We start from the raw sequence: 259747 nt of genomic DNA, 5'->3' as shown, positions 1-259747 counted from the left end.
CCATCAGCTGGTATGATGCATGATTTTGTACCTGAGGTGGTCATGGACTAAGTTAATACTCTTGTGTTTTCTTCACTGAGCTAGTAAAACTCCCCCTAAGGAGACAAAGCCTCTGCTTCCCTAGTGACCCTCAAGAACTGAGTGTCATATGTAACTCACCTCATTCATTGCTGGCTTATAGTCAGCAAAATTTTGATCAGTATTTCAACAGGCCCACATCCACACAGAAGCTGTGACGGAGCACAAGATTCAGTTTTTAGGACACTGGCCAACATAACAGAATCCACAGCAGACAGGTACCTCCAAGATCTCACAAAATTGGTCTTGTCTCCCTTTCACATCCTGTATCTCCTGATACTGAGCAGTCAGAAGAGTAAGTCCTTGAAATAAGACCAAACCCAGGCTTTTTCCTTTAAATATGATTCAAAAAATAAAACATAAAAAAACCAAAGCAAATCCTTCTCAAAATAGCCAAGATGTGAGCAACTGTTAAGTTACTGTATACAAGGGAAAAGGAGAGAAGGAGTAGACGGGCTGTAATTCTTTCCTTCCAACTGTATTTTGAAGGAAATCAGAGGTGTTGCTTCTGTACCACTCAAAAAGCCCAGTCAACACGGCATACAGAGAATGTCCATCCAGCTGGATTTTTTTTAATGGCTCAGAAAGGGACGTACAGCCTGCAAGTCCTAAGAGGAGCTTTTGTATTATGAGTGGGCCCACAACCATGTGACTTTCAGTCAGCAGAAATTAAGGAATGAGTGGGACATTAAGCACAGCACATTAGCCATCTCCCAGACTAGGAGCAGCTGAGCAAGGAGTCCGAGAAACTAAACTGACAATTTTATGGTGCTGCTCTTTACAAAATACTCGTTTGGAGACATGAGATGCAAATGAACAACCTGTCTTCACCACATCCAAGAGATGATGATGGTGCATACCAAAGGTCTTTGAGAAATTCCCTATATTCGTCCTATGCATCTATATAACACTCTGCTCACTTCTTGAACTTTCCAACAGCAAAACACCACTTTAAGACAAGATGCACATTGCTTTTATTAATTACACCATAAATAATAGTTTCTGCAACATCATATATTTCAGTTTCTGAATCTATACCCGAAGAAAGTTCCGAAGTTTGGGGAATACTTTCAGTGCATTCTGTGTAGTCGCTTCTATAACTTCTTCAACTGGAATTCCTTTAATTTTGGCAATATATTCTGCAGCGATGTAAATATTTTTTGGTTCGTTTCTCACCTGAAAACAAACAAACCCAGACCAAATTACAGATCCCTACAGATCACACGTGTTTCAGATTCACTACTTCCTGACAAAACTTCAGTCACATTGTGGCATGTGTGCCAGAGAAATTACATGTATCTATTCTTCTTGGATTATTTTCCCCTTTGCCCATTCCTGGAATTTCTTCTCCTTCCCCTGCCTCAGGAACACTGACTTGTTCACCTCAAAATTTTCACTTGGCAACCTCTTTCGTCCCTTGTACCCATGCTTAGACTACTTCACTCTCCTGTGCCAGTAACTCACCTCCATAAGGTGTGGGTTTAGATATGCATACATAGAAGTGCCTCCCCTCTATCATTTACCTGTTTTTCAGGCCCCAGAGCAGGAGAGTCAGTTTCCAAGCACACACTTTCCAGAGGTAACAGTTTCACAAGCTTCTGCTTCTTGAAGAAAATAAGACAGCTATTAAATGCTTTATGCACTTAGACCTGTGGGAAAAAATGGATGAAGAGAGGATATCCTCTGCATTTAAAAGCAATGTCAAAAGACTGGTGCCACTGTCTGCATTTTATCAACAATTTCAGAATGGAAGCAAGAATACCAGGAGCTGCTCAAGAAGTCCCTTCAAAATAGGATTATCCTGTTTTCTAAACATCTGAAGTACTATTATCTAAACACTGCATCCATTGTTATTTATTAAATCATGTAGGTATATTGCACAAAATACCCGATATTTAGAGTTGCCAATGCAATTTTAATTTGCTGTTTTTCTGTATATATATTTGTGTACCTTTTTCCCATCTCTGCTTTTACCCCTCAACCCCAGTTTGCTTTCCTTTCTCCAAGTTCCTAACCTCATCCCCATCTATATCCATCCCTTACACCCTCTCCACTTGAATCGTGCCTTTTCCTTTCTTACGTTTCCTGAGCTTATCACAGAAAGCAATGATGGTGCAAGATGGAAACAGACTGCTACCCCAAAATAAAAAGTTAGCATAGCTTGCGGCAGCCCAGAGTAGAAATTAAAAGAGCAGTCTCACCAAATCAAGGGCTGAACCTGAGCAATGCCGTCTTTAAGCAATTTAGCTGCTGCTTTGCTGGGCGCACCTTGTGATAATCACAATTTTTCAAAGGTCTGTAACTTAGCGAATTGTGAGCAGATTTCCTTTTGAACAGAAAGTGTCATACCACAGAGATAGAAACTAGTCCTTTTCCATGTGTCAAGTCCCTAACTCCAAAACAGTACAGTGACAGAACCTTCCAAAGAAGAGTTCACCAAAAACCACATTAAAATGACAAAAAAATGCCTATTTTCTTAACCCTTTTTTCTCAGGAATAGCTGAACTGTTTTAGCCAAAATTTCCCCCCAAGTCTAGCTAAAGGCAAAAGCCTCAGGTAGAAATTTAGCCAAAGTAAAAATGTGCAATGCTGTAAGCAACTGAAACTTCTATTGAGAAGTGTCAGCTGACAGCAATCATATGCGAGTACTGCTAGTCCCAGTTCAAGCTGTACAGGCTTAAAAAACAAGCATATTTTTGAGCTGCACAGTGAAAACAGTCATGTTTGCTGTCAAGATAAGCTGTCAGCTATCACCTGCAATCCCCAAGCACCAAGAAGGAGCAAACCCCTTTAAACTTTACCTGTTCGCTCCTTATAATGGAAGGAGGAATGGAGAAGAAGTATCCAGCTTTCACCCCTTCCATCGCTACAGATGGCTTCCCATCAAATGCATGGAGCAACACCTTTGTAGCACCTCAGAGAAAAGCAGCAAACCAAATAGTTAGCGGTGTTTACTGTAGGTCTGCAATGTCAGCTTCCAATGGGACCTCGGTCCCGTAAAGAATGAATACAGAATCTCTGCACTATTTCTCCCAAGTTTCACGTACACAGAATGATGTGAGGACATGGCACAACTGAAGAAATTCTGTTGACAAAAGCCATGATGGAGAAAATGCATTAAAAACATACCTTGTTCCTTTAAGAGATTAATGGTTGGTCTTCCAGCTGAGCGGGAATGAACATTTCTGCACAGCAAGGAGAGACCCGGCATTAGGAAATTCAGTAAAATACTTATTTTTTTGTAAACACAAACAAACTAACAGCAGCTTGGGAAGAAAATAATTAATCTGTATTACACCTTTTATCAGGAAAAAAATCTAGAGATGTAGCTAAAATGATTCATATATACAATGAAGATATAGGAACAACATAGCAAAGACAGGACACAGAAGACCACTGTATTCAAGTGCAAACATAGGGAAAATTGTTTAATTAAATCTCAAACAGGAGGCTGACAGGACACTAATGCCAGTTTAATCCATGTAAGAAAAGTTCTATGGGCTCTTAGTAACTCTAAATGCTGGGAAATATTTCCACATGTTACTGAGATCTGGCAAATTCTCCTACTAGTATAAACAAAACCTACAAAGGCAAATCCAGTCTTCTTGCTAACTCAATCTGCTTGATCAAAACCTGTCTTTGTCCTTCCTTCTGTTCATCCGTGCTGGCAAATCTGGGAGTGAAATCTAGTCCAACCTACAGTACAAGAAGAAAAGTGAAAAAAGTTTTACAGACCTAACACTTGACTAAACCACAATACCACATATAAAGGCAAAAAATGCTTCAAAACTGCAAGGCATTTCAAAATATATATACTAGACTGCAATTAAAATGAGCTCAACTGTAGCTTAACTCAGAAAGGAAACCATTCTCAACCATAAGCTTTCCAACTATGAAAGCATTTGTGAGCAGATAGTTATTAACAAGTGTATTTAACATTTTAATATCTAACTGGCTTTCTGGGGTTTTATATTCTATTGAATATTATTTCAGATTAAATCTCAAATCTGGATCTCCAATACAAGTAAAATTTCTGACCTGAACCTGTAGCTTTAGTCCTATCTCTAGCAAAAATTACCCATTAATTCTATACTTTTTTGATTTAAACATGTTCAGGCAAAATTTAAAGTTTGTCAAAGCAGCCCCATTCACAGTTACACCATCCAAAGTCTCTGATATACAGTACAAGTACAACATGGCAACTTTAGCTACAAAGCTCTGGCAATAACTGCTTTTTCTGCAGCCAGTGCAGAACCAGCCATAAGTCCCTCCAGTACCAACACACAAAAGAGGCAGACTCTACCCTAAAGCTTTCAAGCCTCAATTAGTTTATAAACAAATTTAAGACAGGAGACAGCACATGTATACAGACAGATGAGGGATCACAAGAAAAAAAGACTGTACAAGTTGGTGAGGTGTACTGAAATCGTAGCTTAGCCTAACTTCATCAGGGAAGAAGGCAGGAAGAATCTGAATGAGGATAACAATGTGACTCAACACTTCACTGTATCAGAGAATAGGTCAAAGGACATTTGCATATAAGACGATATAGCATAATTATGCAATTCTTCCTACTAAATCCACCAGCATAAATGCCATTTATTTCCTAATAATGACAATGAAGGAAAAGAGGGAATCAGGCAAATCTATGAAGAAAAGCACATTAAGAGAATCACAAATCAGACTTAGCACTTCAGTTCAGACTGATAGCAATACTTATTGCATACACAAAACTAAGTATTCACCAAGTTTCTGTAATTCTGGTGACAGATGCTGCCAAAGCCATAGACATTTAAACAAGTTATGGTATTCTACTTACTTCTCCAATCCCCACCAATTTATCTTTGTAGAGTTCTATAAGCGGCAATGCAGCATCCAGATCCTGCAAGAACAAATTAAAGATGCAACCCTTGCTGCCCTTACAAGATGAAAGGGGTATGAACTCAGCATTCTGATTAAATTGGAGTTTCCTTCATTGTTCTTAAATTCTGTACCTTAAAACTTGCTATTACTGTGAGTTGTGCGGTCAGACAGATTTTAGAAACCTGCAGGATTTCCCTTCTTTACTTAATGGCCCTTCATTTCAAGTTATCTTTCCACAGGAGCAGAAGAGATAATTAAAACGAGGCCCATAAAAAGCCTGGTAACATTAAATGGCTGCAGACAGCTCTCCAAGTTTTTCAGGCTAAGGGCACGAGCGGTTGCCTTCCACTTCACATGCTAACAAAGGGACATCTGCAAACACACACATGTGCTGTTCGCTGTAAGCAAAGCGCTCGCTTGGGATTTTTAAAACTCTTTCACTGCAGTAATATGGCCAGATGACTCTAGTGAACAATTCTGCTTTAGGACTAACATGGACAAATGGATGTGCTAAGAGACCCTGGGATTTGGTCCACTGGGTCTTCTGCATTACAGAAGCGCAGAAAAATCACTGGGCAGATCCGAAGTTAAATCAGGCAGATCAGAGCATCCCGTTGTCTGCCCTGAGCAGTCCCAGCAGTATTTTATAGCTGCGCTAATCTAACTTGCCTGCGTCTTACCTTCAAAGTAACGCTGCGCTGCTCCTCTGGCGAAACCTCTTGAACCGGGTGAACTCCCAGGCACGGCAAAACAAACCCTGGGAATCTAGACACGGAACAGACATCAGTAGTGTGAGAGACCACAGAGAAGGCGAGTTTAAAGTCAAAAAGAATGGCCGGCCTGACCAAGAAAGGGGGCAGCGCGTCCCCCGTCAGCTCCCACGCCGCCAGTCGCTGCCGCCAAGGCGCGGACCCCGCGACCGTGAGGTGGGCGCCGGGCCCCCCCGCCGGCCTCGCACCTCTCCGACAGCGCCACGACGCTCCGGAACTCCGCCGCCTGCTCCGACACCACCACCAGCGCCAACACCGCCGCCTGCAGCAGACAGAAACCCCCGCCCCGCTGAGGCGAGGCCGGGCCAGGCGGTGGGGCCGGGGAAGAGTGGGGAGAGGGTCGCTACCGGCCGACTGACCTGCTCCGCCGCCCGCACCACGGCCGCCACGTCCTGCAAGAGACACGCACCGCCTTAGTGCTGGGGCCGCGCTGGGGCCGCGCCGCCGCCCTCACCACCGCCGCCGCTGCCGCCGCCACCCCCGCCCGCCCCTCCGCGCCTCACCGTCTGGAAACAGGGCGCGGCGAGGTGGCAGTGGCAGTCCACCAACCCCGCCATCGCCGCCATTACCGTGCCCAGGACTGAGGGGAAAGGGAGGGGAGGCCCTGGGTTCCGCTTCCGGGCCGGCATTTTGCCTGCGTCCGAGGCGGGAAATGGCGGCTGGCCCGGCGCCGCCGTTGTTGCCGCCGCTGCCGCCGCCGGGGGAGGTGGGCGTGGAGCCGCCGCTCAGCCCGGCCGCCGCCGCCGCCCGGCGGGACCCGCGGGTGCGGTGCTGCTCGCGGCGCAGCCTGGGCGAGGTGATGGGGCTCTGCGCGCCCTTCGTGCGGGCCCTGGCCCAGGGGCAGCCGGGCGGACCCGCCGCCGCGGGAGACGCGCTCTGGGTGAGGCTGAGGGGGGAGCGGGGCGCAGGGAGGCCCGGCGCTACTCGGTCTCGCCTCTGACCTCTTGTACCCGCTCCTGCCAGGGGCCCGGCATAAAGCTGAGACACCCCATGGTGTCAGCCCTTAGCTTAGCGGGTTTATGTAGCTGTTTCTCCCGAGGTGGCCAACCCGGGCAGGGCGGCGAGGCAGGAGGGGCCTTCCCGGCTGCCGATATTGCGTGCCTGTGCCTGAAGGATGGCTTCTCAAGCTCTCCCGTGTCTTGCAGAACTTCGAAACAGCGGTGCGGGAGAACGTTACCATTAATGGGCAGCCCTGGGAGGAGACTTCGGATGACTCCGAGCTGCAGAGTGGTATGCGTTGGTTTCCATTACTTTCCTGCTGGGTGGTTTTGTTTTGGTTTCTGCATGTGATATTTTTAATCGGGCAGTTTTTCCCCCAGCTGTCTGTGGCGGTAAGGATGCTTACAGAGCAGGTAAGGTCAAACTCCAGCTCAGAGTGCCCGTGTAAAGATCTGGAGTGCTGCGCTGTGGGAGCATGATTCTTGCAGAGCAGTGTTCATAAACGAAAAGAAGGGTAACCAAGACGTGTAGGGACCTGTATCCAAGAGAAAAGGGAAGGTGAAAGTGGTTTATCTGAAGGACCATTGCTTGTTTGACACTTCTGACAAGATTCTCATAGATCTTGAGGCACAAGTTCCAGCTGTCACTAGTATGGTGCCTACCTACTTTAAAGTATCTGCTCTTGACTACTAGAGAAAAGTAGCTTAGAGACTCCTAAAGTATTTCATATTAAGATGGGAAAAACAAAGGTTTAACTAAGTCTAATGGCAGCTGTCTTGCTGGAAAGTCTACACCAAGCTTTTAGAAATTCGATATTTCAAAGCAAGATTTTTCATTCAGGAGGTTAGGAAGGAGCGTGTTCTATTTCATCAGCTTCTCTTATCAGAATAAAGGGAGTATGCAACATTTAATGGAATAGGGTAAGGTGATCTATTTTTAAAGCTAGAACACTGCAAGAGGATCCAAGTCCGGAGGCTTCCCGCCCTCTTTGGGCAGTCAGTTTCTGTGTTTGACTGCCCTGATGGTGAAAATTTTCTTTCCTGTGGCTTGTTGGAATTTCCTTTACTGTAACGTATCTGTTGCCTCTCATCCTTTTGCTGCGCACCTCTGAGAAGAGCCTGCCTCTGTCCTCTGTAGAACCACCCTTTAGGTAGCTGAGGGTAGCAGTTAAATTACCCCCTAGCCTTCTCTTCTCCAGGCTGAACAAACCCAGCTCCCTCAGCTGCTTCTCATACATCGTGTACTCTGGATGCCAACCCTCTTCCACTGGAATTGCTCCAGTACTCACTGACAGTGTCCCAGAACATCCAAGCTAGGATGTTATGATCTAGGTAGGTGAGAATCCTGTCTGGATCATTGAGCTCAGAGGGTAGTGTTTAATGGTTCATACTTTTAGCTCAGGGCTGATTACAAGCAGAGTTCCTCAGGTGTCTGTTCTGGGACCCATTCTGTTTAATGTCTTTATCCGTGACCATGGAGGAGGAGATGGAAGGTGCCTTCACCCAATTTGCAACTGATGTCAACCACGGTGGCATGCAGTGAATATGCTCAAGGGCAGGCCCATTCAGGGGAACGTAAGCAGGCTGGAGAAATCCATCTGTGGGAATCTCATTAAATTCAGCAAGGACAAAAAGCAAAGCCCTAAATCTGGGAAGGGGTGACCCCCTACAGGGGTACAGGATGAAAAGGACCTGAGGGTCCTGGCGGGCTAACCCTGAGCCAGCCTAGTATATTGTGTTAACAGGAGTGTACTCAGTAGATCCAAGGAAGTGATTATTTGCCTTTGCACTTACTAGAGCACATCTGGAGTAGTGCACTCATCTTTGGGCTCCCCAGTATAGGAAAATTGTTGATAAACTGGAGTGAGTTCATCAGAGGCTGCCAAGATGGCCAGGGGACTGGAGAACTTGCCCTGTGAGTTGAGACTGAAGGAACTGGGCTTGTTTAGCCCAGAGAAGACAAGCCAGCCTTCCAATACCTATGAGGAGGTTACTGAAAATATGGAGCCAGGGTATTTATTGAGGTGCACAGAGGCAAGGGTCATAAATTAAAGGGGGAGGTTCTGTCTTGATGTAAGGAAGTAGTAATTCACTATTAGGATAACTGAGCATTGGAAAAGGCTGCCCAGAGAGCTTGTGTAGTCTCCAGCACTGGAGGCTTCCAGGAACCAACTGGATGAAAGTCCTGAGCAACCGGGTTTGAACTGGGTGTTGACCCTGCTGTGAGCAGGAGGCTTGAGTCAGGAGAGACCTCCTGAGGGCCCTTCCAGCCTGAGTGGTTTTGTGCTAGGGACATTGGCCAAGATCTCTTCTAATCAAGACACCCTAGTAGTATGTCTGTTGCTACTACTTAAGCTACAAATTAAGTAAATGTTTATAATTATTGCTATATAGTTATATATCTGTGTAATATATACAATATTTTTATAAGTATTGACTTTTGAGTAATAGTAGTGGAGATTCTTGGTAGTCTGGTGTCCAAAAAAAATTCCAGTGCAATTAATTTGCTTGCCTGTGTTAGCATTAGATGTTCTTTGCCTGTAACTTGATGCATTTTACAGTTGCACGAAGCTGAAAATACAGATATGTTGAACTGGCTATGGAGAAAGAGCTCCTTTAACTGTGTTTTGGTCAGGAGGCTTCTGCAGTTGTAGTTCTAGAATAATAAAACTCCAACTCCTTTGACTACAAAGCCAAAAACACACTGGTCTCACGATGCAAAATGATGAACTGATTCAGGCTCACTTAACTAATTCCAGTTTGTTCAAAAATTCATAAGAGGATTTTCTTAACAGGAAGACTTTGTCCAGTTGGATGTTATTTTCAGTAAGTTAGCCTTTGTCTGTACAAGTCTAACTTTATGCCAGCTGAGATACTGTCATCTTCCTACAGCTGGCATAAAGCAGGTGTAAGGACTGTATTGTGCCTTTTAATTTGACATACATGTACTCATTTGCCTATCTCTGATCCAGTGTGAATCACCAAGTGATCAGGCATTTTGTGCCTTCGGTGTTTATGTTGACCAGTGGCTCAAGTCTTTCTATACTTAAATGATTTCATGGAGATCCTAAAACAAACAAACAGACAAACCCATAAACTCTTAAAACCTTGATTTTGCCTTTCTGAGGCTTACAATCACCTGATTCTGCACAGATCGACCAAGAGAGGGTGCTCAAAATCCATTCTTTACCACTAGATTGAAAACATTGCATGGCTTGCAAGTTGAGCTCAAGGCGTTAGTGGGGACAGTGAATTTAAATGCTAAGGAGTTTGCAAAATTAAATTAAAAAAAAAAAAAGCAAAGCTGTTGTCAATGTTTCAAATCTCCACCGGGGAGAAAAATTGTAGGAGTGTGCAGTTGTCAATGTTTCAAATCTCCACCGGGGAGCAAAATTGTAGGAGTGTGCAGATGGAATAATATAGAAATATGCACTACCTTTCAGTTACACACAGTTAGGATATAAGATTGGTTAATTCTGTTCTCTCCTATAACTCTCAGTTTTTATAGTTTGTAATGATGGTGTGTGATGTCAGGACAGTGCAGGCATTTACTAAATTTTTAAACCAGTTTTAAAATACTATCTTAAGCTTTTGAAATTGTTAAGTTTAATTGCATTCTTGAAGAAGCTGAGTACCTGTAGTAGGGTAGCAGTAGTCAAAACACTTCTGTCAGGAGCTGAAAATATGTTCTAGGTATTTAGTCTAATGTTATGATTGGAAAAGCAAGCTATGAAAGTTAGCTCCTACCAGATACAGTCTCTTGGGCCTCGGATGTTGAAAGCAGACGTGTTTTGTTGTTTTGCAAACTCCATATGACTAGTAATTACAGATGCAGGAACCGTGTTTCATTAAGGTGGCATTGTATATTGTCAAAAATTCATAGATGAATTTTAAAATTAAACTGCCTATCTGTGCTCTGTATGATATAAAATCAGTTAGGCTTCAAATTACTGTTTGGACAGTTGGTGTTTGTTTAATGCTTGTAAATCACACAGATAAACCATTTTTCTTGCTGCACCTTGCATTGCTTTTCTTTAGTTGAAAAAAATTATCTCAAAAGATAACCATTTCTTTGTGAGATTTTCTTTATAGATTCGGAGTGCATAGAGAAAAATACATTTTTGGTTTTTCCCCAGATAGTTCTCTGCCTCCCCTGTTCTCACTGGCTCCCTTACTTCAAAAGTCACTGGTCCACATCAAGTTGTGCTCCAATTTCTGTATTACCTTACAAAGAGATGCAAGACAGATATCTTTATCTTCATTGATAATCATGCATGATTTCTTATTTCAGATCTAAAGCTGAAAGCTTTTTCCTTATAACTTTGTCTCAAAAAAAAAACTGTACGAGAATTCCTACAATAACTTTGTGTGTTTGTAATTTTTAGGTTCCAGCATCAAAATTCTTGAAGATCAATTTGATGAACTAATAGTAGAGACAACAACAAAGCGTAAGCAGTGGCCTAAAAAGATACTGATGCATGCTATCCAAACCATGAAAGCAGAGCAAGAGATGTTGGTGAGTAACCTAAGATTTTCGGAAAACCTTTGTATGTAGTAGCTGCTGACCACGTGTAACTTGAAGAAATAAATCATCAAATGTTGACCTTTAAGCTCCTTCCCATAGGTGCTTTTGATTCTTTGTCATATAATGAAATTGTTTCTTTGTATTAATTTGTTCTTCAGTAAAATGAGGGTTACTACAAAGTGGTGTGACTATGAGTGAATTGGGCCTGTGGCACAGTTCAGCAAGTTACTTAAGCGGATTGCTTCAGCATGATGACTCACGATTTACAAGCCAGTATACACCTATTTATCTTGTCAAATCCGGGTTTCTGAAATCCTTGGCTGACGGCTGATTGAAGTACATAAATGTTATGATACATACAGATATTATCATGTGCAGTATATGACTTTTAAAAAGATGTCTGTGTTTTCCTAAGTACTTTTGTTGAGCTAATGACTACATTGAGTAAGTACTTTCAGTAAAGAAAGGGGAAAAAAAAAAAGTAATGTGGATTAATGAATAGGTGCAGTAATTTCTCTGGTTTTTTGATACTGAGTGTAAAGTAATTACTGGCATTAAACAACTGAGTCATGTCCTTGGTTGCTAAGTTTTCTGCAGTTACATTAGGCCTGCCTTTTGCTTACCTGCTGATTAATTAGGAGTCAATTTCCTATGGGGAGAAAGGAAAAAAAGGACAAGAGGCAATGGGCACAAATGGAAATGCAGGAAATTCCATTTAACCATTTAAAAATAAAAAAGGACTGTGAGGATAGTCAAACACTGGCACAGGTTGCCCAGCGAGACTGTGGAGCCTCCATCCTTGGAGATACTAAAAGCCTGACTGGATGAGGCCCTGAGCAATCTGCTCTAGTTGGCCCTGCTTTCAGTAGGGGGTTGGACTAAACTGTCTTTAGAGGCCCTTTCCAACCTCAGCTATTCTGTGATTCTACACTAAAGAAGACAGGGATTATTTTTAGAAAGTTGTTAAGAGCCTGCGTTACATTTCTGAGGACTAAAATTGGCAAAAGTAAGTAACTCTCTAGGTTAGCCAGGCATAGATGATACACAGTAAGTAAAAGTGCATAGGTACATATTTGTTTTAAATCTGAGATGTTTTCTAACATATATTGCCTTTTGTGATCTCTCTGTTTTGTCAATATATCAAGTATGTAAAACAAACAAAAATAAACCGAAATAAAATATGCTATTGCATAACACCAAGAATTAACAAGACCTTTTAATCTTTCTGCAAAAGGAGAAGTATGTTCTACCTGAATCCCAAAGTGGATAAGTTATTTGAATGCCTCTCACGCTACCTTTTTTCTGTTGCTGACCTCTTCAAATTTTACACCGCCACAACTAGATGATTATTTTAATTAAAAGTGTCTGCAAAATATAGAAAGGTTTTACTTTATCTCTGTAAATGAAGTGGCTTTTTTTTCCCTCTCAGCTACTTCTGCGAAGGTACTAGTGGTTTCTCTGCTTTTGGTTGAGGAATTTTTATGTTCTTTTTTGATCCTAGTTACTCCTGTGATGCGTGTTTTCTGAGGCTTAAAGAGCAGCTATGAAGACGCGGAATTAACTGCAGTTTATCTGGAGGGAACCACTCATTTAGTGTGGTGATCTCCTTATAATTGCCAAAGCAAGAGATCATCCTGTAGGTTTTCAGTCAATTCGTTCTGTTATGTTTGAGGATAATGCAAGCAATGTTTGTTCTTCTGCTTGGAGCTCTTACTGTAAACTTGCTAAGATGATGTGCGAACTGTGAAAAATTTGCTCTGGTAAAACTACAGGGAGGAATAATTAACTTTCCTCCTGCTTGTTTTTGGTTGAAGAAGTTTGAGGGACAGCTCCTGAAGTGGAGAAAAATACTAACATGCAGATGGTATGACTTAGGTTCCCATGCCTTTGCTTTGTTTCCTTCTTCCCCAGTAGTTACTTCTAATTCCACCATTAATATAACTAGATATTAGTTGTATTCATTATTTATTATTAGTTAACTTCATGTCACAATTAACTGATGTCAAGTCACAAGACTCACAGTAGGACCAAAGAGCCAGAGAGCCTGGTCTGTGAAGGAGAGTGTTCTTATTCATGCATAAGTAATGGCAGGGCTAGAATGTAGTCATTTAAATAGTTTTCTTTTTCTTAGCTTTTTGTCTTAATGTACCCTTTGTTCGAGTTTGCTCCTCTGTGAAAGCGTACTGTTTTCGTGAATGGCTCCTTAGAAGCCAGAGCAGCTCTTTTTCCTCAGTTGTGCAGCAGGTGGCAATGCTTCTTCCAAAATGCCTGGATTTCAGTTTACTTCTCATGTTTTAATAATTAGAATTCTGCAAACTAAAGCAGATTTTGGAGATGTGTTTGCAGTGAACTTCACTGTGCTAACCAGAACACTATTTCCAGTAACTGAGTATCTATAAACTGTACTTCTAATACATTCTTTATCTAAATAATTGCACCACCATCTCCTTGTATTAGCCTTTCTCCATTGTTCTGACTGCTATGTGTATATTAGATATCTATTAAACCAAGAGGATATTTCAGAATTTTTCTTTTTTTGAATATACAGAAGCTCTACCAGCCTTTTGTAACGCCAGAAGACATAAGATCACAGCCTTCTCAAGGTAAAGATTTCGCGGGGAAGGCAACTGTACTGAGGAAACGCTGCCTACCTTACTGGCTAGCTGTAAATGTTTAAGAAGCTTTCTTTAAACTTGTTTAAAATTATTGACTTTTAAAATAATTAACTAAAATAGCTAGAAGTTTGTCATAACTGAATGTATTGCTGCATCAGTTTGTTGTACCTATTTCTCTTCTAAGTGTTGTCTGCTGCTAGGCACTGTACTTAAAGGCAAAAGCTGGTGGCTGTGTGGGTATTGGGTAGAAATTGTCACAGAGCTACCCTCAATAGGTTTTCTTACTTCTTTCCTTCACCACTGGTGGAGGCCAGATGGGGAACTAGATGGATCGCTGACATTATACTTTGACTGTTCTTGTGTTCCTTTTACATGAATACTAGAAATGCTTCAGTCTCTCTTCCTAATCAGTCAGTTTCTTCAGGGAATTGAAAGCAGTTATGTAGTACTCAGTGATGGCAGTGTTGACTTTCCTAACTTGCAAAGTAAGTTTTAGGCATCAAAGTTTATCCTGCCTGTGTCATTTGTAAGGGTTGATGAAGAAACAAAACTGCAAACAAAGTCCTAAGTTTGCTGCATGCTTTTGAAAGATTCCTTATACAGACTCCTTGGAACAAGGTGGTGTATTTTGCAATTGGTGATTAGGATGTACTTTTTTGAGACTGTTCTTAAGGTATTGAAAGTTTTGTCTTGCCTGTTCTTAAGTATTAAAAAATGTCAGCATTTGCCAGTGCTGTTCTCAGTTGAAAAGCGTGGTTACAGAACCCTCACTATGGATTACTGCACATGATGTAAAGCTGGTGTAACAAGCAGTGGTGTTAAAGTTTGAGAAGCTGAGCGTAATCTTCCAGTTCTCCCCCTGTTGATCTGACTTCACTCTAGGCATCATTTCCTCTTTGTGAACAGGAGACATTGCTTCCAGAAATGCCAGCCTGTGCAGCAAAGCAGCTAACAGGAGCAGTAAAAAGTGTCTCTTTGTATCTGGGTTTCTTTCGGTTTCTAGTGTCCAGATCTATGCATTTCTGATGTGAATTAACTACTTCTTCTAAGTTAGTGACAGCTTGCACTATGGTATTGCCTTTTCAGGTTTGGTAACGGCAAAGTCCTAGCCAAGATAGCATAGAGTTTGTGCTGAATTTTAATATTATGTAGTCTTTGGGAAGTTTATGTATCCCAGTTTAGCAAGTACAGTGGCCAGAAACCAAAAATGTTTAGATTACTCAATACCTTTCGTTTCCTTTTTTCATTTCCCTATGTTTTGGAAAGCCTTGAACGCTGAGGAATATAATGCTGTCCATGTCAAGCTGAACTCCTGCAGGCAAATTTCATTTAACTGTGTGTCAGTCTTCCTGTGTAACTGGAATAATCCAAGTAATTATTTTTACTTAATTCCTTCCTTGCCATTTCATAGGGTCACCAGTCTTCTAATCCCAATACTCTACTGTAAGAATGCTTCATTATGGACATACCCTTCTTTTAGAGAATGTCCATTCATAGGCCTCTCTGGTATGTTTAAAGAGGCTGCTGTTGAACTGGTTTTCCTTCCAAACTCTGAATGATGGTGCATTTTAGCATCCGTGTTCGTACATGGATTATGCGTTCCTAAACCGTGTCTGATCAGCACATTGGGCATGCAGACAAGACAATTGAACAAAACACTGTCTCTTGCTGCTTACTACATTTTCAGCAAGGGATCACTGTCACTCTGCGCTAGAATGCAGTGATTGAGTTAAATTATCTTCAGTAGCACTAATGAGATTGACTTCAAAGCAGAATGCTGTGTTTAACCTTGAAAGGGTTTAGGGGTGTGTGCACCATCTAACATTGTATTCTACTGCAGGCACTGGTGAAACCCTGGTGAAACAGAAAAATAATAGTAGTGGAGGTGAGGCTGCTTAGTTCCCAGGAGCACACTTGCTTATCTGCTGATTTTAAGTTTTTGTTGATGGCATGGCATTGCAGACAGAATAATGGCGGAGAATGTGCAAAACAGTTTTATAATAACTTAAAGAGTTTAACTCTTGAGTGAAGAATTATTATTGCTTGGAAATCAATCGTCAAAAACGTATGTTGTGTTGATGATCTTATATTGCTACTGCAATCAAATATATGCCATTTTCCCCCAGTATTCTGCACCTGCTGCCTGCTTCAGTGTTCCTGAAAGCTTCTTTTTCTTTCTTTTCTTATTAACCCAGCAGAATTAATGCAGTTCTTGTTGTTTACGCTTGGTTCTTTTTTATTCATGGTGTTAATGCTTGGTAAGTTAAGCCAGGAGAAAAATGTAGCCTTTATTGTAAAAGTTGACTTGTTGGAGCTGTAAGATTATTTTTTTCTTCTCCTTAAAACGGGTTTCCTTCATCTCATTTTCTCCACAGTTGTGTTTAGTCCCCTTCTTTTGTGCATTTTTATCAAATGTAATATGAGCTTGAAAGGTTCGAAAACAATTTTTTTTTTTCTTTATAACTGTTCTTTTATGTCAAATACTGCCTTTGTGTGTCATGTTTTGTATAAGCTGTAGGTTTTCTAGTGAAGAACTTTGTGGCTTGCTATAGTTGAGACTGCTAGGCACCACTACATTTTGAGTGATAAAGGAGTAATAATAGTAAGATAAAACATACAAGCTGTCATTCTTAATGTTGTAATGAAAGGGATATGTTGTAGGTTTAAGTTTTATACAGGGACTTCACTGCTTTTCTGTCCTATTTCTAAGAAGTCGATAGCCACTATTGGGGGGAGGGATTTACATTTCAGAAGTTTATTTGGGCTTTATGTTTTTCTATAGATGCTTACATCGCAGATCTGAAGCAGGTGACAGAAATGGCATCCAAAGAGATCAGTGGAGCAATGAAGGTGAGATCTCTGTGTGCTCCAAGAGGATATTTTTTTATTTTCTTGATCTGATAATATGTCATGAAACAGGAGTTCTAACTCATCTTGGTTATAGTTTTGTACAAAAAAGCCTGCGTGTGTACTTTTGAAGCAAGTACATCTTTAGGTGTGGACTGCTGAAGTTGCATCTGTAAAGCATTCCCCCTCACATGGTAGTAAGGAAGATTACCCTGTGGCTATAGGAAATGTTTTTTACAGAGATTTTAGAACCTGCAGCATCTGAAAAATAAAACATCTTTTGAAGACCCGTACAGCTTCATATAGCATGTGACATTTATTACTTCAGTACCAACTTAGACATGAGCTGTGGTGTTCCTGTGATACTTATTCAGCTTAGAGATGTAATAAAGGAACATTTAAACTTGGCATACTCTTTGCATGGCTTCTAACTGCAGACCCTTGTCACTGTTCGGCTGGTAGTTCTGAGTTCTCAACCTTCACCTACCATCCATAAGGATCATCTCTGCGGACACTGAAGCTTTTGTGCCTGTCAGAATCTAATTAACATATTTCATTCATTGTAACCATTACTTTTCCCATGTAACTTGAGATACTTGGGTTTGTTTTTGCAGTCTCTCCCAGCGCTAATAGAAAGAGCAGAAGGCTTTTCCCAAGCGTTAACTTGGCAACCAACCTTGGAACTCTGCAAGCTGCGGCAAGAAGTCTTTGCTGGTTGTAAGGCGAAGGAGGAAAACAGTGTCCAAAATTTCATATCGCCAGGAGAAGTCACACCAACAGATGCTGATACCAGTAAAAATCCTTATATTTTGCTAAAAAGAAAAAAAGCTGTGGATTCACCAGAAAGAAGACGCTACCCGCTTCGACGGAGGAAGATTACTCTCAGCGCATGAATTTCTCATTTAGTATTTTCAGATTGGAATCTCACTTGTACTCTTGTTCAGTGTGCTCAGTCTTTTTTCTTAAAACTTTGTCTCCCCTTAATTCAGTGCTGTACATGGGAGCTTCCGTAATTATTTAGTCTTTGATCCTTTTAAATATTTCTATTTTTACTGTCACACTGATGTTGTATGAAAGCCTACGCATACCAGTAGCATCTGATATCCGGCAAGTACATTTGCCAATTAACTCTCATTTTTTGCTCTTTTTTACAGCATTTAGCTTGAGTCCTCATGCTTCTCAGAGTTTGTGCACGTGCTTTATGTATGTGGGCAGTCTTTTAGTAAACCACTAAGTGCTCATTTACATTAAGTATGTCTCTAAAGAGGTTGGAGAATGTCTACTTCTCCCCTAATGCACCTTCATTTATTACAAGGTTGGGTGACTATTTTTTTAATAAATAAGTTAAAAAGAAATTCACACTGGAGCATATTGAAAACACCAGATTTGATATGATGTTACAGTTTTTAGAAAATCCACACACAAATGTGACATTGGTCCCTGCTATTCCACCTTTCCTGAATTTAGGTCAGCTGGGCTTATTTATAGTCACATTTGTTTAAACTTGGATTTTTAGTCATTGTATGTGTTTACTTACAGCGTGCTCTTCTGAACAAGGATTTGACCAGCCACATCTTACCATCTGGTATTTCGTTTCATGTAATCCAATTATGCAGTCTGGGGGTTTCCTGGACAATATTTCTACACATTACAGGATCTTGACTTGGGTCATGTATGCATTTGTGATGTTTGACTAAACTTTAAAGATCAGTATAGGCTACCAGTAAATGGTATTAAGTTGAGCTAGCTTACTTGGTTTTTTTTCTTTACACGTTAGTACCTTGACAATTGCACAGTATAGTACTAAATTGAGCATTGTGCCTTAACCATTCATAACTTTTTCTGGTTTACGATTGCATGTGCTTGCAGTAAATACTCATGTCTAGTATGTAACGTGTTCCTCACACAGTAAATGGAGGGGTTTTTTAGAAGCTTTATTAATGAAATGTACTGTGGTAAGAAGATAGGTCCAGCTTCATGTCTGAGAGACTGAAAATTTTCAAGAAAACGTGACAGATTTTAGCATCATTTATTTTGTAAAGGTGAGCATCTGTACTGAGACTTTGTATATTTAATCATATGTAAATACTTGTTTCCCATCGCTCTTGTATATACAAACGTGTGTTTTTATACAAAGTAAATTAAATCAATTAAGGAAGATCAAAGTTCTAGATAATGTTGTCAGTTCTAATCCTAGAATAGATGGTGACTGAACGGTGAGTGTACTTCAGAAGACATCTGTGCTAAATTTCGGCTTGAGTAACTGAAGTAGTTCCATTTACTGCCTTTGAACTCCCAACTGTTATTAATCTCAGGGCTACAAAGCATCTAATGTAAGAGCGGACAGGATGTGAGAGGGACTGGAGCTGCGAAGCTGTGGAACGTGTGACTGGGATGGTTTTTCACACAGCGACTTGCTATTCTAGCTGCTTTGAGTGCACGTGCTCCGTGCTGCATTGAAAATCACCATGGTTTTCTTCACCAAGATCCACAGATACTCTTTAAGCTGAGTGTTCCTAGAGTAAGATGAGCCCTGCAAGATTTTGCATGGCTACCATTATAGTATTTGAACGTTTTCTGTGTTAAGAGGAAGATTGCTGCTATTCTCTGCGAATAATGATAGGCAAGTACAGAAAATAGCTATCAATAGGCACATCTCTTTGAAGAGGTCCCATCAAAAATGGCCTAGGTAGGACAAATGCCTTAAGAAATAAGGAGGGAGAGCACTGTGGATTAAGACTTAATGAGTGAATTAATGAATTCACCCTACAGTCCATGTTAGTGTTAAGAGATTGCAGGACAGTTGGTCTGCACAGGATTTGAAGGAAGTGGGAATGGATGCCCTGTGCTAGGGCAGTCAGGCCTTGTTCCTTGGCCCTTGTTTCAACCGCAGCTGGGTGGAAAAAGAAAACAAATGCATCTGGAAATGCTGGCCGAATACATAGTGTAAAGAAGGATAAAGAAAACAATCAAGGGTCCAAGTGCAGCGTATAAACTATGAATTTACAAATCTCTGATGGCTACTTTTGGCCAAGCGGCAATGGAAGATGTCGGAGGACGTCCCTTTAACTGCAAGTTCTGTGATGAGCTAAACTCAACACTTGAATGTTCAACTGTTTTTCAAATGATTATTGAAAATTTCTGCAGCAAGTGATAACCTGCAACTAGCTGTGCCTGGGATCTGTTCTTCCCACTTGTAGAAAGATATAAATACTTAGGTTTTTCCCCACTCCAGTAGCCTTTTGTCCTTCAGCGAAGTTTTCATAGAAATCAGCAGTGTTGTGCAAGACAAGTGTCTAATCAGGCTTCTACTGAAATGTCACAACATCCAAACTTCTTATTTTTAACTCGGGGTGAATTGGTATTGCATCAAGAAATGTCTGGTAGTTTTTCTTTATATAGCCTTTGAATTTTGTAAGACAGCTCAATGATGGTGGATGCTTGGGAACATTTGCAAACCGAGTTTAAATTTCTTGGCTTTTTGGGGTGAGATGGAACATCTCACCATTTGTTAGCATGTACTGTCAGTGATGTGCTTAGCGTTTATGAGGGTGGGCCATGCCTACCCAAGAAAAACTTGCAAATTGGAGCAGTATCCACGTGCATTTTTGCTGTGTGTAGTTTCTGAACAAAAGGGATTACAAACAGCGTGCAGGGAAGCTCCTCTTCCAGAAATCTTCACGTGGACACGGACGTGTGTTTGGAAGATTGGGCGCGCTGGTGCTCTGAAACCCAGTTCTGATACATGCCGTTCTTCAGAAGAGCCACGCTGCGCTAAGCTGCGTTCGGTGACTCTAGTCTGCATGTGTGTAGGCTGCTTCAGTGCAGACAAAAATCACTGATAAACTGCCATTATAAAATGTAAACTTAGCTGACTAGACTGCTTTCTGGGCTTGTTTTCTCTCCTGCATAGAAATGCTCTGCCTTTACTGCTGCGTTACCTGGAATTATTGTGTAGGCATTTCTACAGATGTACCAGAGATAGCTTTAATACTAAGCAGAAACTTGTTCCCACAAGCAAATTTTGACTTTTCATTTCCTTTGCCACTTTGAACAAGAGCAGACTGTATTTAGGCTCAAGGGGACCATCCTGTGACTTGTCCCATACTTGTGGGATCCTGGAAACCTTACCCTACAGCTGCCGGGAGTTATTCAAGGAAGTAGATATTTATTCGTCACTAATAAATTCTTGGTAAGCTGCTCAGGACTTGATGCTGTTAGGTAGCCTGCTTGTGCAGTTGCCATTAAGGGCAGCACTGCTCCTGGAACAGCACGAGAGCTTCATCTGGGGTCAGTTCAAAGTCCCTCTGTGGAAGGGGGCTTTTGTTTCCCACAGATTACTCCGAAGGGCTGTTGAGGTATTTTGTCCGCATGGTTCATAGATTTTATTGCAAGAGAATATACCTGTTCCCTGAGCTTATGAAAATACCGGCTTCTAGTCCTGTTTATTTCAACTGTACTTAAGCTACAAAGGCAGAAGGGAGCCCCGTGCTCTCTTTTTAAACAACTGTCACAACTAAGTCTCTGCTCGTGCCCATATTTCTATTCCTTGTCTTTAACTGCATGTGTAGTTAATGCAAGATTGGACTGTTTCAAAAGAGCAGTTGAGAGCAACTCACCCTCTAATGGCTCACTGCCTGGCGGCTACAGCTGCCTTCCAGGAGATGTTGCTTTGGATCCCCTCAGCTGGAGAACGGCACCGCACCCCCTTGGGGAGCATCCTGGTGTCGGCAGGTTGGATGATGGAGGAAGGGAGAAGCAAGACTGCTTTTAAAGAAACCGGGGCCTGGGAACATCCTGTAAGACGCTTGGGAGACCCAGCGCAGTCTGGGGATGCAGGTGAGGTCAGGGCACTTTGGTGAGGGTGCCCATCCGAGTTGTGGGTCCCCGTGGCCGTTAGGGTGGGGAAGGCTCACAGGTACTCAGTCCTCCGGGGTCGGAGGAGCTGAGAAAGTGCGAAAACAAAGGTGTGGGTAGCCTGGAAGATGGAGACACAAGCTGCTTTGAGGTGGAACAGCTGGGGAGAAGTGCTTCCCACCGGGGAAGTCCTGCTCAGGTTTTTCAGTAAGGCGGATGGTCCCGGAGCCTACCAGGAAACCTGTGGCAGAGCGCAGACTTCGGTTTGACACTTGGACTCCCGGGCAGCACGTCTCTCTCTCCTTCAGCGTGAACTATTAGCCAGATCTTCCTAAAAGGATAGTCTATATTTACTCAGTTTGCAAACTTTGTCACTTCATCTTCATCTAAGCTGGATGAGTCAAACTTCTGGGGAAACCAGAAAAATAGGGAAGTCCTTGATTTATTAAGATACCTGGGGCTTTATGACTGGCTGCCCTGCAGTTTGGGGGCACTTAACCCTCCTCGCACGGCCGTGCGTCTGCCCCTGTGAGTTGAGCGCAGCCAGGAGTGCCCATCAGTTACCATATACAGATGCATCTACGGTAGAGCAAGGATGTTGTTGAAGTACCTGTCGGTGCAAACACCTTCCCTTCCTTCAGAGGGGAGGGCCAAGGTAACAGTTTCAGTTAAATGTAAGGAAAGTGTTTGGCGGGTAAAAGAAACATTGTTCAGTCTGTGAAGATACTCTCGCCAGAACAGTCGAGCAGAGAGATTTTTGACGGCAGCAACTGTGTTCTCAGCAGTCCTTGTACGGCCTCGCCTTTACTTTTTGTAAACGCCACGGCCCGTGGCGTTTCCTTATTATTTAAAGGAACAGGGCGAGTAGCGAAAGTGAAAATCGCGTTATCCCAGCCCCGATGCCGCGTCCTCACGCCTGTGAACCCGGGCCGAGCCGGCTGTCACTTCGCTGGAGCTCACGCCGCTTTTGAAAGCCGATGTCGCAGAAGCGCGGCGGGCAGGAGCGGCCGGGGGTGAGCCGGCCGCGGGCGCCGGGCGGGCCGCGGGCTTCGGGCGGGCTTCGGGCGGGGGGCGCCGCGACAGGGCTGGGCCGGCTCCCGGGGGCAGGCTGGCCTCCCCGTCCTGCCGCCGGGAGGAAATCTGGGGAGAAGAGAAACCGCGGGGCGGTTATTTCTGCAGGCGAAAGCACGACTCGGGCCGCCCGGAGGGTCGCCGGGCCCAGCCGGCCCCCGGGGCTGGGGCTCTCCGGGGGATTTTCAGGCGGCTCCTGCCCGGCAGCGCCGCGCCCCGGGGCTGCGGGCTTTCCCCCGGCTCCCGGCGGCTGAGCAGACCCCGCGGTCCCGGGGGACGGGCACCCTGCCCGGCGCGGGGGGCTCAGAGCCGGGGCGGCCGGCCCGGGGGGAAGCAGTGCGGGCCGGGGGGGTCCGGGCGGTCCCGGGGCTCCAGGTTCCCCGGGCGCGGCGCGGCTGCCGCCGGGTGCCGGCGGGCGCCATGTGACGGCCATGCGGGCGGCGGAGCGGGCCGGGGCGGAGCGGGCCGGCCCGGCGGGGCTCCCGCGGCGGGGCAGCAGCTCCGCCCCAGCGCCGGGGGCTGCCAGGTGCCGGGGCGGCCCGGGGCGGTGCGTCCCCTGCCCTGCCCCGCCCCGGCCCGCCCTGCCCTGCCCTGCCCTGCCCTCCCCTCCCCTCCCCTCCGCTCCCACCCCCCGCGGGCCGGGGGAGCCCAGCGGCGCCGAGCGCGGCGCCCCGGGGCGGCTCCGCAGCCGGCGGGATGTCGTGCGCCGTCCCGGCGGCGGCGGGGGGCAGCGCGCTGCCTCGGAGCGTGGCGGCCGAGGGCAGCCAGCAGGTAAGGGGCAGGGCGGAGGGGCTCGGCGCTGCGGGCGGGCGGGCACATGGGGCTGAGTCACGCCGGGCAGCGCCGCGTCGGGGGTGCCCGCTGCCCCCGGGCGTCGGTCCTTCCCTGCCCGGCAGGCGGCTGTGGTGCCGGCCCTTCCAGGTAGGAGAGCGGGCGAGCCGCCGGCGGGGCGCGGAAAGCTCCCTGCCGCCGCCGCACGGGGCGGGCAGCGGCCTTTCCCCCGCCGCGGGCAGCCGCAGGGCGCCGTGAGAAGCGCCGGGCCGGGCGCGCCGCCGGCCCGCAGCAGGGAGGGCGGCGGGGCTGCTCCGCCGGCAGCGGCAGCGGCAGCGGCTGCGGCTGCGGGCGCGGCAGGAACCCGGCGGGAGCTCTTCCCCGCCGCTCGCACCTCCGTCTCCTCGTTCGCGCTGGGGCAAGGCAAGCGTAAACGCTGCCCGTCGGGCCGAGCGGGAGCGCAGGTCCCCGCCGCGGGTGACGGGGCCGCCCCCATCAGCGGTACAGCGAGTGCCCGCGGGGCTCTGCGGCATCCCCCGGGCATCGCTGCCGGCTTCCCCCCCTCCGCCTCGGGCCCTACCTGTGCAGGGGGATGCGCTGCCCTTTGCAGGCACCGTGTGGTCCGTGGGAGGCCAGGGTTAGGCGCTGTGAAATGGGGAATATGTGCTCATGCTCAGCAACCCTTATACGCCTGACTTCGGGAGTCTCTGTGCGCACCTTAAAAACCAGCGAGATGTTTCTGGCCTATGTCTTCCAGAGTCATGAAGAAGATGACAGGAAGGTAAGGAGGAGAGAAAAAAATCGAGTTGCTGCACAGAGGAGCCGGAAGAAGCAAACCCAGAAAGCAGATAAACTTCACGAGGTGAATGGGTACTTGATGTTTTGCAGGCATGGCTTGGGTACCGAGCACGGGACTTTACAATAAATGGGACTTCTTAGGCAGGCGTGGGCCTGTCTTCACGCTACTCCAGCTGAGAGAGCTGTGGGTGTGAGGCAGAGACATGCATGCTGCGGGGTGCCTGGTCGGGAACTCCCGGACACTGATGCTCACGTCGGACGGTGCAGCTCTGCCATCGGTGATGCTGCCAGGGAGAGAGAGACGTGGTCCTGCCTTCGCCTCACCCTCCCTCTTTTGCTATTCCCATGACCACCCAGTGAAGTGGATCACAGGGCTCCTCTGGGCTGAAACAAACCCATTTTCTTCTGGATTAGCGTTAAGCTTGTTATGTTCGCAAGGCAGTGGATGAATGCTTGCTGCCTTACGAGGGAGAAGGCGATGGAGGAGGAGGGCGGCACCATGCTGCTTAGTGGCAGTGCTGGCTTAAGTTAATTCTAGAACTGTGGTGTGGGACAGAAATACCCAGTTGAAAAGGCTTCTTAGGAACTTCAAAACCTCCAAGCGTGAGAGCTCAGTTCAGTTAGCTGTTATACTTGTATGCTCTGATAAATAATAGTGGGTGTTTCCAAAAAACCATGAAAGTAACTGATTCTTCCAGAAACTCTTAATACTTCTCAATATCACAATGTGGTGTAGTTTTCTCGTGTCCCCAGCACAAACACTGGAGGACAGGAATCCCCTTTCTCTGGTTTTGGATGTTACCTCACACAACAGTGCTTTTGTTGTAGCCAGGGCTCTCGGGGGTAAGTGTTAGTTCTGCTGCTGCGATTGTGGCTGAGTCAGTTGTTCAGGTCTGGAGGTTCAGCACGGGCTCTTCTCTTTCTCGGTGTGGAAGGATCTGCCAACAGTCAGCAGAGGCCAAGAGGGACAGTGTGGGGAGTTTTGCGTTTGGTTTTTCCCAGATCTCTTCTGAGTCAGCACCTGAGAAAGCCAGGTGCAGGGTACTTCTGGAAAGGGGTAACCCTTGGCTTTTGTGGAATCATTTCTGGGCCCTGTGCTGTCCTGCGGCCTCTCTGATGTTCCTCCTGGACTTGCGGATCTTCCTTGTGCTGGGAATCTTCATTCTCAGGCACGCAGGTTTTCCCAGGTGCAGGCAGATCTGGTTGAATAGGCATTCATTCTTAGCAAGAACAATTTGATAGTCTCGTCACTGAAAAGGGGACAGAGCAATGGGAGAGTAAGACTTACTCCAAAACCCAACCCCATGGGGTTTGGGCCAAGAAGAGGTGACCAGAGCCGGAGTCAGGGATGGACAACTTGACCGGAGTTTGGCTACAATAATGTGTTAGGAGGACTGTGCCTGTTTTACTCTGTGAGTTAGAGGTGGTGGGTGGTGGAAGGGTGTGAAGGAGGGCAAGAGGATCCAAACTTCTGCAGTGAAGGGCAGTAGAGGCAATGCCAGGCTGCCCAGAGGAGCATTGCATGAGAGGCTCTCCCTGCTGCCTGGTAAACAGGCCTTTTAAGGCATGTGTAGGCTTTGAAGTTTGCTCTGAAGCTTTCCCAGGGAGGTGAGATTGAGTGGGTGAGTGTTGAGCCCTAGGCCAGCAGCGGGGTGCAGACACCTGCAGGTTTTCCGTGGGCTGGCTCTGAACCTCTAGCTCTCTTCTTTTTGGGATGAGAAGGCTTGACAGCAGGGACACTTGAAACATGCAGTTATCAAAAAATGTGACATGCAAGTCTCACTTCCATCACCGATGTATGCTGCAGAGCATCTCAAAACTCCCCTGCAGTTAATAGCAGCTTATTCATTGCCAGTGAAACCTTAACTCAAAAGCATCCTGGGCCAGGGATAACCAAGGCAGTGGTCAGTTCTTCTGGTGACAAAGTGTGGCTGGGAACAAGCTGGCATGACGCTCCCCTCCTCCTGCTCCTGAGTTCCTGAGCATCTGAGCAGGGCGCTACAAGCCCCGGCTGGGCTGGAGGAGAGCGGCTGGCACCCAGCACGTTGTGCTAGGTGTGCGTCTCAGCCAGCACCTGGGTAAATGCCCTTTCCTTGCATTGGCCTGGGGCAGGGGCTGCCCTTTCTTCACTGGCAATGCCAGGCACTGGGTTTTCTGGGCACCTACCTGCACTCAGTGCTTTCATTTTCTCTGCTCTGACAGTGCAGAGCTGCTCTGCTCAGCCCTTCCCAGCAGAGGCAGTCCAGGGCTGGAAGAAGCCACCACAGGGACGCAGCCACCCACGCCTGCAGCCCTGGGCTGCTGGGGACCCCGAAGGCCAGCGGCACCTCCTGGTCTTCAGGGACACAAGAGGAATCACAGCGTGGTCAGGGCACAGGTTGTAAAGCACTTGCCCTGTTCCAGCACCCAGGCTGTGTCTGTCTTTCCTTAGCATTTTGCACATTGTAATAAGAAACCATGCAGTTTTTCTAGGGTTACATGAATATACTCAAGGTGGAAGCACTGAAAGGAATGTTTTGACTACAAGTAGGCTTTTTTTTTTTCTCCTTCCAGGAATATGAGTCTCTTGAGCAAGAAAATACCTCCCTGAAAAGAGAAATCGGAAAGCTAACAGATGAAATGAAACACTTGAGTCAAGTGTTGAAGGATCATGAAAAGATCTGTCCACTATTGCACTGCACCATGAACTTTGTGACCGTACCAAGGCCCGATGCACTCGCCAGCTGCCTGCCAAGATGAGAGCTCTCCTCGATCGCCTTTAAATGTGATGTGTGAAAGTGCCAGTAATGGGAGATTTGAAGAACTGCCTACTTATGGTGCAGGTCTTCCATCGAAGAGGGCTGGACTTGACCACGCAGCTCTTCTCCACGTTGAAGTGTTACAGGCTTCTGAATCTCAGGAAAACACCAGTAGGGAAAAAAGACAACTCAAACTGCAACTTCTTATTTGCTAGAATCTTCGAGCCGCAGTTTTGCATTCAGAAATGTCAAAGTGCGGTGCAGCCCACCATCGTGCCATGGAGTGTAGACAGGGAAAAGTACCGACCTTGGGCTGGGATGCCTTTCTCCCACACGTCCGCTGCCAGTAACCCTTTGTCACTTGTCATCCATGTATATCATGTTCTGGCTGCTGGTGTTTTTATTTTTTTTCTAAACAGATTTGGTTAATAAAAGCGATGCCTCATCTTTATGATGTTCTCCACCTTCTTCAATAATCAATATCTTTATAACACCTCTACGCTTTCCTTACTGGTCAAATCCAAAGTCTAATGCTAATCTTCCTGTCAGTTGTTTTATTATTTGCTTATCACCTCTTCATTGGTTCCTCTTTTGAAGTGTGTGTAACAAATGAGTTTTCCCAGTCTTTATTTCTTTAATATCCCCAGTCATCAGCCCTGCCAACAGTAGTTCTTGAAGTGTTTTATATGCTAAAATATGGCTTGGCCAATTTCTAATGATGATAGTCTGCTCTGTGTGAAAGAAAAAGGAAAACAGAGTTTGCTGGTTCTACAGAGTGTTTTAAAAAGCAGATCTTAAAATTTACTGTTTTAATGCACCCACTGGAAATCAACAAATATCTTTATCCTTCACCTTGCATATTGCTTCTGGTAAATGATGTCTGTGGACAGAAGAAATTGAGTTTAGCTAAGCATTGTATGTCCACGCTGAAGATGTTTGATAACTGCTTGCAAGAAAAACATTGTTTTCTTTGACTTTTTTTTTTTTTTTTTTTACAAAAAGGAAGAATTATGACAATGTTAGTGAGAAATATACAGAAAAATGTGTTTACTTTCTCTGAAGATTCTTAGTAGTGTCAAGCTCTAGAAATGTGAATGCTGTAGCCTGGGATCCAGCAAAGAGTGTTTTTCTCGCAGTATTTCCCAGTCAAAGAGCACCTTTGGATAATAAAAAGCTCCACCCCTTTGCCAACTCTCTCGCTTCAGCATTTGGATTTTTCCGAGTTCAACTCATGGGATTAGTTTCTCCCCTCGCCAGGGTCGTAGTATTTATCAGCAGAATATGATCTGAAATGTCTGAAAGATGTTTTCTCTTTTTTAGCTTCTTTAGTAGAATGATGCATTGCTGATCACTGCCAAGATAGAATTGGGGAAACCGTATGGTCGACTCTGCTTTCTAAAGGACCCTCTCATGCCATTGTCTTAGGCTAGAAACTCAAGACAACAGGTGTGAGCTGTTGGGTTCTTTAAAATTTTCCATTAGGTTGTCCCCAAGAGAATTTTCAGCACTTGCCGAAGCTGTCTACAGCCTAAATGCAGTCTTCAAAGTTTCTTATGGTCGTGTAAGAACTGAGTCATCCCGCAAAGAAACTCTGCTGCAGTCCCTGCTAAGGAAAATGAAAGTTTCAGGACACTTCAAAATATGCATTTTGGATAATGTCCTCAATACAATTCTGTGTGTCACCCTTAAGAAAGGAAGCTATCTTAAGCATCTTCATCCACCCACCCGCGTTCCTTCAGGCCCTGAATGCCACTGTGTAATTTGGGGAGAGTAGAGGTGTAATGGAAAAGGAGGAGCATAGTGGAAATGAACAACATTCACTCTGGGAAAATTCGTTATAGCTTAGGATGGAGGGAGAGTGAGAGAGGATATCTCACATCTCTTAACTAGGTATGTGCAACTGAGCTGAGGCTGGGAATGGAAAGTAGCTAGTTGAGGTCAGGGCTGCTGCAAAAGCATGGTCTCCTATAGAGCCCTGCGGAGAAAGATCAACCACCTTGTCCAAGACAGTCCATCCCAGCAGAATCCTTCTAAAGATTTTTGTCCTACAGATGCTTGCTTCTAGAAGTAGAGATCTAGTTCCCTGTGTAAAATCCTCCTCCTTACACATTTATTCTTCTAAACATCTGTCTAGAAACTGGCTCCGGCTTGTCATTTGGTAGTCCAAGTTCTATTGTACACTCTTCATCAGTAAGCACTATTCTTGTTCTGCGATGCAAGCTTCAGTCCACTGTTTCTGCATTGGAGTTTATTGGTTTATTAACTGTGTAATGTCTATGCAGAGTGTACAGGGGAAGGCAGCAGAATTCACAGCAACGTTGTGTGCTGGCAACAGCAACCGAAGTCGAAGGTTATGCTGCTATTCCTTGGAAGGGCTGGGAGCCCTGCAGGGGCTCACTGCCACCAGTTCCTTCCCACAACCACGAGGTGTAGCTCCAGCCTGTGCATCGTGTCCATTTGTAACAGCGGGCTTTGAACCCTCCGGGGCCTGGGCTGCTCCTTCCTCCCTCAGCTATTGCATCACTTTTTTTCCCAGCACTATTTCCAAAGGGCCTTATGCATCATTCTTCTGTTTAATAGATTAACCGAGGCATCTCTCACAAACAGTATATTGTGTGACTAATGTTCAAAGGCAGCTGGGAACCCCAAGCAAAAGAAGTGAGCAAAATCAGTGTCCCAAGCCAAATAAACCCAACGTTCTGATGTATTTATAGAATTAATGGCATAGCTGAATCGTGGGTCAAAAGGGACGATGAACTGTTAAAGCACAGGCCTATGTATCCCTAAGCAAATGATACGCGTACAGGCTGATTACACTCTTTGCAGGAGCTGCTCATAAGGATACTGATTTACAGAGAGTTTCAAAACCGAAAGTATGTTCTGGAGCCTGGGATAATTGTTACATGAATAGGGAACCAGAAAGGAGAACAGAAAGGAAAAGGCCCATTTGTTAAGGAAGCAACAGAAAGTTATTTTTCAAATCCAAACCTCTCCCTTTGCAGCAGGGTATTAGATGATCACAAAAAATGTTTCATACCTATATATGGCTAAAATACCGCTTGACGTATTCTAGCTTCAGAAAGCTTCCAGTTACTTTGACTTGTTCCCTACAAATGTGGTCTGTATTACCTTCACGTGATTTTCAGAGGCAGGTATATAGGGAAGATCTTTTCTATGTTCAGATGGTGGTTCACGTGAGGAGTACTGTGAATTGCAGTCTTGTTTGTGGATGCGTAATGTAGATGAGGGTTGCCAAGAAAGCTGGATTTTGCCTCTTAGGTTCACAATGAAAGTTACAGTTTGTCTAGATTTGGTTAGCATGGATTTCCTTTTTGTATTTTCTGTGACTCTAATGAAGAAGCAAAATGCTCAGTGCAAACTTAACCACAGATAAAAGTATTCATTCTGGGAGCAGACTGGGTCCAATTCGGCTATTTGTTTATTCATTTCTTTCAGTTGTTGTTGGGTCAGATTTAAATTGATCGTATTTTGACAAGATAATTTTAGCCCCCAAAGGTAAAAAAATCAACAGAAAGACAAAGTCAAGCTTCCCAAAACTGCTAGTGTGAGTATAACAGAGATCAACTATTATACCTCAAGTGAGCTGATTAGAAAGCCTTGCTCCTTCCCACTGGTGTTTTACATTCATGTCTGTGAATATTTAGAAGCATCTTCATGTACTCATCCAGAGTCTTGCTAAAAATACACCTTTTAAAAAACATATTTAAACCAGACTATTCTACAGACTTTCTGTTCTTTTCCCTGGTACCTTTTACTGTCGTCTACTGCTCCTTCTGTAATACCTGCTGATCTCATCTGCATTTGGTATTTGCAGTAGCCTTTGTATTCTCTCACCATTTTATTTCAAATGCCACTTTTTTTCCTTCTTCCTGTTTCCTTCTGTTCCTGTGTAGCTTGGTGACAACATTGCTTCATTGGTATTAATTAATTAATTAATGGTATTAGTGGAACAAGGCTAATCTATAGGAGCATATAGAAATCGAACTTCACTGGTACACCCTGTATATGATTAAAGGCTTTTATGTGTGGCTAGTTTTGTCAGTTGAATATTAAGGAAGGTCTGTGCCGTCTTTTAAAATGTACTTAAAACTGACATAACCTTTACTCTAGCCTATAAAACCCATACTGTTTCCTGTCCATAGATGAATGCTTTGCTGCATGGCATTTGAGGTTTTCATCTGTGAATCAGTCTAGAATTTCTGCCTCAGTGAAAGTGATAGATAAAACAACCATTTAAAAAAAAAACCCTTTTCTCTCCTTCCCATCAGTGCAGTGATATAATTCCTGTCACAGGAAGGAGGCATGTCTGATAAGCAGGAGAAGTGGTGGGTTTATTTACTGTTACAAAGACTACTGTTATTCTCTTTATAGGATAGTAGGAGTTTTCTGTTTGTAAACCCTGCGTTACTGTCAAGTGGTCACTGGAGAAACAGCGTACATGTACATACAGCATGTGGTGTGGGCACACATCCATAAGGGAGCGAAAGAATTTGGATTAATTCTTTGCAGAAACGTGGGTTTTACACTGATTTCACTGGAAGTAGAAACAGTCCTACAGCTGCCTCAGAGGACATGTGGCACTATGCTTACTAACTCGGGTAACAGTTAACTCAAGAATAACTTGAAGTGGGTAATTCTTAATAAGGAAACCATAGTAGCAATCATCCCTGGGATTGCATGCTCCCTTTCTGGTACTTATTCATGTTTTTTCCTAGATAGTTCCTATGGAAAAAATCCATAAGAATAGAGTAGGAATTTTTTCTCCCAACGTAGAATTTTTAAACCATGACATCAAATGTAAGGGCTTGACTATTCTGGAAATAGCTGGCATAGCTTTTGCAAATAATCTGTTCTCTACTAGTTATGTGTTTGGTCTGCTCTAAGGGAATCATTATAGTTCTCTTTAGAAGTGGATAAGCTAAACCACAAAGGGCTGTCTTGGTATAGAATGAAAACATTCATCTGAGGAGTTAGTACCGAATGACTATTGTGCTTCAATTTCACAGCTTATCTCATCCTGAAGCAGCTTCTTCATGTAGCCAAATAGAAAATATCTCTAATAGGTCTGTTTGTTTTAAATCTGCATTAGAAGAGGTTCTTATTGTACGTGTTTAGTGAGTTCTACAGACTGCCAGAATAGCTTGCTGCACTCATCCGGGTACTGTCCAATTAAGTCTACCACAGACCATCCCCCTCAGAACTCAGTTCTGGATAGATGTCTGCAATTATCTGAGGAACTTTCTCCTTTAACTCATAATGAACTTGTTATCATGTTTTCAGTATTCTAAATTATTAAAATGTCAAAACTCTTGAGATTCTAAGCAAAGGTTATAAGTAATCTCCCTTGGGATAAGCAAACTATTAAGGTTTTTCTTCCCATTGTAAAGTAAATTTTGAGAATACTAATTTGTTATCTGTATTAGGTAAAATAATTGAGGATAAGGAATAAGCAACAAGACTCTGCTTAAATATTTGATGCAATGCTATACAAGATACAGTTACTTCAGCTGGAGATGATGTGAAATAGTACAAGAATTGTAAAATAACCAGAGAACTAACTGAAGGGAAATGGCAATAGTTTGTTTTCAAAAGGGAGGTATCAGGCTAAAGAATGGTTTATAAGTGGAGGTTCTCAAGGACTGATTGCAGACCACTCTTTTTTAGTATCCTCTTTAGGTAAAGACTTTGGATACAAAGGAACCATTAGTACAGAAGAAGATTGAAATATCATGCAAAAGAAACTGCATGACCTTGCAGAAGAGAGTAGAAATGCCATGATAATTAATCATAGACTCATAGAACAGCCCAGGTTGGAAGGGACCTCAAAAGATCATCTGGCCCAACCTTTTGTGGGAAAGGGAACCTAGATGAGATTATCTAGCACCCTGTCATGATGCAAAGTATACAGTCACAAACTTGAAGAACTATTAACAAGAATTTCTGTCACAAGGTGGAGACTCATCAATTGGAAATGGCAATGGAATGAACAAGCAAAGGCATATTAGTTAGCAACTGATGCTGAGGCACCAACGCAGTGGGGCAAAAAGGAAGTTAGATAGGAACTCAGATGCGAAGTAATGGGGTTATTTCTTTATTTGTGTATTTGTGTTCTTAAAGAGAGAAATATCAATGTAATTATGCAAGGGCCTGGCAAAACCTCATCTGGAGTTCTGCATACATTTCTGCTCAACCACGATAAAGAAAGATGAACCAGAACTAGTACAGGTACATGGAAGGACTACTAGGAAGATTAAGGGAATGAGGAATCTATTTCTTTGAACTTTGTTTTAGACAAATAAAGTCTGAGAAGTGGTAGGATCACTGTCTATGTAATTACAGCGGAGTAAAGACCACGTAAGGGGAAGAGCTATTGTAGGATAAGAAGTAATGTTAGTAGAAGAATAAATAGGTATAATTTGTACATATTTTTGAGATACATGTGTGAAGAAGTTTCTACCTGTCAGAAGAAAGATGTTCAGGAATAGCCTTCCAACAGAAATGGTGTATGTGAGCAATTTTGTAGGTAGGCATGTATGCATGCAACCTGCTTAGTTTTAGGATGAAGCTTGATTAGTTGATGTGAGACCAATTGAGTATACTGGTGATCCAAAATATTTCCTCCTGTCCCATGTGCTTATTCTCTTTGGAGAAGGCTTGCAATTGATCTTTAAAAGCAATAAGATCTTAAAACAAACAAAACAACACAAATAAAGGCAACCCCCTGAGGTCCCTGAATCTCACATCATTATCCGGAAGCTCATTTTGACAGGAGAGCTAACACAGGTGTAAGGTTTTGTCAGAGGCAGAGTCTCTCATTAAATTGAAATCTTTTATAACATCCAGGGAAGGAAAGAGCAGAAAAGAAAGGGACTTTTTTTTTTCTGAATGCCTACCATTGAACCATGGTATGTTCCCAGAAAAATCAGAAAACTGTTCACAGAGAAACAGAAACAAAATCTACCAGGAATTTGGGGGATTTCCCAAACTGTTTAGTTTTTTATTTTAAAAGCTGAGTTACTCCAACTTTGCAAATATACATTTTACAGAGGATTGCAGGCAATTTTTTGTTTCTCTTACATCCAGTTCATTGATTAAATATATAAACAGGATGTCTTTAAGAGCAGAAGGTTTTAAAACAGGATTTGATACTAAGCAAGAGACCTGCTAGTTCCCTTTTAGCTATTTGAGTTTCATCTTTGCTTATCAGAGCTGTTTTAGGGTACAGTAATTTCCAAGTGCACTATTGGGTTGCGAGGTAAATAATCTCTAGAGATGAATATTTTTTCTTTCTTTTTTACTGTAAATGACAATAGTACATAGGCTAGAAATTTCCCTTGTAAATTCTGGTCATCCCATTTGTTTGCTAAGTCCTAGTATGGACTCAGGACCTACTCTGTCGCTGCAGCGAGAGGTTGCGCACACTTGTTCATGCCTTTCTAGGGGTAGGTGATCCATCAGCTGTGTTTAAAGACTTGATTAATGGCCAAGAGCCATCAAATTTGGAAGAGACTTTTTGATCATACAGGTGAGGAAATTAATGACAACAACATATGTATTGTTTATAGAAGAAGATAAGTCCCTTTTTCCAGGTGAATAAAATGCTGAGGGAGCCTGCCTCGGTTTGAACCTTTGTCCTGCAGGTAGTTCCACACTTCTCCTGTCTGCAGTTTCAGATAACTCAGGGAGCCTTGATCAGTCAGTGGGGTCAGCCCACGCAGAGCAGCTTGCAGCAGGGACAGGATCTAATTGTGGATACAATTCAAGCAGAAGAGTATAAATGGGGATATGGGTGATTGAGAGCTGTAATATAAAGTTACATGACTACTCAGGCTTTTTATGAGCAATTCTAAATGACACTCACATGTGAACACATCTGTATTTTTACCATCATGTTAAGAAACTATGCGATCAAAACATTTTCCCCATAAATTATTAGATTATCAGCTTTTTATATCAATTTGGTTGATATTTTACAAAATTCAAAATATTCTACTTAATTCATATGAAAACCAATTCCTACAGTTTTCACTAATTGGTTTTCCATCATTATTTGTTTCCATTTATGTCCTTTACATTTCCAACTACAAATTCAGGAAACAACGTACGATTGTAGATAATTACTTTGAATTCAAGTTATAGCTTTTATAACGGCAGGGAAAAATTAAATTATTTTACTTTTTAAATACCAGCTATATCTATTCAAAAGAAAAAATGGATGATGTGTTTCCAATTTCACTTTTATCACAATATGTGACATCAGATGCATATGGAGAGACTCTTAGCTGTCATCTTCTTGGTTTGCTCTCACAAACTTGAAGAATATACTATTACAATTGATAACACAAGGATATTAAACTGTTGCATGATTTCTTAATAAAAATCCCATTACACAGTCTGCATACTTTTTATATACCTAAACAGTAGTGTTTCAAGAGCAGTAATTCAGTTACTGACTGCATAGTAAAAATACCAGTGAGTGGGAAAGCAATAATCTATCCCAAGTAAATATGCAGTCTTTACTTCTTTGCTTAGAAACATTCCAGTTTCCCTAATAATAATAATATTATAATAATGACTTTTTTTTCATTATGCTATACATTTTCAAAATCTTGTTTAATGAAGAAATGCTCTTCATTCAAGTCTGTCATGCTTTGCAAGGTACATTGCTGTTGGTCATTTATCAGGTAAAATGTATCTCTTTCCAGCACCATCTGCCCATTTTACCTACTAAGAATATAAGTTCTTCAAGGCAGAAGATTTGTTGCAATGAATAGCCAATTCAGGGAAATGTTCCAGTACTTTCCTGGTCTTTCCATGCACTGATACAGTTGAACAAAACACTTCTATTACTCATGCTTTGTCATTCAATAATGATGACTGTGGGAACATCAGGCTATATCATGTGGCCTGAAATGGTCGGTTCTGTGTTTCATGGGCTGAGGCTTCCTAATAATTCACAGAATCACAGAATCATATAGGTTGGAAAAGACCTTTAAGATCATCGAGTCCAAACGTAAACCTAACACTACCAAGACCACCACTATACCATGTCCATAAGCACCTCATCCAAACGTTTTTGAAATACTTCCAGGGATGCCGACTCCACCACTTCCCTGGGCAGCCTGTTCCAATGCCTGATAACCCTTTCAGTGAAGTAAAATTTCCTAATATCCAGTCTAAACCTCCCCTGGCACAACTTGAGGCCATTTCCTCTTGTCCTATCGCTTGTTACCTGGGAGAAGAGACCGACCCCCACCTCTCTACAACCTCCTTTCAGGTAGTTGTAGAGGGAGATAAGGTCTCCCCTGAGCCTCCTTTTCTCCAGGCTAAACAACCCCAGTTCCCTCAGCCGCTCCTCATCAGACTTGTGCTCTAGACCCTTCACCAGCTTCGTTGCCCTTCTCTGGACACGCTCCAGCACCTCAATGTCTCTCTTGTAGTGAGGGCCCAAAACTGAACACAGTATTCGAGGTGCGGCCTCACCAGTGCTGAGTACAGGAGGACAATCACTTCTCTACTCCTGCTGGCCACGCTATTTTTGATACAAGCGAGGATGCCATTGGCCTTCTTGGCCACCTGGGCACACTGCTGGCTCATATTCAGGCGGCTGTCAACCAACACCCCCAGGTCCTTTTCCGCCAGGCAGCTTTCCAGCCACTCTTCCCCAAGCCTGTAGCGTTGCATGGGGTTGTTGTGACCCAAGTGCAGGACCCGGCACTTGGCCTTGTTGAACCTCATACAATTGGCCTCGGCCCATCGATCCAGCCTGTCCAGATCCCTCTGTAGAGCCTTCCTACCCTCAAGCAGATCAACACTCCTGCACAACTTGGTGTCGTGTGCAAACTTACTGAGGGTGCACTCGATCCCCTCGTCCAGATCATTGATAAAGATATGAAACAGAACTGGCCCCAACACAGAGCCCTGGGGAACACCACTTGTGACTGGCTGCCAGCTGGATTTAACTCCATTCACCACCACTCTTTGGGCCCGGCCATCCAGACGGTTCTTTACCCAGCAAAGAGTACACCCGTCCAAGCCATGAGCAGCCAGTTTCTCCAGGAGAATGCTGTGGGAAATGGTGTCAAAGGCTTTACTAAAGTCTAGGAAGACAACATCCACAGCCTTTCCCTCATCCACTAAGCGGGTCACCTTGTCATAGAAGGAGATCAGGTTGGTCAAGCAACACCTGCCTTTCCTAAACCCATGCTGGCTGGGCTTGATCCCTTGGTTATCCTAAATTCAGTGATGCTTTCCAAAGCCACTTATCTTTTTATCAGCCATATGCCCTGCCCTGTGACAGCTGATCCCCTGTACACTTTGATTTTAGTTTTTCTTACTGTCCCCTCACAATACATGGTATCTGTTCATACTTGGCTCAGGTTGGGATATTTAAACTGTAATAATTCAGGGTGATTTTGTTTTCTCTTTACGGAAAGATTTTAACTACAACAGAATTATGTCAGTGTTACACACATGTGTAGTGCATATTTCCTCAGTTTAACTCTGCTCTTACTTGGAGCCCCTTCACCACTGAGTTCAGCGAGACCGTCATCAGCCACATGGCACCCAAAAGGCAGACCATGGAACGTGGCATCTCATGTACAGTGACTACTACATGTTTAAAAAATGTGTCCAGTCCTGCAGCACATTCAAGAAACTCGGCGCATCCAGATGGTGGTCCATACAGGCAGAATCTACTGCTCCGTTAAAGGAGCAGAGGTCGAAAGGTTATGCCTTAATGTGAGAAATGAAAAACATAATTTTCTGCTTCAGGGTTCCTTTTTGTAGTTTAGCAGCTAGATTCCTGCATTGTATCTGTTCTCTCTAAAATGGTTTTATAACAGGTTCTCTTAGCCAGCACAATGTTAAATGGTCCCCAGACACCGTTTTAACTCACTTGTCATGTTTTCTACACTATACCTCACTTTGTAATTACTGCTTCCCCTTGCCAATAATTCATGCCCTCCAGAAGGCCTGGTTTAAGACTGAGTAATAAAATACCGAGAGATTAATATTCAGTTGATGACAGATCATTTAATGCAACTCTTACCAAAACTCTCCAGCATCTAGGAAATTGGCAGAATACTGCTGATGGCTGCTTTCTGATGTCATTCAACTAGCAACCAAGGGTTAGTTCTCTGAGGTTATTCTCCAGAGTTTAATGGAGCAGATTTCTTTTTAATTTTCAGTCCTCTCAGGGAATTGTACGAGCTGAGTTTAATTCATGTATATTTGGCATGAAAGTGGATCTTCTTAGATTGCAAACCAAGACTTGCATTACTGTTTCAGCACTGTAGTTAGTAAATTTAAGTTTTTCATTTAATTGTGTGCTGATACTCGCAGTGAGAGCACAAGAGCTTCGCATGCATGGATCCATATTCAGGTTCTGAAGTCGAACGTTGCAGTCTAGATTTTCTCAAAATCTTATGGGAAATTGTAAACAGCTGCATATGTTGCCAAGCACTTGGATGATTTGCCTTACTGATTTCAAAATTGTAGTCCCAACAACTTTTAACTAATACAATAAATCATCACACCTGTTTCTTTTCCTATACCCCCCCTTTATGCCATCATGGCAATACAAAGGAGTTTTAAAATGGGTGTAGATGACATTTATCTAATTTACAAGCTGATTTCAGTAGGGGTGTTCATGTGGGTACATTCCAGCTGAGTAAGAACATTGATAAATTGGCTCTGGTAAATTTAGCAGCCACAGTTTTTACTGCATGGATATCATTCTGCTCCTCTCCCATTAATTACCAGAACTGACAGAAGGGGACATACCCCTGCATAACCTACTTCAGTTCTCACTCAAATGCCTTGGTTGCTTTGAAAGGCCACTGATGCTTTAAGGTAGGATGTTGCAGTATGCTTATTTGTGTTTTATTACTGATGGAGTCAAAGAGTGAGAAGTTTTGGTTTTAAACTTGTGAGAAGTGCTGGTGTGAAACCTGTTCCTCCCTACCCCCCAAGTCAGTGGGATTTGTCATCAGGGACTGCCTTTCTGCTAGGGTTTCAACCAAGGTGTTCAGTTCCTACTTGGTATGGGCAAAGAGCAAGGGAAAGGGCAGAGACTTCAGATATCCTGAGGAAGAAATGAGCTTTGGTTGCCTCTGAAATCCACCTAGGCTAGAATTTCATGCCATATTAGCACTGTTTGAGTATGTTTTCAGGGTGTATGGATGTAATGCGTAAAAGCACTAGTAGCAATTCTTTGTTTGAGAGAGTAGGTGCACAAACAGTATTCTGCGTGGCAACACCATCTAAAGCAGGTCTTACCTGCTTACACCCACCCTTCTCCCATATTGCTGCCCTCCCTGTGGTGCCAGCACAATGCTTATGGGCTCCATAATAAACCTGGTCAGTGAACTGTAGCTGGTTGAAAAGTGATCTTGTGTGAAAAAAGAGCCTTTTCTTTGACTGTCAGTTGCCTGATCCTGTTCACAGAATGGCTTGACAAACAGCAGGAATGGCCCAGCTGAAAGAGCAGAGCTTGCTATGACAGAGAGACAGGAGTAAAGGCAGACAAATGCCTTGAATTGTTAGGTCATGCTTGCTCCTGAACACTTGTGTCATGAACCCCTTCACCCTCATATGGCATCCAAAGTTTGTATACATAAACAGGACAGATCATCTGCCATTTGATAGCTGCATACATATCTCAGCTGGCTTATTAACATGCTTTAGTAATAGCTGAACTCTTGGACATTAATAGGCGGTTGCGATACTATCACTCATTTCCTGAATGGACCACTTTCATGCAGATGAAGAAGACAAGCTGGTTACTTAGAACTATGTTCTTAATGGTCATCATTTCTCTGGAACTTTATTGATTCAGATGTAATAACTTGAAAAGATTCCTCTCCTTCTCCACTTTCCTTTGGGAATAAACAACGTAGAGAAAACATTGGAAGAATTCATGACTGATTTTGAGGTTTTTCTGTGATGAGAATGCTGACTTTTTGATTTTGTATATGGAGGTATTCTTTCTGGTAGTATCTTCTTAGGTATTTTGTGAACCTTTAGTGTCACACTTGTCTTTAAAGAAATTCATGCCTTCAAGAGAAGGACTTAGAGGTGAAAATTATTTACCACTTATCTTGGTACTTGCTAAAGCAGTACTGGTTGATACCCAGTAAGAGATTACTCTTCATAATTGTTTTTAGCATTTCAAAACCCTAAACTAGCCTTTGCAGCAAAGTGAGCACGACATTGCCCGATGCATTTGAATCCGATGAATCAGGCAGGATAGGCAGTCCATCCATACATCAATTGACTCTGCAGAAAGGTTCGCCATCACCAATAAAATGGGATAAGGTCATTTGGAAGTGAGTGCTTCTTGTAGTTTCCTCCTACTGTTTCTATTACAGAAGGAGTTGAAAAATGTACAGTAGTGGAAAAATGTCTTACACAGCATTTGATGTACAGAACAGTGGTTCCCAAGCAATGAGGCAGGACTCCCAGGCAAGACGTGAGTCTATGACATGCAGGAATATGCTCCACAGGACTCCCCTGGGAGCTGAAAAACATTAACAATTTTCTCAGGTGAGGTTTAGCTCTCAAAAAGGCCACTCAGAATACTAAGCATTCTTACTGAATCATGTGTACTTTTCCACCACATACCACATATTTCAGTTCTTTCTGATTTTTCCAGTGATAATCATGGAAAAAATTAAACTAATTGGCTAGTATCAATTCCTTTAAGACTTGCCCTTCATAGTATTGGTTAAAGGTTTGGAACAATCACATGAAAAGTGATGCCCAGGGAATCTTTCCCAAGTTTATACCAAACTCCCTGCCTTGGGGGACAAGGCTTTGGGTTGTCAGCCCCTGAATGCGTTTTACTCTTGCTGAGTAGGCATGATCAGTACAGTCCAGGATTTATGTACCTCTCTAAGAGGACTCCAAGCATTGACTGAAGGAGCAGTGAATGAAGTGTTGGCTACAGACTGGACAAGTAGCTGTAGAAGTAAAACACGAAGAGCCTTAAGATAAAGGTGTTTCAAAGAGAAATTGCACCTAATATAAAATATGTTCTGCTTCCAGTTGCGAGAGAATGATTTGGGGTAACGTTTTTCCAAAAGTGCTTAACTATTGTGTTAGCCAGTTTACATGCCTGCTTTTAAAAAGCAGTTACACATTCCTTCGCTCAGCATTTCAAAGACAATGCGGCTTAAGTTGTGGAGGCCATTCCTGTCAAGATGAGCTTGGAGGTGTTTGTTACCACCTTCTTGCCAGAAGTTACCAGTTCTATAGCAGAATCAGCAGAGCAGATTATTCTTGTCTACTAATGATCAAACTCTTCCTTGAAGTCCCTCCCAATCTTTGTACTGAAGTAGCTACAGAGAGCTTACCTGATTTGTTATACATACTCTCTTCTGGGTTACTTACTTTTTAAAGCACCATAACTGCTTGCTCTCTGAGTGCATGTATAAACCCGAGAGCATCTTTGTGCGGCATGACACAGTGTGCAATAAATGATATAACTCCGTATGGGAAGCAACACAAATGAATTGGCAGGACAGGACAGTTAGCCTTGCTGGGCAGCAGAGCTAATTGTTCAGATTCTTGTTATTCAGGGCTACACTGGAACGGTGCTGACAGGGAAACTGCACGGCTCTGCAGCGTTTTCACCCTTACGTGACTTCAGCAAGATGGATGTGCTGCAATCCTCTTGTGTTATAGAAGTCAGTGCTTGCTAAAATGGCCATCCTATTTTGGGGATTCGAGTAGCGCTTCTGTGGGTGCTCTGAGGACACACGTTAAAGGTGTTGGCTCAGGGTTCTTTGATAGTTGCAACTCTGTGGTCCACTGCTTTTGTTCAGCGTTTGCACATAGCAATAGCTGTGCGGCTACGATTTGAAATACTCAGTATCGCACAAATGGCTATGGTATCTTATCTGTGCAGTGGAACAGGCTCAATGGACACAGACTTTTTCTCTGCCTGTCACTGCTGCCATCTCTATGTTCTGCTCTCAAAGGCAGCTTGCTGGGCTATACCTGAAAGCCATCAGAAAATCCCAATGACCGTATTTCATTAGTCATGAAATACGGTCTATAAATTGCCTTCAGGGACTCTCCATCCAGATAGCTAGCAGGGTCAGAATTTTCATTTACAGGATCTGGGCTTGCTGAAATAAGGGGAAGTCCCTGTACATACCATAACGCTGTGCGGGTTCGACATGCCTGGAAGTTACACGCCGAGACGTGCAACTCGTGTACGCTCTCTGCGTCCACGCCGACACCAACCTACTCGCAAGAGACTTAACCGGGCAGGATTTGGATACAAGCCTCAAGCCCGGCCTCGGGAAAGCGCAGCCAAACGCTGCCCCGGCTCACCGGGATGGCGTATGCCGGGGCGGAGAAGCCAGCGAGCAGGCAGCACCGCCTCTCAAACACACTCTCCCCTCAGGCGCTTCCCCGGCCGGCCGGGACCCGGCTGGCCCCCCCTCCCCCCCGCCTCGCACGCGCTTCCAACGGCCGCGGAAGAGGCAGCCCTTTCCCCTCAGCTGCCGGCGGCCGTGAGGGGCCGGGCGGGGAGCGCCCCGCCGGAGAGGTGCCGTGAGCCCCGCGCGTCTTCCAGGGGGAAAGGGTGTGAGCTCGCTGAAGGGTGGTGAGGGAAACGCCGCCTCGCAGCTGCGGGGAGGCGTACGTGGAGCATGTAAAGCCACAGATGAACCCCATCTATCTACATGGAGGGCAGCAGCGTGCTCGCTCACAGAAAGCGTGCCTCGGCGGCGAGGGAGAGAGCGCTTCCAGCCTCGCTGCAGCCTCGCCGGTATGGCCGGGCCGGGCCGCTCGGCAGCCCTGGGCGCCCTCCCCGCTCCCCCCCTGTGCCGCCGGCGGAGGGGGCCCTCGGGAGGAGCCGCACGGCCGAGGTAGCCGGGGCCACAGTGTCCCCTAGCGGCGAGGCGCCCGCCCGGGCCCGGTGGCCAGCAGAAAGTGAAAGCCTTTCAATTAAAGTCTAGAGTTTCGGGATTGCGACGAAGAACCCAGTCCTTAGCCGGGCGCCTCTTTCTGGTGAAGCACAGGAGGAGAGCACACGCAAAGCCCCGGTCCTGCACGCCGGCCCGCCTGGACCTGTCAGCGGAGGGTCCCCCTGAAAGCGAGGGGACTCGGCACGTTGCTCAGCTGCTGGAAGGCAATCTGTTGCAGGATTTGGGCCAAAGTAACTAAGTTTTTATTGTTAGATAAAAATAGAAGGCGCATAAACCACTTCCCAGCCTACCCGGTTCGGTTTATGATTTTGGGGAACGTGTTGAGCTTTAATGATCTGCTTCTGACAATGCTGCCCAGCCTGCCAAAAGCAGCCAAAACCAGCACTGTTACAAGAGAATAATCATCATTCCGATAGAAATTCCAGCAGCCTTGGTGTGACTAGTCTGAGTATCTGCTTAATGTTGGCTTACCATTAAAGAGCTAAACTTCATACGGCTTCCTATATGCAACGCTGTTTCAAATTAACTAAAATACGAGAATCACTCAAGATGATGCAAGATAGACTAACAGTTTAATGCAAGAAATATGTAAAGGTCTTGCACAAGCCATGCATAATAACTGCATCTTTTTGGCACCGGTACCTAGTACTTGTCATTTGCTGACACAGTGCTGAGTTAATCTAAGAAGCAAAACACGTAATGTTTCAAAGAATTGTGCTTGTTTTTTGGAGGATGGGAGAGGAAACGGAAAGGCTAGTTAACACTTGGATATTAAGTGTTAATGCACTGTCTTATCTTCAGTCAGTGGGGGAGAAGGAATTGAGCTGCTGTGAGTAAAGTGCATTTGAAAGCTTGTTTCACTTCCGCTTGGTGTTGCCTGCCATTCAGCCAGCAAGTATCTGGTTACTGCCTTTGAACTGTTCACAGGAGCTGATCTGGCGACGGTTTGATTGAGAAACACATACTGGAAATACCACATTTCATAGAAGGAGACAGTGAATAGAAACCCTGCATTTGGGCTTTATCTTATTTCTCGCTATCCATACTAGAAATGAAATACCCCACAGCTTTGTGATTCAGCGTTGTGCTACTCATAGCACGCTCACAGTTCACGTTGAAGCAGTGGAAGTGCTATGGATATACGTGAGTTAAAAGGTCTCTGTATTGGCTAGGCATTTCTGGGTTTAAGCGATCAAATTACATGCAAGAACCAAGCCGCTCATTTGAACGCTAGTAAAAGACAAGATTGCAAGAACTGAATTTTGCCTTTTGTTGTATCTGTTGGAATCAGCCATCAGTTTCATTCATGCTGAAGTCTGTGTTACTAGGGGCAGAAACCTTCATCGTTCATATTTACGAAAAGAACCGATTCCAGATTATGTTCTTCCCCTCTAATTGTCCACGGTCCCTAATATTTCCTTTCATTATCTTCATTCACGTGGATGGTGAGTATCTTCCTTAGAGAAGTCAAGAGGGATGCAAGAAACTGTCTTCTTCCACAAGCTGCATATGCTGATCTATGATTTATCAGAAGTGAGGGTATTTCAAGGAAATGCTCTCTCAGAATCATCTTCTGGGAATGTTAACTTCTGAGGGGGCCCTGAAATAATTTTTCTCTCTGTTTATATTTTTCTCTTACATTTTGTCTGCAGATTATGTTGCTGTTTATCTCTGTTCCTATTTAAAAAGCAGATTAATATATTTTCCTCTTCCCTAAATAGTCTCGTAGCTTTTTGGCACATTTTCCCATCTTTACCAACTCAAGATTGTAGGATATAAACCCCAGAGCCAAAATTCAGTTTCTTGTATCATTCCATCCAATAAGTATTGCTGGCATGTCCCTGCAAGGGATGTTTGCAATCATTTGCCCTGTTTTTTTACTCCGATAAAATAATGTTCTGTTCTATTAAGTAAATGGAGATTCATGACAGTAGAGCCAAAGAGAATCCTCTTACCTCTCTTTATGAAGAAATGTCTGCCTCTGAGCTTTTTACGGAAAATGAATCCAGATTTTCTGAACTGACTTTTCACTTTCAATCTATTATTTTGGCTCTCTAGCTGTCTGTGTAACCATTTAAAAACTTACAGGCAGGAGAAAGTTTCTGATATATATTAGCAAGAAAATTACACCTACCTCTAGGAGATGAACTAAAACATGGACTCTCCAGATTAAAGTCCAGATTGGTCAGAATTTTTTTGAAAGGCTGAAAGGCATAACTTTGCCTTGGTTTGTTTCTTGGCAGAGTGACGCAAGATGAGGTAATAAGAAGCTTGCTATCTGTTCCAAGGCGTAAGAAGCTGACCTCAAGCTCAGTGTGCTGCTTGCTCCTTGCAAAGCCTTACATTACAGGGGTTTGTTTGCCCATGTCCGGTGGGAACAGTTATGTAGTGGTCAGAGTTTACTGAAAATTAAAACTGGTATTGTGGAAAAATAGCAATAGGTGGGGGTTTTTTAGTGCCAAGAGTTTGGAACAGACTCTTTTGCTCATGCCTTTTTTTATTAAGGGATTTTATTTTTTCTATTTAAAAACAAAACAGTTTTCACTCTTAGTAATTAAAAGGTCCACTTAATGAGAATACATGGAATACTATAGATGTCCCAGCAAGTTTCATGGGCTGGGCTTCCCATCCATTTAAAATAAGAAAACTACTTTATGATCAAACCTCCCTGGGCCCCACTCATAAATCAGGAATTGAAACAACTCTTTGTACCCTGCCTGTCTTTTTCTAGGCAGGATTTTAGCACTTCAAAGAATTGTGTATTACTTTGTATTTGTCTGCTGTTTGGTGGCATAAGAAAGCCACAAATTCATGTGTGGTTTCTAAGCAGTGTTTATTATGATGCATACTGAGACAAGTTTAACAATGATTTAAATCATGGTGTAAGTCTCTCATTGTATGTAAATTCTTCCTAAAAGAGCAGTATGTGATAAAATGTAGTAACTTGAGCTAATTCGGCACTCGGCAAGCATGCAAAACAAGTGTAATGGAGATGCTGAAGAGGAAGAAGTGTGGGAAGATAACCTATACATTTGGGGAGAACTGTTTAACTCTCCTGTTAGTTACTCGTGTCATCACAGGCTGGGCATTAGGTGCTGTTGGAATAATTGCCATTAACGATGCACTCAGCCTCTCTGCAGAAGCTATGGAGCGCATGCTGAGTGCAGCAGCACTAGGAAGCATGGCTGAGTTTGAAGGAGCTGGTAACATGCTAGGTTGAGCTGGGAGTCTTGGGAGCTGCAGGGAAGAGAATCTGTTGATAGATGTGCTGGTGGTTTGTGTTTTGAGGAGGGAGGTGGAGGCCCAGAGTAGCAGGGGAAGAGAGGCTAGGATGAGGCTAGAACTGAAAAAGAGCCAGAGAGGGAAAACTGTAGTTTTCTAACTTCTCTTGCCCTTTACTGTAATACATCCAAGTTCTGTTCATCCAGAAAGACAGAATGCAAGCGAAATGCTTTACTTCCCTCTTGGCCTTCAGCTTTCTCTGCCAGAACAGTTTTTCTGACACTCTTGGGATGACAGAGTATTTGTTTTTCAGTTTAAAACTATAGCTTACCTGCTGAGGAGGGTAGATGCATATAATTGAGAGCTCAGAGGGAAAAACTTATAACCCACTGTCACAATGCTTGTTACTGAGGCTGCTACTGCCATCTATATTGTTGCTTTCTGCCATAAGGCAGATAATACTATATTCAATTTACAAGCCAGTACATGTTAAATTTGTGCAGGTCAATCTGTCCAGCACCTGTCTGTGAACAGTTGATATTAAGTAAGTTGATTCTCATCTTGCATACTCTGAAGAATAACTGCTGAAGTCAATGATTTGCTTCTCTTGGACACCGGGATTATAGTTTGTACCACTATTTAGTCATTCTTAAATTTGACCCATAAAGTTTTTGGAGATGCATATGCCTACCCTGCTTCTGAATTGAGCTCACTGCACTCTTACTGAGTAAAAGTCTGGAAGAGACAAAAAGAGACCTCCCTCTGAAATTTAATCCAGATCACACGTGTGGTATGGTACAGAACAAGAACCACAGAGTCCTCTGCCAGTCCTAGATCTTATAAAATCTAAATGCACCAATAATCACTGAGGTTATTTTTAAATGTTTAACATGACTCTCAAAGGCACATACACATTTAGCATCTGTATCTTTTTAAAGTGCTATTTATTCTCATATATCACAGCTCTGGCAGTAATTTTGTGCTAACTGCTCAGAACAGGCTGAACTTTGGGGGATTATACATTTAAGTATGAGATTTACTGTGTTGTGGGGTTTGTTTTGTTTTGGGTTTTTTTCAAATTTACACATATTGAATAGTCAACTAACCTGACATCATTGAGAGCTCAGGATGTTTGGTGGCTGTCCATTTCACTCCACAAGTGTGGATTTATTACCATGAGTCAGAGAAGTAGAATTACCTTTTCATGAAGTTGGAGTGATCTGTCTTTCCATATAAGATGCTACTATGGTAATGTTAGTCGTGTTACTAGGGTGACCTAAAAACATTAACTGAGTGTTTTACACAGAATTCATTTTAAAGGAAACTGGGCATTACCTTCTGTTCCCTTACTAATGCATACTTAGAAATACTCTTTAGTGCTTGAATTTTAGTTCAAGAACTAAAGCACCTTTAATGATGCTTAAATCCCCAAAAGGATTTAAGCATCATTAAGGTCACTATAATTCCAGATCTGTGCTGCCTAACCCTAAACTTCTGTTCAGCTGGGCGTGCACAAACATCAGGATTCATCATCTGCATCTTCATTCTGTGTGGTTGCACAGACCCATAGCTCTAGCAATGTGCTCTGAGTGGGAATTTGCCTGCCTGTCCGACCATCAGGATCTAATGTGGCATTCATTTGGAGTGCACATGTATTTGGGAGCTATGTGTGTATGTAGAAGGCTCGCTTAAGGAATTCACACTCAAATGGTATTTCCACGATGACTATGCAGATGGCACATGGCAGAGGCAGGGCTGTGGACACTGAAATCTCTCTTTAAAACCACAGGTTTCTTTATCAACACTAGCAGGTTTTTTTTTTGGTAGGAGGTCTTGTCCAGTCCTTGCAACATTCATATCCTTCTTTCACTTGCATGCACAGGAGTAGTACACTAATGTTTTCCTACTTAAGGAGCAGTCTGAAATGCCAGACATAACTGGATAGCCTCTCAGCAGCTAGGACACTAGCAGCAGAACTAGAGGCTTGGCAAAGAGAATAGGATCCTATAGTGTATTCAGTGTCTGGGAACATCGAGTGAAGGGGTCAGTTATGAAAGAATCTAATTTTTTCTACTTTTGCTTCTGACAGACCAGCTTTTAGAGGGAATCCAGTTTCTAGGATATAATAATTGCATTGTTGTTTCTGAGCTAGTAGTGTCCAGAATGAGCTTCTCTGTGCTTTAGAAAATTGCCGCTAAACAACTGTTCCAACAATCGTGAATGCTGGTAGGGCACTGTGCAAGCAACTTGGATCATGAGACAATTAAATGCATCTTAAAGTGCCTGGGGAGAAAAAAAAAAAAAGAAATACTCTGAATGTCTTTAAATGATGGCACTATATTTTTGGGAAGAGATAGAAAATGGCCCTCTGACCGTGTTCTATGTCCTTCTTCTCTGATGCACTTAGTTGCTGTCCATGGAAAGAATTGTCGTTACTCTGGAATTTAAATGTGTCATATGTGCCATAGTCATTAGGCTGGAGTTTCTAGGGGAGAGAAAGATGAGAAACCAAACAAGAGGTTGATTCACATCTATCCCCCTGCCTATCCCCTTACCATGTCCTTTACAATCATGCTAATCTCTTATATGCTTTTTTCATTGCGCAGGTGCTTCTGCTGCTCAGGCGTGGCCTTGGGTATACTGATGCCTTAGGCAAATGTAGGATTGTACCTACTCTCTCCCGTGTCCCTCTGTGTCAGAAACCACTTGTCCCTTGAGTCAGTTCTTCCTCCAAGTGCGCTTTGTGAGGCTTGGTACTCATCTGTCTGAAATGAACACCTTTGGTTCCCAGAGGCACCCAAGGAATGGGTGCCTGCAGCTCATAGAGCCTGGGATTCAGTGACACAGTAAAAGGAATCTGCTGTTCCTACTTCAGGGTGGAAGGGTGACGGGCTGATTGACTGCACGTGAAGGTCTCCTATATGGAGGTACTTGAAGTTAACAGCTGACACTGCTCAGTAGTAGTTTTCTGTCTTGTTTTAGAGATGGTGCTAGAAGTAGTCATCATCTTAACTTGTGCTAGCTGCTTTTGCTGCTGTGGTCACAGTGTCCAGGAGGACTGAGAAGCTAGAACTGCTTCTCTGGAAAGAAGATACAGTTCTTTGCTTAGTTTATTGTAATCTTTTTCTCATCTGCGGTTTCTGCCACAGTGACCTATTCTGGCCTAAGCAAGATTATGATATCCCCTCTCAAACGTTTTTAAGGAATTCTTGCCTGTGCTGAAGAGGACTTGGACACATCTTGCAAAAAAAGACATTAGCTCTCACACTGATTGAAATCATTGCCAGTCAAAGCATTCATTTTCTCAAAGGCATCCATGACACCTTTTGTAATGTAGACATTTATTTACAATATAATTGTCAATTATGTGATGCCTTTGTGCTCGCACAGACTTCTAGGTTTATTGTAGTCCCTCGCAAATCTTTTGGAACCCTACGTTGTGTGGATACCTGTTCATCTGAGTTTGTAACTGCGGTTTTCTTCAGTAAATAGCTCCTAAATGAGACTATCTGTGAACTTATGTGCACAGGAGTAAGAATCCTGCCTGTTTGCTGTGCATTGTGTAGACATTTTCTTAAAAGATTCTTTTCACATTATATACAGAACGTGCAAGTTACTGCACATGCAGAGAAGGACAAATGTGATATCTTATTTGGAAATACTTAGTCACACAATTAGAAGGTATTTCATCATTCATGTGTAAGATAGCAGAGTTGAACTTCTGCTTGCACTCTCAACAATGGCATTTCCTGCCTTTGAATACATATTTGTGCAATTTAATATTTGTTTTAGCTTCCTGTAGAATAGTTTCCCTTCTCTTTAAGGGAACTATTATGCTGTGTGCTATAAACCAGCTTTGGAACATTCTGTTCATTTGAGTAACGACTTCTAGAAAGATGGGAAGGGTCAGTGCACAGAGGGGCAGGAGGGTCAAAAACATTTTGAAGAAGTTCAGATAAAAGTAGCAACAGATACATGTAAAACAGAGTGCTTCTCACTGCTTTTCACTAGATGCAGAGGGGCATGGTATTATTTGAAAGGCAGGTAATTTTTTTAATTAATCTCTCCTTTCTCTTGCTATTAATTCTAAGGATTTTTTTATTCGAACCTAATATTGGTAACCCTTCAGAATTAGCACTGATAACTGGTTTCTCTAGTCACCCTTTCCTCTGTCCATGGATGGTTTTGCTGTCAGCCAGGGAATGTGGTATGGCCAAACCCAGACGTTCAAAAATCCTGTTTAAAAAAGACCCCCCATGCACAAACAAACCAACCAGAGCGTTTGTTTCTAAACATGAAATGTTTACAGTCTAATGCATTAAATTTAATTTATTTTCTCTTGGTTTGTGAACTTCTTTGTATACACAAGTATTTTCTAAGGCTTTACTTATGGTCATGAGGAACAAGGTTCTCGCCCCATCACATGTATTTCAGATCTGGGGCTTCGAGAATGCACGGTAAAACCACAGGGATTAGCTACAAATGTGGGATTTACAAGCCCTGTGTGATTCAGTTTTGATGGTTATCGTAGATTAAAACAAGAGGGGAAGTTCTCACCATGCCGGTGTCAGAGGCCTATGCTTACCCAAGCCAGGCGAGAAAGGATCCCTGTTGTAACTGCACTCCATTCAGTGGAGGTGCTATTGTATACTCGCTTTTCCCCAACTTATTTCTTTTGTTCTGACTCAACTCTTAACCAAGGAATTGTCAATGGGTTGAGAATTTTGACTGCAGTAGCTGTTTGGATAAAGGCATCCAAGGCACACATGCTTTTCTGTCACAGAAAAATGTGTCTTCTGGGTGTCCAGGAAAACTCTGACTGAGTTATTCTAGTTCTACACGTGGGTAATTCCGTATATAAAATAAATCCTTTGGAGTCAGGTAGATTTGCCAAATGCTGTCTTTTCTGCTTACATTCCAAAATAGCCTGTAGCTCTACTGTAACCCAGGTAACTTAAACTGTATTTGTTTTCTTCAGAGGATTTTTTTTCTTTTAATGTATTTTTGACTCATGGATTGTTTACACTCATGGTGTCACTATTGCTGTCAAAGGCAAAAAATGTAAAAAAACCAAAACAAACCAACCCCCCCAAAACCTAACCAAAACCAAAAAACACCCCCTGTCCCCAACCCCCCCAAACCAACTAAATATATTCCTGGGTTTGAGTGGAGTGCCATTTATTACAGTTGTTTTGGATTAATTTACTTGACTGTAAGTGGTAATCACAGAATCACAGAATCGTATAGGTTGGAAAAGACCTTTGAGATCATAGAGTCCAACCGTAAACCTAACACTACCAAGACCACCACTATACCATGTCCATAAGCACCTCATCCAAACGTTTTTGAAATATTTCCAGGGATGGCAACTCCACCACTTCCCTGGACAGCCTGTTCCAATGCTTGATAACCCTTTCAGTGAAGTAAAATTTCCTAATATCCAGTCTAAACCTCCCCTGGTGCAACTTGAGGCCATTTCCTCTTGTCCTATCACTTGTTACCTGGGAGAAGAGACCGACCCCCACCTCTCTACAACCTCCTTTCAGGTAGTTGTAGAGAGCAAGAAGGTCTCCCCTGAGCCTCCTTTTCTCCAGGCTAAACAACCCCAGTTCCCTCAGCCGCTCCTCATCAGACTTGTGCTCTAGACCCTTCACCAGCTTCGTTGCCCTTCTTTGGACATGCAATCACATGGCAATAAAATTTACCTTTCTGTTCAGTAGCTTTCTAGTGACTCGGCACAGTTTTTTGAACAAGTCTTGTGAAGATCCAAAAAGACACAGTCCTCAAAAGTAAGATATTTTATTTTTCTTAGGATGAAAGAATGGCATTGCTATAGCTTTTTATTTGAGATAAACTCTCAAAATAAGGCTATTGTTAGATTATTTTTAATACTGTACTACTTTATAATTGAGAAAAAAATTGTGACACTTTTCTTTTGATGTCACAATGCTTAGAAAGGAAGGTATCAGTTGTTATTCCTGTCTTCCAGATAGAGAAATTGAGGCATTGGGTGGTTTGTGTGTTTAAGTCACACAGCATTGCAGGGATTAAAATCTGACAATTAGATGTGTACCCATGTTATGACTCCTTAATGCCACACAAAAGCTTGGAGTGGCTGACAGACTCTAAAAGTTCCAAATGTGATTGAGGATGATGAAGACCCTGTTGTAGGGGACATGCAGGAGGTGGCACTTAGGGCAGAATAAGCCTGTCAGAGGCAAGCTGAGGGAATAGAGTAGCTAAAGGAATTGAAATAAATGAGAAATCATTCTTTAGATATATTAGTAGTAATTAGCCTGTTAGAGAGTCTAGTGCCAACTGATGATCAGGGTAGAAAGGGAACACTTGGAGAGCTGAGAAGCTGAAGAAATAGAGGTCATTCCCCAGCTAGAACTCTCTTCAGGATGGGGCAAAGGGAAGGAAACCCGCAGAGGGTCTGTCTGAAACTGAAGTGACTATGGATGGAGTTTTAGAGAAAAATCAGCACTAACCAATTGAGTTTTCACCCAAAGCTCAAAGAAAACAAAAAGAGAAAATTGTTGAAATACTAAAAATAATGTGCAACTCTCTCACTGTCACTCCAACTTAATCTTCCTTGGTATCTGAGGACTGGAGTTTGGTGAATGTGTCGCCAACCTTTACGAAAGGTTCCAGGAGGATCCAGGGAACTAAACTTCTCTGTCAGATTACAGACCTAAATGGGAATTAAAATAAAGGCACTATGAATCAGTAGGTACCTAGATAAATGCAGTCTACTTGAAGAGAGTCAGCATGGCTTTTGTAAAATGAAATTCAGGCTTACAGATACATCTGGAGTTCTTTGAAAGGGTCAACAGACATGTGGATCGGAGAGATTCAGTAGATGTAGCTTATGGACACTTCTAAAAAGATTTCCGTATCACCAAAGATTTTTTGAAGAAACTGAATAGCTATGAATAGAGAATATGCATATGCATGCATAAAGCACATGCATACAATCAAAAGCATATGCATACAATCAGATGCAATCAAATCTACCTTGATTAAAAGGTAGAAAAGAGAGTAGGAGTAAATGATGAACTCTTAGTCGGGGCAGGTCATCCAGTGGAGTTCCACAGGAACCTGTGCTGGGACCTGCACAGCTCAACATTTTCAGAAATGATCTGGTAAGAGGGTGAGTAGTGTAGCAAGAAAATTGATGATGGTAAAAAATTACTTAGGATAGTAAGGAGAAGGGCAGTTTAAGAAGATTTGCAGGAAGACTTTATATTTACAGTTTGGAAATTAAAATGGCAGATAAAATTCAATGCAAGTAAACACAAGGTAACGCATATAGGGAAAATCAATCCTGGCATCATATATGAAATGTTGGGTTTGAGTTTACCATTACTACTCAGGAGGGAGATTTTGGGGTTATGATAGATCATTGCATTGCATCAGACTTAATGCTTGGCAGTCATCAAAAATGCAAACCAAATTATGGAATTATTAGGAAAGGGACAGTGAACATTAAGATCCCACTGTATTAACCCATGGCTTGACCACACCTTGAAAACTGTGTGTAGTTATGGTGCCTTTATCTTACACCACTGGAAAAAACAGTTTTCCCAGAAAAAGTGGGTAATGGGATGTAAAATGGCTACCAAAAAAAAAGTGACTGGATAGGCTGGGACTCTTTATCTTGAAAAAGAAACAACACAAAGTATAAAATCATGTGGCATGGAGAAGACGGATAGGTGTTCACTCTTTCAATTCAGGACTGAAGGGCTGTCAAGTAGAGTTATGGGGAACAAAGTCAAAAGAAAAGGAACTGTTTTCTTCTTCTAAGTCATGATAGCCCTATGGAACCTGCCACCAAAAGTTACTGCAGATGCTGGTAGCATGGATGAGAAACTGGTCAAATACTTGAGAGAAAGATCTATGGAAGGCTACTACCTAAAGGAATCATGTCAAGCTTGTGTGACTCACAAGCTGAAAATAGAGTGTGGGAAAGCACCCAAAGGAAACGTACTTGCCCTGTTCTCATTCTTCCTTGGACAGCTGCTTTTGATCACTGCTGTAGAAAGCAAACTGGGCTGGGTGAACCTTTGGTCTGAACTGGTGGAGCCATTTAGTTGGGAATGCAGGCAGCTACTCAACAGCAGCTACGTGACATATGCTAACCTGAGGAGCTGAACGATACCCGAGCTGGCTTTAAATGAGCTACCTCAGATGCCAGTAGCAGCCTGTCCTCTGGCTGCACGGACAGTTTCTCCTCTCGGTGGCATCAATTAGCCTGTGCTGAGTTTCTTGCTGTCATCACTGGGATGTTCCCAGTACTAAGCTAGCTTATAGAAAAGTATTGCCATACTACACTACTATTTGCTGTGTGGGCATACCCACTGTCTAAGTGGGCATGGTGGTGCACCAATTATTTTGGCGGAGTCTACAAATATGAAGTTGCTGAATTCTCCAAAGCAGAAAAAAAGGATTCCAGCTTCAGCTCTCAGTTTGTTTCCATTTTCTATCTATTCATTTCACAGGTCTAATAACTTTTCTGAGTCTCAGCTCTAGTACACTTAGCTTGGGCTCTGAAAATAATTGGATTTTTTTTGTTGGTCCTTGCATCGCTGTCAGTAATAGTAAAGGTATGCAGCCAGAACTAATGCTGTATCAAGAATAGACTCCAGTGTATTCTCTTTTAACTGTGGTGGCTTTGAAGACCTAATAGCACTGAAAATTAGTAAATAACTATATTTATCACTAAAGTCAGCAGTTGTGACTCAGAGTGTCCGCTAAGGAAATGAACTTTGAGTAACAGGATTTTTTTTAAATATTGTCACTCTTTATCTTAACTACACTTTAAAAAGGAATGATGTCAATTATAGAAATGAAAATATTATATTTGTGTCATTACAAACTAATGCAGAATGTTACTAAGTACTTATGTAAATTAATATTATCGCACACTTTAATCATGTGATTCTCGGGGTCTCCAGCTGGGGGCACTGGGCAAACACAGAAACATGGCAATGGCCAGCATGAATGAGGCTTGTACCTAATCCAGTATTCTGCTGAAGGGAAAAAAAACCCTAAACAACCAAGAAAAATGGATGTGAGATGCAGTTGTCATTCTGGATTTAGGAATTTTTTAAGATGAAGTAGATTTCGTTTTCAAAACTGTTTTGCTACTAACAAACAATTGTACTGTTTAATTTTCATTACCCATAAATCATCCAGTTTCTTTTGCAAAACTAAGAGTCAGTGACTTTAAAACCATCTCCTTAACTTCAAATTCTAATGGGCCCAGGTAGAAAAGTTATTGTAAATTTAAATTTGTTACCATTCAGTTTCATTAAACGTTTCCAGCCTAGCATAAATCATTGGTTCTACCTACCTTCAATATTGCTATTTATTCATTTACATCAAGGGAAGAGCTAGAAAAAAGCAGAAGATGCTCCTTATTCATGTATAGTGTAAAGCCCAGCATGCTTTAAGGTCTGCATGGGCCTGTACAGCCACAGATTTAGCACCTAAAACAAGACCTAAGAAGAAGAAATGACATATTTTGTTCAAGGAATATCAATTATGCTATTAGGAATATGTCACAGAGACCAATGGGGTGGTTTTGTGGTTTCAGCTCATATCACTTTTAAAGAAAATATAAAATACTAGTTCAGGAATTCATAGCCCTAATTTTGTTGATAAGGTTTTCTAAAACAGGCCAGGCAGATGATTTATAAATTTACCAAATTAAAAGTGAATCTGGTATTCAAAAGTATAATTTGATAGCAGCTATAGGAGAATGCATGAAAGGGTGAATATACATATTGGGACTGCACATCTGTAAATGGATGTACCAATAAGGAAAGTAAGCATTCAGTGTTGCCAGGCTCATAGTAGCCTAGATCTTTCTTCCAGCTGATATTTTTAACTAGATTTTGCAATAGCGCAATGGATTTCCTGGTCCCTGGAGCTCCTGGCCTTCTATCTGACCTCTGTATTACAAGTTATGACTGCTTGCAAAGGATTGAAGCCAAAAGTTTTTGTCCACATCACCGGCTGTCAAAACACAGGGACTTCTGTCTGGGTGTAGATACTTAATTTTGGAAAGGCAGGATAGAACATTTTGTTCATCTTTCCTCATGCTTCTCCACACACACACCCGCACACACACACATGCACACACACCAACACAGACACACAGAGAAACAAACCAAAGCCCCAGTCATGCTATACTTCTTTAGTATCTTCCATGTAACCATAGAAAGCAATCTATAAATATTAAAGCTTCACAGCAGCAAAAGCATTAAACCCATTAGGTAATCAGAAAGCTGAAATAACTATCAGCTGGTCGGTTGCAAGGTTAGGAAAGGTTCAGGAGTTCTAATTTCCAGTCCTTTAATCTAAGCCCTAGGCCACAAATAAGAAATTAGCCTGGAATTCATGATCAGCCTTGAAATAACAAAACTTTGTTTATACCTTGACAAGCAGTGAACAGTACCAATTTCACTTTATAAGACGCTTATTGTTGCAAACCTATAAAATGTGCTTGCTTTTTAATATCTCAGTGCTGTTTTAAGAGAATGAAGTTGCTCCTGGACCTTGAAACTTAGAATGAATTAAATGACACATGAATAAATATATATTAATTCTTTTTTATTAAAGTATCAAAACAAACTTGAATAGAAAACAAACCGCTTTTAATGCATTTTAAAGGTTCTCCTGAATAAAGTATACTTTTAGAAAACTCATGCAACATACTGCTCCTGTCTAGCTGTTTAAACATTTTTTTCCTGGGCATAGTCAAATGAACTTGAGTACCATCACTTCTAGAGTAGCGTGCAGGAGCACGCATGCACACACACACATACAAGCAGTAGAAAGCAGCTATAACCGCACATATAAAGAAATAAAAATAGATTATCTTCTGACAATAGTAGTGGTACCATATTAACGTTTGGCATGCTAAGTAAATAACATCAAGCAACAAAAGCATGACGCCTGCGTCACCAGTGATACGGTTAAAAGCAACCATACAAATTCCCTAAGGGAGACACATGAATTCTGTCATTATATTCTAGTCTCTGTGGTAACACTTTATAACAGTATAGGAGGCAAACAGTTTTGTCTGCTGGTATTTGATGCGCAAAAGGCAAAGCCAAGGTGTACGATACTGGGATGATGCCTCGGTTTTGTATTTCCACATTACAGAAGTCAAATACCAACGAACATAGTTTGACAAGTTTATTGTAACACACTTCATGTATATCCATTCTCTGATAAACAGCTGGCCCAATTCCCCATGGAACTTGCCTTCTAAGCCAGGGAAGTTGGAGCAGAGGCTCCAAACTCTGCCTACAGGGCATGAATAAAACTCTCATTGAAGTCAATGGAAGCTCCTTCCAACATACAGAAAGACAATGGATTCTCAGGACAGAATCAGACCTTGTATGCCATCTTTGTAATACATTCACTTTTCAGATACATGAAGTACATATCTTTAAAACATGATATAGGACATTACAATATATCCAGATCTTAGGAAAATGTACTAAGAAGTTCTGTTGCAGAATATAACGATCATATAAGGATCAGGTATGATATCTGATAGACTCATCTGGGACTTGTAGGGTAAGAAGCTTATGGCTGAGGTATCTTTAATTTTAGGCTTTAGAACAAAAACACAATTTTGACACTGCATAACTGGTGTAAAATATTATGTACTATAAGCTTCTTTCTTATGGTCTGCTTCACTTAAATTGTGACATTGAGCAGCTAGACACCACTGATGGAGGTAAAGAATTTTGGAAGGTATAATCTCTGTACCCAGTTGTTCAAGATACTCAGTGCCTCATCTGTGGAAAAGATGAAGGATAAGTGTTTGCAATAGTGGTGTCTCAAATACAACTGGTGAAGTTTAGGAATATATAATATTAAACACCAAGAGAAAAAAAGTAAAAAAACAGCGCAACACTTGTGTTTTCAGTTTTATCTTGCTCGCAGTATTTATTAACTTTACTCATTACGATATTAGTGATAAATAAGGATAATATTTTCTTTTACAAAAAATTGTAAGGATATATTTTATAGGATTAAACAATCTGAGAATTTCACAGAAACATCAGAATTTAAACACTCATAGCTCCAACTGTTTTGTCCAGCAGCTCTTCTACCAGTTCAAAAACATCTACGGTTAGTATGTAATAAAAAATAAAAACAATTATTCACTACATCAAAACTCTTGTCTCCTTTAGATTCCAAGTAACACTTTTGATTGACTGTAGTTGCCACCCAAATGTAAAATAAAAGTAGCTGCAATCATAATTTTTCCCTCTGAATCACCTGGCAAAAGGAAGTAATCCTAACCAGGATGGAAAAAGCTCTGTCAAGCTCTTATGCTTATAAGAGCTGTCTGCATAAGCAGACCCACTGAAGTCCATGGAACCTCTTCTGTGAGTGAGGGTTAATAGCATGAATTAAGGCTTTTAGGATTAGATCCTAGATGAAATTTTTTTTGTTTTTAAACTTTTCATGATTCATGAGCCTGGGGGTCGGTCCTGTAGTTCTTTTCTCAGGCAAAACCTGTATCAATATCCCTCCATAGTTAGTTTCCTCTTTCCAGTGGGTCCAATTCACCGAGTCACCAAGTGGTGGTACAAGCTGCTCTTCAGCAATTCAAGGAAAAATTGTAGTCCCCAAAGGATGGTAGGTGGGGTTCCAGCTCATAAAATACAAACTTAGCTACATGGACATTTTGCAAGAAACATTTCTTTGTCACACCTACTAGGCTTTTCAAATTCAGTCTCTGAGATGAGTCATTGAAAAAACCCACACAAGTGTTGTGAAAAAAATGACAAAGCTTAGATGGAACTAAAGGCTTTTTGTGTGTTTGTGTATGTGTGTTAGGTTAGAATGCAACATTACGTATCAGTACATTCTGCCAGAAACCATCCTCCTGGAAGCTTCAAAACTTTAAAAATACTCTCAGTCTGCTTTCCCTACCAGCAACAAGGAAAAGTAGTGTCCATCCAGCACAGCTGTCTGTACCATGTGCATCATCGGAAGTCATAGTGTTCTAGCACAAACGTCGTGAGTGCAGATACTGTATACTAGCAGAGAGCTAAAACTTCTGAAGCTGTTGTCTGTAGCTCCTAGGAACAGCAAGTATGACAGGTGCAAAACCTATATTTGAGGCAGAAGACTCTTCAATTTGAGACCAGATCTTCCAAGGGGAAGAATCGCTATCAAGCCAAAATGATTCTTTCCACTTAAGAAAGCAATCTGCCCTTCCTAAAGGCTCTTGACTAATAGAATCCTACACATTATGTCAGATCCTCCATGGATTCTGGTAGTTGTTAAAAACACTATAAATATTTCCATCTTTGCCATATCATTTAACCTTGTAATGTGCCTTCTTTGATCTGTTGAATAAAAAGATTCCTTTCATCTTCAGGTGTCCTTCCGTTTTGTGCCCGAACTATACAAGTGGGCCTGTGAAGATTTAGCATGTATATCAAATGCTGCTTCTCATTCTTTAGCTCTTCGATCTGGGCTTTTAATTCTGCATTGATAGTTTCCAGCTTTTCTGATTCCTAGTCACAAAGAACAGACACAACTATTAGACTGAGTAGTTCAAATAGTTAATTGCAATGTTTATCTAATAGTTGCAGTCTTTTATTGGTGGGAAAGCATATGGCTAGCAGAGAAAGAAATCACATGTTTTTAGTGTCCTGTAATGACGAAACTATACATCCCCCAGTCAATAACAGTCTAAAAACCAGATTGACAGTTACCTTCTTTGGCCTTTAGAGAAGTGTCACGGAAGTTGAAAAGCCAAATTCAGACTTGTATTCACTTACAATGACAGGTATCCAAAGCATTATTGCTATCTTCTGCAAAATTATTCTGAACTTTTTGGGTCAAAAATTGACCCAAAATTATCTACGCTTCTTATTACCTCCCTGGAACATCATGTCACGTATCTGTAAACCCATGTCAAGCTAACAAAGTAAGGACATAGCTTTTTTCTTTCCCCCACCCCTGGATATAAGAACAAAGACAGGCCTGATGCTGCTGTAATATAGTTTTATATCATGGCAGAGCAGGTGAAGACGCTACTGGGGTCTTAGGACAGAGACTTCAGGGCTATGCTACTATGCCACTCATTTCATAAAGAAGTCAGAGATTACTTGTTGGTGCTTGTAGGCTCTTGGTCTCCACAATGGATATTATATGAAAGGAGATTTTACTTCTTTTTGGGTTCAATGTACACATTCATATTATCCCCATAGACAAGATTGGTCACTGAAACAGTAATCTCTTTTCACTCCTACCGTGCTTTCACTTTTTTCCAGTTTTAACCAGGTTTGATTTAATATATAGCATGTTCATTTTTTTTATAACTAATGTTTTGATGGGTTTACAGAGTTTTGGGTGACATCTTTCTGTATTTCGTACTATGACAGTGCCCCTGTGCTGTCTGTTCAGATCCTGGCAGGATGACAGATTACGAACAATTCAAGCCAGTCACTTACTTTCTGCAAACATTCTGTTTTTTCCTTCTTTTTGTTTCGACACTTTGCAGCAGCAATTTTGTTCCTTTCCCTTCTTCGCTTTTTTCTTTCATCCTCTTCAGGAGAAAACTTTCCCATAAAAACAGATACACACAATCTGTAAGATGTCATAAATACTCGACCTGTATTTTGATAACTTCTGCATTTTTAAAAGCAACATGGATAGCGTCAGTGCTCACATCATGAGTTACATAAGGATGCAATTCTGACCTTGCTTGCCATACAGTAAAAAGGTAGTAACTCCATTAGAATTGTCAATAAAAACCTGACTGGAGTTTGGATGGATGTAATCCATGTGATGGCTCATTTAAATCAATGGTACTCAAAAAACTTGCCAAGCATCTCCCCAGGCTGACTCCCACACTTCTCTCTCTTCTCCACTTCCCAAGGAGGAAAAGGAGCAAGGGGCACAGGAAGCAGAGCAGAAGATGTGGCATGAATGAGGCATTGAGAGTGCAGCAAACTAAAGGCAGCGCCGAAAAGGGGATATTAACACACTCCTTCAAGCTTTGTTTTGTTTCCTGTGGAGGTGTAGCTACCAAGGTGTAGCTACTTCCCTAGCTTAAGCTATTTCTCCACTTTACAAGAGAAATGTTTTTCACCAAGACTATTATCTTATAGTAAAAACCTAGTGTGGACATAGCACGGCTGTGTCTACCTCAGTGTAGCCCACGTGGGTCCTACTGCACTGTCTTCACTGAAGTAAAGCTGCAGTGATTTATTCCAAGTTCAGCCACAAGTAGGCAGGGAAACCAGATTAGCGCTTCCTCTAATCTCTCTAAAACATAGTCTTTAGTCCATAATCAAAAACAAAATACCCAACTATAGGCCTCAATGGAAATGAGAAATACCAGAGGGTTTCCCAGAAGCACTTAACAGAAAGCCAAACAGCAGGCTTAAAAGGATAAAGTATGGTGGAGAGGGTTGTCTGATATAATTACTGGCCTTGTGGTGAAATTTTGTTAGAGAATTAATCATTCACACTGAAATGCTGTTTAAAAAGTCATACCTCTGTTTTCATGATTGATGTTTCAATTGGCCTTTCAGAAACTGTCACCGTGTCCAATGTAGAAGACATCCTGTGGGACTGACGCTTATTCTGAATGGCAAACCTCAGTTCCTCTTTCACCAGTGGGGTTAAATTTGTGAAATCATCAAACCCCAGTGACCCTGCAGGGGACAAAGTGGGAACAATTGCGGAGGCGCTGACTTCTAATGCAGAAACCTGGCCTGAGTGTTGGACCATCATTTTGCTGAAAGGTAAAAAAAGATAATAGTCTTTCAACAACTTTAGAAAGGCAAATAATATCTCCTAGAGGTATATTTTATAATGTGAAATAATACCGTATTTCTTGCATTGCTTCAGTCCCCATTCCCCATCTACCCCAATCTCTCATAGAGCCAAGCAGTTAAGAATTTGGTCACTGGTAAAAACTTCTACTTTAGGTTAACATCAAGTTGGTATTTAAAAATAATAATAGTATTAGCGCATCACACAATATCTAGATCTTTCTGAAACGTAATATGGAAAAAAAATTGTGTATATGTATGTATACTTTGAAGTTTTAAACTGGTAATGTGTGGCAAATGAGAACCGAGTGAATAGGAAGAGAAGTTGAACGAGGAACAAAAAAATCAGAAAGTGAAAAATATTATTATTATTTAAAGCACAGAAGGAGTTTAAGAGTATCTCCATCCTCAGAGCTATACCACCACAAAATTCCAGCTTCAAATGGACAGAGCGTACCTTGATCTCAACTACATTTAGGCAAAGCTCAAAGAGTTCTACTAGGAGCTGAAGTCTGCTAACCAAGACAGAATCTGTCACCAAATTATCATGCTCAATTTTACACAGAGTTGTAGATCTGGCTATAAACTCCTGAAAAACAGTTCACAATAAGAGCCAGCACAAAGGTAAAAGTCTATACACACTCTGGGGCTTCAAAGCACAGGCTGAGTTGGAGGGATTGAGTCATGAAAAACGTGAAGCCGTTTGTTTCATTCCTTTGCTCTTGTAAAATCTGAAACTGTCCTCATGTGCCCTCAACAAGAGGTTTGAAATTCTTAAATATTTATGGTCTGATGTCCTGCTGATATAAAACAGTGTGACTGAAGACACTTCAGGGGAATTATGCAAATGGACACCCATAGAGGAACCTCATTTCTAGTAGTTTTCCTAAGAAAATGAACCTACCCAACAGTGCTCTCTACTTTCCTCTTTTTAGTCATTCTTATTAATTTTTAGCCAGTTTTGGAGGCAGAGAGGCCCCCTACGTGCTTTGTGAAAATTGGTGACCCCACTGAGGGAGAAAGAGGCAAAACTCAGCAGTCAGCCATCCTAACATGGTGGGCAACCTAGCTAGCCGATGCCCACAGCTCTGCACGACACAAACCATCCCTCGCTCAGAAGAGGTGAGATGAGAGGTCTGGAAGAAAGCTGAGCATTTTTGTGGGTGGCCCAAGGGACAAAAGGTGCAAATCCATAGGAAAACAGATTGTATTACTTCCCTTATTCATAAAGAGACTTGTGTTAAATTGGATTTACCATGTTGGTTTTCCAGCTTTCTTTGGTATGTAGGTTTTGGGGTTTTTTTAACAGCTGTACGGGTAACTACAGTATGTGTTATCTACTCTTGATTAGAACTGTAATAATTATAGCAAAGTCAATTGTAATTAACTTAGTGCAGGTAAGCAAATAGTTGCCTCGGGTTAGCAGTGTGGGTAAGTTAAATTTCCACATGATCAACCCAGAATTGCATAGTTCCCCATACGCTACTTCTGTAACCCAGCAAGAAATGTTTGGGGTCACATGCCTTGACAAGAAGATAGATTTTGCTCAGAGATATCTAAAAATACACTGTAAGTCCACACTGGTGTAAATGAGAGTAAATCTGGTTCATTGCTAAGTGAGGTAAATATAAAAATGTGAGGACAGCAAATTGCCAGTTGGTAGAAAATGCCATGTCCAGCTGCAGAGACTTCCTCACTTCTTCCTTACCCAGCCACCACAGAAGAGCTGAAGATTTCTGAGAGTCTGGGGGTGAAATCAAAAGGACTTTTTCTGTTGACCTCAATGGGGCCAGGATTTCACCCATAGTTATTAAAGATGAGGAAATTATTTGGAACAATTTGTTATTCAGAAAGACCTTGGGAAATTTATGTAATTCTCTTCAGAAAGCCCCTGCTCATGAGTCACATTTTTTAAAGTACTGATACGGTTTAATCCTATAATCTCAGAAAGCTAGCAGTTACTCTTTTCCAACAAGTCAGAAACAGCTCTATAATTTCCAGCTAAAGTCCTCTCAGCATTATTTATCACTTATCAACATTCAACTCATTTAAACAGGCTAATTCCAGATGACACCGAACCCCTCATTGCTAGCAGAAATTTTAGCTATTTTCACTGAAAGTCTCCTTGGATCCCAGTGATGGCTTCATTCAACAAAGTTAATTCTGTATAATTCAATCAAACCAGGAGTCTTAAATTAACAGTAAAACCGTTTCTCCAGCCTACAAAATAATTAATTGGGCTAATCATTTTCCAGCACTGGTGGTTTATTCAATTATTGTTCAGTTTAGGTGCACTTTTAATTAAGGTCAGCAACAGCACCAGAGGAAACCAAGAATGTTCATGTTTTAGTAACGTGTCTGAGAAATTGTGTTAATTGTGGATTTTTACTACTTAGTGCTAAGTGTGCCACAAGCACCAACAAAACCCTACTATAATGTCCTCAGGTACTCTCCTCCATCTGTCATTAGTGTAAAAAAAAAAAAAAAAGGAATGGGAGGGTGCCCACAGGGAGGGGAAGCACAGAGGGAGAAGTGTCCTTGACTATAGAAACTTGCTGCTCTCCTGCCTGAACAGCTCACTGACCTTCCAGACATCCTGAAAGGCATCTCTATTTATTCAGACTTTAGGGAAGGGAGGGCCTACCAGGGGGCTGAGGCTTGTGTAAGGATTTCTGCCGTGAGCCGAGTCCCATTTTGCAGAGTTGTTAGCTTTCCTGGGGCTCTTTCTTGGGGCAGGGCTTCTGGACAGTGCCTAGGACGGTAGGGTTCCAGTCTACCACTGAGATCATTAGGAGCCACAGTGAAACAAATAACAAAAATAATCAGCCTTATGTCAAATGTACTCAGTAAGCTGAATAGATTCCCTTTGCATAGCAACAAGGTAGATGTTTTCCAATTTCTGAGGAACAAATCTGTTTTTAGGAATGTTTTTACAGGAATGTTTTACAAAATCTAATGAAAATTAGATTTTGCCACTGAAAAAAATGCAACAGGTTGCCCTTCCTTTTTCCCCAGTTTTTGTACAAATCGTACCTCTGTCTCTAAGCCATCAAGTGCACTATCTCATTTTCTCTGGGTTTGTAAAGGCCAGGGAAACAGTAGGAATAAGAATATTAAGTGTGATTACATCTGTGCCTTTCTGATACCATCTCTGTTTACTTTGTTGGACCATGCACATGGATCTCAGCTCCAGGCTGGTTTGAGTTCTTCTGAAGTTACTGACATTGAAGGTGCTGAACATTTCACAGAGCTGCACTGGAAAGGCACAGCTTGTTCCCAGTGTGGCTTAATGCTTCGTTACTTTATCCTTAGTTTTGGAATTCTCCAGGGAGAACAGCTTTTCTATTAATGGTACCCTCCTGATTCAGGTAGTTTCAAACAACTTTATTCATTTGTTCTCCCCCTACTTTTTGTTTGCTCTTTTGCTGATGATTCTTTCCATCTACAGTGAACTTTTACATCTCATCTGACAATATTTTAATTTCAGGACATACTTCCTGAGTGTGCATTTCTATTATTTAAGGCTATTCCTGTTTAATATTAATATTAAAAAGGCCTACTTTCAGTCTTTTCTTTTTTGCTTAGCTGCAGATGGCCGACTGTGCCTCTTGGTTTTATTTCTTCATATGAATTCCTTTTCCTCTGGTGCTGATGCAATAAACCCCGATAACCATTGAGGTTAATCTTAAACAGCATTAAGAGCAATTACAGTTCACAACCTCTGTGCACGCTGGTTGACCTGAAGCTTTCTGACATCCCACATCGTTCCCGAACCATTTTCTGCTGCCTTCCAGCTACTCCAATGCTGTTACTAGGAGGAAAATTGATTTCCAACAGGAAACTCGTTCTCTGAACCAAGTTTGCTGTTGTGTCACGGCTGACTTGATTAGGCAACAGTTTAGCAACCGATCTTCTTCATGTCAAGACACGGGGACAGAGAGAAAAGTGGATGTCCCCGGCTCACACCGAGAGTTCCCACTCGTTTCGTGTATATGTAATAGAGACACATATACACGGCGCTGGGGGGTTGCTGACGGCCTGGCCAGTCTCGCTACAGCTCCTCAGCCCCTGCCCCTGCGGAACCTCCGGGGTGGCGGTGCCGCCGCCGGCTGCCCCCGCCGCCCGGCCGCGCTCCGGCATCCCCCGGTCCCGGGGCCGGCGCCGTCCCTCCGCCGAGCCGCCACCGCGCGGTGCCGAGCGGCGCTGCCGGCCCGGGGAAAGCCGGGGCTCGGCGGGCTCCCTCCCGGCGCTCACATCTGGCGGCAGCCAGGGTTCCCCCAGATGTGAGGGGGTTCCCTGGGCAGGGGGTTCCCCCAGATGTGAGCGCCGGGAGGGAGCCACCGCCCGCGGGCGGGCGTGGGGCTCCGGCGGGGGCTCGGCGGGGCCGGGGGCTTTGCCGGGGCTCACGGGAGGCGGCGGCACCGCCGCACCCGACTTCGCTCCGGCGGCGAAACTTTTCCTCGCCGCCGAACCCCCCCTACCCGGCGCGCATCTCTCCGTGGCGGGACAACCTCCCACGGAGCTCAGAGCCCCCGGACCCGCCGGCACGGAGAGTCCCGGCGTCTCTCCTCCCGCTTCCACCTACCTTCCTCCCGCTGCTGCTGCTGCTGCTGCTGTTTTCCCGGCCGGAGGGACAGGGCTCCGCAGCCACCCCGCAGCGTTGCCGTTCCCTCTCCTCCGGGAGAGCAGCTCTCGCCGCTCCCCGCTCCTCTGCCTCTCGCCTCGGTTGCATCACCCCCCTTATATAGCCGAGCGGGCTGCGCTGGTATTTACTCTGGCGGCGAGTCCCGGGCTGATGTCATGCTATTAATAGCCTCCCCGAAAGAGAGGGAGGAGGGAAACGGAGCCCGTGGCGGTGATGCAAGGCTTCCCCGCCGGCACGGCTCGGCACGGCGCGGCACGGCGCGATCCGCGCCGTGCCGCGCCGTGCCGAGCCCTGCCGGCCGGCATCGCAGCTCCCCCACGCAGGAGCATCCATCGGCACCCGGACAGACCCCGTCCTCTCCCTTTTCCCTTCCCCCAACCCTCTTTTTAAAAAAAAAAAAAATTAAGGCTCCGAGGGGTTTCATTCTCCGGGCCGTTTTGCTGCTGAGAATAAATCAAAGTCCCTCTCACGATAAAAAAATGTAAGTGGAGATGGTGTAGTTTTCGAAAGGACTGAAAAATATAATCGTATTCTACAGGAAAGAATTGCTTGACGACTCCCCCCCCCGCCCGCCTTCTCACCCCCACCCCGCCCCCCATGCTGCTTTAGATGACAGCTAAAAGTTCATTTTTCATGAAGAGGAAGGCTTCAGTTTTTACTCTGAGGAGGAAAGACCCGTTTAATGAAATGATAGAAAGCTAAAAATAATGCTTTTTTGGTTTTTGATTTGTTTTTTAAAAAAACCCCTTTTCTTAAAACACAATAGCACATGATTTCCCTTATGATTTCAGGGAAAATCAAGGAGTCCCTATAGGAGAGAGGGAAATATGGTGGTGGCTGTGGTGAAGGGGTTTTTGTTTAGTTCTTTTTTTGTTTCTGTAGCTTCCTGGTTTGCTTCGAACAGCCCCCAAAGTGCTAGAAAATAAGATGTGTCAACAAAGCATTTACCCAGGAGAGACGCAGAATGCTTACAGAGATACACAGTGTTATCCAGTTTGATAATATTCCGTATATAATACATACAAACTTGTCATTAAGACGGTCTTCAAGTCTCTGTACTAAGCATGGAAAGATTTCAAGCTTGCAGATGTTCTAACTAAACCAATATACTCATTCGTACAGAAAATGTATACCTTCATATATAAAATGTATGCCCTGATCAAGCGCTCCAACTGGTTAATTAATTTCATAATGTTCAATGTGGCTGTATTTTGATAATAGGTAATATGTCTCAAGTGGTATATTCTGGGATGTATTAATTGCTTGGAGCATTTTATCAAGGATATCGATTTCTAATACTAGTTTGAAAGTCCCTCTGTGTGTCCCCTCTGTGTGCGTGTGGCTGCCTGGGTGTATATGTATATACATAAATGCCCACATTGGCCACACAGGCAGGAGTAGTAAGCTTTATAAACGTCCCAGTGCTAGCATGCTCAACTTTGCAAACTTGACGCTCCTATTCTACATTTAATTGTCTGCTTTTGGAAAGAAAAACCCAATAATCTGGTGGGGAAGGGAAGGAGTCTGGCGTAGCGCTGTTGGCTTTCCTCCTCTGGAAGGTGCAGTTGCTCCCTGTTCTCCTCAAACAATGAAGTGCACTTTGCAGAGGGCAGGAGGGAGCTCCTCTGACCTACCTGGCAGCTCTCCGTTTACAGCTCGTGCAAGCTGCAGGCTTTTCTTGCTGTAGGCTCACACACTCACCTATAGATAAATCATTCTCAGCTCTTTCAAAACATGTTTATTGCCTTATCTTTATTAATCTAGGTAAATCAATGTCAAGTATAATGCCAGGCAAAAACTTTGCTCTTCAGAAGGGTCTAGAGCAAGCTTTACATTTCAGCTCGGTGCAGCCTGTGAAGTTCTTTTTACTTCAGAGGCATAATTTTATAATTCATGCCGTGTTCAAGAACAGCTGGCATCGTTTTTCTCAAGCCTAGAAGAAAAAAAAAATCCCTCTCAAGCAGAGGCCAAATGTGGAAAATTTCTTCCCAGAAGATAATTGGTTGGAAAGTTCTGAGCATGAAGTTATTGTGGAAACGTGTTAGCAACATCAGTTTTAGTGGCCACGACCAGGTGCCTGCTGTAATTCTGACAGAGATTTAGCAACTGTCCGTTCTTATTTAGCTAGCTGTACCAGAAGTGGGAATTTATTTAGAGAATTTTCAGCTAAGCAGAGCAATGTCACAGAATAATGAAGGGGGAAAAAAGCAGCTCCCTCATTCCCTGTGGCTAGAAGTACCTTGGAAATCCAAGTGTTGTTATCCTGTTGTTTAAGGGCCACTGACATCTACTCAACAATCACAACACTTCACCAAGTAGGCAGATGATTATTTTGTTTTGAAATCGTGCTATCTTATACAAAACTAAAGCCAAGAGATTTCTTTGCTGCACAATACTGCTTCACCACTGCTGGTACCATTATTGCCCATGAGCTACAGCTGGTACAAAAAACTGACCACAAACCAGTTGTGTTCATTCTTGAACTACTCCTGAAGTGAGCTAGCTCCTCCCTGCAAAGCAAACAGAGAGACCGTTCCTGCGCGCCTTTAAGATTAGGCCACTGAAACATGTCCTGGCTTGAAATTCTTCAGTGAAAAAAGAAAATGAAACTACAGTGAAAAATAAACCCAGTTCCACTGTGTCACATAGGTTTTGTCCTGCTCCCCCTTAAAACCAAAGCTAACTTGATCGCAGTAAAGACGTAGGATCACACTCCAGTTAAAAAAAAAATAATAAAAATTAAGACTATCAGGAAGTTAAAGTAAAACCCAGTACAGCCACCAGATACTCTGATGTTCTTTGCCAGTTTCATTTTCTATCTCGTATCTTTCATTTGCCTCTGAACATTTGCCGGTCCTTTTCCATTTCATTTCTCTCTTTTGTCACAAACTTCAGGGGACAGTCCCCCTGAAACAGCAGTCATTTCACAGAGGTGACATTCATATTCCTTATTTCTGCTTTCCCTTAAGCCAGGTACAGCAGCTCATCACCAAAAGATGGACACGTATTGGGTCTTTCTCTCTCTGCAGAGACATTAGGCTGAATAGCACCCCACAGTGTGGTCCTTGCAGCTCTCCATAAGTCTCTGGTGTAAAGAATTCTTTCCTTTACCTTTTCCTGACCAAATCCTGCCTCCACATCCCTTGACACTGCTTCATACGCTGTGAGTATTTGATTAAAACTAAAATATGGCTGCCTCTTGCTAAACAGAGCTATAGACATCATTATACAGAGCAACAGACTCACATCCTTACAGCAAAAGCTTTCTGCTGTCTCCTGTCTTAATATTTATGCAACCGTAGGATGTCAGTCAGAGTAATACAATTAAAATCCCCGTGTCCCATCCTGATCCTATGTTGGTTTATGGTCATGCAGTTCCATTAAACCTATTTGGTCTGGTGAAAATGTAATGAGATGTAAATAAATAAAATGTGTAGTGATATCTTGAGTAAAACCTGTCTCTCTGTGTGCTTTGCAGTTTTAATAGTATTAAGTTTTGAAATTACTATAATCCTGATGGGTCCAATTTTTCCCTGCATGGCACACATATGAGAAAGAGGTTTCCAGAACTCAGAGTTATCATGTTTTAAAATCAGCACAGAATCAGGTTTTTTTTCTACTCTGCCCAAAAAAGTATTCTTTATTTCTGTGACAGGAATTAACCTTCACCATGATTTTTGCTATGCAATACATTCAGGTCTGAATCTATGTGATAAGACTCCCGTTCCCCAAAACATGCACTAGTTTTGAGATTATTTTCCTGTCTGACTGGACCAACACCAGAGTTGAAACTTGGGACTATTTTTTCCAAGGTTTAGATTGCTACTGCTTGAACTATGGGAGTAATCTGCAGTAGAAGTAGCATCAGCCGTCCCCAGCCAGCCCAGCGCTTTTCAGCTGCCATCTGGGGACCCCTCGGGCAGCTGTGGGCTGCTTCCAAGAGTTTCTCCAAAAAGTGACTAAAAAAACCCCCAAGCCTACAGTAGTGAGGACCAAATTCACTCTGGGAGGTTTGCATCTCTACGGGGGTAAGAAGTCCAAAAATTGAAGGCAGTTAAAAACCACGGAGTTAGAGGACAGCCTCTCACAGAGGCTGTATGGCAAACCCTGCTACTGTCTTACATTTAATACCACTCAAGTGGATGAGTATATGTCTTGTGGAAGGAAATAAGTGCACTATATTAACTTCTTTTATTCTTTAACACTGAAGACAGAATTCATTTGCTCCTTGCTTTTCTCTCCTCAGCTTACCTTTCTTTCCTTACTGCCTGTTTCCATCACTATGCCTCTAAATCCATTTATTCTCCATTTATTATCTCCTTTTGGACATCCCATTTCCTACTCTCTTTTGCTTTGTTTCAGTAATAGCCACCTTTCCCATTTCCTTAAAACAGCAGCTTCTCCTTTTCTTTTGCTACTTCCCTGTTTTTCCTCCTCTCACTTCTCTCTTTTCCCTCCCTGTATCCCTGGATTCCGTCACCCCCTTTCTGTTCCCTTTTTCCAGCGATTTTTCTCCCATTGGTCCTTCTGCTCCTGCCCCCGCAGCTTCCCAAGCTTAAATGAGTCATTTTAATTTTCTCTTTCACTTTCTGTCATTTTACTTTTTGTTTCTCTGCTAATAAGATGGAGGCACTGATAACAAAATTACCGGTGGGTGCAACAAGATGTACGTTTCAGGACCAGATCCTGGTGCCCAAAATTACCACGAACTGTAATGGAACTTTCCTAAATTAAATGTTCCACAAGTCTGTCAGTCATTATTATATGCAGTGCTTTGGGAGTGCAGAGTCGGGGGGGGGGGGCAAGTTATACAAACATCCCTTCTCTCTAGCTGAGAGAGAGCCCTGACGCTGGCCCAGTCAAGTGTATCTTTAGTTCCTTCTTGTTGAAGCCTTTCAAGGTTTTTTTTTTATCAGATGGACTTTGTGCACCAGCATAGGAGCTGGCTAAGCACAATAGCCTATAATTACAATTTCTGATCTCTTTGGATACATCCAGATAGTAACCAACAAGGAAAAGAGCTCCCACCTATGAAAGAATCACATCTTAAACAAGACTGAATAAAGCAAACTCACTGGTTCCCCTGAACAAGCAAAACGATAGGCCAGATATATTAACTGCTCTTCAAGCAAGTGTAAATTATGTCTCCTTTATGGTGCCTTTATAGTCCCATCCATTTAATGACAAGAAAAGCTCCATCTTCACAGATCCTCCCCTTCATCTCTCTCTCCCCATCCTTTCCACCTTGTAAAAGCATGCCAGATTTTGTCTGAGAGCAGTTAAGAGATTCATACCGAATTTCATCAATGGCTTTATGTGTAAAAAAACAGATCACCGATTAAAGTAAGTATTAAGACCTGGTCCAACTGTTACTGAAGTGAATGGAAAGATTCCCATTGACTTCAGTGAGTGATAAATTTAGCCCCCAGGGACTACGAAATATCAGCATTTAGTCACACTGGTTCTCAGCATACAAAACTCTCCTCTTGAAATGACTTGAAAGAAATGCTTAGAAATTATTCACTGATGGTGTACATTTCCCTCAGGTGGACTAATGTAATTATGGTTTGTATTCTCCTAGTCCTCCAGGTAAACATGGAGGGTGAGAGGAAGCGAGTGAGAGAATATGTCTATTTTTACTGTGCTAAGTTACACATATTTTGGATACGTTATGGAATCATCATGCTGCTACACACACACACACAAACACATATCCCCTATAAAAACTACCTGTTCCCATAGATTGTCCTTGGAACTGTGCATATATAAAGAATACTCTGGGACTTAATATCATTAATGATACTTTAAACAGCTCTTCTCATCTGCCTGGTAAATATGTAAATTACAATTTGCCATAATAATTACAAATGCACATTTCTAATTATTAAACATTGATTTCTACATAAATACCATTTCAAATAAAAACAATGTATGACACAGATTTGCAAGCCACAGAAGATTCAAAACCAAGGCTGCCATTGCAGCTTTCACTCTGCTTGTCATTTGTCCTCTCACCTACTTCACATGTGCCTTGCCATGAAAGGGACGCATTAATGATCTTAACTTTCAGCCTCTTATCTTTCCTAGTTTATTTATTTGGCTTTAACTGTACAGTAACTTGCCCAGATAATAAGAACAAAGTGTAAGTAAAATGAAACCAATAGAGCTGCACGCAGTTTTAAAATTAAACTACCTTCATTGCAATCACAGAAGCATTCCCTGGGCCCAAATCCTGACTGCTCTGTGGGCACGGGAGGCTGCCAATGAGGCCACCTCAGCAACGGAAGATGCAGGGTGTCACTGCACCCACCCAGGGTTCCCAAGTGTCCAGTGGGGAATGCCACCCACTGTGGGGTAGGGTCCATCTTCTGTCCAGTGACTCTTTGAAGCAAAATGGTTACAGAGAGAGAAAAGCAGACTGCAGGATGCCCCTTGTCCAGGGCATGTCCTCACCACAAGGCTGTAAAGTCAGGCACCACCTGGTTTACTGTCTGACCAGCTCGTAACTTCATGATAACATAGCTTGAGCGGGAGACATCTAGAGTAAGATTCCCCAAACAGCACAGCTGATCAGTTTGTGGTTAAATCATTTCTCCTCAGAAAGAGGGGACATGAGTTTCAGCCCTCTCAGCCAGACGGGAGAACCCAGCTCAGGTCTTCCCCTCCAGACCTGGTGCTCTCGCTGATGCGGTTTTATTAAAAGACCAGCTCAATCCCTAGTCTAAGTTTAGAAGGGAAGTTTGGGGCCATGAACGCCCCAATCACAGTGATGCTTAACTCTGCATTGCAGGTTAGATGCTAAGTGGGAGAGATGTGGATATTCATTTTCACCATGCCTTCTGTGGAACTGTGGAACTTTAGTCCTTCTACACTGGAAATAATTATTAATGAGGCAGATGAGGACAGTGCTGCTCACTGGGCTGGGAGCCGGGAAATGAGAGGGCTCCTTATTCACCGTCTCTGTGATTTCGGATAACCTGATGGTCTTCCTTTGGTTCTGTTTCCCAGTCTGTTGAAACGGGTAACAGTATTTTACATTCTAGGGTGAAGTAGCTGAGATTCCCAAATGAAAATCACGGATAAGGCTGGTGTATTTTATTTTTATGTCTGATTTTAATTAGCACTCCAATGAGCCATCAGACCTGGGCCTTTTGTTGCTGGATGCTCTCTAGATGCATTATTATCTATTCTTACTATTCAATGTGTGTGTCGCAGTAGTATTAGCAGCCCCAGTAAGGATTCTGGGTGTGTTTTTCTTATATGCAAGAGTTTTCTGTTGAGCTCTGAAAAGGATGACAACCTTTCAACTGTCAAATAGAAGCCCAGATTCAGCACAGCAATTAAATACATGGCTGAATAGGTCCTGTCCAAAAGCCTTGCCTAACTTAAGACTCGCTGTTAATGAAGATCTAAAATAGCCTCTATAAATATTATAACTTATTCATATGGAATTATATTTCTTCTAACACATTGGGATGAGAGCACCTGACAAGGTCTAATATTGCGGTCTTTTGTCAAGGTCCTTATTTTGGCAGTTTCCTTATATGTATAGGCTGTTCAATTAATTCATTACAGACTTTTGAAGTACAGTAATTATTGTATTTTTCTAAAACAACAAAGGTTTAGAATTTGAGTAGATGCTGAATTATTAAAATAAACAAAAACCTAAGAACTTGCAAGAGACCTAGAGCACAAAAGCAAAGTTTGACATAGAGAACAAAAGCAGAGTGTTTTGTCCACCTCTTACACTAAAGTCTGCATTAATAGTGGATGTTAGGGGAGTATCTAGTTAGTAGAAAACAAGTTACACTGTATCTTATAACCATCTCTAAGGTAAATTGTCTTTTTATTATTCTTTTTCACTCTAATTCTAATGTTTGCAATTTATCAAATCATTTAAGCCTACTTTTTCAGAAAGTTATTTAGAAGTAAACATTTCCTGCACTGAACTAGGAATGCACAGGATTATTATCTGGCTGTTCACACACACCGTCCCACATGCCCGTGCATTTGAGGCCACAGGCTTTGCTGGCTGAAGCTTTCTTGGAAGCCTTCTGCTCTGAAGTGAGCCTCCCTGCAGCAGCAGGAATAGCTAATGTCTGTCGTGTATAAGCAATGATGACTGGTAAGAAAAGCATTTTCTGGGAGTTTAACCATCAGTTGGAAGAGTTTTCATCCCCGTATCTGTGCTCAGCTTGTCACTTACTGAGAGGAAGAGCCTTTCCCATCAGGCATTTTTACTGTTATACTTCGTGAAAATGTAAAATATAAAGAAGAAAAAAGGATCAGCTCTGCTTTACTAGTAAAAATTAAACTCCAAATGCAGGAAATAAGAAATAGTAGTAAAAGTAGAAATAGGACTGGACCCAAGGCCCTGGGGAGTGCAGGGACCAGAACTGGGAGGTAGGAGAGCTGTTGTATATAAAGAGATTTCGCAAGCTAAAGAAAAAGAGGAGAGAAGCAAGAAACCTCACCAGGGCAGCTGCAGGACAAAAAGACTTTTTGGCTGGTTGGTTCTGATCAGTTTTGTATGAATTGCTATTTGTTATTAATGGGTTATTTTGTCCCATGTTCTACAGTACCATCTCCGGCTCTTTGCAGCACACGAGCAAATGTAAGAGTAAGGCAGACTTAGAAATATGATAGAGTTATTAAACTACTCCAAAGAAACAAGATGGAATGGATGATTTTTTAAGTTAGGTATCCTTCTAAACTAGCAAGTCTATACCTTGTAACTTCCCTATATTTTTTTGGCACTGCTTCCTTGATTTTATTCAAATCATAATTTGTACAAGCATATGTAAGATCTTGCTTATGCTACGGCTTCCATGACCAGGAAAATCAGAGAAAATCCTGCTGCCCAGAGGGGATCAGCGAGGTGAAGCAAAATATTGGTTAGTGCATAAGAGGGCACTTTGGTGGTTGTTTCTAGAGACAGAAAGCTGCCCTGTGAAAGCAATCTCTAACAGGTACAGATGGAGCTAGTTAAAGTAGGCACTTTCTTATTGTCAGGACTTATCAGGACATTTAGGAACCAATGTGGGAGTTTCTCCTCAGATACCACTCCTGTAAAGTTCAGTGCAAGGTCAGCCCCAATTAATTTTGAAGGACTGTACCCATAATGAGAGAGGACTGCTTCTCCAGAATTGCTGATTATCATTTCAAGAGTCTGCTTGCTTTTGCAGATAAATATTGAAGGATTTTTAGTGGTACTTCACACATGAACATGCACACTACTTTAAAACTGTAAAGACCTAGTTAACCGAAGACACTATTCTCCCCATATATACAGAAAAGAGACTGTGATATGCAATCAGCCATCAGTCAGCATGAGAGCGAAAGTAAAGACATAAAAATAAAATACTCCTGTAAAGGGCTGTTAGGAGTATTCAGCAGATTTCACCGTGACTTCACGGTGTTCTGTACAGGAATTCAATACTGTATTGCTCCACATTAAGGGAGGGATTTAGCATTTTTAAGGGCTCAGTTTCCCATAAAGTGTAGTTCAAATCTATTTAAATTTATCATTTTTTCCCATAAATGAAAGCTGACCAAAGTAAAACGTGCTTTACCATCCCGTTTTAAAGAGACAGATGCCTGTCATGTTCTGCAGGGGAAGGTAGTTTCCTTGCTAATGCAGAAGTATTTCTTGCCCTTGCATAAGCCAAGATGTTCCACATTGTATCAGAAAAATTGTGAAATGTTTAGTTAAGTCTACTTCTAAATGACAGCCGTGTTGGGGCACAGGTAGGCATCAGGCAGCCCCCTGCCCAGCCTGGCACTCCATTTTGAATTTATAGCCATGCCCAGCACTTCAGAAGGAGTTTTGCTCAAGTTGGGATTGCAGGATCGGTCCTACGACTTGTTTGGAAACCATAAATTAGGCTCAGTGTTATGCTTCCTGGCTTTAGTGAGGCTGTATCTGTCAGTAGCACTTATACACTACTCCACTTTAAGCAGTGAGACAAAACAGCAGCTCCGTGGCTGGTGCAGAAACTACAGGTATGACAGAGTACCCAAAACAAGCCAGGAACTCCCCACAGATAAAAATTGGCATGAGTGCTTTCATTTCATCACCCAAGGATTTGCCTTGGGATGGTTTAGCTTGATATTTTTTGTTGATGATTTGTTTTGTGTTCAAAGCATCTGTATGAAGCAGAGAGACTATGTAACCTAGCAGGCAACATTTAAGTCTAGGTTACATATTCTATGTAACCTATTCTAGGTTACATATTCTAGCAGGCAACATAAGCAGGTCTTTTCTTCCAGGTGATTTGCGCTTTGTGCAAAAGTGGGTGTTTAGCCTCCAAAGTTTTCTCAACAATTTCCTTACTGGTCTGTACAATCTCTTGAACTCAGGCTGTAAATCAGCCATGTGTTAGGCTGAGAGTGTTTGCAGTGAAAAAAGACTCTCACAGCAAGTGCGATGTGCACACAGTTTTCTTTGCAGAGCGTGGGGGTTAAACATGTACTCAAGTTGTTGGGGTTTGGTTTACAATTACTACAGGTCACTATAATTTTTATAAAAAATAAAAATAGATAATATACTCTAATATAATGTAATATAATATAATATAAAATTCATTTTTCCATGAATGTTCTGTACCCTTAAAATATCCATGCAGATGTCTAAGCATTTGTAGGTTTCATCACCAACTTGAATGTATGTTTAAACACTACCCTCTTCCCTTTTTAAAATGCCCTTTGTACATATTTTTACAAGAGGTGTTGTAAAAGCAGCATCCCTGGCCGCAGCCCGGCTCCTCAGGAGGTCACCAGCGCCCTCATGCAGCTTCTCCCCCATCGTGGGTGTTCCTACCACAGGGTATTGGTAGGACAGAGCCATGGGCTTCCTCTCTAAACTCGTTCCTGCAAACTGTGTAACAGGGGAACTTCAGCATCCTTTGGCTTCCTGACATAATCTATTCATTGAATCTTACTTATTTGTGAGTGTGCCTGCCCCAAATGGACTGCTTACAAAACCTGGGGGGGCTATAATCACCCTTCTTCTATTACCCTAGTTCAAGACCGGTCCTCGTCTCTCATGGCACCCGCTGCATGTCTCCCAGAGCTCAACAGAAGGGCTATTGGGTGAAATTTAGCAGCCACAGGAGATGAAATGAAATGAGCTAACAGTCATCAACTATTATCATCATGGTGACTGTTAGCACCATGATCACCTACCAACATAGTCATCACCTATTTTCCAAATCCCCTCTTTGGTTGATACAAGAATCTTTGCCCTCAACTCTTGATCTCAGTTCATTTTGGTCCCAATTCTCCTTTCGTTTCCTCGTGTGATTTCACGGACTCCAGTTCAGCTGCACTTCATTTGCACTAATGAAAAGAGAGTTGAGCTTTGAGTCCAAGTTCTCAACGACCTTTGGCCTAACATCCATTTACACTTATGGGATAAGACACCTAAATATCTTGCAAGGTAGCAGGGGTAAGCATTCTGTCTTGGCTATCCTTCCTTCTACTATGGCATGGATTATTTTAGACTTTACATGTCTACCTTATTCTCACTGCAGTCTGCAAGGTCACATTTCCATCAATGTAAGCATTAAACCAGCGGTAGGGTTAGAGCAGGCCCTAATTATATTACAGTTTAATAGGGAAACAGATTATGTCAAGTGGGAGGTCAGCAACATATTTTTGGACCACATCTCAAAGTTCACACAGTACGCATCCCTTCCTTTTACAGGAATATTTATAGTTTGTTTGTTTTAAACTGGAAATATCCTTTCTGTGAGCTTCTCCTGAGGGCTGTTCAGGCCAAAGACGGCGTGCAGAACCTCAACCACAGCCATCAGCCACAGGAGATCTGGATCCTCCTCCTTTTCAAACTGTGATGGATTAGGATGGCAACTTTAAAGTGGACAAGCTGTAGTAACCTAAAGCAAGCAAATCCCAAGCTCCTTTAGAGAAAACCCTTGCCCGGGGCTATAAACACCCTGGCACCCAGATCCCATATGTGCTGCAGTCAGCAACCTTCGTGTTCCTGTGCACCTCAAAGTTTCACTTCTGCATGAGTGCTCAAATACATCTGCTACCCAGCTAGGGGCCTTCCTCAGGACCATGTCCAGTGGGTTCCTGATACTAAATCTTCCCCTAGATCCTCCAAGGTATGTGTGTTCTGATCATGCCTATCCTATGCAGTGGGAGTGAGCGCCTGCACAGGGTAGTCATGCCTTTCTTTCAAAGACCAGGTGCCTTTTAGGGCACTTGCTTCAAAGAAGTGAGAATGGGGCTCCATTCCTGCTCTAAAAAAATGCTTGTGTAAAATCTTTGAGCAGCCCTGGGAGCAATGACCAGAAACAGAGTCTCCTCCCGAGCCAGCTGTCCTCTCTCTATTTTCTGCGTGGCCTCAGCAAGGAGCATGGAGGGTGTTCCTCTCCCCATCTATAGCCTGATAGCTCAGGCAACCTCCCAGATCAAGAGAAATAGGAGATAGATTAAACCTCGTTAGACAGTCAGTGGAACTGAACCCGGCTCTTACATATCCCTACTGAATGCTTAAAGGAAGCAGCAATACCTCACCCTTCCACCAGCGTTTGCAAGAAAGGAGTGATGCCTTGCTAAACTAAAAATAAGAGAACAAAGCACAGGCAGACATCTCAGGTTTGCGGCTCTCAAGAGGACAGAGGTGCTTCCCTACAGCCTGGGGGACAAGCGGTCCCCCATCTCCCGCTGAGGAGGCTGAGCTTCTCCCTGCACACCGTGGTGGCTGATTTGGGAGCCACTTCAAGGGGCTGAAGTCTTCCAGCTGAGGATCAAGACATGTAAGAGAGAGGACCTAGAAGTCAGGTATTGCTGTGACTAGATTTTGGGTGGCTGAGGTTTTATGGGAACTCCGTTGGCTCCTGAGCCTCTTCAGTAAGTTTACATTACACAGTAAGGACAGCAATTATTAACAAGGCGTGAGAAACCACTTTGTTTTCTCCTGTGATGATCCAAGTGCACCACCACCAGGGACAACTCTCTTTTAGAAAGCTGTGGGAAAATGTTTAGACAGGAGAAAGTCTCAACGCCTCCATAACCATCTAATTTGAATTGTAATGTGACAGAACTATTGTGTGAACATTTTTATGAGTGATTTAGCAGAGTTCAGTACACCTTGTAAACAAAAAGCATATTTCCATCCCAAATTAAAATACTGTTTAGTTTTGAATTTTTCTGGAAACATCAAACTTGTGTTGATAGAAAAATTAAATGAACACATTAAAAAAAAAGTTCATCTCTTCTCTGAAACATGCCACCTTACTCTAAAATAACCATATTCAGCCCAGCTGATACTCAAGATGTTAAAGTAAGGATTTCTCTTTCCTACTAGAAAATACAGCCAGTCGGGCAGGTAATCATAGCACTGGGGTGTTTCCTTGTCTTAAGTTTGATATAAACTTGTTTTGTAAGATACTTCGCCTATCAAATGACAGCAAGTCCCTTAACGTAGACACCACTGCAATTTTATTATGTGAATGAGCAGTTACTAGTTTGCTGGGTTTTTTTACTCTAAACAAGTGAAAGAATTTGGAAATCCTAACCTTGAAACACTTTCGTGCATGCTTAATTTTAATCGTGCACGTAATGACAGTGAGTTCAGGTGTTAGCAGGACTGGGCTTTAATATTGCACAAAGTCTAATGTCTAGTTTTTCAGTGTTAAAATTAATAGCTTGTTAAATTCAGTTTTCTAAGAGAAGTCTTTATATGAAACAAATGATAAAAATGAATCTGTATCTAAAAATATTTTAACTGATATGTATTATGATATACAATTTTTCTAAATATATATATTACAATATATAATATTCCTAAAAAGTATTAAGAGTCATATGGGGGACCTGACACACAGCCTCATGGAAAAAACCCTTAGAGAGAGGGCTACTGAGGAAGGAAAAATTTGGAAAACTCTGTTTTCTGGCAGCATCTCCCCTGGTGCAGGAGCTTCCCCTCACTTAGCAGAACAAAGTCTCAGCTTCAGTATTTGTTGACTTTGGTGAGTTTCCTGCAGAGCAAATCTCTCCATGGAGGCATTTAACCTCCCCACGCTGCCCTGTGGGGAAAACCCAGGAACCCTCCCCGACGAGCTCTTCTCTTTCCAGCCCACAGATGCAAAAAGGCCGGGTCGCCCCATGCTGAAGCTGCCTGTCTGTCTTCACGCTAACTCAGCCCTTCTCAGCCCATAAGAACGTGCTGGGGAGCCATCGCCATCCCAAACAGCAATATTTGCCGTTCATCCGAGGGTCTCCCCAAGTATTTCCTAATAGAGCTCATGTTCCTGGCAGGTCTGCTCACCTTTACTGTAGTGGTGGTCTGACATTAACATCCACGCTCCCAAATCCCTTGGCAGCCATGGAGGAGGTTGGTTGTGGTCTCCTGGCTGTCCTGCGGTGGGACATGGCAGCAGCCCGTTGCTGCTCCATCCAGACCGAGGAAAGACAACGCCACTGGGGTCTCATCCAGATAAGGAATGGGATGAAATTATTTTCATTGCTGTTGGCATGGGTATGCACTCCCAATTCTGTTTTCTGCTGCTAATTCATAGTAACATGTTATCGGCTATCACCAAGATAGCTATTTTTATTATAGAAACATTGTGCCTTGTTACAAGATATACATACTCTGAAAACTCAAAAAACTAATATCAGCTAATTTTTCTCTAATTCAAAAAATAAGCTAAATCTTGATGGAACTGTTTTCTTTTATTCACTTTTTAAAATCATAATGATTTTCTATACTGAATAATTGTCTGTGAACATTTTGTTTTGGGAGCTCAGCTTGAAAAACAAGCTAACAACAACAAAACCCAACCAACCAGTAAGGGCAAGCAGTACTTGCAAGATTTTATCAGTTACTTCCAGCAAACGCCCCTCAGTGCCTATTTCACTCTGCTATTTTAAGTTAATTCGCAAAGCTTCGGCAAGGAACAAAGGTTAAATACTTGGAATTTGCACAGGTTATATGTCACTGCAGAATGCTAAATAAATATTACAAATGAATGGTAGTTCCTCCAAGAAGGAAAAAGAGGGGGCATGGGGTGCAGCTGCCCTGAAAATCATTATAAGAAGAAAATTCCTCTGGAGCCAAGTGGGAAAGCAGGAGGTGCAAATGCGGAGCATTGCAGAGGCGCTGCTTTCAAGACCGCTTCATTAAGGGACTCCAGGTAGGTATAGAGCTGAGCAGAACTGTTCTACAAACATCTCCTGTTATGTATTACTGTAAGGAATAACACAACATACACCTGTAGTACAGGAACCTGCTCTGGTACTACCGGAGTACATCTTAGCAATGTGAGCTGAGGGTTGAGCTTTGGTAGTCAGGGATATTGGTAATTAAAAGCAGCGAAAATAAATGTAAACGCAGTGGCACAGCATGCTACAGAGGTGGATATTTGCAGTTGTAAAACTACAGTCCTGGATGAGCTTATAGCAAATCAGATTAAATTTAACACTGCTAAATTGTGCTCTGGGAATCTATTTCTGTGGATGGGGCTTGGATTGTTCTGTTTACATTTGCTTTGGGTTCTGCTGGGTGATTTTATCAACATGTGTTAAATTCATTCATGCTGATCATTGTAGTAGCAGTTGCCATCCAAGGCCATCTCTGCACAGCAGGTACATTACATCTGTAATGTAATCTGTAACATACATCTGTAAGTAAGAGGTGGGCAAACTGAAGGAAACAGAACTAGAGTTTGCCCACGGTTGTGCAGCACGAAAACCGTAGCAAAGAAAACAGAAAACCTCTAAGTCTTGCCTCGCCTGGCAAAATGGGGAGTGTTGTCAACGCAAGGTACTGTTGCAAACCTTTCCTCCTCCAGCCCTCCTCGGCCACGAACAACTTTTTTACCACTTCTGGTCCTCATCCAGCTCTGAGAGTCAGTGATGATAATTCCAGCATGCAAAATGCCTGGCCTCAGCAGCTTTTCTTGTGAATTGAAAAAACGGGGTGTAAAGTAGAATTTTTTTCTGACTCCTTTGAATATGCCTCCCGGAAAGCATCCTTTCTACTAACAGTTCTGCTATCAGCATGTATTTTCTGCATTTCACTCTTTTTCCCACTCGTATTATTGTGGTATTTTACAGGAAAGTTGTTAGCTAGTTATTTTCAGTTCTAGTACTCTAGGAAATTGTAGCTAGTTTGTGTTGGTATTTCAAAATTAGACTTCTACCTTCACGGGCTAATCCTGGGAGAAACTAAGTGTCCTCAACTCTTATGAAACCAGTGGTGTTCTGGGTGCTCAGCACATTACTGAAATAAGGCCTCATTGGAAGGATAACCAGATGAAGTTGACAAACTTCTAAATAGAAAGTGTCCCAGTTTCATTCAAAAGCTACCTGTAAACTAAAAAAGTTAGAAAAAAATGAACCTGTTTCTCAAACTACTTACAAAAATCCTGAGAAGTCAGTCATTTCTAAAAATTGCATGGAACACTTGAAACAAGTAATCACCGCTAAGATTTTATTTTATTTTTATAGTTTTTTCTTATGGCTTATACATCTGATAGTTACTTTTTCTGCTATTTATTCAGAATGTATTCATTGTAATTCTTCTCTGTACCATTATCACTAGCCTGCAGATAGTTATTTTTATTACAGAGAAAAGATATCTCATCGTGGTAAGAGCACTGAATTTTGTCTTATCCTTATCAGTTTTCTTCTTTCGTGTTATTCACATATACACGGTTCAAATATCTGCGAGATGACCTCATTTTTTTTTGTTGTTGTTTCATTTTGATCTTGTTTTCCTGGCTGAAAGGATGTGTGTCACTTGCGTTTTGAAATGAACTCTGGTAAATACAGCCGCTTCTTGAGAAGATCACTGCTCTCATTCGAGCACGACTTTGCCATAAATATGCAAGTGGGAAGAAAACTATGAAGACTTCTTGTGCGAACTACCCACAGGCTCGGTCTTCTCCCCGTTAGGGCACAGTGCTGCTTCTGGATCCTTCTTCGCAGAGCACACAACCTACCTCACGGCTGTACATGACACTGAGTGCCAAAGAAGGATAATTGTATTATAAGACTTTTTAATTCCCCAACTTACTTCAGCTGTTATCAGCAGCTGGTTACTTCAGCTAGCTGATATGCCTCCGTGTCTTGTAAACATTCGCTCTAGTATTGTGCATTACTCATAGTTGGAAAATCACTTTGACTCCTGTAACATAATTATGTTAATGTCAAATGAGTCACAGGGAAACAGAAAACTTGTATCAGAGCTGCACCTTAGTGCCAGTTTCTGAATGCTCCTGTTAGCACGGTAGAAGTAGGTTAGGGGATTTAGGGGGAAAAACAACTTTCATTTAATGAGTGATGTGAAATTATGATAATGACTCATACGGAAGCTTGCGTGACAATCAAATTCAGGTTCACCGAAACATAAAATTGGTAAGAGAATAGCCTGCCTGATTATTTATAAGAGCGAGAATGAAAAATACTGAATTTTTAAAGAATGACTTTCCCAGGAAAACTTCACAGATATCTTTTGCACATAAACAGCTTTTGACATTCATTATTTAGTTCCAACAGCAGTAAGTGATTTATTTAAATTGACATCTTAATTAGATTACGTTTCAGAGTCAATCATCTCCGATGTTTTGTTAATTCTACCTCTTTCTTGGTTTAGTTAATTCAAGTGATCATTTAGGAAAAAAAAAACCTTTTAGCTCACTTTTGGATCATAATGCAAAAAGCCAGAAGCCCTTCAACAAGCTAAAAGTTCCTGTAACATATCTTGTCCTCCCTTAAAGCAGCCGAAGGGACAGTAAGAGCAGAACTCGTTCCAGAGTTAAAAGATGTGGGGACATACATCTGTGACACACTGGCTATCTCAGGGCTAAGCTGTGGCATTTTTTTTCTGTAATATACAGAGGTGAGTTACTCTGGTATTTGCCTACCAGGATTTTACATGCTCAAACATATATCAATATTCCCACATGCCAGCCTGATGAATAAGATATACCATCTGAATGTAAACGGAGGCTTTTTTTTTTTCGGATGGCTGAAACATTATTCTCAGAACACAAAGAGTTTTAGTATTCTGACAGATCCCACTGTGCTATTCAATAAAAAGGCTCAAAACTAAACAAAAGGTGAACGCTGAAATGAAAACCATAACCAGGTAGCTTAAAAGTCAGGAAAAAAAATCACTCAGGGCACTGTACCAAAAATATTTGTTGATAAAGAACTGTATTTACATTAATGTCCTATTTGAGAAACTGAGGAGACAAGACTTACGTTTCTCTGGGAGCGCCATCTCTCTGAGCATTTCCCCTTCCTCTGCTGACTTCTCAGCTCCTGCCTTTTCTGAGTTTCTCCCCACTTATCCTAGAAACTCAGTTAATAAATTAAATCTCACATGCCCCATAAGAAACCAACTGTTGTTACTAATTTGAGTGGGAATATAAGGTCATGCCATAGGTGACTAAGAACACCCTACATTTCCCTACGAGCCATGATCTAAATATGATGCCACAGCATCATCTCGACCTTATACTGAGTGAGGGGCTTTATTTCAGAGCACATCCCCAATCCAGAGATAACCTACTATGGACAACACCCGCAGCTTGAAGCCCTCAGCTCTCAGCCAAGTTGAGATTGTTTGCGTTTGATTCCGTCAAACACGTTCCTGTTTAACGTATCGGTGGAAAGCCTTTATTGTAGGATTTGGTGCTTCTGTGTTTCAGTTAGAAATACATAGGAAAGACATTAAAGATGTCTTCCTTTGTAAACCACCGTCGTTTTATTGATGATGTGTATTTGTGGTGGCAGAGAGACGCTGCCCGTGCGACGCTGCAGCTGTGGGGCTGGACCCGGCATCCCTCTTCTCCCTGTACCTGACTCCGGCAGCAGAGCCAGGCCTCGGGGCACTGCTCTGCAGCAGCAATATTTTATTACTCCTGCAGGCTAAGCCGTGATTAAAGAAACCGCTGAACACAAACCCCGAGTAACGTCAGGCGAGGCCGATGGCGGCCTCGGCCACGGAACTGCCCGGCAGAGCCGGCGGAGGAAGACCCCAGACAACCCCTACGCCAGCCCTACCGCTTCGGGTCTGACCCCCAGCCCGGGAACCTGGGGACCCCCCGGAGGGGGCACATTCACCGCCAGGCCGGCTTCCCTCGGGGGGCGACACCCGGGCCGGGCCTCACTGAAGGACGGCACCTGCCGCCCGCCCGCGCCCCGCTCCCCTCGGGGCCGGCTCCGCTGCCGCCGCCCGGGCCCGGCCCCTCGCGAGCGCTCCGGGCAGGGGCTGGGCAGGGGCCGGGCCCCGCGGCCCCCCGCCGGAGCGGCGGCGACACCCGGGGCTGGAGCAGGGCAGCGCCCCGCGGCTCCGCGGCCCCCCCACCAGCTGCGCCCGTCCGTCAGGGCCGCCCGGGGGCGGGGCCGGGGGACGCTGCCCCTTTAAGGCAGCGAAGCCCCGCGCGCATTCCAGCGGCCTCCCCCCCCACCGTCCGGCGCGTCATCGTTCCGGGAAGCGGATGGCGTCATCCCGTCCTCCCGCGGCGGTTGCCGGCGGAGGGGCGGGGACTTGAAACAAAGGAATAAAAATAGAAGGTGAGGGTGGGAGCACGGTGGCCCGCGGGCGTGGCCGCGGTGACGGCCTCGCTGGGCTCCGGCCCGAGCACCGCTCCCTGCTCCGCGCGCCGGCAGTGCGCGTGCGCAGTCCCTCGGGTTATTTATAGGCGCTCCCGGCGTTGGGGGGGGGGGAGGGGTGGGGGGAGTGACGTAATGTGGGGGCGGCCGCTGCCGCGTCGTGCGTCGTCGGTGTGGTGCGTGCCATGTTACGTTACGTCATGTCACGTGCGTGGCGGTGTTTACAGCGGCCGCCGGCGGTTGCCTGGCGACCGGGCCGGGCTCGTTGAGGCGGCGGGCGGGGCCCGGGCCGGGGCTCCCGCCGTGGCGGAGGGGGCTTCGCCCTCCCCGGCCGGGGCGCTCCTCATCCCCCGGCCGCAGGGCTCGGGCCGGGCCGGTGGGCAGAGGTGAGGAGCCCGCGGCCCTGGGAGGAGCCCGCGCGGGCCGGCCGGGTGGGAGAGGGGCCGTTCCCCGCCCTGGTGGAGGGGCGGGCGGGCAGGGAACCCGGGCCCGGTACAGCCCTGCCTGCCCCGCGGGGCGGGGAGCCGCTGCCGGCGTGCTGATTTCTGCGGGTAGTCATGCCTCTGAGTCACGGGGGTCAACAGCTCCGGCTGAATTTATAGCTCTTGAAAAAGAGAGAGGCTTCTTTGTGCCATGCCATGGGTTTTCCTTTATTTGGCATCAGCAAGGGAGCCCGCGACGTTGCCTGACCTCTTTTTGCGGGGCACTATGTGAAAGAATAACTCTCTCTCACACTGAGAGCAGGAGCAAACAGTAAACCATGGTGCTCTTCTTCCAGTACTGTGCTCTTCCAGTAAAGAAAAGTAATGTATTGCCTGGGGGGATAGTGTCTATGCCCACTGGAACATGGCATTCCCCACAATTAAATGTTACATAAATACCGTGTCAGGGATGCCATTTATGTTACAGTCTTTCTCTTAACTACAGCAATGACAGCAGTAGCTTATATCTAGAATCTTATAAGGGTGCTGTTTCATTTCTATTCCAGTTGCCAAGTCCATCTCTGTCAAGAACAGCCTGAGGATGTTGTGTAGCCTTTGTGGCCATGTACTCTTTCTGTGAAAGTGTTTACTCTCCCCTGCAGGTGCTGGCCTTGGCTCTTTTGCCTTTTTTCTAAGAATAAGATCATCCTACCTTTAAAAAGGCGTTATAATAATTGTATGTTTGAAGGGATAGTGGGCTGTGTGTGCAAGCTTTTAATAGTAGTATTTGGTAGACAAGACTTACCCACGTGTTATTGTAACCCTTTGTATTTCAAAATAGGGTGTTATAAAGCTTCTGGGTCTTTCTGATCCCTTCTGCATGTGGCTTTTTTGAGAAATTGTGCATAAAAGTCAGTAACTGTATGCCTGTCTCCCAAAGCTGTTGCTTTCTGTAGACAGACTAGGCAGCAAATAGATCTTTAGCTTGGAATGGCATCTTCTCAGATTGTTTGAGCTCAAGGAAAATGTGGTAGGCCATGTGAAACAAGGAGCTTGAATTACATCATCAGCAAGTAGCTTCTGGTCTGTTAGTGACTGTGAGCAGGTAAAAGACCTAGAAAAATTCACTAAGAGTTATGCAATAAGCACCAAATAAAGGTCTCTATAAAAGAGCTGTAAAGGAGGTTAAAATTGCCTGAAGTCAAAATGAGTGTGCCAACTTCTGTCCCTGTATGACTGCTGTGTCCGCATCAGCATGCACAAGTTCTTAAACTCATCTTTTGTGTATTTGAAAGATAAAGGTGTTGAACTAAATCTAGACTAATCTGAACTAATCTAGACTACCCTGAACTAAATCTAAACCAGGAATATTTTCATTCCACAGTTTAACCAAGTAGTTAATTTGAGATTATTTCCAAGTGGTTTTGGGTAGGCTTAGCCAAAGCCTTGACTGGAAAGTTGAAGAAAGGAGAGGTTCAGGCCTTCGTGTGGCAGTGCACTAGAAAAGGTAGTTGAATAGTTGTTGACAATCCTTCTTTTTCAGTATTTCATTGTGATAAAGCGGCATATGTTTGCAGAGGTTGCATATCCAATTTGAAGGGCTTTGTTGTGCAGCGTAATGATAGCACGGTGCGGTGCAAACCTAAGCTAAATACTGCTGTCACAAAGCATTCCAAGGGAAGGTAGTACGGTTAGTAAAGAGTGGCTGTGTCTTTCATTAGATTGAATCATATAGAGGAAGAGAGGAGAAAAGTGGACAAGCTTTCAGGACTACAAGCCTTTCTCCTTCAGCTGCTTTAAAAAAGAAATTCCGGAAACCTGTATCAACAAATTTGTGCTGTTCCTAAAATCAGGATGATAAAGCTGTCCTCTATCAAAAACCTGGATTACTTCATTAGCTTCTAGAAATTTAATAGCTGCTACTTTCCCATTAAGCTGTTTCTGGTTACGTGCTACTACGAACACACCTGTCAAAGAGAATGGTGTTTGGACTAATATACATGTAGTTGCACAATTAATTGCTCTAAGTGCCACAAAACAGCCCCAGGATATATTGTCAGGTCTGTCATCTCCTCTGAAGGGGGCATTTACAATGCTTACCTCACCATTATAAGGATGACTGTATGCCGACAAGGAAACAGTCTTTTGAATGAGCTACCAGAATACCATTGCAAAGCTGACTGTAACTCTAAAAGAAAATCTGTACTGATTGTACATCTCTGCCTATACTATCCTATACTAGAACCTCTCTGGCAAATAGTTAAATAATCCCTTTATCCTGGAAAAAGTCCTATGCTTTGAAATGAAGCTTTCCCAGAATTTTCCATTTGCCCTTCCTAGGTTACAGGTGGTGCCCTGTCAGAAACAACCTTCCTGGAAGTCAGTGAGTACCGAGCAGAATCAGACTATGCATGAGTCTTGCATAATAAATACCCTCTACAGCAGAACTACCATGAGCTATGGATCCTACTCATTCCCATCCCAGAATGTGGCGTACTTGCTCAATATACTGAATGTCCTCATGGAAGTTACTGGGATGAGCCTGAGCAGCTACTGGGTGCTAGAGCGGCTCTCAAGCTGAAGGACAGAAATGGCCAGTCAGCGGCTGGAGAATATTTTCACAAAGCAATGCGAGTGGACTGATAGAGTGCCTCCAAAACATAAGCCCAGAGCTTAACTTTTTTAACTCAAGTGGACACTTAAAAACTGTGGTTTCAACAGAAACATAAATTTGGTACTTAATTTTGTCATTATTCTTCCTGTCAGCCCTTTGCTTTCTCACAGGCAATAATTAACAGCTGTTTGTTAAGTTCCATGATGATTAAGGCTCCTCCTCACTTCTAAGTGCTAATTACCCTTTTCTCTAAAAACATCTAGCTTTTTAATGTAATCAGGGTATTTTAATTCTTATGAGACTTATGAAGGTTCACATACTTCTAACAACTTAGGTCTATTGATCTGATTAAAAAAAAAATATATATTTATTTTCTATTGCCTTCTATATCTGGAATCCATTTTCAGGGCAGACTAGAAGGAGTTTCTGGTGGAAGTTAAGAAAGAGATATGTATTCCCTGACTCAACAGAGCTCTTTGTTTTCAAGCAGTAGAAATAAAGAGGATCTCTTTTGAGTTTCCTTTAATTATAAGCCTGAGGGTAGAGGGAAAGGAGGAGTGATTTTTTTGTTTCTCAATATGATGTTTATGATTTAGTTCTGCCTGGAGGAGTTGCTGTTTTGTTGCTAAATTATAATTGTACCTTTCCTGTGGCTATAGAGGAGATTTGGCTACGTTACAGTTCTGATTTGTGGTTGTCTTCCTTTTTCTGTGGGAGCTCTCCAGAAAGGTAAATGGGAGTTATATCTGTGACTTAAACGTGGTACTTTCTCTCCTTCACAATCATAAGGATTTCCTTTTGGTATGAACCAGAGCTGAATGTCAAGTCAGGTCTTGCAGTCTGGCTTTTTCATTTTGGAGAAACCATGATACATTTGAAATGTATTTGAAATATCATTTTCTCATTAGATCGTTAGGTTATGCAAGGTGGAGGATGGCAGTTACCCTTAAAGCTATTTATTACACTGTGGTTGTGAATCTAATGAGGGAAGATGGGATTCAAGAAGGGACATGATAAAAGTTTTTGTAGAAGTGGGTATAGTCTGGATGATGAAGGTATGTGAGAAGATTAATGTTTTAAAAAGTTTACAAATCCCTCAGTGTGTACAGTTTTGCTATTACTTAAGAACAGCCCTTGATCAAGCGTAGGCGCTAAGTCAGTATCCTGTAGTTTTCTTCATGGGAGTCCCCTGTTTTTCTAGCAGCACCAAAGTCAAGAATTCATGGCTTTTTGAGAAATGAAATTATTTCATTTTATTCCTTAGGTGATAAATTCCTTTCTCTGAGCAAGTGTAAGCAGAATGATCAGTGATCCTGAGCGTTTTTCTTTTCAGGTAGAAAAGAGTAGTTAAGATGTGAGCAAGAAACTTAGGAAATGTACAGTCTACCACAGGTTGTTTTAGGTAAGTCATTTAATGCTTTCTGACAAATAGAGATAATACATTTTGTACCTCATAGCAATGTGAGCATAACATTAAGACTGTTTATCATGTGAATACCTAAGATAAGTAGAAATTGCACGTTAAACACCTTACCTGTTTCTTTTGACCTTTTACTACTTTCTGCAGAGAGCAGATGCTACAGCATCTGTAGGAACTGAAACAATACTGGTATTCATTTAAATCTGCTGTAGTCTAATAGTCTCACAAATCAATTTATGCCATTTGTGACATTTGTTACATTACTGAAAATTTGAATAACTTATCAAAAAAAGTTCCTTTTTTATTTCTGTCCTCAAATCCTGGTAAGATTTCACAGCATTCAGCTCTAACAAATTTTTGAGAAATTAAATTATTTTATTCCTTGGATGATAAATTCCTCTCTCCCAGCAAGTGTGAATTAAGTGTGAATTACCTGTGAATTAATCATAAACTTTAATTTGTATCATAAGGTTACCACAGCTTTTCATTTAACATTAAACTATTTCATAAATCTATTAATTTCTAATTGACATTTTGTCAACTAGTCCATTCGCAGGGTCAGTGCAGGATTGTTACCTGGTAGTGTTTATCATGACACAATGAATTGCAGAATTTGTGAACTTTTTGTTGTTGCTACCACTGTGTACCAACAGTGTAACTTGAAAGTTTACATTAAATCTGACTCTCAAAGTTCAGAAATAGATTAAGCCCTATTGCTGCATTCTCCATGCTCATCCGTCCTGCCCTTGCCTCCCTCCCCACCCCCAAATCAAAGTTTCCAAGACTGTAAAGTCAAAATGTTTCACATAAATCATCTTGATGCTGCTCAGGGTCTTTGAAACTTTTGTTCTGTTCTGTTTGTTTCTTCCAAAACTTCCTGTCACTTCCTCTGCATCCACTGGGTCTTTTTTTGTTTGCTCTGGTGTGATATTTGCCTTTACCTATGACTGCCTGTGGTCTGGAACTCTGGTTTTCAACTGTTATAAAAAAAAATATGTGGATAACTTAATTAATAAAGTTCACAAAGAAACAACTGTAGTATACTGTAAATCACAATGGGAAATATTTTGCAAAACGGGAACAGTTGTGTAAAGAAGTTTAAAACGAGTTAAAAAAAAAAACACATTGTTTTCCCCTAAGGGCTCCTGGTTTTATAACTGTTCAGATTCATACATTCTTTGGAACTTGTCTTTTGCTTCGGAATGCCTTACTAAATGTGGGAGGTTGAAAATGGACTCAATAGATCATGACTACCATTTTGAAACTTTATAAACAACAGGGCACTGTGTACTGTGGAACATTTATCTTAAGTGAGCACAATGCTTAGAAGAAATCCTTGATCTATTACTCATTCAGTTGAATGCACTGCAAAAGCAAAACCATGCATGAACACGTGTCAAGGCAAAATATTTAAACATTATCAGCAGAAATGCACCATGCAACTTACACTGGAGGAGGGAATTGTTGCTTTGTGAGAATTTAATCTTTCATTTCTTTGACTTTTCTGCATGTTTAAATCTCAAAATATTTTTTTATTGAATGATTCTGAGATGGTATCTTATTTCTGCCCTACATTTAAAAGTAATGCAAATAAGATAAAGCTGTTTTCCAAGTGGGGCGTGGTCCTGTCCTTGTTGAGCTCAGTGACAGTTCTCACTAACAAGTGATGCAGGACTGGGTGTGTAGGTTCTTGGATGGGAGAGTTTGCTCGTTCTTGGTTTCCTTTCTGCATATGGATTGATGTGTGACCAAAAGCCACAGGTTTGGCTGCTAAAACACACAACCTACACAATGTTAAAAGTGAAGAACGTTTTAAAATTTCTTTGATTCCCTTTCAATAACTACTTTTAAGATGATTTCAATGTACTGACTTTGTAGTCTACTGCTTTTCCCCCTAGTAGCAGGTATGTAAATTGTATTTCTGGTCATTGATTTGTGTTTCAACTGGGGTAACTTCTTATATCTATGTTGTTTGTAAGTAGGGTCTTCTAAGGCTTTCTAATTAGCTTTTGTCTAATTTTGCATACATTCTGGAACTGAGAGATTTCCCACAAAAGCTTTGTTCCTCCCTCCTCCCAGTCAAATCACTAACTTACTTTTGAAAATGCATTTCAGTGCCTAATTATAAGTTGAATTTTTTTAGCCTTTTAATTTGATTTATGTTATAAATAATGAAATGGTTTTTAAGGATTGAGTTGCATGCTACTTGAATGTTATTCAAGAATCTACTGAAAACTTATTTCATTTTCACATAATCTGTCATTGTTTTATTCACATTTTAGAAGAATGAATTGCAATAATCCGTCGTGGTTGCTTATGTCTTAAAAGCCCTTTGTAATCCGCAAAAATAATTATTTTTAATCTTTGTGCTATACTAAACACAGTACTTAAAAATAAGTCTGGTTTTGCTTTAACTTCTATAATTCGGATAGCTTCTAATAACTGTGATTACAGTGTAGTATCCTGCCTGCCTCCTGGGCAGTTACGCTGTCTTTAGTGCAGTCTTTGTAAGGGCTTAAAAATGCCGATAAAGAAATGCAGGTTTTATTCTTTTGCTACTTCGTAACTGCTGTAGAGTTTTGTTGTTTTGTGATTGCTGTTCTGCTTAAATGCTAAGCTATTTAGGACTGAAAAGAAACAGTCTTCAGCTGTTGAAAATAAGAGTGCATCTGTAATAAAGGTTATTATGATTCATTTTTATGCTTGTTGTCAGTTCTTTGAAAAATATAATTTCCAATCTAAAAAGGCATATGCTTGTTTATTTAATGTTCCCTTAGAATATGTTCCTGTGTCACTGAGATCAGTGATAATGGGATGAGGTAAGAATTGATTATTAAAGGTAAGAATTTTAAGTTCAATGAGAGTTTTATCACTAGTGGATAATACTCTGCACCCAATAAAGTAGAAATTATCACTTATTTCAGAAGGAATTAGGGTGAGGCTGAATTTGCTGAAAAGGTCTGTTTTCACTCAGACTTGGAATATGAGGATTATCTGTTGACATATGTGTTTAAACCAAACTGGTGTGAATACAAACCAGATGTCTCTTGGGAACATTTTTTATTGTACATTTGAACCATAAAACAAGGTGACACATTTTTTTAATGTCCAGTTACGAATAGCAATCTTGTACAATATTAAGTGCTGCAATGAAAATCTAGATACAAAATAGAATGACCATCTGTATAAAGGCAAATAAATTGTGTTGACATAAAACAAATAAGTACTCTTTTTAAATAATTTTCAGCAATCATTTTAAAGACTAGATTAAATCTTGATTTCCATATCTGTTCTCATTGAGCATGTGAGAGGCTATCAGCAAGTTTCTGATGATGTCTAATGAAGAGTCTGGTCCTGAAAAACACTTCAGTATTGTTTGACTGTATTTACCACGCCTAGTTGCATTGATTCGGGGGTACCTTATTGTTATAAAACTTCCACTGTGCTGTTCATTCTCTTCCTGTAAACTCTCCAAGAGTGAAAGTGGAGATAATATATGTCCCCAATCTTACAATCTCTTCTCCCCTCATGAATGTGCTTCACGAGGCCAAGAGGTGGGACAGTGCTGTTTTGAAGCTAATGCCCTGCATAGAGTGGGTTAGCTGCATCCATAGACATAGGTCTGAAGGAGGATCATCTTGGTATTGGAATGCGTTGGTGCCATAGGTGTTGATTTATATTATTTCTAGTAACAGGAGTAAGGGAAGATATTTGGGGTTGTTTTTACTCCCTCCTCCAATGTTTCTCAAAGATGAGCTTGACAGTTGCTGGTTTATTATAGTGCTCTAGCATTTATAAAAAACATTTTATTGTGATGATACTCTTATTTTTAATAAGACCTATAATTTGGACAATTAATTACTGTAAACTGTCCCTTTAATTTGTTGTAGTGTTAATTCTTGATTCATTCAATCACAGTTTGCTCTTAATATGATTGGGAAGATGACTCTCTTGTGGTCTTTGCCTGGTTTTGAGAAATACTTAGATCCATAAAAGCATTTATTTCTCACAGAATTGGATTATAAGTTTATAACAGAATGCAGTAAATTAAAGGAGGGCAGTCACACAGAGGAAGAACTACTTTCTACCCTTGCTTCGCAGTCTCCTTTTGTTTTCATTGTATGATACAATATGTGGAGAACATGCTGAAAGCCACTTGTGTCTTTTTTTGGGTATCTTCAGATACCTTTTCTTCAAAGCTTAATGGTTTACAAAGAAGTCTGATAACATCTGACACTGGAGATGACCTGAGGTTTTGCGAGTTACGCTGACAATTGTGTTAGTGAAGTATTGCATAAGATTCAAATATGACAGTATGTCCTTCCTGCTTGTATCTGCTTTCTGAAAACTTCCATTTTAGGATGTTGAATATTAGTTCACTTTCTGATAATTGGCATTCTGATAATACAGGGTATGAGTTGTACATAATGTTTCATGGTGTACAGATGGGTGCAGACTGGAACCAACTTTACAGAGATCAGATGGGTCCTTTTCTGAAATACACTGAGGATGTCTATACCATCTAGTCGTGCACATGCAGAGATACCCAAGTTCTGAACAAGCTCGTGGTAGCCATATGTCACAGCATAGTGTCTAGTTTGGGTCTTTGATGTGGCACAATGCTGTTGTGATTAGTTGAGTTCATGCTGGAACTATGGCTGAGACAACATATAAGCTCATATTGCATATTATAAACTTACCTTTAACACTTCTGAAACTGGGAAGTTCTGGTTTAGAAGAGGATAGAGGCAAAGAACACTTTGTGCATTATGCTTACACTAGTCCATTAAGATAAATTTGATAAGAATATGAACTCACCATAAAAGTGTAATAATAACTTGACCCTATACACTGAACTAGAGATACATAAAATGTAAGTGCCTAACTGCATTTTTGTACTATGTGCTTGTATAGCTTTGTCAATATAGTTCAGCTGCACAAAGAGTATGTTAATTTAGCAGATGGTTGAGGCTGCTTTTTGTTTAGGTTTGCTCATACTTTTTTTTTCCCTCTAACTGCTTGGTGATGTTAACCCCTTGCAGAAAGGCAAGAGCATCTTAAATAGCATCAGTTTGTTGAGTGAATAAGCCATAGGTATTAGCAGATGCTTTAACAGGTCTCAAACAGTGACAAGGGTTTCTAGCATTGTTTGCAAAGCCTGGGTATATAAACTCTAACCATCGTGAAGCTAAAACAGCTGCCGGATTTACTGGGAGTTGACTTCATTTGTGAGTGCTCAGAAGTCTGGGAATCTGTTCATAGCCAGTATGTCAGTTTGGGAACTTCAGTCATCCTTATTTAGCATGTACCCAAGGGCTCGATATCAACTGTTTTGGGGCTGGGCTGGTTTTGCGTCATGGCTTGTTTGATCCAAATGCTATTGAAAGCAGCACAAGTGTCTCCATGGCATTTCATTAGTTGGTCACTGTATGACATAATAAGTGTGTGTTAATTATCTGCAGTTCCTAATATGCACCCATGTAATGGAGGACTGTTAGTGGCCATTGTCACTGTTAATCAGTTTCCAGTAATATCCCATTTTTATTTTCAGGCTGAAACCCCTGATCCTACACAGTATTACAAATACACCATGTAAACAAAAAGTTCTTGCCACATGATTGGAATAGTAGGAGCAACATTTTCTAAGCTTGGAACTTTCCCAGAATCATGCTCACAGATCCATGTGACATGTTACAAAAGTTGCTGATTTCATTGTTTGGTTTTTGAACATGACTTTCAACTTGTAGACAGCTGAAGGTTGCTGCAGCCTGTAAGCAGAGGGGCACAAAGGGCAGGGTGTTGCATAGTGAAATGTAACTGTGACTCAGCTTTTGCTGAAAGTAACACTCATTTCATTTCTCCTACTTCCTCCTGATTATCAAGAAATGCCCTACAGCACTGGAGTAAAGGAACACTGCCCATTTAATACTTTCAAAACTTACTAGAAATCGTGAACTGCAGAAAAGTAAAGCAGTTACGAGCAGTGTTTCTTTCTTAGCTGTGAAATTTGTGGGAAGTACTCATGCTACAGTGCTTTTTCTAATTTTAGGAGCAAAATGTCTATCACTTATTGTACATAGATGCCATAAAACATTGGACAAAGGTGAAAACTTCCTGTTCAGATATCCCCTAATATAATTCAGCTTTGCTATAAAGATGTTGGACTGTAATAGTAGCACAAGTGTTTTGGGAAGACTTGAGAGAAGTTCTTCCACCGATAGCACGTGTTTTCCATGCTTGGTATGTGTGTATATTGGACATCAGAGATGGAAAACTTAGTAGCATCAGGACAGGATGGATGCTCTTCTCATGCGGAGCTTTCTGACCTTCCTTTGATGCGGATGAGAACTGGTGCTCTTACATTCCCTGAACAACTCTCCGTAATGTAAATAGCATAGTGTTAAACAGGTAGGTTTGTGGGAGTACTCTTCTTGATTTTGTCTCCAAGTTCTTTATGTTACTGTGGACCATGGTTTCTACTCTGCCCCTCATACCACAAGAATTCCAAAGCTTCCATGGCAGCAGCCCCTACACCTCTCTTCCAGGTTTCTGACAAGATGACAGAGTGGAGGTAAACATAGCACATGGTTTTTTAAGAAAAGGCTCCAGAAGTTACCAGAGATACACCGACAGGGTTATTTTCTTGATTCTCTGTCCCATCTGTTCCTGACAAGAGGAATGCCTAGTCAAGAACCACAGGATTATATAGATTGGAAGGGATCTCTGAACATTATCTAATTCAAACCACTGCTGAAAGCACAGCCTACTTAGATTAGTTTGCTCAAGGCCTTGTCCAGTCAGGTTTTGAGCATTTCCAAGAATGGAAATTCTACATTTTCTCTCAGTAACTTGCTCCAAGGTTTGACTGCCTTCATGGTGGATAACTTCTTAATATCTAATCAAAATTTCCCTTGTTGCAACTTGTGTCCATTGCCTCATCTAATGCAGTCCTTTCACTGCGTCTTTCTGAGAAGAGTTTGACTTTGTCTTCTCTACATCCTTCTATTAGGTCAAAGAAGACAGCAATAGGACTCCTCATGACCTTCTCTTCTTAAAGCTGTGCAAGCTTGTTTCTCTCTAGAGTGCTGCTTTATTTAACTCTCCTCTGTAAGGCTGAAGGTACACAGCTTATCTTTGGACAACAGAAGGTTTGTTCTGTCTTCAAGGCATTTTTGTAAGACTTGCAGAGCAGTGGCTGAGGGATCACTAAAAAGCCTCAAGACAGGAAAATATATTGGGATATCTCAGATAAAAGTGTCTGACCTTTACAATGGGGGATAAGAAAAAGAGTCAAGGCTTGATGCTTTCTATAAACAAGACTGGTCCTGTTTGTCATTACAGCCAGACACAATGACATAACAAAATTGCTTGAAACTCTACACATCCACCTCCCCTTTTGTTAATCTCTAGGACCTTTCTGTTGCTGCCCCTGCTAGAGATTTGTCACAGCCTTTGTTCTATGGATGAAAATTTTTTTTCTTATTTCCGTTGTCTCCCTTGCTGTGTATCAAAGTATTCTTCCCACTACTGAGAGCTTTAGCATGTTTAGTAGTTCTTACCTGGGTATTCCTTTCCTTCCTTTGATTCCAATGCCACTACAGATTGAAGTGTAGGCTAGAAACCTCTAACCTCCTTTTTCTTTGAGGTAGGTGCCTGCATTGGCATTGCAATCTGTACTGATGTTAGAAGCAACATCAGACTGGCAACACCATCTTATTTTTACTCCTCTTGATATAGCCTCACCTGCGCCAATAAACTGCTTACGCCCACAGCTAAATTCCAGATCTGCTGGAAATGATGCATGAGGTAGATCCAGGAGCAGTTCTCACATGTTTTCTCTGCCATTCCCTACCCTTCCTCTCAGCTGGATACATGTTTTCTTGAGGTAGGGGGAATAGACCGGGATAAGATAACAGGCTGGAGATTATTATAGATTGTGCTCTGGAGAATTGCCATTACAGGTACCTCTCCCTGCTACAGGATGGGGGGCAGTTTTGCCACTCCAGCCCCACAACGCACGCTGTATTAACATCGTATCTCCAGGAAAAGAAAGATGTCAAAATGGTGGCTTTGGGTGTTATTCCTTACTCTGCGTCAGAGAGATCACATCCTTCATTGCTACTTCATAGGGAAGCTTCACGTTCTTCTCACCCCAGGAACGCTTACTTTCAGCAGCTCTCCCCAGTAGCTATTAACTGCTTCACAGAAGCTCGGTGTTGCAATCAACTTGCTGAGCTGAGCCCAGAGTAACTTAAAAAGCAGAAGAGCTGCGGCTTTGAGAAACTTCTGCTGGATACTGATGATTGCTACCCCTTTTTTTCCTCCCATTTGCATGATTCCCAGTTTGTGAACTGCTGATCTAGACTGCTGGTCCCAGATTATGTCCAAGAAATTTATTTCCATGGCAGAGAATAAATAGGCTGTAGAGTCAGAGACAGGTTCCTGGAACTTGTAGCAGTAGTCCTCTTTGCCATGGCCTGGTCTAGGTTGTACCTATTCCTTTCTATAGATGGTCCTGCTCTACTGATTTTTTTTTTTAAATATGGGTCATCTCTTCCATCATCTCCAAGGATTGTAGTCAGAGTAGACTCTGTAGACAGAGTCTCTCATTTGTGCAGGGTTACCTTCCATAGGTGAGCAGGTATCTTACAAGGTAGAGTTTAGAAAATTTACTATCATGTAGTCTGCTTGTAGTATTTTCTCATCATCACAGGATGAAATCCTGAAATAGTCTCTTCCTACATCAGATGGTGTTGATAGCTGCTAAAGGGTTGCAGATGTTTCAATGCTTCAAGAAGGCTCAATGGCTAGTCTTCAGTCCCTGGTGCTAGGTAAGGTCAAGTCTATTTGGCAGTGATCTGATTACTATGGAATACATCATTAATTCTTAATAACTCCAAACTAATGTACTTATCATGAGTAACAGGGTCTTTTTTTGTCTCTTTCTACAAGGGCAAAGACCTTCGAGGTTTTATCCAAATTTTTGACAAAAAGGAGTATTGACTTTCACTTCATTGATTTCCATTTTCATTCCTGAGCTTCATAGATATAAGCAAGTGGGAAGGTTTACAGCCTCAACTGTTTGTCTAAACCTCTGTGTTACTCTAAACCGAAGCCTTGGCATTATCCTGTTTATTCCATGTGTAGAAAAAATAAAATGCCTACCTACCTCTCCATAGATAATTTCTAACAGATATTTGCTGGATAGTATTCTCTTACTGAGGAGCTAAAGTGTCAGCTTGTTGGAGGTTTTTTAGATTACCTTACTGTTACATTACCTAGATTACCTTATGATTTCTAAATAGCACACGCAATATAGTAGGGAGGTCAATTTTTTTTTTGTCGTAACTCTGCAAACTAATTACTTGGTCACCCATTTGTATCATTGCAAAGTGCTTTGTCACTTTGAGGGCTGATGCAGACTTGGTAATGTTGCTCATGCCTTCCAAATAGACTGTGATTCTCAGGATCTACAAAGTACGTTTTGAAAGTCATATAAAGAAGAATTATAAACCCAAGCAAAGTATCAGTTTTCCTTTTTTAGAATTGCCTGCTCTGTGAGGTGTGTTCTGCCTTTTCTTCCATTTCACCATGTGTATCCAGCAGTAATTTCATATGATGGAATGGAAAACAGGTCAGAGTGATATCTACTCTGGTCAAAAGCACAAAAAAGTGCTCATCCCACTCAGTGCCAAGAAAAATCTGGCTCTAGTGCCCGGGAGATGCCTCAACCAAGAGCGGAAGAGATGTATCTACTCTGAGAACAAGATATTAAAAGGTTGGTAACTGTTTGTCGCTTCTACATAGTACATATCCCTGGCCATACAGTGTTCCTCACAGTGGAAATGTCTATTGCTCTCTTTGAGAATTGTATACAGATAAAAGTCAGTATAAGGAACCATTGCATTGCTTTTTAAATATAAATGTGCATCTGTCTGGGGGGCTGGGCTGCTTTTTCTGTAGTAACAATACTTATCTCTTTGATTAATGTTGCTGTTGTCTTCAAGTCTAGAAAAAGAAATGTATTGAAGTAGATTGTAGAGCGTATTTTTGTTCTGTGCAGTAACATTGCTTTATTTCTTTATAAGAGGCAATTAGAGAACAAAGCGTGTCTTAGAATATTGTAGTGACATCCCTACTCACAGATTAAGTTTTTGGAAGGAAAATTTTCTGATGGAACTTCTTTAATCTTCTTAGGTATTAGTGTTTCTCTTGATTAAAGTCTCATTTCCTACCTGAGAAAAAAGAAATGGGTAATGACTCTAACAGAGGAAAAAAAAGTATTTTTTTACTAACATGTCAGCATGATCATGTACTGATTCTACATTTAGGAGCCATTTTTTGATCTGCCTTACCCCATGTGCAGATATCAGGGGACAAGAGAGCAAAAAGGTCTTGTCTTCCTCCCTGTATGCTGGTTCTCTGTCTCTTCTCCTTGTAGCCATTGTAGTGTCCTGCCTCCGTGTTCCTGGCCCCTGTACACAGTCTGAGCACAGAAGTCATTCGAGGGGAGGGAGCAGTCAGAATGCTTTTGTATACAGGTAGCCAGCTTTCTTGTAATCATTTATAAGGACTACATCAGGAGCACAAACTGGGGAATCTGGAGAACTGCCTTAAGTTGTGTTGATGGTTGTACATGACTGTGACCCTCACTGAGGAAGGTGCAAGCCACCTTGTTTACATCCTTGTACCACTGCTGGCATAAGAACAGCAATGAATCTGAGTTGATGTGGACAATCTGTAGTTATTGCAAGAAACCACATGGTAAGGACAGCCCTTGTGAATTTGTTGCCTCCAGACAATGGGGTTTTTTTTCTGTTGTTTAACTCATGTCCTCAAGTTAGCCTAAACAGGGAGCACAATGCAAAGTGATGCATGAGATAATGTTTCTGTGCAAGAAATCCACTCCTTTTTGTGTGCCAGGGTGAATTCAGGTGCATGTTCCCTGGATTCTTTTATTACAGTGGATTTTGCTGCTTTCTGAATTATTAGTGGATTGCTTGTTCTGGAGACGTGGGAGTAATTGTGATCATCTGTGAAATGCTAGTAGCATATGAGCATTGTAAGCAAGTATCCACACTATGAAGTGATGGTGTGAGCAACCAATGAGTTGTGTAAATTGACCTTTACCTCTTCTTTAATTTTCCAGTGCCATATCAAGCTAGGATTTTTTTTATATATAGATAGGACTTAATTTAAGGTCAATATTTAACTTGCAACTTGAGCTAAGATTACACCAAAACCAAATCTAATATCAAATTTCAAAGAAGCCTGCAGGAGTGACTCTTGGATCAAAAAGTAATAGTTGATCTGACGTGCCAGTCTCACTCATGTATGGGCCTTTAGAAGAATGAAAGTATTAATTCCTATAAACATAAAGGCAAAACCTAGGGAAGTGAGGGCACATAGACCAAGCACATAGACTGAATTAAAGACTACAAGGAGGCATAGTTATAAATTTGATTAGCAAATCTTGTGTGCGAATTACAAACTGGATTGCTATTATAAGGCTTTCAGTTCCATTGAGCTTCTGACTGCCCGAAGCAGACCATTTTGCTAGCCATTGCTGAGCTCTGTGCTGCCCCACCTAGATCGCTACAAGTATTCCAGCAAATTGTTCTAAAGCTAGATCAGGCATGTCTAGATTATACTGCAGCCAATGTTATGACTGCATTTTTAATTACTGTGAGCTAACATAATTTTTTCCTTTATGAGGACAACTCTTGGAGACACTTCTCTTTCTTTGATTTTATTGTTTCTGTTGGTCTAAGATAAAAGCCACTCAGACTAGAGGCGTATAGAAGTTCTTTTTCTTATGAAAAAAAATATGCCACACATCTTACATAAAAATGAACACATTTCATAAAATTCACTTACATTCACTTACATAAAAATGTGAACACATCTTACATAAAAAATAGTATGTCAGTTGCACTTCACACTTTTAAAATTCTAAGCAATGATATACACAAGAGGCTTTAAAGTAACTTTAAACAGAACCTTATGATGCATACATTTACGTAATTCTGGATTTTCTAAAAGCAAATACTGTGTTACAGAATTATTTTTACACATGCAGATTTAGTCATGTGTAGATCAACTATAGATAGCTATGTAGATGTTTTGTGGTAGAGAAGTGACATAGCAAACAGTATTGAATATAAAACTGAAATGGGCTATATTGAATTAATTTTCAGTGTTTGACTTGTATTCATAAAGGATTTAGTTAAATCCTTACATTCACTTATTCTCAAGAGGTAAGAATTAGAACATTGCTATTTGTAGTAGCAAAAAATGGGTTGCTACAATACTACATGACCTGAAGTTTTCTAGTCTAAATATCATTTAATCTAAATATACTTATCAGTGGCTCAAAAAAAGTTTTATGTTAGATAAAACTGCATAGTCAAAAATCACTTGACTGAGACACAATCTATTTAGTGAATAGCCAATTTAAGACTAATATGAACAACCACCAAAACAATTGTTTAATGAGGACAGCAGTTCTGCTTTATAAGAACGCTCTTCTGGGACCTAGCAGTATCCTGAATTACCATTAGTTTCCCATGTTAAAGTGATCTTTCTCTTCCCTTCATAGATGCACATCTGTATCCACTGCTACCTTCATGAATCTTAGTTTACCTCTTGGCTGCATGTACTAGGAGGTCCCGTTGGCATAAGTTGAATATAACTATGCCCTGGAAAAATAGGATTGTTAGATCCTTGTTTGTTCCCTGTACTGGATGTGCAGTGCCTGTTCTTTCATTGCTCTGAATGCTGAGTAGACATTGCGCTCAAATATTAATCCTGCATAGATAACTCTTCCTCCTAGGTCAGCAGGACTGTTCATGGAAGAGCTCGATACAGTTCTGCATTTCCATTTTCAGTTACTGTTGAAATGGCCATCTCTTTTACCTGATAATGTGAATTTTTCACATGAAATCAGGCAGTTCTGTTCCCTTTGATGTTATCAGTTTAGAATATAAATATTTTTCTTAATGCAATTCCATATACGTTATTCATAATTATAAAGTATAGTTACTTAATCAAGTACATTTCAAAATACATACAGAACTGTTCAGGATAACCATCCAGTAATACATCATGTGTGCCTATACTAATCTATAACCTTATCTCTTCTGCCAAGTGTTTCACAAAGTAATATCAAACTCACTGTCTTTTGCATAACACGTTTTGGTTTTTTTTGTAATGCATAAAATGTGGCTAGCATTGTTGTAATGTATATATGGATGTGACTTTCCATATGATGGGGATATCAGTGGGAGTGCTGCTGTTAGAATAGGATCAGATGTTCTGTTCTATATGGTAGCTAGAATATCTGTATTTAAGATAGGTTGGGTACAAATTCCAGATTCTAATCTCTACATTTCAATGTACATATGTATTAGTATACCTTGGTATAGAAACCACTGTATTCATATATGTTCTTTACCGAGCTGGTGTTCTAGATGAGCACCGATCATACAGTTTGGTAACAAGTAATTTATTTTATGTGTATGTATGAATACATATAAAAATGCCATTTATATCTAAATAAACTTACTGCTCTTCCAATGGATTTTATATTTTTAACTTTTTATTGGTTGTAAATTGGATTAATTTCTCCAGTTTAATATTTTCTGTATGACTTTCTAATCAAGAGTTGTATCATGCAGAAAAAGAAACCAAGGAACGTTATTAAAACCTACCTGGCACAGATAATGTATTTAGATTTCCATGTAGTGGATGTTGCCCCATATTGTCATATGCAAATGAAACCTTTTTAACAACTGATTGATTATTAGAATTGCAGAGTGTATTACAGAAAGAACAGTCATTTACAATAAATCTTTAGTTTCCTTTAGTTTTCAGTCTTGTGTTCTAGTAAGACTGTTTGGAAACAAACCAAGTATTGGGATTTTGTGTGACTCACTGTGGTAGGTAATTCTTAATCTCTGAAGAATACACATTCTACAGTCCTTGGAAAGTACACTGTTGATTGTATAGGAGGTATTTGAATTGCTTAATGTATTACCAAACGCTCGATTAGTAAATAATGCCTTACCTAAGTGAATTTTGCTTACAGAGAAATTCCATGCTAGATACAATACATCACAGACTTAAAAGTAAATGAGAATGTGTTTTGCTTTTCTCAAATCTGTGATCTGGCATGACAGCATAGGAGGGAGTTATGCTGTGCCAGAAGCTCTTGGTAAAATCTAAAACCACCACAGAATACATCTAGTTTCATGTTTTGTTATGTACTCTGTATGTGAACAAGGCTCATCCATGCTTGCAAAACTTTTTAAAAGATGTTACTATTATTAGTGATGTGGATGTCTGGAAAATGTGTGCTAACTAATGTATACAAACATGCAGAGTACATATTTCTGATGTTGAAATAGTATAGCGTTAATGAAATTGCATGATTTTGCAGCAAGACCAGCAAAAAAGTAATTATTCAGAGGCAGGGTTATGAATTATTTTGGTTGCTTTTTGGCATAAAACAAGTTAATTTTGTTTCGTGAAGTAGAAAGTCCGTTTTTGGAAGATACATGTTAGATTTTGTAAACTTGTTGACAGTATTTCCTCTCACTACCAATCATTCTTATACCATATGTTCTAAACTAAACAGTCCAGATTCCAGATGAATGTTGATGTCTACAGTACAAACATCTGTTTTATCATCTTTTAGTACTGGTGAGTTATTCCCTCTGTTCAACTCTTAAGTTGTCTATGGAAAAATTATCCATCTATTAATTAATCAGGTCCCATTATCCCTAGTTACTCTGGCTTCAGCACAGTTCTTTACCATGTAAGGTTCAATGTGGGTATTATTTTAAACCAGGCCTTGCTCTGTTAATAGCGTTTGAAGTTGCTACTGCTCTTTACGGAAAAGTTTTATGTTTTTCATAGGTAAATGTACTAAATAGGTTCTTATAACCTACCTTACGTAATTTAACCTTTTAAAAATTATTTGCTATGTTTTTTACTTAGCTGGGTTATTCCTTCTCCCCCTATAATCCTATATATTTGAAAGTTAGCTGTAGAAACCTTTGCTAAACTTCTCATAGTGTGACTTTCTTCATGGAAGTCACATGTCATATTTAGTTGCTTACTTCATTGGGCTTACTTGCTTAAATGCTGTGCTCTATCAGGGTTTAAGGATTTAATCCTTTACGACACTTAAGTATTGCATCACATATATAAGATTAAAAAAGCCGGTGACCAGGCTGGATAATGCTAGGAAGCCAATTTCTGTATTAATCTGGTGAGAACTGTGAGTTAATGGTAGTCCTCTCAGACAAGTTAATTTTCCCTCCCTGTTTAATTTCTGGTTTGAGCCTTTGAGAGTTTGAATATTTCTGAAAGGAGCTGAAAACCGGGGTGGTCATCTGAAGTACATGAAGGCAGGATCAAAGTCTGTAAATAAAAGTTCTGCATAGAATCAAATACAAGAATTCTATTAGAATATTTGTTATAGTTTTGTATTACAGTTGTGAGATTAAATTCACTCTATCAAATAAGAAAAAAATTACAATCTCCTTTATGCAAGGATCTGTCATCCTTATATAAGCATAGATTCAGGCCTTTCTGCAAGTCCATATCCAGTTGTTTTATCACACTTTTTGAATATGTATCAGGAAGGTTATTGTTACACAGGCTTTCCAACAGATTTCTATGTTGCAATGAGCTTGCTGCCAGGCCTCCGACAAAGTTCAGGAAATGTATTCAGCCATATTTATTAATTCAGTAGAATTGTATGAGTGATACTGGCTGAGCAAAGTAAAGTCTAACACTCAAGACACTAACATTTCTCTGACTGCAGTGCCTTAATTTTTAATGAAGCCATACTGTTTATTCCAAAACTTGAAGGAATGTCCTCAGTCTTGTTTTGAAATTTCCAACTGATTGTGATGATATAGGAAAGATCTGGTTTCTCTTAAGTTTATTTGATTTTACTTCATGTATCTTCTCCCCCTGGAGCATTTCTAGGTGGTCAAGCAAAGTAAGTCAGAACACTTAGAACAGACAAATAGGGGGGAAGGAATGATGAAAGGCAAGGGAAGTTATAGCTGGTGAAATGGATGGAATTAGGATTGGTGAAATGAGGATTCTGGTAGGATTTTTTTGTTGTCAGTAAATAGGATTTCTTCAAATGCAAAATGTTTTTTTAGAATAAAAAGAATTTTCGTCATCTTGTTGAGAAGCAGATGAGCTGCTCCATTTTATCTCTGTTTTCCAGCCAAGCAAGCAAGAGCCTGAGGGAAGCATGGAGATACACAGTTACTTCGTTTACTAAAATGCAGCTATAATTTATTTTTCAAGGCCTCCTTGTGCAGGAAGCTTCCAGATCTGAAGATCGACATTCATTGCTTCACATGTCCCAAACTGAAAAATATTCCACACATGAGGTCTTGTAACATGTGGCAGTAAGACACTTGGAACCAATTTACACATTGCTCCATATGCAGGGAAGGCTCGTCGAAATACATCTAGCTGTTTGCAGTTTAGGCAAGAATTGTGGAGCTGTATACCTTGTCAGTCAGCATTCTGCTATTCCACTCCTTTTTTTTCCTGACACAAATGGCTTTGTCGACTGGTTTACCAGTAAGAGTCAGTTACATCAGTTGTTTCATATGTCACTTTATTGTTTACTATTGGAAATGATCCACTTCTGACTTCTTGGGTGAAATGAATAGCATTGTTGAAAAATGTAAACTGCCTCTGGCTTCATTATGAGAGGCTTGTATGACCATTATCATGATGACACCTACAGTTTAATATTAACGTCCAGCAATTTAAGCACAGAATTCTGAGGCTCGGTAAGTTGGACAATTAAACTATGCCTTTCTTGGTCCTTCTAGATGTAATAAGTTTGTCTTTCACACATCTACTACTACTTAAGGATGGCTTATTAATTATATGGAGTTTAACAGTCAGAGCATTATATAATTCCTTCCTGTTTTAACATTTCACAGTATGGTAGTAATATACAAATGATTGATGGAAAACTTACCGTAAGTTAACAGTACAATTATTCCTTAATGTATATGTTTTCAGGAGTTAAAAAGAACAAATAAGTTTGTCAGCTTCACACTTAAAATACATACATGGTGCATATGATTAACTGATATAGCTCACAGTTTTTATCACTGTGCTTTGATTTTTATCACATTTTGTGTGTCAGGGTCGATTAGCTTCAATAAAAACTTGGGTTAGAAACATCCACTGACCATGTCTGTGTTGTAGGAATTGGTATTAATATTCAGTATTTGGGATTCATGCTTCTAGGAAGGTGCAGTGGAATGCTATGATACAGAGGTGTCTTTTGGAAAGAAGCCATTTGTGGTCAGTAAAGATTCTTTTCAAGGTTGTTAACCTCTGTATCCTTAAATTATATAGCTGCCTAAATTATTTCTGCAGTTTCAGTTGGAATATATTCCCCAACCAAAACAATTGCGTAACACAGCTGTTACCTTTTGTCCCATGGATGCTTACCTTTCAGTTCTGGCTGAAGTAATCTCCGGGTAACTTCTAAGACAGTTGCACTGGTTAAAATTTGTCATGTGCATGTGTTTGAATATTAATTAGGTTGTTAGGTTATTAACGTTATTATTACTGCATTTTGTCAAGACACAGGACTGTCATCCAGAAAGTCTATTTATTGACTTACAATCTTGCCTAAGGCATATTAGTTTGACAACTGTTTTGTTAGAATTAGGAGTGTATTTGTTGTATTCACCTATTGTTGCTAAAATGTTTAATTCTGTAATGTAAATGCACTGGAAGGCTATGATAAATGCATGGTTTTCTATTATAAATATTTAAGTTTCAGTCTTTTTTTTTAAGTGAATGCATGTTATGTGCAACTGAAGATACTATATAATATCTGTCTATATATTATATAATATAATATCAAGATAATAATACCTTGTTTTATTTCATTTTCCTTTGACAGTGCTTGTATATCTTCTTCCTCTCTTACCAGTCTCAGTTTCTGCATCAAAATGGCATGTTCACATTTGAAAAGTTTTTCACCAAAGACTTGCATCTTTTTTCAGAATACTTGTGTCTTACCTGAAACTTGTCTGGTAGCTCCAGAGAACACTAGCATGTGAGCAAAGACGGCACAGTACAGATTAAATCTTTCCAAAGTCCATGTTCCTCACTGAGGAACCGTGTCATGATGGTTTTGAGGTTAGTGTGAAACTTGAAAGCTGATTTTTCTGACAAATACCGGGTCTGGATTTGTACAGTGAATCTGCCTCTCAGAAATCTGGGTCAGCTCATCTTGTCTGTTTTTTTGCTGTTATCGCAACCCAGGTGTAAGAGACTAGGGACTGATTTTTGTCATGCAAGATATGATGGAGTATATCATATGAATTAGGGTAGTATCATCTTGCTTCTCCAAATATGTGTGCTTTGGTGGAGGGACTTGAGAGAACAATGACAGAAGTTTCCTGTTGAACACCAGAGGAGATAAGTACTTAACTAAGTGCCCAAGCCAAAGGCTTAATAAAAAAGGAGTCAATTCAGTTTCCGAAAGCTCAAATTATCTTTTTAAGAGCAAATTCCAAACTCTGAACCACTGGCGTTTGTGTAGTAAGTATCACACTGGCATTTTGTACTGCCCATAATGAGATGAACCCAGGACTTACAGCATTAGCTACATCTACCTGTCCTGTGTTTTATCTAAATCTACCCGTCCTGGAAGTGTCTTTTTGTGGGTCTTTTTTCATGGGGGAAAGGAAGTTAGTCTTAATTTTTTACTCTAGGTAGGCTGCTTGTCCTTTCACAGTCATATTGATAGTGGACAACTCTATTGGGTTTGCCATGGGTGATGCTTCTAGGAGGTGTAACCTCTGTGGGACTGGAAGGCGTTCACCACCTTGCCTGAGGCAATAGTGAGGCAGTTACCTTACGTCAGCGTTCACTGTGCGTGTCACTTTTCCATATCCCTGATCAAAACTTGGTAGTTTAGCCAGAATAATTTTTAAGCTGCATAAGTAAGAACATTTCTGCAGTGTGCATTTTTTAAGTTCTCTTCTAATGGAGAGTTATTTTGTCCTTTGCTAGGCCTTTTTATTTTAATGGTTGCAGAGGTTAAAGGGATGTCTTGTGCTCAGACTTTAATGCTACCTTTATATGGCTGCAGAAAATAGCTTAGTGATACAACCCTTATACTTGTAAGCCTGAGGATCCCTGGAAGTATAGGTCAGTTGCAGCATATTAAGGCTGCTCTTCACTCAGAGCCACTAAAATTTTAACCTTTTTTATGTTTGCATGCAAATAATCATGTATTTTTAGAGTTGCACAATTTCCAACTGCCCCCCCCCCAGCCTTGTTCTGATGTGCTATTGAGCTGAAAATAAGAACCTAGGTCCCCGTCTTGGGCTCTGTTCCAGCAGTGCTTAGGTACTCAGGAACAGATGCTTCTTTCTCATACTGTCTGTTTACTTGCCGTTGTTACTCAGTTCCTTTAAATCATGGCACTAAGATGCCAGCAATCCAGATACCAGAGATTCTGCTTCATTTCTCCCATAAAGAAATCTGATTTGGCAATTTTCTATTCTTTGACTGGAACTTTTAAAGACACTTTAATTTTATGTATTTTGGCTTTCTGTAAAATACCTCATACACTGTAAATGAAGATGTATCATCTCAGAATCGAGTCACATGTTTAATTGCTTACTGCATTTTGGTGTAAATCCGTGATGTCCTGACCTAAGAAACAGCACATGATTATTTGTAAGCTTGCCATATCTAGGAGGAAATTTGATAAGTCTTTCAGAATCTGCGTTGTAAGGCCAGTAATTGCTGTGATCCAATAAGGGAGCCCTCTGTGGTGGCATCACTCGAGAGAGTAAGCGTGGTGTGACTGCTGCTGGCTTCTCGGATCACGCTGTCTAATGAAAGATTAATGAGGAGATGATGCTTTGTAACAAACATCTAATACTGCCACCAGGTCACAAGTTTGTTTTGAACCAATCAATAGAATTCATTCTCCTAAAGGTAGCTAATGATAGCATGCTTATGAGAAATGAAATGTCCTGCAATCTAAGACAGCCTGCTTGTTCTTACTGTGTCAGCTTTAAAGAAACAGTATTCATTTTATAATGTCATCTAAACCTTGGAAAGAAAGAAAAGTTTAAATCCTGAGGGAAAATGTTAAGGAAACTTTAAAAAAAAAAAAAATCAAGAAAACTGAACTAAGGAAATCCTTAAATTAAAAACGAATCTGAATTAAAACTCAATGAAACATAAGGGGAAAAAGAAAAAAGTCTCATCCTCTGAGTTAATAGTATCTGAAAGAAAAGAAAGTTTGATTTGACCTTGGCATTTAAGGATCAGATGTACATTAATGTTTGTGTTCTTAATCCTAGGAGTGACTCCCTCACCTGTGACAGGCAGGGGGTCCTCACCTATGTCATATTGACCCATCTGAGCACAGAGGGAAATAAATTAGACCATCATTCTGCTCCTCTTCTTGTACTAACAGAGGGCCAGATAAGTTTCTAGAAGTTTCTTCTAAGTTTCTGTAACCTAGATGAGTCTTTTTTTTTAATTATACCAGCTATATTAATTCCAGAAAGCAAGTATAGGACACAGAGCAGGGCATGTATTCAAGTATTTCCCTCAGAGATGATCCTATGAGAGACTGAACAATCTGAGAATTAGGGGGCAGAATAAAGGAAACACAAAGGCAATATTTTCTTCTGAACTTCTCGCTAAAACCTTTGAGCTGGGTTTTGGGTTCTTGCTTCTATCTAAGTAATATCGTGCCGTGAAAGTGTTGGCAGTGAGTTACTGTAGCTAAATATGGAATAAGATACTGTAAAATATGAATAATGGAGCTTGACTTCTGAGCTCTTGATTATGAGACTTCAGTTTTCCAAGCTGCAGAATGGGAACTCCCTACTGTTCTCTTAAAAAAACAATATGTTCAAATTCTCTAATGAAAGATTCTGATTTTCATAGCAAAATAGTATTGCTGTCCTGTAGGTATATATAGGACCATACTGACCTGGCTCCAGTTACTTCTTAGGTACAAAGTAATATTTCAAAAAATCATGAAAAATTTATTTAATAAATGAAAATAGTATTTGCTTAATATTTAGGATACTTGCTTGTGTGGTACTTTCTTTCTGTCTACATTGGTAATATCATAAACTTTGTAAATGTTAGTATTATTTTCATTAACAATGTTACATTCCTAATACCTGGAACAAATTGAAATTGTCACCAAACAAAATCAATTTGTCATCAAAATATCAATACCAGATCTACAAAAGATATTAAAAGCCAGGAGAATTTTCATGCTAACATCATTTTACAGGAGCACAGGTGCACCAAAACACTTCCTTGCAGTGAGTAAGCAGTCTATTTGGTGAGTAAGCCACTTCTAAAGCACTGAATAGCAATTCTAATAGCAATTTCAGACTCATATTTTGCCACTTTTACACAGTTGTAAGAAAGATATATATTGTCATTAGATGACATTTCTTAATGTTTAGCTTTCTAGTTTTCATTGTACAGTAGGGGTGAGAACAAATTAATTACCCCTAGCTGCAATTTGAGGATCTTGCTTCAGTCACTGAAGCAGTATCGTTTTTATTTGATTTCTTCGCCTCTGTATCGATTGCATTTTCCTTCCAGACTGCACTGTGATCAATTGCTATCGTGTTTCTTGGATTAACTTGGATTTCTCATCTTTTCTATTTCCACTTCCTTTTTTCCATTCCAGTAAGTGCTTTAAAGTTTTAAATGTTTAAATAGAACCTCTTTCCCATAAAGCTTGGAATTTGCCAGGATCCCTTCCTAGAAGAGGAGTATGGTCTAATGGTCAATACACACCTGGGAGATGGACACTGCTGTGTTCTTATCCTGGTTGATTTACTTTTGTGGCCTTAGGCAGGTCTCTAAACTACCTACCACGAGAGCCATGAGGATTAATAGAACAGGCAAAGTGCCATGTAATGCTTAGCATTATGTCTGACTTTAAGAATACTGTACATTTACTGCCAGCCTTGAAAACAAATTCTATGATATTAGTGGGGGAAATTGTGTTTTTTCAGTGATCTTGCCTGAAGAATGACAATAAGATTCCTGATTCCAGCAATACGAATTTATAATTACACAGACTTTATTTTCGTGATGAAATCAAACTCTGTCATTTCTTGGTAACTGATATTTCTGCTAAAATTTCCTGTAACTCTTAGAGAATAACAGAAGTTTGTCTGTATATGTGAGGATCCATGTTGAAATAAATTTCAGAGTTGTTGCTATCTGTTCTGGAACAGAAGATGAAAAAAATAGATATCCAGAAGAAAAATATGCTAAAACTGATGTCTACAGAAACAAAGTAGTATGTAATGCTGGTCATTTTAAATTGTAATTATTTACACATGAAGGATATTGTAAAGGAAATATTCAAAGTAGTGAATTTTGTCAGCTTGTTAATAGTTTGATCAGACTTGTCTTTCATAACAGATGTTTTATCTATTTTATCTACATCTTTAGCATTTATATTGTTTTTATTACTGTGTTGCCTGGGAGCTCAAGTCAGACTTTTCTGTAATTGCTCTATTTTGATTTCATTTTTCTTGAATATGAGTGACAAGGCCTTACATGTAATATGTTTCACTCTGATTAGCACTTTGTATCCTGACATTAATACTTCTCTGCCTTTTCTGGTAACATCTCACCCAGAATATCTTAGTGTTATCTGTGCCACATCACAGTGATTGCTCATAGTCATCCTCTGATGGACTAATACACCCTCTTCTTTCTCCTCATTTGTTATTTCCAACTTGTAACAGGAATTCTTACTCTGCTGTGTATGACCATGCACTTTATTTTATCTAATTTCATTCTGTTACTGCAGAATTACCCATTCTCCTTTGGCGTGGAATAAAGTCTTTCTTTGTACTAACAGCTTATCACAGACCTAATTTCTGTGCCAAGGTCACAAGGGAAAATATTAAGTATGTCCCAAGACAGATACTTGAGGAATTACCCTAACAGTTTCTCTCCAGCCTGATGCTTTCAATTGTTTTCTCTTTAGTCAGTGCTATAGAAATACAAGGACCTATATTCCAAATTTTCCTGTTAAGTTTATACATGGATCTTAGATTGTATAAATCATACTAAAGTGTGAAAATCTATCCCCCTACAGTGATCAGAAAAGTCTCTAAGTGGTTCCATACATTCTTCAGGTATTTGCAAAGCAGCTCTGCTCAGACCACTGTGCCAGCACTAAAATTTCCAAGCCGAACATCACATTTAAGAAGGCATCCCTGCAATTGTTACTTGCTCTGACTCTGCCCCCATGTAACCAGGGCTGTGCTTTGGAGCTGCCAGTGGTGGCATGCGTTTTTGAGCACCTTTCAACAGCAGAACAAGCCAGTGTTTGTCAGTAACTGGAGTTCAAGTTGTGGCATCCATATGCATGTGCTCAGGGCTTTATTCCATCATGTCTTGAACGCTGCCAAGGATGGAGAGTACAAAACCTCTTTGGACAACCTACTGCAATGCTTGGCTGGTGAAAAAGTTTATCCTTATGTCAAGTTGAAGCCTTTCTTGTTTCAATTTGTCTTTTGTGTCTTGTCCTTCTGCCATGCAGTGCTGAGAAGAGCCTGGTTCCATCTTCTTGGTAGCCTCCTCACAGGTATTGAAAAGTTGACTTTAGGAGGACCTAATGGCATCTCTTCTCCAGGCTGAACAAGCCCACTTCCATCTCCTCACCCAGCCTCAGCTCTAGCTCCCTGACCATCTTGGTGGCCCGTCAGTGAACTCACTCTGGTTTGTCAACATCTTTCTCATACTGGAAGGCCCAAAACTGGGTGCAATATTCTCAATGCAGTATTCTCAATACAGTTGAAAGTGTGCTGAGTGAAGGGGGATAATCACTTCTCATGATCTACTGGCTATGTGCCTGGTGGTACAGCCCAGGATATTGTTGCCCTTCTTTGCTGCCAGTGTCCCCAGCTGCCCAGCCAGCTGGTCTGCAGCCTGTACTGCTGCATGGGGCTTTTCCTTCCCAAGTGCAAGACTTTTGTTTGTCTGTGTTGAATTTCCTAATTTCATACCAGCCCAACCCTCTAGCCTATCTAGGTCCCTTTGACTGGTGGCCCTGCTCTTGAGCATATTTGACTGGTCTGCCCAGTCTGGTGTCACCTGGAAACTTGATGAGATCACACTTCATTGCCTCCTCCAGGTCATTGATAGATGTAAAACAGAAATGGTCTCAGTATAGACCTGTGTAGTACTCCACTTGTTACAAGCCTCCAGGCTGAGGACACCCCATTAACCAGTATCTTCTGAAACCAACCATTTTACCCATTACATCAATTCATCAATGCCACTTTTATTTTTGCCAATTCATTTATTAAGTTAAGTAACAGTTTATCATAGAAATGAATTGAAGCCATGATAGCGAGAGACCAGGATAGTCTGGAGGAAAGCAAGCTGTGGATAATACTACTGCTTTTAAATCTAAACTTTAAAACCTAAATTGATTTCATTTATTCTTAGTTGATCCTGAGCTAAGAAGTCTCTGAAACTGGATGCTCAGTGTAGCACAGTGTAGAGGCACCCAAGCTGGTGCATTATAATGATTTATAATGATATCTTGAATCTAGTGAGGTTCATTAACTCAGATGAAGAGCTGTGTGAGCCATGTTACTTCCGAACTCAGGCTTGCTTGAGAATCATTATAGTCATATTTGTGTGCTGTTGCTTAGGCACGGTGGACTTAAGCTAGCATGCACATTACTATTTTAGGTATATCTGCACCTGTATCCTCATTTATCTGCAAAGTAGGTAGCCCACCCAGAAATTTGACTGAGTTATTGGCTATGGGCTGACAATGGGGTCCCTTACTAACTAGGTAGTTGAGTCTGAGCATATGTCTTTAGTTCACATTTTCCAAGGCAACCTACTGTTTGTATTTTGCGTGTGATTTGGCAAATATAAATTGAGTCATTTTGGTAAGTTTGTTATCTGATGTCATTCACAAATTAAGCAGATGTTTAAATGATCCTGTTTACCTTTATAGTTATTTGCATTGTAGAATAAATGGTGAGGCAAGAACCCCTTTAAAACTAGGCCCTGAACATTTTGGTCTTGGTTTTGCTTCAGTTGAAACTTCTGAAAAACTTCCCACTAATGTCAGTGGGAATGAGGTGGGGCATGTCTATAGAATAAAGACATTATGTCAGCTGGTAATGGTGCAATGTGTGTGAATAAAAATGGTTTATCTCACTAAATGTTAAGAGGTTTGCCTGAAATCACTTTCAAGATCCTTTCTTGTTCTCTATACAGTAAAGTATGTAATTAGGGAACATGCTATACAGCAAACTCAGTTTGAAAAATTGATTTTTAAAGCATAAAAGAGGCAGTGACTGAAGTCCTGCCAGGCTCTATCGAATACTCACATGTATTATATTGTAAACATAATACGATTATACTGTATGTTGTCATAATAATTGGCAATGGTATTAGAGTCAGTCATTGAGTGCTTCGTTCATGTGGTAATAGATGACAAGGGCTACAACGTTTGTTGGCAGCAAACTTGTTTTCCTTTCTGTTTTTCTTAGTAAATTCATTTCAAAATAGTTTTGTGGGTTTTTGTTGTTTTTTTTTTTAAAACCGACCATCGTAGGATCCAGATGGCTTTATACCTTTTTAATGAGATTTGGGACATTCTCCTTAAAAGTGGTGTTTGCTCAGTGCTGCCACAAAGGCTGCATTCTTCACTTGTCTTAAAGCATGGCACTGTGACAACAGAGATGGGGAAGACTTAGTAGTGATCAACAGCATAGAGGGGTGGATTAAGCCAGATTCATTAGGATCCAGGACTGAAAGGTAGCATGAGTCAGGAGAGAACATAAAAACTGAGTCTGGAGGCCAGCGAATAATTTTAGATTACTGAGTAGGAACAGTTTATCTGTTAGTCTCCGTAGGCCTGATTCTGTAATCCTAACTCATGCAAGCCATGTCACTGGGTTCCAGCGGGCTGCCATGTGACGGGAGCTATTTGTTGTGAGTAAGCATGGCAAAACTGCTTCATTTATTTGCAAAGGTCCTGAAGGGGCAGCCAGGACAGATAACAACTGGGAAAGGGGCATTTTTCCTGATGAAAGTTCAAGACATTTGTTACTGAGTTAGTTGTTGGAGTTTTAAAGGACAAGGCCCTCTTAAAATGGTTTCTTTTAAGATCCAGACCATATGTATGACAAGGCTCTGCAGGATCCTGAAAGACAATTTGTGGTGGCTTGAGGCATTTGCAATAGGCATGCATTTCAGTTATGATGGAGTGAATTTCGCCTAATACAAGTTTAACTGCTGAAAAAAGGTTGCCTGTACCAGCTCTTCATCTTCCATCAAGTTCAAGCTATAAAACTTGAATACTTGAGCTTCAGACTCCTGCAAAATCAGCACCGACACACACCCTATGCATCACCATTCTTTTACCTTTACGTATGTCCTTCACATTTTGCCAGTTTGACTCAGCTTTTGCTGACTTCAGTTGCACATGATATAGCCATATGCTTCCCTTCCCAGGCTTCCATGCCTTTTCTTGTACTGTTTACGTGCCTGTCCCTGTGTCAGTCATTTTCCATCTCATTTCATGTGGTGTGCCGCTCTCCATCTCAAAGTCCGTTTGTGTCTGTCTTCATTCTCAGCGTTATTCTTTAGTGCCTGATTCTTTTTCAGTACTCTCCTTTGGATTACTGGCTGCAGAATATGCCACCTGCATGCATCTCTAGTTCTGCCAGCAGAACAAGAGTTGCAATATAATCGGTTCTACAAGAAAGTCTTGTTACTACAAAGCAGACATAGCTTTATTCTGTTTTGCACTGATGTATACACTTTGGCTTTCTTTGTTGACCACACAGGTGTTCTGAATCTGCCCAGGTAGTTATAGAAGGGATGGTATTTGGCTGCCATGAGATGTCTCTGCCTGTAGTCAGCACTTAGGAACACTGTATATCTGCGAGTGAAGAACAGCACCTTTAGTTGAATCTGCAGAGGGAAATGGAAATTGGCAGAATACTTGCCTGAAGTGATATTTATCATGGCCTCTATCACACTTTTTCCTCTTGAAAATGCTAGCAGATGTGTGACCTCCTATGTGGTGTGGTGCAGCATGGGGTAAATTAGCCCAGTACTGGGTCATAGGGAAAAGGGGCATCCGTTTGAACCACTAATACAGTATCTTAGTTCTTTAGGGATGTCCTATCCAGGGGATGTCCTTCTGTAACTGTGTTTAATTTGTGAACATCTTTTAAAAATCACCACCCAAAATGGTTTAGTGATTTAAGACTATGTTGAAAAACAAATTAAATAGTTGTTAATTACAATATCTCAACAATTTCCAGTTAGAAAGCACAAAAATTAACACTGTAATGTTTTTTCAGCATTGTAAGGTTTCTATTTACCTGTTGGGGTATCGTCTGGTATCAGATGAAATTGCTGTGGTTTTTCCTCACTAAGATGTAGCACTAGGTGCATGTGTATATTCTAATGCACAGTGGATTCTCAACTCAGGTATATTCATTGCAAACTACAGGTGTTCCAAGTGCTTTTCTCATCAATATTCTGATTGTTATTTATGTGGCTAATCAGCATTTTAAATAAAATTTTGCGCATAAAGAGTCTATTCCTCCAATGGGGACATGCTAACAGGTTCTCTCCCTACACAAGTGCTCTGCACAGTAAGACATGCATCAGCTCCCTGGGATCAAAACAGAATCAGAACAGGAGAGTTTTCGTAGCACACAAAGTAGCTGAAAATTGTCTTTTCCATCTCATTTTTTGTGGTGTACTTTACACCCTGTGAAGCAAAATCTATTCGTGCAACAGCACCCAGTACTGTAATTGGGACTGATTTAGCTTGTACTTTAACCATGTAAAAAAAATCCTGATGTCTCGACAGTTTTTTGTGACTTTTGCCCACTCTGCAGCTCTTTAGACCATGAAAAATCTTGAAGGCACAGCTGTGCTTAGCCACACCTCTTTCTCTGAAGGGAATGGCATAATCTGATAGAAAGGTTTCCTGTACTAGAGCCAGTAACCAGAAGTTGGGCCTGTTTATATCCTCTAGACTGGAAATTCAGAAAAGGGTAGGTTTGACGTTCCTGATATTCTAAGGTAGTATGCTTGAAGGCACACAATGACCTAGCCTTAGGAAAATACACTCTCCAAATGTTTACAGCTTTTTTTGTACCTTGTACCAAACAAGGAAAGGAGCACACGGACACAGCGTTTCCTTGATGAGTCATCTTATTCCTTCCAATTCTCCCTTTAATAAAATTATTTGCAAAGAGGCTTAAAGCTGTTTTCTTCAAAGTGACACTGTTTATTAGAAAACTGAAAGATCATGAGTTAGCTTCTGCTTCTTGCACATTGATAAATTTACACCTCTCTTTTTTTGGAGGCAACTCAAAGGGCAAATGCAGAGTTTGTAAGCATGAGTGCTGCACCACTTTGGAGTCATGCTAAACTCTTTGTACTTCGTAGTACCCTACCGTTTCAGTAAGTACTGTGGAGAATGTTGGCCGTCATCCTTTAAACAGTACAGTATTTGCATTTCTCTTGATCATCTGTCCCAGAGCAAAGTTCAGTAGGTTGAGGAAGTATTTTTAAGTGCAATTGATCTAAAAATATATCAAAAGGAAAACTACTGTATATGAACAAATTATGGAGAGGCTTTATATATAGGCTTGTTGATGTCTGTAAATAGATAAAACGAGGAAGCAGCAGCTTATGACATGGTTATTTCTGGAAAAGCGGAAGATCTGCCTGTCTTTATTACACCATGCACAGAGCCAAGCAGTTGCTCCTGAAGAAATTGTGAGTGGAATTAAGAACCCCAAAATTAGAAAATTAGAACTATTTCTGTAGTGTTATGAACTCTTTGCTCCAGATCTTGCCTCTGCAAATCAATGACAAATCACATGTTAATGTCAATGGGATCAGGCCTAGGATTTTCGCTTCCCTCTTCCCCCTGCCTTTTCTTTAAACAAAACACTTTTCCTTTCCAGGGAATATCCGTTCTGATGATAAGCCTGAGGATCTGACAATCTGTAGCGATTTCTGGCAGATCTCAACACAGAGTACTCCAAAATTAGTGAAGTGGTGTCAGCTCACTTCTTCAGAAGAGAGAGTAAAATATATTTAGTGTATCCACAGGGCGGAAAAAAGCTAGAAGGAACTACTAAGTCAGTTAATTTGCTCTCAGTATCGTAGGTCATTATTACCCAGTTACCTCTGTATAGAATATTTTGTGTTCAACTGCAGTAGGAAGCATCCAAATACATGCTGAGCTACAACACTCAAAAAGGTATCCAGACTCAAAGACCTCAAGAACTAAGATGCCATTGAGGATTCCCATGGTAATTTGAGTTATAAATAACTTGTTGTTTAATATGCTGTGTTTCCTACCTGAACTTTGTGTTTACACTAAAGAACTCTGTAGGAGCCAGTATCTTCTGTGATATATTAAGTCGAGCTAGTTAATAATGTTAACAAGTGAACTTTAAGTCTTTCCTTCAAACATGTCTCTGTAAGACATTTTCCTCTTCAAATAATTTTGTCTGCTTTTTTGTATTCTGTTTTGAAAACATTCTTTCTAAAATATGAAACTTGGTGTGGTGTTTCACTGCAGGTTTCACCAGTGTTGCATATAGTTGTATAAAGCTGTTTTGCTTTTGTATCTATACATACAAGGATCATATTAGGTTTGGTTTTTTTCTTGCTACAATGTCAGCTGTTTGTCACCTGTAATCCTTGGTACCTTTCAGACCATGTGTTTTCTAGGGAGGAGACTTGGCTGCTAGTGGAGCTTTGAGTTTTAATCCCTTTGCATTTGGCTGTGTTAAGACATGTTTAATTAGAATGGGCTTAATTTATTAAGTGATTCAAATTGGTCTACATGACTATCTTCAGCTTTCATCCTCACAATTTTTTTAATCTCACAAATCTTATTATCATGGATGTACATATTTATTTCCAAATCACTGATCATTTATATTTATTTCCAAATCACAAATGATAAGCCCTAAAGTTTGTTACAAGTCTCTGTTCATTATTACTTTGTTAGATCTTTCAGTTTTCAGTCGATTTAACACATTTTATTGATATTGTGTTGTGCTAATTTTCATAATGAGAATGTCATACACTATTAAGTCAACTGTTCTCCACAAATATATTACAAATATACAATTACTTTCATCAGCCAAACATCTGTCTCATCAAACAATGCAATAACTTTATTTTACGAGATCTGTTTGCCACAAAACTGGGTTGACTGATATTAATTATATTCCAGTACTTTAATTCTTTATTGATTTTATAACAGCTTTATTAGCTGGAAGTAACGTCAGACTAGCTATCCATTAGCTCTCTGAGTCATCTGCTGGCCTTTGTTATTATTGGCACAACATTAGCACTTTTCCAGTCAAATGGAATTTCCCTGGAATGCCTTAATTTATTAAAGTAAACATGATTAGTTCTCAGGCCTTCTCAGTCTTAGTTCTTAGGTGTGAGGTAGATGGATTGGCTGATTTTAAAATGTTTATTTCTAGTACCTGTTGTATAATATCCTGCTTGGTTACTAAGGGGCTGGAAAATAGTTCAACATCATCATGTCACATAAGAACATCTATCCAAGTATGGGATAGAAGTATTTCTAAAAATTTCTGTCTGTCCTGCATTGTTATTAAAATTTTTATCATTTCCATCTGGGAAAAGGTTTATATAACTGCTAGGACTCTTGTAGTCTTGATTTTTTTAATTTTTTTTTTAATTCTTCATGTTACATTGGTCCTGTCAGCTGTGGACTTTCTGATAATGTTTCAAGCTTGCCTTGTCGATTTTTTTCCCTTTAACTCCTAATTCATATGGATTATTACTATTTATCTGCATTTATTATAGAGTACTTTTTATTACAAACTACTGCTCACACTTGAGTAGTGAAAGAAGACACAATTTTTAGCCAAATTTATCTTCTCCTTGACTGTGGAATTACAAATCCTTGACCACCCTAAGATTTCTTCTTAAAGAAACTTCTCACTCTTGACTTTCCCACATCAATTTCAATCTGTGTTTTAATTACTCTTCTAGGATACAGAAGTTGCAGGTTCCTGACAATTGTAACATGTGTACCACGCTCATGGCTTTATGCATCAGTGTCTTCCTCATCTCTCCTACTCATTCTGCCCTCTTAGTGTGTTTTTGGCATTTAAATCAGGTGAATCATTGCACAATGCTCACTAATAATAATGGCATCGTTCTTTTGCATTGGTGATAATTTCATGTTCTCTGGCTTATTACCTCTTCCAATCTCAATACATAAAGGCCTGAAAAATATAATCTTTTAATACTCTTTGCCACGCTAATTCAATTTCTTCAGGGACTGTTGGAGCATGTACTGTATTTGCCTTCTTACCAACTTCCTCAGGTGTTGCTACTTTAACATTCTCCTGCCTACTCCAGCTTATCTCCAGATCAGAAAGAGATAACACTTGCACCATCCTCTTTTAGAGTTTTTCTAAGAGGCAAGATTACCATGGGGAGTGGATTTTCATAAAAGCCCTGTTAATAAAGTCTTCCCAAGTCATGCACTTGTTTGTCTGTTATCCATCTGACCCTGCTTACTCTGAGGATAATGCCATCTGTTCCAGAAGTGATGCTGCAAAAAGGAGATTTCGGGTATATTTCATCACTACATTATGTTCTCTATGCAAAATTTTCACCAGTGTGCCTTCCACAGCGATATACCAGCAGAAGCCAAAAGTAAATCTCTTTTTTTTTTGATGGTCTTATACAGCAGGCCCTCCTTTTAATTTTGTGCATTTTGCCTCTGTGACTCAGGCTCCTGCATCTCTGGAGGATGTGTCAGCTTTTTATTCCAAACTAGTGTGTGTTTTTCTTTCTTGTTTTAGAATACTGTGTAGTAAATTCAATGGGATGATGTAAAGGGTGTTGAGGGACCTCTAGCACCCAGCTGATTTGTTAATGACATTAAAGGCTGCTCTCCAGGAGCAGAGCACACTGCATATTTTGCAGTGAGTGTTCAGATTTGGTCAGCATTCAGAAACAATAGCCATTCGGAGGTCATAAACAAAAAATGCGGCTTGGACATACCTCCTTGCTTTAGTGTTTTAGATCAAATGCCTTCCAAGGGCAGGGCCCTTAGTGCAATTCTCCCCTCTGACTTCCTCTTTCCTTCCTGAAATAAAATAATCGTTGCTGTAGGTTCTCCTGTCTGCAGCAGGTACTCTCAGCAAAAACTGTTTCCTTAATACACGTATGTTGCAATTAAGCCTTTTTACAAGTTATTTTAGTAATATTCCTGCTTAAACCTGCCAATTAGCACAGACTGGAGAGGAAACTGGAAGCAAAGAATTATTTCTTTCAGTACGTTTTCCTATCTGAGAACAGAATACTGATAGATGATGAGCAGAGAGGAAAAGACAGCTGACAACTGCAACAAATTCAGCTGCACCTCTTCTTTCATGGGCTTGCGGTCTGGTTTATAACTGAGGAAGGAGAGGAACAAGAAGCAAGGGGGATTAGAACGTCCAAAGAATTTTAAATGCAGGCTTTTCTTTTCCTAATTCCTAGCTATTTTGTACTCTGTTAAAATGGTCATCTTATGCAGATTTCATCTGATACTTTCCAGTGATAGAGACTCAAAACCTAATGATGCCTGAGTGTCACACGTTTAACCAGTGGTCTTGATATGATTTGTCCAGATCATGTTGCTAAAGAAATCTTTAGATCTCGAGGGCCCATAAGAACATTTATTTCCTTCCTGAATGAAGATCATGGAAGTACTTTCTGTAAAAGCCAGTACAGTCCTACTGTAGTGGCATTGTTATATTTGACATGATAAATGCAGAAGAAGTACTAAGAAAGAGTCACAGTGGCTGGGCCATAGAGTCTTTCTGAATCCAGACTTGTTTGGCTGTTTTGAAAGAGAAAATGAAATTGTCACATGGTTGCTGATTACATAGTGACTGAATTGTTTCAAACTACGTGTGCTTTGGGAGATAAGAGTCTGCAGCTGGGAAATCTCCAGCATGTGACTGGTACAGCTGTGTTTGATAGTGTGATTAAGCTTTACTGCAGACCTGAGTATTTCACCGCCTTGCATCTGTACCTGTGGGTGTCTGCCTGTTGCAGCACTCAAGTAATTGCCAAACATTCGCAGGCTTTCAGAATTTGCATCAGCATGTGAACATCCGAGCCGCTTGAACTGTGGTAATCTTCTGCTGATAAAGCAATAGGGAAACAGAGTACCAAGTGCAGCGAAGAAGAAAATGTCTCTTTAAGGGTAAATACCCTTAAGTCATCTGCATTTGTGCCATCCTGCCAAAGGTCATAAATAAATGGTTAGGAAAAGGGGAAGCTTGGACTTCTGCTTTTCTTCAAGCTATTTTTATGCTTATCCATCCCCACCTTGTTCCTACGTTTCCTCCTTCTGTGGCATCTTGTCAGCGATCAAGATGGTGAGTTGTTCGGGACAGGAGCTCTTTGTTACTTACTGGTACAGAGCCAAGGATAATAGACCCAGTTCCTTATGGGGTTTATAAGGTATTTTTTTTTGGTAGTATAAACCTGTGATTTCAACTAATCATTTGTTGGTTGACTCATTTTGACCCACTGCATTGTCTAACACGTAGAAGCGTTAGGCAGTGGGTTGTGCAAACTGTCGTCGCATTCATGTGGCAGAAGGGAGATGCTGCACTGTGGCTTTGAAGTGACCCCTCGGAGGGTTGCAAAACAGGTCTCTAGCTACATGGTTGGAAATTTGGATCATTAACAGTTGCAAAGCATCACTGTGATGACTTCACCTGGTCAGTAGTCAAACTTTTTCACAATTCTGCCACTCCCTGGAGATTTTCTAACACACTGTGGGCTCCACCATCTCTCCCAGATATGAACTCATAGCGCAACCTGGTAGTGAGCAGCAAGCTCCATGACATTCCGAGAAACCATCTCTCCTGGGTTTTAGGGTACCAATTATATGGTCCCTAGAATACTATGATCCCTGACCAGAGTGATTTAGGAAAAAAAAAAGGCACTGAAGCACCGGTTTACAAAGTTTTATACATTGTGAGAAAAATGCACTATTTTTCACCGTTTGTAAAATATTTGTGGGATAATGTCCCTTGAAAATACATTTAGCCTTTGCTTTTCAGATTTATCATCTGTTTCTTTTATATGTATGATGCCCTTTTAGGATCCATAGGCTCTGATCTTCCTCCTCTATCTCAAAACTTCTGGCTTTGGGTTTGGATTATAATGGTGCTGCTTCAACCTTCCCGCCAAAGCTTTGTAATATGTTTAAAATATGTTTTCCTCTTGATGTGTATCACCTTATGTTTCTAGAGACCGAGTAGGGCTTTTTCTCTGATATTTAATTAATTGTTTCAAAATGCCTAATGGGGTGAGATATTGCTTGAGAGGATTTTGGTCTAGTGTTTAATTTTATACCTGCAATTTTTCACACATTGTGGTGAGAAGGTCTGTAGTGAAATGCTGTAGCATGTTAACCTTACCTTCCCTAATTCTAAGTGTAAGCTGTGTTTCTAGACAAAATATAAGGTTTGTGCTCAGGGTTGCTTGTTATCACCTTTGCATTGTAAGTGGCAGAAAGGAAAGTTAGTCGTACAAATAAATGTCACTTTTTAAATACAGAACTAGATTCTCTATCTGCAGATTGGTATATTACTTATTAATACAATATAATTTCTTCTTATAATATTTTTTTAAAAATTCTTCCTTTGCGAGGCCTCTAGGGCCTGATACTTCAAAGGTCTACGTATTCTCTGCCTTCACTCAGTTCATAACGAAGAGCAACCTATGCCTTAGTTGATCTGGTTAATTAGTCAAAGGATAGCAAGAGATGACACAAATGTTTTATAGAGCATGTAGTAAGGATTAGCACAACAGCAAAAAATCATGAGATGAGCTATTATTATTCCCCTAATTTGTTGGTTCCTGATTTCCGTATGTTAAATATATTTCTCTGTATTGTGTTTGAGGAAGTAGTCAGATGAAAGGTCACAACTGTTTTATGAAAGTGCCTGCATCATATACTGATTCACTGTGTACAGGCAGTGTATGCTCAATGTATTTGGACTGTCCATTCCTTTTGTAGTTTGCCACGTGTTCTGCTGTGGGAACCTAACTTAAAAGGGATTAATTGGGCTGCAAATCAGTTAAATGGAAATGGTGTTGCAATATGGCTTTATGGACTCGAATGGGAAATTACATAGTTCATTTAAATTGCACTCAGTAAGAATTTAGGCCGCATCCCCAAAGTCTTTGAGATCTAATTTAGATGAGCAGATATTTGCTTGACAAAAGTAGGATGTGGGGGAGCATGGCCATTGCTTTGGTCATGAGATGGAGAACATGCTCCCTTCACTGACTTTTGTGATCGTATGCAAGTGTCGTAGCTTAAGGACATGTCGCCTCCCCAGATTCATGTTAAGATACATACAATGAAGTTGGGGTTGGGGATAGGATCTCTGTGACAGCTTGTGTGACCCAGAGCAGCAGTTTCGCTCTTGCTTTCCCATCATTGGCACTGGAAATGGGAAAACGCCCACAGCTGGGGTTTGAGGAAGACAGAGAGGGGAAAATCATGCGTCCCAGACAAAAACTTGGAGTAAAATAATAACCAAAGATTGTAATCAGGATGATGGAAGAGTCTGGGCTAGTTTTGTTTGTTTTTTCTTTAAGATTGTCCAGGGCAAAGTTGACACATTTTAAAATGCCGCATCTGCTCAATCATTTGGCTAATGTGCCTAGTTCTCTGTTACCACCAAATTATATAACGTGGCAGGATTTAGCCAGCCTCACATGCTTCACCACAGTGTGGTAGGTCATTTGACAGTATGAGGAACATAATATGGTAATTAGGGAATCTTGTCTGTCGTCTTTTTCCCCCCTCCAAAATAGACAATTTCATGCTTGTGGGAAGTTAGCATGTTAGCAGTTCTGGGAAGCGACACTTTCTCTTTATCCCCCGAACAGACACAATACGTACAGTTACGCTGCAGGCTTTCCCCTTGCTGGCATGACAGCATCTCCCCTCTCACGTGGAAATGCAACCTTTAAGGCTGAAAAAGCAGTTCAGGCCAGCTCAGGCGCTGAGCCCATTGTTATTACACCTTCTTGCTAAGACTAGCAAGACTTTAAAAACGAATTCCCTGTAACGTCAGCCAGAGCAGACAAGAGTCCAGGTTATCAATACTGATGCAAACGTGAAGCCCCATCTGCTAGAAGTACTATCTTTTACTTGAGACAACCAATGTCCTTCTCGTAAATCACACAGTCCAAAACTTCAAAACTGACTAATACAGTCCCAGGCACAGCTATGATATAGGAAGGGGCCTGCATGTGCATTAAGCAATCACGTGACTAGGTACTACTATATGGAATGAAGTAGAGAGAGAGACAGTCCTGTTTGCAATTCAGGTAAATCTACTGTAAAGTACTTGGAAACTCAATCCGTATTTAGGATCCTATCTAGGAAAGTACCACTGAACTTCTGTATGATACTCAGCAACTGAAAGCTAAGCAATTTCACTGATTCATTTCTGGACTAAGGCCTCGGGTTTCTTCTGAGGACGAGTATAATTGCAGCTCCTCTGCTCTGACCTTTCGTTGGCTTAATGTAGGCATCCAAGCTTGAAAGTTGTACATTGTACAAAGGGAGTTCGAGTTTGGTTTTCTCTTACTACACCTACAAGTGGAATGCCAGTCTGATGTGCTCAGACATGAAAATAAACACTGAGCAGAACAAGTAGAAGCACTGTTGGACACAAGGGTTCCGTATAACTTGGGCACCATAACTTCATTCTTATCATGCCATCTTGAAGATTTTTTTTTTTTAAGAAGAAATAAATCTAAATAAATCTATTTTTCAGCCTTTCTTCTTCAGGTGATGTAGGATTAATGTATATGGAATTGAACAAATTGTCTAAGTTTTATGGTGCACATCTTTAGAATTACCCTACAACATATTTATTGACTATTGCTTCATTCTAGGAGCCACTGTGTTTTCTGCAGCTAAAAGAAGGTTTTAAAACCTGATTTGGAATATGAACTGACAAAAGCGGGAAGAGAGAGAATGTCTCTGTAAAATGTCTGTAATTAGTCGCCTTCAAATATGCAGGCGTTATGCAATATAGGATCCTAAAAGTGATTTTATCCCCTCTTGATGGGCACGGAGCTTATCTCTTTTTGAGATCAAAATTTACAATATTCAAGGGGAAAAATTAGGACTACTGATTCGCCTTAAATTTATTTTTACAAGTATTTGTATAAATTCTCTTCTCCTATGACCAATTTAAGCTGTCTGTTTCATATGTAATTGTATCCAAGGGGAAGATGCAGCTGGGTTAAAGATATGTGTTAGTGTGTGCGCTTGAATATTCCATTATTAACTAGTGAGGTGATTTCCTGAAATCAGGAGGTTTTACCGATGCCCTTTATTTTATGTAATTTTATGTTAAAGAGATGATATTGTATTTTAAAAGATAGTCAAGCACATCAGCAATTCTGGAAAAAAAATAAGCGCAGGCTTCTTAGATATTTGAACAATTTGGACTATGGGCAATACTAAGTAGTCTTGGGGGAAGCACGTACGCAGAAGAAAAAGAGCTGAGTTTGGGAACTAAAACAGCAAAACCACAGAGTGAGTAGGAAGCATATCTTGGGTAAGAGTAAAGAAAAGCTGAGCAAGAGCTCTTGGGGCAGCATCCTCCTTTACTAGCTGGGGACGCTTTTAGCTGCCTCATTTGTTTGACTCTTGCACAGCTGGAAAGATCTGACCTTATAAGGGGCTTGTTAGTTTTATCTTGAAAGCACAGCTGATAAATAAATTGGGGGGGGGGGGGAACCGAACAAAGAGTAAAGTCAGTTCTTGTTTCTGCCTTCTGGCTGTGGGAGGTATCTACCCAGCCCTTCAGCCAGAGTCCAAGCACTCAAACAGGTTGAGTACCTGTATTTGGCACAGCTGAGAGGCTGAAACTGCGGTGAGGAGCACAGCCTGGAAACAGCATCAGAAGCCTCCCAAAAATGATCTGGCATTGATGATGAAGGTTTCTGAGCTCTCAGCAGCAGAGGTGCTACGGAAGAGTCCCGCTCCTCCCCTGGCCGCTCCCTCCTGTCCTCTGGCTGTGGCAAAGGCTGATCCAGCAACCTCTGCAGCTGTGCTGATGGGGTGGAAAGTCCAGTGAGCAAGGTGGAAGTGGGTAACAGGCATGAGCAGATGGGGGAATGCCTTGAAATGATAAATTAATACTAGTTATTAAAACTAACAGTTAAAACTAGTTATTATTTGTGAACTTGATGATAATTAAACCAGTTACTATTTTAGAGTAAAATTCTATACCACTATCTTCTAGCTGGAAGGACCTCCAGAATCCTGAGTTTTGTCTAGGTGGTCAGGTAAAAATGTTAAGAGCTGAATAGTTCAGTTGGTGCCAAAGTTAAATGTGCTTCAGCAGTGATTAACGATCAGATTCAGCCTCCACTGAGGCTGTGGTTTCACAAATGCTTCTTTCTCACAGTATTGCCATCCACTCACTGTTCATTCTTGCTTGCTTCCCACCTTTACCCGCATATTCACTTGTGCCAGTATGACAGTTTGTGTGACTGCACAGTGAATTAGATCGGGAAACTAATTCAGTTTTAAAAAAATCTTTTTTTGGGGGGCAGGATAGGGTTATTTTCCTTAATACAGTTCAATGTGTGCTGTACCAGCAGTTGTCCTGGCACAAATAAGGTTGTGGTGTAAGGTGGGAATAAGCTGGAGGGAACAAGGTATTAAAGCCAGCACTGTTGCTGAAAGAGATGTTTGTGAAAATACACCTTGTTTTGGTGCAGAGCAGCAGGGAAAAGGGTGTAACTAACTCTTCTGGGAATTGCTGGGTTATATGTGGTCATTTTGCTTAGAACAGAGACCTACCTCTGAGTGCCTGTGGACCCCCATTCAGATCCCTCTTTTCTGCAGCAGGCTGAACAGAAATCTCATTGCTTCTAAACTCTGGAAGAGCATGCTGTGCTAGACTGGAATGGATGTAAATTTATTCACTGATAGAAAGAAAAAAACCCCAACCAACCTGAAATTTTCTGTATGATACTGTTGTTCTTTGGTGCAGTCATCTCATTGTCCTTTTCTCCATTGTGCCCTGGGCACTGCTGCCACAGGAGATGCTGCAAATGGCCAGTTGTGCTGCACAGATCTATGTCCCTTCCAGGTATTCAACTCAAATCTGCCATTCCTTGTGCTGTAAATCAGCCCTCCTGGACTGCAGTGGCTGCACAGACAAGCTGTTCCCTCCTTTCCTGTGTATCTCATGAGTTTCCCTGAACTGTAGTGCCCTCAGGTACAGGGCCCTCCTTGCCTTCCTTTTTCCTGATGTAATATAGTAAGATTTTGCTCTTTATCCGGTGCTTTCTACTTACAGTTCTCACAGCTAGGTAAGGACCTTCTCATTTCTTACACGGAAAAATAGACATAGGTGATTGTAGCAGCTTGACCAAGATCACAGCCTGGTCTCTGTCCGAGCGTGGAATAGTTAAATAGCTCTCCTGACTTCAGGCCACTGCCCAAGTCACCTGCATCTTAACAAGGGACCATTCCTTCTGACAACTTGATTTGCTTATTTTTGTAGTTGCGTGTTATGTTTCTGTGGTACGTATTTTTCATTAATATGGGCTAACTGGGTCATTAAATAATGTTAATGAGAGCAAACAAATTCTGCTGTATGTCTGCATGCATGTCTCATTGCACACCTGAGACCACCCTCACCTGTATCACTGCTCTTATTCCAGTCCTAAGTTCTTCTGATGCTGTTATTGCCAAAGCACACAGTGCTGTCCTTGTGCAATGTAGGTAGATACCTGCTAAACCCCTTTGATACTGAGAAGCTGACTTCATGTGGGCCCTAAGGAGAGGCCTATCTCAGAGTCAGACATCGAGAGGAGCCTGCACATTGAAGTCAGTGACTTGATTCAGAAACCTAAATGGCATCAGAGTTGTGTCGTGTGACACAATGAGAAGGTGATTATATTAAAGAATAAAGAACAATAATTATCCCCTGACATTTTCTTTATTAATTTTTAAATCAATTTTATTATAAAAACTCATTGATCCCTTCAGTTCTGTGCATAGTCTGTTAACAGGTCAACTGCTTGAAGCCTTTCTCCATTTTTTACTCCGTTCTCAGTTGGGCAACTTTCCCATCAAAGCTGATGCCATTTTGCCTGAGTAAGAGGACCAGTAAAAAGGAGAGCGCATTTTAGGATTTGTGCCACGTAGCAGCGTTAAGAGTCTTTAAGGCTTCTCCTTAATCCCCAGCCTGACAGAGAAGCAAAGACACCCCATCGGCTCACCTGGCGCTCGCAAGTGTGCTCAGACCCGATGTTATCATCGTTGTGGCTGTATGTCGATGCTCCTATCTGTGTCCCAGTAAGTCAGTAATGAACCATTTTTTCGCTCCTCACTTTACTACACAGAGTCCTCTATCTTCAGGCTGTCAGATTTCTAAACAGGGTTGAAGCCATGAGTCTTCTCTGCCAAATGCAGTATGTCCAGGAGGTTACATTATACTGTCCTCTAGTGGTAAAATATTCTGCTTGCAATCTTATCTCAAAAGCAGGGTGCTTTCAGGCACTTCCTTCTCTATGTTATTCACACGTTAATACTGTTCCTGAAGAACCATCTTGCTTTGAAAAGGTTGCCTAATAATAATAAAAACATTCAGGAAGAAGTTCTTAACAGAGGAACTTCTGTAACAAAGTTGATGTGAACTGTGGTAGCGGTGCTTTGCTAACGTAATTCAGTTTCAGGTTTAGTTTTGAGTTTTGGTTGGCTGCCTCAGCCATTCTTCTGTGTTGTTCCTTGAACTCACAAGTGGAAGAATATTTGTTGGAGAAGTACAAAACATCAAGTCAAGGGATTTGAGTTATTGCTCTGTTTCAACTGTAAAGTGTTGGCGAAACTTTGGAATATCATTTTTCCCTGCCATTTTCTGTATGGCGAGTGGAGTGACAATAATAGCTACTTCATCACAGTGTTTGAGGGCTGTTAATGGAAGCAAGGTCCTCAGTGCAAAGAATATGTGGTGTAAAAACCAGTAATATGCAGCCTGTTACAACAGGACCAAACTCTTTGAGAGAATCCTGTCTCAGGAGTGGTATTTTTTATATGTTTGCACAAAATCAGGGTGAGCTCTTGCCATACGTAGATCACTGGTTTTAAGTTCTTTGTTTTTCAGTGAATTCTTGCCTAGTATCACAGACTCCAAAGCAAGATGGAGACTAAGGAAAAAAATCCAACAGATTTCAAATGTTTATTTTCCTTTCTTTACTTTTCATATAGGTATATTAGAATGTGTTTTGTTAATATGTTTAGACCTAAATGATTAAACCATTGATTAATTAGTGTTAATCAGTTGTTGATTTAACCTTTAAATTAAAAAAAATTATTAATTCTTTTGCAATAACTAGGAAGTAGTAATAATTTCAAGTTACTGTCTGATATCCATCTAACTAATGATACAGAGGTGAAAATTCCACCAATTACCCTCTTGATAATTAATAACTTTTCTAAGAGAACAAAATTCACATGCATTTTTCTGTACTCTTCCACAGGAATAAGTACAGAAAGAAAGATGTTCATAAGAAACCAAGCATCGCCTCCAGCCCATGTCACTTTTTTCCCCCCAAAGGAGCAGTCATCTGAGGGACTTTAGACCTCCAGAGTACATCAATTAGGTAAGACTTAATGATTTTCATGAGTCCAGACTGATGAAAAGGTGTCATTATACAAAAGAAAAATCAGCATTCAGGTTGCTGTTAACTCTTGGAAAAGTTTTCATCTATATACGTTCCAGAAGGAGCTGCTGCTGACTAGTAATTACGGCTCAGAGCAGTCCAGTTTTGTTTGTTTAACCACGAACATTAATTATCCTGTGGCCATCAGGAGAGATCACAGGAATTCAGTTGCCATTTGCCCATCACTTAATGCTGACCTAAAATCTGCCTGTAGACAAAGCTGCCTCATGGAAGACGTGTCCCGAGTATCTTGCTGAACTGCATGACCTTGACCTGAAGCACTAGTGCCAGGGTTGGAGTATGCAATGACTTTGTGTTTCATTACCAAATTGTTACCTAACAAGACCCAAATCATTGCTACAGTGTTATTCTGACATAGAATAGACTGGATCTTAAAAGGTGTGCTAGATTTGTTGTCTCCCAGTGCCTGTGTGGATGATGTAGCTTGCTTTTGTGAATGGGCAAAAAGCCTGGGATTTGCCTTTAAATGCTTTGAAGCTGAAGTGGTTTTGTCTCTCTGTTTTCTGAGGCCACTGTTCAGGACTCGGCAGATGGACAAATCCTCAGCTTAGGTCATTTGAGTGAGGCAACTGGACAGTTAATTTAACACTGATTAAAGCTAATTTGAGGGGTGGCAGATGTATGCTAGATAGGCTGTAGCTCAATGTGTTACAAAGTATTGCTATAAAGGCATCAGTGAAGGATTTGCTGTGGAGGAAATAGGAGTAATGTAAGTTCTGTGATTTGTCAGACAAACCACATTCTTCTGTGCCCGTGCCCGGTACTGAGTTGCTGTTTGCTTGAGTGGCTTGCTTTGTATGTAATAGCTTTCCAACATCGGGGTTTTTAAGACACTGAAGTGTTGCTTAGACTTTAATACATGTATAGTTCACCAGCTGTATGGTCCACCACCACCCAAGGCCCTGGAGTTAACTAACAACGTTAGTTCAACTCAACATCCCTCCCCACACTGGTCAAGGAGTGAGGCTTGCTGAGAACTGCCTTGCTACTGCTAATGAGGCTTGAGATGAAGCTGTACGTTGCAGATCAGTGCCATGGACCTCCACCTGCATAAATGGATTGTAGATAATGTTCACCAACAGCTGTTACTGTTTGATCACTTACAAACACAGGACACGATATTGAAACCAAATAGCCCTCACGTATATAGTCAGCAGGGAGAATATAAGCTCCGCCATTAGGTGTTCTCAGTTGCCTGGGGGAAGGGGGGTTTGCTGACTGGAGTGTGCCACAAGATAGATCCCTAAGGTTAGACAACATGAACAATTCTGCCTTACAGCAAGTCCAAGATACATCCTCTTTTAAAAGATTTCAAACTGAAAAATAGGTCTGCTGCATGTCTAATAATCCTCCAAATGTCATATACTCTGCCTTGCTTAGATACCTCCTTTAAAAACACAAGAAGAGGAGTAGTGTTTTGATAAAATATTTAAAGAACTAGATCCTTGTCCAAAGGTTATTGGTAAAAAGGCTGCACTTGATTTTCAGAACCTGAGATTCTGATTTCAGCTTTCCATTTCTATTGATACAGCTCTGTGGCTTCAATGGAGCCTGTCTGGCTTTTCAATGACATCAAATATGGTCTGAAATCATAAGGGAAAACTATTTGCTCTCATTTTTCAGTCACAGTAGGGTATATGCAGAAGTCTATGAATATATTGATTTACAGCCTTTCTGAAAGTAGATTCTAATGATGTTAGCTATTAAAATCAACCCCTGTGGACATTTGGTAGTCAAGAAATGTTTTATTTAATTCAAGCACAGAATTAATGTTGATATGAAAGCTATACCAAGCAATTCTTCCTAAGCAGCAGTAAGAAGTGCCTTGTGGACATTTCTTTCTTTACTTTCTCTCTTTTTTTTTTTTTCTTTTTTCTTTTTTTTTGTTTTTGTTTGGGGTGAGTGTTTTTGTAGCAGCACAGTTAAAAAAAACCTTGCAAGGAAGTGCACAGTAGAGTGAAGTATTTTAGCAGAGGGCACAGTACAAGACTTGAGCCTTCCTCTGGGTTTTTTTTTTTTATGTTAGGAATAACTCTATTGCAGCTTGATATGTTGTTTGGCTTATGTGTGATGGATTTTCCATACACATATGTGGTAAGAAGGGAACCAAATTTCTGCTCATACTGGGTATGTCAGTTTTTTCATAAGCAGCATATTCTGCTAATTTGGGTCATCACATCATATTATCTGTTTTTACCCCATTGGCTGCATACGGTTTTCTCTTTAGAAGCTGGGAAATTTGCTCTTAGCCCTTAACTGTATCCCTAGCACCTCATCCTACATTGTTGTAAGTGAAGTCAGCAACTGCCTGCCTTCAATTCTTCACTAAATATGGCAGAATTAACCCATTCCTTACTCTCTTACTAGAACTTTTCATACAGATCTTTCAAGTTTGTAAGGGTCAAGCCCTTTAGAAAATGAATTATTTGACATGTACCAGTGACAAAATTGATTTTTGCAAATAAATTACTTCTAAATTAATATTGCTAATACTTTGTCAAAAAGTTTATTCCTATGTTTCCCTTTTATTTATTCATCCTGTCTTCAGATTTTTGAGTTTATAAGCCCTTGTGTGCTGATTTATGTTTCCAAATAAGCTGTCTTTTTACATACAAGAAATAGTTTAGATGTGACAGTAAAGATACGGAATTTTTTAATAACAAATACTGTAGATACTACTAATTTATATTAGTAAATTTAATGATCTTTTTCTCCCCACTCTTACATAAAGATCAGACCACTTAATACCAGGATTTACCACTGATTCTCTAGAATTTTATATCAGTAATGACTGGGAAGTCTATTTACCATGCAGATAAAAATAAGTAGTACAAATAGAGTTAAGGTTAGAGAAAATATTTGAATAGAAGATAGTAGATGTGAGAAGTACAAGTCTGAATGGCAAACAATTAGAATGAAATTCTGGGTTGACACAAACCATTATAGTAGCTCCATGGAAGTTAATAGACCTATACCAATTCACATGAGTTGAGAATCAAAATAATGAAGTTAAGCTTAAGAGGAAAAGGGAGAACTACAGATGGGACTTGGAGTACGCAGTGAGGAAGTCTGGAGGTTGCAGGAAAAATACACAGCAGAGATGACAGTAGTGCTTCAGCCACTGGAATAATTTTTTCTCTGGTTCTGTATGTCTGGTAGTTGGCTCATAAATGGTTTCTTATACATGCAAGAACATGGACTAGGTAAGAACATAGTTGAGTTTGTCTCTAGTTAGGTTAAAAAATACACTTAAATGGTCCAGCCGCTGGATGTCTCTCTTGTTCTGCTTACAGGAATGAGGCCTGGCCTTTCAGAGTGAAAAACCTGCATCTCGGAAAGATAAATGGGTCAGTATGGAAAGCTGGCTGTCCAGTGCTGCCTAGCTGACTGAAATGATGTGACACCAGTCCAACTCTCAACATGATAGACTGTAAGTACAAGATATAAGCAAGATTAACAGTTGAGAAATGCATTTTTCTTCCATTACACTTCTTACCAGCCCCATTCTTCAGCAGGTATTAAATAACCTGCTGCCAGTAACTGAATATTGTTTGAGAAAGTAAGTTAAAATCAGTAGTGCCTTTCTCGATAGTTACAATATGTAAGGAAATACTATGTTAGGCTGGATAGTGAAAATGCACCAGGTAAATTTTCTTTTTTCCTGCCAGGGGTTTCTGGCTTAGGTCAGTTAAGTTGGTAGTAACTTCAGCTAGACGAGAACTAGATTTCCCTTTTCTGGAAGAGTCTGCACCTTCTATTTATTTCTCTATTGTGAAACAGAATTGAGACACACGCACATTCAGAACTTCCCATGAAATCCTGTTCTGGAAAAGCAAACATTAGGAGAGACTTTTGGTTACCTGTGTGAGTCGAGGGTACAGGACCAGGTCTTTGTTTTGCTGAGCTGCATTGCTTAAGCAATGGAAATCTTTCTCCCTGCGCATTATTGGCTCTTGTTTGTTTGAGGTGTCAAAAATAAATGAATGCAGGAAAATGCTTAAGAAATCCTTTTGAGGTGAAGAACTTCAAGGTCTCTGACTTGTGTAGAATCAGAGAGTTTTGTACTGCTTCATAGCACATAGCTTTCAGTGATGTGAAATATAGGGAAGAACAGAGTGAAGCCTCAGGCAGTGATTTCAGAAGGACCTGTGAAGGTGAGTGCTGAGAATTTAGCTTTTCAGTGGTTTAGCTAGGATAACACAGGAATTTGGGGTTAGGGAGGAATGTAACAGAGATCTTTACGTTTCAATGTAATGTGATGACTAGATAATTTTTTCCATTCTTCAGTTCTCCACACTATTTTCAGAAAGAGTTTCATCTGTATATTGTGACATAGTATGTTTCCTTATATTCATACTATTTGTTCAATTCTTTAAGTTAAAAACCAACTTAGATTACAAATTCTGAACGCTAAAAGTCTGATATCTTTCAGAATTTTGCTGGATTTTTTTCTGTACCTCTCAGGATACATGAAAGAAGTTACATAACTTTTTAATGGTTAGCCAGTATTTGAGCTCCTCTAGTTTAGTTCTGTCAAAAATGTTGATATGAAGTGATATATCTTTGTGTACATTCTTTGTAATCAAAGTGGGATTAAACTGAGGTCCTGTTTCCTTGAATGTAGCAGGAAAAAAGACAATAGGAAACAGCCCCTTTGGCAGTAACCCAAGCCTCTCTTTTCAGTCAGTGCTGCACTCAGAAAACTCTCACTCCCTCTTTTTCTCTCTTTGTGGGAATTCAGGATCATTCTACAATGTGTTTCACTGTTTTGGGGGGGGGCTTGCCTGCATATGTAATATTTCTGACTAGGTCACTTGCACCATTTTGCTAAAATTGTATACACGCCTTTGTGTTTGCATCCACGTGGCTCAGATTTTTTTTTTATTTGCCTGTCTTGTGGCTGGTGCTTGGGAGGTGATGCCTATTTGTCTGCATCTTCTGTTTGCCGATGGTTATATTTCAAAACCATTTTCCTCTCTAGGACTACAAACTGGTTTCATTCCACTCTGTTTCCTGTCGGTTCTCTCTGTAGCCATTAAGGAAAACAGGCAGTGAAAGTGTGCCTCCCACTTCTTTGTAAAAGGTGGGTTTATGAACCAATCTATTACCGTATTTTGAAATGTCCTGTTATCAATTGTTTCGAGCTTCACTTCTTTTTAAAGGACCTAAATGGCATTTGGTCATCCAATAAGTTTTGTGCTCTCTTATCTTGGACAGCGAAATTTTAAGAATATCAGAAGTGTTGTTTAACGGTCTAAACTGAGCCTTGAACAGGGGATGTGCTCATTGCCATGTTCTTAAAGTCTAGGGCAGACAAACCTGCATTTTGCTATACTGAATATTTTAAGGCCTCTACTCCTTCTGGATTTTAGCTTTTCCAGGTTAGTATTTGGAATGATCTTTGCCTAATCCTGATTATGTATAAAAACAATAATCAGAAGTGGTTATTTAGTGCAAGAGCCAGACTGAATGGTTGTTATCTTAGACTGGCAGTGAAACCCCTGGAGAGTTATTTAATTTCGTAAATTAGCATGCAATTAGAAAAGGAGTTTTGCCTTGAGTTTTTTTGGGGGTGTTTGGTTTTTTTTCCCCCCAGCAAAATCAAGAATAAGCATCATCATGATGTATGGTTTCTTTCTATAGCTTTTAGCTAGATTTAGCGATTGCTTCAGAGTTCATCATTAATTACCCTATACTGTATCTTGCAACAATATTTGTCCTAGTGTTGTCAGAACTCCCTGTAGTGTGGATCTATTAAAACTCTGCAAAAGGAGACATGAAGGGACGGAGATGATAGTGTATGCAGACGAGTGCAGTACAGAGCTCTGAAGTTCCAGTGTATTTTTAGTCAAAAGCAAATGTCTGCCTAATCCAAGAATTATGGAAGAAAAGTGGATCTGTAATTACGTTCATAATTAGAGAGGTCCTCTTTTGGTGCTTAATGTAAATAATATAAAATATGTAGGTTTCTGAGCACCATAGAAAACATCAAAGCTGATAATGTAGGAGGTTATTGTGGTCCAGGGAAAGGAGGGGGGACCAGATTCTAAAATAGTGACAATCAGCATAGCTCAGTTGGAGCTCTTTATTTCTATTGATGTACACTAGTTGAAAATTGGTTTATGACTTCAAGTTGCATAGAAACAAAGCAAACCAAAGAAACCGTTATGAAAGCATCCATCTAGGAAAACATTGGGGGGAGAAAAATACAGTGAAAACAGAACTCTTTCTAAATTAAATTTACTATTAAATTTAATAAAGTTTCCTAGTGGGGAGTTCCTGGAAAATGTGGACTGAAATGTGAAGCAAACTTTGATTGCTCTTTTAGCTGCCTTGACAGTATATTTACAAGAACTAAATTTCTTTTTTTTTTTTTTTATTACTTCTAAAGAAGCTTTCTAGAGAAAAATACCCATGCTTCATAACTACCTTAAGAAGCATTTGCTATGGTTGTTTCCAAAGGAACAGCTGAATAGTTTCATAAATATCAAAGTTAATAGGCTCTTAAAAACAAGGAAAATTGCCTGTAGGTGATTTCTGCTTATACAGAAATAGCTACTCTCTGAACTGAAACTTTCTCTAAACTTTCTCTCTAGGCCTGTTACCTATTACTGCATACTTTGCTGTCCTGTTCCTACTTCCTTTAGCTGTTTTGAATCAACAGTGGGTAGAGCAATACTTAGATGAAATGTACTTGAGGGTAAAACATGATCTAACAAATTATAGAAAATAAACAATATTAAGCATAGCTTGTGACTATAAGGAGATCAGAAACAGTCTAATGGGGACACACTTTTTTTGGAAAATGCAACAGCTATGCCACATCATCATAAAGCCATACTTATGGCTGGCTTTGAAGAAAAGATAAAATCTTTCAAAAAGTGGCTTCCAGAAAGCAGTCTGAGAAAAATTATTTTTTTTCTTGTATTGAGTTGCTACTGGGTATGCAGTAGGAGCTGCTTCTCCTTTATTTTTGCTGCCTTTTTTTCTTTTAATTTTAATGGTGTTAAGGCACCTAACAGTCTTGATAAGCAGCTTTTAGTAAAGATATAAAATCATTATTTTCGGCATAAACTTGGTAATGTGTATAAGCCTCATAACGGTCATCCTTAGAGAAACCAAGAGCTCTTTCCTCCCCTCAGAGGTGCAGGAAAACCCAGCTGCTGGCAAATTAACTTACATTGTGCTTTACTCTTCTTCCATTTAATACTTGTGTTGTACTGTGGGGGCTTATCATTATTGGACAGCTCACAGAATCATGCTTATGAAAGGACTTGCAAAGTATGAAAAGAGATGCTAGAAAAGTGGGTCTTCCTGTTAGGGTTTTGTAACAGGCTTTGAGTCCTGGTGGGCTTTTCGCTGCTGGAGCCTTAAGCCAGTCTAAATGCAGTAGAGTTGATTTTACAGAAGGCCGCAGGAGACTGAAGCGAGACTGAGCAGTGCTGGTTTATGGCATGGGAACAGTCTGGTGAAAGCTGCTGGTACTCTCCCCATCACGACTGAGCTGGTTCCACCCAGGAAGTGCAGGTGAACTGTGTTTTGGTTCGGGATATCTGCGTCCCCATTTGAGGTGCCCATTAGATAGAAACTAAGAGGCCCTTGCCCTACTCATCTTTACTGTTCCTGGTTTTGGTAATTTCATTTTATGTGCAGACAGCTGTTCATCATGTTAGATATTTGTATTTCACATTCCTCAAGTCTCCTAAATTCTTTGTCAGTGGGGAAGAAACATTCATAAAGTTGTTTATCCAATGACAAGTTTTAGAAATCTGATACCTAAAGTTTTACGTAGGAACTTTTACCAAAGGCTGTATTTTTGAAAGGAAATTCTAGAAGTACATTGTTACTAGTAACATCCCTGGGAGACTGGTTCCCTCCGGAAAATGTATGCCACCATAGAAAAGATGATGAGATGTTGTAGTCTTGACTTACGAGTGAGCTCTTAATTCCCTCAGCTACTGTTTTTTGACAAATCCATCCCTGATGCTCTGTTGCAGGGTGTAGTGTATGATAAGGAAAAACATTTTTTCTCCTTCAGGCAACAAGTAAGCCTCTCCCCCTTTCCCCCCGTTCAACTGCAGTTGAACAAAAACCATCATAGAAACTTAGGGGGAGAAATAGAATTCAACATATATTTCTTCTAATCACTAGGTATAATATAAAATAAAACTTAATCCCCAACAGTTCTCCCTTTAAAATGTGTGTATCTTCTTTCCCCACTACGCTCGTCTGAAATAATGAGGCAGGAACCAACCACGCAGTTAGGCTGGCTCTGGTTTTCTCTTACTCTGCTGTGGCTGTCAGCATCAAAATTTCTGTTACCTCTCTCTCGCTTAATTTTTGGGGTCCTTCTCTACTCTTATTCTCCTTCTTCCACTGATCACTCCCTCCTCCTCATGTCACTCTTTCCTTTTCTTGATTCTCTGACAGCTTTCCAGTTTGCTCCACGTTGGCAGGACTGCACCTATTGTATATTTTGTTCTGACTGGGGAAACTGAAACTTAGCATCCCTTGGATTTCTCCGGGTGTTGTGTAATTGAATTGTCTAGAGTGTTAATCATCATTTCATTATCCTGACATTCTTGATGAAAAAATATGTACATTAAAATCATAATGTAATTACAAAATTTGCTTTTAGCATGAATGTATTTCTTCAGTGACGTTGAAATTACTTACTACTCCCAATATTTATCTATTATTTTGACAGATACGCGGTGGGCTATGAGTAATTTTAAGGTGGCACAGTTTACTCCATGCAGCTTAAAAGCAAGCATTTTCCCCCTCCCCTTTTGCCCTGTCACATTTTATTATTAATGGACACATTTGAATTGGCAGCTTTCCCAAAGCCTTGGTGTACGGGCTGGAATGATCAGATTAATATAATTGCTTAACCGTGTCGTTGCTAACTAGGAGTACTGAACAGCCTCTTGTTCTTGCTTTATCTTTTCCCTAGCTGTTCTCCTGGGGGTTTTTTTGATTCATCCTGTTAGTTTAAACATAAGAATTCCAAGCCGAAATAGCCTGTAATGTGGAAATGTAGGCTTCCAGGAGCTGTGCGGGCTAGGAATAAACTTTCAACTTTGTTGGGAGGCAGGATGCTGAGACGGCTCAGCTGGCAGGTTAATGATGACTGTCATGAATATTAAATGATAGAACCAAAACAAAACTCCCAGAGAGACACTTATGCACAAATCTTACATAGCAACACAACCAGCTGAGACAGCTGGCTCTCTGTAGACTTTCTTGAAAGAAAACAGTGCTGAGGCACATTAGGATGATTTTTATAAACCGGAAAGCCAATTTGTGATGCACTGTTTGAAAGTTAGAGGTCTTAATGATTTATAGCTTGAAGCAGAAATCTGTTTTCTGAAGTAGATAAATAACAGGTAAATTATATCCGTGCCGTTCTCCCTTGTATTAAGCGTTTCAGAATATTTTTGAGCTTTGTGCTCACTAAAAATGTGTACGAGGGGTAAGCCTTACTGTTAAAGTTCATACTAGCTCTCTGGTGTGCAGCTATAGTCCCACTTCTTCCTCTGAAGTTCCTCTAATCCCTTCTTTGTTGTTTTTCCTCTCTAAAAAGACCACATTGCAGGGCACAGAATAATAAACTACAGTTGGTTTTGTTTCTTTCTTGTGATTTGTCCCAGACAGGATAACAGCTTGCTATTCACAGAGTTCCTCCAGTGGTGTAAAGCTAGCTCCTGCTACATGGAAAAATTGCTCCAGCACACGCAAAAAATTAAAATTCAAGAAATTTGGATTTACTTGAAGTAACGCCAACACAGATCTGGGATGATTCCATTAACAGCACTGCAGTCATGCTGTTTCGAAAAGGATATCTAATGGTGAGATATTCTCTATGGCCTAGAGCGTAATCTTTGTTACACTTTATAAGTTGGGGTCAGATTCTTGCACATAACTTCCTTGACTTTTATGGTTATGTAAATTTATACCAACTTAATATGTGGTTCGGTGATTTTCAGACACCAAAAGGAATGAGCTGAAATAACAGAGTAGGTTTTCTCAGATAACTGCATGTAGGCACGATCCATTTTGTGGTGTTATTCTGAGTATAAAAAGATAAAGTAAATCTAAACTATTTTTAGGTGCGATGAGTCAGTCTAAATGAGTTGATGGAAAAAGATACAAATGAAAGGAGAGTCCAGTTAGAGGAAGTTATGGAGAGTAATGCTTTTATATAAACATTCTGCAGAATTCATTTGGCTTTCCAAACCCTGTCTGTAAATCAAGAAGTGCTTTCCAGTGGCTCATGGACACCTCTCTAGTCATATGGTGCTAGCTGTCTTTGATTTCAGTTCAATTGCATTAAAACCAGAATATATATTTTTAAGGTATTTATGTAAATAATTGATGCGGTTATTCCAGTGATACTATGTGACTATGAACAGTGTGTGCAATCAGAAATAGAAGTGGCCAGCAGGTTCCCAGCTGTGAAGAAAACACATTCAGTGAGATAATTTTTCAGCTAGTATCAGGATAACCCCCAATTTATTTCTATTGTTGTTAAATCAAACAGCCTAGTGGAATGGGAGTGATTTTTTTTTTTTTTTTTAAGGGTAACATAAACCAGATACATTTAAAAGACTTAGTTAGACTAGCTTATATTTGTGTTTTCACAGTACCATGAGGAATTTATACGCATACTGTCTGACAGGGCTTGTAATAAGGTGAGCTACAGTACTGTGGAATAATAGTTTGTAACTATTTCCCTATGTATTAAGTTTCCCATAAATATATATTACTTTGTGAAGCAGATACAGCTACCATAATTATTTAGATAAAATCTTACTTAAGATTTTACTTTTTTTCAAGCTGAAAAACTCCTTTAGGTATTTAGGGAAGTTCAGGTTAATGTATCTTAGTCTGCAAAGGCTACAAACAGTTGTTCTGGGATTAGAGGCTTATTTTTTTCTTACTTATTTGAAATATCTAGTCTATTCTGTCATAAACTAGCTAAGCCCAGTGGATGAAAAGTTTACCTCTAGTTTCCACCTGCACCTTCATTTTGCACATTTTGAATGTGTCATTAAAACTCTTGACAATGTTGTGAAACACCTTTTATACAATGTCTTTAAGTGGCTGAGCCAGAAATACTGTTGGGGTCATCATGGTTTCTACCAGTATTTCAACAAACAAATGACCAATGGACATTAGGTGAATTCCAAGTGATGACAGACACAGATGAACATGGGTAAAATATACTCACTATAGCTGAAAGATGAAGCACCACAAAGTGATACCTCTTTGGAGTGAGGAAATTAACGCTAGAGCTTCAGAAAGTAGCATTCTTGATATTACAGCCATCTTAGGGTCCTACCAGCCCAAAAGTCCAACCAACATTACCTTCTTCAAATGGCTGAAAGTCCCAATAGGGATGAAAGACAAAGGGAATTCAAGGGAAGCATCAGCTCATTGAACAGCCAGGAAGCCTAGCATTAAGGATTGCAAAGTTGTAGTGAAGCTGAGAACTGGACCTTCATCTCTGTGTCCCTGGTCACCTCTTCAGCAGCAAAACTCCAGCCTTTTTTCTTAAACTAAAATGGGCATCGTTTAAAGGCAAAATGAGAAAAATTGATAAGTTACAGACTGAATAGCGGCAGCATGATTTTCTATGAATCCAGGCACCTGCAAGGTATCAAAGCAAAAGGCATCAGTATTTTTGGAAAATGAGACTGAGGATGTGAAGCAAGGAGCCAGCAGTCACGAACTGTTTAATTCATGCTGATTTTCCCAGAACTGTATCCAAGGAGGATGTCACACTTTTCCGTTCTCAAGTTCAACCTTTCTCTGAGTGCATCAGCAAGTTTAACCTCTTCTGAAACTGTACTCTCCCCCGAGTTATTTATAATCTCCTGCTGCTTCCCGTAAGTAGAATTTCACTCACCTTCCTTCTCTCTGCCTCGGATTGTTATATTCCGCTGATAGGCTTCTGCTTCACATATAAACCTTTCAGCAGCCTGTTTTCTTCCAGCTCCGAGGCATGCTAAACTCAAAGGAGGCCATTCAGAGAAATGGGAAGGAAGTATTTACCTTTGGCAGCAGCAATTTACGGACATATGTAATATTTAATGTGTAGAATCATAGAGGCTCGGCACATACTCAAACATCCCTCCTAAGCATGCATTCTTAAAATCCTTTCAAGTTCACTAAAATTGATAGGCTGGTCTTTTGCATGCTAATACTGAGAGCTTTTCAGATATCCCTATAAGCTGCCATCATTGTTTCATTTCTATCTACCATTTTTGTTGTGCCAGAGATCAAAACTGCAGGGTGTTATTTCTGACCTGTTCAGTTTAAGGAATACATGGAATAGAACATGTTTTAGAGAGACTGTAAGACTGTTGCTTTTGTCTAAATTGCTAGATGTATGTTGTGTATCTGTCTCAGACATACGTGTATGTTTGTCTTTCTGTAAGACAAAAATACATCACCAATGCCTTGAAAGTCCTACTATCCTATTCTTAACAAGTATTACATAACTATTTTAAAGTACAGAGCATGGTTAAACAATAAATAAGGAAAAATCAGTGATATTCTTGACATACTTCCAAGCATAATGTAGGACACAGATGTGTTACCTAAGAATATAATCTCAATTTAAACATGTAATCCCTTCAATTAACACTTTTGCCATAAATATACTTAGGTCTGATGCACGGCTGCACAGTTCTGCAGTTCAGAATGAACACTTTGCTTTTTGTGGAGCAATATTTATTCTTTTTAATGAGACTATGTTTTTAGGAGCTTTGCCCAAACATAAAAATTAATAAAGGGTTAAACGTATTAAATAAGTTTGAGTTACTTAGCCCTTATCTGTAATCATTACCAAAACAGCACTGCAATGTAAAATAAAGGGTATGTAGCCGCAGCCTCCAATGAGAAGAGTAGCCTCCTAGGATACCCTTCATCTGCCACAGCTATTTTGAACCAGTTATCAGTTTAATCTATAAAGTTATCCTCCAGGCAGTTAATTGCTTGGTAACTAAGCTCTGCGTAGCCAACACAACTGATTTTAGTATCTCTGCAAAGGAGCATAGAACTAGGCACAGGGAAGTTTTCACTTCAATCGTCATCTAATTCTATCTGCCCAAGTGCCAGAAAAGAAAATTCCCTTTCCTCTACTGGCTGAAACAAAAGCTACCTATAAGGTATTTTTCATTCAAAGATTCTGTTGCCTACAAAAGGGTGCAAGGCTTTAAGTTCAGCTCTACATTCAAACATGCCTACAAGTTTAGGCCTGTTTGGATTCAGTTCATGTGTTTGACTCTGTCATCAGTCTATTATCTGTGTTGTCATAATCTCTAAAGCCCAAGTAGATATGCCAAGAAGTGGACTCAAATTTTCACAATGCGAGGGTTACATCCAAGTCTCTGCTTTATCTGCTGCCTTTGCTCAATATAAGAAAACTTTCAGCAAAATCTGGAAGGTAAAATATGGACATTGGGACACCAATTTCTTTTCCTTTTTCAGAGAGGTTTCCTTAAGTTGAGGGAAAATTTTTATTTTTCTTGGATGTCTTATCTCCAAGATGGCTTGCACCCAGATTCTTCAAAACTTTTCACTTCTCAGAAAGATAATCTCTCATGTCAGAAGGATAAAGGCTCATGTCAAGATGTACTGCAGAACACGGTAATCTGAACATTCATTAACAGTGCAGAATTTCTGATTGCAACAGCTACAAATAACCTATGGGAAACAGTAATAGCAATTGTTTATTCAAGAATACTTCCTGTAGCTCTGCAGTTCATCCAGGTGCACAAGCTCTGTTGTTCACAGAACATTAATCTTGGTTTCTATCTGTAATTTTGGATTTCTTGTCAACAGATATCCCAAGCCAAGAAGTTCTAAGCATAAGTTTTGTAAACAAGTAAATTAGGACTCATGCCTTCTACTGAACAGGAAGAAAAAAGCCAAAACAGAAGGTGTTATGTAAAGACCAACAGATGGGTAAGGGTACAAGTTTACATTGTTATCATTGACCATATTTGACAGAAGCAAAAATAGGAAGCACTGTCTGTTATCATGTACCTGCTATCGTGCTGTACCTGCATGTACTGCTCTGCCAAATCTACCTTACCAGTATAAATTGTCCCAATAGCACACTAAGATACATTCTCATTGCCTACCTATTCTGTTTTCAGGGTTAGGGGTTTTTTTGGTTATGCCAAGATCAAAATCATACCTCTGCTATTAGAGTACTTCTAGCAGTGATGCCCACCTATCACACACTGAGTTCTTGGAGACTCTGATTGAATAGAGTGAAAAAAAAATAAATCACCTTTTGATATAGCACTGATTTTTCTGTCAAAGCAGTCAGATCCATTTGCTATTATATCTGAATCAGCATTCACAGATAGGGCTCTGAGTGAAGGAATTATTTCAAATCTTAAAGTTAAGGGGTTTTTTTGTTTGTTTTAATCAAAGCATTCACAGACAAGGACTGTTCTTTGAAACTAGCCATTTTGTATACCAGAATGCAGCTTTCAGGTTATGGGTTCATGTGTATTTTACTTTATCTGAATATTACTCATGGTGCATGGATTTGTCATATAAGTGGCATGGCCTGCATATTGTTTCCTGTATGGACAGAAAAACATTAAGCAAAAGCATAAATGGATGATGGATAACAGTGTATGATTGTCATCAGTTACATCAGTTCTGGGGATTTCAAGATATCCCTGAGAATATCCAGTGTTCATCTGAAAATATGCAAATACTAATCAGAGCTACTTAGCACATCTTAGTGATGTGCAGCTGAATCCTACTGAATGGCAGCTTTTTCACTCACAGTAGTAGTCAGAAGTTTTTTTGATTTTTTTTCCTCTCAGTTTAACCAGATCAGCTGAAAAATTAGCGTTGGACTTCCTATACGAAACTTTTCACATCTCTTCCGTTTTCTCTTGAGCAGATGCAAATTACATTGAACACATTTCAGATAAGTATATTTATCTATAAAAAGAGACAGAATACATTTGTAAAAGCTGAACCATTTTTTTTTCTTGTTTTCTCTCCTGCACCATCAAGTGACTTCTACTTGTTCTTGGGGAAAACTGCAGCAATTAAATGCCTTTCCCAACTATCATTTGTTGACTATGTAGCCCGATGGTGGTTTTGAAACAAAAGTTAAAGGAGGTGACTTACAAACTGTGTTGAGGCTTCTCCCATTCCAAAGCACTGTACTTACAGATATGCATCCTCTTTTAATTTTTACTGAAATGTGAAAGACTGGCACATCTGACAAGTGCAGTCTGAAACATGATCCTACACCAATTCCTATGTTATTATGAATTCACAGTCGATATCATCAGACCACAAAGAATATTAGCCTAGGCTGCAGTTTTCAAAGAAACACGAGGCCTTTTCTGCATAAGAAAACTAATACAGAAACTGATTCACTTAAATCAATGAAACGCTCATATTTTGGCAAAGGACCACAAAAAGAATGGTGTCCATATACACATTACAGTTAGGAAAGAAATAACTTTGGTTTATGTCTAATCCCAAATTCTTGGAAAAATCTCAGCCACTCAATCTGCAGGATTCGGAGTACCTGCATTCTGGCAGGTGGTCTTGTTTAGATTAGGATGCAATAACTAATAACTGTGACTAACAGCTGCTAACACACCTTACATGTTCATAGTATGATTTCACTTACCGGCAGTCTCTCCAACTGCAAAAATAAACATCATACTTTCATCTGCATTTCATGACCCCTTTATGGAATTTTGGTTGCTTATATTATTAGTCCTGTTGCTCCAGTTGTTAATCAGAGTCCTTCTTAAAGTACAGATGATAGGATCTATCCTGTCACAAAAGTTAGTCAAATGTATAAGGATCGAAGTGAGGGACTACTGAAGAGTGCCAGGTGGGAAACAGCAACTCAGGTTATGCATCCTCTAAGCAATGAACCCATCTGATAATTCTTAACATTCTGAAGAGTAAACTATTATTAAATACTAAAGTCAGGTAATTCTTGGCATAGCAATTCCTTAAAACCTCAGACCATTCAAACACCCACGTTAAGTTAGCAAGATGCAGATTAGAAGCAGCACAGCAAAAATAATGACATTTGCAATGTTATCTGGAAGCAGCAAGTAAATTGAAAAGAAATCCTTCACTCTCCAAAGGAGGTATGGAGTAGTAGGAGGGCTACAATAGGGCTTTACACAGCTTGCTTGTTTGGAATGCAGTATATAGATAGTGAGGGCACCTGTTTTACTGGAATAATACAGAGGTCAGGGAAATGCAGCCGACTGAAAAAACAAGGATAGCGTACAATTTGCTTGCTTTGAGTGCAATGTATAGATAGTGAGGACGCCTGTCTTACTGGAATAATACAGAGGTCAGGGAAATGCAACTTACCGAACAAAACAACCATAGCAGACAGTTTGCTTTTAAGCAAAATATATTTCAGGCTGTTGGCAAGTAACAACCTTAGACATAAAATACTGTCATTAAATTAACACTAAAAGAAATACTGTGGTACTCTGAATTAATTTTTAAAAAGTAGTCAGTGAAAACATGTTAAGGATATATGCCCACTTAAAGCCTTACTATCATAACACTGTTCTGTTGAGTGGGAACCTCAAATGAAATAGCCTAGGAAGTGATTAAATGTGAGCCCTTCAGTTCCCAAACTGAAATAAAACCAAAAAGGAAACATTTTGCATTCTAAAATGCACTCAGTTGTGATAATCTTGTCTTTAATAACAGAAAGGAAGGACTAGAGCATCTCCCTCTATTCACAGGCGTGAGTGAGGGCAGGTGGGATTCGCAAGGATCTCGCACTACAAGAGTGGGGTTTATATCACCATTTCCTGTTGCAACAGGAGGGTTTCTTCACTAAAATGCACCTGAAATATAGTACAAATAGAAGCTGAGTTATCCGCTTCGAGATCAGCAAAGGTGACCTTCATAGCGTGAATAGGGAGAGCAGGGAGAGAATAGTAACACTAAGCCACTCAGTGGTGATGAGTTACAATCTAGCTACAACATTTTTGAAATGCAGCTGCATATGCTGATCCCAGATGAAGCCAAGACTATTACAGTAATCACAGTAGCACAGCTACTGAAGCTACCCCGTAAGGAAGCATGCAAGGAAGGGAAGGGGAAAAAACAGTAGGCATTGGAAAATTATTTGTGAAATGCTGGCAAAAGAACAACCACCATTACCACCAAACCGATGTGTATTCCCCTAAAGATGGCAGGTATACACCCATAGCTGTAGGCAGGCATCATCAGGGGGCCAACTCCCAGCTGCTGTTGGTATCTAATCAAAAGGTCAGCAGTAATAGTAATAATAAAACAAAAATAATTCTCTGAAGCAATAGTATTTTCTTAGATGCTACATTATTTATTCTACCCCAGAGCACCATCCAACAGCAGGGGGGGCCCATGGAGTCCCTCCTGCAAATTAAGTGGTCTAATGGTAAGACACAAAACAAGTTTAGAGTAAAATCTGTAACATTGTGAAAGAAAGGACAAATAAATGGAAACAGCTTTTCTAGTTATTCAACTGACAGGCAGCAAACCATAAAGCAGAGAATCATCTAATAAAATCTTTCCTTCAAAGAAAATGGCCAAAATGTTAAAGAAATAGAACAAAATATAGAATTGTATTTTTATTATATCTGTATTATTAATATAGAATTGGGAGCAGCCACTCAGTTTTTCCACATCAATTCAACCTGTCACAGTGTCAGATAAATCCACATACGTGACAATTTACATTCTACTTAAGTTAGTGAAAGTCAGTGGTTAGCAGCAATTTATATAACACGTGGTTTTACGGTCCTCTTGTTGCTGAAAGACTGCCAGAGAAACCCAATAAAGGGGATCTGCTTTCACCCTACAGGATCTGCAGTTTTTTATTAGGTTAAAAGAAAGAGGAACATATGAATGCACACTTCATTGCAGCAGCAATGATGAAGCCAGAGTAAGAACAAAGAAAAACTAACAGAAATTAAAAATGAGAGCTGAAATTGTCAATATAAAGATGCTAACAATATCTACAGGATACTAAACTACTACAATAAACTTGTGCTGTAAGAGTATGTGGTAAACAGTGGGCTATCATTTCCTTTTTTTGTCAGAGAAAGAGTGGAGGAAGCTATAAGGAAATCATCATAATCTAATATAGATGACATCTTTGATAATTATTTTAAAAAATTAAAGTGTCATTTATTCAAAACTAACATAATAGTCTTACTTAAAACGTCACAGTAGTTCTCATGGGGGGGGAAAGATGTATTTTTCTTGGTTTACAGCTGTAGGCTTTGCATAAATATTCCACAGTAACTGCATTTTAAGAGATTGAGTGGTTTTATGTCCAGTATTCTCAAACCTATCAAATATTAAATCTCACAATGCTTTTTAAAATGTAAGCCTCTATTACACCTCTTTGTACATGTGATACCTACACTCACTTGAGGCACAGAGAATTGATGGTAGCAGATGATGCATTCACACTTTTCCGAGGAGTGGGAAACAACTTCGGATTTACAAAAAGACTGCTCATGTTTCAACTATTAAAAACTTCCTTATCTGAGGAACGTAATTTTACATTACACACTTGTAAACAGAGAAATCCAGGCAGAAAGAACTGTCATATGAAATAAGTCCCGTAATTCAGAGCAAACAGCCCAAGTGTTTCCTGGAAGGAAGAACACTATGTAAACTATGCATGTACACACATACATATTTTCTAAACGGAAAACTGACTCGTGATAGCTAATTGTTGTAATGAACTCCAGAAAATAGGGAATCAATCTAATATTCTATCGTGCCTCTCCCCAGGCATTCTCTAGGTACAAAAATGTTCCTCAAAACTCATCTTTAATGTTGAAATGTGGCTGATCTTCAGGTTTGAAGTCTAGATTGGGGCTGCCATCCTCATTCAGAATTCGTCGAGAAGTATAGCCAACAATTGGATATTTGGCCTTATAAACATTATTGAAGATATCATCCAGGGACTTCAGTTCCTCTTCTGTAAGTCCTGTCTAAATGAAATATGGAAATGAAAGTTCTGTCTCAAAGAAATAAAAATACAGATATTTACATGCATTTTTCTTTTTTATTGATTACTGTAAACCTTAGGGGTCAGCTTTTGGGTTTACTTTGCAGAGCATGATTAACAAAATTGACAGTGTAACCTGTAATTTTATTCTTTTCATTCAAATTCAGCCTTGACAAACTTTAATATATTCAGGTCAAACAAACCGTTGGTCTCCCTTCATTTTCCCCACATACGTAAATCACACCTCAAACAAGCAACAACCCACTGCCAGAGTTAGCATCCACCACCATGTCAGTGACACAGGATACACTAAATCAATTGACAAAGGAAGTGATTTACTCTCTTTGGAAGCATCTTTTTAAGCAGCAGGTAATTTCCCCTTTACATGCTTACATAAGTTGCATTGATTCCACAGATGAAAAACTTTCCTCTTTAAGGCTGTTAGTGCTGCACCTTTCATGAGCAGTAAATACATATCCATTTTATGTATTTAAAGAATATTAATGCATTTTGTTTTTAAAGATGTGAATCAACTTAAATAAATTAATACAAATAATTGAATATTATCATTCATCATCTTGCAAAAGAATAAAACTTTGCAAAATTGAATTAAACTAATAGTCTGTTTTCTTACTATGTCATGTGTAAGATCTGCTGGATCCAGAGACATCTTTGCAACTCCTCTTGTTGAGTCTTTTCCAACCAAAGCATTGTATGGGGCTCCTTTTCCATAAAATTCTGTCAGATTTAAAAAAAACAAACAAACACACCTCCAGTGATGATCTGACAATGTACAGAGTATGTTCAGCCTCTACTTTTCACCAGCCTGTTACACTTGTCAGTGAACTGACAGCAACAACTCAAGTCTAAGACTCTTCTTTCCAAAACTGACTTTTGATTTGCTACTTTTTGATAATGTATCCCAGTCCTTTAAAAAAAAAAAAAACCCAAAACCAGAAGGTGGGGTTATACAATACAACCATTGAACTCCTATACTGTGGTCTTAAAATTTACCTATTATTTAGGGAGCTCTGCTTTACATTCTCATGAGAGGTTTGTAGGCTCCAGAATTTGCAGTGGCAAGCCTTGTCTAACTTAGGATTTGAAGATCAGCCAATGTGTATGTCCAGACAAGCTGCATTAACAAGCTTAGTACAAACAAAGCAACAAGCCATTAGTTTGCTTACGTTGACATTAAGGCAAGTGTCCAGGACCCCCACAGTCCCTTCAAAGATTTTACAACAAATCTGGATTAAGTAGCAGGAGTTCAAATTAACACCTGTAGTTCTTAGGGAAGGCACAAACAGCAGATACAGCAATAAATGGCTTAGGTGTAAATGATGAGACAAGAAGCCTCAGGAAATAAGAAAATTTTAAAGGAGAAAAAAATTACTTAGTGTCCCCCCCCCCTTTCAAAAATCACAGTCAACTCTTCCAAGAGTTTTGACCAGGCCACTGGACAGCACGGGTAGGCAAACACCAGCACAAAAGGAAAAGAGGAAGCTGCAGCAATGCTGATATTGTGTAGTGCAATACGGGTACATCCGGGTTACCTTTGGTCTGGTCACTTCATGTACCCAGTGCAATAAAATGCTGTAGCACCGGCTTCCATGTGGCCTGACCCCATGTCTAGTGTCTGGGGTCTCAGACACTATAGGGCCCAGACTCAGGGGTCTGGGCAGGTGTCTTCAGTGCCCAAGCTAACTGGACTGCGCTGGCTTTTCTGTCTAGGTGTACTGGAATCTCAAACCAGTGTAAGTTCTAGACAAAACCTGAGTGGGGGAGGCATCTGAGGAGGAAAATTGAGTTTTTTAAAATAGGAAAACGTATATTCTTTTTGTTGCAATTGAACTGCAGGCTTCTAACACATTGGGAATATTTAAAAACAAATGACTGAGTAATAGCATGAAAATAAAGCAGACAGCAGAGGAGAAGCAAACTGACCTTTTCCAGAAGTCACATCAAACACTACTCCCTTCACCGCCAGGTAAATGGGCTGTCCTTCCTGGAAAGAAAGCCATCAATATATCCTCAACATTTAAGCGTAAGCAAAAGGCAATTAGCTTTAGCTATGAAATCTATAAGCACCCCAGACACAAAGAAGAGAATTAAATTCTCTGTTGTATGTTTTCTCTTGTTTGTGTGTGTATACAAGCATACACGTTCTCTCTCTTGAAATTTCTTGCTTGTGGTTTAAACTGTGCCTGAGATTTTTTTTTGAGGATTTAAGCATATGGCATGAGAGAATCTTTTTAATCTAAACGTCACAATCATAGAAGACACGTCCCTCTTGCAAGTCACCTCGTCTGCATGCTTGTCTGCTCAAAGGTGATCAACTGCATCCTTCTATTCCTAATGCAGATGGATATTGCCCAAGATAAAAGGGTGTATGGCCAATAGCATTCTTTATTCGATTTAGAGAACAACAGATAAATACACAAACACACACAAATCTGATCTGCTGACATCTGTTTTACTTAATAAGCCAGTGCTTCTGCTTTGTCTTTTATGCGTAAGATGTATTTTTAGTCAGGTGCTGGTTAGTTTCTTGAAAGTATCTAGAGAAGGCCCTGAGACAGTCAGCCGGCAAGTTTTTCAAAAGAGAAGACAGATGTGTATCAATATAGGACTTTATAATTTTGAATGTGAAGTTCTGCTCAGATCTCTGTGTCACAGAAAGCTAAAAACTCTTCAGTTGAAATCATTTTGTTATTTCTATGATCTTGTAGGGGAAAAAAGGGTCTCAATACATGGTTTAATGAATTATTGAGAGAAAATTACTTTGGCCCCAGTTTACAGTGATCTGAAATTCACTGGCATGAGTACCTTGTCAAGCAGGCAATGAATAAAATAGGAATGTACCATCTAATTGTCTGTACGCAACTTCAACGGACCAAAACCAGCAGCTGCCAGCAGGAGAAATGAGTAGCAGGCTAGCAGCACACGAATGCCAGCAAACTTCTCACGAATGCCTAAAAACCAAGTTACCCCCTCATTACTGGGAGGGCGGGAACAGCACAGCAGCAGAGCACGAGAAACCCCAAGTTTCAACGTGGTTTCAGGGCACCGAGCAGCAGGGACGGCGGCAACGCTGGGGGCGGGGCGGTGCGGTGCGGCGCCGGGAGGCCCCACGGGCCCTGGCCTCCACGCCGCGCCGACACCAGCCCCCGCCCAGCGGCTTTAAAGACCCGGCCGGGGAGGCTCGAGGGCCCGAGGCCGCGGCCCTGCCTCCCGCCCGCCCCTACCTGCTGCCCGTCGTATCTGGCCAGCTCGGGCTCGGTGAAGAGCCGCACGGGGGCCTCGGCCGGCGGCCTGAAGCGCAGCTCCCGCTCGGCCGCGGCCGGCAGGGCGCCCAGCAGGGCGGCCAGCAGCACCCGCGCCGCGCCGCCCGCCATGCCGCGGAGGACGAGCGGCGGCCGCGGCCCGGCCCCGCCTCCAGCCCCCGCCGCCGCCGGCGGCAGCCCCGGGCCCCGCGCGTTCCCCCGCCCCGGGCGGCCGGGCCCGCCGGCGGGAGCGGATTCCCGCCCCGGCGCCTTGGTGGCTTGCTTAAACGAAAGTACGTGGGAAGAGCTTAAGCCAAGGCGCATAGGCACGGAAATAAGTGCGTGTAACGTGCCCGGCGCTAGGCCGAGGGGGAGCCCTCGGAGGCTGAGGGCCGCGGCGGCGGAGCGCGCTCCTTCCCTGCGGGGTGCGCAGCCGGCACCCTAACAGGCAGCCGCTAATAAGGGCCGCCTCGGGTTCCGTCCTTTCTCCTCTCTGAAGTTTCTCTGCTGGCTGTTTGAAATGTTTATTCACAAAATCAGCACACGTAGGGCAGGCCTCGGCTTTGTGACTTAAAAAAAACCAAAACCACGCTGACGTTTTTAGCCTAAGGAAGGAGAGAATAAATAGGAAATTTTCAAATGACGTGATTTCCCCATGCTGTAAATACAGCACAGGGAAACATTCCGGGCTGGCAGACGAATAAGCAGTTTAATGTTTGTAATTCTGTGCAGAATTAAGAAAATGAGAAACTTTTTACAATTTAGATACCTATATCACATCCCTCACTGTAGGGCTGGCAAGTGAGGACTTGAAGGATTTAAAGCCTGGATGTTTGATTCTGCAGCGCCCAGTCTTCCTGACTACCGTGCTGTAATTCAAATCCCTGTTTGGTATCTCTGCTCCTTGTGCAGTTTTGTGAAAGCGGAACAGTTCGGAGAAGGATCTGGATGGTAAATAGATAGAAATGGGTTTGATCTTTGTTTTAAGGATTGTTTGTAGGCTCTTGTATAAAATCGATACGTCCGCCTCGGAGGACACCTGTTCCGTGTTGCCTGAGGTAACACCCGTTTCCACAGGCTGTCCAAAGATACCTCTGTACATCGGTGTAAGCAGAGCTGAAGTAGCTGATGCAAAGCAACAGCTCCGTAGTTCTCTCCTGGATGACAGAAGGCAGCACAAGATGAGAAGCACGGGGGAGCGAGGGCAAGTCACCACGGTATGGGGGTGACGACCAATGAGCCACATCCCCGTGTGAGGAGCTGGGCCAAGCCTGCAGAGCCAGAGCATGGGGAAAGTGAGTTGCTTGCGGACATCTGGGAGCTGACTGCTTGCTGCAGGCTGTTATCTGGTGTGGCAAGCTGAGTATTGGTCCTGTTAAGGTGAAGGTTTACAAGGTTGTTACTGTGATTCTCCTTAAGCAGTGAAGTTTGCCTACACTGCCTAAACAATAGCTGGCCTTCAGAACAGGCTCCTTAGCCTGGCTGTCCATCATGTCCATTTGCTGACTTCACACGCCACAAGACAGGTAGGAAATGTCAAGCAGAAAAGAGACCTTTAGTAAGTCTTTGGACAAAACAGCTCCTGAACGTTCCCGTTACGCACAAGAAAGAGCTCTGGCATTTGCCTGGTTACTCTGCCTGCAAATATCCTGCGTGGCTTGCTGCAGAGACCCATGCTGCTGGGAAATACGCAAAAGTCTAATTTGTCAGTTTGGTTCAAGTCACATTATAGATTTACCTTTTATTCTGAAATAATTATTTATTAGCGTCTCCCCAGGGGAGGGCTGCAAGTGCTGAATACTAGCCAACATCTGTCTGAAGTGTTACTGATTTGGGGGTGAGTTAGAGCCTGCCTTTGAACCACAGACATCTGAAAAATGAACAAGAACTAAAATAGCTTCTTTCTGAAGGGAGAAGCTCTATATTAGGACTGTTGTTGTCAAAGGACTTCAAACCTTGCTTATTAACTTACTAGGTGTGGGTCTTGGGCACAGGGAAATGCTCTGCTGAGCAGGGACTCCACTACAGCGTTGCGTCTCAATGCACGAAATGTTGTATGTGCTTTTTCTTGATGATGAAACATTAACAACTACTTCCGTGCTGGGGAAGAAAAATAGCTGTGTAGGTATTTGTGGATGGGTGGCTCATGAGTCAGCTCTTACGTGGTTTTGGCTTTTATCTTCCCGGAGCACCCCATTGCTGCCACTCCTCTGCCGGCGCAGTGTGGGTGGGTCTTCGTAGGAGCCCTGCAGAAGTTTTGTCTGGTTGCCAAGCGAGTCTGTTGTTTTGGTGTCCTGCTAGCAGCCTTGAGCAGCAAAAAATAAAAATAATAATAATAAAAAAAAGTAATACTGTGTACATCTTGGGGAGAGCTAGCAAAATTGTTTTAAATTGTTTTTCCAATCTAGTTCATTGTTGCATGGGAGAGTTTGTGTTGTGAAGTGTGTGGTGTAGAAAAGACTGTCATTTCCCTGTCACTACACGGCACACTTCTGTGTTTTTAGTAGAGTGAAACGTTCCTATAAACCTTATAAAAACCCCGGTTATGCATGTGACGAGCAACCGTGCTGCATTTGACGGCTTCACGCTGCCTACAGCAACTGGGCTCGGCAGAAATTGCTAAGCAAGCTCTAGAAGCTGAAACAAGATCTGACTCCTCGATAGCGTTGCAAGCCTTGTAGCATCTGCTGCGGTTTGAAGCTCCGTCCCCTACGGCCTGGTCGCAGAAAACGAGGGTGGCTATCGCCGGGGCGGCTACCGGCGACCCCCGGCAGGCCAAGGGCCTCCTCGCTGCCTGCCTGCCGCCGGGGCTGCTACCGGCGACCCCCGAGCTCAGTAGCAGGGAGCTGCCGGCCGCTGCCCCGCAGCCCAGCCCCTGCCCCGCGGCCTGGCGACGCTGCCCGGCACCAACGGTCGCCCGGCGGCCGTTACAGCGGCTCGCGCCCGACTACGCCTCCCAGCAGCCCCCGCGCCGCAGCGGCGAGGCCGCGGCAGCGGGGCGGGAAGCAGCCGGCGGGCGGGTGGGGGGTCCCGGCGCCTGCGTGGCCCTGCCCGGGCAGGGCGGCTCGGCTCGGCTCGGCTCGGCCGCGGTGTCGCCGGCCCGTGCGGTGCGGCTGGGCTGCCTCCCGGCCCCCGCGGCGTCCGCTCCCCGCCGATGCCATGCTAAGACCAGAGATCTCCGCATCCTACCAGGAGGTACGGGGGGGCCGGGCAGGGCTAGCGGGCGGCGGGCCCCAGCTCGCGGGAGCGGCCGGGGCAGCCCCCCGGGCGGCGATGCCCGACGCGGGGCTTGCCGCTTCGCCGAGCCGGTTCCACTCAGCGCTGTCGCCGTGAGCTGGGTTCGGCTCCGGTCTCTGGCTCTGCGGCTCGGTAGGACTGGCCGCGTCGCTGCCGGGGGCGCAGAGCCCTGGCGAAGCGGGTCGCTTCGGAGCGCTCCGCAGCGTAACTTGCCCCTTCTGGCCCGTCTGCATCTGCCCAGGCGCGGCCGGGCCCGGAGGCTGTCGCCAGGAGGCTGCGTGCCTTCACCTGCCTGGGGCTGCCCCTCGCCCTCCTGCCTGCCGCCGGGTGACTGGGCTGTCAGGGTGCATCTGCACTCGCCGGATAGAAGTGGGTGTTTTGGGTGTGCTTAGTTGCATGTTTTACCTTTAAAAGTGGCTAAAATAGTCGGCAGCAGTAGTCTTAATTGCATGAGCTAGGTACAGCTGGCCGGTGAGCTCTGTAACTGGGGCTTTCCTAACAAGGACATAGTCTGTCGGGCGTCAGAAGCGACTTTGGTACCAGAGCTCTCGCATAGGAAGCTGAAGGCCGCGTTATCATCCTGCCGAGAGCCCGAGGCAGCGCCGGGTTTGCATATCAATATACAGGCTCCAGCAACCGGAATTCTTGCTCCTTCCTATCTCTCGTACTAGAGATACAAGCTATTTGTGCCAAGTTCAGCAGCGGTGGAGGCTTGCAGCGGGTCGCTTTGGTTTGCATCTTGCCGGCGAAAGCAATGCAGATGTTTGCCTTCCTCTGCATGTGATGGGTAGTTTGGGGCTCTGTTTTAATACGTTCTAATTTAGTTTAGTACTTCCTGTTTAGTCTCAGCTTTTGGTTTTTATGCCAGGCTAGAAGGCATTGGAAGGTGATGAATCAGTGGACCAGCAAAAGGCCTGCATGGACAAGTTCCCCGTTTATTTGAAAGGGTTTTATGCAGTAGGAAGGTTTTATCCCATGATTATCAGGATGAAATTAACTCTTGTAAGAGCTTGTATTTAGGGGAGATACTTGAGAGAGTTAATGAAGTCGCATTGATGCCCGAAGTATGGACTGGACTATGCGTGTTACATATCGGCCTTGTGCGTCAGCCACCGCTGACACTGCTCCGAATGTTTGGGATTGTCCCATTCTCTGTGGTGCAAGTCTAGATGGTGCGTAAGTGCAGCGGCTGTGTTTCCATCCCTTCTCCGGCACCTGGGGCAGTCTGTAATGCTCCTGCCCCTAGCAGGGATGCTGAAATGTCTGGGATTGCATTTCTGAGCTTCTCTTTGTCTGGTGCCTTTCTGTGTGCAGGACTGAAAAGGAACTGCCAGGTCATGAGCAGGCTTCTGCAGTTGTTTGTTGCTCAGCTGCACATGCAGAGCCCAGAGGAATGCTGAACAAAGGTCTGTTTCATGCCCTTCCTGCTCTTGATATCCTATCCTATCTCTGCATCCTCTTGCAAGCTTAGCTGCCCTGCAAGTGTATGTTCCTTCTGCATTAGCACCATGCTTCACCTCTTTATCAAAAACAAGACGTAGGAAGAGCTGGCCTGTGAGGGTGAACACCGTTGGTGTATGCCAGGTTCACTGTTGCCAGCTGCCTTGATTTGGGGATTCTGTCAAGCGTGGAGAAATTAGAATCAGCTGCCATGCAGTAATGCTGTGCTGGCTTCCCAGTTGTTAGAAGACTGTCGCTTAATATGTGTGTGAGTTGTTGGGTTTGTAGATCTGTGCTGCCGTGCCTCATAGAGTCACTGTGCTGCATGCTGTATCCTCACAGCACAGTGGCTGAGCCATGAACAGCACTAGGCTCTTGGTGGCCTCAGAGGGTTTATGCAACTTCACCTCTTGTCAAGTCAGGTGTTTGGGATTCGCAGTGAAATTAGTTGTTTTTTAGAGGGTCACACATCAGCTCAACCTACTCATTGCACCTGAGGCAATGTTAGCACTCCTGCTTTTGACTAGCTGTCCTTCACTGGTTTTATGTGTGAAAAGCTTATGAAATTGTCTGCCTTGTGAGCAGAGATAATAAAACATAGTCACATTCTGTTTGGTTTTTTGTTTTGTTTCTAAGGAATGCTGAAAGGTTACATTTTCTGAGCTTTTCTTCTCTTCTCCTAGACGTTGAAGAGTCGCTGTAGGTCCTCTTGGGAGGATAGGATATGTTGCATATTGTGTTCTTGTTTAAACTTATGTTGTGATCTTCTTGCTATCAGGAATAGAATTTGCCTTACCTTCTACATAACCTCAGTTGATGAGGTGCCTCTACCTGGAGAACTGTGGCTGAACCAGAGAGGTGTGGGAATTGGCTGAGAAACTGCAGTGACTTTGTAACTTATGTTAAACTTTTTGGATCAGCTCTGGCATAAGGAATTTGCATGAGTATAATTTGAACTGGCTTTTTAGCTGATTTAGCTTAACCAGTACAAAAGGTTCAGTGAATACTCTTCCTGTGTCAGAATAGCTTATTTTGGGTCAGGTAAACAAATAGAACTGGTGTGGTTCTACAAAAAGGAGCAGAGTCTTAATTTTCCCTTATTTTATGAAGATAACTGAGAAAAGTATCTTCGGTTGGACCCTAGTAAGTCTCCTGCAAATGAGCTGAGTTTAGCCATTAGTTACCTGTTCACTCCATGCCTCACACCATGGGAAATCATGCTTTGTTTATGTGGAAGGAATTTAAAAACAACTGTGTAACTTGCTTTGCATGGTGGAAATGAATACAGAAATACGGCAGGAGGTGATGGAGACTTTACGTCAGACTTTGAAGACGTAAAATGAGTGGACTCTTTCCTAATAAGTGCAAATGATGATCTGTTAATAGTATAATGATGATCATTTCAATACTGAATTAAAGTTGGGTGAAATAAAAGAACTTCCTTATGGATACATGCCTGTTACTGTTGAGTAAGTTGGGGGTGTAAAGTTTAATAGCATTCAGTATGGCTGCTGCATTAACTGTGCGCTCATTTTCCTTGAAATAGGAACAAAGCTGATCTCCCTTACCTAATTAGGTAGCTGATACTGAGTGTTTAGCTTGAACACTTACTGTGCAACATGTGATATGCTGTAAGCTTATGCCTCCGTTTGCCTTGCCGTAATTTGTATGTCATTCCCTGCCATGAAAGAAATTTGGAAAACATACAGGAGACACTTTATATATATATACATATATACACCCCCCCCACCCCCCCCCCACCCCCCAAAAAAAAAAATCTAATGCTTCATGATGTCTTGTGATGCCTATCTGATGTGACAAGCTTCTGACTTTGACGGAAGTGTCTTGGCAGTTTGGGCCCAGAGCTCTGAATAGGAAAACAAGAAAACATCTGGTCTCTGTTGCTGTTTTAGAAACACTGGAACGCTAATTAGTTGCATAACCAGTAATATATGATAATATGTACAGCGAGCTCAAATATGTACCAGAAATGTAGGGATGTTTGAATGTTGTCTTGTAGTGACCCACCTACCTATGTGGCTGCGACTGCATTTGAGTTACTTGCCCTAATACCTGTCAAAATGCAACTCGCTCTTTGTGCACCTCTTTATTAAGAAGTGCTAATGCTCTGTTTGCTGGTATGTGCTGTGGTTTGTTTATGCCTAAAAATACGTTCTTGAGTGACAGATCGAAGTTCCTGCTTATTTCAGAGGGCAACTAATTGGGTGTTTAAAGTGAGCTGAAGCTGCCAGGGAAACAATTACTTTGATCTTGAAAGACAAGGTGATGTTATTGTTGAAGCAGCAGCGTAGAAGTAGGTTAAATTTAATGTGCCGTCTTTCTCTTTTTGCAGCATGCAAGTCAATTTTTAGCTGTAGGTCTACATAAATGTGGCTCTTGTCTTGTGAACAAGTGGAACAGATGTTGGGTGCTCTTGGACTGGGGGCATGTTTTTGTGTGTTTGGTTAGTTGGAGCCTCTTTTATTTGTACCATAGAAATTCCAGCAATTGCAAGTTGAGAGCATGTTTGGAAATTGAACCACTGTTTTAACTACACAGCTGAGTGAAGATGTGGAGCGAGTATCTGAAAACCCAACAGATGAGAGAGAAGGAGAGATGGAAGTTGATGAAGACGCCAGCTCTGTTATTTTACCAGGTGAGAACTATTGACCCAGAAATTGCCAGTTTTAAGCCTGATAAGCTGCTTCTGTGTGTGGGTTTGGTTGTTTGTGGTTGTTTTGGGGGTTTTTTATTGCACTTCTGAAAGCAAACAAAACACTAAATTACTTATTTTGGGGAATAAGTGTTGATGGAAGGCCAAGGAGTTTTTCCAAGGATTGAGATGAGAATGTTTCTTTGTCATGAACTGTGCTCAATCAAAGAAGATTCAGCACCTCTTGTTCTGAGAGAGCTTAGTATGTCATCTTCCTTTATGTTGTATCTTACCTGAGTTGCAGTGTCTGTGATGGCAGTGGATTGCAAGCAAAGTCTGTGCCAGATTTACATGAGCGAGGTGCAATATTGAACAGATGTGTTTTTAAATGGATTTTAGTTAGACTGTTTGGACCTGCTTTTGGAGGGTGCGGGGCAGTATTAAATGGGCTTACTGCAGCTCAGATATAGGCATTAAGGTAAGGCAACCTGAAATGAGTATCCCCTAAATGCTTTGCAGCTGTTCAGGACATACTTGTTTCAATAGTGCAATTTTATGCATATTAATGTCCTAATTTCCTTGGCTGCCATCTCCTCATAATGAACTTGGGAACACGTGTGTGACCATGGACTTTTGTAAGAGGTTATGTGTTCAGTAGGATTTACTAAAAGGCTAGTGCTTGCTGCGGTAAGGAACAAACACCAAACCGTGCTATTGTAGTTGAAGGGCAGAGTGTGGCATGGCCTGAGAGGGCCTGACTCATTAGATTACACCACACAGGAAAGTCAGTGTAAAATATGCCTACTTATCTCCTTTCATATGTTGGGTCTTAATGCTCCTTTTGCGTGTTCAGCTGTATGTCACTAACGATCAAAACATGACATGTAACTTGAGTACATGAGCTTTTACCTTACAAGTATTGCCAAAAGAAATGGTGAATGCAAAGGAGTATGGGGAAGGCAGTGTCTGTGTACAAGTGAGGCAAGTGTGAAGATCTTCAGAGAATAAACTTTGAAGGCAAGGAGACTGTGAGAAAATTGGGTTGGTCTTTTTCCAGCTGTAACTGGAAGAATCCTTTTGTGAAACTTTATGTAGTATGCACAAGGAGTTACAAACTAGAGGCCAAAAATGAGAGGGTAGCAAATATCTAGTGACTTCTACCATGGTGGAAATGCAATGCAGATAGCTGTGTAAGAGCATTAGAATATTAAATCTCTCTGCTGATGCATACACTTGAGTGTGTAAGAATCACTTCAACTCCTTTCCCCCTTCCCAGTCTGTTTTTTCCAGGAGGAAAGATTGACCATCAGCAGACTTTTTTTCTTATGAACTTTGAACATTGTTTCTGAGTTGTCCTTCTTGAAAATAAACCTTGTTTCCTGCCTGCCATGTCCTTAAGCAGAGTTCCAAATTCAACACATGAAAAAGAGGCACAATCTTTGGATGATTATGCGTCATGCTTGAGAACTGACTGATCATCAGAACCAGCAATAGTTGTGGTTTTTTTAAATCAAACTGAGTTTGAAGCTTACTTTCCTCTCAAGTGATTGATCTTTGAATGAACACTGCATAAATTCAGCCCAGATATCTGTATTTTAAAGTCCTAATCCATATTCTGTTTGGTTCCAGATAGTGAACTGGGTACCACTGCCCCTTCTTTGCGTTTCAGCAAGACCTGCCTAAAGAATGTTTTTTCAGTAATTCTCCTGTTTATTTATCTGCTGCTCATGGCTGTAGCTGTGTTCCTTGTCTACCAAACCATCAGTGACTTCAGGGAGAAGCTCAAGCACCCAGTGATGTCTGTATCTTACAAGGAAGTGTCCTTGTATGATGCACCTGGTAAGACCGGTAATAAACAAAATGGGTTAAGTTGTTGTTCACATTTACCTTGGATTGTTTTACATTTTTCGTCTTGATTCTCCAGGGCCCAGAGTGCATATAATGCTTTGACTCAGGTCTTTCACTTCCTCTTTTCTAATCTATGTTGTGTTAACTTTGCGTGGAAATTTTAATATTGTAGGAGAAATTTTGGGGACATTTTTGGGGTTTTCATGCCAATAACATGAATGACAGCAGCTGCAGAGCATCATGCAACATTTGGTAGATAAGAAGTGTTTGCAGACTCTTGAATTAGTCCTCTTATAGGGAAAGAAGAATAATTCCTCATGGAAATATTCCCAAAACTGTATCGTTCAAATAGGGTAGCACATAGGATGCGTATCAGGACCTCAGTGCTGCACTGGACAGTGAAATGCTGTTGACAGTAAAGAAGGTGAATTTCTCAAACCAACCACAAAATAACCACAATGCCACTTTCTGCTTCTGTTCTGCATTGTTTACAACTTGGTATTACATCAGTAGGCAATGAAAATATGATGTGACTGCAGGGAACAATGTTGGCATAAAAATGCAGTGTGGCATCAGAAGACTATGTTGCAGTTTGCAGGAGAGATTATGCCACAGAAGCATTTTTGAATAGTGATTTCTATTGTTATTGGTTTGGTGTTTTTTTTTTTTTAAATTATCAACCATTCATAAACAGAGCTGCAGTAGCAAATGCAACTCAAACAGTCATAGGTCAGTTTCCAATGTAAAAATTACACTTTTGTTCAAAGTGTTACCGCATTTTACAAATAACCACTCCAGTAATTGTGGCTGAAAGGTGAGTGTTTCAAGTTGTTGCCATATTCCTATAGTTGTTTTTCTGTATGGTCAGTTAGGCTCAGCTCTGCAAGTACATCCTTAGTTTGGACCATATGGATCTGACTGTAAGAGCAGGCTTTCCCCTGTGTTTTTTTTCCCATGAGTGTTTCATACAGCAACAGGTAGAAAATGTCATTTAAAGAAGCAGAGCAACATACATATAAATCCAAAAGTATTTGCGAGGATCCCTGCCAAATCAGAGAACCTAAATTAATGTAGCCCTTTACTTCATTGCTCTACTAAAGTGATGAGATGGCAAGTTGCAAGCATGGAGCACTGAAGAAAGGGATAAAGCATTTTTAGACTGATATATGCTGACTGCTTTGACATCTTGCATTTTGGTGGACAGGTCATCGCTGTTGTGTGAGTTAATCATATCTAATAACTCAAATCATACTTTTTTTTGGTAGTTGGTCTAGATTATCTTCAAGCAAGCTCATTTCCAATACTAAATGTGGCATATGTGGCATAACAGGATTTTGGGGTTTGGGCCTTTTATTTTGCTAGCCTTCTACAGCTGAGGTGACTGAGGGTTTTTTTTAATGCATGCTGTTGGTCTGAAACCATAAATGTATGGCTTATATGAATTTCCATACAGGTGGAGTAGTAGCCAGCCTACCTAGTGATATAAATAATAAGGGATGGTAACAGTTGGTACTTGTTTAATGGCTTTGAGTTTTATCGTGACATTGTATTCAGTGAACAGAAGATGCTAGATGTTCTGAAGAGCATCTTTTCACTTTTATTAGATCAGCCAGTGATCTTTGATCTGTCATGTATAGTACATACATTATTTCCAATTAAAATTTGACATGTTAAATGATAATATCTGAAAACATGTACATGCTGAAGCGCTACATGACCCATTCGACTTCAGTAGTCTCCTAACTTACTTTACACGTTCATTTCATTTGGGGCCAGAAGGACTGATGCATTAGCTGCTGGCTTGTGGGATGACTAGGGAAACTTGGTAGCTTCTGTGAACCTTGAATCACTGTAACAGAACATGAACCCTGATTTTTTTTTTATTATTTTTTTTTTCCCCAATGTATAGCAGAGGTTCTGTCCTGATGAAGCTGACACTGTCTGTTGTCCTGCTCCAGAAAAATGCTGAAGCATGTGGTTTAATTTGATTGTTTTGCCGGATCTTGAGGATAGCTCAGTATCCTGTGGGATTAAATCCCAGAATGAAAATCTGTGTACTTGGGAAAGAAATCAGCTCTGTTCGATGTTTTTTCTCCCAAAACAGGTATTGCCTTTTACCCAGGCAAGGCTCGGCTGCTTAGCTGCAAGCATCATTACTATGATCACATTCCGCCCCTGATAAATCCAGGTCAGCCAGGAGACATTGAATGCACCACTCAGAGAATCAACTACACAGATCCTTTTACTAATCAAACTATGGTAATAATATAATAGAACAAAGCTTATTCAAGTGGGGGGTTTCTGCTCATAATGGTATTTGAAAGTAAAAATATTTCTTAGTGCTGCAAAAAATCCTTGCTTCTAGTTTTTTTTCAAGCCATCTGTCCTTTTGTTTTCAGAAATGTAAAAGACCCTATTCAGTGTGTATATGTTATGGATGATCAGCTGTCATGTGGGTTTGTGCAGCATGAAAACCTGAATGGGACAAAATAAGTCATTTTTCACAATGAAATTCTGGCTTCATTCCTCTCCTAAATGAACTGACAAGCATATTCCTTGATATAGTAAATCCAGCTTTGATTGCAAGCAGTAGCAGTTATTCTATTAAAGCAGGATAGCTTATCTCTTTTTGTATGTTTGCTGGGAATTACATACTATTTCTGTCACACTTGGAAAAATCTTAACTGGGCACCAAGTGTTTCATTACACTGAAATGCTGTGAGACAGTAAGATGGGTGCATTGAGTGATAGTCTGTCTTAAATTGCCCTTAAAAATGCAGGGAGTCTAGCTTTTGTATAAATAAATGTTCAAAAAAATAAAGTATTAAATATGGTCATTTGTATCCAAAGTGATTGCTGAGATTGTTTTTAAGGAAACTAAACGTGAACAAACAAACAATCTAGGTATGTTTGGTCAACTTTTTTCCTCTTCATGTTTTGCCTTTTGTCTAGTCACCCTTTACTTCTGGGAAGCAGCTCCTTAGTATACTTGAAAGTAATATTCTAGGTGCAAGTCTAATTTAATTTCTGCCACTAATATGCTCTTTTTGTGTTTTTTAACAAACTAAGAACCTACATTTTAAGCTGCGTGGTAGATTCATTTAGAAGCTTGCTGATCCAATAGGCTCTGATCCTGTAGTGGAATGGAAAGGCACTGAAGCAGAGACCTCTGAACCATGTAGAGCCCTGTTCAAATTGGCTGAGTCCTTTTGCAAGCGGCAGCTTGCTGTTTGATATAATGCCTCCACTACTTTAAGCTGTATTCTGCCTGCTAGCATTTTTTGTTGTTGTTTGTTTTTTTTTTTTTCCCTTTCAGCAGCTCACTTGAGGTGCTGGGGGGGCTGTGAAACTGTTCCTCTTTCTCAGGGAGAAGCCTGATGTTCTCCACGTCAGACTCCACATTAACTTGTTTCATGTCAAGAGCTGAAAGTTCCTGGACTTTAATGCTCAAAACAGTTTTGATTGTCCTGCAAAATGCAGGTTGCAGGGCCTTGACTGGTAATACCACGTGAACCCAAAGGACTGTGATAGAAATAAAGCAGATTTCTGAGAGAAACACTAGATCTTGTTGTAAAGACTTCATTTTTAAACTAAAAGGAGGGATTCAATTGGCATTCTTGTTAGATATTTTAATAGACATAGACTTAGTAGCAGACAAGAAAATCTCGGTGTGTATTAGATTTCTATAGAGTATTAGTGACAGATGGCAAATTCATGAACAGGAAATGAGGATTCCTTTGCTACTCTCACCATCTCTCTGTTTGCTTACAGAAGTATGCTTTGGTTGTTCAAGGCCCTCGTGATGTGAAGAAAAAGGAACTGGTATTTTTGCAGTTTCATTTAAATGGAACAGACCAAGATTTTAGTGCCATTGACTACCTCCTCTTTTCTTCTTTCCAAGAGTTCATCAACAGGTACGTAAAGGGATGAGCCTGTAACTGCATTGAACTTGCTACAACAATACTAGTGAAAGCAGGGCAGAAAATGAATTGAGGACTTTTTCAGTGACAAAAACTGCCCTTCAGCTATGCTTCAGCCATTTGTTGCTGCACTTGCTGAAAGTTTGAGGTTTGAGCTGGCTTACCGCTATCTGCTGCTGTGGGGGATCAGGAAGTGTGCTGTTTGGGGCAGTGTGCTCAGGAAAGTGCACTGAGAACACTAATGCTTCTGTATCTTTTTTTTTTTTTTTAAAGCAATTACTGTAAAGATCAGATCCCTAGATTGATTTGTTGTGATTTCGTTGAAAGATTAACTGTATTTCTTTGTATTACTAGCTTTATGTAAGATTCTACAGAATGATGTAATTTCATAGGCAGGCAGGGTTTTCAAAATTGCTTCGTATTGGTTTGACATTGGTGCCATTGGAGTGACTGATCAACCACCTTCTAATTTTAACAGGAGTGGAAAAATTAGAATTTTTCTATTCTAAGAAAATAGAAAATATTTTCTTTCTTGAACTGTCAAGAAAGAAAATCCTGTCTTGAACTTTCTTGAAAGCCCACCCTTTTTCCACCTTGTGACAATAAATTCCATACTTAACTGTTTAATTTTTTCTTTAATTTAAATTCAAGTTCTGTTCTTCTCTCTGTGATCCAGATTAAAAGCTAGACAAGAGCGATTAGTCACAGTGAGACCTAATAGAAAGCCTTAATTTGGTGATAGTCAGATGCTCAGTGAAAAAGGGACAGGGGATAAAGGCCATATGCAGAACAAAATTGGGTGAGGGAGGGGAAGAGAAATAACAGATTTTATCGTAACAAAGCATTCTTGGAGGCTTGGACATGATCATACCGGTGTTTTTCAGATGGAGCAAAGACTGGAAGTATTCAGTCACAGTATCCCTGGGTGGCCAAAGACCAATTATCTGAATTTGCTTTTTAGAAAGCATTTCTTCTTCAGTGGAGGAGAGGTCTTAAGTCATTAAGTACTTTCTGTAACTGTACTAAAAGACCTCATAAAATGCTAAGGTTGCTGGTATTTTAGGCATTGATATCTTAGGGTGAGAAAATACCAGTTAAGAGTAGTGACCTAGGAGGTGCTACTTGTTCCTTCTGTGTTGTTTTTTCTCAGTTTTTGTGGTTTGTGCCGCAGTTAGCGGTACGTACAGTGGGACTGATTCCAGCAAGGTGCGCAGCTGTTCCTATACTGCAAGACACAAGCACTGTCTGAGACCACCCCTTGTGAAACAGAGCAGAAGGCACAGTTGCGTTCCTGGCTCTTTGCAGGATGAGCCAACTTACCAAGACACAACTTGGTCTATGCTTACTCAAGTCTTGGAAGCCACATTTCTATGCTCGTTGTATCAATTTGCAGATAAGCCATTTTAAAGAGCTGTTTCTTCCCAAGTTAAAACATGTATGTCCTGCTTAAGTTGGCAGTATTTCTGCAAGCAAGCTGCAAGTCTGCATGCTGCTGTCCCAAACGCTTGTGCCACATGTTGTGCAAAGGCAGGTTAGATGTGCAAAACAGCAATAAGCAGTATTGCAAAGGTCCTGGCTTCAAAGCTGTGTTTGTGCCAGTGTAGGTGAATCAGTAAGAATCATCTGTAAGCTGCCTGGGAGAAACCTGGATCGCAACCTCCTGCCTCCAGGTTTTCTGGGTCAAACTGGGTAGATGGCAGAATTGATCCCCAAAGAGACGGGGAAGTGTCGCTTCCTTCCTAGAGAAGCTGCCTTGTCTCAGTGGTGGAAGGCACCAGAACTGAAGCTGGGAGAGTGAAGGCTGAGCTTGGGTTATGTTTGGAGCGAAGTGAAAAGGTAGGAAATGGTGGTGTCTGTTTGGGGATGCATCCTTTGTGCCCGTTTGCAGCAGGCAGTAGGAATGTGAGTTAAAACTGGTTTTGAACTAACCCAGCTAACGGTAAAATTGGCAAAGGTATGTGGGCCTTTAAACTTAGTAGTAAACGATCTGCATGTCTAGGTGAAATACAGTAAGAGAACCAGTTGTGTGCAAGAGGCCAGTAGTGTCTCTCTTATAGCTAGCATTCTCCAAAGCTTGGTACAAGTTGTATGGCTTGTCTTGCTCAGTAGTCTGTATTGCTGTCCTGGCGTCCCGGGGCATGAACTGGACGGGCTCAGGGCAGGTTGAAAGTTTACGTTTTCTCCTGACTGTGAAGTGCATGTGAAACCTCATGCATACGTGGAATGTCCAACTTCCAGCAGAAGAGAAGATAGAAATAATTTCTGGTTCATCAGCGGATGCTAAATTTAGTTGATGGGAAGTCTGGACCAAGATATCTGTAGAAACTGTTGTGTGTTCTTCCATACGACCTCTAAAAACTTCAGTTACTGGCCGCTGTTAACTACTTTTCCTGACAAAGTGTCTCACTTACTGGTTATGAGAGCATATTATTAGCACTCTGTCCAGCAATTCACGTAAGGTGTTATCAAAGATGCTGAGATATATGCTAAAACTCATGAGATACCATAATTACCTTTACAGTGTTTTGCCATGGCTACAAACAGCTTAGGTTGGGCTGGGCGGGCAGACGGCTGCAAAATATATGTGTTGAAAACCCAAAACCCATTGAAATTGGTGAGAAGAGTCCTGCTGTATCTACGCCACAGTTTCTGTGTAGACAGTATTATGTGCAGCTCACTTTTGCTTTAAATAGCAATAATCATATCAGTGAAGGCTGCCACAAGCATCAGCTGTAAGCAATAATAAAAATGGCATCTAGAGACTTGTGTCTTTAATGTTTTTTTGAGGCACAGCAAGTGGTGAGGACTCAAGTAAGGTCCAGTTGTTTCTGTCAAGGGTTTTATTCTCTGCAGCTCTTCTGTTAAAATTGGATCGACGGACTACATGAAACTGGCACTGCTTCCTAGTTTTGTTCTGGCCCTCACAGAACACTGCTGAACTGTGCTATTGTTGGCCTGGGAGTTGGAGGGATACTGCCACTGGCTTTTTTCTTCTTCTGTCTTTTTTTTTTTTAAAGACAGTGGCAGCTGCTGTCTGTACCATATTAATTGGAGGGAAGGAAATAATGAAACCCTTGCAAATTACCAAAAAAGTGTAGCTAAAAATACAAGTTCCTTTCCTGAACTGTCATTAGTATAATACATGGGTTTAAGAAGAAAATCCTCTGAACATATTACTGACAAACTATTGTTAGTATAGCATGTAAAATAACTTACAGTCATGTGAGATTATGAATACCAGTCTGAACAGGTCAGAGATTATTTAAGGGTCTAAACAGAGCTCCACGTTCATGTCTCTAGTCTGCATTGCTGCATGCAGAGAAATTAATTATAACACAGAAGGGTCAAGACTTTTGGTACCACACTATCTGACCCTTTATTAGATCCCATGGCTGAGCGTTTCCCAGTCTAGGGGAAAGCAAAAGCAATAAACACAAATTGGGTTTGACCCATCTGTGGTTTTGGCTCTTGCTGTTGCATTGGAGTCTGCTGGTGGGATGTCCTAAGCTGCCTCTGGCTCTTGTGGGTCGGTCCATAGAGATGGGTGTTAGAAGGATCCACTGCAGAGCTAGAGCCCAGTCTGGCATTAGGTTAGCAACTTGCACAGTTGGGACAAATACAGCCTCTCGTGGTCTGACATTGATCAGTCTGTGCTAGGGCAATGGGCTCCCTGTTAGTAGTTTGAACTGTCAATGGTTACCAGAGAGCATTGGCTGAGGGGAGACCAGGGCTTTGGAGTTCACCTGAGTGAGACAGTGGCCTCTTGCACTACTTTTTCTCTGCTGTGAGGTAGGAATTTTTGCATGGTCTTGAGGTACCATTAATATCTTGGGAGAGCCTGGTGCAGAGTATTCCAGGAATCTTCCCATACATCTAAAGGACAGTGTAATAGGTAGAAGAACTTACTGAACAGAAAAAAAAAAAAAAGTAATGTGCAGCCTTTGCAGGTTGTCTGTCTTTGGGGTGAAGAGGGAATTAAAAGAAACTGTCTGCCTGGAGAATTGTTCTTCACATTAAAATCCCTTGCCTGTCTTGCATTCACTTAGCTGTGTGTGGTTTTTAGGCTGAGTTATTTGCCCTCTGCTATCATTTGTGCAAAGCTTGTGCCTCTCTGCTCTGCTCCCCCCAGCCCCCCTTTTTTTTTTTCCTGACTCTGTGGCAGTGGTCTGGATTATGGGCACAGGCAAGGAGATGCCTTCTCAGATCACTTCTCCACAGCTTTTCCTAAGATATTATTAATCTTTCTTTTTCAAGCCTACAATTACTGTCGAAGGCAAAGTATACTACTGCTGACTGCTTACCATGTAAGTTGTGGCTGTTACGTTCAGCTCTGTGTCATAACTTCCTGCCTCAATTTTCCATGTTGGTTTGGAAAGCTCTTCTAGGATGCTGTATTTAGTCGTGCATTAGGCATATGACTGGCTGGCAGAGTGCTAATTATGTATGTTCCTCTGAGTGGCAAAGCAGTGTGCTCTTCGTACTGTCCATCAGCTGATGTTGTACGCACTTACCGAAGGGGGAAGAAATCATTGTCAGATTAGGTCTCCCTATGTCATTGGTTTGTATGGTGAGGAGCAGTCAGGCAGTGGGCTTTGTTCTGACGCTTTGCGCATGCCTTCCTTTTGAGGGTTAGAGAGGTGCGCTGCCGTCCTGTTGGGATCACTAAACAAGCAGCTAATGTCACAAATCCGTAAAGATATTCCTAACCTGCTAAAACACTCTTGGAATATCATCTGTCTTGATGGGTAGCAAAGTGTATTAGTTTTTCTTTCCAGAAACGCTTCTCCTTTCATGTTTGTATGCACAATGGAGTTCTGTGTTTGAGCCCATCACCTGAAGCCCTGACTTGAGAGCAATGGCTTTGCTAGGCTTTGCCTTCCTGTGAACATGTGCATATTAATCTGTTAAGCCTGAGCAGGCAGTGTAGTACAGAGTAGCCATCAGTATGATAACTCTTTTTATCAGTCCGTGCTCTTGCTGCCTTGCAGACAAGACATCTTGGTTTGCAGGAAGGAGCCCCAGTTCTGAAAACTAAGGAAAAAGACAGGAAAAGTGCAAATCCACCCAGTGCTGGTAGAGGACAAATCTTCCTGATTGGTCTGTTCTTTGGGATGAGAGCTTGCTTCTTCAGCTCTGCTTTTCTTCCTCACTTCTTTGCACCTTTCTTTGAAAGACCAAAATACTTTAATCTCCCAGTAGACCTAGCCATGCACACCCTCTGCCATATGAGCAAAGTATACTCTTCCCTTCACCTAAGAAGATGGATTTAATGAGTCAAAACCCTCTCCCTGTCCCTTGTGTCAAGGACCAGCATACCCTGACATATCTCTGCAACCTGAAATCTGTCTTTAGTAAAAATCAGCAGTCTGTGCTTTAATGATTCATGACTCATCACAGTGGTTTACCCCTTCATCTCAAATGAAACCTTGTTGAAATAGCAGCTGCAGGGCCAGGTTTATTTCGTAGAGATGACACGGAACTGGCTAAAATCACAGTACTGAGGAGCTCCAAGTAAATAGCGTGGTTAACACACTGTGTCCTGTGCAGTTGGTAGAGACAGGATGGAGACCAGATATGCCTTAGAGCTGCCTCTTTACCACTTGTGGTGTGAGGGGTATTGGAAGCCTTAAAATGGCTTACAGTCACAATACTAAAAAAAAAAAAAGAGACACAAAGCAATCCTGCTGTTCTGGGGCTACAACTATCTGTGATTGCATATAGGGAAAACAGCCATGTTATTGCAGATGGGAGACTTACACCAAAGGTATAGTGTTCCCAAAATAATAGGAATATGCTAAATGTAAATTTCAAAGCATTTTAAGTATGTCTGCATTGCAACCAATTTATTTGCACCCCAGAAATGGGGTGAAGCAGCCTGCCCTGCCCCTAGGCTGTTCCTTCCATCTCATGCTTCCTAGCATTGTGGCGAGTTGTTCCCTGGGGTCCTGGCTCTGCTCCTTTCTGTCCCAGAGATGACAGATGAGCAGAACGAGGCTCCCCTATAAGGCAGAGCAGTCCCTAGGGGCAGGCAGAACTCTAGGGTGGTAGGGCACCGAGTAAGTCTTCTGCGCTTAAGAACATGTGAGTGTTCTTAAGTGCAAGTGCTACCATTAATCAGTACATCACTACTCACAATGTTTTAGGTATGCTGAATTTTAGCAGTTGAAACATAAAAGGAATTGTGAACACATTTTGAAGTGCTTGTAGGTCTGACATTCTCCTGCCTACAGTGCTCAGATACCGCTCTGAGCTTGGTCAGTAAAGTAATGGTCTTTTTCCTTTAGTCCAGAAAAAGCAGAATTCATGAAGGACTGTGAAAGTTCATACTCCAGCTGGAAGTTTTCCGGAGGCTTTCGAACTTGGGTCAAGATGTCCTTGGTGAAAACAAAAGAAGAAGATGGTAGTGAGACTGTTGAATTCAAACAAGAGGTAAAAAAAAATTCCTCAGGAAGAGTTTTTTGGGACCTCTTAGTTTATTAAGAACTAGTTACTGCTATGGTTTTAATGATAACTGGCCAACAGAACCAGTTCTTGAGGCAAACAGCAGTATGAGTTGGAAGAAGGGTGGGTTGGTTAAGTGAAACATCAGGAGTTTTGTTTTTTTGTTTCATTGCATCCATTATGCCACTTGCCACAGAGCAGTTCTGGCTGTACAGTTACTTGCATTCTTTCTTAACGTGGAGAGGTTCTGTAAAAGCGTGAATATCTTGATGTGCACGGCTGTTGGTATGGCCTAGTGACACATCTCAGGAAAACATCTCCTAAGGCCAGAAAATCCAGGCCTTGAATGTGTTATAAGTGACAGCTGTAGTCTGAGTTAAGGGTCCAAAGAGACCAACATAGAAATATTAACACAGCTACCTTTAGTTCAAGGTGGGGAACAACTGCCAAAGGAATTGTCTAAATAATAGCTGGGATTGGAAAGAGGTATTGTTTAGGTTACCACAAAGGCTGATGTTAGGATGAAGAGGTAAACATAAGCCTTGTATCCTTAGTAGCATTCTCATGTCTGCTTTTTGTTTGGGTTTGGGATTTTTATCTGTTGAGTATCCTTAGAAACTTAACTTCTTGCATCATTTAAAACTAGAAAATATGGAAGATGCAAACTTAGCTACAGATGAAATGGGTTTGACTTTCGTTCCTGTTCATACTAATGGACAGGAGACTAGTTGTGTTTTTTGGGTTTGTTATCTTGCTCCCAGTGTTGGCTGGGGAGAAAGAGTCTCATTGGTGATGAGAAATGAGAAATTTAAGAGCAGTCCTTTTCAGGGAGTACGTGTTTCAGAGACAACACTGTCTCTTAGTCTATGGTACACTTCAAAAGAGTACTTGGTGGAGATTAAAATGAAACGGGATCTTCAGTTCTCCCATCTTTAATTCTCACAGGTAGGGCCTTATGTGGCAAAGCCTTAAGGGAAGAGCAGAGCTGTGACTGAGGTGGGTACCCTTCTGCTCCACTGGAGGAGGACAGGAGGAAAAGCCCAAAGTGATGCAAGTCCCAAACTAATGCCTTAATTTGGAGGAGAGGAAAGGATGCATCAGTCAGCTGCTGCCATGTAAGCGCTAACAGCAGTTGTCTGTCTGTCTGTCCTTCATCACCTACAGTTCGGTATCACTTGCCATTTTGTACTTACCTAGTGTAGGATTGTTGAAAGTCCTCCTTTTTGTGCCCAAGTCTAACGGGTTGCAAAGTGGAAACAAAAGGCTGACTCAAACTCAGAAAAAGCTGAGCTTTTTGTGACCATAAACATCCATTTAGTCCAGCAGTTATAGACTCTCTGATCATCTGGGTAGGCGAACACTGTGTTGGATTTTTTGTTTTGTTTTGTGGGATTTTTTTTTTTAAATAAAAACTAGGAAATAGGAATTGATACAAATGTGAATTTGGGGTTTCAGATCCTTATTAATAATACAGTAGAAGTTGAAATAGCTCAGACATAAATTGCATGTGCTTTATTTGACAGTACAACATCTGTTCAAATTGCATAAGGAAGCCCATTAGCCTTTCAAATGTAAAACTGGGAGACAGCATACCAGAAAGATGGATACAAATATTAAGTCAAATAGCACAGTCAGTCTGCTAAATAGCCCAGTAGTCATTACTTTCTTTTCTTTCTTTCCCATTGCCTTAATTTAGCTTTGTGTACTGTTTGTTTCCTGATGTGCAGTTTTCTTGAATGAGTGTAGTTGGGGTGATGGGATGCTGCAATAATTAAATGAGCTGTAGAAGTATAGGGCAAGTCTGCAGCAAAGGTGTTTGACCAGAAAACATGAGGTGGTGAAGCTCCCATATGCTCTGAATGGACACATACAATGTTCTAGCTCCCAATTCTATGTGTTTGCAGCCTAAAATCTGGTCAGAGCAGGGTGAGTGGAGAAGACTGATGGAAAGCTTGAAGTATTTGTAAAGAAACTAAGCCACAGTAGACAGGAGGTTTTTGTAGTAGGTCATCCCTTATACAGTGTCTGCTGAATCACTGTTTTCATATCTATAGTTCCTGTCACAGTCCCAAAATGAAGTTACAGTACTGCTGGATGAAGTTGCTGTACTTCAGTGCAGTATTAAACTAATGTTGGCAGAGCAGCAGTATTCCCTTGTGCATGCACCAAGATGTAAATACTCCTTTGAGGGCTGGGGGAGAAGTTCTTCCATGGCTTGTTCAGCTGTAACTCCAGTGTGCTTTCCTGTTAGGTAACTGCCCCTGGCTCTTGAGCAGTTTATATTGTCTCCTAGTGGTGGGGGGGTTAGTGCAAACTGTGGTGTTATCGCCTGTGTACAAACCCCACATAGTTCCCCTCTGGGCATGTGTTACAACACAAGATAAATGTTTTTCTGAGGCCTGATGTCTTAATACTTTCCTGATTGTGGTTCCTAAGACTACGGTTTCATGTGGCTGTAACATCAGTCTAGTATCCTGAACCGTACCGTGGTGGAATTGTGCTAAAGCTCTCTGCCAGTCAGTGCTAGTTTCAAATGGTAACCTAGTTAAGGGGCAGTACTGGGAAGTATGGTTTTAATTTAATATGGATTTAATTTAATCTAGGCTTCTTTCCCTCCCAATTTCATTCTGTACTTGCTGGCATCTTCTAGTTTATTCTACAACTGATTTAAAAAAAAAAAAAGTCTTCCTGCCACCATTGTGTAGTTCTCTGGTAAATAAAAGTAATTTAGCATTAATTCAGGAGAACTTTCCAAATGCTGTGTTACTCCAAGTAAATAAATTTTGTAAATGAAATTTCACCCCTTGAAAGGGAAAAACTGTGTAATAAAATAAAGGCCCTGGCTGCCAGCATAAAAATGGTATTGCAGTGTTTTACTAAGTGAGAAATAGGAAAAGAATATGAACGTGAGACAGATGGAGGAAACTGCCCTTTCCATATTTTGGGAGCATACTGTTCCAGGTAGAAGGCAGCTCGAGTTGGAAGTCCCTAAACAGTCTGCTGTTTTCACCTTCTTACAAGCCTTTTGTTGCACAGAAGAAAGTAACAAAACCACTGAAGAAAGTAACCAGCACTTTTTTTTCCCCCCCTCTCTCCAGACTAGTGTGGTGAACTATATTGACCAGAGAACAAAACCAAGAAGTGACCAGCTGTTTTTTGTGGTATTTGAATGGAAAGATCCTTTTATACAGACTGTTCAAGATGTGAGTAACACTAGTCCCTTTTTGAACCATTAGTCTGACTGTACATGCTCATGGTTTGTGTGTGCATGTGCCTCTGTTACCTCACTCCAAGCAGAAATTCAGAGGAAGAGTGAGGTTACTCCTGACATTTCAGTCTAGTATATCCAGTAATACACGTTCTGCAGAGGTCAAGACCATAGGCAGCCTTTCCCTTGGCTTGGTGGCACTCAGCATTCTGCTTGCAGCTAGAGGTACACATAGCTAAGAAAAAGCATGTGTCCCCTGTGCTCTAGCAAAGTGTAGCTTCAGGTCAAGTCTAAACTTTTTGCTTAAGTAAGTGTGCTTGGATAAACCAATTTGACTTTTTTTATTAATTGACAAGCAAGAAACCTAGGCTTAAATCAGAATAATAGAAATAGCCTAGTGTATTTTTTACCTGCTGTTAGAGTAGAATTTGGTGCTGCATTCAAATGCACAAAAAGCACTTTAAAATTTATCTGAATATGCTGCAGCCAGAGTGGTACGATGTGCCAGACAAGACCACTGTCAGTCACTGGAGTGCTTAAAAGGTGTGCACTGTGGGTACACGCACTGTAAGCACGTGAGCTTGTTTTCCTAGTGTTCTAGGAGAGAAGGTCAGATACATTTGCCCTCCCCAGACAAATGTAGAATGGCAGAGTGTGCAAAGGCAATCTGTTTAAAATTTTGCATTTAAAACGGCCCTACCTGACAAACAAAATCCATCACCAGCAAAATCCACAGAGTTCTTGTTTTCTTGCCCAAACCCCGAGTGTGAATGCAGAACGTGCGGGGCAGGGTTGGGTAGTTTGGTCCTTTGCACTCCTGCTGTTTTGTCTCTGCTGGGGCTGGGCACCCTCCTCAGTGCAGGCACCTCCTCAGCCTCAGGAGCTCAGTCCTGTTCCTGGCACCTCTCACTCCTCTCTGCCAGATGGGGTTCACACCTCTGCCATCTTCGAGCTGAAAGCTGCCCTCGATCCAGTGGACTGGGGGTGCTAGTTTCCTCTGGCTGAAGAGGCTGTAGTTCACAAGCACCAGCAGCCAGTGCTGCTGCTGCCTTTAGGAGGATTAACAAATACAGAAAGCCTGTTTAAGACCTTCTGGCTCTGGCGGTGACCTGGTGATGCTACGCTCATGCTGACTGTCGGAGTTGCATACTCCATGGCCAGTCCCAAAGCTGAGTGCTACTTTATTGCTGCCTAAGTCTAGCTCTGCTTGCTTCACCCGAGATCCTAGAAGTCATCCTTGTCCCTAGAGGTGTGAGGAGAATTACAAACTATAAATAAACTTAACTACTCTTGAACCAAATGTAGTTAAAAACAGAAATATAAAATACTTGCTGTAGGCCTGCAGAAACAGTTGCTGCTATCAAAAGCTGGTTTAGCATTACAGTGCTGTCTTGTTAAAGCTTTCCAAGTAGTTGCTTCTTTTAACTTTGTCTTCTAGAAGATCTTCTTTAATGTGACTGCTTATTTTTGTAAATCTTTAAATAATATAGTAAATTTAATCTATAATCTTAAAGTTAGCAATTTAACTGTATCTCTAAAGTTTTAAACAATTCAGTATCCTGAAATAGCCTAGAAGGAATTTAGCAGCTAGTAGAGTGCGTTTTCTTCCTGATGGAAGGAATCAGAAAACCATGGTGTGAGGCAGGTGTGTAGAGAAGGCACTACAGGCTGCCTTTGCAGCATAAAGGAATATGCTGCAAAACACTTCAGTTTGAAAGATGGAATTGTTTGTTATTGAATAGGTATAAGAGATGCTGAGGCAGATGAGGGGAATAACATTTTCAATCTCTTTCAGATTATCACAGCTAATCCCTGGAACATGATTGCTCTTCTTTGTGGTATCTTTTTGGCTCTGTTTAAGGCAGCAGACTTTGCTAAGTTGAGTGTTAAGTGGATGATCAAAATCCGAAAGAGACATCTGAAAAGGAGTCGTCCAGTAATGAACCACATAAGCTGAGACTAAGACTGCCTTTTAACTATTCATAGCAGAAGGGATAGAAAATAACTGGAATAAACTTCAATCAGCAATACAGCAATTAAAGATGCAAAACAGGTATGTTTTCTTCCAGAAGAACAACAACTGGAGGAACAGCCTAGTGAACTGGCCTTTGAACTTCAGAAAGGAGCTAACTCTAGGACAGGTCTAACTCACTCATGCTTTTCTATTCCAAATTTAACAAGCTTACCTCAATATAGGGGGGGACCAGGGAGAAAGGAGAGAATTCACTAATGTTCAGAAAGTCAACACTGTAGTGTTCTACAGTTCTAAGAAACTGGACAGTGTTTGAATGCTTCTTGGAACAGGAGACCATTAAACTTCTGCATGAGCTATGACCTGTACCTGCTACCGTAACGCAGTTACTTCCTTGACTGTGTTTAGTGGAAGGTAAAGCACTCAACACCAGTCTGGCCTCCCCTCTCCAAAGCATGTGTTAAAACAAAATACACTGGAATTCTATTATGTGTCATTTTTGATTTAAAGTATAGTGACTTTAATATTAAAAACTACTTCAAACAAGATACTGTGTACATTCTTTGAAACTACCTGCTCTCAGATTCAGCTGGAGCTTTACAGGAGGTAGTCCAGGCAGGAGTATTACTGCCAGAGGATAAGGTGAAAAACAAAAATCTATTCCTGATCAGTCCTACTCAAAAGTAAACTCCAGCAACTCAAGACCTGGGCATCTGAGCTGATGAGAGATTTCAAAGCCTGTCTCAGGCTGTTGCTCATCCCTCTTTCCCCCAGTCTTTGCTAAGGAAGTGTAAAAGAGTCTTTCATCAGCCTGGTGTTTAGATGTGATTCTCTAATATATAGAGAACGTGTGCTAATGAACTTTGCTGTGGTGTAGTCTTTTTTTCTTCCTCATAAGTCCCATATTAGTCTAGATGCCTAACTCAGACTTGCGGAGTCTACAGGGCAGTAGTACAACACAGAGTGTTTGCTCTGAAGGCTTTGTTGTAAGGAAAGGAGCTCTTCCATCCTCTACTAACAGAGTATTAATCTAGTAGTAAGCATATAAAAAAATACTCCTTTTTTTTATTGGCCTTCTAAGGAAGCATTTTGGAACAAAATTTACTACTTTCAGCTGATTTCCAGAGCAAATCAAGGCACTGCATTTACTAAATGCAGCCTTAAACAGAGGAGCAACAATTCACTGTAATAAGAAAAACAAGAGAGCAGCACTGGCTGCAGGCATGGAGGCAGCATATGGGTTCTCCTGTGCCCAGACAGGTGATGCCTCCTTCATCCCTAGGGGGAATGGGGGGTGAACCAAACAAACCACCCACTCTTAGACCTCCAGATGAAGAAAACCCCTGTTCATTTTGCTACTTAACAGCCTACACAGGTAGGAAAGCATTCCACTGACTTCCCTGGTCAGCTTATAGCCCTTTGCTTTCCCAAAGACACTGCTGAGGGCCTGTTCTACAGGTAAGAGAGCTAACTGAGCTTTCTTAACCCCTCGCTGGCAAAGAAACACCCAAGTGTTCCTTTAACAAGTGATATTACAGCAGCTATTCCTTGGATTTTTCAAAAATATTCAGAAACAACAATTTGATCAGGTATTGATGCATCTCCTACCGCATTTTTTGGTTTTTTTTGCTAATGAGGTCAGAGAAGGTAAGGTAGAAGACAAATTAGCCCAAGCTCGGGTTAAATAAAGGATGCACTCCTTTCTGCAGTATTTAATGTACTTTTAAAAAAAAAAAAATTCCCGTAGTAGTCAGCTTCAGTCACTACATCTCAGCTATCAAGATCTGTTGTTTTATAAAGAAATGCTGTTACTAGAGCAGGCCAGCTGATTCCAGCCAAGAAACCGATCTTTTATATACCTATTTATAGGAGTGATTCTAATAGCAAGTGTTGCACAATTTGTTTGAAATGGCCTCTTATAGCTACAGTGTTGTTTTTCCATTACCTACTCATGTCCACATTTGTAAGTTTTTGAACAACTCATAACTACAAATGCCAGTAATTTGTTCTTTGTACCACTGCAAGGTAAGTATTAGATTCCCCAATGTCTGTATAATTTATTTCTGTATCATTTATTTCCTTTAGACTGTAGGACAGCTGAAAATATTTTCTATCTCAAATCAGGGCTTTTAATCTTCTATGGAAAAGAGGCACTAAAGTACTAAACTGCAGTATACTGTCTGCATGACAGTCACCTCCCTCCTGAGCTGGCAAAGCACACCCTTACAGGCCCTACAGTGTTTAACATCTGGTTTCAGAACTTCAAGAAGCACCATAAGAAGTAAAGGATTCCCCCCCCCCCCCAGATTTTGGGCAGCTACTTACCATGGCAGAGTCTACTTTGGTCAGCTGATTATGTAGCCTTTTTATACAAAGCTGACATGTAGAGAGTAGCAACTAATTGGTTTTGATCAGAGCTGCTGGAAGTGTAAGCCACTTCAGGCAGCACTATTCCCATTTCCTCTCTGAAACACAACTACTTAGAGACAAAAAATGAAATGATAAAAGCATAATAAAGTCAACTCAGTGTAGTAGAGATTTCCCCCCAGAAACTGCTTGAATAAAGTCAGTAACCCAGTCAAGCAATAGGTAAAACAAGCCCAGGACACCTGCCTCAGCTGTTCTGACCACCACCTGCTCTGTACTGAACAGAGCAGAACAAAGCCTTCCACCCTACTCAAAAATGAAACCCCAGCAGCCTGCACCTCCAACACGTCTGCCACTCAGTGAAAAGGCACAGGTTTAGACATGTGCGCAGTTCAAAAGGTTGTACGTAAAAGCCATTCTAATTCTCCTGGTCTTTATAAACACAAAGATGTGATATACAGCACTAAATACAAACATAAAGACTTTATTGAATGCTGCTCAATTCCCCAAAGATCTTTCATTACAAAAGTTTTCCACACAACTGCAGTTTAAGAGATTGGAATGGTACTCTGATAAAAGATGTGAAAAATACTTGATCAAGTAAACAGACAAGACTTCTATTGTCAACTTTCCACCTTTACGAAACAGACTGCATTTTCTTTAAATAAAACAAGGAACTATTTATTGACATCCTTCCCTCCTTACTAAAAAAAGTAATCCCAATTTTGGTCTCATTCTTCAGTCTAAGAGATGCTAAAACTAACGCAGAAACATCCAAGATGATAGTCTCTAGGCGACCTGCACTACTCTGCAGGGAGTCCTTGGGCTGATGAGGAGCATCATTGATGGGCTCTCTAGAGGAAGCTCCATCCTCAGCTGTAGCAGGAGGAAATCTGTAAGTAGCCCAGGACCAAGAGGCAGCAAGAATGGGGTAGAGGCGCTCACCCAGTGGCAGGCAAGACGCATGGACCACCCCAACCTGTTCAAGCTGACTTTCTCTCCCTACTTTGCCTCATTCTAATGTGAGCATTACATAAATCTAAATCTGAATCCAATCAGGAATTCAAGGACAGCACCATACCCAAGTTCCTTTCAGTGCTGCAAGGGGCACATGCTGAATATCTCAAGTTACGGTAACGTACCTTGGTTTTATTTGAGAAAATACAGCACAACTAGAAGCCTTTTCTATAATCTTAACCGAAGTATGCAGCGATGTGAAAAGCACATATAAAACAAGGAAAAAAAATGTACATAGCAAACTACACCGCCTATGTGCAACACAATCAAAAATTCAAGTCATAATTCTCACCACTCCCATAATTATTTCACTCATTAAGGATGATAATTCAGTTCTATGAAACATTGGAAGTGACAGTATATCAATAATTAGACAAATTTACAATATGCTGTGGTAATGACATCACTTAACTGCTGTATTTAAATTCAAATCTTTACATTTGCCAGAGAAAAAAATTGGCTGTTTCTATTACACTGATGAGGTTTCTTTTGCAAATCCTTATGTTTCAAAAGGGTACAAAAAAGTACGTCTGCCGAGTAGAGGTGGTCATTTCTTTTATTTGGCACTTGTATTGTGTGCATTTAGCACATTGTGAGTGCTGTTCTGCTTTTCTGCCATAGCCTTCTTAAGCTTTAACTCCTCTAGCTTTCTCCACAACTCTTCACGTTCCAATTCTTTCTTTTTCTCTCTGTCGAAAAGAGTGAAGTATCAATTTCAGATGTGTTTTAAGTGCAATGTGGAGACGCAGTTACTTAACAACTGTGATTTACATCTAGTAAGTCCCTCGCGTAAGATTTTCTCCAAAGCTATTTTTAGATGCAATTACAGTTTCCTCTATCAAAAAGCAACTGTAAAAACTGGTAATGGTTAGTGGTAGAACTGTAACTTTGCTCCAACAAACTCAGACAACTGCTGTAGTGTGGTTTTGCACAGACGACTGCAATTCTAAGGAGGTTCTTTATCACATGCAAACAAATTAAGGGACTAAGCATCTTAAGGGGAGAAAAGCACAACTATTGAAAGGAGACTTAGCATGTGGTCTCAGCTGGCCCAGGATAACGTACACCCTGCCAGCCGTACTCCAACAGTACTGCTTAGTAGGTTAGCTTAGTAGGATAAGAGAGAGGTTTTAGCTGAGCTATGAAGTATTCCCCAGCTCAGCTTTCTTCAGACAACGCCCCCTGAAGCAGCAGAAGCAGCAGAGCCAGCACCAGGCAGCCCCTTGCAGCAACAGCTGAGCCCAGTTTTCCCAGACAGGAGAGAGCACGCTCCCTGCCCAAGCAGGACAGGGAGCTGGGGCCTTCCTGCCACCTCCCTGGGGCTTCAGCTCCCACCACACCACTGACACACCTGCGTGGGTGCTTCTTACTCAAGCAACACACAGCAGCAAGTATTTGATGAGCAGTTCCACTACAGAATGCTTTGTTTCTTTTCAGCTGGTACATTCTACATATGTATTCAATCAACATGCATTTGGAAGAAAAATCAGTACCTTTGCCTTTCTGCTTTATACGAGCTTGTAAGTTCATCAAAAAGCTTGCCATTCATTTCCATCAGGGTTTTCAGCACGTTATATACCAGTGCCACAATAGTTCTAGGACAGAAGGAACACAACCATTAGAATCACTCAACACAACATTAACTTCAGTAAAGAAGTGTTGGATTTCTTTTTTGGACTCTGAACTTCTTATTTAAGATACTACTGTAAGGTCAGTGAGTTTCTGAAACAAAATCCTTTACTATAATTTCCTTTGTAAATTAATAAAATGCATATTTAAATTTTTTTTTAAACGGCTGTTTAACCTTAAATTCCTGACTCTTGTAATTGCACAGGATATAGTTATTGGTACTGTGGCTGTACTATAAAGCCATTCAATTAAGTCAGTGTTTAATAAACTGAGTTTTAACAACAATTTTGTAATATTTGAGTAAGGAAATACGAAAGTCTAGAAAAATAAACTTCTGGCTAATAGCTTCAGGACTGGGCAAAAGAATGCAGCAGAGGAACCACAGGCGCATGGTTTAATACAGCTACTAAAAGCTCTACCAGAAGCATTTCTGGGCAGCAGATAGTTTTGCCACATATGCCCTATTAGAGAATTGAATTGAGAACATCAGATAATGGTTGTCGGTACCTTAGTTTCTTTAAGAAACTAAACAGCTTGAGCAATACTGGCTGTGTCTTACATGGCTGTCCATAATTCCACGTTAGGTATTACTCTTCTTTTTATGAAGGCATTCATATTTCAATAAGTTGTCTTAAATACAGTGTTGTTTATCCCCTCTAAACCCACTCTTAATTACACACAGAAATGCAAAAATAGCAATAAAATTAAATATTAGAAAGGTGCCTATCATTAAGCTTATCAATAATAAAAAGTAGGTGAACTGTCTTCCCCATCTTTCCCCTCACTAGTAGTTCACCTTCACACAGCAGTATTGATTGTAAGGTTGTAGAGCAGGGGTGCCATGCAGTCTTGTGACCTTGAAAAATGAGTGAAAGAAAAATCTAAGGAAGTACCCAAAAGGACCAGGTTTGCCTTTTCAGTACACTCTGTCCATTGTGGCACTAGGAAGTCTCCCAACTATTCATCAGAGGCCCTATGCTCATTCAAAATGCACAGTACACTTAGCCTGTCTACATACTTTATTTTTCTTCTTTGAACACTGGCTTTCATGTGGTTTCAAGACAAGAGCTGATTCGGGGTTTTGGTTTTCCGAGAGGAAAAGCTTGATTAAGACTATATCGGACAGCTAGATGGATATAAGCACGTTACTCTGCCCTCCTAAATAGATGAAAACCAAAAGGTTAGACTTTCTTCCTCAGACTTCCTGGTCCTTAAGGTATACAGTTACCCTGTGTCTTCCCAAATTTGAAGTCCCAAACGACTTAAAAGTCTCAAGTACTATTAATGCTCCAAGAACAAGTTCTCCAAAATTTGTTCAGTCTCAGCTGATACGTTTGCAACTAGACACACCATCTAGATAAATTCAGAATAATTTCAGAGCCTCTAAGGGCTTAAAACAGGACATCTGATTTAACTTCAAAGTTGTAGGAAGCTCCTGCCTACCCTGGCTTTGCGTGTACGAGCTTTACATTTCACAAATTGACTTGCAACTCAATTCAGGATGCTGGACACAAGCAAACTTTGCTTTTTAGTATTTCAGTGTAATTACTGCTTCTTTCAAACGTGATAAAAAATACTCACATTTAACCAGTGGCATTAAATATAAAAATGAAGTAGTGACTCATTTCTCATTCCTACTATACTTTATAGTGATAGGCAACTACTCTTCTCTGATAGTATCTTTCCCCTTCTTATCTCACTGGGCAGCAACAACTACTTAGGAAGACACTGACAGAATTTTGTTCATCTAAAGTAGTAAAGGACAGCAAAGCATAAATACAGCAGAAGCATCCCTTGGAAATTGTTTTGGTCTAAGTAGTATTAATTTGCATTTTTAACTAACGCATAAGATCAAATGTGATTACAGTATCAAGACCATCAATCCAATTTCCTCATACTTTTTCAGTAAATGCCAGTTCTCCACCACAGCAATGCAGAACAGTGAAAGCATGATATAGCTGAAAATGACGTCCATTTCAGCACCCATAATCTCATTTATTTCATCTGATTTAGGTAAAAATGAAATCACATTTACAAGCTTATGATCCAAACCTGAAACGGGACAACTTATTTATGGTACTATAGATAAAGTTAAACATTACATACGGATTCCAGTGTTCTTTGGAGATCTTGTATAAACTACCAAACATAATTGGTAGTATTTTATCAATGTTCTCCTCAATCAGGCTAAGAATATATTCATTATTCCAGAAGTACAAAGCTCTTTCTGCAACCTGAAACACAAAGTTTACAGGTCAACAGCCACAAAATAAATTAATACAAGCTATTTTTTAATACGCTTTTTTTTTTTACCTGAAAATGTGAACTTGACACACACTTGGATATTTGCTTAAATAAAGGCTCTTCTATTTTTTTGAATTGTGTCGGTTCTATTACATCTAAGATTTCTTCAATTTCACCTAAAAACATTACCTGTTTGTATAAAAGAAATATATCAAAAAGTATGAGAATGTTTTATATCTCCATTGTAAACAGAAACAAAACAAAATACAGATTACACATTAGTTATGAATCCTGCAAAGAACACTGTATGTAATTACAATGCTTTAGACATCCACAGGTTTTTTGCAGCCTGAAAGAAGTCAATCATCAGTTTCAGCTACCAGGTTACAGCTCTTATCTTGGTTTTCTTCTTTTGTGTAATTGCTCTAAACACTTCACAGAACTGCTTCTGCAGAACGTGTTTTTTACAGTTAAAAAACCCCTGCTAGAACATTTTATTTCAAGAATGGCTGCAGAGGTTACCGTTATCTGAGATCTCCAAAGCAGCTTTTGAAGTGATAAATAGTTAATTCCCGTTTTCAGTTACAACTAGAAGAGCACTAGGTAGATGGCACAGAAAAATGTAACACCACTCACACAAACCAGGATCCTACTTTTAAAGGGCTGCCAGGGGGTGGGATCTGGTGGCATAAATCAAACTGCTGGTTTTTAAACTCATTTTAACTACATAGAAGGAACCAGAAAAAATGAATTTCCCAAGACCATTTAAAGTTATTTTTATACTACAGAAAAAGAATGTACATATGCTTTACCAGACTCTTAACTCGGTATCTCAAATGCTAAGTCTGTGTCACATTGCAGATGGCTACCTCCAGCCTGGTCTATATCTACTAAAATACTTCTCACCTCAGAAAATTGTTTCTCTACACAACATCTTAATTAGAATGCAACTTTTAATATAGTTTTAATGTAGTAACACCATAGTAAGAACAGACATACAAAACAATTGCATTGAGTTGCATGACAGATGAGCACCTCAAGAAGCTTCAAGAACTGCAAGTTTTCTACAAGATCTCTTGAAAAGCACAGCAGAGGTAAGGTGTATGAACCTGCCACACGTTACATCACAGCAGATACCAGAAACAAGAGACAAAACCAACCTCTTTCTGACTGCAAGTTTTTGGCCAAAATTTGAGCAGTCCTCTGATTACCTATATTAAAAATACAAACAAGTTAAAGCGTAACAAGTTTATATTACATATTTGATAAGATTAAGAAAAGTACTAGTTTGCTTTTCGTTATCCAGAGGTTCAGTGAAAACCGAATACAGCTAAATGTAGTTCCACTGAAAATAAATACTGTGCTGTCTCATTTAAATATTTATCTTGTTTAGGTTATCAGAATAAATTTAGACCCTTATCACTTCACAAGTCTTTGATTATCAGTTCATACTCCACTTCCATCCCAGTACATACATTAATCGATAGGATGCTGATAACTTCATTTTGTGATGTTTTGATGTTAACTCCCCTGTAGCTAGACTTCCCAGAATATTTTTTGTCTTCTACTCATCCATACTTTCAGGAGCACCTGTCTTGGCATCAAGGTTTGAAGCCCAAGAGCAAGCAGTATACACTGACTGCACAAACAGGGCTACACAGAGGAGTCATGGCCTCTACCACTTCCTTTTTTCTTCTAGAATTTGAAATGTTAAGGACTGGAAACTAAAAAAGAGGTGAACTTACAGAGAAAATATATTCCAGTATCTACATTGGAAATGGTCTTACACAAAACTGGAAAAACCTTTAGCGAAACATAATTAGAAAGTACAGCCCCCAAGGCAGGGGGGCGGAACGGGACCACACAACAAAGGCTGGAGGCTTGTTTCCGAGAGACAAACATTTGACATGGCATCTAAATTACAAAATTCATGCTGGCTAAAAAAAAACCCCTGTAACTGCATGTTTTGGAAGCAGAAACATTCTCAAAGCCTTATAAACTTTCATTATGAGGAAAGGACCTCTATTTTTATGATACAACAGCAACTAATTGATCATATCCAACTGTAAAACTTACTCAACTATTTGAATATCTTCCATATTTGATTTTTGCCATGTTGATTTTTTTTTTCCCCCAACTTCCCAGCTGGCTGTTTTCATCCCAACTATGTGTACTATCAAAAGTGACCTTCCAGAGAAAAAGTTTGTATGATTTTAAGCGCCCACAAGTCTTTATCCTAGCATACACACATATCCTGCTACTACAAAACTGAATGTCACTTCAAATGACACTGAGCAAATGCAGAAACCTCAGGCAGCTGGTAAAGTCCTATGCTCAAATCCACAAAAAGAAAGCGAATTACAAGGAAAGAACAGATTCCTTAACAGAGCCCTGACTACACAGTTCTACCTAGCTGGCTGAAAGCTACACACAACAAATACAAACGCCATCATCTGACACCTGATGAAGGAGCAAGAGGCCTGGATCAGCCCATACAGGTGACATCTCTGCTGCCTGGCCCACAGGGGCAGAGCTCCCTCCCTGATCTGCCGGTACTGACCTGGCCTCCTTGCTGCCTCCACAGACAGAGCAGAGGAGCTGGGGCAGATGGACTGTGAGGGCAGAGGAGAAATTCTGAGCTCCCCCATTTCACTGCAATTACCTGATCTGGCAGTCCTTCACTCACCTGCTTCTCCTCCACCTTTGAGGAGTCAGACTTGCATGAATTACACTTGTTTCTCTAGATTACAATTTAAAGTAGTCTATGTAAATACACTTTAAATCTAGGGCCATTTTCTGTTAATTAGCTTGTAACTGAAGGACTCAGTTACATACTATTGAGACTTTGTATTTCCAAAGAACAAACCCAAACATTTACAGGTATAATAGCTCATTCTGCTGACACCTTCCCTTCCCCTAGAACAGTGCAAGTAAGCTAAAAAATTTCAGACAAGCACATTTGCCAAAGAAAAGCTGCGAGAACCTACCATACACCCCTAACCGGAGCATGAATTTACTGGTCTCGAAAACTTAAAATTGAGTTAGCTGGAAGAGTCCAGTTTCCAGCACTTGTTATTTTAAGAGTGTTGAATATACTTCGCTACACAGACTCATACTTGATAAAGAAATAACATGTTCTGAGTATAACAGTGCAGACCTCAACAAGATACCTATTCCTTGCTCCTCAGAGAGAGTATCGGTTTCCAGCTTGACTATGCTTTCATATTAAAAAGCTGATACATGCACATTTATGTTCAAAGATTTTATTCAAAGAAATATTCAACATGAATGCAAAACTGAAATCCTGCTGCTCTTACTACACAAAACTCTTAAGATTAATAATTCTCCCTGAGCTACAAAATTCCCATAAATTGACTTACAACAGTAGGCACCTGCTAGAAAACTTGTCTTATGTACAAGGATTGCATGTTTAGCCTGATTTCTTCAATGTAAAGGCCATTGCACTTAGCAGGGTTAGGTAACAAACTCTTCCTGTCAGCTTCGCAGATATCAGGACTGACCTAAGGCAGACTACCATAGTTACAAGAGCTCGGATTTAATGTCCTCTAAATTGACCCTGAGTGACAATTCCTGCCAGAAAAATAACAGTAAGGTACTCCTGAAGAGAGCCTTCTGGAGTTCTTAAAATATTACTTGACCTAAAGCCAAAAAAAATTCCAAATGCTATCTCAGCAGTTGCCCTGAATTTTAACATCTACTTTTCAAGCATTTCAGAAAGTTTCTTAAAGCTTCACTTCTTATCATCTTATTAACTTGCACTCCTTTATAAAGCCATTTCTACTGTACGCAATGACCAAAGCAAGCACAGGCAGTGACTCTGCAGTGAGTTCTTGTATCTTCTCCATTCTGAATTAATCTTTACTGATTAAGAGGCAACTAGAATTGTATATACTATAGTCCAGGTGAAGTCCGAGAATTGCACTATGGCACTCCTACTTTAAAAAGCCCTGCCTTCTCGCTTCAAAGTTTGGGCTTGGATCCTGCATCACAGTTCTGTAAATCCATATCAGGAAGTTCTGACTTTGTCACGTTGTCACCTCATTCAATCTTGCAGGTTTTTATATAATACTACATGTTTTCTGCTTACATGTCAACTTTAACTGTCAAAATGCCTGGATTGTTTTATTGCTTGGCCTAAGGAATAAAGCTTATGCAATTCCTTTCTCCTTGTGCTATCCAACAAAATAAGCTTATTGACCAGTGTAGCTGCAGTACAGGGGGAAAGGAGATGCTTCAAGCAGACAAGGCAAATTTATAGACAGTCAGGTCTACCACCTTCCACCACCTACAGAATAACTTGTCTTCTGATGAGGAACATCCATACTTAAGTGGCTGTGCAGAAAACAAGCTTCCACTGAAAGACCGGTGAAGAACTTGTGGTCGTTTCCACAAAGCTGTTTATCTTTTTTCTTTATAGAAAAATTAGATTTTGCATAAGCTCTTCATTTTTCTGTCACAAAAAGGGATCAAGTATTTAAATATCAACATACTCCTAACAGAAAGATTTCTGATTGTCCAACTAAAACCAGTTTCTGTTCTAGCTAGTCTGACACCAGTCTGTGTCCCCATGAGCTGCTGTAGTGCCCTGAGCATGCATTCTTCTTTATGGGCATTGTCAAAGCCTTGCATGAAGTGCTGCAAACTCCTTTTCAGCTGAGCTGTCAATATGTATCATGGGAGATTCAGTCTGGCAAAAGCCACCGCTGCCTGAAGCACCTGTATTATAACTGCCAAGAGGCACCCCAGTAACTGAGAGACAGAACAGAAACATCGCATTTGGAATTTCAGAGTTCTTTCTGTCAAATAAAGTGTTGTTATTCTTTCCAACTTTTTTGTGGGGGATTGTTTATTCCCTAAAATATTTCAACTTTATGCAAGCCATCGGCACCAAAAATACTGAAATTTTAGTTCTTACCAGGAGTGAATACAGTTGTTACCTGCTTTCTCATATGAGGTAATTTGCATGACATCAGTGGTTCAATCTTTTATTTAAATTTGTGCTCTATCTTGGTCACAGGCTAAGAGGTAATGGCCCTTTCAAACCCATAATTTTCTTAACAACTGTTCTAGATTTTAAAAAGTTGGTTGGGTTTTTTTTTTCCCCAAAAAAAGGCCTATGGATCATTCTTCAAGATAGTACAGATAGCACTGCTATACAATTCTAACAAGTTACACTGAAATATTTAGTTGAAATTAAAAATAGAAAAACATTCAACTGAAAAAACACTTACAGGCTCTGTTAAAGTTGTATCTTTTTCCAGGAACTGTACAACACAATAGGCAAGCTAGAATGTAAGTCATATGATTATTTAGTTTAAACAGACACTGTTTAGACATTGCAACATAACTAAATATCACAACTTACAATGGAAGCACTTCAGATGGGGGGGGGGGGAACGGGACACGGACACAACATGACAACCCAACCCAAAACACCCCTACACAGCCATTTTAAATTCGTCCAAACTAAAAAAACAGCAATTAAAGCAGCAAGATATGCAGGCCTGCTCTATCTTAAAACACTTCCTGCATACCAAAAATATTTTTCTTTTTCATCCTGAAAGAAAATTACTTTTAAGCTTAACAGATATTTCCCTAACTCAGATCCAGTATACAGACAGGTTTTTCTCAACATCAATTATTTTATTAACATTACAAAGCTGTCATTTTCAAACATCTGTATTGGGTGATACCTTCAGTCAATAAAAGTTTTAAAACAGGTTTGACTGAGCACACATTGCTCAAGTACTAGACATCTACAGCACACAACATTCAGTGATAAGATTACAGGTGAAAGAATTTTAACATATTACATGGCCACAAGAGATCAGGCAGCATGTGTCCAGCTGAGTATCCTGTCCCCAGCAATGGCCAACAACAAATGCCTGTGGAAGAGTATATGAAGTGGAGGAAGCATAATGTGATTAACCCACCAGTATGCTCTCCCAGCCTCTAGTGATTTCTGTCAAGGGGTCTTCTCAGGCCAAAATGTGATATTATGTGTTATATAATTACTTATTGTTTAGTTACTTAGCACATAGTTAAGTAACTAAACAACCATACCTCTGCCCAGTACAGAACCATACAATAATCCTAAAGTAGTTAAAATCCTAGATTCCGTTAAGACTGATTTCAAAAAGTCACAGTATTTCTCAGCTCACAATATACAGCAAAGACAAAAATTATTTACATGCATTACATGTACATTTCAATCCTTAAGATGCTTGAATTCAAGCACTACCTTTCCATTTTTTTTTTTTTTAAATCTGTTGTCCCAAAGCAGGTAATTACAGCATTGTAATTATAACAGGTCTAATTTATTTCTTTTACCCTTAGGCTAAGAATGTATATGTGTAGATTCAAAAAATAGTAAATGTCACACATTAATCTCATAAAATCCCATTATATATATTGTACAGTAATGCTTTATTGTTCGAAGACACAAAGACTCAAACTTAATTCAGCTTTAAGGCTTTAACTTTTAAGGGCAGGCTAAACTTGTACCATAGCAACAAAGCAACCAGGCCACTCCTGACTGCAAAGCAGAGTTAATGCTGATTTACACCTTCAGGATAATACAAAACCAGAAACACACAGTGCTGAAACTGCACGTGGTACTAGCGGTTTATGAAGGGATAGATGAGTAGCCTGGTCAGCAAACCAAATGCTACTTTCAGGCACACAGTACAGCTGAATTAACAGGACCCTTTTAGGTACTGATGAACCAGATTAAACCTATCATAGGAAAAAAGGATAGCTTGCTGTACTGTTCTATCAGTGAGAATACCTTTGGCAAGTGACTGGTCCCCTTTCATATCACTGACTCATTCCATGGAGCAGCCTCTTGCATAGCAATAAACCACAAAGACAAGTGATTTAATTAAATTAAAACTTTATATGAGAATTAGGAATTAACTGAGCTCTTGACTTGATCCTGTTTGAAGGCTATATAGTCATAAAGATTTCAGTTTAATTAGAAACTCATTTCCTTGTATCTTTAGTCTATAAGGAGCTTCATTAGTGAGCTAAGTTAACAAAGCAAGTTTTTAATTAGCCACAGCAGAATTACTTGCAAGTTTGCATCAAATGTTTTCAATACTCAAGTGCCATATGTCTAGAAAGGGTATACAATATTCCACAAATAAAGTGCTGAATGTCTGTGCAAAGTGTAAGAATGGAAGTCAAATGAAGAACTAAAGCATTCTGACAGTGTGTCATGGGTCAACATAATTTCTAGCTGATCCAGAGAGCTACTATACATTTCTGCCATTTATATCCAACATTCTCCTCCCCTCCCCATCACTGGAATCGTTTTAGAAATAAAAAAGCACTTCTGAAACAGGTACCTGGCCATACTCAAGGTTCCTTTATACACAGCATTTAGGTTACATAAAGGAAGTGATAACAGAACAAAGCCCTGGGATTAAATGAACCTTAAGGTGTGACAAAACTCCAAGCAAAAAAGCTTCCAACTTCAGTTGACATGACTTTGACTTGCTGTTTTATTCTTTCACTTTTAATATATGCTAAATATTATCTCAAAATTAACATTTAGACATAAGATCCACAAGATCTTTTTTAAAAAAAGAGTGATTAAATCTGCAAATATTTTGGAATATTGATATTATAACACAAACTGCTTTAAATTTAATTCGTTTCAAATGCAAATACAAAAAACCCCACCACTCTTGAAAATAGGCAAAAGCTTACCTGTGCATGAAACAAAGCTAATCCCTTTGCAGTATGCATGGGAATCAGAACTTTCATAAGGAACTGTTTGTGTTCTGCTTTCAGTGGCAGTGCAAAACCATTGATAATACTGAAAACATGAATAAGCAGGATTTATTTTTATTAAAAAAATAATTTTTTCCTAGCAAGTCAAGAATTTCTGTAAATTCAAGAGACACTCCATTTGTGATTCAATTTCTAAATCTGATTATTTTGAAGCCATAAAATAGCTCTACATATGCACAACCTTTAAAGTTTTGGTCTCATGTGAGTTTCGACTCTTGGTAGGAATACCAGAGAACCATAGTATACGTCAAATAATACCCATTAGATGAGCTGAAGTATTTTTATCGTGACCTCCATTAAGTGAAATCATCTACAGTAGGTCTTGCTGTCTAATTGTAAAGCTTAGACACATGCATCAGGAAGCTGATCCATTTCACCCACAATCACTAGCAACTTGCAGAGAAAAAAACCAGATCACATATGATTTTGAACTATTTCAACAGTGCAGTCTGAATATTTGTTTTGAGATTGTTGAACCACCTTTCCCTCCAAAAAAATAAGTTAAAAAGTTGTCTCATTGATTCAGTAATCTTATTTTTAAGGGTTGATGAGTCGTAGAACAGACCAAAGTGCCTCAGGAAGAGGTTGGGGTTTTTTCCCCCCCTACATTTTAGATAAATCTGAGAAAATAATGGTATACCTTTCACTTGATTTTCATGAAAATTTGTTCCACAATAGTTTCACAATGTTTGTATTTTCAGTTAGACCAGTAATATTTATAAAATTTTCTAGTGTGAAATATATGTGACAGTTTTGGAAAAACAGTAAAATACTACTACAAAAAACTTCAAAGTTAAAATTAAATTAGTGAAATAATATAAAAAAGATAAATAAAACACCCTAGCACTTACAAGGCTTTCCTGAATAGAATTTAAAGAAAACCAGCCTGCTGAACATTAAAGCATTTCATTCAGCATGAGGGCAAAAGTTAACATTCATTTTCTGAATCAAAGAACAAGTCATCTATCAGATACAAGATGAGCAAGAGTAGATATTCCTGACAAACAAGGACCCTTGAGAAATATTTTGCCAGTCATCTTTAAAACTTGCACCGAAAAAGAATAATTTATACTCTATATCCTAATTTGATATTCACATGGTAACCCAGACAGTATTAGATTATATCAGTGACTGCACTTCCTCACTCGTTACTGTAATAATTCTCTCCCCCCACATTCCCAAAGCAAGAAAGCTGAAGCAAACACCCACAATAACGTTTTATATTTTGTGTCAGATCAAACTTACCTTCCTAATATCTCAAGAAGTTCAGCAACACCATTGAAGTGCTCCGTTTCATATATAAACCTGTTGCCAAAAGAGACAACCATCAAAAATTGAAACAGAGGATCAGAGATTCCAAAGAAATAACCTTTAATAAGCTTCAAATATTAGAAAGTCAGATCACAGACCAAAAACAGGTCTTAATTCAAGAATAAATCACTGCAGACCCAGACCATGAAGGCAAGATAAAGTATTCCTCAACCTAGTCACGCACACACATATGCAGCATACCTGAGGAAAATGTTGTTAATCTGTTTCCTGATGAATGCTCTTAAACCAAGGAATTTTCCATAAATTCGATGAAGAACTGTCTTTAGGAAATCACGTTCTCGTGGGTCTTCACTATCAAAGAGCTCCAACAACTTCAAGAATTAAATTGAAATGTATTACTTTTGATAGACTTAAATTTTGTTATGTTACTAACCAATTTGAGTTTAATCTTTAATTTACAAGTTTACATCAGAAAAATTAGAATCAGTTTAATAAAAAATTTTGTTTGGATGTCAGTATTATATTTTCAAAATTAGAGTTTTAATAAAGCTGATTTAAAACAAAAACAAAACACCCCCCACAACCCAGCAGCTTCATTCCCTTCAAAAGTCTGTATACAACAGACATCAAAGCCCTTCCAACAACTATTACACTATCAAAATAAAAGTGAAATGGTAAGAACAAGATTATCAAACCTTAGGTAAGTGGTTTACAACACTTGGTCTTTAAGAAATCAGAATGAATCAAATCTGTGTCAGATATTTACTATTTCTCAATTAAAAGCCTGTACTGCTCATCTCAAAAAGCTACTTGTGTCTTGAAGGTTAAGTAAAAGCATTCCTATACAAGAAATTTCACAATTAATTATTTAATATTGTGACCCCCTCCAAATAAGCATAAGATATGTAATTATTAACTGATTCTCTGCTAATACAGACCAAATGCCACAATAAGCTAGCAAGATTTTCCACACATTTTCTTGTAGAAAGTTTTCCAAGGATACAGAAAAGACCATACTCACTTGAAGGCATCAAAAAGATATTCCAATCCCATTACAGACCATTATTTTAGGTTTGGTTTTTTTCCCCCCGCATGTCCAAGTGAGAGCATATTCAGAAATGCTAACTGTGCTAAACAAGTTAGTAACTTAGCTCAAGCAGTCACTACAGTCTCCTGCTCAGTCCAGGTCTGTGAGCTTAGGTACATCTACACCAAGCAGCATAAGGGACTGGAAACAGCTGTTCAGAAACTTTGTTCAGGCTCATTTCATTTTTATATTTAGAAGGAATTTCTCAGGGTCACTACTCCACTTTTTTTTCCATATATAGCTAGCTGTTCATTGCATTGTCTTTCTTGTACTCTAGAGAAAGAACAAGTGAAGTGTCAGGAATTGAAACTCTGCAACATGGCTCTTAAGAACCACGGGTCAATTAGTAAATTGGATACCCACAGCCAATAGCTCAGCAGCAGCTTCAGGCCTACATTTTGTGGGAAAGTGAAATAAAACAGAGAAGAAGGAAACACCTATAAACAAGAAAAGTAAAACCAAACAAATGGAAATTAAATACAGTCACTGAAGGTAGGGAAGAAAAGTGTCCATCTATGTTTTTACTTTTCATTGCTGTACTGTGATGGCCTGCCAGCACTCACTCTTCAGATACTGAGCTTTTCCTTGACAAACAAGTATTTTGACATGGTAAAAAAAGTCCCCACTGAGTTAACCTTGGACAAAAATTGTTATGGTATTCCACAGCCTAATTCCTTGAGAAGTTATATTTAATACGAAATATCATTTCACTTTCTTGCTCATAGTTACTTTGCATGGTAAAGCATGATTTTCCTATGTACTTTCTTACTTGATTTTCCTTCTATGGTTAACACATGATAGTAAAGAGAATGACACTATCTAGTCACAAGTTAGCAGATGTTGGAACACATTTCATGTACAATTAGTACATGAACTTTTTACAGGAAAAAAGTTCACTTAAGTTTTCCCATGATAAATCTATGAAAAAAACAAACATAAAAGCACTACAAAAATGTAATTAGCACATTGTTGATTTGACTGGAAGTAAGCTACAAGTCATTAAAAACACAACTTGTATTCACAAATATCTTGCACTGCAAAGCATTGAGGTTGATATCTGAAAACAAAGTGTTTCTGAAGTTACTAATCACATATAGCCTGTGTGGTATGATGTGCTGTTTATTTAGTGTTTGGCAGAAACCACTGTTGGAACAACTAAAATTTAATCCTGTGTCAATGTGAAAGCTTTAATATTCTCCTTAGCTGTACAGTCATCTGATAAATTAAGCTTGAGAGGTGATCTTTAAATCTGGGTGTGGGAAAACTCTCTACTTACCTGCTGTACAAATTTCTGGTCAATATATCGCTTTGCAATGCTAGGCTGAAAATCCGGGCTCTCCAAAAACCTCAGGAAAAATTCATACACCAACTACAAACATTGAAATGAAAATTTTGAAGTAAGTACATACACCATAACACAGATCTCAGCCCCGCCACCACCAGAGTCAGGAGGACTATTCACATGCTTGAAAGGTACAAAAGGAAACCAAAGTCTAACACATCACTGCTTAATCACAGCTGCTACTGGAATTTACCGAAAGAATTACAGTAAGTATCAAGAACACTAATTCCCAGAAGAGTCAAAGCTTAATAAATAATCTACTGAAAATAACACTATAGACAAAAAACAAGCATTACATATATTCACATTTCCTACTATATTAAGAATTTATTATGTAGAAATAAGTTACCAAACACTTATCAACACCGAGGGTAAAATTAAGTGCTCTAACATCACATAATTCCTTAAAGAGATGAAGAAAAAAGTGCTAACTAAGTGTTCCCAAAATTAAGTTTCAGCTGCAAACTCCAAAATGAAAAGTCATATTAAACAGCTGAATGAATACACAGAAACTTAAAGAGTTTGGCTTAACATTAGTTTTCTATATCGTGGACACTCAATTCAAACGGGACCCTCTGCAGATTTATCTTCAGCTTCCTTTATATTTTGTAGTATATATTTTTCTGTTGAGTTCAAGTCCCCATTTGCTATGATCCCACAATACCCACAGATGGAAAAACAGACAGTAGATAGAGCTAGCGAGGGCCTGAGTTAGCAGAGAGGCATGAAGAAGCCAGAGCACAAGTCCCATATTTTGGGGTTCATCAGAAGTCCAAGACACAAAATACTGTACTTCCATAACAATGGCAATTTATAGAATACACATAAGGCATCTCTTAACAAAGATAGAATTGAGAGGAAAGACGTCTTACATTTAGATACATTCAGGGTTACTTATGTTCTCAGTGCCTATTTCTTAACTCCATGTTAGTTAAGCAACTGATTAGTAATAATACTAAAATGCCATTTAGATACATAAAGACATCACTGACTGGACTTCTAAATAAAACCCACACGGAGCTGTGGTCATACTCACAGGCATGTATTTCAACTATTACCACTATGAGCACTTATTAAACTGAGAGCCAACACCCAAGTAATTCATAATTATAATTATGAAGTTCACTTGAGAGAAGTGCTTGACAATAAGTACTTTTTATCTAGAACATTTGAGATGACAGTTACTTACGCATAGCCTCAAGGAGTATATGCTGTATCTGCAAAGCAGAAGCTCAGAAACACAAGTTCCCCTTCACTCTTTCTCCCCCTCTGACAGACTGTAACAAGAGCTTTTCATACCAGCAGTTTAAATGCATACAAATTTCATTTAACACAACTGTACTAAAACCCAAGCTTCCCTGTACATCCTGAATTTGTCATCTTCTGCATAAACACAATAGCACACAGTTGCACAATAGACAACATAGGATGGAATTTTTAAAAGCTTGGTAACAGACAATTCAATAACATAATTTTAAATATTACCATACTCCATCCTCTGTCTTAGAAAGAGATCAACTGTGGCTGTTTAGTATCTTAATCAATGACATAGACAGTGGAATCAAGTGCACCCTTAGCAAGTTTGCAGATGACACCAAGCTGAATGGTGCGGTTGACACGCCTGAGGGACAGGATGCCATCCAGAGGGACATGGACAAGCTTGAGAAGTGGGCTTTTGTGAACCTCATGAGGCTCAATAAGGCCAAGTGCAAGGTCCTGCACCTGGGTCAGGGCAACCCCTGGTATCAATACAGGCTGGGGGATGAAGGGATTGAGAGCAGCCCCACAGAGAAGGACTTGGGATAGTGATGGATGAAAAGCTGGACATGAGCCAGCAATGTGCACTCACAGCCCAGAAGGCCAACCGTACCTTGGGCTGCATCAAAAGAAGTGTGGCCAGCAGGTTGAGGGAGGTGATTCTGCCCCTCTACTCTGCTCTGGTGAGACCCTACCTGGAGTACTGCACCCAGCTCTGGGGTCCTCAGCACAAGACCAACCTGTTGCAGCGGGTCCAGAGGAGGGCCACAAAAATGATAGGAGGGATGGAACACCTCTCCTATGAGGAAAGGCTGAGAGAGTCAGGGTTGTTCAGCCTGGAGAAGAGAAGGCTCCAGAGACACCTTATTGCAGTCTTTCAGTACTTAAAGGGAGCTTTTAAGAAAGATAGGGACAGACTTTTTAGTAGGGCCTGTTGTGATAGGACAAGGGGTAATGGTTTTAAACTAAAAGAAGATGGATTTAGACTAGATATAAGGAAGAAATTTTTTACACTGAGGGTGGTGAAACACTGGAACAGGTTGGCCAGAGAGGTGGTAGATGCCCCATCCCTGGAAACATTCAAGGTCAGGCTGGATGGGGCTCTGAGCAGCCTGATCTAGTTGAAGATGTCCCTGCTCATTACAGGGGGGTTGGACTAGATGATCTTTAAAGGTCCCTTCCAACCCAAACCATTCTATGATTATACTTTTTCAAGCTAGAAACTAGATAATTCGTTAGTGGTTTGTATTGAAATGGGAAACATATGGCTGGAGGGAGGTTATTAGCACAGCTTCATAGGGATTAATTTTGGAACTAAATTTCATTAAGTATTTCTGTAATAAATTCCTATATTAAATATTTCTGTCAGTGACCACAACAAAGAATAGTCATGTGTGATAACTGCTTAGACAATGACACAATATTGGAAGCTACCACCAGGGGAAAAAAAAAAAAGAAAAAAGAAAAAGAAAAAAGAAAACAATATGTCCTTTCCTATTGGTAATCTGACAAGCTGACACTGAAGGCCTGGAGTAATAAATACAGGTTGAAACTCAAGGATTGCAAAGTCACAGTTAGAGATCCAAGAAAAAGCTCTGCTAAGCATTTGCAAGCCTTTGAGCTGAGAAAGGGTTAACCATAGGATGACTAAGATCCATCTAAACAATAAAGCCATGGAAGTGACAGATGAAAATCCTGGGATATTCCAGGAAGATACTGACAGTACAGATAGAGATGCACACTCCTACACATGCTTGAGGAAATTTATTCAAACCTGAAAGGATACAGAGAAGGAGCCACTAGAATTGTCATGGGATAGAGCGCCTTTTACGAGTGAAGACTAAATTGGCATGTTTTGTTTTCCCTAAAGGATGGGGGAGGAAGGACAATTATGGCTTCTTTCCATAAATAGATATGGGGACTGCAATAAACATAAAGCAGAAGGACTAAGTTAAAGCATAATGCTGTAACATCTTGGTACAAGCTGTCCAAGATTAAGTTTAGGGTAGCAATTAGGATCAAAACCAAGGTACATCTCATCTATAAAATAGAACAAGTCAGTAATAATGCAAGATTCTCAATATATCATGACAAATTTATCAGTTCAATCTCTCATTTCTAATATAGGGAGAGTATGCATTAGTAACCATTTGAATGCTTCATATAAACACATGCAATTCCAGAACCACGATTGTTGCTATTGTTCTTAAACAGCTTTCAGAAAAACAAAATTTAGTGCTCAAAAATCCAGTTTCTGAGCTTCATTGTAGGGAATTTTTGTGTACTGAAGGAGTATTTGTGCACTTCTGATGCTTACAGAATTGTCTAGCTTCCTGATAATTAGTACCACTGCTCCTAGAACATGTACAGCTGGTAAAAGGTATCAAATAACTTTGGAAATCCTTGGGAGCCTTGGGAAATCCATGAAGCTTTATCCAAGGCATTTCAGGAAGCAAGCTGCAATGGCCATTTCTGGATAGTCAGCCTCTCCCTTCTCCTGTACACTAATGTTTGCAAACTTAGAAGCATAACAACAACTATCAACTAGGGGGACAAGAATGGATTCTAGCCACAACATATACTGGCTGCTCCTACCAAAAAAAAAAAGAGACAGGTATGCTCAACTTTCTTGAGTTTAACTGAAGCATTACCATTGGAAATACTAAATCAGGGGAGAGCTGTTGGATTTAGTAATTTTGGTTCTCAAAACTGATCTGCTTGGGTCAGAGAGCTATGAAATATAACTCCTATTACTTTGGTGATTCAGTCTTCTTTCTTGCAGAGACCACTAGAATATTACTGCTTTAAGCTACTAATTCCACCAACTCTGCAACTCCCTGAGCTTCAAAATACGGAGTGGCTTTAATGCCAACCTGTTCAGCCTAGTTTGGCTGTTACAAACCATCTTGAGTATTGCTTTAAAGCAATGTCTTTCAAGTGGCACTCATTTTAGTGAGGGTCTAGAGTCTTTTGTTGTGACTACACACACTGGTGACTTAGTAAGCCATTATCTATCATGTTATTTTATAGAGAAATGCCAACAGATTCAGCCAGAGAAAGAGTAGAGATTCTGATTTTTTCTTTTCCCCTCCCAGAAAACTGGCTACCTGACTGCCAGATCAGGATAGAATTCTGAATTTGTTTGTAACTGAGCAATCACAAATCACAGCCAGCAAAACATCCACCAGCACCCCACCCCAAGCAGTTCTTTGGACTATACCAAAAGTAGTAATGGGTTTTGATATTGGGGAGGAAATGGGTGTGTACACCCCCTTCCTCCATACACAAATTTGACACTTCCAGCAGCTTTGTGCTCCTGGAGGGCAATTAGTAAGTTATCAAACTCAGTCTTCTACCATTCAGTAGCACATGAACTGTAGAAGAGAGGAAAACACAAACTGTTTCCATTGTGCTGCAATGAGCAATCTATTCCAAGGACAGGATGAACAACTGATGCAGGTGAGGGAAATCCATAATCAATAACCAGACAGCCTGGCCAAAAAACTCGTTTAGAAAAAGACAAAGGAAAAAGCTGAAAAAAAAATTTCAAATAATACCATGGGCTACAAACCTCTTTCTATTTCTCTTAGACAAGCCTAAAGCACAAGTGAACTGGTCACAGAAACCACAAGTCTTTACAAAAAGAGATAGTTTACTTATGACCTAAAGTGAACTGAGCTAACCCAAATTTTACTCCTGAGAGACATTTTGAAGTCAGATCCTGCTGCTACTGACTATAAGAGACATTTGCATAGCCCTTGCACATTCCCACCCCTACAAAATCAAGCCTCTCATCTAGTTCAGTTATAGCCATTTATCCTATGAATTAGAATCAGCCACATATAAGCAAGATGATAATTATCACAGCCTTTAACCTGCAGAGTTATTTCTTGTGATAACTTGTTTCTTACTTGGTTTAAGTTTCAAATACTATCCTGAACATGTACTTTTTATAGCCAATATTAGAAGTCCAGTTTTTAAATAGGAGCATTCATTGATACATTAGAACTGTAGTATTATAGGGACAAAGTAGCATTTTAACTCTCTTAAGAGAGAGAGAGAATGGTATGCAGACATGCGGTAGCTATTAATCTTCTATACACTACTAGGAGTTGCTATGTAACTTTTAACAGATGCTACTTATATAAATTCAGCAACAAACTACCCAAGATAGGAACTTGGATGATTACAAGTGATTTAGGTTTGTTCAACTTTTAACAGTTAATTGGAAACAAACAAACAAAAAAAGCAGTATTGCAAGTCAATCACACGATTGATACAGCAATGCTATAAAAATCACGAGATTAGCACAGGAGTGCAACAATAGAATAACTAACCAACTGTTACCAAACAACAACGCCTATATTGTAAAGTTTTTGCATGAAGGGAGGGAAGAGGGTGGAAAGAATGAGGAGAGATCTATTTCTTGCTCAAAAGACAAATAAAGGCTATTACTCCATTTTTTGTTACTGTCACAAGAAACCAAACTGTTAACATCCACTTATATTTTATTGAAATCACTCAAAAAAGTTGCTCAAGTGCAGAAAACAAACCCCTTAAGTAAAGAACATAATTACCTAAAATATCCATATATTTAAGACATATGTATACCACACTAACAGTGCAATCACTCCATTTAAAAAAGAAAAAGGTATTTAAGCAATTTGGAAGACTTACATTCTGCCGTATTTATACGTGTTAAGAAAAGCACCACTTTTTTTCCCCTCCCAAGTACAGAAACCCAATTGTATTATAAAAGCAATTTCGACATTCTTAAAGGCACAAAATGACCCAAGTATCCATTCACAGTTCTTTCCTTTATTTTCAAACCTTCTTGTAAGGCATGACATACCTGTATGTGGGGCCATGAGGCTTCAAGAGTTGGTTCATCTTCTTCTGGATCAAAATCTGGGTTATCACTAGGTGGAAGTGTTCTGAAAATATTAGAACTAATCTGCAAGAGAAAAAAATTGTTTAATTGTATCACTTTTTATGCTTCCACAGATCACACTCAAAGTACTGCTTTTATCCTAAAATTACATGAAAGAAAACCATCTTTAAAAAAAAAGTAATATCATTTTTATCCTTTATTATTTCAAAACTGCTAAATACAAACAGCCAAAAGTCTAAAATAGGCCAATGAAAATAATAAAGTAACTTTTGTCACAACTGTTTTACAAGTTTGTAGCTAGACATGGTCATATTTAAAATTTTTCTCTGAAACCATGAAAGTTAAAAGAAAATTTCCGTTTCCCCTTATAACGACCAATTTTTAACCATATGACACCGAGAGCTGAGGTTTCTTCTAAGACAACAAATACAGTATGACTAACCAATTATGATTTAAACAGAGCTCTCTTCACGTGTAAGGCAGACAAACCCAAAAATATATCTAATTTTAGAGTTCTTCACTTAATTTGAAGTTATTTCTCACTTTCAAGTAAGAATTGAAGAACTGTTTACAATTTTTCACCTTTCATAATTTCAAGATGTTTCAAGGTTTTGGGAAGTCAGAAATACATAACAATTGTAACTTTTTGATTTAACACAGAGTAACTTTGAAAAAACTAAGAAAAATAGCTACCAAGTTAGTTTAAGTATGATATAGTCATACAAAGCAATTTCAAAAGGGAGAGTTTATATACTTCAAAAATCCCTGAAGAAACTTTTTTAGAAGTCTGGATCGAAGACCAATCTTTCAGATGTCAAAAGAAAAATAAATGTTACCTCTTCTGCCAGATGTAACATACTGGATTTTAAAACTCTTTAACATGAACAAAAGAGAACATGAAGTTAATTTCATTTCTGCATTTTCTACTGTTTTTACAGGAACACGTTTAGCCCAACTTTTCCAATCATCTTTCAAACTCTTTAGTCTTTTCGATCAAATCTGTTTCAAATAGCTGCTAACCACCCAAGCCTACTAAACACAAAAGAAAATGTTTGACAGTATGCAGCAAATGCTACTGTACAGCTTCCATGGAGTCTCCAAGGTGTTTGAAGAATCTTGCAAAAGGACTTTAAAAGATCCTGAAGTCACCCAGCTGGCTCTGCACAGAAGAATCAGCTGCCTCATTAAACAAGATACAAAGCTATTGCATAAACTGACTTTTCATTTCCTCCTGTGCGCTTCATTCTACGTCCTGCCAGTGTTTCCTGTTGGTACACAGTAAAGCTGCAGACGCTGCTGCTCTAGAGTAGAAGGGCAATGATGTTCTGTATGGATGGGCACTGCAGTATCCTAGTTTACTGTACAGCAGAAAAAAACCCCCAAAACAGTACAGTTGTCCTTTAATGTTGTAAACCAAGGAACTTGGGATTCTGGAGCACAAAAGAAACTGGCTGGGGGGAGAGGAGGGGGAAATAGGAGTCTGAGAGAATGTGAATTTTAATCAAGCCCAAAACCCAAGACTACAATCCTGGTTCTGTTATTTGATATTGCCTACTCTTATTACGTATTCAACAAAAACATCCAACATACAAATCAGTCCCCTACAGAGACTTCCCTACCTCTGCTTACAAGTCTTCTGGTAACATCTCTTGAAAAAGCATCCTTTTATTTCTAGATGCATCTTGCTGAACTGAACCAGTCAACCCTTTAGCACAGAACCTCAGAGTACAGAATGCAAAAGTTCCAAGTCTGTTCAGTCAAAACTACTGAACATACTTCTGTAGGAGAAACAAATAGCAAGCCTCTCTGCCAGATCTTTAGAAAACTAATTTTACGATTTTCAGAGTATTTGGTACTTCTACTAGCATTATCGGTCTCCTGAGAGCATATGAAACTTAGAATAAACTGTGTACCATTTTTTTGTACTAGCCTGTCTCCCTAAAGAACTGGTTCATTTACTTTATTATGTTTGAAATACTTTTGCTTCCTGTCTCATTTGCTTCTTTCTAATGCCTTGCTAATAGTATTGATCAAAAATGTGGTTTGGGTTAAAACCCCCATTGCTTTTCTATGGGCAAATTCTTGTCTATATCTTCTCACATTATTTAAAACATCCCTTTTCCTTCGTAAGTGGGGTCTTATCCCAAAACTGTGATTTGAGAAATACAAATCATAAAAGGCTTTTACAGCTGGATAGGTTTCCAGAGAAACCCAGCATTAGCTTTCTAAATTAAATCTCACAAAGTTTTGTGCAAGTGACATATGAAAATGTGCCAGTTAATGTATTAAGATACAGTAATTATATTTTATTAAAACAAAACCAAACAAAGTCCCTTATTGTCTGTATACTTCCCAAGGAGCTAAGCATTTGGAGAGATACTGGATTCAATTCCAACTTCTGAGCATGCAGATTGGGATACCTGATGTTTTTTGAAGTTCTGAATTCAGAGCTTGTGCAAGCTGCTAGGACAATCTCATTTACATTGGATTTTTATATGCTGGTGGGGTATAAGGGCAGGCTGGCAGGCACAAGGAGATGGGGGAGTAATGTGTACTGGAGGGACATTTCTGTTACGCTCCCAAACTTGATAAAGGCTAGAGCTTTCTAACTTCCCAGGAAGTTTTAAAACTTAAAATATTCACAATGCCAAACCCTAATTTGCTGTTAGCTTCAGAGTACTTTCAACTGAGAATTTCCAAACAGAGAAGACACTAGGTTTAGATGACCTAGAAGGGAGGTGCCCAGACCACTGTGCTACCCCTTCAAAACTATTTGAGTTTGAATAAGCAAAACCTTCTCAGTTCCTAATTCAAAGGCTTTGGCAAAGAAATTATAGGAAAATCAGGTTGCCTGGGGCACCAAAAGAGATAACCTACAGCACATGTCCTGCGCATCTGCCTAAACAAAGATTATTTCTTTTATGATCTTGTTCCATCCTTGGTGACTTGAAAAGACATTGGTATCATTTCAGCCAGTGCTCCCTACCTCAGGATCCAAGCAGGGCAGGGACAACTACAGGAGCCATTATTGTGTGGTACTGGCCCAGCAGCTATCATGGTAACAGAGACCATGTGAAGGGATGAAGTGCTAGGAGACCTCCTCACCTGCACAGACCTTGCCTATGCACTGGTCAGGAACAACATTTTTTTCCTCTTGATATCTGTAAGGGATTGTTGACTTTGCCTCCCCAAGACCTGGGTGATTCCAAGGAAACTGGGCTTCTTCCTCTGCAAGCTGGAGGAAAGGTGTCCCAGGCCTAAGGAGACAAGGGGCTTTGGAAATAAATTGTCTCTGCTGCTGCCACTGATGTCACTTTGGCTTTTTTCAGGGAATTTTTGTGGTCTGTTCATCCTTTACTACCAGTCAGATGATAGCTGGGGTTCATTAAGGCTGAATTCTACTTTTTCATCCCCAAAACACTATCCTTCAAACTCTGCAAAAAAAGCTTTTTCTTTTAATGTAGTAACACTGAACAGTCTAAAAATTAAAAAAAAAAAATCTTTTAAATCTCATCGAAGTTTTGCTACAAAGAAAGGCCTCCAGCCTGACACACGTGTTGTTTGGAGGGAGAGACCCATCCAGAGTTCTTTCTGAAAACTGGTACTTCGTCCTAATTCACAGCAAAGACCTTTTCTGCTGCCAGTTGCCAGGGAGACTAGAAATACTATTCAGGCTTGGAGGGATCTTTTGTCTCAAGCTCTGAAAAAGCTCTCACTGAGCATTTAAGGCCTTCTTCATTTTCTGTCATTTTAGGGGAGAAAAGGAGATTGTTATGGAAGGAAAAACAAGCATCCACAGAGCCTAATCATTTGCACAACAACAATAACCTCAAAAGAACAGCTCAACAACACCTTATCTCCAAGAAAAGAAAACAACTCCAATAAAAAAGAAAAATCTCCCTTCAACAAGTATGATAGGCTAGTTAGTATACTCTTTCTTCTAAGAAGAGGCTATAGAGGGCACACAGAGTAAGAAAATACTGCAAAGATTCAGGCTTGCTGCCACCAGCAGCAAAAAAGCCAAAGAAGAGGTGGACATACTCTGTCCTTTATTTTCTTGTGTAAAAAACATTTAGGACAGAAACATAGGCCCTTTAAAAAACAAAAGTATACAAACAACCCCAGTGTCCTAGATATTTTGTAAAACTTAATAAGCACCTGGTGAGACAGCCAAAATGATTTAAAGGGTTTCAATAATCCTAGCCCTTCTGTATAACGGCAAAATTTCTACACTTATTTATATTATAGATCTGATCTTCCATATCAGCTGCTCACAGAAAAAGAAAAAAAACAAAAACCACCAAACAAAAAACAAACAAAACCTTAAGAAATACTAGCTTGCACTGTATAGAAAACTGCAAAAGTCATAGGCCATATGTTTGAACTGGTCTGCTTACATTCCCAATAGCTACTTTTAAAGTCAGCATTGTGCCTAAGTAAACTTAACCAACGCTTAGAGAACCATTAGCCTAAAATGCATGGACACTAAACACATTCTTTTTACATTTCAAATTTCTAGAGAAAACAATTGTAAAATATTTCAGATTATTGTTAAATGTCCTTCAGTTGCGTTCCCTGTACATGGAGTATAGGCATATCTAAAACATCACTTACGTAGCATTTGAAAATGCATATAAAAAACCTGGGAAAGTCAGCAGATAACAACCACAAATATTTTATTGCTTATTCAACAAGCCATTTGTAGAAATTGCATGCTACAAGTCATCCTGTGGTTTACAACTCAAGCAAACCACTTAGACTAGCACAGCTCTCCAAGGCCAAAACAGTAGCAAACAGCCATATAAAGTACTTAGAAAGTAGAGTTGCTTTCTTACACTGATAAACCTTTCTGTTGACACTAGTACCCGCAAGAATCTTTACCAGAAAACTTCAGCCTGTCACCCCACTGCCATTCTTAAATAAACAAAGACAGGCAACACCAAAATATTGCCATTTTCTGAATGAGAACAACTTCAAAGCTCACCCAGACTGCAAGCATCTGCAATATACCAGTTCTTTCATTTTAATTAACCTGAATGCATCATATTTCAGCTAATAATTAAAACAAGTTGTTGGTTTGTTTTTACAAGCCTTTCTAAACAATATTGTAAGCCAAGTTATCATTAACGAATTACATTATATTGTATAAACAGAATAACCGACAGCAATTATGAGTTAAATGCCATCAGAATCGTAAACTGATTAATTTAAGATATTATATTAAAATTCAAAATATAACAAGAGCATTCTACTTACCATTTTCACTATGTCAGCATAAGCTGATTCAACAATGACTCCACGATTTGTTGAAACGTATTCAACCAGTTCATTTAGTGTTGCTCTCTTGATTTCTTTGCTTTTCAGGTCTGAAACAGAGTCCATGAAGTCAAAGAGTACACAACACTGTTGCAACTTCTGACAAAAAAGATCTTGCTGTTCATTGAAGGTGGCATCTATAAAAGAAAAAAAAACACCACAAAAAGAGACCACCAACACTTAATTCTGTAGAAGCAAACTCAGAATTTCTAGATCTATTTTGTTGACTAAAATTTGCTTAGCTATCAGTTTTTTTATTATGGGGAATAATATGCTCTGTAGTCAGCAAATGAATAAGCAATATTGTCAAAACTGAAAATATCTTTTTAAGTACATTAGAATGAAAGACCTGCCATTCACAACTTGTGTTTCATACAAGAAATAATGGATAAACATATGGCAGTAAATATATTTACAGAAAACAAGGTCCTGAATTTGAATTTTATTTGAAATACATAGACATTAATAAGTACCAACACTCCCTCACCAAAAGTCATATACAGAAGCAGTGCATCATACTAACCTTTCATTCATCTGATTTGTCTCATTCTGTTCCCTAATCCTTTATTATGTAACCTGCTTAAAAGCTGTAAAATCTGCTTTGGAGGAACCTTGTCTTTTTACCCCAATGCAAAATACCTCACACACTTTTGACATCATGTGATGAATGGTTCTCTTAAGAATCAACTCCAATATCTCAAAAGGATTAATCCTGAATTTTCATGCTTTGGTCTAAATAATTTATTACAATCTTAGTCATGTAAGGTTTTCCCGCTTTTTTGGCCTATTAAGCCAACGTGTTTGGCTATGACTTGACATTTTCATTTTAGAGTGCAGTTTCTCTATAAGCTGATAAGCAAAATTCCTCCATAAGTATTTCACATTAGCTCTAAAAAAAGATGGATTATTAAGTATGGTACACTTCAAAAATGTAATACATCCTTAAAATATTGTAACAGTTCAAAAGTTGCATGATCACAACAAGGGCAGCCATGGTTTTAACTGAAAAATTGGTTTCATATGCCTTTCATTCTTGTTTTTAATTTTTTGTTGGGGTTCTAAGCCACTCCAGCAACATAGCATCACCTCATCTATCCGTCAGTTTGGTTTTCACTCGCTCTGGTGAAAAATTTTCATTTCCAACTTTATCTGCAAATAAGGAATGCTCTCCCCTTGAAGAAGTTTCAAGACCTGCCTATAGCCAGACTACTAATCCCTTAGCTTCACTCATTCACTGCAGTATTGATATTAGCACTGCTGTTTCATCATAAGGAAATTATCAAGACAAGAAAATGGCAACTGCCTTGTAACACTGAGTATTGAAAAATCTTAAGTCTCACTTTAAAATCTGAACCAATCACAAAAAGATCTCATGCTTCCCTTTACTGTTTTAGGATTATTCTAATTAAACAAACTTCATTTTAAGTTTGTAAGTATAACAGCTCAAACACTCTTTGATAATGCCAGTTCCTCAAGTTTCTTACCAAAACACCTTCCATTTAGTAGCTGGAACAGTCAACAGTGGTTTTAATATTCAGCAATTATCCGATAGAATTCTTTCATTCCCATAAGCAAAAAGTAATGCTAAAATGGACTGAAACGCCTCCACTGTAATCCCAACTGCTCGCTCTGCCCTGAAAGTTCAAGCACCAGAATATTGTATTGTATTCCCTTTCCCCATCTGACAGTTATGATCCTATTAACTGAGCATAACAACTTCAGTGAGCTTTTCAAAAAGCTAGCAATTACTACTCCCTCATAAAGAACAATTCATACTTTTGAATGTTAATTCTGCAATTTTAACAATTTTTCTTTTGAATAAAAACCTTGCAAAATGCTTATTTCGCTCAGATAACTACAAAGACATGAATTGTTACACTCTGCAAAATAATGAACATCAGCTGTAAAAACATTTGTAAGTTACATAACATTTCAGCTCAGATCTTCTAATATTCTACAGCAGATTGCATGAGTAAGTATTGTATCATAGCAACAAAGCAATAACAGTGACATGCTGAGAATAAAATCCAAAAAGCCTAATTTAAGGAACCGACACAGGGAGGACAGCTTTCTTTGACACTAGCCCCAAGCTGATAGCCAGACTCAAACCAACTCTTATTTTTCCTCACTACAAACTTAACTATACTCCAAGTTACAAAAGCCCAGCAGTGAGGCACAGCTAATACAGTGTATTTAGTTCATGTTCAATAAAATGAAGTATAATTCACCAAAATTTACCCAGAAGTTTCAAAAACCAGCAGACAGCATCTGAATACTCCTAACAGTGGTTAAAACAGACTCAAGACCTAAGGTTAAAAGCAAGTAACAGGAATTCAGACAAAATAATCAAATCACTTATTACCTTCCCTAGAAAATCAAAGAAATCCCTGCATTAGCCACTTTTAGTTAGACATTAGAGTAACAGAGATCATATCTCTCCTGCCATGCATCACCAGTCCATTTCTTTAGCAATCTGATCTATCTCAATTAGACATGTTTTCTCAAGTGAAAAACCTGCCCATTAATCTGTTTTGTTACTCATACAATTCAAAGCAAAACCAAAGGAAGTATTTTCTTCTGTGTATACATCCATTTTCCATACTTACAAGGGGAATAATAAAGACATCTGCAAGAGAAGCCTAAAGCAGGAAAAAAAGGAGCAAAGGCATTTAATCCTACTTGGAAGCATGTCAAGATACATATATTAAACCACCCCTCCAAAAATGGCCTACACACCATCTGATCCAGGTGATCAAAATGCAGTTGCCTCAGCTTTACTTCCTAGAGGCTGCTCAACAGAAGTGTGATTTAGGAAATTCTTTAAATCCACTGTTACATTCTTTGAAAGGTTGGTTTCAAGTTGATCTGAGGTCCTTGGGAAGGTAGTAAAGAGATTTTAGGCAGCCACAGAAAGCCTATTCTTAATCAGATTTGATGGTAGGAAATCCTAAAGACAAAAATCTCCATCCAACATCAAAAGAATTATTGTTAATTATGATCCACTTTAACCATGACTCTTTCTTAAGGATATTCATTGCCTCTGGTCATTTCCACAATAGATGGTAAAATGTTTGTAACTGATGAAAATAGTTCATTTGATCCTTGCACTTCATAATACTGAAAATCTCAACAGGCTATTTCTACTATTTACAAAAACCTGATCATTACAGACAGTAGCCACAATATCAAAGGATTAAAAAAGTTACAAACAAGTTGACTTGGAAGTTCCTTCTGAACAGAAGTTATTAAACATTAAAACTGCATGATTGTACAGATTTGACTCTAAATAGAATATTTTCAAATGTATAAGGTCATCAATCCAAATCTGAGCATGGAATATTGAGTTAAAAGACGAAATTTTTCAGCAAAGGTCCAAACAAAATATAGATAGGGAAAGACAGTTCACAATCACAGAGCTACCTCACTAGTCTATAACTGGAGAGACAAACACCACCATATCACTAGTCAGGGGACTACAATGACATCTTCCCACAGTATATTTATCTCATATGTTTACAGGCATTTCTTCTGGAAGGAAAAGAGAGATACTTCCCCTTTCTCAACAGAATTGTTTACGCAAGACCACAAAGCCAGAGAACCTAACATAATCCTTGCTTCAGTAGCAGGAACCAGAATTTAAGTCCACAAAAACTTCTCTCTCAACTACACGAACTGGAAGTTCAAAAAACCTACTTTCCCTGCCAATACAAAATAAACCCTCTCAAACATTTGCAACAAGTTTCCAGTAATTTTTTTTTAAGTATCTCTAATGAAATATTTCTACTTTTTCCTGAAACAGCTACCCCAGGAAGATGCAGAAGCCAGAGAATCAAGCATGAAGCTTTCCTCTGACAGCCTCTTAAAGCAGTTCACATACAGCCCTTTCAAACACTTAGAGGACAATGATATTATAGAATAAAGTACTACATCCCTCCTTACAGTAAATTGAACCTGGTGGTCAATCCTACACTTCTACATAATTCCCTGACAAACTGAAATACAGACAAGGATTGATACACGACAAGGATTGTGCCATAGTTATGTCATATTCCACGACGTGAAGTTTAGCATTTAGTCTCTGTTGTCTGGTTACATTTCCTGTGCTATATGCAGCTGTATTCAAATGGTGGAGGGATCTGCTAGAGCAGAATGAAGCCCTAACACTGACATGGAGAGAGGAGCACATGTACTATGAGACAAAAAGTGTTTGGTTTTGTTTGTTTTCTTATTTATTTATTCACATCAGTAAGTTACCAACACTGTTGTACAGCCTGCTCTTTTCAGATACCATTAGTCTGGAAAGGAGTTAGTCTGGTAAACTCTGGCCTAGCCTACATAAATCAAGCATAGGGAGTCCTGTTTAGACTACATTTAAGATTTATTTTTGTTTCCTGGGAAGTTCTTGTGTGCATTATTGTTGTGATCTCTCCTAGCATCTGAGTGTCAGTGTTTATGTTATAGGCATGGTAAAGCATTGTTAAGAAACAGAGTTTTGATGCAATTGATGTTACAACAGGGGACAGACTGAATATATTTCTGGGTTCTCAGAAGTGTACATCTGCAAGTAGTTGGCTGACAATGAAAAGGAGAGAGGCCTCTCTCCCTGCTACCCCCTTGCCATTTATTCCTCCCTTTCCCTCCTCTGCTCCCAGTCACATCCATCCCTCAACACTGGCTCTGGAACTTGTCAGACTCTTCTGTGAGCTGCTTTAACTCAATAACATGGCCATATTAGTGAGGTTAAATGGCTTCTGGAGGGGCCTGATGTGCATCAGCTCTCACACAAGGTTAGTGATGGGAGCAGAAACTCCTTTCAGCTGCAGTGAGCTGTTAAGTTAGTCCACCATCTCCTCTGGAACCATATCATCCAACTATAGAGGTACAAGATAATGTGTAGGTAGGATTTTTCAGTTAAGTTAGCTACTTTTTTGGATAATAGATTTTGGTTTCTTGGTTTCTGTGTGTGGGGTTTTTTTTAATTGCTTTAAGCTCCTTTTTAAAGGAAAAGGTAGCCCCTGTATAAAATCTCACAGTATACTTGGCTATGCTGGTAGCATGTATAACATTCTCCAGTAACTCCGTACACCTGAAAGAAAAGTTCCCACAATTCCAGCTTTTGGTAGCTCAACAGCCCAAGTGAAACTGGTGGGGCTACTCAGACAAGCACTTGTGCAGCACCTTAGGTATCCAAGGAATCTTGTCATCAGTATTTTCAGGTTTTCCACATAGAAAAACTTTGCCACCCTAAGGAATAAGTACCATTTCTTAATAGAATAGGGTTGTAGGTTTGCCCCCTGTCCCCTCCATTCAGAGTTCAAAAGCATGTATTCTCAAATTACCTGTTACCCCAAAGTCTACAGCTGTTGCTGGAATTCTGGAAAGGGCTGAGTAAGTTCCTCTGCCCTTTTTCAGTAAACAGAGCTCTGACATTCCAGGTCAGATAAGGGAGTCGCATAGAACAACATTATATATCTTAAAAGTTAACCAGCTCCCTATACAGTAGTAGGTTTGTTCACTAGAGAAGGAGGTTTGGAAGACAACAAAGTAGAATGGTATTCTCAAACATCACACTACAAGGAAATTCATACTACATATAGGAGATAACCAAAACAGACTTGGCACAGAATTAAAGGTACAGAAGGCACATTGGTCAATCCTGTCTAGGACCCACGTGCTCATACTAACACTTAACCTCTTCATTTCAGAAATCAAAAGGACTGCAAAGAAGCAATCAAGGTAATGAGCTGAGCTTCTGCTGTACTTCCACTTATAGGTAAGCTATTCTGCAGGGGGTCATCAGGCAGGACTTGCACCAAGAGATCTACATGAACAATACCTCAAAAATACAGTGACACCCTACTTGCTCAATTGTCCCTGTAGCACATGTTTTATCCAAGTTAATACACACCTTTCTCCAACCAGTTGTGCAAAGTCAAATTAAAACCACCAAAACCAACCAATATGTTAAAAATCATACCACCATCCAAATCAATCTTCTTTTTCTTTTGAAATAGCTAAGAAAAACACAAGTTTTGCTCATTAGAATATTCTGGATTTAAGATTAAATCTGTGATACATGCCAGGGAAGAAAGGGAAAAAAAATAATAAAAAAGAAGAAAAAAAAGAAATTACACATTAGAAGGAAAACTAGATGAGGGTAACAATCAACAGTGACTTTTATTGACACACAGCACTGTGGTTTATGAAGTTAATTACAAAGTCTAGGCTATAGATAATTTTGAAGTCATTTACTAAAAGTACTCCTAGAAAGCTATCTTCCATTCAACAACGGATATTGGTTGTTCAGATAGTCTCATCTGCCACTCCACATGGCCAGCAGCTGACCTTAACAAATCAGTCTAGAAAAATCTGAAAAGCCTATCCTGATCTAACAACATCTGTCACAAATTCTGTGACATGACTCCTTGCAGTGATGGTAAACTGCAAGTGTCTTATCTAGATTGTTTCTGCCATCTTCCAAGCTTTCTTATAATCTCATATAGTTAAGAGATGCCAGCTACTACCACGTTAAATCCCTTGATTTTAATGAAGATACGAGTCAACCAAGACACTTTAGACAGTAAGAAAGTACCCTGCTGAAGTGCTTTCATATTAATAGCCCTATTTCCTACTGTCTAATTACAGAAGACAACATGCAGTCAGATACAAAAAGTAATAGAAATTATTCTCTGGGTCCTCAAAAAGTTAAATAGCAAGAATCTAGTAACCAGGTCTGCCACAATTCACCTCATTTCTACCCCACTTTCTCAAAAAGGAGAATTAAAGCACCATTGATTCCTTAAACAAACAAACAAAAAACTCAAACATACCAACCACTGGAACAGGAACACCAAACACCCTGAAGTCATCCTTAACAAGATGTACAACTTGAACAATACAAAGGTTTCCTCAAGAGCACACCGCCAGTTCAGAATCTAACTGAAATTCAGCTACATGCAACAAAAGAAAAAAAATGAAAAAAATACTGTCCAATGACCTGACACAGTTGAATCAATGCTGCTTTTGAAAGTACGAGAAGTTGAGCAATTTGCGTATGGTTAACCATATGCAAGTTTTGTTCAGAGTGATACTATATTTATTACAAAAGGCAAGAAGTTTCACTTCTTACAGAGCTGAAGTGTATGTTTTCAAAAACAATTACGCTACTCCTCTTGTATTTGAAACAAGCTTTCTTCCACCAGTAAGCCAACTATTATGTTCCCCAGTGCATTCATTTATGGTTTTGGCATACACTGCTACTGTATTTGCTGTCTTCATTTAAAAACCACCAAGCAGTTTTAATGACTGATCATGTGCCAGGATGGGCCTATCTTGAATATAACCAGAGGCTCTAAGAGTTTAGCATTCTCTCCTGCATGCAAGACATTAGCACAAATAATGGTTTCACTGGCTTGACAAAGGTGTAATAGCTCATGATTATTAAGCAATAGTGATCTTAAAATAATTTAAAATAGGAACCCCCTTTAAGGAAGGTGCTAAACTTAAGGGTGATAAATCCTGTCACAGAATTAACATGTACAGCCAGGTCATTAAACTGGGAAAGAGGTGAGAGTAATTCATTTCTGGAATGGGAAATTGTTTCTTGGAAGATGTGAATATGGAATAGATGGCAACCTTTAACTTAAAGTTACAAAAGCTGGTACAAAAGCCTGAGAATTAAAACTACTTTCCCAAAACAGAAAAACAACTCCTAAATAGCTTTTGTTATATTGAAATGCGACAAAGATTTTTGTCATGGTAAAACACAGGTGCTTTTAAGAAGCCCTCCTAACAAGAGGGCAAATAAAGGTCAAGGTAAAGTCCTGGGTATATAAACAGGTCCTCTCCTTAAAGTCTAACTCAGATTACATTGTATTAGCCACAAGCTGAAAGCACCCACAGAGAGGCTGGCACACAGCAACTTGTTACTCCTGGTAGCTCACTCATGTGCCAGGAAAATTAACACCAACAAGATCCAAGAGACTCTACAGAAAGGGAAAGAGACAACAGACCAAGTTTCTGAGACTGTCGAATCAAAAAGATCAGAAGGGACAATCGGTATGATGCTGCTTGTTCCTGACACAGGAACTGTTAGTTATACTTCTCCCCAAACACAAGCATTCGCTCTTAGAGAAATACTATTTATTGAAGTGTGTTCAATACAATTTTGGATTTTCATGCGTAATTTTGAAGATGTAAAACAACCCTTCAGGTTGTGACAAGGTATACTCAAGGAACTGTTTCACATCTACCCTGCTAAGAATTAAAAGAATAATAATCTGAACAGCTCTGCTCCCTATTTTATGCCCCCAACAGCTGTAGTACTCTGTACGTAAATTACCAGGGCATAAAGACAGCTGAAAAGCAGGTGACAAAGTTGTGTGCCACACAGACTCAGTAAAAACTTAAGCTCAATAACCATTATACAGTACTGTATTAAAAACATTCTCTATTCATAGGAACATAAACACTTTGCTTGACCAGAAGACCAAAACAAATTGATTTGCACCTTTTAAGCTTGAAAGGACAGAAACTGTATTTACAATTTGAGTAAGTTCCCTTTGTATTAAGTCAACTGCAAAACTCCTGTCTGTCTGAAATTATGGTATTTTATAATTAGTGAGCATTGATAATGAAGTATTATGAACCTTTAAGTGGATCTGGTGTGGGATATTTTATATATATATATATAAAATCTATTAACTTGTATTCTTCCCCAATCATTTCCTTACTTTATCAAACAATAAAATTAATTTTGATTAAGATGCTGAAGTTGCTCCAGTTTGACATCACACTAGAAAATGCAAGTCAACATTACAAACCAAGTTTATTTGTATTTTCCCAGAAACTGAAGAAATAATATCATTTTCACACAGCAAAATTAGCGCTGAGTGCAATATAAAAACACCTTTTATTTGAAACCAAGGGGTAGCTGTTAAACATTACTTCATAGAAGTACAGAAACTCATTTTGCAGTTAATTTAGCTATTTTTTGCACTTTGCTATTTTAAATGTGTGAAGGGGATGTATAGGGGAGTAATTTAATAGGAAATCTGTGCCAGAGGAAACATGCAGTCTAGCTTTTCAAAAGCCCAGGGAAAATCTCCTCTTCCCTTGAATCCCTGTGTAAATCTGAGTGGAAGTTACAGGTACTGGATTAATTCCTTGGATAAATACATATAAGAATTGGCTAAACCAGTGTTTAATTTTCAAAGTTTTCTCAGACAAATAAGATGAGATACTTTATAGTGATAAGTGTTACAGTAGGGAGAAGTAAGATTAAATTAGACTGGAAACACAGGTGAAATCCTGGTTCTGCTGCATTCAATGACTTAACTCCCAATGACCTCAATGGGAATAGATCATCCTGAGCAGATGAATATTTAAGCACTTGCAGGATTCTCTTTACTCACTTAAGCATTTTGCCTCATAAATAAAAGGTTGAACTACTTTTTTCATCAACTTCAACCATACTTTAAACAGTTACACTCAATCAAAAACTGTAAACATCAAGTGGTCAGTAACAAGGGATCCTACACTTAAGCATATTCCCATTTGGCAAAATCTCTTAGCTATTTTGAAACTTAATTTACACCATTCTGATGTACTGAGTTTACTTTGCTCCTGCTTCCTACTCTGAAGGGAAAATACACAGAAATATAAGTTACCAAACCTTGTCCTTCCTGACTGTACTGTGGGACCCAGCCTATGCCTCTCTAGGGGGTTCTGACATATGCATCTTAATTTTTCATCACAAAATAATGACGACTGTTTTCCTACAGAACCCAACAATGCTGAAATGCACAAATTTCACATATATAATTCAAAACCTAAGTGCAAGTCTCATCACTTGTTTCTGTTACATACACGTGGAACCAAAATTTATGCTGCTTAACAGGACTCCAGTCTTACACGTATGCCATATTTTAAGTAAGCACAGAACTTTTAATTAAAAACATCATACATTTTTCAAAAGCTTTACCCAATTACACTAAATTGGAACTTTGTTTTTAAACACCACCCCCGCCCAAATTACTTGGGGAGAAATTAATAAAATAAAAGCTGTGCTTTTATTTTTTAAAAGGACCAACCATCTACAGAAACAAAGTAACCTATTAAATAACTTTTTTTAAGTTACTTGTTTATGCGGTGATGCCCTCTGCTAATTCTCAAATACATCAATAGCAGAAATGAAGCTGTTTCCCCCTTCATATTCAGACAAATTGCTGTGACTTTATTCCTGCACTTCTTCAGACCAGCCTTCCTGGCCCATGCTATATTGTCCTTCTCTAAACTCACTCAACCCACCTCCTCTTTCAGTTCTTCTGAGAAGATCTACTGTGCTGCTTTCACCTCTATTATCCAGAGCTTGTCAACTTTCCAAGTGTGTGATGCTCTCAGATGTAAACTTTTGATCTGTAATTTGACGAAGTAAGCTTGTATAATATACTGAAAGTTTTCCTGTTATGGTAGGGAGTAGCTTTTAAACCCTTGAGAATTGAAGGCATTAAAATCACTTACTACAATTAGAACATCTTCCTTTTGCAGCACTACTCTTGAATATATATGTGCAAATAAAATTTTTGTTGTTACTCACTCCTTCACCTCCCAGCTCCACAGCAAAATTCATACTTCTCTTCTGAAGCCTATCATATCAATGAAGCTGACAAAACCCACCAATTTCACCAAAGCTTTGCTTGGTAAGATAGTGAGAAACAATGGCAAAGAGAAGGAACTTGAGATGAGAATGAGACAGAAATCTTTTCCTAATGGTAGCCGGGCAACACAACAGCACAATTAAAAATAAAAAAAATCAATAGCCTTTTCCTGTCACCATATCCATAGCAGCAATACATGCTATTATGTTAGCAGGCTACAGGTCACCTACAATTCTGATCAGACTGCTGTGTCTTCCCATAGCCTCCATACCCTTAAAATACTAAGGTCTAGTATCCTGCATCTACATTTTACCAGGCTTTCTTAGCTTCACTCCCACCCCCTCAAACATATAGTAGCCAGAAGCAGTACTACTAAACACAATGATTGAAAGTTAATTTCATGCTCTAATCATGGTCACTGCAGTTACCTTCTCCTTATTTTCAAATTCTCAAGTAAAGACCCTCATTGGATGAAACAACTCATCTGCAATCAATTCCTGACGTACAGAACAAAAACCCTAAGCCCACGAAGTTTCAGGAAGATCATGGAAAGTTCAAAAACCATGGCTGCAATGAAAAACTATGAAGAAACTAGAAGAGAGCATAAGAAACATTTCCAGAAAGTTTCACAGCCAACAGGAACATTGAGACTCTAAATACTGAGCTTACTGCAGCTATTGGAGAGGAGCTAGCTTCTGCCTTCTCTTCCCACTTAACTTCTCCAGTCAGCCCACCACTTCCATACTGTCCCCTCACCTGCAACATACTTCTGGGTTCTTGCTTGTAGAAAAATACATTACAAGTTTTCCATATGCTTAGTTGCCATGCCTAGCATTACTACAGACAAGAAAACCAAAGAAGAGCCATGCATAGTAGCCTCACAGAGCATAGTAGATGAGAGTAGCATAGCAGATACTGAAGCATCTATGCAGAATAGCATAGTAGATACTGAATCATCAGTCTTGCTACTGAGCTACAACAGCTACTGAGCATGTCTTAGAATTTGGACCAAATTAGATCAATTTTCATTAAGAACTATGTGCTAAGCTCCAAAGTACAGCAAACATTAAACCTCAAGACAATTTTTTATTTTTAATACTGACAAAATACAATTTATTTTTATTCTAGTCTTAGAAACACTTTGAACTGTTTTTGATGAAACTCAGAAAATTAGCCTGAGGAACGGTTCCAAATAAAACTGTCCATACTTGGCATGGAAAACTTCAGTCCAAACAGTTTAGCAATGCTGTAAGCAACTGAGAATAAGGTCTTGTGAAGGAAAATTGTAGGCGACCTTAACTATGACGAGCTTTGCCTTTAAGTCAAAAAGTATACTACAAAATAGGCATCTTGTAGACAACATACTTCATTGGCCATGAACTCAGCAAAACTTAACAGAAACTAGTTTAGTGACTCTCTGACAAAAATCAATGATTCGGACATTAAAAAGAAGCTGTCACTGTCGGGCCAGTTTCTAGTAGAGCATTTTGCCAAGGGAGTCTTATACAACAGACATTATTTACTACCTATTCATCTAGTTAGACTGTGGTTCCAACCTTCAAAATACACACACTTATGAGACTATAAATATAATTTTATCCTCCTAGATTAAAACAGGAGTCAGGACCACAATAGCAAAGAAGCTGAATGTTACACCCTTCCCAAGGGAAGTGTCTTTTTTCATAAGAATACAACACATATCCCTTCTGTGCTTAAACAGAATATTAATCTGTCCAGAACTGTTTGTATGACACCTTTTCAAAAGCACTGAATGATCAAGATAGACAGATATTTTAAAAAAAAATCTCCAGGTTGACATAATCTTCTTTTGATCAGATAGCCTGGAGCAATAAGTAATTCCATTTGTATTTCGTACAGCAACTAACATTAAATTCAGCACCTGCAAAACTAATACCTGACTAAACTAGAAAGCAACTAATATGGAAAAAGAAATCTGATACTAAGCTGGCACACAGAAGATGTGAAAGATTTAAATAGAAAAGTTCATGTGAAGACTGTCAATAGGCTCTATATTTAGGAGTTGCTCTTGATGGAAGTATATTCTAAGACCAAAAATTCAAGTCTAAGGATAAAAAAGGTCAATTTGTTAAGAATTAAAGACTAAATGTTCCACTCCATAAACCAGGAACAGTTCCTTAATATAGAAAAAATTAAACAGCCCATTTTTCATGGAACTACATTAGAATATTAAAAAAATCTTAAAGCTTCTTTAGCTATTATAGGCTCTCTATTTCTCAAGACTAACTTCACTAAAGAGAAGTTTTCACTACCTTATAGTGCACCCTGCTGAGATTATACATAAGAGTTAAACCTAAACTCCTCACAGAACATCCTCATTCTTCATCTGAAATAAAGATTATCTCTCTCAAGGAAAAACTCGCCCAAGAAGATCGTAGTTGCAAGGGATGTTGAATACAAAAGGAATAGGATGGAGGACTACAGAAGAGGAAATAACAATGAATCATTAAGGATACAAAAAAAGTGCAAATCCAAGAGAGACAACTGTCATTTCACTTACAAAATATTTATTAAGGCTGTAGGAAAAGTAAACCAGTCTAAAATTTTTGAAGGACATTTTCCTTTGGGGAGCAAAGGCAACTTAATGAGAAGATAATTCCTCTCAGCTGTTTTTAACTCCACTTATTTTTGACACTCTGAAGCACACACTATAGGACTCAAAACATTTGAAGTTTAAGGTTGGAACTGACCCTGACAGATTTAATAACATTAAAATTTTACCCATAAGCAAGCTTATTAGGCCTTCCTGTAATGTTTCCACAAAAGTTTAGCTTGAACACAGCACCTGGTTTTCAGTCAAATCCAAGCACTCTCTCAAGGGTTTAAGTAAAGAAAATACTATTGTTAACACCTATTTTAGACCCCATATTTGAATGTTGAAACTACACAGTGGAAGGTGGTCTTAAAAATATCTTATTCCAGTATACTTCACCACTGTAAATCTCAGCCCCACAGAGATTGTTATAACCATCCCTAGCCTATGGTTAAAAAATTTTTTGATCACTTTCCAGTTCTTCTGCTGTAAGGGCCAGGATTTTCTCTGTGAGGAGACAGTTTAATTTGAAAGTGAATACTAAGAATTTCTTTTCATATATTTGTTCTCTGAGCATGATATAGGAAATAAACCTGCGGTGACATGCATCTCCCCAAATGGATATTCACTATTGAGATCACAGAAAGGCATCAGGAAATGTTTATTCATTCCAGCTGCACTTGCCATGTTTGGTACACAGGAAAAAAGGTCTATTTGGTTTACAACATGACAGACCATGTTAACTGTGCTAAATAAAAGCAATGAGTTGTATGCTTTCTATTCATTATTATCCACCTGTAGTTTTACATGCTTCTTCAACCAAAAGTGACAGAAACAAGTATGCATACTTTTACTGTAATGAATCAGATCAAGTTCCAAGGTCAAGTTGTATCTCTCTTTTCAAAAATGAAGGTAACTGCATGTGCTATTGCAGTCTTTTAAAATGACTTGCTATTGAGACAAAATTACCACTTCTTAAGACATTAAAAAAATAACACTTCCTTTACCAGATTTCTTTAAACTCAACACTCTCAGAATTGTCCATGAAGTGATAAAATCCTGCTGTTAGCCAGCACGTTATTTTAGCTGCAGATTTTTCAAAGGATTTCTATTATGTAAACTATAAAGTAACAAAATGAAAAGGAGATGGGGGAAAAAGGCAACTTCAACTTCTAACGGGTTTAACAAGCTTTTTTTTTTTCCTTTTTCTTTTAAATACAGTCACTGGGTCTTCAGTATTTCTTATTCAGCTTTTAAATAATACAGTAAAATGGACACTCTCCTGAATAACACACACATAGGAAACCTGCTAACTTAACCAAAGAACACATTACTAATTTATTTTATGTATCCTGACATCAGTCAGGTTTTGCTGAGCTTTTATCTAAAAATGATAGGTATCACCATACACAAAAATAAGCTGAACGTTAATGACAACACACAATCTTGTTGCCCCTCCTCTCAATCTCACTCCCCCAACAAAACCTCCGAAGTAAGGAGTACCTACTATTTGGGTCTGTTACCTACTAGTTATAGATGTATTTCTTCTTCTAGCAGTGATACAATATGCAGCCAAATTAAGGAATTTTGGTAATACACAACAGCAGTACAATTAACTCCAGAAATATGTCCTTTAAAGATATCTGTCTACAGGCTTTCAAACAACACAACTATGAAAGCGTGTTACACAATCTGATCTGGCCATTCCAGTGGCAAACAAACAACAGTCCCTAGATAAAAGGAAAAAAACCCACAACACTATTTACCCAAGAAGGTACTTTTTAAAGTGGATGGGTAATTTTTATTTTTCTTCTGGAACATCTCTCTTTCCAGTCAAATAGATGCAAGTATTTTAGGCCAGTCTGACAAGCCTACTGGGGGGTTTTAGAATACTGTTTATACTTATTTTAGAATATTTTTTCTTAAAAGTGATGAAACAAGACAGTAACTATAAACAAGATGAAATATTTTACAGCAGCATAACACCAAACTGCTTCTTCATCTACAAAACACTACTTTTATCCCAGTACAGGCTTCAAACACCTCAGATCTAACCATTTATTTGAAGATATCTGGAAAAGCAAAAAGTCTTAATCTAATTTCGTAAGTGTATGCTGAGCACCCTTAGGCATCAGTATAATGACTGTACTTTCCTTTTTCAGCCCCTCCCCGAGAACACTGGCTACTACTCTGTAGATGATACTACACTGGCAGCATCATAACTATTACTGAATTCCATATTAGCTTTAAAGAAGAAAGCAAAGCTTTGTCTTCCCAAGACATATGTGATTAGAACAAGAAGTTTTACAAAACGATACATTTACAGAGAGAGCAAACACTTTCTTTCTAGAAGCTTTTTTGGTTTGGGGGGTAGGAGAGGTTCAAGAGAGGAAGGGAGAGAGGGCGCCTCAAGCAGACGGAGAGAAATCATCCTACGTCCACAGCTACGTTCAGGACAAATTTAACATCACAATCCCAAGGGAGAAAACACTCAGAAGAGTGCTGCCCGACTTTCTGCTAACTGGCTAGTTGGAATACTATAACTCATAAAAGTGTATTTTACCCACAATTTACATTCTGAAACAGGTTTAGAGGGCAAGCCTTTAAATTTAAATCATAAGCTTAAAGAGAGATGTGATTTTCCTTTAAGAATTTAAGGCAATTCAAACTACTATAAAACTCTGCGTAACTGAAGAAATTCCTCCGATAGTTTATGGCCTCAAATTTCCGAACATCTGAGCTGCTGATGCCATACAAAATTTCTCTGTGTTATAAGTAAAAAGCTGTAAAACTGCACTCACAAAACTATAAGACTTAATCATACAGAGTTAAAAATTTAATATTAAAGTCCCAGCTCAGCAAAGAATGTAAACTTGGACATTTTGCTGATTTAAGCTGGAATTACTCCCTGCATAAAGTATGTATGTTTAACTGTTTGCTGGATCAGGACTCAAACTTTCTGAAGTCTGCCACCTATGTGCAATATTTACCAAGTGCTTTTACAAGGTCTCAAGTGTGGTTTTTTAAAAATTATCTCTGAGCAAAATATACTGTCTAAGCAGCATAGGAATAACAGAAACTAAATCTTGATTTCAAACAAATTACTCCGGTTATAAATCCCTCAAATCAAACTAGTGTACCAAGACAGGACACAACTTCACAGAGAAAGGAAAGCACAAAGCAAGCAACAAGAACACCCCTGCTGTTGTTAAAAGTAACACCCAAAGCCGATGCAACAAACATGCTAAAAAACCAAACAAACAACCCTCCCCTTGTTACCCTCCTGCCCAAGCTTATTTGCCTTTAATAACACTTCTGCTAATAGCCAGTTTTATGGTTCATGTACATCTGCCACTCAAGAGTAGGAAAAAATTGTCTTGAAATACTAAAAACATGACTGTAAAAGCCATAAAAATCAAACAGAAAAAGAAATTACTTCGTATCTAGGAACATTTTTAAGTTTGCTATATTTCATTCCGATTTTGGACATTTGCTGCAAATCAGAGATTTTTTTCCACCGTCATATGATGCAGCTTCAAAAACCTTAAGACTTTAACACCAGTGGAACTAAAATTAATGTGCTGGGTCATGTTAAGGTAATATCTCTCCCTTATTTTTCAGGTCCCTGTCAAATACTTTAATAACAAGTTTATATTCTCTGCCTAATAACTATTTTTGTAATTTTTAAAAGAAGAAATATACAGAAATTTATTTTGACGTTCAAAGGTGTGGAAGGTTGCAATTAACTTTCATTTTTGTAATCTAACGAACTGAGTCTTTTCAGATTTTAGGTCCAGTACAAAGGATAATACCTGCACTATCTATTTTAATGTCAGCAATGCCAGCATCTAAAATTTTAATTCACTTGTGAGCGTTCGCATACAGCACTACGCAGGAGAAGGTCTCTGAGGCAACTCCTAATCATTAAAATAAGACAGGCAAAATGTCATTCAAACACTGTCCAGAAGTCATGGGAAGGAACAAATAAGCCAAACGCAAACTCTCTCCGGTAACTCAGGATATTATGCCACCGGCACAGAGTTCCTCTTTGCAAAATCCCCCGTGGGAGGAGCCACCACTCGCTCCTAGATTTTAGTGCTCAATTCTCTGCACTCCTAAACTCAACTTACCGTCTGCATTTTTCGCAAGAAGCCCTCAAAAAGCACACCTGCCCGCCCAACACTTACTCCAAAATCACCCAGAAAAGGGGTGGCGAGTTAGAGGAGTCAGTCCCCGGGGCAGTAAACGAGAACCGACCTGTACGGCACTTGTTTACATGGGCAGAGGAAGCGAGCCCATCCGTGCACAGAATTACTCCTGCAGGGTCCCTACCTAGAAAGCACCGAGAGCGGAGAAGGACACGGCTAAGGGGCAGAGGCTGCGGGGGAAGGGGACAAGTCAGGAGAAGCGGCGACAGGGCAGCGCGGGGCAGGCAAAGCGGTGTCAGAAGAGGCAGCCCCGGGAGGCCGAGGGCACGGGCACCTGTAGCCGGAGGGCTGGGGTGTGCGGGGGGAGGGGGGGGGGGGAAGGACGACAGGCGAGTACCTTTGAGCTGGGGCAGCGGCGAGAGCTCCACCTGGCTGCTCTGGCTGCGGAACTGCGAGGAGCCCTGCGAGCGCTTCTGCCTCTGAGCCTTGCGCACCGATTTCCGTGTGAAGCCATCCACTTTCTCCGCGGCAGAGATGGCCGCCGACATAGCTGGGCGGTGAGGCGGCGCGGGGGGACGTCGCTCTCCAGAAGCATATATTAAAGCGGAGGGAGAAGCGGACGGGCAAAAAAAGGGCTTTAAAAAAAAAAACCAAAACCAAAGCAAAACCAAGTCCTCCCTGCCCTCACGCCCGCCCGCGCGCACCACACCGACGGGAAGAGGGGAGGAGAGCGCTGGCGTCCTAGAGGCGAGCGGGGCTGCGCCGGTGCCGGCGCGGGCTGCTGTCTGCCGGGCGCTGGGGAGGCTCCTGGGTCCGGGCTGCCGCCTGGCTCCTCAGTTCCTGCTTCCCTCGCAGTTTCCTCTCCGCGCGGAGCCGGCTGCCGGGCAGGCGGGGGAGAGCGGCGGCCGGCGGGAGAGCGGAAGGGAGGGAGTACGAAAGGGGAAAACAAACAAACCCAACGACAACTTTGCCCGGCGGGGCGGGCGGGCGCCAAACTTTCCCGCGGCGGGGGAGGGCTGGGCTCCCACTCTCCTCAGGGCAGGCGCGACGCGAGCCGCCGCGGGCCGGGCTCGGCAGCGCCGGTGCCCCGCTCCCGCCTCGTGCGCTCCGCGTCCCCCTCAGCCGGGCTCGCCTGCGCCAGCCCGCGCCGAGCCCGCTGTCATCGGCCGGACTCGCCCCTGGGCCGAGCTCGCCGGGAAAGCAGCTTCCACTCCCCGCTCCCCAGTCGCTCGCTTCCACACGCCCCTTCTCCGCCTTCAACCGCCGCCGAGTGCTCCCCACGCCTCCGCCGTCATCCTGCCCCCTCCTGCTCCGCCGGGGGCCGCCGCGAGTGTCTCCGCCCGCCGCAGCCGGGCCGCCAGAGCCCCGGAGCCGCCGGGCGAGCGGCCGCACAACTTGGAGCGAGTGGAGTTGAGGGGAGGAAGGAGGGGAAAGGGGCGGGGCGGGGGCGACCGCCAAAGGGGCAAGAAGGGGCGAGAGGAGCCACCGTTGCTGGCGGCGCTGGATGATTGACGGCGCGGGACAGCCAATGAAAAGAGAGGATCGTGGAACACCCCCCGCCCCCCGCACAGGGGCTTGGGGAGGACGCTGGAGCTGGGAGGTGCACGGGGGGCGGCGTGATTGACAACAGACTTCTCCAACCGAGATGAGGCGGGTGGGGTTTTCCTGGCCGACGTCAAATGCGAGGGAAGGAAGGGGAAGGGGTGGGGATGGCGGGTGGGGCGGGTGTTGGCCAATCCGCGCTGGGGGGCGGTTGTGGGGCCGGGAGAAGCAAGCGGCGGCGTGGAGACGTTGGGCGCGCGGCGCCGCCGTTACCGAGCCGCCCCTGGCCGCAGCGGCCGTCGCAGGCGGCGAAGGCCTTTTCTACATGCGGGGCCCAAGCCCGCTTGCTGTCGCTTCTGTGGAGGCGCGAGCCGTCAGGGAGACCGGCGGGGGGGAGGAGGTGCAGCCGGGATCCCGGGCCGGGGCCCTGTACCCGCCGCGGGCGCCCTGCCCCACCCGGCTTTGGGCTGTGAGGGGAGCGCGAAGAGCGGGGGTCTGTAGGCTTTTAGCGCAGCCAGAGGTGCGCTCGCCGGTGCTAATAAAGTGCACGAAAAGGAGGAGGAGGTGCGTGGAGAGAGGGCGGCTGCCCCAGCTGGGGGCTTCCCCCGGGGTGTGAGGGATACCTCTGCCCTTGGGGCCGGGCCGTGGGCGCGCTGAGCGAGCCGGGGATCCCGGCTCCGGTGTCCCCTGCGGTGTGAGGGCTGAGAGGCAGGGCAGGGGTTTGCCCGACAGTACGAGAGCTGCTGGAAAACAACGGTCGCGCTTGATGCTTTCAGGAAGCCGTTAGCAGCCGCACGCGGTAACTGGAGGTGCTCCTCACGGGGGAAACTGCTGAGAGGGTGTTTAGCCGTGAGAGGAGCACGCTGGGAGTCACGACAGCATGCAAATAAGTTTTATGCCATCTTCGAAGTGCTTCTGACTTCTTTTTTCCCACCCTCCTGACACCTCAACATTTTTGGTCTTCCTTACATCTCCGGGTGAATCTGGCTCTTAGGGGTCTGTTACCGTGGTGTTTGCTTTCTCACACTGAGTCACAGTCATTTTGCAGGCTGAAAGCACAAAATTGCCTGAAACAAGCACATGCTTAACTTTCAAGGAGCGAACATTTATGGAGTTACTAATTCTTCTGTTTTGTACAATTTATATGGTTCAGGCTGAAGATAGGCTATGAGAAATGACAATTGTGACTGCTGCAGCATATGAAAATCATGATTGTGTGTGCAGTACACATTAAAGTCCAACTTTTGCCCAGTGCCATTTCCATATACGAACAGCCCCCCTTTTGAACTGCAAACGTGAGATGCCTTAGCTTGTAAGTCATTCACGTAGAGATAAGTTTTATGCACGTCAGCACATTTCTTCTTACTGCATAGTTTTATGTACCAATTCAGCAAATAAGTATTTGTAGTGTTTTAAATACACACTCAAGTTTCAGTAGCTGGGGTAGGACATAAATACTGTAAGGTAATCATACGTGTTTGTTAAATGCTTTCATGAGTTAGAGTTTAATCTTTGTAGGTATAAACCATAAATCAAAACCCAAGTGTGGATTATAGCTTTATGCGGACATAAAAGACGACTGTGGAACCCTGTTCAATAGAAACTATTGTCTGTGTTTCCTTCTGTCATTCTTTCCTTTTTCCTTTCCTCTGTCAGCACCATCTCTACTAACTTTAATGTATGATTACTTGTGTACCTCCCATCTTTTTTGCTTTTGGTGAAATAATCTTTAGTGTTTGGAAATAGAGAGATGGAGAGTACTCTAAGAGAATTCTTTTCTGTATACTTTAGCTTCAATTCTGGATGTAGCATATCTAGAAATTACAGGGGACAAGTGTAATATGCTGTTATCTTGTAGGTGTGTAGACTTTTTCTTTCTTTTTTTTTTATATTACAAAATCCATTTTACAGACAAAGTGGCAGTCTTTAGGCACTTGTCCTTTAAACTGCCAACTCATTCATTGCAGTAAAGGAAATCCTTGCATTCCTTACCTGGTTAATGTGCATTTCACTTCGGCCCACAGCTCCTATTGAGAGAGCGCTAAGGCCCAGACCCTGTGTCGGTGTGTTCCTCTGTTCCTGCCTGCCCTCCAACAGCTGTCATTTTCTTCTACACCCATTTTTAGAAAGTGACACTGCCCAGTGTGTCCTGTATACTGTTTGTTGGCAACTCAAGCCTCGCTGCCTGTTCCCAGTGTAAAAGAGTCTACCTTAAAGTTTCATCAATTAAGTATGTTGGAATTTGTTAATTAAAAGCCTTCTGTAAGTCCTAAGTAATGTAAAAATATTTTTCTGAGGTTTAAAATATTTTCTTCAAGGTTACTAGGCTTTGGAATGGCTGCCATGCTGTTTAAAACTATGTTGTAAAAATCTGTTTGGCAGTTGAAATTCATGACGCAAAGAGCTCAGTAAATAATAGGTGTAGTCTTGCAATGATGGGATTTTCATATCAATTGCACTGGAAGATATTTTCCGACTGTATCTTCACGTATCACTCATAAAAGAAACATTGCTGAAATCTGAGTCAGCCAAACAAAAAGAAACTGTTTTATTCTCTCACATAAATGAAAAGTATTTTTAGCTGTTGAGTTTTCTTTTGTCTTTTTAATATAACTCTTCTGTTTCGGAAAAGAATCAGCAGCAGCTCTGTAGACCAGCTACCGTTTCCCAAATTGAAATGGTAATGTTTTAATTAATGTACACTTGAAGTCAGTGGAATTACATGGATGTATGAAATCACTGGAACATACAGGCCGGCGGGACTGGGGTATTCGGAGAAAAAAATGAAAGCCAGAGCTGTGACTGGCAATCTGAAATAGCTGCGTTTGAGAAGGCTGAAGATTGCCCTTCCCTGCTTTCTGCACATACTGCTTCCTACACAGCTGTTGGAGATGCTCTGAGTCAGCCTCTGAAGCCCCTGGTTTTTAGAGTGTATTTAAAGGCACACAGCCATGATGCCAGGTTATAAGCTGCTGGTTCCAAATCCAATTCATAAAAGTCTGAGGTGTCCACAGAGAATGTTGTGAATAGTAATTTTATGCCAAGCTATTCCCACTCTTAAATCAGAGCCCTCAATGTGCACTGAAGCAAAGATTGTGCAAAACCTCACGCACAATCTAACTTGACTTGGAAGAAAGCTCATTATCATTCATGATCATTATTCAAAACAGAGGAGCAACATTCTGGAACAGATTTAACTAAAAGTCACATTTGCAGTTCTTTTCATTCAATCATAGAGATTTATTTCCTGCACCACCTTAGCATCTTTTTACTCAGGAGTGAGACCTTTGGAAAGGTGAATGAGAACCTGACGTATCATCAACTTTCAGAATCCTGACCAACTTGGCTTGGAAGCGTGGTGCTTCAAGTACCCGGTTGCTGCTGAGTTTTTGCTACAAGGAGTTGTCTGGTTGCCAGCAGACGAGGAGTTAACTATAGCTTTGCTTTCCCATTCTTCTGTACAGATGCTTAGAGGCCAAGCTAAGAGAAATCTAGTTCTTCTCAGAGACAGTGGGAGGAATATTTTAGTTAAGAGGATGCCCTAAGTGAGTGAACCCTCAGCCAGGAAGGTTTGTGGAGGAAGGTTATGAAAACTTACTTTTATTTCCTTCCCAAAATGAAAATCTTTAAGGAAAAGCCCTGTTGGCTGCAGCTGTGCTTATATTTACTACTGCACAACTCCATCAGTTTTTCAGGGTATTTCAACTAACTTAAAATACTTTCTGGGCTAAGGCTGTGTTCTTTCAAGCATGCATGGAATTAAGCTTGAGCACTTGGGCTGTCCCAGTAAAACCAAGTGAGCTATTCACATACTTCAGGTTAAATCGAATGTTTGCATGTTCTGTGGTCTGCACTGGCTAGTCGCTATCTAGCAGAAGTGTTCCCACGTCTTCTGCTTGATAAATCCTTAAATAATATAGAATCGGTTGTCTCAGGGACCATCTGTCACCTTCCTCCCAGAGCAGGATTTGAAGTTCTGGGATTGGAACTCGGAGATTAGTTGGCGAGACCTTCTTTGTAAGGGCCCTGAGTTCGATTTCCTTTGGCATACCTATGAATACGTCAGTACAGTCTTTCCAGGCAAAACTATGTGTATGGGTATGTGCAGGCAATGGATTGTTAAAACTAGCTGTGATTCATGTTGTTATTTTAAAAACCTTTTAATTAAATCTTCTGTCAGACAATCCAGCGTGATTGTATTGCAAATAAAAAAATGTATTTTAAGAAGTTCGTACGCACAGGCACACACGTGCACATGTACACTGATTATCATAACTGATAGTCCAATGCAAATGTATCCCAATTTACCTCCTTAATTCTGCCTGTGTCTTGAACTGTCATTTTGGGTGGAAACAGTGCTGTCTGAGAACTCAACAGCAGTCTTTCTGGCTCAATAAGATGCAAAGCATCCCTCAGGGATGTAGGTTTACAACTAAGCTTTCAAAGTCAGTTAGCATCTTTGCCATAATAACATTTCCTTAGCAAAAATCTACAGAACATAAGGATATATGTATTTATTAATCTGTTCTCTGTGCTGAAGATTTGTTTGCATTTTATATGTAAAATATAATGGGGAGAGATCTTCAGCAAGAGGAGTGGATTCATAGTATTTTTAAGTGTAACAACTGGCACCTGTATTTACTGAAGTGCAAAAATAAACACCCAACAACCAGCCACTGCTGCCAACAACAAAAAACACTGTAGCCTTCCCACTACCACTTTCTAAATGCTTTTGTCTGTGGCAAACCAGACCTCTGTAAATGCCAACGAGCGCTATCCTCAGCTTTACAGTCTTCTGTAAAGATTGTTCAACACAGCATTTAGAAAATAAAAGGGAACTATTTCTGTTATGAAATGTTTGCATGTAAAAGCGAACACCTGGAAGCTTGAGTTCTTTCAGAAATAATTCCTAATGCTCAGTGAAGGGAATTAAACAAACAAACAGCAAGGTTTATTCTGTCAGCTTCTCAGCAGGCTAACAAGAATTACTGCATGCTAAGAATCAGCTGCTCTTGGAAACTTAATGACTGTGGCAGCCAGAAAAGTACAAAATGTGGCCAAGGGATGTAAACCAGATATATAGGCTGTAGCGAAGAGAAACGAAGAGGATGGGGAAATCTCTCCGTAAATCCAAGGTGGAAAGTGTTCACTGTACCAGGGCTTCCAAGCACTTTGACAGCGTAGAATACTTTCTGTAAGGAATTGGTTTTGCATCTCGAATTGTAATTCTATTCCCTTGCAATTCTATTCTCCTTGGAGAATAATAGCAGGAAAGTATTTTTATATTTTCATCTGTCTCTGCTGTGATTTAGCAACTGGAAACAAGAGCCAAGTCTGCCAAATAGCCAGTTCTCCACGGCCCGCTAGCAAGTAGGCTGGCACCCATCGTCTGCAAATCTGCTCCCTCAAACAACGCTCAATTTCAAACTACACCTTTTCAGGGGCTTTTTTTAAACTTATTTTTGCAAAAGCAGAATGAGTGCTACTAGTAAGAAGGAGCCTTAAATATTGATTAATTATAATCAATCCTTCCACTCCCCGGTTAATGAACGAAATCAGGTCACATGCACTTGTGGATATTATTAATTTGTCATATAGCTTATGCAGCTTCTGTGTGCAGTTGTTTCATGTTTTCAAGTTTTTCTCAACTGTTTTGAGAGCTGCAAAAGAGGCTTAAAAGAGACAGCTGTGGTTCTTATGTAATAACATGCTTCCCAGAGCTGGATCTTTGGGGAGGAGAAAAAGAAGTAAGACTTGAGATAAGGTGATAAGCATGGGTAAGCACACAGAAGAGATTGACGTGAGCTTTAGAGACATGTAAATAATGTTTATAGTAATTTAGTAATTTGTCTTTTTGTCTGTAACATCCAAAAATATTTGGTTTTGCCAGCAGATGAAATAAATGGTCTTATGGAGATTTCAGAAGTATGTACCTCCATGTTAGGACTTGTCTACCTCGGGGAAATGTACTGCCTTTCCTATAGCGATAGAGCCACAGCGGTCGACTTAAAGCAGCATAGAAATGCCCATGATTTTTCCTTATGTAGATGTGCTCTTAGTCATGATGGTAAAGGCAGTGGCGCTTGTTTCTGCCGCAGTGAAATGTGACATTATAGCAAAAGCTGTCTCCCACAGGTCGCCGTCTAGAGCACGTTCCCAGCGTTTCCCTGCTTTTGCTGAAGGATGGAGCACCTTCGGTGACCTGACTTGCTCTCCTTCCAGCGGATCTGACACCACAGTCACTAAGCACAGACCGTGCAGCAAGCTCACTTAATCCTACCCAGTGAACACATGAGCCACAGTTTGCGTTTCAGTCTGTAAATTGTTCTTTTGTTTCGCAGGCTTTACTGAACACAGTTTTATTTCATGTGACTGTGCTATTTATGGAGGAGTAAATATTGCCGGGGGTCTATTTAAAAAGGCCAATGACCTGGATTTTTTTCCATTTGAATTATCTCCAACAGTCAGACATGTTTAACAACTGACTTTTTTTCCCTTGTTGCTGTAGATTGCAATCATTTCTAATGTCTTAGATCACACCAACTAAAAAGACAAAGATTTTGAGAGAAATAAAACTTCATGTAGTATGAATGTGATTAGACAGTATGCGACCTTGCCATTTTTGGAAGAGATTAATTCCATCCTGAATTACCAGTTGTCAACATAGCATGTTTTAAACCTCTGAATATTTGCCTTTTCATACTATTATGGTAATTTCAGTTCATAACTCTGGTTTGTTACTTTTATTATTTTTTTTACTTTTTTTTTCCAAGTGTATTTCCACATATTATAAATAAATAAATAAACAAATCATGTTTTCAGAAAGGGAAGATTTAAATAGAGCAAATGTTCTTTCTTCTTGCTGTTCTTGCAATCTAAATAGCAGTGTTGCTTTACTATTTAAGAAGTAGAAAGTTAAACATTGCCAGGAAAATAGTGCTATATTTTCACTTTCAAGAAAGAGCTTTGTGAATGCAAACAGGTAGCCAAATGTCAGGAATATTAAATATGTTTGAGTATTTTTAAAAGATGAGCCAACCATATTTTTTTAATATATAACATTTTTAACAGTATAAAATGAGTTGATCACAGTAAGTATAATGGGATCCAACCTGAAATTTTGCTGTAGACATACTTATCTTTACCTAGTCATGTAAAAGCATAAAAAGATACAATTTTAATGCTGAATGCCATTCAATATATGTTCTAAAGTTTATGGGTTTACCATGCCATTACAAGGTACCCTGGCTTCAGCGCAGAGTTGGCTTCAGAAGTCACAACCCACTCCTCCCCTGGAGAGGTGGAGGATGTGGACAGGGATGGGATTCATAGAATCATGGAATCAGAGAGTCATAGAATCGTTTAGGTTGGAAAAGACCTTTAAGATGGTCAAGTCCAACTGTTAACCTAGCACTGCGAAGTCCACCACTAAACCAAGTCTCTAAACACCACATCTACATGTCTTTTAAATACCTCCAGGGATGGTGACTCAACCACTTCCCTGGGATTCTCTCAGGCTGGTCTTACTACCAAAGCCATCATCTCACCTGATTGTATTTCTTCAAAATTTCATCTTTACTGGGGAAGGAGCATACTGGACAACACTTAGATATTTCAATACTCTGATGATGTAAATGATGAGCACATCTTTAGTGTTATTCTGGCTCGAACCATGGTACGCCATGGAGTAGCCATGCTATACAAGCTGCCTGTGCACAAGTCCTACCAGCCCTGCTTAGCCCTTCAGGAAAACGCCAAGAAGCAATGGCAGAACTTCTTGTCCTGTTGATGTCTTAGGAGAGACAGTTAGTTCAAGGTGTTGGGAAAAATATTCCACATAGCTAGTCAAACTAATAGAAATTTGCATTGACTTTTCTTCAAATGAAACAAAACTGAATCCTTGGAAAAGATGTTTTAGAGAGAATAAAGCCTTTTTTGAAGGTTTTCCACTCAAGCCCACCACTTATTACTTCAACCTTCTCATTTTTAGTGTCCCTTTTCCAACATTGGGATTTACCAGTAGGTTGTTTCACACTTTAAAAAGATGTCTTCCCTGAGTCAAAATTGTTACTGTGAAATGAACTGCTGTCAGTGACACCTACAGCCTCCATTAAGATGAGCCGTACAACTGCTGTTTCATTCTCAGTTGTAACATATGTTTTCAGTTCTCATTTGTATTACTAAACAAGAGTTTTCAGATTCTAACTCAAACCATCTTTCAAAATTAAATTAGCTAAAGCCTTAATTAGGCAGCACTGATCAGAACAGATTGCAATGACAACATATGCTACTCCGGTCTATCCCTTTGTTAAAAAGCTGCCAGCTTTTAAGGAAAGAAAAAAATCAGACTATTTTCTGTCTTAATAGACCTCAGAGCTGTCTGAGGTGAAGCAGAATAATTATAGTATAACCAAGAACCTGCTGTAATTCCTTTCTAGATTATTTCTTACTGATTGTGCTGGTTTTGTCTGGGATAGAATTAATTTTCTTTAGAGTAGCTAGTATGGGGCTATGTTTTGGATTTGTGCTGGAAACAGTGTTGATAACACACTGATTTTTTAGTTGTTGCTGCACTAGTCAAGGACTTTTCAGCTTCCCATGCTCTGCCAGGTGCAGAAGTTGGGAGGGAGCACAGCCAGGATCGTTGATCCAAACTGACCAAAGGGCTGTTCCATACCACCTGACGTCATGCTCAGTATATAAAGCTGGGGAAGAAGAAGGAAGGGGGGACATTCGGAGTGATGGCGTTTGTCTTCCCAAGTAACCGTTAAGCGTGATGGAGCCCTGCTTTCCTGGAGACGGCTGAACACCTGCCTGCCCATGGGAAGGAGTGAAGGAATTCCTTGCTTTGCTTTGCTTGTATGCGCGGCTTTTGCTTTACGTATTAAACTGTCTTTATCTCAACCCACGAGTTTTCTCACTTTTACTCTTCTGATTCTCTCCCCCATCCCACTCGGGGGGAGTGAGCGTGCAGCTGGGTGGTGCTCAGTTGCTGGCTGGGGTTAAACCACAACACTGATTAACGAGTTAAAACATGAAACAGGCCTTAAAGGAAAAATATGCTAAACTATTTGGTCATGTATGCCCTCATACAGGGGTGTCTCAGATTCCTCTTCCATTTTTCCCCTCCTGTAAAAGCTGGTGGCCCGATTCTTCTCTACTCTAGTTTTTGGAGACCGGAGAACCACCAAAGTCGTCAAAGTTATGTTGACATAAAATGTATTAACTTATGTCATTAAGGACCAACTCCTCAAATGAGCCTGAAGGCCAGATTTTATAATTAAAAATGTGAATTTCAGTGTTCTGAAATTAAATTTTCTTTCAAAATACTACATTTTACTTGAAAATAACATTGAAGTGGGTGTCTGGAAAGTAAAGCCATCCATCTTCTTACAGAACAGGTAGGCAGCAGAAGTATCTGTAAGTAAAGCTCAATGCTGTTCTAAGAGGACTGCTCTTAAAGGCAGCTCATGATCCTGATCTCCCTGCCACAGTTAAAAACATTAAATATACACTGGGATAAGACTGGGATAGGACTATACATATATACAATCTTAGGTATATATATTGGGTATATATATTTATATATTCTGAAATATGTGTACTTTGGACCAGGACACCTCTATGTCTTTGAGTACTCTATTGGCCTGGGTTAGACATCTTGCTGACTAGCATCCAGCTCCATTGCTATTCCCTGCCTGATTGCTTCTAGTGTCCTACCACTGTATTATGTTAAATGACAAATTTGTATTTAATTTTATACTGTATGTTCTATTCTAGTTACTCTGTTAAGATTAAACTGAGTTCAAGACAGTCCCTCGATTTGACAGAATAAAAGGGCCTGCAATGTTCCTTTGCACTGTACCACTTCAGCAGCTCTTCGCTGGGTTATCTGCCTAATAAGTGCAGTTTGGTGTCAGGTTTCCCAGATCCATGCAATCCTTAACACCAAAGATATCTGACAAAGAGAGATGCATTTGCTGCATCCTTCTGCAAGTTAATGAAATGATCGGTAAGGATTCTGTCCCACCGTGAGTGGGGTATCACACAAAGCACCCGTTCCCAGCCTTTCTGTAGCTGGCACCCGTTGATGCTCGCTCCTCGCGCTGTGCCCTGCTGGACCACACACACTGCCTCCTTGCGCACCTACTTGCCTTCAGCATCTTTGTGCTTCTTCTTGTCTGTGGGGCTGCTGCTGCTGCCTCCCCTCCCTTTTTCACCCGGGTGGTGTCCTGCTCTCCCGCCACTTCCACCGGCTGCAGCCAGGATGATTTCTGGCCCCAGCTGGAAAATTCATATGAGTCTGTCCTGAACTTTCTCTGCCCAGAGCTGGCATGAGTCCTGCAGAATTTATCAGCCCGCTCCACACCTCACCTCTGTTACAGGCATTCATTAGTTGGGAACCAGTGCAAGAAAGTAGAGCACTGTGCCTGGGTCTACTCTGCTTGTTGTAAAATAATAATGATTGAGAGGGCTTTCATAAGAAAAAAAATGCAATTACCTTTTCTATAGGATGCATCATGCTGTCACTGCATTCACTGCCTGCTCACTACCCCACTGCTTGTGGAAGCTTCTTGTCTTCTGGGGAGCCACCACTGGGGGCACGTCTTCAAAGTAGCTTAGAAACTTATGAAATAGGAGAGCATTTCATGGCTGATAAATTAAGGCAATCAAGGAAAACCGTAATTGGGCTTGGACATGGATTACTTTGTAGATTAAAGACATTTAACATGCGTTTATCACAAAATAGCATCAATGCACCTGAGCTGATACTTGATAAACAGCGTGAGAAAAATAAGGCAGAAGAACGTTAGGTGTGCTTTCAACATAATCCTTGGTGAAACAGGATCTTCACTGATCCCAAAATACTCAGCGCTGTTCCTGATTTCAACAGTATGACTTCAAAAAAATAGATGTTGTTGCATAGACCTTGTTGCTCCTGTCTAGCCTAAGAACAATTACTCTGACTTTTGCATTTTTATGGCTGTTAAGAAGCATCGCTAGTAAGTTTACTAAGTGAGAAGAGAGTTTTTGTAAGCACTGTTGCCGTGCCCTGAATTTCTTCTGTAGTATGTTTTTATTCTGTCCATGTCAAAAGCCATACTGGACCATGTGTCAGGTGTCGTGCTGTGAAACCTACGCCTGCTTTTCCACTGTGCAAATGGAAGTGTTCAGAAAAAGAGGGGGGTATAGGTAAAATATGTCTTCCAGTTTTATTCAATACAGGCATAGTTGACTATTTTTCTAAATCACTCTAATGAATAGAAGATGGGATCTCTTCTTATGACAACTTCTGTTGATATTCACTGCGTTTCCAAAATAATGTAGACAAATTGCTATAATAACCGTATATATTTGATTTCTGTGGTTGGAAATGACCCATTCATACCTCTGAATACATGTCCTAGATCAAAATTTGTGTTCTGTCTTCAGCAATTTTTACCACAGAGGTTTCAGAGGATGTGTAAATTCTCAGCTTTTTATTTTAAAAGTGTCTTCAGTGTAGTCCAGTGTTGAATGTACTGCTGTCTACACATATAATTATTAAACACTACAAAACTATTGTCACTTAAATGTCGTTAGTATTTGTTTGCCCTCTCCAACAGGGCAGTGGGGATTTCAAACACTTACAATTGTTTCTGCACTTTTATTATTACCATTGACTACCTTTTTGTAGGAAAAAAAAGGGTAAAATTTCAAAATCATTGTTACCAAAGTCTTACTTAAATATCTGTTAATTGACTTGGCTGGTCAGCTGCTGTTTATGAGACTAAAGTAGGCTCAGTCCTGCACTCTGTCTTAGAAAAAACCTGAAGCATCCCTTTTAAACAATGTTTAAACTCTATTTGATCCCAGGCATACGGGGTGGCCAGCGTGTTCTACACATCTTATGAATTTTGGACAATGTTATTATAAATGTCATTTTTTTAATGTGGAACAGACCATTTGCTGACTGGGTCTATACCACATACTTGTCAGAGTGATGAAGAGCCATTAAAGTTAACTTTAATGGCTGTACCAGATCAAGTGGAAAGTTCTCAAACAGGAAGAAGGAACAGAAATTAAGAGAATGGCGGTTCCAGAAGGACTTACAGAGGGAACAAAGGCGAAGAGTTATGAAGTCCTTCAAAGGTTTTGAATGGGAAAGAAAGGCAATTTTTTGAAGCAGGAGAAAAGGGGATTTAACTATGAGACGCTACAACGTTAAAGAAAGGCACCTCGATTCTGCGGAGACACAATGAGATGTAAGGAACTTGTAGATAACGCTAGAGGATGTCTGACCTATTGCCAAACAACGCTGTGGAAACCGAGGCTTGGAAAAGATGGTTGAAGTTTATTATTTTGTGCACGATTGTCTATTTCTTTTGTGAGCTAAGTGCAGAGTCACTTGGTTTAGAGTTCAGTACAAAGTCTGCATGGCTATGAACCCGGCTTTGCACAGACAGACAGAGACTTACACACAGCCTGATCCTACCCAGCTGGAGGCATCTACCTGAAGCACCTAAATGTTAAGCCTGATAACCAAGGCTCTCTCTAGTCAGTGGAGCGAGATAGGCCCTCTGTAGTGGAAAGTCACATCTCAAGTGGGCTGAGTTGCTCTCTGGAGACCGCCTGTCTCTCTACACTGACTATAGAAGTAGCTTACCATGACCATCATCCCGTGTAGGTGCTGGGTATGACTTGCCGAGGCCTTTGGCTTCTAAAGGCCAAAACATCTACAAAGCTGGAGCTATAGCAAAGGATTCATGAAGATCACCGGGAACCTGAGACTATGGCTATACGAGTAAATTAAACAGTGCAGGGACTGTTCCCAGGTACTGAGACTCTCCCATCTCTCTCGCCATGTTACTGGAACGGCGCCTGGCCCAGGCTGACCTTCCCAATCTCCCAGTATGCAGTGCACAAGTGGTGCCCTGGTTTTGAGCGTAAGAGTGTTTTGTTAATGCCAAGAACTGGTTTCCAAAACCTTTAATTTGTCAGAATGGAAGTATACTTAATCTATGAAACACTTCGAAATCAGCTCACACCCATTTGCATTATATGTTTGCACAGCCTACGGTTACTCCTTTGCCAAGTCACTGTGCTATCCCGAATGGCAAAAGCTGTATGTGCTTTGCTTCTTTGTCTGACTGTTCTCCCTTTAGGAAGGGACGCTTCCCAGGCACTGGCTCTTTGTTTCTCATGCCTTAGAAAGTGGGTGCCACAGCCCAGCCACTTTATGCTTTCCAGGAGTAGTATTGTGGGTCTGAAGAAACTTAGAAATCTGCGCGGATGACAAGAAGAGACTGTCAGCAGCACTTGGAGGAGTGGGGTTATTTGGTTTACAACTAGAATATTAGGATGTTCTGTTCATCTGACTAATAATAAGCATGTTATTTAAAGTATTTTTCTTTTGCTAGATAATGCAAAGTGAAAGTAGTTTTCATTAATGTATTTATTTCCCCCCATTGTTCTTTTATGACCATCCTAATTTCTAATAATTGTTTTGGGCCATTTTCTTAGCTCCATTACATTAAATAAGTTCATCACCTTCACTGAAGGTATACTGATTGACATTAGTTGAAGATCTGGCAATTTCTTCAGTCTTTTCTTAATAAGTTGCTTTTTTTTTCCTGCCCCCCAGCCTTTATTTATTGTATTACATTTGCTGTTTTCACTGACCACGGATCTCTTTTAACTGCAAACAATCTGTCACTGTAGGAATTGTAGCACTATGTGATTTAGTGTTGCTTTTAGCTCTGCAGACCAGAGTTGAAATTCTTTGTATTACTTTCATAGGCCATGTCATGCTGGGTGTCTTTAATCACATTGCATGTTGCTATCATTTTGCTGCATCCAAACATTAATTAGGCCTTTAGAGGAGTCAATCGTTTTAATAAGTTTAGGTAAATTTTAGTAACCTGCTAAGAAAAGGGATCTTTTATGGACCAGATAACTGAAAGAGTAGGAGCTATTTTCCAGTGCACAAGCGTATGCAGGTAAAGAGGTTTTATTGAGTGCTGTTTGGTAAAGGTTTGTGGTTGTGTGAGGAAGGGCAGAAAAACCAGAGAAGCTGAGATAGGGCAGTAAGAAAGAGATCGCCGCAGCCACAGAAGTACCAATAGTCTGGCAATGTTAGAAATAATTTTAAAAAAGAGGACCTTTGGGCAGAATGCTAGCTATAAAGAGGATTGGATTTGTAAGCAAAGCCTGTCTCCTGCTGCTTGATTCCTTTTGCATTGAAAGACATGGGATTTTTTTCCTTCTTTATAAATAAACAGAACGGAATAAAATAATATTAGTTCCAGTTTCTTCTACAGAAAGTAAATTGTACATTCCGAGTTCTTGTTAGGAAATGGTTAAAAGAAGCAGCATGCTATTCTCATCGTTGCTATCCAAAATCGGAAACTTTCCATTTCCCTTCCTCCTCAACCAGTCTGACAAGAATTGGTGATTGTGGGCTTTCCCAAGGGCACAACCGCACATCCCTGTGTGGTTGGTACGGTAAGGTGTGCTGCTTTCCTGGTGACTAGGGTAATTCTCTGCAGAAGATGCTGGTGGGGGTGGGGAAGGCAAGGAAATACACATTTTTATGATGCTTTCAAAGTTAGAAGATGGCATTGTCAACTGACTGCAAACTGGTGCTAGTATGCTCCCTAGATTTCTCTTACTGCTCCCTTCAGTGCTGAGGATTAATGGCTTCCTAAGATGCTTGTTCATCTTCACAAGAGAAAACAGTGGAAAACTACTTACGCTCTTCAGTTTTCATCCGTTGCTGCATGCGCGTTAGAGGCCTATAAAGGTCTAGTTCAACATAAAATTCCAAATAATAATAATAAGGCAGTAGGATTTTTTTTTTTACTGAGAGTTTCAGAATGGTAATCTACAGATTTTGTGAGCATCAGAAGTTATATTAGTGTCGTGGTTTAGCCCCATCCGGCAGCTAAGCACCACGCAGCCGCTCGCTCACTCCCCCCTGGTGGGATGGGGGAGAGAATCGGAAGAGCAAAAGTAAGAAAACTCGAGGGTTGAGATAAGGACAGTTTAATAGGTAAAACAAAAGCTGCACACACAAGCAAAGCAAAGCAAGGAATTCATTCACTACTTCCCATGGGCAGGCAGGTGTTCAGCCATCTCCAGGAAAGCAGGGCTCCATCACGCGTAACGGTTACTTGGGAAGACAAATGCCATCACTCCAAATGTCCCCCCTTCCTTCTTCTTCCCCAGCTTTATATACTGAGCATGATGTCAGGTGGTATGGAATAGCCCTTTGGTCAGTTTGGATCAGCTGTCCTGGCTGTGCCCCCTCCCAGCTTCTTGTGCACCTGGCAGAGCATGGGAAGCTGAAAAGTCCTTGGCTAGTGCAGCAACAACTAAAACATCTCTGTATTATCAACACTGTTTCCAGCACAAATCCAAAACATAGCCCCATACCAGCTACTATAAAGAAAATTAACTCTATCTCAGCTGAAACCAGGACAATTAGAATAGTATAATGTTGTGCTATAAAGTCAGTGTGATGCACTCGAAACTATCAGACATTAAAATATTGGCTTCTTGACAACACTTCCTTGCAAACTTCATCTCTGTTGCTGTGACCTTTAACAAGGATCTTTCTGCTGTAGATTAATTTAAAGAAAGGAACAACAAGCTGCGCAGCAGAACTGATGGGGTCTGGTTTCCTATGATAGGTGTCTGATGTCCTACAGCACCCTACTAACCACAGTTATGTGGTTAGTCCTTATTGAGGAGGTCCTTATGACCTCTCTGGTGCCCCAATGCTCCTGTGGGCAGGATGCAGACAGTGCCATGGATGCCTCTGAGGTCTGCTGCACATTGACCGGCCAAAAACCCCACAGCTGTTGAGTTCTCATAGCGATCTCTTCTCACGCTGGAGTAACTGCTGTGGTCTCCCCACCACAACCCACGTGCAGATTTGCATGACATTCGGAAGAGCTTTTATCTTTAAGACCCCTGCCCTTCTGTCAGATGTGGTTAAAATTGGCCAACAGACTCAGGATTTGTTGTAGGGGTACATCTAACGGATGTAGTAACAGGCAGTGTGATTGCATAAGTCCCATTTCCTTGAGAAAGCAGGCAAAAATGTAGTTGCCATCAGGTTTTTGTGGGAGTAATAATGCAACCTCCATTTTACATACTAGCATATCAGTCAACGTAAGCCTGGAGGTGGCATCCAGGGAGACTTTGAGGAATGCAGTGCTGGGGCACAGCTGGCCATCGCTGCCCCAGTCAGCCCCACAGGACCCTAGACCTTCAGCCTGACCCCCCCGTACGCTCAACCCTGGCCTGAGCTACACCTCACCCATGCCCAGCCCTAGCCACCACGACTGCCCTTGAACCAAGGAGCTCCATAGGGCCTGTCCCTCAAGTGTGCAAGATCTGGCCACCATGACTGCCCTTGAGCCAAGGAGCTCCGTGGGCCTGTCCCTTGGCTTACACAGGATCTGCCCCCATGGTTCCCTTGCAACTCCAGGGTCACATAGGAGGCAGGTTGCAGCTCTGCTAGCTTCTGTAACACTCCTTGTTTACCCCCCAAAACTCTTCCATGGGGGCCAGGAGAGGTCATTAGTCAGATGTGGATAATCTTTACTGTGTACCCAAGACATACTGACTTCTCAGCAGTAATCATATCCTGACTCTCGGGGCTAGCCCCAGACTGGGTCACCCCCTCTGCAGAGCACAATGACCCTCTGCTCCAGGATGGGATAGGGTCGTGGTTTTCAAAATGAAAAGGAATTACCGATGGTGGGTCACAATTTGGCTGCTTTGCTGTAGTGCTGCTTCTGGTCTGAGAACAGAAGAAAATGAGCCTGAGATACAAACAATGCATATTGTATGGGGAAAAAATGTAGTATTGTTTGCAAAATAAAATTACAAAACTTGCTGCTTTATTTACATAGTTAATTTAATCTATCAGTTAACAAATAGGTCCTTCAAATTTGCCATTACAGCTCTTTTGCTCGTTACAAATTCCTATGACTTATTTATCAGGTTCAATTTATAATGTACATAATTTTATTACCACCATGATTTTTGCAAAAGTGTTCTCTAGCATGATTTGTTTTTAATGAGCTGGTAGGGCTTTTTTGTTCTCATGGTCAAAGAATTATAAAAATATAATTGTACATGCTTCTTGTCAAGACGAAATTGCCAGCTAAATGGGATTATACCTTTCACAAAAGTAAAGAGGCACCACTCCTCTGAAAAGACTTGTTTCACTTTCAAGGAATGTGTGCTCTTAAGTCAGACCTGCTAGTTATTTTAAACAAATGCAGCTGATTTAGGAACATACATATGCTGGATACCCAAGATAACCCTGGTTTACGGAGTTGCTTCATTTCCACTACACAGCATTGCCAAATGTGTTGTGAGACTAGCAGTATTTGGTGAAGTTTCGAAATTATGTAGCTAAATGACTATGTAAGAATCATTATAATTTTCCAAACTTGACTTATGGAACTTGGATGCTTGAATTTGTCTTTATGCATGACAGAAAACCTCAATTCCATATTGCAAGGGGTTGGTTTACATATCCCATAGAAACATCTTCAAGTCTAATCAGCCTTGTCTGCATAGTATTATACAGCTACCTACGCAAAACTAGATGCAAGATGCAGCCACTTATTCATAATTATCAGTTTACCTTTGAATGACATTTTTGTTAAGTCAGAGTGGACTTCCAGTGTGGAACTTTATATCTTTTAGAGAAGCCATAATATATGTGGTAAATTTGATGTTAAAATCCACCCTTTTTTTCTTTCTCCTGCTCTATCTCTATGGGCATTGAGAAGATATGTCTTTCACTGCTTGCTACTGCCAGTGCCATTCAGGACAAAACACAGGCAGTAGTAGTGTTCCCACAGTCTTGTAGCAGGAGCCAGAAGTCAGTCTTACAAAATATTTTTAAGGACAGAAAATTGCAAGGTAATTAACTGTCAGATTCCTGTCATCATGTCTGGGCAACGCAGAAGTTAAAAACTGATAGCTCAGAGAAACTGTCTGCTTGAATACCTACCCACGCCAATCAGTAAGAGCTTGCATCACATCTCTTTTGCAAAGAGAAGGCACTGGTACCTTCACAGCGAACCACCACCAGCTATGAACTGCTAGAGTGGGCAGAAATGGGATTTTAGAAATGGAAACTGGATTGTATTTTTAGCTGTTAGGTCAGTTTGTTCAAAGTCCAAAAACTGTAAATGCAGATAGAAATTCACTATGATTCATAGAGTGTGGCCAGCAGTCGTTCCTCATGTTCTAACAAGGAGCTGTAGTGTTTAATATTAGATCCATTTTTATAAGAGAAGAATAAAGCAGCTGGACGATGGTGCTGTTGTGTAGTTTCACTGAATACTGCTGCCCTTGTTTGAGTATTTTTGTAGATTGAAGGAGTGGTGTGAGCTCTTGTACATTTTTTTTTTGCTTGCTTTTTTGATTGCTTATGTTACCACCTTGCACTATTTTCCTTTTGCTTTTACAGTGGCCCATTTTTCTTTGTCATTTATTTTATTTTATGATATATCTCCTTCTGGAAAGCAGTTGGCCTTGCTTTTGTGATATGGCATCCCAGAGTGTTGCTTCAGCAGTTGAAAAGAAGTGTGAATTTCAAAAGCTCATGGCTACAAGCAGGTTTTAAACAAACAAACAAAAAAATCCTTGGGCTGTGCTTGCTGGCTTAGTGTACAATAACTGTACAGAAAAAAAACATACGTCATCTCAGGGCCCAGATGAAATACAGATGAAGGTAGTGCTCCTACCCATAGTGGTGAAAACACTCCATAATGTTGAATATTGACATCTTCTCACTATTGATAATGGTATGTAGACAGCACTCCTTATCGAGCGCTCACTTATGTGTTGGCTCAGGTAGAAGAGTTTAGGATCCAAACCGGCCCCTTTTAAAGACCTGGCATGTTTGTTTTTCATGAAGCCTGCATCTGATGGTGGGGTTCTGAGATGCAGAACTCACCTGAGGCTGCCAAGGACCTCTTGCCCAGGGCAGTTTTTCTACAAGGGCTTGAGAGTCTGCACTTTTACACTAGCCATGCAACTTCTGCACATGGTTATTTTTATCTGTATTCCAGAATAGCTCCAGGCCCATTCCCCTGGGTGCTGGATAAGCCCACAGAAATGCAGTAACTATTCCAAATAAGATATATATATCAGACCTCAATACTCATATCAGTTAGCATATATGGCTGTATGGATTCATACAAACTAGTCTTGGACACATAAGTAAGGTGCCTGAATTAGGGATCTATGCTCCCTCTACAGTCAGCGGAGAGAGGCAGTTGATAGATGTGCTGAAGTTGCCTTGTTGCAACCTCTCAGTGAGCAGGGGATGGTTAGGCATCGATGCTTAAGAGGCTCAGTTAAATGGTTGCAGTCAAATGGAGTTAAAGTTTCCACCTCTGAAAGATGCAGTAAAAAGGGAGGGAGAAAGGTAACTGTGTCACCTTGGGTGAAAGGCTATTTCACTTGCATTGAGCAGGCTGTGTATTCACAGTCATGCTAATGGCAACCAGGAATTTCACTGGAAAGCTAGGTGAGAAGCAATATAGGTAGGAGAAATGGGCACATGATTGTATGAGAGAGGCCTCCTAGAGTCATGGTCAGATGAAGGCAAAGGAAAAGATGATATGCCAGACAAAGATGTGGTCTGGGTTGTTCAGCCGACATCACATTTGAGCTAAAAATTGTCTTTTTGTTGCTGCTATGTCCTGGGTTTGACTGGTAATAACTGGAAAATGGGTGGAGAGCAGCTGAGTAATGGGGATGGGAAGAGAGCCCGTGGAAGGACCAATGGGGGATGGCCAGTTTGGGACAGTATAGAAAGATAAAAAGCAGATGTCAGTTCTGAAGCTGGGGGGTGAGGACATGAGCCTCCCATTGCTGCTTGTGCTGGGACTGCTGGGACAGCTGGGGAAGCTAAAGCTTGTTGTACAGGCACCGCACCTCAGCCCACTTATGAGGTTGCTGGGGCAGGCAAGCAGCTCTAAAGCACTATCAGGAAGGCCAAGTGGACCTCGACACGTCTTTGTTTCTGCTGCAAATACAGGCAAATACATATCATACCTGTTTTAAATTACCAGAGCATCCAAAATGTTTGCAAAACCCTTGCTAATAATTGTATTCACTCAAAACAGCACACTTGATAATTGTCGAAATTGTAGGTAGACCATATGTTTTAGTTATGGTGTTGGTACGGTTTGTTCTACTCAAATTTGAAAGGATGCTATTTTTAATAAACTCTTGAGAAAAATGAGTACTATGTAAACATAAGAATGAAGCAAATGATTCATAGATTTGGAAGTTATCTTCTGCTGCTCAGGACTGTTATTGATGTTTTGTGTTCTTAAATATTTCCTCTTTTATTTGGGCTTCTCTGCTGCGGGTCTTGAAGTCCACTGTGGCTGAGTGATTTATGGGGTCCAATGGCTTTAGACAGGGGATCATCACTGGCTGAACTTTCTGAAATCCCAGGCTCTTTGGGTCTTTCACTGGACCAGCCTTTATGAATAATGTAGACTATCTCAATTTTTTATATTCCTTAATTTGAAACTCTGAATAATGTTCCCTGAGTCTCATTTCTGAGCAGTCGTTTATTTGGGTGACTTGGGACTACAATGACATTCTGTTGGACATTCAAATTACCTTCAGATGAAGTAGTTTTCATATCTGCCTTAACATTTTACCTCTTAACCTCCTAAATCCAGACTGCAAGTTGTCAAGGTGGGGTGGATCGTTTCTATGTCATATATTTACTCTTGTAATGAATTTCTGTGGGTACACCCAAGGTAAGACTTCCCTCCAGAATTCCAGGTTATGTTAAATATTCTAATAAATTTTCACCTGCTCAGGGATGAGCACAAACCCTGTATAGCGCTTACGTGCTACTTAAACCCTCAAAATTAGGCTTCTTTGCAGCTTAAGGGATACGTAGGATTTGCAAAGAGTGGTGGATTCAGTTCCCAAGTCCTTGAGGTCTATTTGTGAATCAACATATTTGCAAAGAAAAGCAGGCTTCTGTCAGCAGTGGCTGGTAGAGACTAGCTACCTTCAGACAGTAAGTTCACTCATGAACATAAGCAGGGTTCTTTTAGTTTGTGGTTTCTTCTAATTCACACTCTAGTTACTCTTTAAAGCTCAGCGTTCCTTGCAGCAAGGCAGTTTTGTTTTAAAATCAATCCTGAGCGGTCTGACCATTATCATAAATGCCAACCCAAACCACTGGCGACCTGGGGCTGGGAGGGTAAGAAGGGCCCAGAAACAGAGCTAGCCCCATGGTGCCAACGGCTCAGGAAGGTGCATTGCAGACCCCCTGGCCATGCGCTGTGCTTTAAGGCATGGTACGTCTGTAAATATCACAAAGTGCAGGTTCCTCTGTAAATGGCTGTAGCACGACACTGCCGCAAGGCCCATGCACTGCAGACTTTTCTCTCTTCATGTACAATAAAAAGAAAAGGTAAAATTGCTGAAGATGAAGCCTTTTGCTCTGTGACTTGCTAATTTCGGTTTCCAGACATCTCTGAGTTAGGAAATGAGTCAGATGATGGTTATTATTTACTCCTCTGCTCTGCAGTTTCTGCTGTCTTAATCATTTCAGTTGTAGCTGGGAATGTTGCCTTCTTCAAAATAAAGGCTTGAAAGATGAGCGACTAATCGCAGTCTTCACTCCTTTGATTACAAAACACCCGTAGGTACAAGGCTGGCAGCCATCTTAATGCCTAGGATGATGTACTTTCCTGCAGTGTTTAGAGGGATCCCCCAAGTGTTTAGTCTATAAGGAGAGTTAGAAGAGATGCAGTTAGCAACACAGGGATATCCAACGGTGAGGCCATAGCCCAAGGCCTCCTCCAGCCTTGTGCATGCATGGACCCCGAGCCCTGCTGGCTTCTGTGCTCACGGGGCTCAGGAGGAATCAGAGCTGGTCCACAGAAGTGCTCCAAAATTGCCATCCTGTCTCCCAAGGCTTAGACAGCCCTGCTGTAATACATCATATTCCATGATTTGTCCCTTCCTAAACAAAAGTGAAAAAAACCTACCATCCTCTTTGCTGGTCCTTTAGAGGTCTCTAATTTTGACAAGCAGTCTCTCCCACTGCATGACGTCCCTCGCAGTCTAGTCCCACTCCTGTGAAAATGGAAAGAGAGTTTCACAGAGGCAACCATCTATGAAATATTTTCTCAGCATAAGTACGTCTGTGGCAGCCATCACTGTGGAATCTGAATACCTCACAAAACCGTTGCCACAAGCTCTAACTGCTCGCGCTTGCCGAGATGTAGGTTTAGAAAGTGTGGTATATTTTGAGGCTATCTGAATTTTGCAGTGACACGCAACGATGCCTGACTTGCTTGTATCATCTTCCTTCTTTATGCAGCAGTTTAGTAGCCCAGTGTCTTGTTTGCTTTTGTTATCAAAGCGGTGTGGTAGAGGTACAGGCTTTTCTACAGAGATTTCACATTCACCCACAACTGCTAGTGCTGTAATTGTTCCTTTGATAACAAGTGCTGTTAGTGCCTTGTTTGCTATCTCTATCGCTGTCACATAACTATACTAGATGTCACTTATCATTGGAGTACTGCCCTTTCTATATGTGGATTTTTTCAGTAACCATTAGACTTTCTCACTGCACATCCCCCTATGATTTTTTATTTTACTTTTTTTTTATAGCAGCAGCCAATGGTCCCAGTGAAATATAGGAGCTGTGGTTTGAATCCAGCATGCAAATCCATAAAAATAAGTTGTCCCTGCTCTAGTTAAACAGCTTACAGTGTAAATAATAAAAAAGGGCAGCTGATGGGAGAAAGTTAAGCCGTTTCTGTATTACTACATTTCTGACGCTACTAGCATTTAGCGTCCCTCTCAGAATTGTTGGCAGGATCAAGACTCTACTAGAGTGTAAGTGCTGGTTCCAGACAGGCTGAGAAAAAGGAGGGGGGAAATAAATTCATCAGTTAGCCAAAGAGTTTCTCTTTATTGCAGTATGTACATAAACTGTGACCCAAGTATCACACCATCGTTAAGTCCTAGCCACTTACCTACTTCATTAGTTCAAGGATTGTGGTGCTTTTAATCTTTGTGATCTGGGTCATCGCAGGATTCAGGCTAATGTTTGAGTCAATGCGGGGCTTCAGTTTCCTACTCCTACCACCATGTGTTTTGCAGTCTGCCTGTTCTCACTCGAGTCAAGTAAATATGAAGGAAGTCAGATTTTGAAGCTTGGCTTTTTTTTCTTTAATAGTCATGTCAGTTAGGTTCTTTCCTTGGTTTGTCGTTAGGTTGTTTAAATGACTGACACAAAGTAATCAGTGATCAAAACTCTGCTATACTCAGTACTGTGCAGCCCTTTGCTTCCCCAGCTCCCAGAGACACAAGCTTGAAAGTGTTTCAGGCGAAAGCGAGTTTTCTTGGCTGGGGTTGTGGATTAGTTCCATGAGAGATGTTTTACAGCAGCCTGGTACCTACCCCATCTGCAAGGAGGACATCAGTGAAGTGCAGGCAGTTCTCCAATGCCCTTCTCACGCTTCCCCTCTCAAAACCAGCTGCTTCGGCAGCTGACACAACCAGCAGAGAAATAATCCTCAAGTGTATCAGTCCAAAGGGTTGCAGGAGATCTCCCTGGACAGTCAGACTGGTAGTAACATAAATAGACAGTTCTTCATACTCATTTTTAATAGCCGAGGCTGGGCTCTCAGACCCCACTTCAAACTACCAGTGCCAACTGGGGCGTGAAGACATAGACTCAGAGGTGGAGGCAGTCTTCGCTTTGGCTGGAAAATTCCCTCCCTTTTTGCCTCCAGCTTGTGATTGCCTCAGAGGAGGATGTGTTAATGTGTGTAGAGGGGCTGAGGGGGATGCTGACTCCCTTCAGGAAGCGTGGAGGAGTTACTCCCAGTAGCGATCTCCTGTGGTTGGGAGTAATTATGTTGCTGCTACTAGAGAAGCAGTAGGGAAGATGACAGATGTACACACGTAGGTACCTTATCCAGTTTTGTGGGGTGGCTGTTAATTTCTAATTCAAATATCTGATAAATCTACATGTGCAAGAGCCTCAGAGAGAACTTGTGTGGGGAAGAATAAGGTCTGTACTTAGGGAAACCTCTTTGCAATGGAAAATAGGCTGGTGAGGCAGTCTGATGGTAAGAAGAAAAACTATACCTCTCTCAAATTGTATTCATTCCCTATCTTCCTATATGAAAATGCAGGAATAAGCAGGTAACAGTATTGCCTAACACCCACCTGTCCTGCTGGAATAACTGGGCTTGTGTTGGCCTTCTGCTGCAGCTGGTTTGTTAACCCATCTGATAGGAAAGAAGAGGAAGTGACTATTAGAAGGAAAACTGGAATTTAGACGATTGTACCCGTCGGTTTGATCTGAAAGTGTTGGAAGAGGACTGGGAGGAGTCCAGCCTGGAATCAGACCTGGGAAGAGGTTTGGAAGCTGTGGAAGCACAGCAGGGAAGGCAAAGGGGGGTCGTGATAAAAAGATCCCCAAAGAAAAACCCTGGGAGAAGTGATAGTGAAATAAGCAAGTTCAAGTAAAGGTGACTTTACTTGGGACTTATACCTAGTTGACACAGAGGTTTTATTAACAAGAATATGATTTTTCTGTTGATATATATATTTCCAGTAAAAACTGCACTCTGCCTCCAGAGCTATAAAAAAATGTATGCCAGTATACTCTGTTTTGCTGTGTGTAACTGGTCTAAACCATACCAGTATAATTGCTACTATGCCAGAAAGGCATTACATTGCTCTGTGTTAGCATAATTAAAGTAGCAGAACTTGTAAGCATAGACGAGTCCTTGAAGACCTTGGAATCTTGTTTGGAGTCAGGCAGAGCTGCTGGTCTCATTTGTATTGCATTGCTTTTCAAAATAGTTTTCTGTTTTGGTTCTTGCACAGAAGTATTTCCTTATTGCCATATAATCCCTCTCAGAGTACTGTATGCACTTAACAGTGTATGCTGGTTTGTTTCTGAGAGGTTTCTTCTTAATGTGTGGGGCTGCTAAAGCTTTGAAGAAAAATCCTGGATCACTTTTTTAATGAGGTGTGGAAAGCGAACTGTGGGAATAAGTGGACTTGGCTGGAGTGTAACTTCCCTAGATCCCCTGGGAGTTTCGATTGTCCAAGGGATGCGAGAGTTCGATGTTAAGAATATCCCAGAAACATGAAGTTCCTGAAGGAAATACTAATCATCATCACATGCGTCCTAAACCCTAGCAGCTCCTGAGATTTCAAGCATTTACACTGTACCCCTTTCTTCAAGGGGAATATGCCTGAAGGGAGTAATTAGGTGATTCACAATAAAGTCCATAAATATTACAAGACAGTAAAAATACCTTCCAAAACAATTAATAACATTAATAACCTGTCTGAAACACTGTAACTTCAGCAAAATGTATGGGGGAAGATTCTGCCCTCCCTCATCCTTTGAGAAAGGCAGAAGCACCGTCCTAAATCCTAGGGAAAAGAATAGCGAAGGATCGTCATGCCTCAGCCCTTGGGAAAGATAAGCTAGATCCAGAAAGTATGAGAGGCATTTCTACACACGTCAGTGCAGAGAGGGGACATACTTTTCTCTGAAGCACTTGAAATACTTTATCTGTTTAGGAGGAGTTACAGCAACAGTAATCAATGAGATATTGGCTAAGAAACGTGAAGTAGTCAGGAGGATTTTAGATGGAGCAAAAAAAACTTGGGGTTGTACATATATGTACAACCATCTTTCTTTGAAGAGAGTGAGAAATGGCTTTGTTCTGTGGTCCAAATACTGCTAAAAGCAAATGGACCCTCTCTTTGCTCAAACAAGAAGGACCCTGCTTCCCTAAGCTAGAACATTTGGATCCTGCCAGGGGGGCATGGTACGGCTTTGCATGCTCGGTGTCTGCTGTGTGCAGCTGGATACCTGTGAAATGCTGGGTGACCACAGACTCATTTCTATGTATACTACAGCATTCCTTTGGGAGGAGAGGCTCCTAATAGGTCTGTTCATAATGGACGTGTAAGCATGCAAGCTTTATTACCCGCCTCTGCCAACTCACCAGGAAAGTATGCCATTCCTGCACCGACGGATATGTAACCAGGGCTGTTTAATTATCATGTGGCTGTGCTGCCAGAAACACTGGCTTGCTCTGTCCTTGGGCTTTTCACTGATATACACAAAGCAGGAGCCTCTTGCTCCTCTGAATTACTAGTGGTTATTGCAGCCACTGGAGAAAGGGAAGGGCAGACTAGGAAAGAATTAGGCTCTCTGCTTATGAAGGAAGTTGAGGAGGCGCTGATTTTACTGCGAATCTGTGACTTACAAAGTCTGTGCCTGCAACATGTATGACATTTGAGATATCATAATTCTAAAAAAAAAACACATTTAAAGGACTTTCTGCAAACACCGTCCATTATAGTAGTTTAAATGGTAGGATTTAGACACGGAGTGTTTTTCTCTGCCTTTTCCCATGCTTGCAAACTAATGCTCTGAGACAGACCCCCACTGTTGCCATTTTAGCGCTGTGCAGAAGCAGCCTGATTACAGAAACACTATTACAAGCTTAAGAGGCAAAAAAATACAGCAAAAGAAAGTTGAGGGATTAAGAAGGAAAAAAGAGCGCAAACCCTAGCCAAACCAAAGCCACAGGAAATGGAGTCTGAATGTAAGAGCAGGATCTAGACAGAAAGGGATTTGGCAGGAGAGACATTGTTGCAAGGACTTCAAGGAGAAAGGCCCAGTCCTATAAAACTCATGCTTGTGATAAGTCTTTATCCCTGCAAATGAACCCATTTGCATGATGCTACTATAGCTTGTAGGTCTAGGATGTTAGAAAAATACCATCTGTTAAAAAAAACGTAGCAGCACTGAAAAGGGAACAAAACGTAGGAGCAGTGTAATGTATAGGGAGGAGGGATTGCTTGTTTTAAGCTCTCTTTGGCTGGGCAGCAAGGCTCATTTCCACAGAAACAGGTAGCGACTGTTCTTTTCCAAATGGGTAGGGTGTTTGTTGGGAAAACAGTGCCTCTGGTTGTGACAAAAAGGGGTACGTTTCACATATGCTTATTTGCCAGTTCTTCTGTTTCCGTCAGGATAGTCCTTGTGATGCTGGATTCCTTCCCAGCCTCCTGTAGATTTTGGAAAGCCTCCCATTCAGCTGCCATGTAGAAGGCTTTGAACTTAAAATGGGAACAGCTGAAATGCACCCAGCACTGGGGGGACCCTCACAACTCTCTCCCCGTTTCTTTCTTCCCCGTCAGGACCACCGGGAAGCTGGCAGGCGCCATCCTGGGACTAGCAGCACTGGCAGCGAGGAAAAGTGGGGTTTGCAGCGCAAGGTGAAAACTTTTGAAGACAGAGGCATGGATGTTTAACTGGAAGCCAGTGCCTGATTAGTTTTTAGGATGGAATTGAATCTCTTTGTGGAAAGGGAGGCACTTGCCCGCAGGAAGGGTTTAGCTGTGCAGGGTCTGATGAAGAGACACCTGTCCCAGAGCCATAAAACTGTGTGGAAGGGCTGCAGAGAGGCGTACTCCATTACTGTCGAGAACCAGGTAACATTAGGATTTCTTTGTAAAGAATCAACAAACTACTTTCCCTTCAAGGAACAAAAACACTGATGAAGAAAATGCCATCTGTGCATCAGCTCCCCTCTGAATATGAGTGTATCTTAAGTCACGAGAAAAAGAACTGCAAACTACTTAGCTGATAAGCACGAGCAATTAATTTAGCTGTGGCATACGGTAGGTAAGTCTTATACCTGTGTGAGTTGTGTGCAGCTAAATCTGGCTCATAAAACAAACATAACTTTGGGCAGCTCCTCAGCAAAGTCCTATCCTGCTTCATCCCATTTGGAAGCATAGTCATGGCACTGATATGTAATGTATTTATTTGTCGCTATGTCTGATGTTTGCATATAGGGTCTGAACTAGAAAGACAAAGAGATACCCTGGGATATGGTTAATATTGCCCTAGATATCCTTGATACACTCAGTGCTGTGTTTACCTATCATAGCACATTTCAGAAGATCCCCTTCTCACTAGTCTGAGGAGCTGCAGAAAATTGTTGGTGTGAGAGAGCACGACGACCCACTTCACTTCCTTCCTTACACTCTTGAGTAAAGCTGTGGTCATCAGCATAGGAGAAAAAATAAGGCATACTTTTTTTGTCCTTCTTTTTAAAGGCTTTATCAGGCTTCTTCCTTGACACAACAGAATTAAGCTTCAGTTCTGTTGGAGAGACCCTCACGGTTGCATGGACACCGCAGAGCTGCAGCAGCCTGTGCAAAGCATTGCACCTCACGAGGGGAGGTATAGCTGGTCCCATACGTACCTCTCACAGTTTGCCTGGGGATGGAGGTTAGCACAGCAGATTTCAGTAGTGATGTAAAAAAGTATCCCATCAGCTTATGAGGACTTCTTGCAACTTCAAAAGTGGCTGCTCTGTAATAAAGGGTGTCTCACTAATGAGGGGGTTGAGCCACACAGGAAATTTAGATGTCACAGGGCTGAGCACTGCATTGTTGGTGGGTTTGTGGGATTTACAACATCCAAGATAAGAGATGTGTTCCACTACAGAATACGTGGGGGAGAGAGAAACATCTGAGTGAACAAATGGGGCAATTTAAGAATAGTTACTTTTCCAAATTTTACACAAATATAGCTACCCACCTTTTTTTTTCCTCCAGTGTATTTGAGAAATAAAGTCTTTCAGTTTTCTTTAAAAATCAGCTTGGGTCTCCTGTCAGAAAAATGCCTTGTTACTAAAATTCTAGACCTTGCACAGAGATAATGGGCTAATTTACGGATGGGAGGTACTGATCTTTAAAACCTCATCCTTAAGAATATATCAAGTTTACTGACCCAAGCCAAACTTAGGGAAATATGCTCTAATCTGTCTTTTCCTTCAATAATGTGGAAAAAAAGAGTAGATTTTAGACTTTTGAAATGTTTGATTGTCTTCCTTGATAACACCCAGTGGACCCTGTCCGAATATCTGAGTAAGGGAAGTGTATTGCATAACTTGGCCAGTCCCAATGTGTTGTCCTGCTTGTATCTCCCATCGGTTCATACATGTTCCTGAAAGAGCGCACACGCTCCTGGCCAAACAATGCACCACTGAGCTGGCAAATACAAAGCTATCCAGGAGATTCATGGATCCGTCTCTTACTGTGCATCTTGAGGATGCATCTCACTCTATATCCTTTGGGAAACGTTTAGGTACTTGTTCTACCTCATCCACCCAGAGGAAGCAATTCTGGCATACTACAGAGATGCTAAAGCAAGTTGGGAACGGAATATCAACTCAAAGCAATCAAATTCAGCAGATTATTCTGGGATTTTTTTCCTCTGGGATCTCCTCTGCTGGTCACTTGTATTTGTGTAGGTATACAGCATCCAGGAGGAGGAAAAACTCTCCGCTGAAGATGTTTCTGAAAGAGAACAGTAGGCAAGATAATTCACTAGGAGCAGCCACTGATGGAAGTTGCAATGTAGTACTCTAGCTTACTGATATTTAACTTTCAATAATGTGCGTGGGCCAAGTCCTGATAACTGTAAGGATATCTTGCTGCTACACCAAACTGGGAACTGTCTGAGTCAGCAGCATTGATTAGGCTTTATATAAACACAGTAATATCACCCAGTATGTCATGAGGGAGAGGATGATTTATTGAAGTAAATGACGTGACAGGAATATTTTTGTGCTGTTACCCAAAGAGGAGAGCCCAGCTGTTGCTGCCTGTGGACAGATGTGTCAGGAGTGCCCTTTGCTCTTCCAGCACATCTGCCCAGGAGACAGCCATCATGCCGTAGGCCAGCTAACCTCACCCCCTCTCACGGCTTTGTCTTAAAAACAAGTATTAGTCACATGAGAAGTTTGAATACTTGTGTTGGAAAAAGTGCATAATTAAAGACTTTCTAAAGTGTGCAGTATACCCGTTTCAAACTACAAAGCATTTGAAAGATCAATGGTCAGGGATTTATGAAATGATTTATTGTGTCAGTGACCACTTAGATACTTCATATCAACGGATTAGCTTTCTTTGTTACAGGAAGAACATTTGTTTTTATCCAGGGCCAAAACCTGAAGTCATTATTCATTTTATTACTTAGGCAAAATTCTCATTAAAGACTTAAGCGTTGGCTCAAGGCTCAGTATTTCAAAGGAGAATGTATTTAGAACAGAAAACAGCAGAAAGATCTTTGTAAACATCCGAACGTCTCTTTAAACTTAATCTACAAACACATTAAGTCTGTAGCGACGCAAACAGAGAAAGTGAATTTGGCCATAATTCCCACCCTTCTTCCATGCCAAGAGATGGATCTGTTTACTGCTCGTGAAGACAACTTTGTTTACGCTCTCCCAAGCTAGCCTTAGCACCTCCCCTCTTACCACCTTCATCAGAGGTGAGCCCTGCTTGCCTGCTTTACAAGCCTGCTATGATACTTATCACCTTGGAGTCCAAAAAGATCTTGGATCTTTTGGTAAGTAAAACCAAACTAGAGCGGTAGAGCCTTTCAAGTGTGCTGTCAGTGAACAAATGATGTGGTCACTGAGGGAGCCTAAAATGAAAATAAACAGTGTACAGATTTCAAATTGGCCTGAGGGCCCCCAGAGAGATATTGAAGGAATATAGTGCAAACCTATCAGCAAGTATCACTGATGTGCACTGGGCATACATATTCTCGCCTAACTCAATTAGAGAAGTCATATCTGTATAAACACAAAGTACCAGATGATTCTGCAGGTATGTTTTCAAGTTTAATTGGATAGTTTTAAAATATGGAAGTGGCCTACCTGTAATATATTATACTTTCATTAGTCTTTAACTAGATTTGACAATTCCTTAGGGCAGGAATTATCTTTGGCTGTGGTGCACATATGGATGACAATTAAATATTTAGTAACGTATGTGAGGAGAACTGGAAATGACTGTAATTTGCTTTGTTTTTCTGGAATCTTAAAATTTGCTTCTGTGCACTCAGACTATGGTAGCTATACGTTCATACAGTGGCGAGCTATCAGATTTCAGAGGTCAGTTTTCCGTGTTAGAGAGTTTCCTCATCTAAATTATACCACCTTCCATCCTGAAAACACATTTTGCCTCTACATCCATAAA

The 259747-nt window shown here is 40.8% G+C and overlaps 7 protein-coding genes and 2 long non-coding RNA genes across 24 annotated transcripts; 4 read left to right on the top strand and 5 right to left on the bottom strand.

Annotated features, from left to right (window-relative positions):
- Positions 1-1028: 1028 nt before the first annotated feature.
- Positions 1029-6805, bottom strand: TATDN3 (TatD DNase domain containing 3). 4 transcript variants are annotated; one of them, XM_072856906.1, is made up of 10 exons: positions 6653-6805; positions 6071-6103; positions 5900-5973; positions 5622-5706; positions 4898-4960; positions 3665-3774; positions 3208-3263; positions 2880-2992; positions 1602-1682; positions 1029-1254 (listed from the first exon to the last, which is right to left on the bottom strand). In XM_072856906.1, the coding sequence occupies exons 1-10, from the start codon at positions 6701-6703 to the stop codon at positions 1111-1113; spliced, it is 810 nt and encodes a 269-aa protein (XP_072713007.1). In that variant the 5' UTR covers positions 6704-6805; the 3' UTR covers positions 1029-1110. The 4 variants fall into 4 exon arrangements, with proteins under 4 accessions (XP_072713007.1, XP_072713006.1, XP_072713004.1 ...); XM_072856905.1 differs by lacking the exon at positions 6653-6805 and adding an exon at positions 6281-6399; XM_072856903.1 differs by lacking the exon at positions 6653-6805 and adding an exon at positions 6215-6340.
- Positions 6364-19051, top strand: NSL1 (NSL1 component of MIS12 kinetochore complex). The gene is made up of 6 exons (XM_072856907.1): positions 6364-6591; positions 6857-6941; positions 11035-11165; positions 13723-13777; positions 16572-16639; positions 17251-19051. Exons 1-6 carry the CDS (start codon positions 6364-6366, stop codon positions 17527-17529), a joined length of 846 nt encoding a protein of 281 aa, XP_072713008.1. The 3' UTR covers positions 17530-19051.
- A 4105-nt stretch (positions 19052-23156) lies between these two features.
- BATF3 (basic leucine zipper ATF-like transcription factor 3) lies at positions 23157-28043 on the top strand. Its single transcript, XM_072858328.1, has 3 exons — positions 23157-23335; positions 24093-24197; positions 26687-28043. Exons 1-3 carry the CDS (start codon positions 23261-23263, stop codon positions 26870-26872), a joined length of 366 nt encoding a protein of 121 aa, XP_072714429.1. The 5' UTR covers positions 23157-23260; the 3' UTR covers positions 26873-28043.
- Positions 28044-56654: 28611 nt separating this feature from the next.
- On the bottom strand, positions 56655-66585 carry ATF3 (activating transcription factor 3). Of its 2 annotated transcripts, none has more exons than XM_072856900.1 (4): positions 66462-66585; positions 61596-61839; positions 60548-60655; positions 56655-59605 (listed from the first exon to the last, which is right to left on the bottom strand). In XM_072856900.1, the coding sequence occupies exons 2-4, from the start codon at positions 61833-61835 to the stop codon at positions 59408-59410; spliced, it is 546 nt and encodes a 181-aa protein (XP_072713001.1). In that variant the 5' UTR covers positions 61836-61839; positions 66462-66585; the 3' UTR covers positions 56655-59407. The 2 variants fall into 2 exon arrangements, with proteins under 2 accessions (XP_072713001.1, XP_072713003.1); XM_072856902.1 differs by having other exon boundaries at positions 61596-61756; positions 66462-66579.
- A 19790-nt stretch (positions 66586-86375) lies between these two features.
- On the top strand, positions 86376-146627 carry LOC140649541 (uncharacterized). Of its 3 annotated transcripts, XR_012041645.1 has the most exons (8): positions 86376-86500; positions 90484-90552; positions 132259-132381; positions 135756-135892; positions 137444-137545; positions 142113-142310; positions 144221-144350; positions 146311-146627. It is a non-coding gene; the product is annotated as an uncharacterized lncRNA (long non-coding RNA). The 3 variants fall into 3 exon arrangements; XR_012041646.1 differs by lacking the exon at positions 137444-137545; XR_012041647.1 differs by lacking the exon at positions 144221-144350.
- A 3189-nt stretch (positions 146628-149816) lies between these two features.
- On the bottom strand, positions 149817-155103 carry NENF (neudesin neurotrophic factor). Its single transcript, XM_072856899.1, has 4 exons — positions 154747-155103; positions 153446-153506; positions 152136-152239; positions 149817-151484 (listed from the first exon to the last, which is right to left on the bottom strand). Exons 1-4 carry the CDS (start codon positions 155086-155088, stop codon positions 151308-151310), a joined length of 684 nt encoding a protein of 227 aa, XP_072713000.1. The 5' UTR covers positions 155089-155103; the 3' UTR covers positions 149817-151307.
- A 44-nt stretch (positions 155104-155147) lies between these two features.
- LOC140649542 (uncharacterized) lies at positions 155148-157429 on the bottom strand. The gene is made up of 3 exons (XR_012041648.1): positions 156927-157429; positions 155534-156136; positions 155148-155369 (listed from the first exon to the last, which is right to left on the bottom strand). It is a non-coding gene; the product is annotated as an uncharacterized lncRNA (long non-coding RNA).
- Positions 157430-157689: 260 nt separating this feature from the next.
- PACC1 (proton activated chloride channel 1) lies at positions 157690-180029 on the top strand. Of its 9 annotated transcripts, none has more exons than XM_072856894.1 (9): positions 157690-157959; positions 159316-159407; positions 162001-162097; positions 163724-163942; positions 166047-166201; positions 167714-167856; positions 174147-174291; positions 177402-177506; positions 179307-180029. In XM_072856894.1, exons 3-9 carry the CDS (start codon positions 162058-162060, stop codon positions 179466-179468), a joined length of 969 nt encoding a protein of 322 aa, XP_072712995.1. In that variant the 5' UTR covers positions 157690-157959; positions 159316-159407; positions 162001-162057; the 3' UTR covers positions 179469-180029. The 9 variants fall into 9 exon arrangements, with proteins under 9 accessions (XP_072712995.1, XP_072712994.1, XP_072712997.1 ...); XM_072856893.1 differs by having other exon boundaries at positions 161938-162097; XM_072856896.1 differs by lacking the exon at positions 159316-159407 and having other exon boundaries at positions 163832-163933.
- Positions 180030-182318: 2289 nt separating this feature from the next.
- Positions 182319-228533, bottom strand: PPP2R5A (protein phosphatase 2 regulatory subunit B'alpha). Of its 2 annotated transcripts, XM_072856887.1 has the most exons (13): positions 227496-228533; positions 209661-209857; positions 204366-204467; positions 198191-198283; positions 196068-196198; positions 195801-195860; positions 194472-194580; positions 191993-192046; positions 187901-187951; positions 186810-186929; positions 186603-186730; positions 184361-184462; positions 182319-183556 (listed from the first exon to the last, which is right to left on the bottom strand). In XM_072856887.1, the coding sequence occupies exons 1-13, from the start codon at positions 227644-227646 to the stop codon at positions 183424-183426; spliced, it is 1431 nt and encodes a 476-aa protein (XP_072712988.1). In that variant the 5' UTR covers positions 227647-228533; the 3' UTR covers positions 182319-183423. The 2 variants fall into 2 exon arrangements, with proteins under 2 accessions (XP_072712988.1, XP_072712989.1); XM_072856888.1 differs by lacking the exon at positions 187901-187951.
- Positions 228534-259747: the final 31214 nt, after the last annotated feature.

Source organism: Ciconia boyciana, chromosome 3 (genome assembly GCF_034638445.1).
Source record: "Ciconia boyciana chromosome 3, ASM3463844v1, whole genome shotgun sequence".
NCBI lineage: Eukaryota > Metazoa > Chordata > Aves > Ciconiiformes > Ciconiidae > Ciconia > Ciconia boyciana.
This window is presented reverse-complemented; position numbering and strand designations above follow the sequence as displayed.

Coding starts and splice junctions, on each gene's coding strand:
- TATDN3 (XM_072856903.1), bottom strand. CDS start 6,340: ATGCCGGCCCGGAAGCGGAACCCAGGGCCTCCCCTCCCTTTCCCCTCA. Junction 3,264..3,664: donor AGAAGACTGGATTTGCCTTT/GTAGGTTTTGTT, acceptor CTTGCTGTGCAG/AAATGTTCATTCCCGCTCAG. Junction 1,255..1,601: donor CTCTGGGGCCTGAAAAACAG/GTAAATGATAGA, acceptor GTTTGTTTTCAG/GTGAGAAACGAACCAAAAAA.
- NSL1 (XM_072856907.1), top strand. CDS start 6,364: ATGGCGGCTGGCCCGGCGCCGCCGTTGTTGCCGCCGCTGCCGCCGCCG. Junction 6,592..6,856: donor CCGCGGGAGACGCGCTCTGG/GTGAGGCTGAGG, acceptor CGTGTCTTGCAG/AACTTCGAAACAGCGGTGCG. Junction 13,778..16,571: donor AAGATCACAGCCTTCTCAAG/GTAAAGATTTCG, acceptor GTTTTTCTATAG/ATGCTTACATCGCAGATCTG.
- BATF3 (XM_072858328.1), top strand. CDS start 23,261: ATGTCGTGCGCCGTCCCGGCGGCGGCGGGGGGCAGCGCGCTGCCTCGG. Junction 23,336..24,092: donor CGGCCGAGGGCAGCCAGCAG/GTAAGGGGCAGG, acceptor TATGTCTTCCAG/AGTCATGAAGAAGATGACAG. Junction 24,198..26,686: donor AAGCAGATAAACTTCACGAG/GTGAATGGGTAC, acceptor TTCTCCTTCCAG/GAATATGAGTCTCTTGAGCA.
- ATF3 (XM_072856900.1), bottom strand. CDS start 61,835: ATGATGGTCCAACACTCAGGCCAGGTTTCTGCATTAGAAGTCAGCGCC. Junction 60,656..61,595: donor CATCAATCATGAAAACAGAG/GTATGACTTTTT, acceptor TTTATGGGAAAG/TTTTCTCCTGAAGAGGATGA. Junction 59,606..60,547: donor AAACAGAATGTTTGCAGAAA/GTAAGTGACTGG, acceptor CTTTGTGACTAG/GAATCAGAAAAGCTGGAAAC.
- NENF (XM_072856899.1), bottom strand. CDS start 155,088: ATGCGCCTTGGCTTAAGCTCTTCCCACGTACTTTCGTTTAAGCAAGCC. Junction 153,507..154,746: donor CCAGATACGACGGGCAGCAG/GTAGGGGCGGGC, acceptor CTTTCTTTCCAG/GAAGGACAGCCCATTTACCT. Junction 152,240..153,445: donor TGATGTGACTTCTGGAAAAG/GTCAGTTTGCTT, acceptor TAAATCTGACAG/AATTTTATGGAAAAGGAGCC.
- PACC1 (XM_072856890.1), top strand. CDS start 157,924: ATGCTAAGACCAGAGATCTCCGCATCCTACCAGGAG. Junction 157,960..162,000: donor TCTCCGCATCCTACCAGGAG/GTACGGGGGGGC, acceptor TTAACTACACAG/CTGAGTGAAGATGTGGAGCG. Junction 167,857..174,146: donor TTCCAAGAGTTCATCAACAG/GTACGTAAAGGG, acceptor TTTTTCCTTTAG/TCCAGAAAAAGCAGAATTCA.
- PPP2R5A (XM_072856887.1), bottom strand. CDS start 227,646: ATGTCGGCGGCCATCTCTGCCGCGGAGAAAGTGGATGGCTTCACACGG. Junction 204,468..209,660: donor ATGCTGACATAGTGAAAATG/GTAAGTAGAATG, acceptor TTTCTCTTGCAG/ATTAGTTCTAATATTTTCAG. Junction 194,581..195,800: donor CTTCTTGAGATATTAGGAAG/GTAAGTTTGATC, acceptor TCATGTTTTCAG/TATTATCAATGGTTTTGCAC.